This window comes from Gigantopelta aegis, chromosome 9 (assembly GCF_016097555.1).
Source record: "Gigantopelta aegis isolate Gae_Host chromosome 9, Gae_host_genome, whole genome shotgun sequence".
In the NCBI taxonomy this organism is placed as follows: Eukaryota; Metazoa; Mollusca; class Gastropoda; order Neomphalida; family Peltospiridae; genus Gigantopelta; species Gigantopelta aegis.
Window position 1 is genome coordinate 10,629,077 of NC_054707.1, and position 288,358 is coordinate 10,917,434.

At 36.4% G+C, this 288,358-nt stretch overlaps 10 protein-coding genes across 18 annotated transcripts in view; 5 read left to right on the forward strand and 5 right to left on the reverse strand.

Moving 5' to 3' along the window:
• Nucleotides 1-33,764: 33,764 nt before the first annotated feature.
• LOC121380557 (PAN2-PAN3 deadenylation complex catalytic subunit Pan2-like) lies at nucleotides 33,765-79,218 on the forward strand. Of its 3 annotated transcripts, none has more exons than XM_041509423.1 (28): nucleotides 33,765-34,038; nucleotides 35,324-35,603; nucleotides 40,100-40,269; nucleotides 41,006-41,129; nucleotides 41,547-41,624; nucleotides 42,730-42,848; nucleotides 43,518-43,662; nucleotides 44,935-45,150; nucleotides 46,323-46,450; nucleotides 47,392-47,567; nucleotides 49,218-49,378; nucleotides 50,153-50,281; nucleotides 52,626-52,775; nucleotides 54,054-54,238; nucleotides 55,903-55,941; nucleotides 61,162-61,319; nucleotides 64,681-64,793; nucleotides 65,555-65,653; nucleotides 67,061-67,194; nucleotides 67,673-67,799; nucleotides 70,195-70,392; nucleotides 71,352-71,442; nucleotides 72,122-72,276; nucleotides 73,484-73,569; nucleotides 74,195-74,252; nucleotides 74,719-74,898; nucleotides 75,503-75,596; nucleotides 76,731-79,218. In XM_041509423.1, the coding sequence occupies exons 2-28, from the start codon at nucleotides 35,340-35,342 to the stop codon at nucleotides 76,940-76,942; spliced, it is 3,789 nt and encodes a 1,262-aa protein (XP_041365357.1). In that variant the 5' UTR covers nucleotides 33,765-34,038; nucleotides 35,324-35,339; the 3' UTR covers nucleotides 76,943-79,218. The 3 variants fall into 3 exon arrangements, with proteins under 3 accessions (XP_041365357.1, XP_041365358.1, XP_041365359.1); XM_041509424.1 differs by having other exon boundaries at nucleotides 61,162-61,301; XM_041509425.1 differs by lacking the exon at nucleotides 55,903-55,941.
• A 792-nt stretch (nucleotides 79,219-80,010) lies between these two features.
• On the reverse strand, nucleotides 80,011-87,267 carry LOC121381854 (MOB-like protein phocein). 2 transcript variants are annotated; one of them, XM_041511225.1, is made up of 8 exons: nucleotides 87,228-87,267; nucleotides 84,703-84,765; nucleotides 83,934-84,034; nucleotides 83,760-83,802; nucleotides 83,120-83,209; nucleotides 81,878-81,957; nucleotides 81,110-81,221; nucleotides 80,011-80,822 (listed from the first exon to the last, which is right to left on the reverse strand). In XM_041511225.1, the coding sequence occupies exons 2-8, from the start codon at nucleotides 84,727-84,729 to the stop codon at nucleotides 80,700-80,702; spliced, it is 576 nt and encodes a 191-aa protein (XP_041367159.1). In that variant the 5' UTR covers nucleotides 84,730-84,765; nucleotides 87,228-87,267; the 3' UTR covers nucleotides 80,011-80,699. The 2 variants fall into 2 exon arrangements, with proteins under 2 accessions (XP_041367159.1, XP_041367158.1); XM_041511224.1 differs by lacking the exon at nucleotides 87,228-87,267 and adding an exon at nucleotides 86,382-86,492.
• A 7,320-nt stretch (nucleotides 87,268-94,587) lies between these two features.
• Nucleotides 94,588-119,549, forward strand: LOC121381300 (WD repeat-containing protein 75-like). The gene is made up of 19 exons (XM_041510552.1): nucleotides 94,588-94,732; nucleotides 98,690-98,822; nucleotides 99,520-99,585; nucleotides 100,150-100,270; nucleotides 104,411-104,520; nucleotides 105,343-105,410; nucleotides 106,249-106,368; nucleotides 109,270-109,358; nucleotides 110,831-110,986; nucleotides 111,667-111,863; nucleotides 113,095-113,282; nucleotides 113,585-113,742; nucleotides 114,104-114,290; nucleotides 114,600-114,691; nucleotides 115,536-115,622; nucleotides 116,544-116,764; nucleotides 117,568-117,702; nucleotides 118,225-118,316; nucleotides 119,257-119,549. Exons 1-19 carry the CDS (start codon nucleotides 94,620-94,622, stop codon nucleotides 119,510-119,512), a joined length of 2,589 nt encoding a protein of 862 aa, XP_041366486.1. The 5' UTR covers nucleotides 94,588-94,619; the 3' UTR covers nucleotides 119,513-119,549.
• Nucleotides 119,550-120,741: 1,192 nt separating this feature from the next.
• LOC121380996 (dnaJ homolog subfamily C member 28-like) lies at nucleotides 120,742-128,491 on the reverse strand. The gene is made up of 6 exons (XM_041510065.1): nucleotides 128,429-128,491; nucleotides 127,064-127,381; nucleotides 126,147-126,254; nucleotides 124,504-124,670; nucleotides 123,779-123,979; nucleotides 120,742-122,451 (listed from the first exon to the last, which is right to left on the reverse strand). The coding sequence occupies exons 2-6, from the start codon at nucleotides 127,370-127,372 to the stop codon at nucleotides 122,070-122,072; spliced, it is 1,167 nt and encodes a 388-aa protein (XP_041365999.1). The 5' UTR covers nucleotides 127,373-127,381; nucleotides 128,429-128,491; the 3' UTR covers nucleotides 120,742-122,069.
• Nucleotides 128,492-128,889: 398 nt separating this feature from the next.
• On the forward strand, nucleotides 128,890-161,013 carry LOC121381156 (uncharacterized protein C10orf67, mitochondrial-like). 4 transcript variants are annotated; one of them, XM_041510327.1, is made up of 20 exons: nucleotides 128,890-129,027; nucleotides 130,704-130,824; nucleotides 131,531-131,622; nucleotides 132,039-132,090; nucleotides 132,529-132,603; nucleotides 133,717-133,887; nucleotides 134,411-134,503; nucleotides 138,712-138,829; nucleotides 141,955-142,013; nucleotides 142,793-142,858; nucleotides 145,941-145,952; nucleotides 148,444-148,509; nucleotides 149,377-149,883; nucleotides 150,258-150,361; nucleotides 151,956-152,021; nucleotides 154,263-154,350; nucleotides 154,816-154,875; nucleotides 155,315-155,459; nucleotides 156,612-156,684; nucleotides 158,598-161,013. In XM_041510327.1, exons 1-20 carry the CDS (start codon nucleotides 128,969-128,971, stop codon nucleotides 158,674-158,676), a joined length of 2,106 nt encoding a protein of 701 aa, XP_041366261.1. In that variant the 5' UTR covers nucleotides 128,890-128,968; the 3' UTR covers nucleotides 158,677-161,013. The 4 variants fall into 4 exon arrangements, with proteins under 4 accessions (XP_041366261.1, XP_041366263.1, XP_041366262.1 ...); XM_041510329.1 differs by having other exon boundaries at nucleotides 134,411-134,452; XM_041510328.1 differs by lacking the exon at nucleotides 145,941-145,952.
• A 17,505-nt stretch (nucleotides 161,014-178,518) lies between these two features.
• Nucleotides 178,519-220,488, reverse strand: LOC121382241 (zinc finger MYND domain-containing protein 11-like). 2 transcript variants are annotated; one of them, XM_041511767.1, is made up of 15 exons: nucleotides 220,375-220,488; nucleotides 205,890-206,195; nucleotides 201,886-202,032; nucleotides 199,061-199,069; nucleotides 194,454-194,534; nucleotides 193,375-193,555; nucleotides 192,013-192,071; nucleotides 190,290-190,367; nucleotides 190,002-190,120; nucleotides 188,584-188,657; nucleotides 187,663-187,838; nucleotides 186,422-186,547; nucleotides 184,971-185,153; nucleotides 182,987-183,172; nucleotides 178,519-181,092 (listed from the first exon to the last, which is right to left on the reverse strand). In XM_041511767.1, the coding sequence occupies exons 2-15, from the start codon at nucleotides 206,169-206,171 to the stop codon at nucleotides 180,970-180,972; spliced, it is 1,824 nt and encodes a 607-aa protein (XP_041367701.1). In that variant the 5' UTR covers nucleotides 206,172-206,195; nucleotides 220,375-220,488; the 3' UTR covers nucleotides 178,519-180,969. The 2 variants fall into 2 exon arrangements, with proteins under 2 accessions (XP_041367701.1, XP_041367702.1); XM_041511768.1 differs by lacking the exon at nucleotides 199,061-199,069.
• Nucleotides 220,489-220,527: 39 nt separating this feature from the next.
• On the forward strand, nucleotides 220,528-262,425 carry LOC121380340 (formimidoyltransferase-cyclodeaminase-like). Its single transcript, XM_041509121.1, has 14 exons — nucleotides 220,528-220,656; nucleotides 233,852-234,035; nucleotides 237,463-237,591; nucleotides 238,124-238,212; nucleotides 238,601-238,780; nucleotides 239,151-239,288; nucleotides 241,675-241,806; nucleotides 243,067-243,128; nucleotides 251,893-252,019; nucleotides 252,455-252,616; nucleotides 253,819-253,862; nucleotides 254,388-254,526; nucleotides 255,368-255,463; nucleotides 258,311-262,425. Exons 1-14 carry the CDS (start codon nucleotides 220,603-220,605, stop codon nucleotides 258,395-258,397), a joined length of 1,623 nt encoding a protein of 540 aa, XP_041365055.1. The 5' UTR covers nucleotides 220,528-220,602; the 3' UTR covers nucleotides 258,398-262,425.
• Nucleotides 262,426-263,603: 1,178 nt separating this feature from the next.
• Nucleotides 263,604-270,173, reverse strand: LOC121381976 (uncharacterized serine-rich protein C215.13-like). The gene is made up of 2 exons (XM_041511419.1): nucleotides 269,889-270,173; nucleotides 263,604-266,215 (listed from the first exon to the last, which is right to left on the reverse strand). The coding sequence occupies exon 2, from the start codon at nucleotides 266,196-266,198 to the stop codon at nucleotides 264,300-264,302; it is 1,899 nt and encodes a 632-aa protein (XP_041367353.1). The 5' UTR covers nucleotides 266,199-266,215; nucleotides 269,889-270,173; the 3' UTR covers nucleotides 263,604-264,299.
• Nucleotides 270,174-274,353: 4,180 nt separating this feature from the next.
• On the reverse strand, nucleotides 274,354-284,523 carry LOC121381000 (probable transcriptional regulatory protein Cagg_2594). Its single transcript, XM_041510071.1, has 6 exons — nucleotides 284,407-284,523; nucleotides 282,123-282,494; nucleotides 280,894-281,003; nucleotides 279,547-279,683; nucleotides 276,630-276,804; nucleotides 274,354-276,191 (listed from the first exon to the last, which is right to left on the reverse strand). Exons 2-6 carry the CDS (start codon nucleotides 282,472-282,474, stop codon nucleotides 275,973-275,975), a joined length of 993 nt encoding a protein of 330 aa, XP_041366005.1. The 5' UTR covers nucleotides 282,475-282,494; nucleotides 284,407-284,523; the 3' UTR covers nucleotides 274,354-275,972.
• A 248-nt stretch (nucleotides 284,524-284,771) lies between these two features.
• LOC121380725 (WW domain-binding protein 1-like) overlaps nucleotides 284,772-288,358 on the forward strand; it is a 10,061-nt gene continuing 6,474 nt past the window's right edge. Inside the window, exons 1-2 of one of the 2 annotated variants that reach the window (XM_041509678.1) lie at nucleotides 284,772-284,952; nucleotides 288,217-288,245. In XM_041509678.1, the coding sequence (XP_041365612.1) occupies nucleotides 284,899-284,952; nucleotides 288,217-288,245 (83 nt within the window). In that variant the 5' untranslated portion in view covers nucleotides 284,772-284,898. The remainder of the gene's footprint in view (nucleotides 284,953-288,216; nucleotides 288,246-288,358) is intronic. The other variant, XM_041509677.1, reaches the window with a different exon arrangement.

Below are 288,358 nucleotides of genomic sequence, written 5' to 3' on the forward strand. Positions count from 1 at the left end.
TGTTTTATTTTTATTAATGAAAAAAAAGGAATGTTTTTTATGACACCCCAGCACGAAAAATACATCGGCTATTGGGTGTCAAACTATGGTAAATTCCCTAAAAAAAAATCATTTTTATTAATAAAATAAAATGCAGGGAGTCTTTGTTATTTCGTTCTTTAACAGATATGCTTTAATTTTGTATAAATCTAGTATCTAGACTTATTAATACGGTAATACCAAACAGTAAAACAATTTAAACACCGAGAAAATCCAATAATAATACTGGTCAAATCATTTTACAATGACACGGAAAACGAGGGTGAGGAGTCGATGAGTGTTACGTAATTTTTGATAGATTAAAGGCATACTATCACAGATTTAAGGACCTTATTTCTCTTTTAATGAATAATAAATAAAAATTACACTAATTTTTTACAGACCAAATCTAACTATTGCATCACTTTAACTACATCATGATGAAGTAAAATCCATGTCAACCCTCTCAGCAATGTTAGTTTTTGAATCATGGACCATTGCCATAATTCAATTATTTTTACAAAATATAATTAATAAGTGTAGTATGGTGGTCACGTAGATGGTTGAATAAAGTACGTTTATGGACGAATCAAATATATATATATATATATATATTCAAGTAATACTTTGTTAGGCCATGAAACAGATCAGTAGTCTGTGACAGTATGCCTTTAATAGTGGTCTTAGGTATCACTACATAATATACTGATGAAAGAAACAAGTGAACCCACAAACAGTAACAGTAAACAGGCCTAATTGATTGCAAGAAATACCCTCATTCATAGTGTCAGAAAGCTAACCATGTTATTAACATTCAACCTCAGTGGCGGATCCAGAAAATCCATTGGGGGGCAATGGCATGAGGCGGAATTCCAAGGGAGGTTTGGGGGGGGGGCGTAAAAAAATATGGTTGGTAGTATTAATAGGCCCTAGAACAGGTTCTCATTGTCATTAACGACATATAGGCCTGTACAATTGCGAAAAAATATATTATATTTTCACTCCAAAATTGAGAACATTTATATCTGTTTTATGTCCCAAAACGTCAATGTACAAAATATTACAAAATAACATGGGGGATGGTGTTTTTGCAGAGGACATTTCATTAAAACATACAAATCGTTTTAATTCTTCCCAGTTTGCTAGAAATGATTATATGAACCACAACATTATTGTACAATTAGGAACTACGAAATATTACATGGGGAGGGAGGTGCTAAAATGTGAAATTTGCTTTACGTAATTGTTGAACGAACTTTGCTATAATAAGCCTGGTTTACTTAAAAGCTGTAACATATCGTAAACATAGAAAGAACACAATTGTTTTAACGGAAACAGTCGCAGACGACATGATCCGACGCGGGCCGGGTGCTCTTGTGTTTCCATAAACTATATCTTTGGTCTGCGTCGATAGGCTACTTTACTACATATTTTATGGAAACCAAGCTTTAGTGGCATTGCAAAATGCATTTTGTGCGTCTGAATTGTGATTTATCTCCTCGACTTCGTTATTATCCGCTAGGAATTGCGGCACTGGATGCACCTTTGAACAATAATAGAGAAATACATTTCCTGTCATTTTATTTCGCAGGATAAACAATTTTGTTGTTTAATCCTGGCAACATATATTAATGGCATATATTAGTAAGTAGCCGTCTTGACTGATCGGAAACGACAGAGCGGTACCTAGAGGGGTAAGGTGGCAGTTGCATCTCCTAAAAAATACGGAAATGTGCCCTTTTTAAGTTTAAAAGTTCCCTTTTTGGTTCACCTGGAAAAAACCCTGTAACAATGTACTCAGATTATTTTGGTATTGCCACCCGGCTCAATCTGGCTAGGTACGGCCATGAACGGTCTGTTGCACCATGAAACCCAAAGGCCAACGTGCATAATTAATTATGTGATGACGTTGTAGAAAGGATATGTAACATATAAGTGAATGAATGAATGAATGAATGAAAGACATTTTAACTTTCTTTTCTTCTTCTTTTTCTTCTTCTTTTCTTCTTCTTCTTCTTAAAATAACACAAACAGGACATTTTTCAATTGTTTTAAGAATAATTTATATTTGTTGTCCCTGGTGGATTTTTGTTTTTAAAACCATTCATTTGTTTTAACACTTCTTGTGAAAATGCAACAATTTTCAAAAAAATTGGGTGTGGTGGGGTTAAAGAAAAAACAAAACAAAAAATATGTTGATAGATTACAGCTTTTAAACACTTCACCGGCCTCAGTGGCGCAGTGGTTAAGCCATTGGACTGCAGGCTGGTAGGTACAGGGTTCGCAGCCCGGTACCGGCTCCAACCCAGAGCGAATTTTTAAGGGTTCAATGGGTAGGTGTAAGGCCACTACACCCTCTTCTCTCTCACTAACAACTAACAACTAACCCACTGTCCTGGACAGACAACCCAGATAGCCGAGGTGTGTGCCCAGGATAGCGTGCTTGAACCTTAATTGGATATAAACACGAAAATAAGTTGAAATGAAATGAATGAATGTTGACTTTCACTACAAATAATACAAATCATTGATTGATATGACAACCCGAATCAGTGATTAGTTTTGTGTTTGAGACACTGTATCAATACGACAAAAGAAGTTAAATTACTTTTACTTTTCAAAATAAAATTAAAGGAATACAACATCAGTTTGAGTTTATGGAAGCAGTTATACTTGTGTTAAATCTTCGTTTTGTCTCTGCTTTGCGTAAGCAGTACCTCAAAAAGTTTGTTTAAAGTTTGTTTTGTTGAACGACACCACTAAAGCACATTGATTTATTAATAATCAGCTATTGGATGTCAACATATGGTCATTTTGACACAGTCATAGAGAGGAAACCCACTACATTTTTCCATTAGTAGCAAGGGATTTTTTACATGTACCATCCCACAGATATGATAACACATACCACTACCTTTTAAAGTTTAATATACCAGTCGTGGTGCACTGGCTAGAACGAGAAATAGCCTACTGGGCCCACCGACAGGGGTCGATCCTAGCACGCCCGTTATTAGGCATGCGCTTTACCACTGGGCTACGTCCAGCCCCAAGTGCCTCACGACTGGTATATCAAAGGTCATGGTATGTACTATCATGTCTTGAAAAGTGCATATAAAAGATCCCTAACTGGGTTTGTTTTGTGGTTTGTGTTGGGATGGGGGGGGGGGGGGGGGCGTGAAGGTTTCTTTTTTGTTTGTTTGTTTTGTTGAGGGTTTTGGTGGGCTTTTTGTTTGTTTGAGGGGGGTGTCTTTAGGGGATGTTGTTATTTGTTGTTGTTTATTTTGGTGGGTGTTTGTTGTGGTTGGGGGTTTCTTGGTTTTGTTTTGTTTGTTTGTTAATAAGTATCATATTATTTGAAATCAAAGCTGTTGCATTGTATGGAAAGTGTTTCTGGTCCACAACCTCTGCCATGGTCATTACCGGATGAGTGGTGGGGCACTCAGGAATGATTGTCACCCTAAACAAATATGAAAAAGTGCCATTTTAAGCAACAGTTATTTGTCTAGCGCAGACAGGCCCGTAGGAACGATACCGGGAGTGAGATGCAGCCACAATATCGTGTGTGTGTGTGTGTGTGTGTGTGTGTGTGTGTGTGTGTGTGTGGTCACAGCCTCTAGTTTGGGGCACGTCATATGTTTACCTTTATTTATATAGCATAGAACCAAACAAAAATGTCCACTCGGGCCTCTGGTTCCCTACGGGCTTGAATAGTTTGCTTTGCTTAAAAATAATAAATAAATAAATACACCTCCTCTCCTTTATTTTAGGCAAGGTATGATACTGGGCCTAATTCACTAAACTCTCGCAACTTTGCGATCTCGCAGTGCAATGCGAAAAGTCTTACAAAGAGGATGATTTGTTGTCTAGCAGAGCCTAAGAGACCTTTGTGAATTATAGTTGGTACTATACTGCAGTTAATTCTTGTTACAGACCTCTGCAGTTTCTAATGTATTCAATTTTGCAGCCTGCAGTATGCATGCATTTCGATACTATTGGCTCTTTTTTAAAGTGGATCCTGCTGATCCGATTCAGTGGGATTGCTATAAAGGCTACACACCTTTTGGTTTGTCGCCTGGCGTGCTTTGATGGAAGGATCGAACTCCCTAGGTGGACACATTCCTTGATTTGTTTTTCTCTCGTTCCAACCAGTGCCGCACGACTTGTATATCAAAGGCCGTAGTATGTTCTTTCCTGCATGTGGGAAAGTGCATATATTAAAGATCCCTAGCTGCTAATGAAATGTTTTTTTATTGCATTTCCTCTAAGACTATATGTTAGAATTATCAAATGTCTGACATCCAATAGTTGATGGTTAATAAATCAGTGTGCTCTAGTGGTGTCGTTAAACAAAACAAACGTTTAACCATTCTGTTTTGGATAGAGTTCTACGTTCTGTATGTGGTCTTTATTTGATATCCAATAGCCGATGTGTATTTTTTACCGGGGTGTTGTTAAATATTCATTAATTCATTCAATCAATCATCCATCCATCTATCCATCCACCCACCCACCCATCTATCCATCCATTCATCCATTCATTCATTCAATCAATCATCCATCCATTCATCGATCCATCTATTCATTCATTCATTCATTCATTCATCCAATCCAATCCATCCATCCATCCATCCATCCATCCATTCATCTATTCATTCAATCATCCATCCATCCATCCATCCATCCATCCATCCATCCATCCATCCATCCATCCAATCCAATCCAATCCAATCCAATCCAATCCAATCCACCCACCCACCCACCCATTCATCCATCCATCCATCCATCCATCCATCCATCCATCCATCCATCCATCTATTCATCTATCCATTCATTCATTCATTCATCCATCCATCCATCCATCCATTATGATCCATCCATCCATCCATCCATCCATCCATCCACTCATTAATTATGTATGTGTCCTAACAGTGTAGAATTCCAGTCGAGATCAAACCCAGACGGATGAATGGGCAGGTTTAAGAGTCACTATACTCGATTTCTTTTTAACTAATCATTAACAACTAATCCTTGTTCTAGGCAGACAGCCTCAGATAGCTGAGGTGTGTGTTTAGAGCAGTGTACAGTGTATGGAAAAGCAAAACGTCCTGACCTCTATCCATGGCGAAAATAATACCCTTTTAATAATTTCGTGACACTCTAGGGAGGAAGGTGATATAGTATGATGCATTATTAAAAGTTATTGGGGAGAGAAGGGGTTATTTTTCAGGAGTTATGAAACGGTTTTTCTATTTATAAAGTAAAATGCATTCAGACGTTGTTATTTTCATCTGATATTTATTACTAAATGAAACAAACATAAATATACCCCAAACAAAATCTAACAATATTGGACAGTTTACGTAATAATGACAAAGAAAGCGGGGTATTGAAAAGCATTACGTCATTTTAGAGGGGAAATGGTATTAGCACTACAAAAACGTTTCAACCATAAGTATGTTCTACACTACATGTATAACCGTAATTTTGTTTATAAATGTGTTGAGTGCATCATAAAATAAAATAGTTCTTCCTTCCTCGTTTTCCTTGAACTAACATTGTGTCTCTGTCAATGTATGTCTGTCAATCTGTCTCTTTCTGTCTCCGTCTCGTTTTAAAATTTGTTTTGCGTAAATACACAATTAAAGCACATTGATTTATCAATCACCGGTTACTGAATGTCAAACATTTGATAATTTTTGAGTCGACACGTTGTCTTAGAGAAAACCCTACATTTTTCCAACAACAGCAAGGGATATTTTACATGTACTTCCCCACATACATGACAGCATATACCACGGCCTTTGGTATACCAGTTGTGGGACAATGGTTGGGACAGGGAGAGGAACAATCGGAGAATGGGTCCACCGAGGTGGTTCGATTCTACGACGAAAGTACCTCAGGTAAGCGCTGTACCGACTGAAATAGATCCTGCCCCTGAATCGATTTGAAATCTTTACCCTAACCATCCTTGGTCAACTCAATAGAATAGAATACAATAGAATAGATGTTTAATGACACCCCAGCGCGATGGTCAACTCAATCGTTCGTAAAATCTGCAGAAGAGATCCTAGTATGGTCATAAGGCCTCAGATTTAAATACTTGTGACAGATTTGCCTCATCACCTTAAACACATCATTTACTTATACAAAATACCTTCAATGTGTCAAAATAGTTGCGTGTTCATTGTATTACCAGGATTTTATTTTGGGGAACATCTAAGAGTCGTGTTATGGGGCGACAGGCAAATATAAAATATATAGTGTGCAGCTTTTTTTTTCTAAAGAAACAAGAAAAAGAAAGCATTTTGTCAAGTATTTATAATATTTGCAGCTTTTTTTAATTGAGTAATGAATTTATTGTTTTGTTTTCAGATGTTGCAATTTCCATTCTTATTGCAGCTTTTAAATTTGAAGCGGTCCGATTCTCTAAATTTGAAGTGGTCCAATCCTCTTTTAATTGGAAGCGGTCCGATCTTCTTTAAATTCGAAGCGGTTCGGTCCTCTTTAAATTGGAAACAGTCCGATCCTCTTTAAATTGGAAGCGGTCCGATCCTCTTTAAATTTGAAGTAGTCCGATCCTCTTTAAATTGGAAGCCGTCCGACCCTCTTTAAATTGGAAGCGGTCCGATTTAAATTGGAAGCGGTCCGATCCTCTTTAACATCTGAAGACAGCTGGTGTGACAAGACAGCAATAATCTGACTTCTGCCTGAAGGTATAATTATCGGATGTAATATCGGCTCCAATGTGTCGTGCATCTCGAGAGGGTAGTCCGTGCTGACCGGGTCTCCGTGTCATTGTCTAACAAACACCTCACGCCTCTGCCACCTAGATAGGCTAACTCCCACCGGAACCGGAAATATAACCACCGATCTGAAGTTTCGTTTATCCAACATTCATCAAAATATAGTATTGTGTGAAGTTCATGACCCGACAATCGAGCATATTTCTACCAATCACGATGGCTATCAATTATTGTGGGGAAATAGTTAACTGAGCAGACAGCAAAAGTCAACTCGTGCTTTATCGGGGTCATCTGGTTTAATAATTGTCAACTCATTTTTTAATTTTATTAATATATAGTCCTAATATCCTCGAATGAGAAGGATGGCGCGCATGTACCGTCTGTTTGCCGTCGATGATTAAGTTAAAGCCGGGTTTATATTTCCGTAGCGGCAAGCATTACGTCAAAAATGTGTTGTCGTCAAGTGTTATGTTGGGTTCGTCACCACCGCCAACAAAGCCCAAACGTTAGAGTCGAGAAATGTAACTTTTAGCATTACCGTTCCAGGTTCATTAAATGTACGAGTATCCATCTAATTAAGTTCTGTTAAATTAACTGCATTCGTTACTAGACCTTCAGAAATGACCGTGGTCATCCTGAAGTAATGAGAATGGTATGGTAGAGAAAGCCTTAATGTCTGCACAAATGCCTAAAAAAATTTCCACAAGTCTCTCGAGATCGTCTTGGTAAATTGGTACACACACATTCTACGCTCGCTTTGTTGTTGTAGAATTTTGGTAATTAACCAATGTGTTGTATATACAGTTGGTCCCATTTTGAAGCAATAGGGGTTTGTCGCAGAAAGTAAACATTGATGTGGTGTTAACGTTACCCTATTTTTAACACTTATCAACGTAATGTGTGATGCCACCACTGCCGCTACCGAAGAATAAACCCAGCTTAAAGGGACATTCCTGAGTTTGCTGCACTTTTTAAGATGTTATCGACTAACAAAGACTTTTTAACGATTGTAATTGCATATTAAATATATTTTTCTGCATAAAATTTTAGTGGCTATATATTAAACGTGTTTCTGATCGTTCTAATATTTGTACGAGGTTAAATTTCATTTTATTTCCAAAATTAAAAAATATCGTACGTACGAAATTATTTGAAGACAAAATCCAGTTTCGGCTTCTTACAAATATAAAGACGACCAGAAACACATTGAATATACAGACACTGATATTCTAAACCAGGAAATATATTATAAATGTAAGTTTAATCGTAGAAATATTTTATTAGTCGGAAACATCTTACAATGCAGCAAACTCAGGAATGTCCCTTTAATGTACTTAAAACGTGCGATTTCTGCCCAACGTATGTTGCTGTTGGTAACGATTGTCGCTCTAATAGAATAACATGGTAAAGATGGAGACTTGACGTCATGTATTTTTGCCATGACCGTCACACGTAACACTAAGAGGCTATTTCACAATATGACGCATCACTGACAATAATACCCTATTTTGATCTTGTACATGCCTTTTCATAGTTTTGGTGAAAATCCTGTACATTCCAGCTATGGACTTTATGGCTGTTGGCTGTGTTCGTGACGGGTGTGACGAACACTTGATATCATCACTGTTTTTACAGTGATTCAGGAGTGCATGCAATCACAGCTGTATAGATTCCATTGATCTCTATCCTGTGCAAGTTTGGGTTTTCTAAACTAGTACCGGCCTCGGTGGCGTCGTGGCAGGCCATCGGTCTACAGGCTGGTAGGTACAGGGGTTCGGATCCCAGTCGAGGCATGGGATTTTTAATCCAGATACCGACTCCAAACCCTGAGTGAGTGCTCCGCAAAGGCTCAATGGGTAGGTGTAAACCACTTGCACCGACCAGTGATCCATAACTGGTTCAACAAAGGCCATGGTTTGTGCTATCCTGCCTGTGGGAAGCGCAAATAAAAGATCCCTTGCTGCCAATCGGAAGAGTAGCCCATGTAGTGGCGACAGCGGGTTTCCTCTCAAAATCTGTGTGGTCCTGAACCATATGTCTGACGCCATATAACCGTAAATAAAATGTGTTGAGTGCGTCGTTAAATAAAACACTTCTTTCTTTCTTTCTAAACTAGTATGGGATGACAGTCTTCCTACAGGCAGTTCAAGAGGGATTAAACATCCTATTACAGTCCTCTAGAGAAGTGGCAGTCCTCTTAAAGAAGAGCACTTGGTAGTGGATTATAGAAATAATCACGACTGCCTAAAACTTCTTTTCGACTCTGCCTTGTGCAAAGACACGATTTTGATCACGGAATCGGTTTTGTCATTCAGACTAATTCAACCTGTTACCTGGCAAATTAATTGAATACATGGTTATGGAACGATGGGAGCAAGTGTTTTATTTAACGACGCACTCAGCACATTTTTTTACGATTATAATGCGTCAGACATTATAGTTAAGGACCATAGATATATTGAGAGAGAAAAAATCCGCTGTCGCCACTTCATGGGCTACTCTTTTTGATTAGCAGCAAGGAATATTTTATATGCACCATCCCATAGACAGGCTAGTACATACGACGGCCTTTGATATACCAGTCATGGTGCACTGGCTGGAACGAGAAATAGCCCAATGGCCACATGGTTATCGATTCCATAGGTGTCGGAAGATGCCAGCAACTAGAGGGACCACTTATATAATACTAAATTACCTTTCGACTAGAGGGCCTATGTAAAATATTCATAGTTGCCGGGGGTGAGGGTGGGTAGGCCTCTGGACTCTTTTCCAAAATTATGGGATAATGATTTGAAATGATTTGTTTAATTAAATGTTTATAGTGGCTTTGGAATTCATGCTATGATGCCTTTAAAATATTTCAGACATGCACTTAGTAGCTTGCGGTCCCAAGATGTAAACATCAATCATTATTTATATGTATGCCCCCACCCTTGTGTCAAAATGGTATTCAACGCAGTGACAAATGACCAAAAAAAAAAGCCCCGATCCTGCTATCGACCCCAATGAATGAAAACAACAATGTTCAAACAACAATCTTAAATAGATTTCACAGCGTCTTGTACACCATCTTTCTCTCTCTCTCTCTCTCTCTCTCTCTCTCTCTCTCTCTCTCTCTCTCTCTCTCTCTCTCTCTCTCTCTCTCTCTCTCTCTCTCTCTCTCTCTCTCTCTTGTGTCTCTCTCTCTCTTATTATGATGTTTGTTATTCTGTCTTTTTTCGTTACCGTTTCCCTTTTCTTTTCGTTTTTTCTCTCTCTCTCTCTTAATATATACTCTTTAAAAAAGATGGGGAACTCTGATAATAATTTACAATTGCCAAATTGTAAGGTACATTAGCTGTGGGGAATGGTTATATAATAATAGTAAATTAATTGGGCAAACATTACAACCGGTAGTTCAGTATTACAGTAGGTTGTGTGACCACCAAAGATCTTAAAGGACGATTGGGGTCAGAAGTGAAATTTGAAAGTTAAAGGGTTTTTTATTAATAAATTGCCAATTCAAACAATAAAAATGACTAAAAACAAAACAATAACAACTGTATGATCAACAGAATGAAAAAGATTGACAGAAATAATTTTCCACAGTGATTAATGGACCTTCCTGGAAATTGTCAAAATCAAGACGGACCCCCCACGGACGTGTACGGGGCAACTGCGTGATGCATGTGCAAACTATGGAACGTATATATTTTTTTTATAGAACACACATTGTTTAGATCATATAAATATTAAATTGGATTAACCGAATTAAAAATCGAATAAACGAATTATTATTCTTGCATTATTTCTTCTTCTTTTCTGTCTTTTTCTTTATATTTGTCTTTATCTTCTTCTTCTTTAAACTCTTATCAAGAGTATACTAGTACAGACTTAATATACGTCACGAGGACAAATGTACGCTTAGCAAATGCGGAACTTTTTTTAGTATAGATCTATAGATTTTGTGGGGCGGGACGTAGCCCACTGGTAAAGCGTTCGCTCGATGCGCGGACGGTCTAGGATCGATCCCCGTCGGTGGACCCATTGCGCTATTTCTCGTTCCAGCCAGTGCTCCACAACTGGTGTAACAAAGGCCGTGGAAAAGACTATCCTGTCTGTGGAATGGTGCATATAAAAGATCCCTTGCTGCTAATCGAAAAGAGTAGCCCATGAAGTGGCGACAGCGGGTTTCTTCTCTCAATATATGTGTAGTCTTTAACCATAATTATGTCCGACACCATATAACCGTAAATAAAATGTGTTGAGTGTGCCGTTAAGTAAAACATTTCCTTCCTTCTATAGATTTCGTGAAAGGTTGATTCTTGACAAACTAAAATAGGCTGCGTCCTATTGGAACACAATACGAAACAAGTATAAGCCACGTTAACGTTTGGTACATTACACATGCATTAGTATTTGAACGAACCTAGAATAGGTCAGTGAAGTTATGACCAGTGGGTGTGCTCTCGGTACACTAATGTGAATCTACAATGGGTCGGTCAAAGTTAGGACACCCGGTGTACGCTCGATACACTATCGACAATCGATCGATTTAGTTATGACCAGTCGGTGTACGCAGGATACAAAACTAACACTAAGCTAAAGCAGGTCACTCAAGTTGAGAACAAGCCGGTGTACGCCTGGTACACTAACCAAGAATAGGTCGCTGAGTTACGCCCAGCTGGTGTGCGCCTAGTACACTAACCAAGAATACGTCGCTCGAGTTACGCTCAGTTCGGTGTACGCCTGGTACACTAACCAGGAATAGGTCACTCGAATTACGCCCAGCCGGTGTGCTCCTGGTACACTAACCAAGAATAGGTCGCTGAGTTACGCCCAGCTGGTGAACACCTGGCACACTAACCAAGAATAGGTCGCTCGAGATACGCCCAGCCGATGTGCGCCTGGTACACTAACCAAGAATAGGTCGCTCGAGTTACGCCCAGCCGGTGTACGCCTGGCACACTAACCAAGAATAGGTCGCTCGAGTTACGCCCAGCCGGTGTACGCCTGGCACACTCTAACGTGAACCTATAACGGGATACTTGAACGACATGTTCTTGGCACACTGATACTTAACTGGAATGGGCCGACTGGACGGCGCGGCGGGATGATCGCGTTGACCCCTCGGTTACCTTTATCTAATCACCTGATGATCTAGCTGATCGGCGTGAACCCAGTTCCACCGGAGTGATAACGCATCTGTCGGCGCGCACAGCAGCTAAGGCGAAACCAGTCGCAAGCAATACATCAAGTAACTTCAAAAGCTAACCGATGATGTACACGTGGAGAATAGCTGTCCGTTTTCTTTGTGTGTGTGTCTGTTGTCAGTTTCGGTGTACTGACATGCGTGGACATACGTGCATATGTTCATCCATCAGTCCCTCCCTCCCTCCCTCCATCCATCCATCCATCAATTTGAATCCATACATTAACCTAAGTTGCGTCGTTTAATAATCGTCAACTTCATTTAAAACATGATTATTCTAGCACTATTCTGGGTGAATTTACTGGAATTTAAAAAGTAAAAGTAAAGTTTGTTTTATTTAACGACGCCACTAGAGCACAGATTTTTTATCTTATCATCGGCTATTGGACTTCAAACATATGGTCATTCTGACACTGTTTTTAGAGGAAACCCGCTGTCGCCACATAGGCTACTCTTTTACGATAGGCAGCAAGGGATATTTTATTTGCGCTTCCCAAAGTGGTTTACACATACCCATTGAGCCTTGCGGAGCACTCACTCAGGGTTTGGAGTCGGTATTTGGATTAATACGTGGGTAGCGATACAATACGTATCCCGATACTTGGATCGCGATACGATATGTATCCCGATACTTGGGTCGCGATACGATACGTATCCCGATACTTGGGTCACAATACAATATGTATCCCGATACTTGGATCGCGATACGATACATATCCCTATACTTGGGTCGCAATACGATACGTATCCCGATACTTGGGTCGCGATATGATACGTATCTCGATACTTGTATCGCAATACGATACGTATCTCGATACTTAGATCGCAATACGATACGTATCCCGATACTTGGATTGCAATACGATACATATCCTGATACTTGGCTCGCGATACGATACGTATGCCGATACTTGGCTCGCGATATGATACGTATCCCAACACTTGGATCGCCATATGATACGTATCCCGATACTTGGGTCGCGATACGATACGTATCCCGATACTTGGGTCGCGATACGATACGTATTGCGAGACTTAACTTTTCATATCAATCATCGATAGTTAAAGGGACATTCCTGAGTTTGCTCCATTGTAAGATGTTTCCAACTAATAAAATATTTCTACGATTAAACTTACATATTAAATATATTTTCTTGTTTAGAATGTCAGTGTCTGCATATTCAATGTGATTCTGGTCGTCTTAATATTTGTAAGAAGCCCAAAATGGATTTTTCTTCAAATAATTTCGTACGTACGAAAAAATTATATTTGTGGAAATAAAATGAAATTTAACCTAGTACAAATACTAGAACGATCCGAAACACGTTTAATATACAGCCACTAATATGTTATGCAGAAAAATATATTTGATATCTAATTCGTTAAAAAGTTTCTGTTAGTCGATAACATCTTAAAAATTGCAGCAAACTCAGGAATGTCCCTTTAAACTGTTTATTTCATGATAGCCTACTGCTCAGGAATTACATCGGAATTACGTTTTCATTTCTCTACTGTGCATGATCTAAGTTCGTAAATGTCTGCTTCAACTTTACCAAATATATCGTATCGTGGCCCTCGTATCACGATACGATACTGCATCGCCGTATTGTTACAGCTCTGCATCCTACATTTGTCACTGGTGTAAAATACAAGCAGAAATACAGTTTAATGTAAATTAACTTTCTATAAAGTAAATCAGCTCTCTATATACAAGGGGACGAGACGTACCCCAGTGGTAAAGCGCTCGCTTAATGCACGGTCGGTTTGGGATCGATCCCCGTCAGTGGGCTCATTGGGCTATTTCTCACTTCAGCCAGTGCACCACGACTGGTACATTAAAGGCCGTGGTATGTACTATCCTGTCTATGGTATGGTGCATATAAAATATCCCTTGCTGCGAATCGAACAGAGTAGTCCATGAAGTGGCGACAGCGGGTTTTCTCCCTCAATATCTTGTATAACTTAAAGCAATAAAGAACTTGAACTTGTGTGGTCCTTAACCATATTTCCGACGTCGTATAACCGTAAACAAAATGTGTTGAGTGCGTGGTTAAATAAAACATTTCCTTCCTTCTCTATATACATCTTATTCACTCGTATTTACTTTTTTAGTTATTTGTATGTTTCGACGCTATTTTTAAAAATTAAATAGATTTAAATATCATATATCAGGTGATTGAAAAAACATTTTTTGAAACATTAACAATAAAAACGTCCCACTTTCTGAAGTTGCTACCCTGTGGACTATTCAATATGGGAATGTCTATCCGAGAAAGTCGACTGCGGACACGCTCTCGGTTGAAGAAAATCTCAAATGTTGAGGGCAAACTAACACTCGACGAAATAAAGAAGTATAATTATTTCATTCTGAAAAACAAATACTAATAGCTGTGATAAAATAAAATAGCGAGTCAGTTGATCTTCGTTTCCAGTACGTACAATCAGTGTTGGTATAGCATTTATTTATTTATACACTACATAATACACTAGTTTCATGCAAAATTTCAGGGGCAGGATGTAGCCAGCGGCAAAGCCCTCGCCTGGTATGCCGTCGGTTTAGGATCGAACCCCATCGGTGGACCCATTGGGCTATTTTCAGTTCCAGCTAGGGCACCACGACGGGTATACCAAAGGCCGTAGTATGTGTTATCTTGTCTGTGGGATGGTGCATATAAAAAAAAAAAAGTCCTTGATACTAATGGGAAAATGTAGCAGGTTTCCTCTCTAAGATTATATGTAAAAATTATCAAATAGGCCTATTTGACATCCAATAGCCGATGATTAATAAATAATGTGCTCTAGTGCTCTAGTTAAACAAAACAAACTTTTTTTAACTTTAACACTATTTGTCAAAATTACAAAATGTTTGACACCAATAGCCGATGATTAATAAATCAATGTGTTCTAGTGGTGTCGTTAAACAAAACAAACTTTGTTTTTACTTTAAAACTATTTGTCAAAATTACAAATATTAGACACAAATAGCCGATGATTAATAAATCAATGTTCTAGTAGTGTCGTTAAACAAAAACAAACTTTGTTTTTACTTTAACACTATTTGTCAAAATTACAAATATTTGACACAAATAGCCGATGATTAATAAATCAATGTGCTCTAGTGGTGTTCAAAACGGAGAAACTGTTGTTTTTTAATCACCCGATGTGTATTTGTATTTGTACACACGTGTTATAGGTTCGTGTTCAATTTGACGGCGGCGTCTTGTCATGCCGTCAACTTTTCACCCGTCACAGGTGACACCGGTGATAAAACACACACGACAGCGCATGACGGAAGGGCAGCTGGAAGGTTGGGCAGTGACCACCCCACGTCGTGCATGCGCCATGTCGCGACATACTGCGCAGCAATAAACCTAAGCTGTAGCATTCCGGTACTTAAAACACGAACAAATGGACTTATCGCAGCTTAAAAAATATTTATATCCATTATAAATATATGTCTTAATCTTGCTAATAAATCACTGATGATGACTTTATTTTTTCGTTATATATGTTTTTTAATGTTTTCTTTGATGATAATGTATTTAGTTTGTTTACAATAATGTGTTTGTAACGTTGATATTGCTCAGAAAAATAATAATAATAAAGAAAAATATTAGTAACACTGTATCTTTAATATTATAAACATTTTCCCAAAATAATGCATTTTTATATCGACAATAATTATATATTAATGTTTGCCAGTATGAACATACAAAAAAAAGAAGAAGAGAGTAATAAACAAATAATACCCGTACGACGACTTTGGGAGGCGGGGGGGGGGGGGGGGGGGGCACTGACGGATAGGGTACAACCTCTATATCAGACTGGTTACAATGGCAAACATTAATGTTATTTTTAAAAAAGCTCACGTGTAGGGCCTGGTATGATAGTTATGCAGTTTAATAAGTGTACTGAAATAAGTGCAGCACTATGATAAGAAGAAACATAAAACAATGTTATTTTTGCAAATGAAAGGATGCTTAACAACACTCCAGCAACTAAAAAAGGAGAAAAATATCAAAGAAAGAAAATATCTGAAAGAATGGCGCTGTTATTTACGAATACGACCTTATAGCATAACATTATAATGAATGAATGAATGTTCAATGATACCACAGCACAAAGGGCGGGACGTCGGCCAGTGGTAGAGCGCTCGCTTGATGCGCGGTCGGTTTTGGGATCGATCCCCGTCGGTGGGCTCACTGGGCTATTTCTCATTCCAGCAAGTGCACCACGACTAGTATATCAAAGACCGTGGTATGTGCTATCCTATGTATGGGATGGTGCATATAAAAGGTCCCTTGCTCCTAATGGAAATATGTAGCGGGTTTCCTCTCTAAGACTAAATGTCAAAATTACCATGTTTGACATCCAATAGCCGATTATTAATAATCAATGTACTCTAGTGGTGTCGTTAAACAAAATAAACCACAACACAAAAAATACACATCGGCTATTTGGGTGTTCACAACATTACAATGCATTATTCTCACCACATATCATTCTGATTAATTATTAGTTTGTGGCCATTGTTTGCAGACTAACAGAGACGTTTTAATGACTAAGATTATATATTAAATATATTCTCTGCATAAAATATCAGCGACTAAAAATTAAACGTTCCAATGTTTGCATTAGGTCAAATATAATTTTATTTCCTAATATATATTTTTTCGATCAGAAACCTCAGAAACCCATTGAATATACAAACACTGATATTCTAAACAAGAAATTAAATGTAATTTTAGTCATTAAAAAATTTATTAGTTGGAAACATCAAACTCAGGACATTCTCTTTAAAAATAAATAAAAAGAAACAAAATAAATAAAAATATAATGAAATTAAAGGGACAGACCCTAGTTTCAACCCGTGAAAATTAACAATAAGTTTATTTAATCTACAAACCTGTAACACATTTGGATAAAGTTATAATTGAATGAAACATTAGTCTGTGACTTTGAAATGGTGAAATACTCTCTAAAAATAGACTAAACTCGACTCCATAGCTGTTACTTCTCATACGCACGTGCGTTTTTAAAAATATGAGAAATGCATTTTGTGATATTAAAAACACCAGGATGACCAAAAACACTTCGAATGTACGGAAATGGATAATCTAAAGAATAAAATGTAAGTAAAGTATGATTTGTGTTATCATAAACGGCTCAAATTATCAAAAATATGCCTTAGTGTTTAAAACTAGGGTATGTCCCTTTAATCAAAAATACAACTGCCATACATTTATATTTCTACCCACGTACTTCGGCTTGTATTACAACAGAGAACAATATGTGTTTTCAATTGAAAACGGAAAGAAACTAAGGCGAATAAATGTATAATATCAATAACCACGTTTCTATTCTACACACTAGATACGGATTTAAGTGTTTGGAATCCCCCGGCGGGGCTGCTTGATAAGTCGAGTTGTCATGGCCACTGCAGAACGAATTCCTTGTCCATAAACTTAGACTGAACTTTAACCTGAGTAAGGACACGCACTTGGTCACCACAATGCAGTATGTATAAATAATATTACCCTGTACAGGTGTAGGTGGCAATTTTCTCCAAGTGAAATGGCAGGCGGGTTTATCGTCTGCTATTAAAAAGAAAGAAGATGAGGACATGTATTAAGTTGTACTTCCGCTGTATTTGAAAAGAGGCTAATCTGACTCTTTTGAGAAAGGATTATAATCAGTCATAACATTACAAGTTTGCCAGGAGGTTGGGGGGGGGGGGGGGGGGGGCTAGAAAAATCCAACATCCTCTCAAAGATAATATATATGGTTTTTATTTCTTTTCTTTAAAAAAATCCCCCCAAATAACAAAAACCTCCCGGCCTCGCTGGACATCTGCTGTAGATAGCATCCTTGTGGTGGACACCAAGGCCCAAAACTGGCACAGCCTCGGGTAAGCCCCAGTGTCCAAAACACAATGTTTACAGTCTGCCTCACAAAGGTTTTACAAAACTAGGAGGATCCGTCTTTGAGATGCTGACAATGAGTTAGGCAGGTGAGGTGCATTTGAGGTGAATCTTTGTAATAGCTAGCCGGAGCAAATTGGCCAGGATACAGTGTCGTAAAGTATCGTGTGAATCACCGGCATGAGTGCAATCTTGCAAAGACAAGACAGTGGTTTTATTTGGTCGTTTCGTGTTTTTCACGGGAAACAGGTGTATGTGGTGGAATGGATGAATGGATGAGTATGTGATGGGGTCAGGTCAGACGAGGTGGAGTGCGATGTTTAAAAGGCGACAGACTGTAGTCTGGCACTACAATGTAAGGCTCAAAACACACCGGATCTGGGTCTGGATCTGGGTCTGGCGAGTATGATACCAGTCGAAAAAGAGACGCACTGAACCGAATGGGACAAAACGCACCGCGTCTGTGCTGGCGCGAACCACAGATTTGGTACACAGACACACGACACAGACTGGTTTATAAAGCTAAATTTGATACATATGTTGATATATAACCACAGATCTGGTACACAGACACATGACACAGACTGGTTTATAAAGCTAAATTTGATATATATGTTGATATATAACCACATATCTGGTACACAGACACATGACACAGATTGGTTTATAAAGCTAAATTTGATACATATGTTGATATATAACCACAGATCTGGTACACAGACACATGACACAGATTGGTTTATAAAGCTAAATTTGATACATATGTTGATATATAACCACAGATCTGGTACACAGACACATGACACAGATTGGTTTATAAAGCTAAATTTGATATATATTATGTTGATATATAACTACATAAGCGCACGAGACAGATCTGAAGCAAAACCTCAAATTCGGGCAAACTTGAGACCTTTTAACATGTATTTCCATCATTCTACCTCTACCATTAAAATTAGTTGTAAACCATGTAAAAATGCGCAGTGATTCGTTTACAACCCTATAAAGCTGGTTGGTAGTAATGCTAATATAAATAAATGTTGTTATCCAGATTCGGGTCGGTCCTATATCAAGTTTTACTCTATACATAGTTGCCTAACTGCATGCAAAGTGGCATGTTAGTAATCATATTTTGCACTGTTTTACCACTATATGTCACAACTCTACTACACTATAAAGGCCAACTACGTGATTTAAATGTAGGCCCCACGTATAGCATCGATTAACTAAACATTATTTTTAAGAATCTAAATAATGATAAATTAGTTTTTAAATACACACTTGAAAACTAATATTTGTATTTAGTATTTCTCTTCAACATTTCACATTATATTATAAGATCGATATCCCTCAATTTTCGTTTAATGTTTGCATGTGTTTTGTGTGAATGTGTGTGTGTGAGAGAGAGTTCGTGATAAAAGTGAGAGTGGTTCTATGCACGAGTATGTGTGTGTATGTGTGTCTTTTTATTAGTTTTTAGGTATGAATTTTATGTATATGTGCAATATTGAGTTTGACAAATAATAATACTAATAAAATCAAAACGGTGGTGGTCTGGGAACTGCTGGCGGTTCGGTACCTAAGGTTCGAATCCTAACAACGGCATGAGACAATTTGTCAAGCCAACACGGATTTGTATCCCCTTTGCCTATGCGTTTATATATTTGTATGTACTAGTTAAACTCGACATAAATATAATATAAATTGAATATATAAATATTCATACATACAATAAACTATGTTTTCAATCAATCAATCCATCAATTTCAATTTCCGTTCACTATTTTATTTCTGTACGTGTTCGTCTGCGAGTCTTTTCGTTTCTCTGACCTTCGTAAAGTAGCCTAGAGCCAATATCCTTTTTCATATTCGTATATGCATAATGAATACCGTTTTCCAATTACCTAACATTTTATTGACTTGGCCTTACATTCGAAATTGTTTGAAGTGGCATGGGTGGAATCGGGATAAAAGATTTTATGACACGGGTGGGCGGGGTATTAAAAGGGCAATATATATATATTTAATATAGTCGTTAGTAGGTTGCAATTTGCCACTAAAATGGTGAAACGGGGTCGGATCGCCTCCCCACCAAATATGCCTCTCATAGCGTGTAAACAATCGACGCACTCTGTATCTCAGTGTTCCGGCGACCTCGTGACCAGCCAGTGACCCCATAACTCACCCGAAATGACCACAAAATAATACACCGCCTGCTAGTCATCGTTTAATCACGTCGCTTACGCAACGCGCCATGACCCGTACTACACGTCGGCGTAGCTGAGACGACTCGCCTAGCGCCGCATTGGCTCACTGCTTAACTAATGTGCGCGCAAGGTACAATATGATAACATGGCGGAAAACTTGACAGAAAATCCTGTGCCTGCAGTGGGTAGTGTTAGAGTTTCAACACTTTCATCAAGGCCTATCTACAAGAAGAAAAAAGAAAGAAAGAAAGAACATACACACACGTGCACACGCACTTACACGCACACATGCACAAGGGAAGGAAATGTTTTATTTAACGACGTACTCAACACATTTTTATTTACGGTTCTATGACGTTAGACATATGGTTAAGGACCACACAGATATTGTGAGAGGAAACCCGCTGTTGCCACTTCATGAGCTACTCTTTTCGATTTGCAGCAAGGGATCTGTTATATGCACCATCCCACAGATAGGATAATACATGCCACGGCCTTTTTTTACACCAGTTGTGGAGCACTGGCTGGAACAAGAAATAGTCCAATGGGTCCACCGACGGGGATCGATCCTAGACCGACCACGCATCAAGGAACGCTTTACCACTGGACTACGTCCTGCCCCTCGTAAAATAATTGTAATATCGCCCATAGGGACGATATGTGAAGGGGGCATAGCACACGCCATTATTAATAATTGAGTGCAGATGATCTGCCTCTTGTCAGGCAGAAAGGAAACAAGCCTTCTGTCTTGTGGAATTACTCTTACCGTGGTGGTCGCCAGCTGACCCCGTTTTCTCTTATATAGTGTATACATATTCATTAAGAGTATGACGTCACATTTGATTAACTGTTAGACCATGCTTTGTTACATATCGATTCGGATGGACGGGTCAAATGGTCGTGGCGCTGAACAACACCAACATGTTTTCCTGTGTAGATTGTTATGGTGCAGGGGCGAATGCAGGGAGGTTTTAAAGGGGGGCGGTGCAACTTTTAAAAGGGTACTTACGTACGGTATTGAGGCAATGCTCATTGCTAATTTTTATACAAAGTGGTTACAACATTAAGTCTTTGGCTAATACATTTAATTTTTTTTATAATTATCCCTTTTCAATCATGTTGAAGGAAATACTCAACATGTATTACAAATTGGCTAAAACCGACTTATTCCCAGTATGAGCCCTGTTTAGGGAGGGACCAGTCTTTAAAAAGGGTAGTTACAGTATTCAGAGAAGGAGTGGCAGCGTACGGTATATATATATATATATATATATATATATATATATATATATATATATATATATATGTATGTATGTATGTATGTATGTATGTATGTATGTATGTATGTATGTATTTACAGTATTAAATACACTAACGTACATGATGGCAACCTTCCCCCAAAACACCAACTTGGTCAATATTATTACCCCCAAATCCATCCCTCATTAAAAATTCCTAGTTCTTTGTTAGTGAGAGCATACGGTGTAGTGGCCTTACACATTCCCATTGAGCTGTTATAACAGTCTGGGAGGGAGTCGGTATTGTTAAGCACTAGGTTTTTCATGGAACTTAGAAATTCGGGGGGTGGGCGGGTGGGGGTGGAAAGGAAGTGCGCTCCCCCTGCACCCTCCCTGGTGCGGTCAAAAGTTTACAATTATTTAAAGCTTATTCTTCTAATATGTCGCTGAGGGTAGACAATGATAAAGTGCTTTGTCATCAAACTGAGAACAAAAACTAATATGTAGTGCTGTATCCAGGGGAGATTAAAGGGGCGCATCAGGCTCTTGTGCAGAGGAGAGGGGTAAGTTATCGAATTACCTCCTCCAAGCGAATTTGTATTTCCAGGGGAGCATGGCCCGATCTCCGCTAAAAACAGCGCTCGCCATAGTTTAGAAGAAGGAAGGAAGGAAATGTTTTATTTAACGACGCACTCAACACATTTTATTTACGGTTATATGGCGTCAGACATATGGTTAAGTACCACACAGATACTGAGAGAGGAAACCCGCTGTCGCCACTTCATAGACTACTCTTTTCGATTAGCAGCAAGGAATCTTTTATATGCACCATCCCACAGACAGGATAGTACATACCACGGCTTTTGTTACACCAGTTGTGGAGCACTGGCTGGAACGAGAAATAGTCCAATGGGTCCACCGACGGGGATCGATTCTAGACCGACCGCGTACCAAGCGAACGCTTTACCACTGGGCTACGTCTAGACACCCGCTACACATTTTCCTGCAAACGCGCTTGAGTACAAGCACCCCCTTTTTTGTTTAAATAGCCTAGCTCGAGTGCCATCTAGCCGTGGAGTCGTGAGCTGGCTATGTCAGCACGTGAATCCACGGCTGGCGTGCCTGAGCCGTAAGGATATGGGCACGTTAAAAGAGTTCCTTCCTTCCAGAGGGCACTAAGACTTGAGATAATACCAGCCTTGTTGACGTATTGGGTAAACCATCGGCCTTTAGGCTGGTAGGTATTGGTTTCGCATCCCGATATCGGCTCTAACCCAGAGTGACTTTAAACAGCTCAGTGGGAAGGTGTAAGGAAACTACATCGTCTTCTCTCTCACTAACCACTAACCCACGGTTCTGGACAGACAATCCAGATATAGTTGAAGTGTAACGATAAAACCGTAACACTCGACCAGGACCGTATCTCTGCACAATACAGAGTTGAATGGGCGTTTAGCAAATAGTGGATGATTCAGTAATGGAGGACAGCCACTCCAGAGGAGATCCTTTACTGGATATTTCATCCCTCTTGCATATTCACAAAGAGGACTGCCACTCTCAGACTAGTTTCACTAAATCAAAACCGGACACTGCTCATTAGAATAAGTACGGTTGTGATGACATGCACTCCTGAATCACTGTCATAACAGTGGTGATATCAGGTGTTCGAAAAGGTAGAGACCCCTCCCCACCCTCCCCCCCCCCCCCCCCCAAAAAAAACAACCCACAAAAAACCCCCAAACAAACCCACCAACAACAGCCCATTGTTACAGTGTTTTATAGACAGCTATTGCAGACTTTTGCGTTATTGATACTCGTTACCTAATACAGGGTCGTATGTAAAATAATGCGACAGCGTTGTAATAGTGTTTTACTTTCTACAATTCATTAGATAATGAGTATTAATTATGCAAACGTCTGCGGTCGCTGTCTGGGTGGTGTAACAAACCCCTTCACCCTAAGCAATGGAGGATTAACCCATACTAAACGTTTGCTTTCAGTACAATGATTTAGGAGAAATATTAGTTCATCATTGCCAAATCAATTCATTGGATAACGAATATTGATTATGCAAAAGTCTGCGGTCGCTGTCTGGGCAGTGTAACAAACCTCTTCACCCTAACAATGGAGGATTAACCCATACTAAACGTTTGCTTCAGTACAATGATTTTGAAGACATGTTAGTTCATCATTGCTAAATCAAATAAAATACTCATGGAGAGAAATAAAGAACGGAAATATCCAGAGAACAGGGCCGTAGCTAGCGGGGGGGGGGGGGGGGGGTCCGGAAAGCATTATAGAAACTTAAAGAAAATTCTCTTCTTAACTGATTAAGGAGTTTTAGACTATTAACTACTCAATCCCCCCCCCCCCCCCCCCCCCCCACAAAAAATCCTAGCTACGACCCTGGAGAAAAATGTCTCTATTGGTAGCATGTTTCATTGCGAAATTATCGCAGAAAATTGTGGAAATATGTTGATATGTCGTGTGTATCCATTACATTATGATCACCTCTTGGTTCCTTCTGGGTACACCCAATATAACAGCCTCATGTAATTGGAACACTGTTTGTTTTTGGAAAGCCAAACCAAGCTGGCCCGGTGATTATAAAACGTTTAGTCTTGACTCTAGACTAATGTAGTCCGAGACATTAATGCCATGGCAACGCCATATCAAATTAATTGCATGAGTGTGACGTCATTAGACAATTGAGTCTAGACTCTAAATGTTACATAAGTACGGGCTCTTGTCCATTATTTGTGTTGTTGCCAGAGATTTCCTGATACAATGTTCAAGAGCATCCCATTAAGTTCTAATAAGGTTAATGCCTGGGCTCCGTTTTATAAAACGATCTTATTAACGCTAAAGTAGATATACACTTATGGTGATTTTAGCGCTAAGATCGCTTTGTAAAATGGATTCCTAGACCCTTGGCAGGTCATGGGAGTACTATGGTATTCTCCTGTAGAAAAACACTTGACAATGATACGTAGTAGCAGCTATGAACATGTAATTTTTTTTATTCTGCCATGTGTAGAGATATGAGGCCGAATTTACAACGCGTGTTCTTCATTTACATTATGTAACTACATGTTTTTACAATACAACGCTTAAGAAAAACAGTGATTCATGAGTGCATGCCGTAACAGCTGTATATATTACATGGAGCTATATCTTGTGCAAATTTGGGTTTTCTAAGCTTGGTCTTGGTATTGGCAGTCCTCTTACGGGCGGTGCAGGAGGGATGAATCATCCCGTTACGGATTTCCTAGGCAGGTGGCAGTCCTCCTAATGACGAGCACCTGATAGTGGGTCGTGGAAGCAATCACGACTTTACCTAACGTTCTTTCGACTCTGCCTTGTGCAGACATACGATTTTGATATCGGAATACAGTTTTGTTGTTCAGATTCGTGAATTGGGCCATAATATTGATTGTGTCCTGGACACAAAAGCCACATGAATTTTAGTCAGTCAGTCAGTCAGTCAACCATCAGGCATATAAGATATGTTCGATGATTTTATTGTTATGTCGCCTCAGATGATCAAGGAGCCACCACATGGGCGTAGAAAGGTGTCAAAAAGTGGTGGGCGCACGCGCACCCACACACACCCACACCCATCCACCACCCCCACCCCCCACACACACACATATATATACACACACACACACACAGACACACACACACGCATCAACGTATAGCGGCCATGTTGCACAACAGTATGCTGGTGATGACGTGTATGAGGGTGTCTGTAAGCACGAATCCAATCATCTACTACGTCAGTACTGAACATAGACTCGTCGCCGAGTGTGGTGTGCCACCAGTGTCGTGGACGTCTGTCGTGCTTCGTAACGGCTGGCTGTTGCTAGTCTCCAATTTAAAGTGTGCTTTGTTTAACAACAGCACTAGAGCACATTGATTTGTCAATCATCAGCTATTGAATGTCAAACATTTGGTAATTTTGACATATGGTCTTAGAGAGAAAATCCGATACATATTTCCGTTAGTAGTAAGGGATATTTTATATGCATCATAGACACCACATACAGACAGACAGGATAGCACATACCACGGCCTTTGATATACCAGTCGTGGTTGCACTGGCTGAAATGAGATATAGCCGTTGCTAGTCTGAAATGCTGGTACTAAATTAACTGCAAACACCAGACGGCGTGATATTGAAACTGCAGAATTTGAGACATTTCCACACAGTTCGCCAATTAATCTACACTCCAGTAGGAGTAAAGTAAAACACTTCTGTCGTTCCCACATCCAACTCGTGGTTCAGGTATGTCCTCCCCTGGGCCTTGCTGTTGGCATAAACAGTAGCTTTGTCCAATGGTTCAGGCATGTATTCCCCTGGGCCTTGCTGTTGGCGTGGACAGTGGCTTCGTCCACTGGTTCAGGCATGTACTCCCCTGGGCCTTGCTGTTGGCATGGACAGTGGCTTTGTCCGGTGGTTCAGGCATGTACCCCCCTGGGACTTGCTGTTGGCATGGACAGTGGCTTTGTCAAGTGGTTCAGGCATGTACACTCCTGGGCCTTGCTGTTGGCATAGACAGTAGTTTTGTCCGGTGGTTCAGGCATGTACTCCCCTGGGCCTTGTTGTTGGCATGGACAGTAGCTTGGTCCAGTGGTTCAGGCATGTCCTCCCCTGGGCCTTGCTGTTGGCATGGACAGTGGCTTCGTCCGGTGGTTCAGGCATGTACTCCCCTGGGCCTTGCTGTTGGCATGGACAGTCGTTTTGTCCAGAGCTCCTGAACCTTGTTCGGAAGGAGGAGGTTATCATGATCGTTCGCTAGACTGAGTTTTTTGCGCCTAACGTCAGATGAATGTGATATGATAGAAGACGAGGTGCGCGGTTTAGCTCAGTTGGTTGAGCGCACGCCTGATCCATTCAACGTATTTTGGGGTTTTCGCATTCCAACCAGGGCATCACAACTGGTCAGAGGCCGTTGTATGTGCTTTCCTGTCTGAGGGAAAGTGCATATAAAAGATCCCTTGCCACTAATGGACGAATGTAGCAGGTTTCCTCTGATGACTACGAATCAGAATTACCAAACGTTTGACATCCGATTACCGATGATTAATTAATCAATCAACGTGTTCTAGTGGTGTCGTTAAACAAAACAAACTCTTTTTTATAGAAAACTTCGGTACCAGACAAATTGTCTGCGAGCGCTTGGCTTCCTGAACACGCCACTGAATCGGTACCATGCAATAAAGAGAATTCCAATGACACCTCATTTTATTTTACGGCTATTTGGTGTCAGAGGGCTACTCCTGTCGAATAAGCAGCAAGAGATCTGTTATAAGCAGTTTCCCCATAGACAGAAAAGTACGTAACACGGCCTTTGATATACTAGTCGTGGGGCACTGGTTGGAACGAGAAAAGGGTATGTTAAGGGCGATCGATCCTACCCCTCGTCATCGTACTGACGTGAAAGCGACGAGCGTACATCTCACTCCTACAATGAAAGTGGGATATGGCTATCGTGTGTGTGTGTGTGTGCCTGTTTGTGTGCGTGCGCGTGCATGTGTGTGTCTGTCTTTGCGTGTGTGTGCGTGTATGTGTGTATGTTTGCGTATACGCGTGAATATGTGTATGTGTCTATCTCTCCTTATCTCGCTCTCTCTCTCTCTCTCTCTCTCTCTCTCTCACTCTCTCTCTCTCACTCTCTCTCTCTCACACTCTCTCTCTCTCTCTCTCACACTCTCTCACTCTCTCTCACTCTCTCTCTCTCTCACACTCTCTCACACTCTCTCACTCTCACACACGCACACACACGCACACACACACACATTCACAAACACACTCACACAAACACAAACACACTCACACAAACACAAACACAAACACACTCACACACACACAGACACACACACTTGCAGCTACTGAAATACTTGAAGCATTTAAAAACAGTCAGATGTTAATATATAAATACATTTTATCACACGCATAAATCTAACCATGCACTACGTCGTTGGCGCACTAATAACTGTTTTGAATATGAAAATAAGTAAATATTTAGTAACAACATGATAATATTGACACAAGCCTTCTTTCCCACGTAGTCGACCATCTTCCGTGACGTAGGTTGTAGGGTATTGCTTTAAAGGTCAGTGTCGATTTGTATCTTTATGTGCAGATCAAAGTATGATTCGCATTTTGTATTTCCAGTAATGTCTTTTTAAATTTTATTTCCTACGCTGGTGGCCAAATCGATTGAAGTTGTCTGTTACAGGCGCTTGTGGATTTTTGGGGTCGAATCCCCCAAACCCTTATGAAAAAACAAAAATCTTTAAAAAAAAAAAAAAAAAAAAAAATCCGGTGGGAGCATGACTAACTCCTCAAAAAACTTCGCTCTTCACAGTATAACTCCCACCCCACCCCCACCCCCACCTTCAAGTATAATTTCTTGCACACGCACCTGTGTTACTATCATAAATAATATTGAATGGTGTAATAACCAATTTAGAAAAATATGAAATTTCAAGAACTTTTTAGCTAGATTTCTTTTGGTTTGATTTAGTTAGATTAGAAATTCCTATTCATGAATATGCATATATCTAGAAAGAAATCGGCGAATAATGCAGCACTGTTGGTACTAATTCCTGTTTTCCTGTATAGCTTACCTTTAACATGCTTTATGCTGTTTTTGTTGAAACTTTGGCACGTAATTTCTGAATGAATGAATGAATGAATTAATTAGTTTAATGACATCCCAGCACAAAGGTAAATGGGCTGCTGTGTGTCTAACGGGTGTACAAATCTAATATGATACAGCATTTTAATGTAATTATATACTTTTTATAAACCTGACCTCACATGCACCCACACTCACAAAAACAAAAACAAACAACAAAAATGTATAGGCTTCTTCGACACAGAATACCCCAAACAAGCTCCTTAAATTTGACCCACATAACGTCGTTTGGGTAGGCCCTATATAGATTTCAACATTTGCAGAGGCTACAGAACGTCCCTAAATATTTCGCACCCTTCGGCTTCGTTTCTCGGCTGCCTTTCACTATCTCAATCAACCTTCTTTTCTTTTCTTTATTTTTTCGTATGAACACATGTTGAAAAATCTTAGCTACAACACTGATAAGTCGAGCCAGACTGCGTGTCTCGTATATTGACCATAAACTTTATAAATGTGACATCATCAATTCTGGTGACATTTAACTGTTTTTTGGCGTGTCTGAAACGCATCCATTTTTGTGCAGACTGACACATGCGTGGAAACAAATCAACTACGGGTTCCTGGTGTACTCGGAGTGAAATTGGACTCTTCGGACACGATGACACGAGGAGGGAAGACAATAATTTGAGATATTGGCATTTTTAAAATAATAATAAAAACTGTTTAAATTCAGCAGTCCATCCTATTCTTCTTGGTCGGTGGGCCCATTGGGCTATTTCTCGTTCCAGCCAGTGCACCACGACTGGTATATCAAAGGCCGTGGTATGTCTGTCGGATGGTGCATATAAAAAATCCCTTGCTGCTAATCGAAAAGAGTAGCCCATGAAGTGGCGACAGCAGGTTTTCTCTCTCAATATATGTGTGGTCCTTAACCATAAGTCCGACGCCATATAAATAAAATAAAATGTGTTGAGTGCGTCGTTAAATAAAACAGTTCCTTCCTATCCTTCTAAGGTGATCACTTCTTGAACCGTGGTTCCAAACCGCAAGCAGATCTGGGGGTTATGGTATTGACTACCAGATCGACAATTGGTCTTTTTCGGATAACCGAAAAAAACCAAAACAGGTAAAGCGCCATGAAAGTTAAACTTAATCAGTAACAGTACATAATAAAACAAAGTAAAGTTTGTTTTCTTTAATGACACTACTAAAGCACATTGATTTATTAATCATCGGCTATTGGATGTCAAACATTTGGTAACTCTGTCTTAAGTTAGAGAGGAAACCTGCCACATGGTTTCCACTGGTAGCTAGGGATCGTTTATATGCACCACCCCACAGACAGAATAGCACATACCACGGCACTTGACCTGTCGTGGTGCACTGACTAAAACGAGAAATAGTACAATAGGCCTTCCGACTGGGATCGATCCCAAACCGATCGCACTTCTAAGAAAAGGGTCATGAGTTTGCTGCTGTTGTAAAATGCTTTTAACTGACTAATTATTTATTTTTTAATGACTACTATTTGACGCATTTAACACATGTTTCTTCTTTAGAATATCAGTTTCTACATGATGTTTCTGATTGTCCTAGTATTTGTAACAGTCCAAACTGGATTTTTCCTCACAATTTCGCATGTATATATTATATATTAGGAAGTAGAATAAAGCTTAAGCCAGTACTCAAACATTAGAACTACCAGGGTATATATACAGATACTGATAGTCTAAGCAAAATGTATTCTATATAAAACATTTAGTTCTTAAAAGGGTATCATTAGTACGAAGAAAGGAAATGTTTTTATTTAACGACGCACTCAACACATTTTATTTACGGTTATATGGCGTCGGACATATGGTTAAGGACCACACAGATATTGAAGGAGAAAACCCGCTGTCGCCACTTCATGGGCTACACTTTTCGATTAGCAGCAAGGGATCTTTTTATATGCACCATCCCATAGACAGGCTAGTACATACCTCGGCCTTTGATACCAGTCGTGGTGCACTGGCTGGAGAGAGAAATAGCCCAATGGTCCCATTGACAGGGATCGACAGGTATAAACAGTTAAACATAATGGTCAATACATATACTGCATTCTAAGATGTCAGTATTTCATAGTCCTACAAATGCAGTCAGTATTACAAGAGTTATAGCCCTCTTTGCCTACGTAGGGCGGGGTGTAGCCCGGTGGTAAAGCACACGCCTAATGCGCGGTCGGTCTCGGATCGATCTCAGTTGGTGAGCCCATTGGGTTACTATTTCTCGTTTCAGCCAGTGCACTAGGCTACAAGTGGTATTTCAAAGGCCCTGGTATGTGCTATCCTGACTGTGCACATAAAAGATCCCTTGCCACTAGTGGGAATGACTATAAGACTATATTTAAAAATTACCACATGTAGAACATGTAGGAAAGTGCATATTATAACAGAGTGTTTGCTTGTATGGAAAAATGTGACGGGTTTCCTCTGAGATTATATACTGAACAAAAAAAGACACTTCCGATTTATACATATAGTATTTGTTGTGTTAAAGAATTCATTGTGTAATAAAATTATATAGGTAGTATTAGCCTTGAGCTGTATTATCAGAATTCATGAATTTTATAGATTATTTTTGCACTGTTAAAAGCTTCAAAATTTGTAAAAAAATTAACGTTTTTTACATTGTAGCATTTTTAGTATGCCAAGAATACCCAATAATTTACGTGAACGGGCGATTGGCATGCTTGATGCTGGCATGTCGACAGAAGACGTTGCAAGGCATGTTGGGAGTTCTAGTCGAACGATACGAAATCTTCGCGTAAGATTTCGAACGACAGGAAGCACCAACGACTTGCCACGTCGTGGACGTCCGCGTGTTACAACGCGTGGTCAAGACCGCTATATCATGAACACGCATTTGCGCAATCGATTCCAAACTGCCACTGCTACTGCTGTTAACACACCTGGGCTTCATAATAACCGAATCAGTGGGCAAACTGTTCGTAATCGTCTGCGGGAGAACGGTTTACATGCACGACGTCCTTACGTCGGATGCGTTTTAACGCAACGTCATCGTCTAAATCGTCTTAATTGGGCACGTGTACACACTCGTTGGATACGGCGACGCTGGAATACCGTTCTTTTTTCGGATGAATCCAGATTTTCTTTACAATGTGGTGATGGCAGGGTGCGCGTCTACCGTAGGAGAAATGAACGCTATGCTGACTGTTGTGTTCTTGAACGAGATCGTTTCGGGGGTGGGGGTTGTGTCATGGTCTGGGCAGCCATTGCCTATGGTTATCGTTCACCACTAGTCGTCATTGATGGCAATTTAAATGCTCAACGTTACCGCGATGACATTCTCGCTCATCACGTCATTCCTCTGTTCCATAACAACGCCAACATCTCGATTTTTCAGCATGATAATGCCACCTCTCATACAGCTAGAAACACTGTAAATTTTCTTAGGACAAATAACATTGATTTCATTGATGACTGGCCCGCTAAAAGTCCTGATCTCAACCCCATCGAGCATGTCTGGGATAGTCTGAACAGACGACTGAAGCGTCGTCCCAACCCACCCGCTAACGTCAACGAACTTCGTCAAGCGCTCATTCAGGAATGGAACAATATTCCACAGGCAGAAATCAACACTTTAGTCAATTCTAAGCGCCTGCGATGCACTGCAGTGGTCAATTCAAGAGGTGGTCATACCCGTTATTAAGTGGGTGGGGTTTTTTTTAACCCCTACCACACTTGGTCAAAATTTCTCCCAGTTTCTGTTAACCTATGGCCATGATTTTTGCACCAAACGATGCATCATGGAACACTCTTTAAACGCATATATAACAATTATTCCCCCGGTTTGTTTTCATCAAGTTATGTTCAAGCAAAGTTAGCGGAAGTTTCTTATTTTGTTCAGTATATGTCAGACTTGTATGCATCCAATAGCCGATGATTAAATAATCAATGTGCACTAGTGAAGTCGTTATACAAAACAAACTTTAACGAAATATGTTAGACATCCAGTAGCTAATGATTAAGAAATCTAGTGTAGCTGTTACCGATGTGTTGTATGAAGGGAAAACACGAACAACTCGGGTGGGATATGAAGATCCCTTGTTTCAGATATCACTACATGTATAACAGACATATACACACAAACAAAGACCCTGAAATAACAAAAAGGGAATACTAAAAATCACATACATATATATAGAAATCTCAGTTATAATAAGTCTTAACATTAATTATATACTTCACATTCAGAATTAACCTATATACTAGCCTGTGTTATCACACGGACCTTTTAAGCATATAAAGAGAATATCTTATCCAACCACGTATCCATACATTAAATTCAATACATCATTGAATTTAAGGAATCATAAAATAACTTAGAAATCACTGATTACACATAAACACTATTTAATACATTGAATGTCCTATTCTCAAGAAACACTATAAAATCACTTATAACATATTTCATAAATACAAAGCTAAATAAACCATAGCCTGTCTACAAATAGTTTACCTACCGACTGTGGGTCGGGTCTTTACAGAAGCATAATGCTGGTTGTTACCTACATGATTGTGGCACCTAATAATAAAATAAAGTCCATTAAGTACACATAAATCCATACGTGTACACATACTAATTAAACAACTATCTCATAAGAACTTAGTTATTATGTTACTTTATTAAATACTGTAAATTAGATATTATAATCATTTATGATAGAAAATATAGACTTTAACCTATTCTACTAGCTATTCTATAAATATAACGTAACCATTTAATAAAAAGCTAATCAAGCTAAGTCACAATGTTATATTTAACATAACTACAATATTATTACTATATTGTTAATCACTAAATCTCCTAATCTCATTTCTTGATTAAAATAAGTAATTAAAACAGGTAGTTACGGTGTAAATCATGTACAATATGTATTTACCTTTAAAATTCTTTGTGAATGTTAGTTGCTGTGAATAAAAGCTTGTCTTCTCATAAAGTGGTCTGTTCTCCTTGAATATCATAAAAGTTTCTGCCCAGGAGAACACAGAAAAAATTACACTGGGCTTGCACGAACTGAGTTGTCAGTGAGCACAACCCAAGCCCAGAAAACCAGAGAAAGTAGGAAAACAAAGAAGCCTGCACATGTATAACCTGACAGAATAAAACTATGTGAACAGTGTTTTAAAATAGTATGTGTGTAGTGAATGTAGTTTAAAACACCCGGCTACATAGCGCCATAAATCTTGTTTCCACAAACAGGACATACGACGGCCTTTGTCCAACTGTGGTGCACTGGTTGGGATGAGAAAAAACCCAATCAGCTGAATGGATCCACCGAGGTGGTTCGATCCTCCGACGCAAACATCTTGAATGCGAACTCAACCGACTGAGCTAAATCCCGCCCGAGAGAGAGTGACAGAGAGAGAGAGAGAGAGAGAGAGAGAGAGAGAGAGAGAGAGAGAGAGAGAGAGAGAGAGAGAGAGAGAGAGAGAGAGAGAGAGAGAGAGAGAGAGAGAGAGAGAGAGAGAGAGAGAGAGAGAGAGAGAGAGACAGAGACAGAGACAGACAGACAGACAGACAGACAGACAGACAGAGTGAGAATATTCTTAGTATGATTTTTCGTTTTTAACAGGGGGTTCGGTCCCATCCCCAACACACCCAACGTGCCTTCATGGAACAGTACAATATGTATGGTTGATTTTGTTTAGCTTAGGTTGATTTGGGTTAGTGTCTGCTTTATAGGTATTTAATCCGACCGGATCGAGTAATCTCCCTTGCAAAATATTCTCTTGAGCAAAAGCAAATTTTGGTATTGTTGTTTTAGGACCACTTTGTGTTAGTTTTTCAGCGTGGCAAATGAAATTGTTGACATATTTGGAGACATGACCAGTGTCTTGCATACTTATACAACGCTGACAATTTTTTTTAATTGCATTCCGTGATCCGTGCATGACTTAAAAGACGATTTTTAATCAAGTGCGTGGGTCGCGCAGTTGGTCAGTGTTCACAGACGATCTCGGACGTTGGTGTTTTCATAGCCGCTTGACGAAGATTAAAATTTGTAAAGGCAAGGAATCTGTCGCAGTACTAGATGGTGGTGGTCATAATTTATTTTCCATTGTTAATTAAAAACATCACTACAACTCCGTAACTTAAACTTTGTTTAAAATGTTTGGCCTGCTTGTACCGCAGTGGACCCTTGTCCGAATACTTTGCCGTTTGAGAGCCAGACGGACATTTAAACAGTTATAATCACTTTCCGCCATCAGACATAAGTCTATAATACAAATGCAGGATAATCAATCTATGTTTTATTATTATTATATTTTTTGGGAAAAATAATAAATTAAACTATTTAAAGAAATAGTATTCACTAACCAATTTTCAATTGACTAGAAATATTGTTAATCAAGATTTTAAAAACCAAATGTTTCCTGTTTGGTGTTAGCAGACATCATAATAGTACATTGTTATCATCAATCCTCAATTTATTATGGGAACCCCTGATTTTAATCAGAGGCTGTGCCCCCAGTTAGCGTGTTTGAACCCTCGGGATATAAGCATGTTAATACCTACAAAACGATCAATACCAAACAAACAAAATCCTCAATCCTAATTTTAATCAGAGGCTGGGCCCACAAATTATTTATGCCTGCCTATCAACCAACAAACACACAAACTCATGTTCCCCCTTCCCCTCTGCCCCTTAATACCTTTCAAACAAAACATGCGTGCATGGCAAGAACAAAAAAAAAAAAAACTAAAGAAAATCACCTGATATCATCTTTCAGGGCTAGCTCTGGATGATCAGAAAATTTCGCCAAATTATTTCATTAAAACCGAAACATATCCCAGTTTCTAATGTTCGCAAATGAGAAATGTATTTTTAAAGATTTGCTGTTACTACTACAAATAAATAAACTTGGGAAAGCCTATATATGACCTGCATTTATAAAAAGTTTCCAAGCTAGGTTTACTAACACCTGGATCCTGTTTGTTTTAGTCATTTTGATTGTACATTATAAATTTATATAAACATGATCAGGTTTTTATCAGCTGTGTTTCTATACTCTGATAATCGACACACTTCGTTATCATTCCTCAAAGGCTATGACGTTTTTTAATAAAACCCTGATGATGTAAACCAATTTCTTCCTCTCTCTATTATTCTTAACAGATACAGCTGCTGCTGTAGTACTTATTTAATCATTGGAAATAAATGATAAATACTGAAAAAGACATGCAATGGATATTTTTGTAACCTTCTTCTTCTTTTTTTCGTTCTTCAGATGGATTAGATATTGAACAAAATTTGAAATTTGAATATGTTTAATAAATTTTGTTTTCTTCAGCTGAAGTCCAACAACAATGGATTATTCAAGGATGGGCGGTGGCCACGGTAACTACCCCCCAGGTGCGATGCATGGGGATATGTTACAGCACCAGCAGCATGGAATGATGGGAGACGGGTTCGCACAGCAGCAGCAGCACATGGGACATATGTACGGGGACGGTGGCGGGACAGACTTTTCCCAGCATGCCAGTGTCCTCATGGACGGAGGGGGGCACTTCGGGGTGTCCACCCTGACGTTCGACACTCGACAAGAACTTGTCTGGGTTGGAAATACAGGGGTATGACTAATTTGTCCCTTTTCTTATTGTCTTACCTTTACAAAGCAAAACAAAAAGGCGAGATATAGGTAATACTGTAATTATTTTCCAACGACAACGTCAACTTTTGTGTTAGCTTTACATTTAGATACATTTTTCACAAACTGTAAGTCCTAGATCAATGAAACTTGGTTTATATTTGCACCTATGGACGTGCACGAAAAAAGTTATAGGTAGGCAAGCCGTTTGATTCCCTGGGATTCTTGCTATATTGCTTAAAATTACTGGGCTGAATTTACAAAGCCTGTTTTTGTTTTACTTTCATGTAATCAAGTAGATAACCACTGACTATAGTAATAAAGCAATGTAGAAAGACAGGAAGGGGTGAACAGTAGAAGAATCTTAGGCCATCTCATATGACAGTTGGGATGTTCGAACCAGACTACTATCCTTAGGGGAATATGCACTAGTTTGAGAACGTGATGTATCTATAAAAGAGAAAACACTCCCAAGTTTTCTCCAATGTAAAATATTTTCAGCTATTAATTTTATTTTTAGTATTAAAATATTTCATACGGATCATTCTGTTCATTTGTTACCGGTACTTACATAACTAAGTTTATACAAACTGCCTATCAGTTACTTACTGGACCATTATCATGTAAACAAAATAATTGCAAACTTCAGGATCTTTGGAATTTTATTCACAAAGTATATGTAATAACATGAACATTTTCTTCAAAAGAATGAGGAACTAGGTATTCTTCCCAACGTAATGGTATTTTTTTGTTTTTCACTGCTAGAACTGATATTTAGTGCACTACATGGTATTATATTATACTGTTTTCAACCTACCATATTTTTCACTACTTTTTTTACTGTGAATTGCATGGTGCGGTTTATAAAACCGTGCGCTTTATTTATGAATTTTACGGTAACCGCTGTGCGTATAAACCGCACTTTTGTTTTCATTTTCACGGGGCACAATATTTCACGCGAACCGCCGTTCTGTTTGTGTGTCGGTTACGCAAAGTTAAATTTACGCGAACCGCAAACTGGTTACGTCATGACCTGTAAACATTCAGTAATTAAAACTTGCAAACTTCATGATTACAGGATGTTTATTCACGCAGACATACTACTAGTATTTCGACAAATGTTTTAAGCTGAATTTTAGATAGTTGGTGCGCAGCAAATCAGTAAACGTTAAATTTCAAGAGTTGTAATTTGCAACCAGTCTAAAGTAAATGTTCAGTATAGAGTTGAGCCAAAAGTTTTAAAGCAATGTGCTCAGACCGCTGGGGACGGCTAAATGATCTGCTGCTATTTTATCTCTAAAGGAATATATGTAGACATAACATTGGATTGCCTATAATTTTAAATATGTTAATTTTTCACAGGGGGAGGCCCCCTGAATATCCCCGCTTGGGCACGCCTTTGGCATGCGTAATGCTAAGAAAAATTTCGGCAACGCCCCTGTATTTTGTTTCAGTACTGGGACTGATATTCAGTTCTTTTATACTATTGTTAACTTTAGCAAGCATTAAAGACATTTTTTTTCGTAAAATGTTTTCTTTTGTATTTGTTTTAACTTTATGTTTCAGCTAAAAACTATGTATTTAAAATATAATTTCAACATAATTTTGAGGTAACCCATGGGTTACGCAAATATAATTCACGTAACCGAACAATTGGTTACCTAGGTAAAAAAAACCCATGTCAACCGACTTCCGGTTCTCGCAGATTTTGAAATATTGTCCCCTGTTTTCATAATAATAATATAGCATACCAAATGACTGGGACTGAAGTATTACGATGGAATGGCTCTTTATTAATAGTCTAGTCAGGCTAGAAATAATACAACGTGTGTATTGTTATACTTACGATGTCAAAAATAGACTCAACCGCGAAGTTTCTTAGTTTGATTTCTGTTACATTTATTGTTAGTAGTGCGTCAGATGTGTTTGGTGTTTTAAAATGAAGTCACTCGCCTCATAGTAATGTTGTTATAGTTTGTAGCAAAAACACCCGGTATGCATATTTAGTACTCCAGATAAAAAGCCAGTGGCAGCCTAAACAATGTCATGTGACACCATTACAATGTCATGGCCATTTACGGCCAATGGCAAAAGCCGGACCTTAACAATGACATCAAAACAGTTTCTTAATATTTTTAATGCCTCTGTTTGTTACTTGTTTGTAATTTTTAATTAATATATCAGAATTTAAGTTCGGTACGAAGCTTGCGAATTAAAATCACATAATCGGAGTACCTGTAATGTTTGTATTACCTGTCAACATTCCCAATCTAATTAGCCCTGTGCGGCTAATTTATACAGAGCATAACGTTTTTGTATTTCATTATATTACATGTAATTATATATATATATTATAAATATATAATTCTGAGCAAGTATTATTTTAAAAAGGCCATCGTTTAAAAGTTATAAAAACAATGTTGAAACTGTAAACGATCGACAGGACTGTGCTTAGTTTCGGTTCACTGCCACTGGTTTACATATTGAGCTTGACCCAACCTCGTTTGAATATGTGATTTTTGCACACGGCACATTAATTAGGTTACAGTGAAACACGTGTAATCGAGTGAGTACTAGTAATTTTTTAATTGTGCACTTTTTTGGTTCATGCTTTGTAATCATACTGAAACAAATCAAATGTTATCATGTATTTTTTTTCTTTGCAACTAATGCAAGATTACGAGAATGCATCACCAAGTTCTTTTTAATATTGTCATAAAAATAGCGATGTTTGTCAACAGTGTGTTTTGTTTACGAAACTTACGATTAGGAGAAATAAAACTGAAAGCCACAATCGGCAATTATTTATTGTTTGAATTTAAGGGAGAATGGATCTCTTTATTATTATTAAATACAAACAATAATTAACTGTAATTAAGTTTGTGGCTTTATTTTAACAGCGGCTTATTTAAAGGTGCAGTTTATGTACGGACGAAGGTCGGAACTTGGTCTAAAAACAAGGGGTGCGGTTTATACATCAGTGCGTGTAATAGACCGGAAAATACGGTAATCACTTTACCAAACTGTTCAGTAGTGATTAGCAATAGAATATTTTATTTTATATATTACTTTGATTCCTCTTAATGTATTACTTGGACATAATATATCATTAAAATGTAAAGTCTTCAATATAAGTTTGATGTTTCCAATAAGTTAATCCATCAATCATGGAAAGTCAGTCCATTTGTGACTGTTGATTTCCAAACCTGGAAAGTCGTTAAATTTTGATTTGGGTCATGCAAAGTTTTGAAAAATGATGATATCTTGAAAATAGTTTTTTGGGGGGATTTAAAATACCATGAGATCTGAGCAATTATCATAAGAATATTGTCGTAATGGGTTATATTATGTTGATGGTTGCAGAAAAGTTATTATAATAATAGATTATGTTCATGGATGCAGAAAAACGCTTTAAAATTGTTAAAGAATTCACCAGTTATACCTGTAATAAGTGATTAAAAGTCACTTGCTCTGTTCGCATATGGGTTATGTAACTTTAAAATCACGCAGACTGCCAATCAGACACATGGTGAACTATTACGTTCTAAAATTAAAAGCACAGTTAGTAGTCAAACTGAAAATCTGTCTATTTTTTAATACATTTGGACCATCGGTATAGCACAGATCCGTAGTCCTAATGTTTTAGGATTACATAACTCACCAGGGTTTGTGACAGAGGGTACTAAGGGTAAAATTGTGTACTCTAAAATCTTGATATATATTTTTATTATTTTTTGAAAGTTTATAGTAAGAGAATTGCTGTTTAAAATGTATCAAAGTACTGGAAATGCATTGTTAAATATCAAAAGATTTCAAACTCATAACCACCTAGATGGGACATTTATTGTGTGGTTTGTTTTTATTACATACCCTCAATTTATTTTCTGGCAGAAAGCTGCTCACCAGTTACGTCAATATAATTAACATAACTGAACAATCAGTTACCTACATAAAACCATGTGAACCAAATGCTGGTTACTTAAGGTATTGAATTATTGTGCCCTGTATTTGGTTATTGATAACAGTGGATGAAGCTTAATTCAATACATCTGGTAGAACTGGGCAGTATACCGTATATACCATTCAGTATTCGTACCATGTTAATGCCAATTTACCATACCGAGCAAATTTCAAAATACTGAAATTCCGGTACTGAAACATATTTTCTGCCATTTAGTAAAGCACTAACTATATATATATATGACATATGCAAAATGGGTTCAGTATAAATCCGACAAGAGCCCTATGTGTGGAATTTTATGTAGATGAAATTAGCAGGTGAGCCTTAACTCAGGCATGCATTTAAAGCTGAGTATATCGAAAATTCTGCTGAATATTGGCATTGGTATTGTGTTAATACCGAATTCCGTACCGATACTGAGATAAAGCGCCCCAAAAATACCAATACCGAACCTTAAGTTTCAATACTGCCCAGCTCTACAGCTTGCACTGAATTACATTAGTGTTATTGTTTTGTAGGGCCATGTTACGTCATACTATGGAATCGACATGCAGAAGTACACATCGTTTCAAGTACATGCTACAAATGACATTCGTCAGATTCTTCCGCTGGACAGTGGGATTCTATTCCTCACCAAGAACAGTCTGAGGTTGTCCATCAGGAGAGGGCTGTCCATTCTCAACTATCAGTAAGTAGCACTAACCAAAACACTCATTTATTCTCAACTATCAGTAAGTAGCACTAACCAAAGCACTTTCATTTATTCTCAACTATCGGTAAGTAGCACTAACCAAAACACTTAGTCATGCTCAGCCATCAGTAAGTAGCATTTACCAAAACACTTTTAGTCATTCTCAACTATTAATAAGTAGCACAAACCAAAACACATATAACCATGCTCAACTATCAGTAAGTAGCACTAACCACACCACTTTCAGCTATGCTCAACTATCAAGAAGTAGCACTAAGCAATATATTTTTAACCATCAATCACTCTAAACATAACTTTCAGCCATGTTCAACTATCAGTAATGAATGTAACACTAACTGAAACCTTTTAATTATGAATATAGTAATATATATATTTTTGGGGTGTGTGTCTCTGTAGAGGTTCATGTGTTAATATTTCGGCATGTATCTGTAGAGGTTCATGTGTTAATATTTTGGCATGTATCTGTAGAGGTTCATGTGTTAATATTTTTGGCATGTATCTGTAGAGGTTCATGTGTTAATATTTTTGGTATGTGTCTGTACAGGTTCATGTGTTAATATTTTGGCATGTTTCCTCTAAAAAAAAACACCCAAAAAACTGTCAGAATGACCACATGTTTAACGTCCAATAGTCGATGATAAGATAAATAATCAATGTGCTCTAGTGGCGTCGTTAAATAAAACAAACTTTACTTTACTTTTTGTATCTGTAGAGGTCAGGAGAGTATGCAGGACATGCAGTGTATGATGATGACCGGTCCAAGTGCCGTACTCATGGGAGGTCACCAGGCCAAGGCCGTTGAATTTGACCTCACTAAAGGTCAAGAAATGAACCAGGTAGGTCATCATTTAAACTTCAGAAAATGAATTACATAAATATTTTAGATATTAGATTTACTGTTCTTTATTCAAACAAATGTACAATTTACCCTAGAACTCGTTATTTTAATAATTTTAGAAATAAGCCTTAACCGTGACTGATAAAACCAATTATTATATAAATTTGAGTTTAATGGTACCGTAGCTAATTTAAAAATGTAGGTGCATTCCTGACATTAATTCATATTTAGGAAAGTAAATGTTACCTGTAATACTTACCTGTATTTGTATCTTGTAATGTCAATCTTTTCTAAAATCTGTTCATTTTAGCAAATATTTGGTTAATGTAATTTTTATTTTCATATTGTTAGGTAGTTTGGCATACCCTAGAAATTGTGGTCACAAAATTAAAATATTGTTTTGTTTGTATTTTAGTTTGATATTGGTGAGCCTGGCTGTGCTATTTTTCGACAATCTGCAAGGTTCATCTGCGCTGGGGATACAAGTGGAAAGGTGTGGTGTTATTTTTTATTTATTAGACGAACTTTTAATAAATGTCAAAACTAAATATTATATACAGGGTGGGTTGGTGTTTTCTTTGTTGCAAACATATTTTATTGTACAAAGAACAAAAGAATTGGGCATAAGTTTGATAACTTATGAGGCCCTCTTCTTTATTCATACAGTGTACTTGGCGACCTATATTACATAGCTGTAAATATACATGTAAATGACATGTATACATTCAAGGATAACCAGTGGAAGGAAATGTATTATATATGTGGGGGTTTTTGTTTTGCTTTATACAAGATTTCGCAATGAACTGAAATTTTGTTAATAGTTTTATCATGTACTTTTACAGATCAGGTTTGACTTTAATGGCAATTTACCAATTTTTTTACATACCAGTAGCTATGGCCCTTGAACATTTTGTTGTACCCAGTAGAGGACACTTATTGCTTTAGCAGTACTTTCAGAATGCTTGTTTATTATTTCGATACACTGTTGATAAATGTAAAATATAAATATTAGGTGGACTGAGGTGGTTGGGTTGTTTTGTTTGTTGGGTTGTTGGTTTTTTGGGGTTGTTTTTTTTGCTTCATACAGGTTTGAGTGAAATGAGTTACTTCTGCCTGAATAGTTTCAATTCCATTGTTAAATGTAGTAGGTGTGTGTTGGCAAGATTGTTCTTACTGCAGGGATGTGACAGTACACGGAAATACGCTTTTCCATTTCGTCTAAAAATGCAAAAACATGATGTTCAATACTGTTGACCACACAAGGTTCATTTGTATGTTTTTTTCGCGGTTTTAAGTTTATGATGTGTGCCTTATATTATAAGTTATAACCAGTTTAGATCTGTTAGCATTGAATGCAATTTTTGGCAGTTCCAGGGGTTGCAAACAAAATTTTTCCTTCAGGGGCCCTTGAGCGGTCCCTTGACCCCGACCGCAGTAAGCTTTTTAATTCCAGCCCCTCTCACATCCCTGTTACTGTGATGTTATGTGTGTGTTATATTTTACAGGTGAAGTTGTATGATCCAAACACAATGAAAGCGGAACATGTGTATTAGTAAGATAGTTCCTATTGTGATATTGTTTGTGTGTTATTTTTACAGGTCAAGTTGTATGATCCAAACACAATGAAAGCGGAACATGTTCTTGATGCCCACTCAGGCACTCTGTCAGACTTCGACGTCCACGAACATTTACTTGTCACGTGTGGTTTTTCAAACAGGTTCGAAACATAACAGTCTTCTGCATTTCTTTACTTTTTACAACTGTTAGTCGTTTTCCATATACTGTTATTTTTAAGTTAAATTAAATTTAACAGAATGCCTATTGTGTTTTCCCATTTGCCAACATAGTTTGGTAGTTTTCCTTTTAAAAAATGCATCACCATAAAATTAGAAATTTGAGACAGTAAAACCACCAATTTGCATCAGCAAATCGGAAGACATAGTATGGTTATCCCTGTTCTAATTTTGTATGATTTTCTTCTATTTTTTTAAAGTAAAGATGTAACTGATTTTGTAAAGTTATTTTTCTTTACTGTTGAGAGTTTTTGTCATACTTGTGTTCATGGATTGAATTATAGATTTTAAAATGCTTCTGAAAAGTAACATTTAGTTTTGATAACTGTGAATGTATATAGTAGTTTCATTTATTTCTTCAAAATGCGCATCTTTTTAGTTTTATATAAAAAATAATTATGAACTACATCAGGATAACCAAAATCATCAAGTTTTGTTTTGCAAAATTAATCATTTAAGCCACAAGTTGTTACTTACGTGTAATTTGAATGAGAAAAATCTTTTAGTTGAAAATATTTTACATTGCCTAATAACTAAGATGAGCAGCTTTGATAATTTATTAAGCTGTGTTTTGCTGTATGTTTTGTCATCAGGATGGGGAACCTGACGGCCGACCGGTTTCTCATGGTGTACGACATGCGAGTCATGCGTGCAGTGGCTCCCATGCAGGTTCACGTCGACCCCATGTTTATACGGTTTGTCCCTGACTACAGCAACAAGCTGGCCATTGTGTCACAGGTTCGTACATTCTTACACTTATTACCCACATGATTAAAGATATCTCTGTCCATATCAAAGTGATACGTCCCACTAGAACGCCAAGTGGGACCTAACATTTCAACGTCACACTATGACGTCGTTGATTGGCACACTACAACCATACAGGGACGTCAACTAAATGAGTTGAGTGACATAAATTAAGATCGATTATGGGTATTAAAAAGGATATTAAACTCGCTACCATTTCATGTCCCTTGTGAAATAATTTTCATTGTCACTCGCTAAAGCTCATGAGAATTGAAAATTATTTCACGCTGGACATAAACATGATACGAAATGAAAGCTTGTTTAATATGCTATAAATATTTACCCATTATGTAGTTTTCCACACTTTTTTTTTCACCATGCATCAAGATATTGAGCTGAAATTTTTTATATAGCTTTATCGTATAGATTTACAGATCAAGTTTGACTTTAGTGGGGTTTGGCCGGTCAACATAACCTCAGGCCAGGATTTTTATTTTGCATTTTGGGACTGCAATTATTTAACATTTATATTCACACATTAGTCTGGGTCAATCATGTTTAGTTAGCAGGTTTTGTCTTTTAGCTTTCCAGGTTGAGTATCCAGTATGAATTTTAGCTAATTTCAACCACTGCTATATCCTTTAATTTTGTGAAACATGGGCTCCCTCTCAGCTTTTACGTTTTACTGTGTTGGTAAAAAATAAAATAAAATTCAAACTTGACACATGATTACTTGTCCTCCCTAAAACAGTGGATTTAGGTTTCTCCCCGTCCTATTTCGTGCTCTATGAATGTGCCTCAAAGGCTCTGGTATTTGTTTTCATGATTTTTGAAGTGTGCATGTTAACAAGAAAAAAAACTTTGCTGCTTTTTGGCAGGATTAGCCTGTGTGGTAGCTACAGACTCTCCTCCTCTCCTCTCCTCTCCTCTCCTCTCCTCTCCTCTCCTCTCCTCTCCTCTCCTCTCCTCTCCTCTCCTCTCCTCTCCTCTCCTCTCCTCTCCTCTCCCCTCCCCTCCCCTCCCCTCCCCTCCTCTCCCCATCCCTCCCCTCTTTCCTCTATCCTCTTTCTCTCTCCCTCTCAAAAGTAAACCAAGTGTCAAAATAACCATACAGGATATAACATCATATAGCTGAAGTGTAAAACGTGCTGAATTGTCATGCCAATATTTCCTCTCATTTCCTATGATACATACCAAATAGCTGCAGTATAAAATGTGCAGAGATGTTGTTAGTGAAATTTTCCTTTTCTTTCCTGTGTATAGACTGGACACTTCCAGCTGGTGGAGGCGATTGCGATGCCGCCCCCGATGGTCTTCTATCAGGTGAACACAAACGGCACAGCCATCACCGGCTTCGATATGTCGCCGTCATGTCAGTCGATGATGTTTGGAGACAACCACGGAATGCTGCATGAGTTCACACTGGGAGACAACTGTTGTTTCAACATGTACCCAGAACCCACTGAGTTTCCTGATCCGGTAAGTACAAGAGTTCGCACTAGGAGACAACTGTTATTTCAACATGTACCCAGAACCCACAGAGTTTCCTGATCCTGTAAGTACAGGAGTTCACACTAGGAGACAACTGTTATTTCAACATGTACCCAGAACCCACAGAGTTAACTGATCTGGTAAGTGAGAGTTCACACTGGGAGACAACTGTTGTTTCAACATGTACCCAGAACCCACAGAGTTTCCTGATCCGGTAAGTGAGAGTTCACACTGGGAGACAACTGTTGTTTCAACATGTACCCAGAACCCACAGAGTTTCCAGATCCGGTAAGTGAGAGTTCACACTGGGAGACAACTGTTGTTTCAACATGTACCCAGAACCCACAGAGTTTCCAGATCCGGTAAGTGAGAGTTCACACTGGGAGACAACTGTTGTTTCAACATGTACCCAGAACCCACAGAGTTTCCTGATCCAGTAAGTACAGTGTTACCATACAGCTTGAAGTATTGGTGGTTCTAGATCAATATAATATCTGTTAAAATATAATAGTTTTGTTTGAAAATTATGCTATAGGACACATTCTCAATGTCAAAATATCCTGGGTTCTTGAGATGAAAAAGTCAAGATAATAACATGTGGCTGTACTTATTTAGAACATAAAATTTATCTACCTAATACTGCATTGATTAATGCATATATACAAACCTACAATCTGTGAATTTTGGAGAATGACAGAAAATGTAATTAAAAATTGTATGCAATTCAAAGTTAAAGTTCACCTCTAACTTCAAACCAAAATAGAATATTTATTTGATATATTTGATTTGCTCAATTAAAAAAATATATTTACATTTCTAAATTAACATGTACTTTTACTTTGTGCTTGTGATTTGGCTAGTATGTTATTTAAAATAAATTTAATAAAATTAAAAATAATTATTATTTGGTTAATAAACAAATTACCATTCATTTTAAATTTATGTCTGACACGATTTACCATATACTGGATGATAATTATTTCATGCAGGACATAAATGTGATAATAACTGGTGTGAGAAAATATATAAATGTTTTCCTCATTTTAAAAATGTATGATGTAAAAAAAACAATGGTCTTCATGTTTGCATTTTAGTTTGACACACATAATAGCCAATGTATTTTTCATGCTAGAGTGTTAAGCATTCTTTCATGTCTTCAGGTCCAGCCTCTGCCGCCCATTCACATTGATGATGAAATGACGCCGTACTCAGTAATTCCGATGATTTACCCAACAAACGGACACCTCATGTCGGACTGGCCTGTGGGGATGTGTAAGAGAGAGTATAGGTACGTCAGTCAGTCAAGTTACACTGTACGAGTTTATCCAAAAACTGAAACTAGCCTAAGCTTTTCGAAAACATTAAATAGATGCGCCCTTAACAATTGGTTGTTTTGTGTTTTTACTAAATAAACCTGGATTGTCTACAAAGTTTGGCAGGCACTTTTTTCCTTCTTTTTTTTTTCACTACTTAGTTGAGCCTTGCTAAGTTCTTTACAGCAAAGTCTCTATCAAGTAATATTTATTGTGCCTTGAAAAATATAGATGCAGTTGAATCCCGTTGGCTCGAACCCCGTTGGTACTCGAGAAAATGTTTGACCCATCAGGTAGTTCAAGCCAACCATTCGGTCAATGTGTAAGTGTAACTCGAACTTCGGTTTTGGTTTGAGCGTTGCAGTGTAATCGACTCTTCTCAGTTCAACCCATTGAGATTCTACTGTATTACTTTTCTGGTAATGGTGCAAGTGCATTTCGCTCCCACATTAAAATTTTAAATTGAACTCCATTACTCACAAAAAATATGTCCTAGACCTACATATGTTATTATAATTAGGACATTGATTACATTTTAATTTGTAATTTAATTTTTTTAAATTTAATACTTTTATAATACTTTATTATTATTTATACTTTAATAATATTTAATTTTTTTGCATTTGGCTCCATTTCTCAAAAACTATAAGTCTCAAATAACTATGAATTTTCATCTTATTTTTTTTTACAAATTAATAAAATTATTTTTCTAAACCTTACTGTTATGAAACCATACATATTTTAACAATTTTCACAATATTACTGTTGTATTTTGTAGCTAAAATCGTTAACAAGTGAGAGATAACATCACAATACATCATTATATAATGCACATCAGACTAAAGAGTTTTTTTTGTTTTTTTTCATTGCTTTTTGTTACAGTTTTGTTTTGTTACAGTTACTTGTAAATTTTCAGAAAGCCCAAGCCAATAGACCCACAGCTGCTACAATCGATGAAGGTTTATCAGAACGTCGGCTACGTTCCCAACCCAGGGAAGGGTTTGAGGAATCAGATCGCCTACAGGCTGCCGAAAGAAGGCCAGCCATCACAGACGAGGAAACCAAGTGTTCCTGAGTCTCCCCTCGGACGAGGTTTGTACTTTTCTTTTCAACTTATCCTGACATCTAACGAATGGTATTCCCTCTATTTTAGTAGACTGGTCCAAATATCCCAAAAACCAATGAAATGGCTTAATTTAAAATCTTCCAGTGAGTCACATGACGCCAACTTCCTTCTTTCTCCTTCTCTCTTCTGGTCCAAACTTCTTTTCTTTTCACTCTTTTTTTTAAATCTTCTAAAGTTTCCGATTTATGTATAGAATATGATTAGTACCGTATTTGACCGGAAATAAGCCCATGTCTTTGAATAGCCCCCCTCCATTTTGATAGCATTTAAGAAATTAGGCCCTCATTCGTAAATAAGCCCACCCCCAACTTCGTCACCTTATAAATAACACGGAAATTGCAAGATTGCTCAAAGTTCATTTAAAAGGTCATACCTCCTGCAGATAATTAAACACAAATGTAACACAATATTTTACCACCAGTGAGATTTAGCAGTCTAACAATAACAGTGTGTAACATTGTTTTCAATTTCATGCCTGCAGTATTTCTTTGAAGTATCCAAGCCCAAGTATGAACTAAAAACCAATGTCTATTTGTACCACCACACTGGGTCCGCAGTTAATGCTAATTAAGCAAATACCATATTCTGATTGGCTAAGAACAATGACCTTAGATTGACAATTTTTTGTAGTGTATGCTGGCTGACTGTCAGAAACGTGTGTATATGCTATTGAGTTTGTTGTTAATTGCTGTTATTTTAAGTCTTCTCAGCATTAAATTTTGGATGTAAATAAACAGCACTGGTAAAGTAATTGTAACATAGAAGGTGTGTTTCTGATAATTAGATACTAGTAAAAAACCCACAATTTAATTAATAAACAATTATTATTTATTAATAACAAATGGAACATTAATTAATAGATATGCTACTGAATGTTTTTTGTTTTCTTCCTAGTACATTTAATTATTATTTATTTTAATTATTATCATTTTTTTTTCTCAACAAAACTGGCCCCTTGTCTGGGAATAAGCCCACCCCATTCTAAGCTCACAATGAGTTGTCTTGGCCCCCTTAGGATTACTTCCGGTCAAATACGGTAATAGTATACAATCGATAAGTATTGCAAAGGTTAGTTATTTCAGTTTCAGTCAACTTTAATCAGGCTGCTTCTGGAATATTTAATTATTATCAAATTTAGTTTCCATCCAGGTTTTTTCTTTCTTTTTTTCGTTACTGATTTTTCCTTTTAAAATTATGTTTTATTCACCTTACAATTCTTGTATTTATGTTTCATCAAAAACTGAAATCCATTTAGCTGTTTAGGAAGGAAGGAATGAAATGTTTTATTTAACGACACACTCAACACATTTTATTTATGGTTATATGGCATCAGACATGGTTAAGGACTACACAGATATAGAGAGAGGAAACCCGCTGTCGCCATTTCATAAGCTACTCTTTTCGATTACTAGCAAGGGATCTTTTATATGCACCATCCCACAGACAGAATAGTACATACCACAGCCTTTGTTACACCATTTGTGGAGCACTCGATCCTAAACCGACCATACATCAAGCAAGTGCTTTACCACTGGGCTACATCCCACCCAAGTTAGCTGTTTAGTGTTATCTAATAATGATAATGATTTTTAGTTTCTTCTGTGTGTTATAACTAGGTGAGGATCCATTTCAATCCATCCCAAAGAAGTATCAGAAAGTGGAGATGAAGTACTCGAAGCTCGGATTGGAAGACTTTGATTTTCGTCACTACAACAAGACAAACTTTGCGGGTTTGGAGACAAACATTCCAAATGCTTACTGTAATGCTGCACTTCAGGTTTGTTTTGGAGAGCATATAGTGTGTCGGAAATAAGTTTCAACCCCTGCAATTAAGAAAATGTCCACGGCATATTGAAAAACAAAATGAATATATTCCAAGGCAAAAAAGTGTCGTAGAGAATTAAAAACTCCACGACATTGCTGATTGACGTGGGCATTTGCAAGGGTTGAGTTTTGGACTGTCGAATTATTCTTACAATAACAATCTTAGATATCATACCCCACCTCACTTTAATACTAGCTATCCTATTTCTTGGTGACTATTTACTAAACTGATGGATCTTTAGTTCATTTGTCAGGAACTACATTTAAATATTTACAGCAACACATCGTATACATTTTTTAGAAATTGTTTTTGGACTTTAAATATAACTGGGTGTCATCAGTATAAGAGTATAAAAGTTTGTTCTTATAAATAATTTTTCAACTGCATGTCAACTTATTTTAACCATATTAGTTAATAATATATCATACACACAGGCCTTTGTCCCCCCCCCCCCCCCCCCCCCCCACTTTTTTTCTTTTTTTTCTTTCAGGATCATAAATTGAACCAGAACAAATAACTATCTCATTTAAAATATATATACTGTTGATAATAAATAGCTTATATTTGGGTGTGTTTAGAGTTTATCATTTTATATCCTAACTGGCAGTTTTCACAGCCTAGCCATTTACAGCATTCTCACGAACCGTTACCTTGAGGCCATACACATTATTTTATGCAAGAATCCAGAAGCAGTTTTAATGTAAAGGATTTCTTTTGTTTCTCTAGTCGCTGTATTTCCTTGAGCCGCTCCGATGTCATCTGTTGAACCATCTGTGTCAGCGAGAATTCTGTTTGTCATGCGAACTGGGATTTCTTTTTCACATGCTTGACTCGCAAAAAGGACAGACATGTCAGGTGAGTTGATGTCTTGTCTGTTTGGATTAAAATTCTGTTCTGTAGGATGAATGACTTGTCACATGTAATGGCAGGTAATTAATAATGAATTAAAATGTTATTTCTTTTTAACATCACCTGTCCTCAAACTAGTGCATATTCGCCTAAGAATAGTAGTCTGGTCCGAACAACCAATGGGATGGCCAAAGATTCAGGCTACTAAAAAAAAAAAAAAGTTGGGTTTTGTTTTTAATTTTTAGTGTTATTATAAATATACAGTAGATAGCGCTAGTTGATTTTTAGCCATTACTGGTGGATTTTGAAAATCACTGATCCCATCGCTAGTGGATTTTTTGAAAATTCTAGAAGCCTTGTTCATTAGTGTGAAATAAAATGTTTTATTCTCTCTCGGTATAGAAAAATAAATGATATTTTAGTCATGTTCTTCCTTTCAGGGCTGTACATTAACCCTTAACATCCACTTGTAGTACATTTCGTACAAGTACATCTCCATTTGTACTAGTTCCATTAGAAATGTGCTTGTTGCACCAATACGTTTCTGTTGAAAGAGTTAAATTATCTGTCATTAAGCAGTAAAACATCTGTTTGATTAAACAAAATTGCATAACATCAAAGCATTAAATTAATTAACCTTTAGACTACTAGATTAATATTTGACAAAAACCATGTTGAGTGGGTACAAGTTTATAATTTTTGCTCACATATATTCACTTAAATGTTTTATAAATACATAAAATAAAATTCATATTTTTTAATTTTTTATGATATTTTAAATCCGTTAATGTTGATTAAAATTAGGCAAAAAATATAAAAATGTGCATTTACTTATGGGCATTTGTGGCCAGCTGTCCTGTATTTATGTGCATTATTCCCAATAACATTGGTTTTCTGACCAGAATAGTTTTTTTAAAAACTAACTACGATTCATATCCCGATATTTGGTGATTTTCGTTGTTGGTAAAACAATCAAATTTATTATCAAATTAGCTATCACAATCAGCTATCGATCCCTGTAAGTGACCATGACATGCCACCATTGTTGTCAAGCGAAAATACTTGAAGAAAATGGTATTTTCCATTGAAAAACGAAAAACAAATGCTACCATGCTTTCAAATAAAGTGTTATCTGTATTAAAAAAAATAATTCCGGTGAGTTCCGTGTACAAAACGGTGGGAAATAAAAATTGGGAATGCACTGTATACAATGTACAGTATGTCAACAAGATATTTCGCCTGCAGTAGTCAGAAAATTAATAAATGATCATTTTGTCAATACATTTCAGTTTTCAGTTGACTTTACTATTCAGACAAATTGTTAGAACAGTTTTCTTGTCTTCCACACAAAACCTCTTGGCCCAGGCAAGCCAACAATCATTAACATAGATCTTTGGCCAGTAATTCACATCTGGTCTCAGTGTGATAATGGTGTCAGTATGTATGTTGCTGGATGGTCAACGTACCAATATCGAGGGTTGGTCAAGAGATGGATGAAACACGTCTCGTTATTCACAGTGCAATTCTCAACGTTAATTAACATACATTCAGTAGTGACGTCAACAGTGTATTTAAACAATCATGAAGTTTCAGTGTGATAATGGTGTCAGTATGTATGTTGCTGGATGGTCAACGTACCAGTATCGAGGGTTGGTCGAGAGATGGATGAAACACGTCTCGTTATTCACAGTGCAATTCTCAACGTTAATTAACGTACATTCAGTAGTGACGTCAACAGTGTATTTAAACAATCATGAAGTTTCAGTGTGATAATGGTGTCAGTATGTATGTTGCTGGATGGTCAACGTACCAATATCAAGGGTTGGTCGAGAGATGGATGAAACACGCCTCGTTATTCACAGTGCAATTCTCAACGTTAATTAACGTACATTCAGTAGTGACGTCAACAGTGTATTTAAACAATCATGAAGTTTCAGTGTGATAATGGTGTCAGTATGTATGTTGCTGGATGGTCAACGTACCAGTATCGAGGGTTGGTCGAGAGATGGATGAAACACGTCTCGTTATTCACAGTGCAATTCTCAACGTTAATTAACGTACATTCAGTAGTGACGTCAACAGTGTATTTAAACAATCATGAAGTTTCAGTGTGATAATGGTGTCAGTATGTATGTTGCTGGATGGTCAACGTACCAGTATCGAGGGTTGGTCGAGAGATGGATGAAACATGTCTCGTTATTCACAGTGCAATTCTCAACGTTAATTAACGTACATTCAGTAGTGACGTCAACAGTGTATTTAAACAATCATGAAGTCTCAAGTGTAATAAAATTAATAATTACATACTCTATATAAATGAATTCACGACAATGTATTAATGTGTTTCCAGGCAACCAACTTCCTGAGGGCATTCCGCACCATACCTGAGGCATCTGCGCTTGGTTTATGCCTCGGAGAGGCAGAGGAGCTTGCTGGGAAGGTGAATCTGTCTCGCCTCATTCAGAGCTGGCAGCGATTTGTTCACCAGCAAGTTCATTCAGTAAGTCATTACGAAAGCTGATACGCAACTCATAATTGAATAAAATCTTGAGGACGTTTTGTTTGATAATAAATGGACACAAGAAAAGGATTGCATGCGTGTTATATCAGTCCAAACTTAAATCAGTGTCTCCCCACTATCATCCTGTTAAAAATACAGTCAGACCTTGTTAAAACGACCATGTTCATCCCTGGGTCACCTTGTCGTTATATCGAAATTGCCGTTGTATCGAATTGTCATGAGTTATCTCCATTGCAAAAAATAATGTAACAAAAAATACTAATTAATATTAACTGATGACTGAATAGCATTTAAATAATTAATGCATTGCAGTTATTATTAAAAACAAAAAATAACCGTACGTACATTAAATATGTTTTTAAAAAACATTAAATATATTAAACAGGCGCATTCACTGTCAGTCTAATCATTGCTTGGTTAAAGACATCTCCGATTGGTACCTGTTTCGTTTACAAAATATCATGAAAATAGAAGATTTTATTGTTCGAAATTAATCCTTTAATTGGTTAACTAAAGGCTTACTTGCAAAAGCAATACATGTCTATAGATTTCGCAGACATCGGTAGCTCGGACAGCATGTGACACAGTTGGCTCACTATGAAATAAAGGATTCTAAGTGGCTGTGTGTGTACTGCCAAAGCGCTACAGTATCTGTGATTATGATATGTTGTTGTAAAGAGGTGTTTTCAGACATCGGATGCCTGTTTGTTTCTAATGTGCTCTGTCGGTGTCAGAAGGTGTGAATTCCGGAATAATTTGTGGTCGGATGGTATAAATGTCATAGTAGTGACAGTCGTTGTAACGAGGTCTGACTGTATATTGAAACCCACCTAAAAACATTAAAAATAATTTTGCCAGTGGAAGGGACTAGCGTTGGTATTTTTTCAGATTCTTAATAGCAAGCAAAGTGTTAGACATTCGTCTCCTTTCTTTTCTTTTACTGAAATTAACACGTCAGTTGAGTGCCTGCCTGATGTGCTTGCGTCGCAGGATCGAACCACCTCAGTGGATCCATTCAACCGATTGGGATTTTTTCCTTGTTCCAACCAGTACACCACAACTGGTCAAAGGCTGTGATGTGGTGTCCTGTCTGTGGCAAAGTGCATATAAAAATGGAAATATGTTGCAGGTTTTCTCTGATGACTATCAGTCAAAAATTACCAAATGTTTGACATCCAATAGCTAGTGATTGATTAATCAATGTGTTCTAGTAGTGTCATTAAACAAAACAAACTTTAACGCATATCGTGTTTCCAGGAGACGTGTGTGAAGATTGAGCCGGAGGTGAAGGACAAACCGATGGAGGCTGTTACCGAGGCATCAGGTGAAAAGAAGAATGAGCCGGCCACAAACAAGACAAAGAAGAAGAAGAAGAAAGGAAAGAAGAAGGAATCCGACGCCAAAGATGAGCAGGAGCAGACAGAAAGCACAGAGGAAGACAAGTGAGTTAACCCTTTAGCTGCTACAGTTACCGTATCTGGTCTCATTGGTTATTGGTCAGTCTCTGGTAGTTGGTTATCATATTGATACGTCATTGGTTAACCCTTTACTTGGGGGTGGATGGGATGTAGCCCAGTGGTAAAGCGCTTATTGTTTATTGGTAATGTTAGCAGTTTGTACTAAACCATAGGACATTTCATCTTTATTTTTATACTGATATGGTAATTCATTATATCCTTTTATATATATATAAAAGCAAATACTTTTTAATTCCCAAGTTTCATTCATTTCATTCATTCATTCATTCATTCATGCATGCATTCATTCATTCATTCATTCATTCATTCATTCATTCATTCATTCATTCATTCATTCAGTCAGTCAGTCAGTCAGTCAGTCATTTTATTCATTCATTCATTCATTCAAATAGTTAAAGTTGAGAATTTTAAACTCGGTTCAGGTTTCATGGTTTCGCATATTTCATCACTTAATAATCTTTACACCGTTTCATGTTTTTTGGTTAATTTTCATGTTTCGTGCTTGCATAGTTGACATTGATAGTTTCTCATTTGATCAGTGACAATGAGTTCTTGTAGTTTCACATAGGTAATATGTAACAGATAATGTTGCCTGTTTCTCACATTCTCAAGTACATGCAATATAGTCTTTAACATGAAACCATGCACACTTCACTTTCAAGATCAGCAACCGTTAATTTGAAATAAATGCTCAATGTTTATAGCTCACCCGCAAACACATTTTACTTGTAGCATTCTTATCGTGTGTGTGTATGGATAAAAAATCAAGATTACAGTGATCTTTACCAATATTTACAACAAGCATCTATTTGAAGAATTAACTTAAACTTAAAGAAGCATGCTCATGTAACATCCACTGAACTTAACCACAGGCATATAATGGTGCATATAAAAGATTCCTTGCTACTAATAGTAAATGTAGCGGGTTTCCTCTCTAAGAATATATGTCAGAATTACCAAATGTTTGACATCCAATAGTCGATTAATTAATTGTGACCTAGTGATGTTAGTAAACAAAACAAACTTTAACTTTAATCACAGAAATGTGATATTTCATCTTTTTATCTGATTTCAGCTCCTTTTTTTGGGGTGTAAAATGATTGTAACAGAGTAGACTGCATTTGATCTGAAGTGCTGAAAAATGACCTTTATCTAGATACAGTATAGAAGTTACACCTTTTAAAAGATCATTTCAACATTTATTTTTAATACGGTATCACATTTGTGTAACCAGTATTATTAGGAAATGCTATACTTGTATCTGTGAGGCTACCAGCCAGTGCTCCACAACTGGTATATCAAAGGCCGTGGTATGTACTATCCTGTCTGTGGGACTGCATATAAAAGATCCCTTGCTACTAATGGAAAAATGTAGCGGGTTTCCTCTCTAAAACTATATGTCAGAATGACCAAATGTTTGATATCCAATACTCAATGATTAATAAATTGATGTGCTCTAGTGGTGTCGTTAAACAACAAACTTTTAACAGTTCAGGCTAAAACATTGTTACAGACCTGTAACGTTAACTGCATGTCAGTCAGGTGACGGGTACAGGCCTCTCACGTGTGCATTCCTTTCTTTTGTGTGTTTTTGGCTTTGTATTTGTCTTCACTTTGTTTTCCCCCAGTTCGAAAAGCGTAGAAGACGACCAGGCTCAGCCTGTCAGGTATATTTGCATGCTGGAGGTGGGAACTGTTGTATTTTCTGCAGATCTGTCTCCTCTTTTTGTCCAGCATCAACAATCACACACTGTCTGACACTCTTTATAATCTCATGTATAGCAGAGAGCTTGTAGTTTGTGATTAGATCAGTTAAAATTCTCTAAATTTATTGTTTTATAAAAAATTTCACATAATTCAACATAACCGGCTTAATAATAATCATACAAAGCGCACGTGTAGTAACAAGTGTAATGACGTAATTTTGGGAAGTGACGTCATATCATGACGTTGCTTCCCTAGTCCTAGCCCAAACTGTGCTTGTGAAATATGACGTCATTTCGTCGTCTCCTTCTAGTTGTGGTTGAAACATTTTGAGACAGCCCTTGGGCCTTGTCATTGATAAAACAAATTACAATAAAAAATATGGATAATAAAGAAATTATTACAATCGTGTGTGTGTCGTACTAATTTTACGAATCTTGTGTCATGTTTTATGTATTACCCTCACTCTTGCTCGGGCAATACAAAAATCCTGACACTCGTTTCGTAACACAAGCTCAGATAATAGAGTCTATATATGTAACCTTATTGTTAGGTGTGGGCGGGACTTGGCCCAGTGGTAAAGCACTCGCTTGGTGTGCCGTAGATTTGGGATCAATCCCCATCAGTGGGCCCATTGGGCTATTTCTCGTTCCAGCTAGTGCATCACGACTGGATGTGCTATCCTGTCTGTGGGATGGTGCATGTAAACAGGGCTTCTAGAATTTTTATAAAATCCACTAGCCATGGGATCAGTGATTTTAAAAATTCACTAGCCACAATTAAAAATTCACTAGCCCTACTTTACTTCTTTACTAAAGAATAGTTAAAGTTGGATATGTCACCTAAAGAGAGAGATATAGCTTAAAAACACTAACATTGGGGTGGGCTTGAGGGGCAGGATATTCATATTTACAAAATAGACTTAACTGCAACATTTGACCAAAAGAAATTCACTAGCCGTCGGGCATGGAAATAGTACTTATTTACTAGCCCAACATTGAATATCACTAGCCAAGGGAGTGGGGCTACCATAATCTAGAAGCTCTGATGTAAAAGATCTCTTGGTACTGATGGAAAAATTTATCAGGGTAACTTCTCCAAGGCTATGTCAAAATTACCAAATGTTTGACATCCATATCCGATGATTAATAAATTGATGTGCTCTAGTAGTGTCATTAAACAAAACAAACTTAACTTTTATTTTTAGATGATGGTGTTATAATTATTATCAGTGGTAGGATGTAGCTCAGTGGTAGAGCTCTGGTCTAAGGTACAAATGGGTCATATAATCAATCACCTAAGATAGACTCAGGGTTTTTCATTTTCTATCCCAGCCATTACTCCATGACTGGTACATCAAAGGTTGTGGTATGTACTGTCCTGTCTGGGAAAGTGCATAAAAAAATATACTTCCTATTTATTTATTTTTATTATTATTTTTTTTTTGGTTGGTGTGGCATCAGTAGATTTTCTCTATCTTGACTAGGTGTCAAATTAACCAGATGTCAGATACTAAGTAGCCTTAGTTTGAAGTATCATTATATATATTAAACTTTATACAATACACTGGTTTGCTTCTTATTTATACACACATTTATTCCCCAAGAATAAGTACTGCTTGGTATGTACCGGCCTCGGTGGTGTAGTGGTTAGGCCATCGGTCTACAGGCTGGTAGGTACTGGGTTCGGATCCCAGTCGAGGCATGGGATTTTTAATCCAGATACCGACTCCAAACCCTGAGTGAGTGCTCCGCAAGGCTCAATGGGTAGGTGTAAACCACTTGCACCGACCAGTGATCTACAACTGGTTCAACAAAGGCCATGGTTTGTGCTATCCTGCCTGTGGGAAGCGCAAATAAAAGATCCCTTGCTACTAATCGGAAAGAGTAGCCCATGTAGTGGCGACAGCGGCTTTCCTCTCAAACTCTGTGTGGTCCGTAACCATATGTCTGACGCCATATAACCGTAAATAAAATGTGTTGAGTGCGTCATTGAATAAAACATTTCTTTCTTTCTTTCTTTGCTTGGTATGTCATAATAAAAAAATGCAGTAAATAAGAAGTGAAAATAATGTGTATTAGTCTGTGTATTACATACCCCATCTTGTCCTGACTTCATTTTCATTTGATGTAATTTACTACTAAAACTCACTGCCACCTTCTTAATGAAAACTCATGGATTAGTAATTTAAGTATTTGGAACACCCTGTGTGTGAAAGCAGTGTAGCTTAAATTCTAGTTTTGACTGGAAATTGTTTTCACATAATGTTCTGTCCTAGGCCTGTTCGTGTATTGTTCGTTCCAGCCAGTGCACCACAACTGGTATATCAAAGGTCATGGTATGTACTACCCTGTCTATGGGATGGTGCATATAAAAGATCCCTTGCTGCTAATCAAAAAGAGTAGTCCGTGAAGTGACGACAGCGGGTTTCCTATCTCAATATCTGTGTGGTCCTTAACCATATGTCTGATGCCACATAACCGTAAATACAATGTGTTGAGTGCGTCATTAAATAAAACATTTCTTTCTTTTTTTGTTCGTGTATTGTTATCAGTATTGTACAGATAGATAGGGATTTATTAGGAATCTGTTGTGGTTTTTCGGCTTTCTGTGTATTATACATGTGTCTCTCTATATTGCTACAAATTAACATAAGTCAACAGTTAGCCTCGAGTGTTAATTAATTCATTATCCACTGCTTATTAACTCTCTGTGATTGTCGTGTGCGTGTTAGATTCTTTCTTTTTAACTGTTGGTGAAGGACTTCTGTGGTTTTGTCATTTGTTGTGTATTATGAGAGTCAAGTAACTAGGGAGGTTGTTTTTATCTTTAATAAACAGTGGCATTGTTTAAACAAGGTCACTACAGCTAATTTCATGCTAAAGCTCTCACTGTTTTTCATTCTGGAAATACTGTTAAATGTTCTGTTCGTATTTCTTGTGTACGATATTTGATACATGGTGTATTTCATGTATTATGAACTATATTTTGTTAATTTCATCTTCGGTTAAAATTTGGTGAAAGAGTTTAAACATTTGTAAATATGTGAACTATTGTAATAAAAGAGATACGATTTATATTTCATATGACAAGTGACCTTCACAGTTCATTATCAATTACAAGCATTATCAGTAATATTTCTTATGTAGCAAGTAACATAACATCATGTATTTGCTTGCATTATCATATATATTTCATATGGTAGATAACATTTTATCGTTCATACATTTGCTCGTATTATGATTTATATTTCCTGTGGCAGCGTACTTTTCATTATATATTTATCATTAACATTCATAAGGCAGGAAACATTTACATTTCATATGTTTGATAGCATTATCACATCATTGGCAAATAAACGTCATGTCATGTTAAATATACCATTTTCATTCTATACTGAATAACCTCTAAACTGGACACCCTTAGGACTAAGACAAATGTCTGGTTTTAAAAGGGAGGTTAAGTTCTGTCCTGGTTTTTAAAAAGGGACTGTAAAACGTCCGGTTTTGAGGGAATTCAGGTTTACATCGGGTCCGGTCTTGAGATGTTTCAATGTATATACTTATCGTTTCCCTCTCATTCAGGCAGTACTATTAACATTTTTTAAAATGAAGTGTTCTATGTATTTTACAGTGGTACAATGGTATTTTATTTAGCACCTACATGTTGGTGGGATTGTTGAAGGCTTAGTACTGTGATATTTTATTTAAAAGATCTATGCTGAATATATTTCTAGTATGTGATTTTACAATCAAATATTTAGGTAGGTTATGTTTAGTGTACAAAACGTTATTTCTTTTGAATGGTGTCACTGACATTTTCATAACATACCCTATGTGGTAAATTTTCATAATATACACAGTGTAATTCCTATGAGAAATAGTATTTATTATTACTCGTAAGAAAATGATTACATATTCTAAAAAACCTTCTCATTCAAACTTTAATTAATCTTTTTCTTCTTCTTCTTCTTTTTTTTTTGTACAGTTTATTGACCCCAGAAACAAATTTGGTAGTGTCAGGGTTGGGTCTCTTACAGTCAAGACTTTAATCTCTTTCTTCTTCTTTTTTTGTACAGCTTATTGACCCCAGAATTTTTTTTAATTTGGTAGTGTCAGGGTTGGCTCCCCTTGCAGTCAGACTTAATCTCTTTCTTTTTTTTCTTCTTTTTTTTATACAGCTTATTGACCTCAGAAACAAAATTAATTTGGTAGTGTCAGGATTGGAGCCCTTGCAGTCAGACTTTAATCTTCACTTCAAAAATGATTAGCAATTTGGCTTTTGGGCAAATGCATGTTTTGTTTGGCCACATAAATTACAATGTATAACAACCCTAAACATTAGCAGATACAGGGTGGTGTTCGGGGGGTTCAAACCTCCCCTTCAGACAATTTTTTTTTTTTTTTTTAGCATCCCTTCACACAACAATTATTCACCATGTTGGCTTTAGTGCGCTGTTCAATTGTCTTGGTGCCTTCAAACATTTCCTCAAACCTAAAGCCAAAATCGCCTTGCCCTGAAAAACTTAAAACTCTACCTGTTTATGTTTTATAACTGCAATCAGGTTAGGGTTGCAAAACTTTTTTTTGTTGTTGTTTATAACTGCAAATATCACCACACCGTCCCCAATCTCTTCCATGGCTATGCCACCAGCAGTATCACAATTAATTAAAGTGAGTTTTCTAAGTTATTGCATTCAACCTCCCATTAAATCATATTATATAATTGCTAAAATGCACAAATGATCACACAAAATTTTCCAAACAGAACATTAGCAAAACATTAGCAAAACAACACTATTTGTCCTTCAAAAAACTTAAAGGTGCCCTATTTATATTTTTTCAAATCCAACCCTTTTAAAAATCCTGTATCCGCTCCTGCTAAGATACTTGTATTTTTCTGATTTCAGACGTTTCGTTGGGGTAATTTTATAATCCTGTATTCGCCCCTGCTAAGATACTTGTATTTTTCTGATTTCAGACGTTTCGTTGGGGTAATTTTATAATTCTGCTTTAATCTGTATTTGCTGATTTCATGAACACCAGCTAAAACCAGCTAAACACCAGCTAAAACACTGCTCATCCAACCCACCGTGTCTCAGTCAAACATGTCGATGATTAATTAGCAAAACAAACTCAGTGAATCGTGACAAACCTAAACCTTGTGTGTGTTGTCTGTTACAGGAAGGAGGAAAAGTCCATGGTAACCAAGTTGTTTGCAATCCGTACCAACGTCGTGCTGCGGTGTCGCTGTGGGCTGGAGAGTAACCGTGACAACGACATGACGCTCGTCAACCTCACCTACCCGGACTGCTACCCACAAGGTGAAGAGAAAAATCACAGTAATAATAATAATATATCACAATGTTGTCCAAACTGTCTGTGGTTAACATACGTATCTAGCAGGGGTGGGGAAAAGCCCTTTTTTCCCGGTCTGGGACCGATTCTCGATCTCTAAGACCGAAATTATTTTTTAAAAACATGCGTTTGCCGGTCCCACTTTTATCATTCTTGTCGGTCCGAAGCACCTGTCCATTTCTATTATAGGAACAAATTCCTATCAGCCAATTGGATCGGCCTGCCCAGACATTGGTATCTTGTGCATGATTTAAAATAATAATAAATAAATAAATAGTAATCAAACTGACTGGTGTTTCAGATGTCTGTGATTTTAAAGTCTGCCATAATATGATAAGTCGGACCTACAATCAATCTACTGCCACTAGGCTAGATATTTGTCAAAGCCGCTGTGCTGGTCACGAGATAAAACAGGCGTTAACAATAACATCATTCTTGGTGAGAAAGCTACCACGGTATTACACTCCAATTAAAACAAAGGACCCAGAGTTTGCAACTGGTTACAATCAACACCTGTCAACGCCTGTGTACGGAGCTCTGTCGGGTCGAGTGTCCTAGTCCGAGGCAAGAGGCTTTTGTGAAATACAAAGTAACAAACTGCTTGAAATAGCATAAAATATACTGAAATAATCTATAAATGTGTTTCTTGTTGACTGTTCAATGTAGTGTATCAAATAATTATAAAGGACTTTAAAAAAAAAAAAAAAAGGTTTACATTCTTTTTTTTTTAAAGTGGGAGTGAGCTGGAATAGCTAAACCGGCTATTTTTAGAGCCAGGAGAGGTCAAATGTCATCCAATCAGCGACAACATTATTAATTGCTTTGTCTAAACGTGTGCCAGCTCAAGTTGTCAAACGCTCCAACGGTGTTATTGTTTATTAATTTTCAGGACTACTAATACTGGTACTTTTTATACATATATGGGAGTTAAAATGCATAACTTTTATTCCTTTTTTATATTATTTATTCCATTACCATCATTATGTAAAATATATATAATTAATTTTTTTCGCCGAGTCTGATGTGATCAAACATTTTGTTTTTCTTTCATGTTTTGATGTTTATCGTTTTGCGTTCATGATTCAAGATAAAAATATGCAAATGCTACTATGATTTTGTTTTTAAAACACTATTTGGCAAATATCACCTTTTAAATGATTTTATAATTTTTATTTTTATTCCTTTCTTCTCTCTCTCTCTCTCTCTCATAACACCCCCACCCCCCCCCGGTAGAGATGACATGGGACCGATCGACAATTTTATTTTTCCCCACCCCTGGTATCTAGACTGCTATCCACAAGGTGAAGAGAGAAATCACAGTCATAATAATATAACACAATGTTGTCCAAACTGTCTGTGACTAACATTCCTATCTAGACTGCTACCCACAAGGTGAAGAGAGAAATCACAGTAGTAATAATAATAATATAACAGTGTTGTCCAACTGTCGATGGGTAGCACACCTATCTATAGTCCGTCCCACAGGGAACGCCTTTTTTCATACTATGAAATGTACTACAAAATATTTATGTCTGAGCCCATTGATTTGTAAATTACACACAAAGTCTATGGGTAGCACACCTATCTATAGTCCGTCCCACAGGGAACACCTTTTTTCATACTATGGAATGTACTACAAATTATTTATGTCTGAGCCCATTGATTTGTAAATTGCACACAAAGTTTGTGAGTAGCACACCTATCCAGACACAAACTGTCTATAGCAGGACTAGCGCTGGTTGAGCAGACAATTTCATGAAATTATCTTTTAAGCTTTATGAAATGTTTAGTTGTCAACATGTAGCAGGGATATATCTGGGTGTGCACGATTGATATATCAAAGGCCATGGTATGTACTATCCTTTCTGTGGGGGGGTCGATACGTAGTCAAGTGGTAAAGGACTCGCCTGTGGGATAGTGCATATAAAAGATCCCTTACTACTAATGGAAAATGTTGCAGGTTTCCTCTCTATGACTGTGTTAAAATGACCATATATGTTTGACATCCACTAGCCAATAATTAATAGATCAATGTGGTCTAGTGGTGTCATTCAACAAAACAAGGTGGCGGAACGTTGCTCAATGGTACAGCGCCCATTGGGCTATTTCTCATTCCAGCCAGTGCTCCACAACTGGTGTAACAAATGCTGTGGTATGTACTATCCTGTCTGTAGGATGGTACATATAAAAGATCCCTTGCTGCTAATCGAAAAGAGTAGCCCATGAAGTGGTGACAGCGGGTTTCTTCTCTCAATATCTGTGTGGTCCTTAACCATATGTTTGATGCCATATAACCAAAATAAAATGTGTTGAGTGCGTCGTTAAACAAAATATTTCTTTCTTTTTCTTCTTTCCCTTGCTACTAAAGGAAACATGTAGCTGGTGTGCATAACAATTTCGCCAAATTGTCTCTTCAGCTTGAAAAATTGTAGAAACCTATTTATTTCCCAACAAAATATGAATCATTAAACAATTTTTTTTTGTCAAATTAAAATTCTTATTTGTAAAATATGCAAATGTTGAATTTGGCGAATTCCAAAGCTAGATCTGTGTAGTGAAAGCTAAAAATAAATGTAATTGATTACGAAATCACATTTATATAATAATAAAACAAAGTGAGGTAATACATTACACTTGTAAACATCACCTACCCACACTGCTACTTACATAGTGAAGAGAAAAATTACAGTGGATAATAAAATGTTTTTATTGTTTATAGTGAAAACTGAATGTAAATATAATCGATTGCAAAATCACATGTAGTAATAAAAGCAAAGCAAGATAACGACATGATGATCATAAACGTCACCTATCCACGCTGCTACATGCAAGGTGAAGAGAAAAATTACAATGAATAAAAGTTATTTTTACTGTTCATAGTGAATTAACTAACTTTAAAGATTTAATCAATTACAAAAACACATCTAATAATAGAAGAAAAGGGAGATAACAACATGATGGTTATGAAACCTCACCTACCCACAATGTTAAGACAAAAGTACAATGAATAATAAGCTTACATTTACTGTTTTCCTCTCATGGAACATTGCATTTCCTCGCATTTTAATCGTCCTTTCCTCCAAAATGTGTCAGATGGCACAGATTTTAACTAGAGTTTTCAAAAATTTCCTCTTTTTTACAGTCACAAATTCCTACTCCTGAAAACTAATATAAAGATTTAATGTAATTGGTTATAGAATTTCATCTTATCATAAAACATTATGTAATGACATATTGAAGAGAAAAATAGCATCGGATAATACATGTTGCTTGCTTACGTTAATATTTTAATTTTGCAGGTTTATGCAGTGTTAAAACATGCAGTCGTTGTTGTTGTTTTTGTAGGTTCCCTGCAGCCCCCGGCAGCGTTCAAGTTCTCGCAGGTTATTGAACACAGCTTGTGTTCAGAGAACACCATCAAGGCCTGGTGCAATCAGTGTGCTCGGTATGAACAACATGTATGTATACACTTCTATTACGATAGCATTCTTTTCATTTACAATTTATTTCATGTTAATAGAGCTTTGTAAAAAAAAAAAAAAAAAAATTAAATTACTGAAATTATTTTATTATATGTTGTATTTCATAGTCATTCTGATACTTATGGTAGTTCTGAATTTTAGAGATTTGTGAATAGCTGGCAATTTTTCACTACCATTTTAATAAATTGTCTCTAGGAATAGAATCACAAAGAATATATGCTTCCTGATCGAATGTTGATATTTTACTATATGGCTGGTAGGTACAGGGTTTGCAGTCCAGTACCAGCTCTCACCCAGAACAAGTTTTAACAACTAAATGAGTAGGTGTAAGGTCACTGCACCCTCTTCTTTCTCACTAGCCACTAACAATTAACAACTAACCCACTGTCCTGGACAGACATAGTAGATAGCTGAGGTGTATGCCTGGGACAGCGTGCTTGAACCTTAATTGGATATAAGCACAAAAATAGGTTGAAATGAATGAAGTATTTTAAGCTTGGGTTTTGTGGATCATATTGCATCAGTGTACTTAATTGATATTAATGTCTGTTCCATCAGAAAAAAAGTTATTTAAATAGTTTTGAAAAGTGGCTTAGGAACTAAAAGGTTTATTTATCAACAATGTAACATGATTGTGTTAGCTACTAGCTAGAATATATTTGTAACTTGTAGTTTATAATAGTTGACATGAGTGGTTTTAATTACTGACTGTTAATGTTTTCTCCCGTGATTTTCAGATTCAGAAGAAAGTTCTGAATAATCTTCCTGATGTCCTGGGATTTAATTGTCAGCTGGAAAATGAAACTAATTTGAAATTCTGGAAAACACAGCAAGAGGTATGTATAAAAACTTTAAATATAATCATTTAGGAAGAGGGTGTTCATCAATACATAATTTGAAAAAAAAGTAAGTTTAGAAAATGCTTGCTGACCACCCATGGTGTATCAAAAATTACATACATGTATGAGAATGTCAACCAGCTTTGATGAATTATGACATACCCATTCAGTCAAGCGTTGTTAATCCTCGGCCACGTTCATTTCAGTAATGCCGGAAAGTACTAATTTCTACTTCCATTTTAACAACGGCACATTATCAACTACTTTATAATATCACGTTTTTAATGAAACATGCAGTTGTTTTGTTTAAATCGTATTACTGGAGGTAGTATTTTATAAAGAAATATTACAATTGAACCGAGTGTATAATTTGGAATTTTTCTTATTGAAAGCGGAACATGGCGAAACGTTACGAAATATACCAATAAATGTTTATTTCGCCTATTTTTATCAAACTTATCCCCTTTCTTCTGGGAAGGGAGACATCACTTCTACTTTTTCATTTCTAGATTAGGGCCTGCAATACACTTGTTCAATAAATAGGAAGAGAAAACAAACTATGTGAAGTTCTGAATGTTGTGCACCAAACACCTTTAACCTTTAGACCACTGGATTAATTTTTAACAAAAACCACGTTGAGTGGGTACAAGTTTATAATTTTTACTGACATATATTCACTTAAATGTTTCATAAATACATGAAATAAAGTTCATATATGAATCGGTAAGTATTATTTTCGTGTCTTTTTTTTGTAATTTTTATTATTTTAGATCGGCTAATGGTGATTAAAATTAGGCAAAAAAATCGAAAAAGTTGCGTTTACTTACGGGCATTTGTGGCCAGCTGTCCAGTATTTATGTCCATTATTCCCAATAACAGTGGTTTTCTGACCAGAATTTTTTTTTAAACCCGAACTACGATTCATATTGCAATATTTGGTAATTTTCGTTGTTGGTAAAACGATCAAATTTATTATCAAATTAGCTGTTACAATCAGCTATCGATCCCTGAAAATTACCGCGACGTGCCGCCATTGTTGTCAAGCGAAAATACTTCCCGAAAACCACTTTTTGAACTCAAAATTTCAAGGTATTTTCAATTGAAAAAATCAAAACAAAAACCACCATTTTGAAAAAAAATCTTTTTTCTTTAATTATATTTCCGTTTCTGGTGAGTGTCGTGTGCAAAACGGCGGGAAATATGAATTGGGGAATGCACTGTATACAGTGTACAGCATATCGACTGACGTGACGTCGGGCGAGATATCTCGCCTGCAGTAGTCAGAAGGTTAAGTAGCTGGATCTGATCATCTTATGTCTCATTCCAGCCTGTACACCACGACTGGTATATCTAAGTTATTTTTAACACCTTATTAATTTTAATAACATCTTGTATCTGTTTCAGATACTAAAGCTGATGACGGAAGAGACTGTGCACATTTCTGCTGTTGCTCAGCGGCGTCTGGCAGCGAAGAGCTGTCGCTATGGCAGCTCATGTAAACGCAAGGACTGCAAGTTCAGACATGACCCAGAACACGAGTAAGTAAAGTGTTACATATTACTTTTCATATTGTCAGCATTAGAACATCATTTAATATTTTAAATAATAGCAATTCGATGGCATACAGTACTGAAATAATTTCATGCCTCTCCCAAAAGCAATATATTCACAGAACCAAATTATCTGTTTAAACTTTAAAAATTGGAGAAACTCTTGTTATTTTCTAACAAAATACCAATAATTACAGTACATGAAGTTAGTTTGCAAAATTAAAATAAAATTTGCCAATTGTTTTCAGAAGTTGTAATTGGCAAATTTTCAGTGCCAAGTTAGCTCGGCTTCTTTGAAGAGTTGCCTACAGATGTATGTGAACTTGAAGCTGGTTTATCAGTGGGAAATCAGTGATTGATGGCTTGTATAGCGCTGTCTCTTTTTTTTGTTTATAGTAGTGTGTAGAGAGTTCTCTGTTTGTTGTTTACAGTAGTGTGTAGAGATTTCTGGCTTTGTTGTTTACAGTAGTGTGTTGGACGAACTAGCAGAGCAACAAGAGGATGATGAAACCTCACCAAAATGGCTGCCGCTCGGTCTCAAGATAAAACTGCTTCCTAACGGAACTGTTGACATCACGGAGATATCAGATGAGGTACGCAGTTTTAATTTTATAACGAGTGTGAAATTTAAAACCTTAACTCTAGTTTTAATGTATATCTTTTTAGTTTTAGAGATAATAAATATTTCATGCAATAAACTTATTATGGTCTGTTTTCAGCAGGCCTTAGGTCTAACTGTAGTAAATACACTTAACCAATAAGTCTAAAATACTGTCTATAAAAGTTCTTTTGCTGCATGTCAGTTAGAGTAGCCTGTATGGTGGCAGGTTCTCTCTCTCTGTGTCTCTCTTGATCTCTAGAGATCTCGGTCAAGTTTCAAAATAACCATATGTTAGACACCAAATAGCCAAAGCTTAAAATATGCTAATTACTTTTGTTTTGTTTTGCTGGAGCCACTAGCTAAATGGAGAACACTGTGTATTACGAGCTGTATGACACGCTTACTGTTACAGTTTGTGTTTATTTTTGTTGTAAGAGCCACTACCTAAACAGGAGAACACTGTATTACGAGCTGTATGACACACTTACTTACTGTTACAGTTTGTGTTTATTTTTGTTGAATGAACAACTACCTAAACAGGAGAACACTGTATTATGAGCTGCATGGCACACTTACTTACTGTTACAGTTTGTGTTTATTTTTGTTGTAGGAGCTACGACCCAAACAGGAGGAGAACACTGTGTATTACAAGCTGCATGGTACACTTAATTACTGTTACAGTTTGTGTTTATTTTTGTTGTAGGAGCTACCACCCAAACAGGAGAAGAACACTGTGTATTACAATCTGTATGGCACACTTACTTACTGTTACAGTTTGTGTTTATTTTTGTTGTAGGAGCCCTACCTAAACAGGAGGAGGAGAACACTGTGTGTTATGAGCTGCATGGCACACTTACTTACTGTTACAGTTTATGTTTATGTTTATTTTTGTTGTAGGAGCTACGACCCAAACAGGAGGAGAACACTGTGTATTACAAGCTGTATGGCACACTTACTTACTGTTACAGTTTGTATTTATTTTTGTTGTAGGAGCTACGACCCAAACAGGAGGAGAACACTGTATTACGAGCTGTATGACACACTTACTTACTGTTACAGTTTGTGTTTATTTTTGTTGTAGGAGCCACTACCTAAACAAGAGGAGGAGAACACTGTATATTATGAGCTGCATGGCACACTTACTTACTGTTACAGTTTGTGTTTATTTTTGTTGTAGGAGCTACGACCCAAACAGGAGGAGAACACTGTGTATTACAAGCTGTATGGCACACTTAATTACTGTTACAGTTTGTGTTTATTTTTGTTGTAGGAGCTACGACCCAAACAGGAGAACATTGTGTATTACAAGCTGTATGGCACACTTACTTACTGTTACAGTTTGTGTTTATTTTTGTTGTAGGAGCCACTACCTAAACAGGAGGAGGAGAACACTGTATATTATGAGCTGCATGGCACACTTACTTACTGTTACAGTTTGTGTTTATTTTTGTTGTAGGAGCCACTACCTAAACAGGAGGAGGAGAATACTGTATTACGAGCTGTATGACACACTTACTTACTGTTACAGTTTGTGTTTATTTTTGTTGTAGGAGCCACTACCTAAACAGGAGGAGGAGAACACTATATATTATGAGCTGCATGGCACACTTACTTACTGTTACAGTTTGTGTTTATTTGTTGTAGGAGCCACTACCTAAACAGGAGGAGAACACTGTGTATTACATGCTGTATGGCACACTTACTTACTGTTACAGTTTGTGTTTATTTTTGTTGTAGGAGCTATGACCCAAACAGGAGAACACTGTGTATTACAAGCTGTATGGCACACTTACTTACTGTTACAGTTTGTGTTTATTTTTGTTGTAGGAGCCACTACCTAAACAGGAGGAGAACACTGTATTACGAGCTGTATGACACACTTACTTACTGTTACAGTTTGTGTTTATTTTTGTTGTAGGAGCCATTACCTAAACAGGAGGAGGAGAACACTGTGTATTATGAGCTGCATGGCACACTTACTTACTGTTACAGTTTATGTTTATTTTTGTTGTAGGAGCCACTACCTAAACAGGAGGAGGAGAACACTGTGTATTACATGTTGTATGGCATACTTACTTACTGTTACAGTTTGTGTTTATTTTTGTTGTAGGAGCTACGACCCAAACAGGAGGAGAACACTGTGTATTACAAGCTGTATGGCACACTTACTTACTGTTACAGTTTGTGTTTATTTTTGTTGTAGGAGCCACTACCTAAACAGGAGGAGAACACTGTATTATGAGCTGTATGGCACACTTACTTATTGTTACAGTTTTTGTTTATTTTTGTGGTAGGAGCCACTGCCTTAACAGGAGGAGAACACTGTGTATTACGAGCTGTATGACACACGTACTTACTGTTACAGTTTGTGTTTATTTTTGTTGTAGGAGCCGCTACCTAAACAGGATGAGGAGAACACTGTGTATTATGAGCTGTATGGCACACTGGCCCACATTAAGGACAAGGGTGCAGGGAACCTCGTCAGTCATCTCAATGTGGGTGAGGAATTCCACCAGCGTAAAGAGCGCGTCACGTGCACACAGTGGTATCTGTTCAACGACTTCTCCATCACGCCCATCGAGAAGGTTAGCTGTGGATTCTCTCTGCTTACATGATTATATCTAGTGCCATGATATCAATTGTTATAATTCAGTGGTATCTGTTCAATAATCTCTAACATGGAGAAGGTTAGTTTTTGATGGAATTTATTCTGTTAATATTTACATTATTTTATGCATTACCAATATGAAGTTAATCTTTTGTTAATTAGAAACATTTAGATGGATAGGCATTAGGTAAAAGCACATTAAAACATAACGTGATATTTTTAGCTTCATTATGACATTGATCCGCTGAGCTTTTCTGTTTCCAATTTGTCCGACATCTGTCCGACCCTCAGTCAGTTTTTCCCTTGAATCCATCTCCTCTTAGAATTTTGATGGGATCATTCTATAATTATATTAGTGTGTAAAAATTGGATAATTTTTCTTAAAATTTAACAATAAAATTGAACATTTGATAGTCTATCTCCTCATAGAGTTTTGATTGGAAGTAAATACAGACACATTCCTATTCATTCTTTCCACTGAACAATAAAAGTTTCAGAAAGAGAGGTAGGGTTCAAGAGTATATACGGTTAAGTCTATTTTCGAAGAAAGAAAACACTCCAGGTTTTGTTAATTTCTTTTCATGGTTTAAATATTGTTCCAGCCAGTGCACCACGACTGGTATATCAAAGGCCGTGATATGTGTTATCCTGTCTGTGGGATGGTGCATATAAAAGATCCTTGCTGCTAATCGAAAAGAGTAGCCCATGAAGTGGCGACAGCGGGTTTCCTCTCTCAATATCTGTGTGGTCCTTAATCATATGTGTGACGCCATGTAACTGTAAATAAAATGTGTTGAGTGCGTCATTAAATAAAACATTTTCTTCCTTCATGGTTTAAATGAACCTCAATGTTAAAGCAGAATCCGGCGATGTGATATAGTGAAGAGATGTAGTCCCCACTAAATATGTATTTACTGTTGTACAATTTTCTCACAGTACGAGGCAGTTCATTTCAACCTGGAATGGAAAGTTCCCTGTGCCGTTTACTACATGAGGAGATACCTCACGAAATCATACGACCTCACAGGTAATTCATAGTTATTGGACTTCATAAAAAAAAATATTTCAATTCCCAGCCTTACGAAAATGTTATTATTATATAGTTTCCTTTGGTTTTAAGTGAAAAATAATATTACATAGGTTGTATTTTTTCCTTTATTTAGATTTATGAAAAAGCACATCATGCTTTTAACTGTCTATGGAGTAGTCTATTTCTTGATAAATATGAGATGTAATAGTTACCATTCAGTGAAAGGGGCGTGATTTAGCTCAGTCGGTTGAGTGCTCGCTTGAGGTGCTTGCATCGCAGGATCAAACCACCTCAGTGGACCCATTCAACTGATAGGGTTTTTTCTTGTTCCAACTAGTGCACCACAACTTGACAAATGCTGGGGTATGTGCTTTCCTGTCTATGAGAAAGTGCATATAAAAGATCCTTTGCTACATTAGGAAAAATGTAGCAGGTTTCCTCTGATGACTACGAGTCAGAATAACCATATGTCATTTTAACTTTAATTTCATTCAGTAAAAGAAAATGTTAAAGTTGGTTGGTGGTGGTGGTGGGTTTGTTAACCTTGTTTGTGCATTGAAGGGGTTGTGCCAACTCATTGTTTGTCAAAAGTAAGACACTTGTGTTTAACATCAGCTGTTACTGATTAATGTACTGTGCTGGGGCGTCAGACTAACTTTCCTTTTCATTGGTTCAGTGAAGAATCCCATCAACCCAGACATCATCTACAACGACTGGGGCCTGCTGAACCCGAAGCGGAGGAAGATCACCTACCAGCCACTGTCGCTCGACGAGCTGCCACAGAAGGGGGACATCGTGGGGCTTGACGCAGAGTTCGTGTCACTCAAACAGGTCAGTTCTCCATGTCGTGTCTAGGGCCTCCATGAGTCCAAAATACAGGACCCGAGTACTTGACGGTCAAACTTGACCCGGACCCGAGTACCCAACACTTATAGGATTGGTGGCCCTCAGCAGATCTGTCAGATTTTTATCAACCCAATCAATGCCAGTGTATTTGCTGTCCTGTATTAGGGCCTCCACAAGTCCAAAATACTGTACTCAAAGGTCAAACTCGACCCGATGATAATAAGATTATGGTAAAATTGCATTATGCATCTTATTTTCAGCACTGAACATGGATGCCAAATCATGCCATTGTATTGTATTCCACACATTCGACTTTTGTTTTTTCCTATAATATAACTGATATAATATGGCAAAATGACGTAAAATTTTTTTAAATAAAAACTCTTCCTTGCACGGGTACTCAAGTTCTGTGGACAGACTCCAGTCTTACTAGACTCTGCCCGTACCCAAATACTTTGAGTACTCGTGGAGACACTAGTCATGTCAGGCTAGGTCAGGGGTGCGATCTAGCTGTTACTAGAGTGCTCACCAGAGATGATTTGGTCATAAGATCAAAGCCCCATGGTGGACCATTTTCTGATTGGAGTTTTCCCCCCATCTTAACCAGTGCCCCACAATTTTACTATCAAAGGTTGTCGTATGTGCTGTTCTGACTGTGGGAAAGTTCTTTTTTTCTACTCTATATTTGTTATTGAATTAGATCTCTCCCCCCCCCCCCCCCCCCCCCATATACACATCCACCAAACCTTGTTTCAGAAATAGGCAAAAAACTAGTAAATGTGGAAATGATCACATGCTGATAAATCCAAATGATTTAAGTTGATTTGTCAATTGTTTGTCCACATATAAAATATCCCGTGCTGCTGCTGAAAACATGTAGCAGCTTTCCTCTGAATTATAAAATGTTTCACATCCACAAACCAATGATTAATACATCAATGTTTTCTAGTGGTGCTGTTAAACCATGACCTATTTCATGTGAACACTTTGGATGTACTCATTTTAACACACATAATAATATGTAACTGGAGGCAAATTATTATAACCAGATAAAGTATTACATTTTAACACTTTGTAATATACCTACAGTTGTTTTCGGGGTAAATAATGAATATATTAAATAAAATGTTAAATAAAAATATTAAAACTGCTACATTTGTTTATAGTAAGTGAAAACTTATGTGATTTGTAGGAGGAATCTGAGCTTCGTAGTGACGGCACTAGGTCAACAATCAAACCATCACACATGGCTGCCGCCAGAATAACTTGTCTCAGAGGGTACGTACCACCTTTACTGTCAAACATTTATTCAAATAATGTTTTTAATTTTTATTACAGTACATATATGTTTAGATTGGAGCTTAATGTTAAAGACTCTAGTAGGGAGTTATTAAGCAGTGTAAAGCAGTTTCAGTTTGTACTGTTGTTTTACTGTTAACTGTTAGTGTTGGCTCAATATACACATTTTAAAAACTAAGGTTTTCATTGAACACGAATATATGTAATCATGAAATATATATATATTTTAGATAAAACTGTATTGAAAATGTTGGCCTTTAACGGGTATATAGAGAATAACTAGTTAATGATGTAGGATATCAGCTTTATTCTGTGACGGTAAGAATGGGACATTTCTTGTTTGGCCTGAACATGATAAAGCTGATATCCTACATCATTAACTAGTTATTATGTTTATCCTGCAGACCATAAAAATTAATGAGAAAGCTATTATTTCTGTTATTTCAGCTATATGTATATGACTTTGCTTTATCAATCATCATCATAATCTGTCAATAGAAACAGTGGTTGCAGGATAGAATTAATTTTATGCATTCAAGTGATGGGTTTAGCTGTAAATAGCTTGATGAGGTTTATATTAATATTGTGTCGTTGTTTTTTGCAGGCAAGGAGACAAGGCTGGTGATCCATTTATTGATGATCACATTTCCAATCAAGAACAGGTAACTTCCTTTGAGGTTTAGAATTTAATTACAGAGATAATCACTCAAAAATTGTTAGCGCTTTCCGATTTTAATATTGAAATATCTAAGTTTTTTGGGTATTTTTTAACTAATGTAATCCATTAAAAGAATTATAAAATGAACCTAAATTGATTATGTACCGATAGTGCTTAGTATTACTTTTAAAAGTATTTTGGTAATTTCATTACCATTGTGCAATTTGCTCTTAGTACGAATATATGTATTACCTAAACCCAGTCAATTAGAGAAGACTCAAGTCCTTACAAGATCATTCTCTAAATGACCTGTGATAACTGGGACTGTGGTTTTAATTTCTTGTAAGGTGTCGAAATGTTTGTATTGTTCAAAAAAAGAAAAAATTTAAACCAAATTCTGAGCATAAATTTAATAATCAAAGTTCGAAGTAAAAGGATGTATACAACCTAATCTTTGGTCTTTATTTCAGGTGGTAGATTATCTGACCCAGTACTCTGGCATCAAGCCAGGTGACCTTGACCCCAACGTCTCGACCAAGCACCTGACCACTCTGAAATGCACCTATCAGAAACTGAGATACATGGTGGACATCGGAATATGTTTTGTCGGTCATGGACTGAAGAAAGACTTCCGAGTTATCAACATACTGGTACAGATATTTCTCTTCATACAGTAAACTGACTTCTAACCAAAAAAAGTATATTTTGTTTAACGACACCACTAGAGCACATTAGTTTATTAACCATTGGCTATTGGATGTCAAACATTTAGTAATTTTTACATATAGTCTTAGAGAAGAAACCCACTACATTTTTTCATTAGTAGCATGGGATCTTTTATATGCACTATCCCACAGACAGGATGGCACATATCACGCCTTTTGATATGCCAGTCGTGGCTGGAATGAGAAATAGCCCAATGGGTCCACCGACGGGGATCGATCCCAAACCAATTGCGCATCGAGTGTTTTACCACTAGGCTACATCTCGCCCCTGACCTCTCATCAAATACATTTCCCTACTATACACATGAACTGATGCAAGAAGAAAAAAAATAATTGACCAGTTAAAAAAAAAAATGAGGATGAGTAAGGAGGAATGAAAAGCTGGTATTTTTTATATTTAGCCTAACTGCATGTTTAATAATTTAACTAATTGTGATGCTTTTTAAATATGCACGTTTAATATTTCAACTTCTTTTTTAGGTGCTATTATGTCTGTTTAATATTGTCACTTATTGTTGTAATATTACAGGTGCCCAAGGCACAAGTTATTGACACTGTGGAACTTTTCCATCTGCCGAGACAGCGAATGATTTCTCTCAGGTTCTTGGCATGGTACTTTCTCAGTAAGTTTTCTTTTTAAAATATGTAAGAAATAATATTCAGTCTCGATGAACATGTTCCTTTGATTGTATACTCGGTGAACAAATATTCCTTTGATTGTATAAAATGATGTTTGGTCTCTGTGAACATTTATTCTTTTGATTTTTTAAAGTGATGTTTAGTTTTAATGAACACATGTTCCTTTGATTGTATAAATAGGGAATAACTGGTTATTGTCTTATGATATCGGCTTTATCCTTTGGAGGTTAGAATGGCGATTGCAGCCAGGCTCTGCCGAGCTGCACTTGCCATTCGACTTGAGCAAGATAAAGCCGATATCTTAAGACAGTAACTGGTTATTTCTTTTATTCTGCAATCCTACAAGAATAGTCGGAAAATCATTATTTATTCCATTTTTGTGTTCGCAAATTGAGTATTGTCAACCTTACAAGGCTTTTGCCGTATGATGTCATACAAGATACATGACATCATTCTTTGCAAGACACTAGCTACTTTCTGTCACATTCAAAAAGCGTTTCTAAACTCCAATTCATAAACAAATATACAAGTTTTGTATTGTTATTGCAAAACAAAAATTTATTTGCATTTACTGTACTAAAACAAATTATTTAAAGAGTATGTTTATTGAATATCTAGTCTGAAATACTCGAGTCGAGTCAGGCTTTTGTCACGTACCCTATATTTTTGGTCACTGGTCAAAAATATAGAGATTTATCTAGTCATCATATCTCGACAATGCGGGATAAAATGATGTTCAGTCTCTGTGAATAAATATTCCTTTGATTGTATAAAGTGCTGTGTTACTTGCAGTGATCAATATTCAATCTCAGTAAACACAGTCCTTTGATTGTATAATGTGCTGTGTATTTTGCAGAGATCAATATTCAGTCTCAGTGAACACATTCGTTTGATTGTTTAAAGTGCTGTGTATTTTGCAGAGATCAATATTTAATCTCAGTGAACACATATTCCTTTGATTGTCTAAAGTGCTGTGTATTTTGCAGATATCAATATTCAGTCTCAGTGAACACGTATTCCTTGGATTGTATAAAGTGCTGTGTTACTTGCAGAGATCAATATTCAGTCTCACTGAACACATATTCCTTTGATTGTTTAAAGTGCTGTGTTACTTACAGAGATCAACATCCAGTCCGACACGCACGACTCGGTGGAGGATGCGCGGACCGCGCTGCAGCTATACAAGCTGTACAAGGACCTGAAGGATGAGGGCGGTGACAAGCTGCAGGCCACCATCAAGGAGATGTACGAGTTCGGGCGCAAGTGTCAGTGGAAGATCCCCAACGTGGAGGAGGAGGACATGATCGACGAACAAATCTCTTTTCTCTAGACAGGATAACATACTGTGTACGCACCGATCGGACGTCACGCATACTGTGTATACTCGCCCACTGGACGTCATGTACACACTGTACTTGCCTATTGGACATCACCGCGTACACACACTGTGTACTCGCAGGTTCGATGGCACACACACTGTGTACTCGGCAATTAATGTCGCGTACACAGTGTGTTACTCGCCCATTGGATGTCGTGTACACACTGTGTATTCACAGGTTGGATGTCGCGTACACACACTGTGTACTCAGATTGGATGGTACACACACGCGCGGAGTACTCGGCAATTGATGTCGTATACACTGTGTGTGTACTCACCGATTGGATGTTGCGTACACATGCTAGCTCTGTTGAAGTCACATTTATACTGTGTCAAGTACGCACACATACATACACTGCCGTCTAAATGGCAAAACCTAGTAACTAACCTTTTAATCAAAATTGAGATTTAATTATAACAAGAAAATTATTTTTCAAGTTACTAGGTTATGCCAAGGTTATTGAGTTCTGGCCTTGTTGAAATCACCGTCTTACTGTTTGTCCTTGTGTAGATCACATACACACACATCAGTCCAGTGGCAGAACCTACTAATGTTTTGGTCAAAATTGAGATGATATCATTTTTAAAGTTATTATACTCTTGGTTATTTTTCAATGAATTCTTGTAGATTTAAGGGCAGTTAGGTTTACCTTTATAGGCCTTTAAGAATTGTGAGAAGAGTCATTTTGTTTCTTCAAGTCCACTTTTGTGTAACCCATTTTTTTATTTTGTTTACACATCAAATCTAAGACATCCATCGACATGTTCACACTGATATGGGTCACCTGATTTTTTTTTTTCATCCTAGCCCATCAATGATTTTTGTAAATTTGACATTTTTAGAAGCTTGTTTTACCTGTTCAAATTCATCAATATAAAGCCAGAATCTAACATATCCATTAACCAAGTCAATTTCCCACCGAAAAAATAACATCCGTAAATAAAAAACAGACTTAAAATCATTTACAAGAGCCATCAGTGTTACAGCAGTTCTTACAAAAACACTACTTAACGATTTCTCATTTTCCCCCAAAGCAAAGGTTTTGTCACTGGACACTGGCCTTATAAAACAAAATTACATTTATTCTGTCTGTCCATCAGTATGTTCAGTTGTTATAGAATGTATTAACTCATAAACACTACGCCCCTCCCCACACCATTACAACAGACGGTAAATACTAATTCTGGTATTTATTAAATCATGAAGTTAGTGTTGTAAGGAAGGTAAGAGAGGTCACAGACCATTTCTCCTTTTAACCTGTTGCTCAGTGTATGAAAATAATTTGTATTTTTGGGTAACTTTGCATTGTTAATTAGGCTAAGCAACCTTTTTAATTATTATTTGTATTTTAATTAATATTTTTACACTGGAAATAAGTATGAGAGATTTATAGTAGTTACTAATATTTTTCAAATTAAATTATTACAGATTGTATGAAATAAATAAACGTATATTTCTTGTGTGTCAGATTTCGTGTCAAACTGTCAAATAAACCTATGTACAAGACTTGTAAACATTTTTAAAAAATTGTTATTAATTTTTCACCTTCCAGATTGCAATATGTGTTAATTTTCAAACAATTTGTATTTTAAAAGAAAACAGTTATATTTTAAATGTCGTGATTGAAATTATGAGATAAAGGTTAATTTTAGATCTCTTTGCAAAGTACAGTTGGTGTTTATCAGTTAAAAATGTCAAGTATGAAAACCGTATCAATGTTATATGAAATAGGTATTGTGAAAATGAGTTATTAAAAATGGACGAATAAGCTAATATATGCGATATATACAGTTCTACCAAAATGCATATCATTTGTAGAAATTCTAATTTTAATAACATTCAGTTGTGGAAATAGTAACTTTTAGCCAACACGAATGTCCATTAAATGGTTACTAGAAGAATACACTATATTTTTAGTACATTTTTAAAACAACAGTAGAAATATTAATTTAATTTGGTGGTACCAGTGCTAAATTTGGTGGTACCAGTGCTAAATTTGGACCCACCAAACCTCACGCAACTGTTGAGCAGAAAGTGCGATCCTTGGTATACGCAAACTCATTGTTATGTTAACAAGTTATTCAGAAGGCATTGTTGTTTAAACCATCACCTGTTAAATGTAATTTACAAGTGCTTTCTTCCTTTCTTTGGAAATGGCCTCTAGTGTATTGTGGGAAACATTTTTTTGTATACATACTATACAAGTTTCATAAAATAGTATCACGTGCACCGCATTTGTCTTGTTTGTTGTTAGATGACATTTTGAATATTTGTTAGCTCTGCTATGATGTTCATCAGTGGAGCTTTTTTTGGTATCGAGTTGTCTGTTTCTTTTTAAGTCTTATCTTCTGGTGTCTGTTGAAGACTTGGTACAATGATCCTTGGGCAGTATGTACCTCAGCATTTGATATACCAATTGTGGGGCACTGGTTTGTATTTGGGGGGGGGGGGGGGAAGGAGGAGTAATAGTGTTCATCCTGCTCATAAACACTTGTTAATAAATATACAAAGTGGCTACAACATTTAGGCAATAAAAAAAAATTAATTGGCCACTTTTTCAGTTTTCAAGAAATACCCTACCTACATATCTGAAAATTGGCAACAACAAAATTCTTTCCAATGAAAGCCCTGCAGAGATTCGATACAATGACCCAAGAACCTAAGCCGAGCGCTTTACCGACTAAGCTAGATACTGCCTGGAGTAGAGTTCAAAACCTTTATATGCTCAGGGTTTTATCACCTATGTTTATATGAAGATATATTTTTTAAATTATATGCAACACTTGACAAATATATTTCTCACTCGTAACATTGATAATTAATATAATTTATAGTATTACATTTTACTTTTTGAAATGAAACAAAACTCCCAATTTTTTGTAAATGAACGCTGAAGTGTCCAAAGTCAAAGCATTAGAAGTAATAAAACTGCATGCTAGCAAAAGTTGTAATTCCAATAGTACGATGCCTAAAAAATGTCACAATGGAGAAGTAATTAAAAAAACAACAACGACCATACATGAGTTGATTATTTACTCGGTACTACAATACAATAAATACAGTACAGAGAATAAATACAGTACAGAGAATACATAACAATGTCATGCTGGTTTGACTTTTATATCGGATAAATAAGGTCAACTAGAATAATATAGAATACAGACATGATGATGAGCTCGAATGAAAAGATATAGCAAAGTCCAAAGTTGTGCCCACGTCAGGAGTGCCTGAACAAAAGCATGCCAAAAATTGCCTACACAATAGTTATTGCATCACTGTTGATAACAATCTGGTTCCGATTGTGTCCATGTAAGATGACATTCCCCAGCAGGTTTGAAGAGCTAGTTGGTTCTTTTAAAGAGCTGGTGCCACAATTCAGACGTACACGATAATAACTAACAGCTTCGCACACACTTCTCTGTGGATCATGCTGACTTAACAAACAGAAACACCAGGGGCCTAATTCACCAAACTCTGGAGACTGCAATCTCGCAGTGCAATTCAAACAGACTTATGACAACGGGATGCGAATTCACCAAGATCTGCATTTAACAACAGTAACGTTCAAAAACAATTTGGTTGTTTCCCAATGTGACCATTTTGTGTAAGGTGAAGCATAAAAACTAGTGTAGTGATGTTTCCCTGCTTCTGTTTAGTCCACCTGTAGAAGGTTGTTCTGCCCAGTAACAGATCAAGATGATCAAAGCTTCACGCCTCACTTTCACCCTCGATGGAAGACAGCTCCAGAATGGGAACAATAAGATTGTCTTTAGACATCAGGCTGTACTTGGTGACAAACTGAGTGAATCTCCGACACAGGTAGGTTTCATTCTGTTGAAAAACACAAATTAAAAAGTTAATTATTTCAAAATGAAAAGTAATTCCATTCAATTTTTATACATGGCGAGTGTATAGTATTTCTTAAAAGATTTGCAATCGGCAACATGTTTTGACACTTGTAGCCAGTTATTTTAGATGGACATTGTTTTATTAAATACTTTTAATTTTCCATACCATAATTCTAAATACCAGAGCAGACATTTACAACTTCCAGGATTTAATAAAAATTAAACTGACAACTAAAACAACTCAATTAATCGTATTTATTGACTACAAACCTCATATTCATCGAACAGACCTCTGTGATGAAAGTACGCATGAGAAAATATTCTGTACACTCTACGACACACTGATCCCAGCTTGGCCACAGAGGATTCCTTGATGCTTACACTAATAAAATAACAATATTGCATAATAAAATAACAGTACATTGTAATAAAACGACGGTACACTGTAACAAAATAACTACAATAACAAAACAGTACATCATAATAAAATAATAGATTAAATTTTGAAAGGGATTACAGTGTTTCTGCCAGAAATTGTTTTGGGGTATGACAATAGAATTGAATGCAACACAGTATGAGAGGCCTCCCCCAGAAAGAAAATGGGTTAAGTTTAGGGTTAGGGTTAAAAAAATCATACATTAATGATAAAGAGTAATTAATTTTGTCAAAGGTTTAACTTTTTTTTTTTAAATGTGCCAAAAAATCTGGGTATGTCTCCATAACCATTTTACCCTCTGGCAGAAACCTTGGATTAATATAACAATATTACATAATCATTAGCAATTAGTTGCTAGTTTTTTCTTAAGATTATTTAACTTTACTTTGTGTAACTAATTAATGTAAACTTACAGAAAATATAACATCAGATTTTATGAGCAGACAACATTCTTCACTATTTGTAAGTACTGCTGTTTTCTTTATAAATTGCACATAAAAACAGAATTTTTTTTATTTCCAGTCCTTTTTTTTTTTGGTCAAGTCAAACTGGAATAATTGTGAAAAAAATGCTGAACAAGGAGGTAGGCACGATACACTCACCGACTAGGGAAGTATTTGTTACTGTTGAGAAGACAGGCAGCGCCATCTAGTGTGTGCCGAGTGTAGTCTATCGCTGGACACTGAAAATCAACAACAGATGCACATCAGCAGAGTTTGACCATGACCCTATACCAGTAGGGTTTCAGGCATGTCCATCCCGGATCCTGTCTCTGACCCGGAACAGAAGCAGTTTGAAATAAGGCTGTTTGTAGTCTCACATATTGTTATTTTGACCCTCTGTCTACATTTGATTTGATTTGATTTCAGAGAGAAGGAAATGTATTATTTAATGATGCACTCAATACATTTTATTTACGGCTATATGGCGTTGGAGATTGAGAGAGAGCCAACCTGCTTCCGACACATAAGACTATATTCCTACCAAGGGATTTTTTATGTGTACTTTCTCACACACGAGACAGCATATGCCATTGTACATCAAGCAAGAACTTTACCACCAAAGTTAAAGTTTATTTTGTTTAACGACACCACCAGAACACATTGATTTATTAATCATCGGCTATTGATGTCAAACATTTGGTCATTTTTTTTACATAGTCTTCGAGGAAACCAGCTACAGCAAGGGATCTTATGATTGCACTTTCCTGGACAGGATAGTACATACCACAGCCTTTGATATACCCATTGTGTTGCGTATGTGGGGTTTTTATCCTACAATTCAAGCACTTCAGGCCAGCTCTACCGACTGAGCCAGATCCTGCCTCAGTCAAATTACCACCAAGTGTCATTATGTGCAGCTGAGAAAAATTAATTGTGCACTAGCTCTGGATGAGCAAAACAATTCACCAAATTGTTTATTAAACTCAAAACATTTCTGAAATTGTCAGTTATTTCCTAAAAAAAATTCAATTATTACATGAAATTATTTCGCCAAACTAAAATAAAATTCGCCAACTTCTTTCAAAATTTGCAACCCTGCAACCCATTTAATTACTATATTATGCTGGCAGACCACAAAGGTAATGAGAGAGGGGAACCCACTGCCACCATGCCATGGGTTACTCTTGTTGATTAGCAGCAAGAGATCTTTTATAAGTATCATCAAACAAAGACAGGATAGAACATACCATAACCTTTGTTACACCAGTTGTGGAGTTGGAACAAGAAATACCCAATGAGCCCACCAATAAAAATGGATTATAGACGGACTAGACCTCAGGCAAGTACTTTACCACAGTGCTTCATCTTGCACACACACCCATCAAAACATTTTACACTCACCTCTTTAGGCGTCTTGTGAGCGGCACACAGGAAAATCCACTGTTCTGTTGCCGTCATCTGCGTACAGTTCTCAGGATTACAGTCACTTTGCTGGATTCAAACACAAAACATATTATTATACAACTTAGAATTGTAGCAATGCTAAAAAAAAAATAGTCCTAATATTTTAAACTAGTTCAGTGGACACAGTTCAGTTCACAGTTGGTTCGAATCTCCTGAGAGGAGGCAGATTTATCTGTTACATAATAATTAAATACAACTTTTAAACCATCTAGGTTTCTGTAATTAAATATCAAAAGTCTGCCTATCACTTTAGATGGTAAAAAAACCCACATTTCTAACTAAAGCTGTAACAAAATAAATACTAGACTCATTCAGGTTTTTAAAAAATTACTGAGGGGGGTAAAATTGTATTTTTTATTTTTTATTTTCTGGACATTGAAAATACTGCACATCAAGCACCACACATGTATAAAGACAAACAAACCATTTTCGCCAAGATAAAGACAGTGGGCAGGCATGAAAATCTTAAGTTTTATTTTACTACGGTCTAAACACAGGTGTATATTAAATCCTTTTGGTAGTTCATCAACAGTACTTAGCAAATAGGTACATCTGTGAAGTGCAATTGTCATCCTACCTGCAGTTTAACAGCCAATCCATTTAGCTCCATACAGAACTGTCTGAAAGTATAAAACAGTTATCACTTAATCATCAGAGAAAAACAAAACACAATAAAAATTAAATTCTATCAATTATCAGTTTAAACTTTTTTAGTGGTAACTTTTGTGTGCATCATGAATTAAGCAACTACCTGAGATGTTCGTACTTCCAGACTCCTTCATCCTGCCCTTCTGGTGGAGTAAGAATCTCATCAACATTGGTGAAATCTTTGCGTATTGCCTGCTGAATGAACTGAAATCAAAATAACACAATTTAAAAATAAATCTAAAAGTAAAAACAAAATCTTTACTCAACGATTTTATACTAGTAATCAGTAAAAAAGGTAATTTTTCTAATTAATGCTAACCGAAACTCAACAACACTTCTTCACTTCCCTATCGGCGTCGTGGTTAGGCCATCGGTCAACAGGCTGGTAGGTACTGGGTTTGGATCCCAGTCGAGGCATGGGATTTTCAATCCAGATACCGACTCCAAACCCCGAGTGAGTGCTCCGCAAGGCTCAATGGGTAGGTGTAAACCACTTGCACCGACTAGTGATCCATAATTGGTTCAACAAAGGCCATGGTTTGTGCTATCCTGCCTGTGGGAAGCGCAAATAAAAGATCCCTTGCTGCTAATTGGAAAGAGTAGCCCATGAAGTGGTGACAGCGGGTTTCCTCTCAAAATCTGTGTGGTCCTTAACCATATGTCTGACGCCATATTTATTATATATAACTCTTAATAAAATGTGCGTCGTTAAATAAAACTTTTTTTTCTTCACTTCCCTAAACAAAAACTAAAATGTTTTGTTGCACGTATAGGGGTGGAGGCATCAAATTTGGACCAAGGCGTAAACTATTTTATAATAATAAGCGAAAACTTACAAAAAAAAGATCCCCAATTGTTTTAGTTAACTGTACCTGCTGGACAGCTAGAGTGCTGTCCATTTCTTCAAATGATTCATCTTCCCATTTGCACCAGTTCTGAAAAAAAAAACCCCAGTAATAATGTAATGTTTTGCCGAACTATTACACACACACACATACTAAAACCTGCCCTAGCCACCACCTGTAAGAGGCCACATTTTTATTATCCCTTCATTATCTGGGGGCGGGACGTAGCCCAGTGGTAAAGCGCTCGCTAGATGCGCGGTTGGTTTGGGATCGATCCTCGTCAGTGCACCCATTGGGCTATTTCTCGTTCCAGCCAGTGCTCCACAACTGGTGTAAGAAAGGCTGTGGTATGTGCTATCCTGTCTATGGGATGGTACATATAAAAGATCCCTTGCTGCTAATCGAAAAGAGCAGCCCATGAGGTGGCAACAGCGGGTTTCCTTTCTCAATATCTGTGTCCGACACCATATAACCGTAAATAAAATGTGTTGAGTGCATCGTTAAATAAACCATTTCCTTCCTTCCCTTGATCATCTAATATAGTGACACTGAAAGCATAAACTGATCTGTATAAAGTGGCCACCTGTCTTAAACGGACACTTTTTGATACCGGTACAAACAAATGAACATGTCAAAATTAATGGTTCTTTAATTATATTTCAACAAACTACTTTTAATATCAGGATGCTGATATTATATAATTAACTACATCAACTTATCAACACTCACCCACCCAGACAAGCAAGTGTACTTCAGTTTTGGACATATGTACACTGTAACTTATGATTACTACCAGATTTGAGTGAACCCTTTTAATTGTATTATCATTTATGCCCTCACTTTCCGAAGACAATGCACAACACTGCACAGTGCACTATCCATTTTTACCAAAGTTCATTTTTTGTTTTCAAATAATGTTTTGGTCTTATGTTGAATAAGATTTTGTTAACAGTGTTCTCGCTGTGTGAAAATTAAAGGAGGACGGCCGTGCAGCACCACACTCTTCGAGAGAAAAAAAAAAAACGAAAAGCAAAAAAAAAAAAAATGGGGTGGGGGTTGGGGAGAGGTTGGTGGTTACCATGTTGTTGTGTGTTGATAGACTTTGTGGAAAGACATACTCCTTATTTTGATTACAAAACGTTTGTACGAAATACACGCAGGTTTGTCTTTGAATTGAACCGAAGATGTTATGATTATCGGTCCGATATTCACTGGCAGTTCCGGTTTTGCTGAACCATCAAAGTTTTAATATTATTTTAATAAAGATTTCAAGATATACGAAGAACAAAAAAGACGTGTGTGTGTGTGTGATCCCCTAATGTCAAAATATAAATTATTAAATGAATCACTAAAGGTAGATTTGGAAAGTCTTCATTATCTTAATTTACGATAAGATTCAAAGCTTACATCATTTAAATAATAATAATAATAATCTCACATCAACAGGTTTTTGTATGGGAAGTACAAGAACTACTTGATCAAACTAGTTTATTACATTTATTAAGATATTAGCCCAGATAGTTCAATGTGTACAGTATTTAATAGCTTCAAGTACCACGACTTTTGATCGATTTAGAACAAAGCCACGAACATTGATCCTAAATATTTTTCTGCAACAAATTTGGGATGATGAACAATTGGAACCATTTGTCTACATAGAGTTCTAATATTAAAATTTAGATAAATAAGATTAAGTGACAGTAAACCTGCGATTTAGTGCCAGGACTATTCCTTCTAATCACAGCTACTGCTGTCCCAGCAGCCATTTTCATTTTCCCGGTGTCGATTTAGATTTTGGATCCATGATAAAATGCAACCCAACCTGCTCATAATAGATATGCGCATGCGTATTAAATATTTATAAATCCTGTTCTTTGATGATAAGGCCTATATTACGGTGGATTAAAATATTATTGACTCGAATAATGATAAGCTAGTGTCATTATAGTTTGCCACAATCTGCATTTTAAATGTTTGGGGGGTTTTGTCCATAATTTGTGATGTGACTGACGATGGGTAAATTATGCCATCCACTGTCGCCCCTCTTCCTTCAGCTATAAAGATTATGTATCCCCTCCCAAGTTAGCCCCTCCAGCCTGTCAGCATCTTCCGACTCCCGTGTATATTATATAGCACACTAACTTAAATATACATAAATTACATGAACATCACAATGAATATAATTGACAATATTATGTACTAATTAACATCGAATAACTTTAGAATATCAAGTGAGTTCAATGGTCTAGTGGATAAGCTGCAGGACAATCAATCTGACGACAGTGATTCAAATCCCGTCAAAGCTGGCTCACACTTTCATTCATCTGTCTTATCTATCACCCTCTGCCTATCATCTTATTATCTCAATATGAAAAACATTCCAATTTCTCCCACGATTTCAATCTGTTTCGACCCTGTCTCTGCCCCTGCACACACCTGGCATTCTTGTCCTAATAAAGCTGGTCTGACAATCTAATTAAAATTAGCTCCACTATTACATGTGGATCTAAAGACAGCCAGTTGGAGCTCATGTCCACCAATCAAAACCTTACTTGCAGAATCCTGCCAGTGATTTAAAACTAACAACACTGCGTAGTCCCCAATGTCCAGGTAACATTTCGTCTGTAAATAATAATTTAAATATTGACCAATCACACTTCGCCTTTTATAACGTTATTTGGGAGTATACAAATTCTAAAAAATCGGGCGAGTCTATTTTAGTGGCCGCAGTACAGCGAACCATACCAATACGTACGGGGTGGGTTATCAGTCTTCAATTTTACATTAAAATTTATTTATTTATTTATAAAATAAAAAAAACCTAAATCAGTCTTCAGTTTTACATTACAAATTATTTATTTTATAAAATAAAACATGTTTTAAGGCATTCGTAATTCACACGAAACATGTCGTATACCCTCAGGATAATTCGGAATGTTTTCAAATTATTTTTAAATCACTGGCAGGATTCTGCAAGTAAGGTTTTGATTGGTGGACATGAGCTCCAACTGGCTGTCTTTAGATCCACATGTAATAGTGGAGCTAATTTTAATTAGATTGCTGGTCTGACACACGACACTAACGATCGCCGATAGTAGGTGGTTACAAGTGCCTTTTTTTTTTTTCTTACCCCAGAAACCATTTGGTAATGTCAGGGTTGGGGACCTTGAAGTCATTACTTACAGTATGAGTCTATAATATAATTACATATAGGCCTATATGTCAGGGATCTATCCAGACATTCTCTGGTACCCAAAAAGGTCCCCCTCCCAAAAGAAACGGGCATTGAAAATTCCCAATGGGACCCAGGTGAAAAATCCTGGACAAATCCGTGCATGTACATATATAAATATGTATGTATAGAGGTTATTCTCAACAAGGGAAGCAAAATGATGTGACGTGAATAACCTCTATTAAAAATAACCAATATACAATACCTTTACATTACAGGTTTCATATGGGCAAATAAAAAATAAGAGAGAAAATTACAGTCAAGAAAGATAAAAACAATTTTTAAATAAAGAGTAAAGAAGTCAGATTTCCAAACTATAACCATTAGTTTCGAAGAAAATTTGCCAAGGTCTCCAAACTTCTTGGTTACAAGCCAAAGGTGAAGACATCTCATTGGACAAAAATATAGTTTTGTTCGGACTTACAAATCAAAAATACAGATTTATTAATTGTTTAATTATTAATGTAAAATATTACATTTATAGAATGAAAATTCAGAAGTCCGGACTAAATGTTGAGGCACTTCAAAATATAATAAAAGATAAACTGCAAATTGAAAAATATATATTGTATAAAAAATGTCAGTGAAGTGAATTTGAAGAAGTTACAAGTGCCTCTTAATAGGGTGTATACTACCAAATCAAATCCCATAGACAACAATAGTAACATATGCGGCTAAAACTCCTACCTGCAACGTATCAACCGACATAAACGCCACGGATATAAATACTACCACCCCTTACACTTAAAGTGAATCAGAAAAAAATGGGGGTCAAGCTGCTCGTTTCTGAGATAACGGGTAGCGTCTATGACTACCCTAGTTTCGCACAAAATTTGAGTACTTTTTTTTACAGGTACCCCATACATGTTTCAAGCACAAGGCTACTTGACACATTGGTACTAGATGAAATAAAATTGCACATTTATTTTACCCAGATGAAACTATTATTTTTTACAACCAACACACTCACATTTATAACCAATCACAGGACTTGTGTTCACTTCTCTATCAAAAGTTCGGTGCACCTCGAACTTTGACCCAGCCGGAAGTTATTTGGTATAGTACTACCTTAACAATCCCAGAAATAACTACTGAACACTCAGAAGTGGTCAGACTAAGCTCACGGCTAAAGCTGATGTCAAATGGCAGGCATGTGGAACTGATAGCCACAAGAAAGAAGTTTGTTTTATTTAACGCCGCCGCTAGAGCACATTGATTTTTTATCTTATCATCGGCTATTGGACGTCAAACATGTGGTCATTCTGCCACTGTTTTTCAGAGGAAACCCACTGTTGCCACATAGGCTACTCTTTTACAACAGGCAGCAAGGGATCTTTTATTTGCGCTTCCCACAGGCAGGATAGCACAAACCATGGCCTTTGTTGAACCAGTTATGGATCACTGGTCGGTGCAAGTGGTTTACACCTACCCATTAAGCCTTGCGAAGTACTCACTCAGGGTTTGGAGTCGGTATCTGGATTAAAAATCCCATGCCTCGACTGGGATCCGAACCCAGTACCTACCAGCCTGTAGACCGATGGCCTGCCACAACGCCACCGAGGTCGGTGATAGCCACAAGAGACAAGTGGTTGGAGAAAAAAGGACTGGAATGTGGAAGTGGACAGCGAAGGATGTTGAAAGATAGGAGCTTCCAGCTCGGGAAGAAATGAGATGGAAGTTCAAGGAGAGAAAGGAAAGGAAAGGGGAGTGGATTAAAAATAATAAATTGGAATATTACTGTCAAGGGAACATCATTGACATTCTGTGTACCGGGGGTAAATTAAAAGTGAAAGCATAATGTCCTTAACAACATATTGGCAGGTCAGATAATTTTTGTCCTGAAGAATCTTTTTTGTCATGGTCACAGGGGGTGGTGAAGGGGAGGAGGTGATGGCATTGGTATGCACATCCTCTTCCTCCCCGTTTTATTTTGTGAATACTTTTATGAAATTAAAAATGCCCTCAAAATATTGGATCTCAATCACAAGCACTATTTCATCATGAATATGTTGGACATAGGGGAGAAGTCTTAATGAATATCACTACGACCTTTAATTTTTTTTTTTTTATCGTCATTCTAGTTATTTTATTCTAGGTGTAGCTAAAGCACAAGTTTTACACTGAAAATCATACTGGTTCTGCATAAACAGGGTGTATGTTTACACTTTAATCTGGTTCTACTCTCAGTCGTACATTGGGCCCCCTTTTCCAGCCAATGCTCCACATTATAACACATGCAGTGGTACTGGTATGTTGGGCATCCTGTCGGTGGTATAGTACATAAAAAAGATCTTCGCCAAAGAAAAAGGGGGGAAAAAAAGAAAGAAAGAGTAGCCAATGGCATCTTGTTAACAGGTTTCCTCTATGTGGTCCTTAACCATGTTTGATGCCATATATCTGTAAATAAAAATATGTTGAGTGCATCGTTGATTAAAACATTTCTTTATTTCATTACTCTTACCTTTCCACCCTGCCCCATATGATATAGGAATAGAAAGTGTATCAACGATAATGTAAAACATGAAGAACTGGTAGTAGTATATTGAATGAACCCCAGCATGAACAAATCCATGATAAATATGGCAGGTACTGCACATTCAAAGTATTCTGGCAAATATATACAAAAGGAACAACAGAGATATTTAAGTATCCGTATTTTAGTTTATGTTTTAATATGAAAAGACAAACAACCATGAGATAATAGAACATTTTATAACTGTTCCACAGTATTTCAGTTCTTTTTTGTGATGGCACAAGATCTGTAAACCACTGGGAACCAACAACATGTTCAGTGATGACTGGTGCGGAGATACAAACTGCTGAACACTGATGAGATGTTCCGATATTCTCCACGACTACTGCCACAGCAAGCTGAAATAAAAATAAACAATTTATTCCCATAATGTCTGTGTAGGCCAATACAGTAACACGTAGGGCTAGCTGTGCGACTTGCCAAATTGGTCAATTTTTTTTTAATTTGGTGAAAAAAAGTCAAGTAATAACTGGTATTTTGTTGGAAAATACCTGTGAGTTTTGCATCTTTAAAAATAATTTGGTGAAACATTTTGCTCACTCAGAGGTAGCCCTGCAAACGTTTATATTTTTGGCTGATCTATCGCTTGCTGGGTTATGAAAACTTATAGCCCAATTTCCGGTCTTATTTTATTTTTTTGTGTTGAGGACAAATGTAGATGTATCAAATTACATATGCACTTATTCATAGTAATTCCCATGATAGATTTACAACACGTTCAAAACCATGCAAAGTGCAGCGATGTAGTTAGCGTCAACAAATTCAGTATCTGCTTAGTGTGACAGTGTTTGAAAAACTCACCTAAAAATGGATAAACCTGGCATTCCTTCATCGGCACCTTTCTGAAATCCTAAAATGACAAATAATTTTTAACATTAACATACATCAATTTTGAATTATTCAGCTACTGATGTTAAAATGGATTTTTATTATCAATACTAAACAACTTTCTTCTTGTAGCATTTACATTGGTCATCAACATGTAACTTTCTTTTTTTTGTAAGTTAAATGTCACCACAGAAGTTGAAAATTATCCATGCTAATGCTCTGAGTTGTTAAACTGTAAAAGTCTTAATGTATTTTACACATACTGACTGTGCGTTAAGAACTGCATATTTTCAGTGTGACAGGAGAAAAGGATTTACTACAGTGGGGGTTTGTTTGTGTACTCTCCCCCCCCCCCCCCACCCCCGTCCAATAGTCTTGGCCATGTCAATGCATTTATTGGTCTATAATCCAGTGTTCTTGCCACCAGTCTGTTATGGGGGAGGGGGACTGTGCCACTTTTCACAATCTGTCGCCCCACTTTATTTTCCACATCCAGCCTTCTAAGTAGAGACCGCACCGGAAGACTGGTAGCGCCACTCACATCTGTTACACCATTGCCAAATGCAAGGTTTGAAAAGCACATGTTAGTTAACGTCTATAAAACATTTATTGTTTAATATTGGAAGAATACCAGTACTTGTAATAGGTATAAAATACATTGATAAAACTTTATAACAAATATAGAACTCATGTTACTTGCCACTTTATGTTTTATTCAGTGGCAAAGTGAAAAAGTAGCGATACCGCATTTAATCAATGAAAAATAGTGTTGTTGTCGTTATTGCAAGTATTTATTTTTGTGAGGTAATTATATTTAATTTATTACTCTTGCAGTACATGACAAAATTTAGATGTTTTAATTTATTGTATAACTGTGATCGCCCGTGAACAACATCTTCCTGTTTGTGTGTTTACTACAATCCAAGATGGCGGATATTTGTTTACATTTTCAATGATTTGTTTACATTTTCAATGATTTGTTATTATGAATACATTTATTGTGGCCCTGACACATCTGTTGTTAGGGAATCACATAAAATTAATCCCTATAACCATATCTTTATAATTAACGGATGTAGGACAAAATGTCACTGGAAAAAATGTCAAGTCAAAATATTAACTATTAAAGTGGAAGGAAAGAAGGAAGGAAATGTTTTATTTAACGACGCACTCAACACATTTTATTTACAGTTATATGGCGTCAGACATATGGTTAAGAACCACACAGATATTGTGAGAGGAAACCCGCTGTTGCCACTTCATGGGCTACTCTTTTTGATTAGCAGCAAGGGATCTTTTATATATGCACCATCCCAGAGACAGGATAGTACACACCACAGCCTTTGTTACATCAGTTGTGGAGCACTGGCTGTAATCTATTAAAGTGGTACCCAGGTAAAAATGTCAACTTTGACTATATACTTAATGTGTAAAAACACTTTTAAAAATCCTAACTACATGAATTCTACAACTTTTCGTTTCACCAATTAAACCACTGTTTGCACACCTTTGACAACGACAGCACTAAATGTGTATATAATTGTCTCAATAACACAGCATGGGTGATGTAATTTTGTTTTTTAATGCCACTAACTTATTTTTTTAAAAACAAAGACAGGCTAGCTAATAAGCCATACAACCAACAATGAAGCATTCTCTAATTATTTCAAATTTTGTAATTATAACGAAACTCAATTTCCCAAAACCTAACATACATCTGTTATCTCTCTTGCTCTGTCCTTTTCCTCTCCCTCCTCTCTCACTGTCTTTGTCTCATTTCTCTCTTCTCTCTATCTCTCATATAACACACACACAAGTTGACATTTTGACAGAGATACAACATTAATGGTACACATCGTGTCCTCTTACATATTGACCATTGACCTGTATATCACTTTTTCCATGGCCGATTGATGCTCTTTACTCTGTACAATTGAATGCTGTGATAATGCGGGTAAGAATGAGGAGTTACCGACTGCTACATGTAGCACATGACGATGATGGTAATGTTCATTTGTAATGCACAAATGAGTTTTATTACATTCCACATGTTGTATGATATATGCTTATGCAACAAAAATGGCCATTTTCTTATGTTAAACCCTTTTTGGGGGTGGATGGGTATTATAATGACCAATTAGTCGATTATACTGATTATATTAATGGTATTGAAGGTATTTTATTTGAAAATAATGAATACATTCCTAAAATTTTGAGTGCCAAACTTTTTGGGTTTTTATTTTTGTTTGCAAAACGGAGTTACCTACCCTGATTACAAAATTTTAATTGTGGGGGTCAGGGCTAATTGAATTATTATATATTTAAAAAAATTCTTTTAAAGGTATTTCTTCAGTATAACAAACAATCAATATCATTCTTGTCATATTTAAAAAGTGTCCGAGGTCCCTATTCTAAGTTAAACTTTCTGCCCTGGACCTTTATTGTACCAGATACTATTGGGATTAGTTCACCAAGATAAACCTCAAATGCAAGCACAAACAGCGAGGTTTATTTTGTCTAGGCATTCTGCCATTAGCAACTTCTGGACAACGGTTCTGAGGAATTTTGCTCGGAACGAAATTGCGGTCAAAATAACGATTACCATCACATTTCCACACCCTAATCGTATATTGTGATCTATTTCGAGCTCACTGAGACCAAGAAATACTTACTTTGAAACAATCTTCACTTTGAATTAAAGGAAAAAAGTCTGACTTTACTGATCGGACTCTAGCAGCCACTGTTTGAAAGGCGTATGAGTCCGGTGTTTAGAACGTCGCCATGCATGTCAGCTGAAATTGTCTGCCTGCGTAATTGTTTGCTAGAAAGTGGCTGCTAGAATCCACGTTAGTAACTTTTTTTTTTTTAGGTGAGCAGTGTTTTGATTGATCAAATGAAGGATTCTCTGGATGGCCCTATAGACAAACAATCACTTTGGTCTGATATACCGACTGAGTAGGAGTGGCTAGCCAAGATCTTATTATGATTAAGATTGGAAGGTTCATAAATTGAATGGAGCATTGGAGGAAATAAAAAAGAAAGAATTACGGCTTAAACAACGTACCCAGATAGAGAACAACAGGAATAAATCCCCAATGGAAAATAAATCGAGTAATATTAGTTAATGATGCAATTCTCTGCCGTGTTCCTGGACTAAACTTCACCATGATTTAAATTATGAAAAAACTTTAGAATCTAAAAATAATCTGTTGTCCACCTTCAGACCTATTGCCGTCACAAAACCGGAAGTGTAAATATCTTTTCTCAGATAACACCGCAGTTGATTGGTTACATGGAAACATGTTAGCCAATAACAATTGGTGTTGGTTAATTTTAGGCAAAGACAACAACATGGCCGCAGCCATGGAACACGTGCAATCTACAGAAGACGATAACCCAGTTGTTTGCCTTAGAGCTGGAACAAATATCGTTGATGTTAAACCACTATTTTCTCATGATTCAAAGTTAGTTGTAATCTTCATTTTAATGTAAAACAGGTGTCTAATTATAACTTATGATCACAGAACTCAAACAAAATGCAAGATTATGGTTACTGTTGTTTTCGTGCGAATGCTGGTCAACTCCCCCCAAAACCAATTCACCCCAAACTGTTTAGTCAGTTCTCCCCCAAAAGTTACCAGGTTGCCCCAATATTTGGTCAACTCGCCCCAATTCCGTTTTATTGTCCACAAACCATTGCTTGCCACTGTTTAGACCACTCGCACAATTTTCTCCATCATCCATGCATGCATGTATGATTATGTGTATGGAGGTGGTCCTAATATAGGATTAATTACAAATAATCTTTTAATCCTTCAATATATCAAGAATATTTAAAATTTAAATGCTATCATCCCTTTTTCTATTAATTAACTTTTTGACAAAGTTTTGGTTATTTTGCCAATTAATGTTATAGTAGGCTCGGCTATTTTTGAAATAAACATTTGGAAGCGCCATCTAGCGTTTGTTGACATATGCAAACAGACAGAAGGAAGTATGTTTTTAACATATGCGAACAAATTGGTCTGAAATGTTCCGCTCTCTTGTAAGCTGAAAATCAAATATAAATCATGCGCCATTTTCACATACCTTGAAATCCCCACTATTGCAAAAGTGTTTATTATTATTTCCTTCCAATTCACTCTCAGATTTTCCACATGTCTCAGACCGGTCGTCTGCTATTGGGTTTGTCAGCTGACCAGCCAATTTTTTTTTTAATGACGTGTTACAGCTTGTATGGAGGCACATAAAGGCCACATAATATTAACACAACTCTGTAACATCACACATTGTTGGTTGACTGAATCACTTACAGAATGAGCGAGAGCATCAACATATTTGTTACTTTAAACATATTATTTATAAAAATTATAAACTGAACACAAATATAAATAATAAGGGGTACTGATAATAATATCCCTAAGCGGGGATATTTGGGGGGCTCCACCTGTGAAAAGTTTGAAACTCAGGACGCCTGTAGATGCAATCTGAGCCTTTTCGGAGGCTTTTTTTTTTTTGTAATCTTTTTTTCAAGTCAATTTTAAGAGGATATTTTATAGAACAATTACAGACAGCCTCGATCTATTCCCGGATTTTGTTTTTGCATTACACACATGCGTACTGTGCGTAATGGGCACTACGCCTTTGAAATATATACATAATCATTTGGAGGGATTCCTTTTTGCGTTTTGCGGTGGCTATGCTACTTTCACTTTATTGATGGTACTTCTATACTACAGACCCTGCGCGTGCTGTAACCTCACCGTGGTGCAGGGGTGTAACATTCTCTTTGAGAATGGCCAATACAGCACAAAATTGAAGTTTTGAGTTAAGTCAGTATCTATCTGTAATATTTGTGTTTTTGTTTAAATCTTGAATTTTTATATTGATGTTGATCATCACTTTATTTGTTTGCATTACCATAGTTTGACACCCAATAGCCGATGTATTTTTCATGCTGGGGTGTCGTTAAACATTCATTCATTCATTCATTCTATACTACAGTGATGTTCCAAATGTGTTTTTTTTTAAAGCTCATGCGATGTTAGTATTTTTCAATTTTTGTGACACTTTTGGATTCCTGTTTATGTTAAAACTGTTTTTAACATACATGTAAAATCCAATATTATGTCTACATATATTCCTTTAGAGATAAAATAGCAGCAGATAATTTAGCCGTCCCCAGCAGTCTGAGCAAGTTACAACTGTTGAAATATAACGTTGTTTACTGATTTGCTGCACATCAAGTATCTAAAATTCAGCCTAAAACATTTGTCGAAATACTAGTAGTATGTCTGTGTGAATAAACGTCCTGTAATCGTGAAGTTTGCAAGTTTTAATTTCTGAACGTTTACAGGTCATGACGTAACCAGTTTGCGGTTCGCGTAAATTTAATTTTGCGTAACTGACACACGAACAGAATGGCGGTTCGCGTGAAATATTGTGCCCTGCTGCATGCAGAATATACTCAGCAAATTTCTAAAGTGTTACTGTTCTGTATATTGAAGTTTATGATTTGTTCCTGGGGTTTAAATATCTTGCAATCCAGGATTTGTGTTCAGATTATTTGTAACAAATATTTTTAAGTTACTGGTTTTAGGTACCTTTAACCATGATAACAGGACAGTAAAAAGACGAATTCTGGTGATATTCACACCAGGACTTGCTTGATGTTCACGCTCAATAATAAGGTAACATTTATTAACATTTTGTCCATAACGGGCCTCCATACTAAACAATCATAACACCCATGGTAACTGCGAGTTCCTTCCCTTTGTGTATGTACGTCACTGCATCAAAACTGGTACATGTTTCCTACTGGAAATTAATAACTTAAGTGGGAAATTTTTATTTCACTATATGCATGAAAGCATGAGCAACAAAACATCAAAAACAGTCGTTAGGTTAGACAAATGCTTTATTCGGAATCCCATTTTCCGATAGGGCGTGCTATGCTGTGCTAAACTAAATTTTGTATTGTTTAACAACATCACTAGAACATTGATTTTTTAATAATTATTTGTTGGATATCAAACAATTGATAGTTCTGACATGGACTAAAGTTTTCTGCCTATTTAGTCGTCTTCTTGCCCCACACTATTTACAACCAATATAGGGAAGTTTACAGCAACCAGAAGCAGAGCTATTTTTGGGTGAGAATTATTTTTTTGCCAAATTATCTTTAAAAATGAAAACCACAGTTATTTTTCAACAAAATACCAAGTATTAGGCCTATATAAAAAAATTTGACCAAATTAAAAAAAAAATTGCCAATTGTTTCTAAAATTTACAGTTGGTGAATTTGGTGAGTGGCAGAGCTAGCCCTTTCAAAATTCAGTTGTGAAGCATTTTTACAATTGTCTAAAATATAAAATTTCCTTAGTTTCATGCCACATACAATTAAATCTTGATTTTGATTTTTCTTCTTAGATAACCTGTAACTTGAAGGATTTGTGTGTGTCATGGAACTTTAAATTAAAAAAAAAAAAAAAATCAAGTTATGGAATTGAATATGGGTCTAAAGACCTTATTGTAATGTTAATTAATTTTACCATTTAAAATAACACAATATGACATCAGCAATTTGCATTCAGATATCATTACATTATGTTGATAGTGTATAAAAAATATTTCAAAATTTTAAAATAAGTGATGGAAAATGCCTTTCAAAAAGTGTGGAATTCTGAAACTTTAATCATGTTGGTGACTGTTATGAATAATAAAAAAACACAACTTCATACACTCAACAGCAGAATGGGAATAAAAACAAACGGTTGGGTTGTGTCAAATCCTTGTTTTTCGCTTGCATGTATACATGTATGAATCCTTAGACATGGTATGATTCAAACCTAACCGGCCTCAGTGGCGGCGTGGTTAGGCCATCGGTCTACAGGCTGGTAGGTACTGGGTTCGGATCCCAGTCGAGGCATGGGATTTTTAATCCAGATACCGACGCCAAACCCTGAGTGAGTGCTCCGCAAGGCTCAATGGGTAGGTGTAAACCACTTGCACAGACCAGTGATCCATAACTGGTTCAACAAAGGCCATGGTTTGTGCTATCCTGCCTGTGGGAAGTGCAAATAAAAGATCCCTTGCTGCTAATCGGAAAGAGTAGCCATGTAGTGGCGACAGCGGGTTTCCTCTCAAAATGTGTGTGGTCCTTAACCATATGTCTGATGCCATATAACCGTAAATAAAATGTGTTGAGTGCGTCGTTAAATAAAACATTTCTTTCTTCTTTTTTTTGATTCAAACCTATCCTAAACAATCTATTTCTTGTCTTGTATCTCAGCATGTCAAGTTTGTTCTTTTGTCATTGATACACTTAAGTATGAAGAGTTAATTTGTCTGTGGGATGGTAAAGCCGTTTTATACATGTACCATCATGAATGTCTGAAGTTAAAAGTTGAATTGTTTTGTAGGTTATTGTTCTGCTGTGCTGGTTACAATGTCAAGGTGGTGAGCACCGACAGTGGGGAATGTATTCGAGAACTGAAGAATGGACATACGGACAGAGTGACTGGGCTTGCCATCAATCCAGTATGCAAACTGCAGGTATTACTATTAACAACGACAAGCAAGTGGAATTGCTTCTGCTACATATATTTGTCTAGCTCAGCTAGCTGTCTTAGTTATTGTGTATTTTTACTGTACTTGTAATACATGTTCTTTACCCTTTAATAAAACTTTTTTTAATTAAAATACTTTAATTTGCATTTAACTCAATGAAAAATGGTTTATAGTTGCTTCTATGGATGTTCATCACAATGAATACATCATGAACTTTACATTACAATTTTCTAAATAAAATTCATGAAATATTTCATTTAAATAATAATTTAGAAAATTCTAACATGGTCAGATGTACCTCCACAGGTTCAACTTGATTTATGACAGATGTGACATTTAAATCTGTTTAATTCTAATTAATCTGATAATTCTATTTCACTAATTATAATCCCTCCTACGGGGAATGCCTTTTTTCATACTGTGAAATTTACTACAAGTTATTTATTTCTGAACTTATTGTTTTTTAAATTGCACACAAAAATAGTATAATTTAATTATTTCCAAAACGCTTTCACTTTTCTTCTTACAACAAACCAAACTGAAATTATTTACCAAAAACATTTTTATAAAATGATGGGACGGACTATAGCTGTAAGCGGTCTTTGATTACCAGTATTATTGCTGTACATGTATACATGTGCTTGTTATATTATATATGTTTTGTGTTTTAACTATTTTTCAGTTGTTCACTTGTGGTCTGGATGGGCAGATTATATTTTGGGATTATTCCGATGGAGTCATTGTGCGGGTAAGTTTTTCATCAGAGTTGAACCTTTAATCCATAGCTCGGTAGAAGAGTATGAGGGCACCACAACTGATTTCTATCAACGGTTGTGGTAGGTGTTGTTCTGTCTATATAGCCAAGTGCATGGGGAAGATCCCTGGCTGTAAGAATGAAGTCCCGAGTAGACTCGGTGGAAAAAACGTCAACACTTTAAACCAAGAATTACAAATTAACATTTTCTCAAACATTATTTAATTACACATGGGTGGCCTGCAGCCCAGTGATAAAGCGCAAACTTGATGCATGGTCGGTCTGGGATCGATCCCCGTCGGTGGGCCCATTGGGCTATCTCTCATTCCAGCCAGTGCACCACAACTGGTATATCAAAGGCCGTGGGATGGTGCATATAAACGATCCCTTGTTATTAATGTAAAAATGTAGCAGGTTTCCTCTAAGATTTTATGTCAAAATTACCAAATGTTTGACATCCAATAACCAATGATTAATAAGCTCTAGTGGTTTCGTTAAACAAAACAAACTTTAAACTTTTTATTACATAGACTATGTTTACTGGTTGTTTTTTCTCAGAAATACTGTGTCAACCAGCCGCTGTATGGGTTGGTGCATGTGAAAGCCACGCTTGGTAAGAAACTCAAAGTGACGGTTTCCGTGATTCAGCAAGTTTCCCACAACACACACAGGGGATCAGGTTCGTCACATTTACTTGGATACTTTCACCAAGCTTTTATTGCTATGTAGAGAATATTTCATGCTTGTTCGACGAGTGTGATATGATTGCAAACTACACGAGATGAGATATAAATCATATCTGACAAAAAACATATAATTTTCTATTTATTATATAACTTTTGGCAATTTACCTTTGTTTTTAAAATGCCAGCAGCAATATAGTTCCAGCTTTCTTACAGTGAAGATATCACTTTCTACAGTGACGATAACACATTTTAGAGTGAAATAGTGAAATTTTCACTCTAAAATGTGTTATCATCACTGAGTGACTGATAACACTTTTATTTCACTGATATTTTAAGATATTTCACTAAATGTGATATAATAAAATTACACACTGCTCTGACGTTGTTGTTTTTCACTGGGTTATTTCACACTGCCGTGGCAGCTGTGGTTTTTTAACACACTGCTTTAGTGGAAACCTAGTCAATGTACCTCCATTATAAAGCAAAGAAAGTTTTTATGTGCTAAGCAAATGCAGCATAAAATACTTAAAGTGCTGTGCCAGACCATACACTAAAATTTCAAATTCCACAATTAAATGCTTTCTTAATTCATTGCAATAATATTTTACACCGATATGTAAGTCAATAATTACGAAAATGCCTCATAAAAGTATTAAAACATCACTTCCGTAGAACACTGCCGGAAACGACAGAGTAAAATTCTCGGTAAAAACATTTGCCTGTAAATAGCCGTGACATCACAAAGAGAACGCGCTTCACAGAAACCTACCACGAGATGACTTTCAGCGCAAGCGAAAGTGGGACCGACAGCGACTGCCAAGCTTGATCATGCGATTCTTCTTTCGATGATGAATAGTGTAGTAATGACGACTGGACTAATATTTGTGCAACACATCAAATAATGCCTTATCAGTTTGAACCTGGAACATCTTCCGACGAACCACCGGCATGACAGATGACGATGAAAATGGTTGTGGAGACAGCTTATCATTAATTTACAAATTTTATTCTTGTTTTGTTCTTTAGCTTTTCGTGCAAATTATTTTGCTGCACTGTATGTTCTAATACTTGTGATGTAGTTGAAAATAACTCTTGAATTCTACAAGTCAAGTGGAACCGATATCGGTAATTTTAAGAAATAAACAAAAACAACTTTTAGTCCGTCCCATCCATGAAGATGTTTTTTTTGTGTGAATAATTTCATTTCAGTTTGACATAAAAAAAAAAAGTAAAAGTGTTTTGGAAATAACAAAACAATACTATTTTTTGTGTGCAGTTGTGAAAACAGTCTGCTCAGAAATAAATAACTTATAGTGGAAATAACAAAATAATACTATTTTTTTGTGTGCAGTTGTGAAAACAGTCTGCTCAGAAATAAATAACTTATAGCACATTCCTTAGTATGAAAAAAGGTTTTCTCTGTGGGAGGTATAGTAAAATTAATTTAATGTATTTATAGTCTGTTTTACAGGGAACACCTTTTTTCATACTATGGAATTTACAAGTCATTTATTTCTGAACCGATTGTTTTCTAAGATGCATTCAAAATTAGCTTCTTTTTTTTTCTCTTTTTTTTATACTACTCAAAAGAATTTAAGGGTCAGACGATATTTTCGACATTATTTTCTGAATGTCAGTTATATTAGCTAGACCATAATGTCACGCATGGTATTGTTCCATTTTGACAAAAGTGGGTCTAAGCAACCCATAAATGAATTAAAATCCACTGTCATTGACACTGTCGACTAGTTCTAATGGCGAAAACATGCTTACATTTGCACGTAAATTAGGGCGAAAGCAAAAGGTCTGCTAAGTGCCCATAACTTGCTTTTTCACAAAGCGCTTCATTTGCACGCTTTGCATGTATTCCATATTCCCAATGCTGAATTTCCGTATAATTGGAGCTTGCGTTCGTGTACGGTGCACACTCCAAATTCAACAATGGTACGACGTCAACTGACTATCGAAGATCGAGGAAGGGCTATTGCTTGGCTTCAGGATGGCAATACGCAAAGAAATGTTGCTCTGAGACTTGGTGTCAGTCAGAGTGTCGTTGGCCGACTGTGGCAACGGTACCAAGCAATGAATTCTGTTTGAAATCGTCCACGTTCGGGAAGACCCCGAAGCACTACAAATAGAGAGGACCGCTACATCACCAATATGGCTCTACGTCAACGCACAACCACTGCACGCCGATTACGTGACAATCTGCAGACTGCGACTGGAACTCGAGTGTCTGATCAAACCATACGCAATCGTCTGAGAGCCAATAATCTACGCTGCCGTCGCCAGGCTGTTCGACCTCCACTCCTACCACGTCACAGAACGGCCAGACATCACTGGTGCACACTTCATCTGCGGTGGCAACGTGTTCAGTGGGGTCGAGTGATGTTCACTGATGAGTCCAGGTTTAGTTTCCAGTTCAACGACGGTCGGGTTCATGTCTACAGACGTCCTGGGGAGCGCTTCGCTGACGTTAACGTTAGACAACGTCACCGGTTCGGTGGTGGCAGCGTCATGGTGTGGGGCGGCATCTCTATCCACCACAGGACCCCCCCTCTATGTGGTGGATGGCAATCTGAATGGAATCCGCTATCTGAATGAGATTATCCGGCCGTTGGTTCTCCCAGGCCTTCAGCAGATTGGCGGCGGGGCAGTTCTGCAGGATGACAATGCCAGACCCCACCGCGCCAGGGTGGTAACGGACTTTCTCAGACAACAAGGTATCGCCAGGATGGATTGGCCAGCATATTCGCCTGACTTGGCCCCAATAGAGCACGCCTGGGACGAATTAGGCAGGAGAGTTCGGGATAACCATGCCCCTCCGGCCAACCTTCATGATCTGGGTCAACTTCTTATGGCAGAGTGGCAGGCCATTCCCCAAGAGTTCTTCAGATGTCTGATCAACAGCATGAGGCAACGATGTGTCGAGTGTATTCGCACCAGGGGTGGATTCACTCACTATTAAACGAATGTTCTAATGTGTAAAATCCATGTTTGACAACCTTCAACTTTAACAGCATGTCGTGTGACTTTCTTGTATACAGTGACGTTTATTTGTGTTTTTTTGTAAATATGGAACAATAAATAAAAAATTTGGTGTAGTTTACATCATCAATCTAATACACTCTGAAACTTATTTGGTTATACATTTTTTACCCTTAAATTCTTTTGAGTAGTATATAAAAAAAACCCTACATTTGTGTAGGATGGGACGGACTAGGCTATAGATAAATATTTGTCTGTACTTTATTGTTTTAATGTTCTCGAACTATAAAGAAAAATCTCACAAATGAACGAGATGCAAACGACAACAAATCAGATCTCGATGATTGCACGAACCGTGCATGAGAAAACAAACTGACCGGAGTTGAAAGCATAATGCAGTTTGGGACATTGACGATATGCACCCCAAGGTCGTTTCGGTGTGGATGGCGTCGGCTTGTTGTCATTTGTTTTGTGTCACAGAAAAATTGTTGGTACAGCATCTTTTTTAAAAGCCATAACACATGGTATTCCCGTATCTCGCTAAAGCTGACAAGCCAGTTTGGACGAATCGAAATTAAAGTGTCTGCTGTCACAACGGTCTCCGGCATTTTTTTCCTGTCCAGTATTTCCACGTTGTTTTAATCAAATTCACACACAGCTTTCTCACAGCAACATTATTAGGAAATGTGTGAAGACTAAATTTATCGGCTTTTGTATTGCTACAGCCGCCAACAACACGCCGTTTAACCATAATAAACACAAAAGAAGCAATGAACAATGGCGCTGACTATTGAAAGGAGTTCCCTTCGTGACGTCACTGATCGGAAATTCCCGAAACGAATTCAGCTGGTTCTGTTTTTCAGGGGAATATTTTTAAATGGAAAATATACCGGTATATAATTTTTTAACATTTGTTTTTTTTAATTTTCTAATCATATTAAATAATATTTTGATTGATATAGCTCAATACATCATACATCTGGCACAGCACTTTAAGTGGAAACAGACCTTAAGTGTAACTAAAAATGTTTCAGTGTGAATTCAAGCACAATAGAATTTGTTTTAAAATACGTACTAAATGTATGACCTTGTTTCTTAAATGTTTTATTGTTATAGTGTGAACTTGTTTTGGGTTTTTTCTTTAGGTTATGCACTTGTTCAGCATACGTTGAAGAACTTGTCTACAAAGATTGAAACTCGTACGATACTCAATTGCTGTCAAAATGATGCGCGCATGGTTTCGTTTGGTAGTCAGGTCAGATTTCTAAATAGTTGTAGCACCCAGAGTATTAAAATCTTGTTACCCAAATATCAGTATGTGATTGAAGTTTTTACCACTCACCTCATGTATCATGTGATGGGAGGTTTTTACCATACACCCCATGTATCATGTGATGGGAGGTTTTTACCATACTCCCCAAGTATGATGTGATGGGAGGTTTTTACCATACTCCCCAAGTATCATGTGATGGGAGTTTTTACCATACTCCCCGAGTATCATGTGATGGGAGTTTCTTAATTTACTTATCTTTAAAAATTAATTTATGTAAAGGATATAAAGGATAATTCACTGTTATTGGTTTTTAATTAGTTGGCAAGGTTTTACTAATTGTATTTTCTGTGTTTTGACATCTATTTCACGTCAAGCTTACCTGGTTTTAGCTTGTAACATGAGAACCGTGTGACTGTGTAAAATGTTGAATGACTTGAAAGTCTTTCTGAACTGATGTTAATACAGTTAGCATCATATTTTTACTCTGTATTATTTAAAGGGGTGGGATGTAGCACAGTGGTAAAGCACTCGCTTGATGAACTGTCAGTTTAGGATCAATCCCCATCAGTGGGCCCATTGGGCTATTCCTCGTTCTAGCTAGTTCACCACGACTGGTATATTAAAGACCGTGGTATGTGTTATCCTGTCTGTGGAATCGGGTCTATAAAAGATTCCTTGTTACTAATGAAAAAATAGAAGGTTTTTTCCTAAGTATAAGTGACTCATGTGTAAAAATGTGATGATGACTTGAAACAAACTTTAACTTTTAAGTGTATTATTTAAGATACATTTTTCTTGTTCCAGGCAGAGTATTATACTGCAGTGCAGGACAGACATCTGTATGTGGTCCCCAAACAAGGCAATATAAACAGGTATTTTACCAGAGTTGTTCGGTCCTCGCAACACCAATCCCAGTCGACCAGTATTTGTAAAACACTCGCCTGAAGCGCAGTCGGTGTGAGATCGATCCCTGTCAGTTGGCCCATTGGGCAGTTTCTCTTTCCAGCCAGTGCACCATGACTGGTGTACTAAAGGCTGTAGTGTGTGCTATCCTCTTTATGGGATGATGCATATAAAAGATCTCTTGATAGTAATGAAAAATTGTAGCATGTTTCCTCTCTAAGATTATATGTCAAAATTAAAAAATGTTTGACATCCAATAGCTGATGGTTAATACATCATTGTGCATGTGCTGTCTTGTTTGTCAAAGTACACATAACATGTTTTTCTGCTGGTTGGAATGAGCAATATGTCTAACACCAGCAAGTACATTTAGCCATTTCTTCAGAGTATTTTGTTTGCATGCAGATAATCTTTAGGCCTACAAAAAATAGTGTGTTTCAAGGAACATGATAAAAAAAATTAGGTGGATGAGGTCGGCTTTTACCTTTTTTTCAATTATCATTATTGACATTTTTACTATATTAACACCTATGGATTCATATAAAATGTTATGTATGTACATCTTTGATCCTCATATTAATAAAAACAAAAACGTAGGGTGGTTTCTTTTTTTAAGTTCGAGTCAAGTTCCCATAAGCAGAATATTGTTTGTTTAAGATTTACTTTAAGTCAAACCATAAATATGTCTGTTTACAAAATAAATAGTAGTTTAATTCAAAGACACTCTAAACTTTAATTTATTATTTAAAAAATTGCGCGTAATGTTGTATTCAGTGCATATTGCATATAATGTGTATTTATTTTCAGTTTTTCCTTGATGAAGGACATCGACTATCATGGTACGCCTCCACACTTTATGTGTGTTGCCTGCCACCCCACAGATTTGTGTATTGCTACTGGTTGCAGTGACGGCAAAATTGTTCTTTGGTGAGTGCTACCGGGGTGTGCTTTTTTGGCTTTTTATCTGATTTCAATTTTTTTGCAGAAAATAATATTCGCAAAATATACCAAATTTGATGTGAAATACTTAACAGTAAACCTTTATATAGCTATGGTATAGAGACGGGGAACCTTTTGTTTTCAACATCTAGATTAGTAATATTTCTTGTCAATTGAAAATTGATTAGCAACTACTGTTTAAAGTTTTAAAATTGTATAGTGATCTCTGAACCTTGCGTAGTGAATTGTAGTGTAGAGATTGTTTCCACTATTATTTTAAATGTGTATCTAATATTTGTACTACCATACATAATTAGTTTAAACATTTTTAATGGTCTTTTTTTTTTTTTTTTTTTTTTTTTTTTCACAGCTGGTTTATTTAGTCAGCTGCTGTTGCCAATTTAACTGCCTGGGTTTTTTTCCTGTATGTTCATGAAATTTTAGGCAAACAGTTTTACACCCACTTAATTAAAGTGCTGTTCCAGATGTATGATGTATTGAGCTATATCAATCAAGATATTATTTAATATGATTAGAAAAAAAAAAAAAAAATGTAAAAAAATTATATACCGGTATATTTTCCATTTAAAAATATTCCCCTGAAAAACAGAACCAGCTGAATTTGTTTCGGGAATTTCCGTAAGATTTGATCCGTGACGTCACGAAGGGAACTCCTTTCGATAGTCAGCGCCATTGTTCATTGCTTCTTTTGTGTTTATTATGGTTAAACGGCGTGTGCTTGGCAGCTGTAGCAATACAAAAGCCGATAAATTTAGTTTTCACGCATTTCTTAGTAATGTTGCTGTGAGAAAGCTGTGTGTGAATTTGATTAAAACAGCGTGGAAATACTGGACAGGAAGAAAATGCCGGAAACCGTTGCGACAGCAGACACTTTAGTTTCGATTCGTCCGAACTGGCTTGTCGTCTTAAGCGAGATATGGGAATACCATGTGTTATGGCTTTTAAAAAAGATGCCGTACCAACAGTTTCTGCGACACAAAACAAATGACAAGAAGCCGACGCCATCCACACCGAAACGACCTTGGGGTGCATATCGTCAATGTCCCAAATTGTGTTATGCTTTCAACTCCGGTCAGTTTGTTTTCTCATGCACTGTTCGTGCAATTATCGAGATCCGATTTGTTGTCATTTGCATCTCGTTCATTTGTGAGATTTTTCTTTACAGTTTAAGAACATTAAAACAATAAAGTACAGACAAGTTAAGTATCTATAGCGTAGTCCGTCCCATCCTACAAAAATGTAGGGTTTTTTTTGTAAAAAAGCACAAAAAAAAGAGCTAGTTTTGTATGCATCTTAGAAAACAATCGGTTCAGAAATAAATGACTTGTAAATTCCATAGTATGAAAAAAGGCGTTCCCTGTAAAACAGACTATAAATACATTAAATTAATTTTGCTTTAGTACCTTCCCACAGAGAAAACCTTTTTCATACTATGGAATGTGCTATACGTTATTTATTTCTGAGCAGACTGTTTTCACAACTGCACACAAAAAAATAGTATTGTTTTGTTATTTCCAAAACACTTTTACTTTTTTTTTTTACGTCAAACTAAACTGAAATTATTCACACAAAAAAACATCTTCCTAGATGGATGGGACGGACTAAAAGTCGTTTTTGTTTATTTTTTAAAATTAAAATAAGTTATTTATTTCTGAGCAGACTGTTTTCACAACTGCACACAAAAAATAGTATTGTTTTGTTATTTCCAAAACACTTTTACTTCTCTTTTTTTTTACGTCAAACTAAAATGAAATTATTCACACAAAAAAAACATCTTCATGGATGGGACGGACTAAAAGTCGTTTTTGTATATTTCTTAAAATTACCGATATCGGTTCCACTTGACTCGTAGAATTCAAGAGTTATTTTCTACTACATCACAAGTATTAGAACATACAGTGCAGCAAAATAATTTGCACGAAAAGCTAAAGAACAAAACAAGAATAAAATTTGTAAATTAGTGGTAAGCTGTCTCCACGACCATTTTCATCGTCATCTGTCATGCCGGTGGTTCGTCGGAAGATGTTCCAGGTTCAAACTGATAAGGCATTATTTGTTGTGTTGCACAAATATTAGTCCAGTCGTCATTACTACACTATTCATCATCGAAAGAAGAATCGCATGATCAAGCTTGGCAGTCACTGTCGGTCCCACTTTCGCTTGCGCTGAAAGTCATTCTCGTGGTAGGTTTCTGTGAAGCGCGTTCCCTTTGTGACGTCACGGCTATTTACAGGCAAATGTTTTTACCGAGAATTTTACTCGGTCATTTCCGGCAGTGTTCTATGGAAGTGATGTTTTAATACTTTTATGAGGCATTTTCGTAATTATTGACTTACATATCGGTGTAAAATATTATTCCAATGAATTAAGAAAGCATTTAATTGTGGAATTTGAAATTTTAGTATATGGTCTGGCACAGCACTTTAAGAAAATTATTTTGCTTAGGGAGATTGGTTGTACTCATTTTAATGTGAAAAGTCTTATTTTTCTAGTGGTGTCCTTAAACAAAACCTACTTAACATTCATTCCTTTTGCTATAATTTTTGTACATAAGCATTGAGATAATAACTATAATACATCCTTAATTATCTTAACATGACAATGTATTAGAAGAAAAAAGTTATTTTAGAATATTTTTTATTATGAGAAGATTGTGATTCTAATTCTGCTACATTGTGGAATATAATCAAACTTAAATGGATATCTTGATTAGCTGCAACATGTTTAAAATATCTCCTGTCATTATTTGTAATTTGTTGACATCTAATAGCCGATAATTAATAAATCAATGTACTCTAGTGGTTTCGTTAAACAATACAAGCTTCTTTGTAATTTTAAAAAAATTAATAATGTTTATTATTTCGCTAGGTATAATTTCCTCGAAGCGAAGCGTTTGGTGAAAACTGTACACCACTGGCATTCCCTTGCTGTCATGGACATCTGTTTCACAGCTCAAGGTTGGTACGGATGGCATCAGCCATTTATATTTGTAGACTGGCACATATAAGGCCACAAAATATATACTGCTGTTCTCTGGTCAGCGTGTTCCTTCACATGAACATATATATCTATATATACGGTATATTTTAAATCACATTTACTGCGGTATCAGAATACTGCACAGCTGTCTCACCTAAAGTCTGAACCACATTGTTAACAACTACAAAACATTATTGTCCTACCTTTAATTACTGTTAGATTCCCCCCATATTTTGTCCAGACAATTTATGAAAAGACCATTGCATTGGCATAGATCCCACATTCTAGAATATAACCATGTCACATAAACTGACTTTGCTGAGCATGTAATTTTGTGATGTCTGCAATTTCATTTGTCTGGAATATTCTTCAAGAGGGGTGGATTTCTCTGAAGTATGTGATGTGATTTATATGATGTCATTATAGCCTATACATAACATGTCATGACATTGTTAGATTACGACACATCCTTCCATCCCTCTTGGATAGTATTCCATAAAAAAGCAAAGTGGCAATCTACATGTTTTTTGTCTTAGGAGATTTCAGCGAAGTCGATATGGGTGACATGGTTACCATTTAGAATGTGGAATCTGTCATTGAAATGTTGTTGGGGTTTTTTTCTCAATATTTCTGTCTGGACATTTTGAAATGTTGGAAAAATAGAAAGGTAATTAAAGAGAGGAGAGTAATTTAACGTAGTTCTTAACAATTTGGTTTGGACTTTAATATAATCTGAAGCACCCGGACATGATGGGTCCAAATGAAGTCATTAGGGAGTCCAAATCATTAAAGTTGTCTTGCCTATATAGAACAATGTGGAGGGACTATGGCAGATAATTGTAGGACATAAAAAAAACAAAAATTACCAATCTTTCCTGTCCAATCCATGCGTTTCAAAACAAAAAGAAAGAGAGAAAATGCATCGCTGAATCAGTTGTGGAACTTTAGTCTAATCAGAGACTGGCTATTTGTTTTTGCCTATTTTTAAAATATACAAGGCCTGGTACAATTAAAATGTTAGCATTTACAAACCATGATGTAATAAATCTGTAAATATTTGAAGAATACATGCCTTGATATATCATGCATATCAGTAGCATAGCCAGAATTTTATATGGTGGGAGACACCCATATGGTCTATGAGTCATGTTGTGGGGCAACAGGCAAATATAAAAGGTGATGGGGAGGAAGAGAGGTGAATTGGGGGGGGGGGGGGGGGGCTCACGACCACAGTAGTGATACAAACTGAGTTAGTTGTATACAAGCCCTGATTTCATAAATTTGTTAAAAGCTTGTTCCATTGCAGTAAAATATGAATATCCCCAGAGTGAATGCTAAATTTTTGTTTTTAATTTGGTGGGAAGGGATATGTAAAAGGATAAAAAAAAAAGGTGGGTGGGTAAACTAACATGTATTATATTATAGTGAGCTGTGATCAAACTGTTTTCAGGTTCATATTTTCTGAGTGGAGGCTATGAATGCGTTCTCGTCAAGTGGCAGTACAATTCGCAATTCAAAGACTTTCTCCCACGTCAGGGATCACCGATCAACCATGTGACCTGTTCCCATGACAACACGCTGTACGCAACCTCTCATGATGACAATGGTAAATCTGAAGTGTTTCTGTTCATCTCGGTGTTTGTAATAAGGATACCATGAAATGCATTTTTATAATTCTAAAAAAACACATACCTCTGAAAAGTAACAATTATTATGGAGCTAAGCTCTAGTCTAGTTTGGAAGGTATTTCTCTGTTTCAACATCACAGACTCTCGTTTCACTACCTTGTAACTTTGTCCTGGGGTGTCGTTAAACATCTAGTCTATTCTATTGTAACTTTATCCAGATGTGTTACAGGTTTGTAGATTCATTTTCACAAGTAAAAATTTCGGGTTAGCAACTTTAATAATAATGTCTCTTTTGTAATTTTTAACATTTAGTACGTTCTTTTTTTCATATAACATAGTATTTTAGAAATACTGCAAGCATATACAGGCATGGCGGGGCAGGGGGGTCAGTAATTCTGAATAAAAAATATTGGTAATAAATCTTAAGGCAGAGATTAAATTTAATTTGTAGAATGCAGAAAATTGCATTTTAGGAAATCTAGTTTTCAGAATTAAATGGGAGAGAATACCCCCCGAGCCCCCTAAAAACTTTGCTTTGCACCATCAACTCAGTCAGCCTCTCCCCACCCCAAAATTTCTTCTTGCTTTCGCCATGCCTGATATAGGGGCTGGGGGAATTTGCATAGTCATCTTTGTAATGTCTTTGTTTTTTCTCCAGGGATCCACATAATAAGTAGTAACTTCAGCCTGCGCCACGTGATTCAAGGATTAACACACGGACACCTGGACAGACGGCTGGACGAACCGATACCTGTAGGTCTACTGCGAGATCCCCAGTCCAATGCCCTCGTCACCAACGGCTTGCCAGGACATCTACAGTTCTTTGCACTACACACAGACTCACAGCTCTACAATGTAAGACTAGATTTGAAAGTGTGTAAACCAGCAGCAGGTGTTCTAGAATATAGATAGGGCAGGATTTAGCTCAGTCGGTTGAGTGCTCACTTGAGTTGCGTGCGTTGCAGGGTCAAGCCACCTCGGTGGAGCCATTCAACTGATTGCACCATAATTGGTCAACGGCCGTGGTATGTGACGTCCTGTCTGTGGGAATGTTCATATAAAATATACTTTTATTTGTAGGGGGCGAGACATAGCCCTGTGATAAAGTGCTCGCTTGATGCGAGGTCGGTTTGGGATCGATCTCCATCAGTGCGCCCTTTGGGCTTTTTTCTCGCTCCCGCCAGTGCACCACGACTGGTACATCAAAGGCCGTGGTATGTGCAATCCTGTCTGTGGGATGGTGCATATAAAAGATCCCTTGCTGCTAATCGAAAAGAGTAGCCCATGAAGTGGCGACTGGGTTTTCTCTCTCATATCTGTATGGTCCTTAACCTTTAGACTACTGATTAATTTTTGACAAAAACCAGGTTGAGTGAGTACAAGTTTATAATTTTTACTGACATCATTTAAATGTTTTATAAATACATAAAATATACTTCATATATGAATCGTAAGTATTATTTTTGTGGGTTTTTATAATTTTTCTGATATTTTAGATCAGTTAATATTGATTAAAATTAGGCAAAAAAAAAAAAAAATTAAGTTAACTTACGGGCATTTGTGGCCAGCTGTCTAGTATTTATGTCCATTATTCCCAATAACAGTGGTTTTCTGACCAGAATTTTAAAAACCCAACAAACTATGATTCATATTGCAATATTTGGTGATTTTCGTTATTTATTATCAAATTAGCTGTCACAATCAGCTATCAATCCCTGAAAATTATTGCGACGTGCCCCCATTGTTGTCAAGCGAAAATACTTGCTGAAAACCACTCTTTGAACTCAAAATTCCAAGCTATTTTCCATTGACAAACAACAAACAAAAGCTAGCATACTGTAAACTAAACTGTTTCTTGTTAAGAAAAAATGTTTCCGGTGAGTGTCGTGTGCAAAACGGCGGGAAATATGAATTGGGGAATGCACTGTATGTCGACTGGCGTGACGTCGGGCGTGATATCTTGCCTGCAGTAGTCAGAAGGTTAACGATATGTCTGACACCATATAACAGTAAATAAAATGTGTTGAGTGCATCGTTGAATAAACCATTTCCTTCCTTTACCTTTATTTGTAATGACTATTTTCAGTTGGACATAGTTTGTCAGAACTACATATCCCCGGATACGCTGAACAAACCGACGGTTGTCACAGAGATACAGTGTGCGGCATTTGACCGGGAGGGGCGCTGGCTGGCCACATTTGAGTTCTGGGACGATAACGTCATGACGCCCGAGATGCAGCTCAAGTTCTGGGAGTTCTCCGATAAGTTACAGAAGTAAGTCAATATTTAGAATTTATATTGTCTGTTGTTTTCTTGTTTTCTGAATTAGCGGTTCCAGAAATATTTTGTACCAAGTAGATGTAGGAGAAGCTGTATTTTTCCTCCCAACGGCCATGAACTCAGTATTAAGTTATTGCTCAGATTATTTTTTTAAATCTGTTAATTTTACTGATTTACAAAAAGAAATTGTACTAAAAAACGAAATTGCTTGTTAACAAGAATTTTTTTAATCTGTCAATGGAAAAAAATATAATTTTGCTCAAGGTACCAGATTAAATAAAGAGTTATTGTTTTAGGTTTAGTCTGAACACCATGGTTGATATTCCACATACTAAGAAGATCCACACCCTGAAGTTCCGTCGAAGTGACCATGATCTACCACCAATGGTGGTTACGAGTGCAGACGACAACCGGTTTAAACTGTGGGTTCTGGTTGACGACACTGACATCTACAGTGAGTTCCATTAAAAGTGTAAAACACAAACAATGTTATAAAAAGTAAACTGCAGCAAATTAGCATGTCTTTATCTTTATCTTTAATTACACCTATAGTCTGTCCCATCTTTTTATAAAAATGTTTTTTGTAAATAATTTCAGTTTGGTTTGACGTAAAAATAAAAGTAAAAGCATTTTGGAAATAAAAAAAATATACTATTTGTGTGTGCAATTTAGAAAACAAAAGGATCAGAAATATATAACCAGAGTCGCGGACCAAGTGGATGTGTGAGTTGATATGGTTCAACCGTGACTTGTTTTTAAAATTGTCAAATTAGGTGAATGTTAGTTTAAATTGTTTTTATTTCTGTTTTGCTTAGAGTCGCGGACCAAGTGGATGTGTGAGTCGATAGGGTTCTACCGAGACTTGTCGTCAGGGTCGGTGGATTTCTCTGAAGATGGCTCATTGCTTGCTGCCGCGTTCACGACGACCATCACCTTGTGGGACCCTGACACTAACGTCTTGAAGACTTCTCTTTCCAGCGCGGCTTGCAAAGATTCTATCAGGTACAAAATACTTTGACATTTCCAGCCTCCAGCTGAATTAATTTATAAATGCTGGATGATGCCAGCAACTCAGAGTGGGGTAGAGAATAATTAATTCACCTTTCAGTTGGGGTGGGATGGGCTCCCCTCCAGAAAATTATTATCTCAAGACTCATTTCAACATGAAATCGCTAATGGTATGGTTTTTAACATAAAATCGCTAATGGTATGAATTTTAACATGAAATCACTCATTGTATGAATTTTAACTTGAAATCATTAATAGGTTTTTAACATTAAATCACTAATGATATAATCCATCTGGTTGCAGAGATCTGCTGTTTGGGCGTGTATCGTGCTGCCATCTGTTGGTGTCCACTAGTGCCACACACCTCACGGTCTGGAACCTACTGTCTTGTACAGGTCAGTGAAATTTTGTTATAGAAAGATCTTATCGAAAATATTTAAACTAAGAAGAATTACAGAATATGTTGACGACGACTTTGTATCATTCTTCTTTTGTTGTTGATTTAAAACTGCAATTTTGAGGGTGTTTTTAATATTTAAGCATAAAGTTTGAGTTCATTCCATAAATGCACTAATCTTTTATTTTATGTTGGCTCTTGCTTACAACTTTTGTTACATAATGTCAATGTTAGCTGTTGCAAAGTCCAGGGGTAGAACATTCTTCAATGAAGTTAGTTGAATTATGTATTTCAAATGTCCACAAGACTTGAGGGTTGCATCAAGGCTGTTAATATTCTACGATATTGAAAACTTGCTAGCTTATGTGTTCAAACAATGATATAGGGAGGGTGAAGAATTGCAGCTTAATAAATATACTGAAAATGCACCACCCAATTTTCAGTTGTTATTGCTATTACATGTTGCAGGGTCTTATAAAACACATAACTGTAACCCTTCAATACAATGTTGGGGTTATTTATTGCCAATTATACTAAAATCAGTTAAAAGTATTTCTTTATTATTTCTTCTCATATCCTTTTTACAACTACAAATCTGACTAGTGCATTTTCAATGGAGTTCATATAAATAGCAAAATGTGCATTATTAAAATTTGTGTAACTAAACCATATATGGTTCCATTATTGATAACAACATATTTAAAGCATAAATAATATAAGTAGCTGCCATATTTAAAACAAGTTTTATTTTGTACCTTCTCTCCAACATAATAAAACTGGTATTTTAAGAAAGGATAACCAAGTCTAATCTAAGCATGTTATACACATTTTATGATTTTCAGTCCAATGGAGCGTTGCTATGGACATCCCTGTGCTGACCTCTGACCCCTTGTCGAGCTATGTGGCTGCAGTGTCAGCAGATAGAGACTGTAAGTGTACAATCGAGGCTGTAATATTTACTCTTATCCCATGTGATAACTTCTATTGACAGGTTTTAGTTTGATCAGTTGCTGTTGGTGTGCAAAATGTCTCAAATGATCACAGATCTAATGGGCTGTTTGCTGTAAAGAAATAAATGTTTAAATAAATAATTAAACTTAAAATTATGCTCTGAGATATATTTTTAGTATTTAATAATTTAAAACAGATCATTAACTTTTGTTCAGTTATCGTTATTCAATTTCCTTGAGATGATCTGCAATCTAGGCCATATGCAAATGCAGTTCTAGTGAAATTGACAGCTAGTGGCATTTTGTATTATGGTATGGGCTTGTATCACTGAAAACGGTGAACAGTCTTTATAACTCATCTCATGCAAGCTTCTTTCCCTGGGTTACATTTCATTTATGGTTATATTCGTGATTATATCGAATTACAGTTCAAGCACACTTTCCTGGGCACACACTTCAGCTATCTCTGTATCCAAGACAGTGGGTTAGTGGTTAGTGCGAAAGAATTTGGTACTGTGACCGTACATCTGCCAATCGAGTCATTACGTCTGATGGCTTAGCCACTATACTGTCAAGGACGGGGAGCTACATTAGGCCCCAGTTGATAGAAAAGACCCACATGTTTAAAAAAAAAGCCAGTTGTGTTCTGTTTTGCATTTTAGAAATATAGGTCTGTGGCATGGTGCATATAAAACATCCCTTGCTACTAATGGAAAAATGTAGCGGGTTTCCTCTCTTAAGACTATTTGTCAGAATTACGGTACCAAATGTTTGACATCCAATAGCGATGATTAATCAATCAATTTGCTCTAGTGGTGTCGTTAAAAAAATGAACTTTAAAAATATAGGATGGTAGGTGATATTGCACCTTTAATAATATTCTTTGTTTTTCACTTTTAGTGTTTGTGTTTGAACCATCAAACCCATCCCCAGTGTACTCCCATCCAGAAGTGTGCAGTAGTGAGGTTCTGGCAGCAATATTTATACCTCACCTACAAAAAACGTCCTACAAAGGGAAGCTATCCTGGCAGAGACACTCACAGTTTCATTTCTTCAACAGAGACCAACAACTTTTGACTCTAGATTCAAAGGATAGTCAAGATGAATCCTCTGAAATTAAAGTAAATACCGAGGTTTCTAAACAAAGATTTTGTTTATCAGGCCTATTATGGCTCTTATAATAATGGTCTTATAAATTTGTTTTTGGTTTTCTTTTGAGGGCCATCTCTTTTGTTTCCATTATGAGTGTGTCTTTCTACTTTTGATATTAAACTTCAAAGTCCAATACTTTATGAACCACATCGGGTTTTTTCTGCGGGCAGAGACATCTTTGAAAAATGTCAATAACGTCCTGCCTTAAATCATTAACATGGAATGGCCCTTTTAAACATGTAGACTGATTAGTTTTAACTTAAATAAAACTAACAAGATCATAATGATCAATTAGTGTCAACGAGAAACTTTATTCCGAACATTATGGATGTTGACAACAAATATGTTAGTTAATAAAATTAACTTATTGATTATGACTATGTACCTACCAGTTATTCCTCGACTTGCTGTTGTTTATAAACTGAACTTAACTAATGTGACTTCATACTTAAATATTTGTTTACCACACTTGCTACAGTGTTAATGTATTTAACTTACAGTGAGGTGGGGCCCACCCCAATCAGACATTTTTTCTTTTTTTTAACTATTAAAGTTTATAAAATCATATATACAACTTATGGGTTCCCCCCCCCCCCCCCCAAATAGTGGGTCTCTTCCCCCCCCCCCCAAATCTAAGATCCTGTTTATGCCAGTGCTTACAAATATGTCTTGATACTATCAATAGCTCAAATTGCTGTGTTTTTAATTATTTGGACTTAATAATTGTGATCATTGGAAGTGCTGTATTGTTAATGTCACTTGTTACTTGTAGCTGAAGATGCAACAGTCCCTCCCCTCCACACCACTGAGTCTGCTGCTGTCAGAGCAACACCACAGGCACGGAATCAAGAAACTAGAATACGGGACACTGCAAAGTGTCCCACAGAACACAAAATTTGTCAAAGAGGTAAAGTATTAGTTCATAAATAAAACTTACAATGATATTTTAATTTATATAAAAAAAAAATTGTTACAATGAATTTTGTTTTGAAGTTTTTTTCTTCTACAAATTGCCACTTTTAACAATTCGCTAAATGGTAAATTTTTAAAATGACCGTCATGTTTTTATTTTTAACAAGCTTTATTTATGTTAGTTCTGGGGCAGGATGTAGATACTAGCCTAATAAGTGGTTGGGCCATTTCTCATTCCAGCCAGTGCTAGTGTAACTAAAGCCATGGTATGTACTATCCTGTCTGTGAAATAGTACATATAAAAGATCCCTTGCTGCTGATAAAAAAAAAAGAGAGAAAAGTAGCCCATTGTGTGGTGGCAGCAGGTTTCTTCTCTATTCATCTCTGTGGTCCGTAACTATATAATTGTGGTTCAAATGTGTTGAATGTGTCATTAAATAAAACACTTCTTTCTTTCATGTTACTTCCATCAGCACAGTTTGATTTGTCATTTATTTATCGTTTTTATTTATTTCAGATGTTGTCGACGCCAGCCCATGTTCAGCCATCTTTATCATCGCTATGTCAAACATTCGTGTCGTCCCTTCTCATACACAACAAGAGTTTAGGGTCAGTCTTACTGTTCTGTTTGAGAAGTTTACTTTTTGTTACGATATTTTAAAACATAATCAGTTATTTGTATACTTTAATTCAACCATTTGGCACCAAAATATGTCTCCAAAATCATTTTACTTCCTCTATAACACGAAGTTTGGGTTTCTTCTGTGTCACAAATGATTGTAGGGGATTTAGGGTGAATTTTAACTTGGAATTGAAGGCCCCTCTATTTGGCATTGATTTCAGTCCATGTTACAATGCGAGTTGTGGGTACTTCCTATGGTACTTTATCATCCATGTAGACAGCAGTCTGCTGGTAAAGAAAAAAAAAGACTTATTCAATAAAAAGGTTCATTGACAGTATCTTGTTCAAGTTACAGATTTATTGATAGTATCTTATTCAACAAACAGGTTTATTGATCTCAACCCTAATCAGGATACAGATTTACTGATCATACCTTATTGATGCATGGTCAGTCTGGGATTGATCCCCATTGGTGGACTTTATTGGGCTATTTCTCGTTCCAGCCAGTGCTCCACAACTGGTGTAATAAAGGCCGTGGTATGTACTATCCTGTCTGTGGGATGCTGCATAGAAAAGATCCCATGCTGCTAATCGATAAGAGTAGCCCATGAAGTGGCGACAGCCGGTTTCCCCTCTCAATACATGTATGGTCCTTAACCATATGTCCGACGCCATATAACCGTAAATAAAATGTGCTGAGTGCGTCATTAAATAAAACATTTCCTTCCTTCCTTATTCAGATAACACGTTTATTGACCTTGAACAGATTCATTGACCTTAACTTTTTAGTAAACAGATTTACCAACATTACCTTATTCAGTAAACAGATGTATTGACCGTAACCTTAAAGTGGTCAAATCATGTTCTAATTAACTATTATGTTGCTGGTGTTAGTTATGTCACGTTTTGTTTTTGTTATTTCCGTAGGTCGAAGTTTGAAGTGGAAGATGTGGACGATGACATCTCATCACACGAAGATGAGGATTCTGATTCTGACATGGAGGTGGACCAGTCTCCTGGAAGACGGAAAACTGTGGACACAGAGGTTAAAACTAAACAAACGAAAAACACTGACATGGCAGACAGTTCCTTGAGCGGACACCAGCAAGATCTTGAAAACGAGGAGAAAGCTCTCAAACTGTTTAAACAAAACTCTGACTGGTTGTCCACCGTATTGCCTTAATACATGTGCAGGAAACAATAAAACAATTTGTTATAAATGATGTGGTTATGAAATGTTCTGTTTTAGATGAATAGAGATGAAAACTTTAGGGTTTTTCCAGAATTCAAGATTCAAGTGCCACCCAATAATTGTCCTTGTTGTTCTTTGATAAAAAAGATTGCAGGACTCACTTACTTTTTAAGACCAAGAAATGTTTTTCTGATTTTGTTTTGTCCCATGCTTATTTTAATCTCTGAAGGAGCATGATGTTGATCAGTAGTCGAGCATCTGATGTGTGGTAGACAGTAGGATCAATCCTTAGTGTACCCACGGTTTTCATGGTTCCCAATTTGACTGAAATATATATATACTGGTCAATCTGTGGTTTCCCTCAGTGGTCTTGAAATAACAGGGCATTATTAAACATTCGTGGGGCAGGATGTAGCCCATTGGTACAGCATTCGCTCAATGCACGGTTGGTGGGGATTGATCCCCATCAGTGTGCCCATTGGGCAGTTTCTCGTTCCAGCCAGTGCACCCTGTCTGGGATGGTGCATATAAAAGATCCCTTGCTGCTAATCGGAAAGAGTAGCCTATGAAGTGGTGACAGCGGGTTTCCTCTCTCAATATCTGTGTGGTCCTTAACCATATGTCTGATGCCATATAACCATAAATAAAATGTGTTGAGTGCGTCATTAAATAAAATGTATTTCATTAAACTTTTCCTTTCCTGTTTTTATTTTTTTTTTAAATAATTTAGCAGTGAGCAGTCATTTTCAGCATTTAAAATTCTGACGATCTTGCAACAGCAATTTTTATTAAATAATAACAAAGTTTGTTTTGTTTAATGACACCACTAGAGCACATTGATTTATTCATCAATGGATGTATTGGATGTCAAACCCGCTAAATGTTTTCATTAGTAGTAAGGGATCTTTTATATGCACCATCCCAGACAGAGGGTGCACTGGCTGGAACGAGAAACGGCCCAATGGGCACATTGATGGGGATCAATCCCACACCAACCGTGCATTGAGCGAATGCTGTACCAATGGGCTACATCCTGCCTACATAGCACATACCACGGCCTTTCATATACCAGTTGTGGTGCACTGGCTGGGACGAGAAATAACCTAATGGGCCCACTGACAGGATCGATCCTAGACCGACCGCGCATCAAGCAAGCACTTTACCACTGGGCTACGTCCCACCCTTAAATCATAACAAAGTCAAACTGCTATTACAGCAAATTAATTTGTCAACAGCTTTTTGTCATGATTTTTAGAACTTTGTTTATTAAATGATAATTAGGACTAAAATCCATTTTATTACCACAAAATGCAAACAACAACACGCCAAAATACCTACATCATCAGTAAATTAAATTCAGACTTGCAAACATTCTCATTACATGCCCAAATGTTACACGTCACAAAAATTTTAAGTCAACAGATTTGTAGCCTTTATAAAGATCTCCATAACAATGCTCAATGTGACTGTCAGAATCTGCTATTTATTCAGTTAAAAATGAGCACTTCATGTCAACACTAAATCCTTGCCAGCCTGGTTTGGCACCTGATACTTTATGTTAGATGGTGATACAACAAGAACCAGCCAAACAGTGAGTAAGTGCTTGCAACAAAAAACTTATACATACCGTCTATAGTGTGTCAAATGCTATGTGTATTTCTCATATGTCTGATTCCTTGCTGCTAATCGGAAAGAGTAGCCCATGTAGTGGCAACAGCGGGTTTCCTCTCAAAACTTTGTGTGGTCCTAAACCATATGTCTGATACCATATAACTGTAAATAAAATGTGTTAGAGTGTGTCGTTAAATAAAACATTTCCTTCCTTCATTCATTTCTCCTGTCTCTGGATCGGCATCTGTATTTGAACATGATTCAATTCATGAATCATTTTCATGACTAAAACATTCTATATTATTCCAATCATGATCCCAGTATGCCGTTTTTATGACTTAAGGCAACGGTTATGCAGTTGGTTATTCTCGGGGCTGTTTTCATACGAGGCATTCGTATCATGTGGCATCACCATCAGAGATATTCTACACATCTATCTGGTCCATGAATTCACTTACGCTTCACAAATAATGTTTACAAATAAACTAATTTCTTATATTCTGAAAGAGCTTTGGCATCACTTGATCCTAAGAAGAATCTTTTAGTATTAATATGTTAGACAACCAGCCCTTCCTAAAACATCTGAAAGACAAGTTACAAATATTTGTTATTCATCAGTCTGTGTACTGCAACAAAATGTTAGGAAATGGGATTTCTTCTCTTTTCAATTAATGATGTGTTAAGTTCCCACATCTATACCATGAAACTGGAGAAATTTGAGAAAGCAAGTCCATTTGATGTTATCGGTCTTGAAGTCGGTTGCACAACATTTTGATTTTCATGATTAGCTTATTAATCAACACACAATCAAACTGTGTATAGAAATAATTACAAGATTTCCGACATGCTATTATACAAGTCAACTACTTTCAATGTAGCTATCCATGGCAATTTCAGTTCCAGTGGAAATCTTGTCTGTGTACAGTGTAATGTCGGGTTATGATCGAAACACCTCTTTTATGTTATTCCACACTTCACCCCAGTGTATTTTATTCTTGGATCCTGGATAGTTCATCTGAACTACAGGATGACCATAGTGTGTTGCATAGATCACATCAAGATCACCACGTGGTAAATATTTTTCATAATTTTCACAAACATGTTTCATGAGTTTGTCAGATTTGTAGAAAACCATCTGTTTATTAAGAAAAGGGACGATAAGGTTGTACTTGTCAATCTTTTCATTGACGTCCATTATGGCCGCATGGAATGACTTGACCCCTGCTTTCCACTTAGCACTGTCAGCAGTGTTAAACGGGGGATTACCCAACTTCATCTTCAAAACGGCCAGTTTTTCTTTAGCCTTGGTGGTCTCCTTCCTGAAACATGAAAGTAGATATTTTGTCAGTGAGAGTATACAGTTTTATTTAACTTATATGTCTGAGCTTACATTCAATCAAGGTTCAAAGCCTGCAGTCCTGAGCACGCACCTTGGCTAAATGGACTGATTGTACAGTCAGGAGGTCAGTGGGTGAGGAGAATTAATTCAGTGTAGTGAATTTAGACCTCCCAACTGAGCTATATGCAGTACAACCTAAATGTTTAGCCACAGCAATATGATTTTTTTTTTTTTTTTAAATTTAATGACGCACTCAACACATTTTATTTACGGTTATATGGCGTCGGACATATGGTTAAGGACCACACATATACTGAGAGAGGAAACCTGCTGTCGCCACTTCATGGACTACTCTTCGATTAGCAGCAAGGTTTTTTTTATATGCACATACCACAGCCTTTGTTATACCAGTCGTGGTGTACTGGCTGGAACAAGAAATAGCCCAATGGGCCCACCGATGGGGATCCATCCCAGACCGACCGCACATCAAGCGAGTGCTGTACCAATGAGCTACGTCCCGCCCCACAGCAATATGAATGATTGCAAAACAATTCCAAATTGCAAACCCCTCATACTGAACCCATCCATCATTCTGTGTTAACACAATGAACATGTGTAAGGGTATTTAACACTATTTTTCTGTGGATTCCTAATTTTCTCAATTTCTTTGTAACTTACATTGTATGAAGAACCCAACTTGAATCTCATGCTACTTATATTGACATCTATGTTATCATCACCATCATCACACTCAATTACAGGCCACTTCATAAATAATATTTCACACTCCTGAATCAAGGAAGGAAGGAAATGGTTTATTTAATGACGCACTCGACACATTTTATTTACGGTTATATGGTCAAGGACCACACATATTGAGGGAGGAAACCTGCTGTCGCCACTTCATGGGCTACTCTTTTTTCGATTAGCAGCAAGGGATCTTTTATATGCACCATACCATAGACAGGACAGCACATACCACGGCCTTTGATGTACCAGTCATGGTGCACTGGCTGGAGCAAGAAATAGCCCAATGGGCTCACTGATGGGGATCGATCCCAAACTGACTGCGCATCAAGTGAACACTTTACCACTGGGCTACGTCTCGCCCCCCCCCCCCACCTTCCTGAATCAAATGCAGACTTTTTCTAAAACAGGAGAAAAACATAAACATTGACTGCAATATCAGTCTTTATTGACGACTACTTTTTCAGCTTCAAGGTTAACAACTATATCCGATATATATATAGAATCAAAACTTTACTCTTTGAAGTTAACCCTCGAAAATGTCTGAAGAAAACCTTTACCTTATTTCTCCCTGGAGTCTGATCCACTCCGGCGTAAACCCGTTGTTGATAAGGATCTTGTTGAGGTTGTGTGTTGTGGTATCGACAAACGGGTTGCGGTCGAGATTGTTGATGGGCTTCCCAGCGCCGGGTAGGTTTTCGAAATGACCTTTATTCATAGCATCCTGTATGAGGTCCTCCACGATCCGCTCAATGGCATTACTGTAACATAAACATAACATCTAAACACAGTCTGTAAGATTCAGAACTTGGTGTATATTTGTTTGACTTTAATTTTTTTGTCATAATACTTCTTAATAAAATTTTGATCTTAATCACATCTCATCACATCTAATTCACTGAATTCAATAGAAATTAATATATGAAAAATTTAAGGAAGGAAGGAAGGAAGGAAATGTTTTATTTAACGACGCACTCAACACAGTTTATTTACGGTTATATGGCGTCAAATTTTTTACGGATGTGATATTTAGCTGTTTTTCTGATTTTTTAAGATTTTTTTTGCATGAAATAGTTTTTACAAGGAACAATGGATCTGATCTGAAATACTGAAATATACATTTCAACTTTTCTTTTTAAATGAATTTGATCTGAAAGCTGAAAACTGATATTTATTCAACAATGATACACAAATTTTCAGCTTTTCAACGATCATTTTAGCTTTTATTTTTAAACAGATATCGCACCTTTGAATATATCAGCTAATGATCGTCTTGTCCACTAACCTTATTTTTGTGTGTTTGGTTGCCTTTTTGTCTTTGACCACCATGGCATCCTCCGTCTGCTCGGCTAACCGCTGCATGCGATGTTCCAGTATGCTGTCCGCTGCCCTGGACACCTTGTGCTGTTGATACTGCTTCTGTCTCTGACTCTGGGTGCCAAAACCTATTCCCTGAAATAAATGATCATAAATAACACTGTTTACCACAGCTAAAATAATATAACATACTGTTTATTATTATAAGATACCGACTTCTATCTCAATTCACAACTGAGATACTGACTACTATCTCACTTCACAACTAAGATACCGACTGTTGTCTCATCTCACAACTGAGATACCGACTGCTTTCTAACCTCAAAACTGAGATACCGATTGCTGTCTTACCTCACAACTGAGATACCGACTGTTGTCTGACCTCACAACGGAGATACCGACTGCTGTCTGACCTCACAATGGAGATACCGCTTTTATCTCATTTCACAACTGAGATACTGACTGCTGTTTCACTTTACAACTGAGATACCAACTGCTGTCTCACCTCAAAACTGAGATACCGACTGCTGTCTCACCTCAAAACTGAGATACCGACTGCTGTTTCACCTCAAAACTGAGATACCGACTGCTGTCTCACCTCAAAACTGATACCAATTGCTGTCTCACCTCAAAACTGAGATACCGACTGCTGTCTCACCTCAGAACTGAGATACCGACTGCTGTCTAACCTCAAAACTGAAATACCGACTGCTGTCTAACCTCAAAACTGAGATACCGACTGCTGTCTCACCTCAGAACTGAAATACCGACTGCTGTCTCACCTCAAAACTGAGATACCGACTGCTGTCTCACCTCAAAACTGAGATACCGACTGCTATCTCACCTCAAAACTGAGATACCTACTGCTGTCTGACATCACAACTGAGATACCGACTGCTGTCTGACCTCACAACTGAGATACCAACTGCTATCTCACTTCACAACTGAGATACCGACTGTTGTCTCATCTCACAACTGAGATACCGACTGCTGTCTGACATCACAACTGAGATACCGACTGCTGTCTGACCTCACAACTGAGATACCTACTGCTGTCTGACATCACAACTGAGATACCAACTGCTGTCTGACCTCACAACTGAGATACCGACTGCTGTCTCACTTCACAACTGAGATACCGACTGTTGTCTCATCTCGCAACTGAGATACCGACTTCTGTCTCACCTCAAAACTGAGATACCAACTGCTGTCTCACCTCAAAACTGAGATACCAACTGCTGTCTCACCTCAAAACTGAGATACAGACTGCTGTCTGACCTCACAACTGAGATACTGACTGCTGTCTCACCTCAAATTTGAGATACTCACTGCTGTCTCACCTCAAAATTGAGATACAGACTGCTGTCTTACCTCAAAATCCGAGATACCGACTGCTCTCACCTCAAAACTGAGATACCGAGTGCTATCTCACCTCAAAACTGAGATACTAACTGCTGTCTCACCTCAAAATTGAGATACCAACTGCTATCTCACCTCAAAATTGAGATACCAACTGCTATTTTACCTCAAAACTGAGATACCAACTGCTATCTCACCTCAAAACAGATGCCGACTGATATCTCACCTCAAAACTGAGATACCGACACTCACCTCAAAACTGAGATACTGCCGGTGCTGTGGGGCCGTGTGTTTGATGTCATAAATCACTTTCTCCACCTCCTCTTCAGTGTCAGCAAGCTCTTTACATTTATGATGATTCTGAAAAACAGATTATTAAAATAAAAAATCTATTATGAATAGTTGACATAATAACATATATATATATATATATATTTTTTTTTTTTTTTTTTTTTTTTTTTTAACCCCCCCCCCCCAACCCCCAAAAAAGAAACAAAACAAAACAACATGTAATGCAAGTTGAATTTTATAACCTAAACCTAGAAACATTGGATTTCCTAGTGAAGTTTTATTAATTTAGATATGTCAGTCCATTTGAAAGGCTTATCCTTCTGAAAAATTGACAGAGAACGTGAGTGAACAAGTCGAAGCCAAAACACTGGTATTCTAACTGACAAATGACTTTAACAGAAATTACCGAGTGTGTCGGTACAGGTAGGGCAACACCTTTCAAATCATAATATATCTATATACCAATTATAACATATTTGACCGGCCTCAGTGGCGTCATGGTTAGGCCATCGGTCTACAGGCTGGTAGGTACTGGGTTTGGATCCCAGTCGAGGCATGGGATTTTTAATCGAGATACCGACTCCAAACCCTGAGTGAGTGCTCCGAAAGGCTCAATGGGTAGGTGTAAACCACTTGCACCGACCAGTGATCCATAACTATCCTGCCTGTGGGAAGTGCAAATACAAGATCCCTTGCTGCCTGTCGTAAAAAAGAGTAGCCTATGTGGCAACAGCGGATTTCCTCTAAAAAAAAACAGTGTCAGAATGACCATATGTTTGACATCCAATAGCCGATGATAAGATAAAAAATCAATGTGCTCTAGTGGCGTCATTAAATAAAACAAACTTTACTTTATAACATATTTCTCTTTCTCTTACCAAAATAACTCTGTAGGCTTCCTTGACCTGTCCAAACTTTGTAGCATCTGCAGCGTCTAACCCACTGTCTGGATGATACTGTTTGGCCAGTGAGATGTACACTTCTTTTAACTCATTGATGCTGGCGTCTTCCTCAACACCCAGTATCAAGAAACTTTCCTGTAGCTTTCGTTTCTCTTCAATACTCGGCAAGGTAGAAGATGTAGAAAAATGTAATTTGCCAAATATTGGACACTGCCATTGGAAGTTTTCTACCAAAATGTGATACACAAAAGAACTTCTCTGCAACACACGTGACCGAAAGTACATAGTGACTCACTGGAATGAAAACATGATAATAATGTATTTAATTGTGTATTGACATGGCCAACAAGCAGTATTGTGTTTAAAAAACACAATTATGATTATTGACATTTGATAGTCAGTTAAAAATTTATTACAACTATTCACGGTTTTTGAATTTTGTTGCTATCTTTGAAACGTGTGTAGAAATCATGATGCAGGTGCATGTGCAGGAGAGTTTTATGGGGTTGAAACCCCTCCCTGTTTAAGCAAATTTTCTTTTTTTTTAAATATTTTTTGGAGGAGCAAAACTAGAGTCACCCACACCCCCTCCCCATAAACCTTTCTCACCAGTCTAGATGTCCCTCTGCTAAAATTTCTGCACATGCACCAGTGTGATACTGAACAAAATATTCCACAGTTAATAAGAGTTTCATTCAATGAAATATCAATGCATTGCTACGATACATTCATTGGACACATGTACAATCAAAACATTAAAACCATTTTAAATAAATACTTTTGTATTGTAATCATAATGATATAGTTTATTAAATGTATGCCGATGTAATTAGTTACTGTCATGAAGAACCTACAATTAATTATCCTCTTTTAAATGTTGATGTTGGATTAAAATGGGTTGAAGTCACCACAATTAATGTTCAACTCGATGCAAAATGTAGCACAAAGAGTGATCAGCTGAATTTTGCAACAGATCATAGAATCGATGCCTCTTACTGGACATATTGTTCCCGCTTGGTACTACAGTGCCATCAAAAGTTGTGGTGCATACTGTTCTGTCTGTGGCAAAGTGCAAAGTTATTTAGTAAGCATAATGTATGCAGCAGTAGAAACTGTCATGCTAGACCTCAGTTTAATAGCCTTAGTGTTGTTGACAAATGTTTTTTTTCTTTCCCTGTGCAATCGGAGCAGATGTCACCTCGTGAGTTACCTACATAACAATATTTTACTTCTTTAACTTTAAAGTTTAACAGTCTTACAAGTTACACATGTATTTGCAAACACCATGCCATACATCTTTATATTTCCAGTTTGATATTTATTAAAGAACATGCTACTTACGCTGCATAAGAAGGACATATTTAAAATAAATTTTTCTACGCTTTACAGCTATTTGACATCTACGGATGTACTTTCCTTTTGGCTTTGAGACAACAAACTCGCCGATGGGAGTTGCGCCCCTTATTACAGGAAGTCAGCAACTCGCCTCTGTTCCTTAGTAATTATCAAAACAAAAATGTCGGTCGAGGTAGTAACTCAGCCAGTTTCTCTTCAAAATGACTATACCACCACTGAACAAGAATTGCAAGATCGTGTTCTTCAGATATATGGAACAAACGAGACTGATGTGGATTTATTTAGGTAATATAAAATGTTTCGTGCTTGATTTGTAATACTATGTTTTTGTTTGACGAGAAAATCATGACTCTTCCGTCAAGGTGCCCGTGTTTTTACACATGTTTGTATGACGTCATTGGAGTTCTTTGCCGATGACGTAGTTCCGCAGATGACGTTTCTCACATTAGCCACCAAAATCAATAGTAATGAATGTGTATGAAAACAGAAAGAATATTTGGTTTTTATTTTAAAGTGATATAACTTATGGCTCTGAAATATGGGCCTTCATTTTTTCATGCTGTCAAGACTTCCACTACCACACTGTAAGTAGACTGTATAAACAAAACAGCTTTCAGGTCACTGTGTCAATCACAGGGACTTGTAAATCTTTACACAATTAGTAGTCTATGACAATCACTTTTTCACACCCTTCTTTTGGCTTTGTATACATCAAATATAACATATCTTACCGTAATTTCACTTCATATTCATATTTCATAAATAGTACATTTTTTTCATTACAAGATTTTCTTCAAACAGGTGCTTTAAGGTTGATGACAGTCACTCTTCGCACCTATGGGCCAATGGCAATGTTTTTAAAATTTTGCTGTAGGCACTAACGCCATGATGTAACACATTGCGATGACAAATTATTATTTTTTAATAATTTATTAATACTTCTTTTAAAAATCAAACACTGCACTTCAGTGCGTATCTGTCAATCATGGTATTTGCTCTCTGTAAAAAAATGTTAGTATTATCTTTAAAATGCTAATTATAAATGGATAAAAAATGGAAATAGGTTATGATGAGCAGCATTTTGAAGATGACATTAAATTTGCAAATCAGCATCTAGATATGTGCTGACAGGGTGGACAACCAACTGTGGTAGATAATAGATAAATAAGCATCAAGTATTTTCTGATATCAAAGCATAATACACAGTTCATAGTAAGTTATTATGAAAGGAAAATTATTAACTGTACATAATTTGTTAAAATTTACACTGTTTTTCATTTGAGGTTATATAAATGATAATGAGGTGTAATATTTTTAGGTCAGGTCATAGGTCAAGTATTTTCTGATATCAGAGCATAATACATAATCCATAATAAGACATTTTGAAAGGAACATTATTAACTTTACATAATTTATTAAAATTTACAATATTTTTCACTTGAGGTTATAGAAATGACAGTGGGGTGTCATTTTGTTTGGTTAGGTCAGGTCATAGGGCTTAATGGCTGTTGTAGTGCATGCCTGTCATGGGCACAGGTGTCCTCTGTCCAGGACAGGAAATGGTTTGGGGTGGGTGGGACATGTGTTGCTATTGAATTTTCAATGTCCCATAAGATTAAGCTAATACTGGAACCTTGCCTATTGGGGACCGTCATGGTTGGTCTCCCGAGGTTGCCTCTTAACTTGGCCCTTCAGAAGGCTTGATCAATTGAGTGATCATGATCCAGTTCTGCCCTTAAAAGGGCATGGTCGGTTGTTGGGGACAACTCGTGGGAGTCTTGTTGAGAGCCCTCATAAGGGCTTAGACGTAATGGTCCTATAGGGCCGTCATTTTGTTAGACCTCGTTTCTTTTTATAGATAGACTTGTTGAAGTGCTGTACAGCTTGCTACAAGTCCCAGTGATTTCATTCCAGTGCTGCAGTGTAGTTTATCTATACCTGAAGAGTGAAGATTATCAAATTTGGTGACAGTATTTTTAGGGCCTTATTTGGGTGTGCGCTAAAGATTTTCTTTTTTCATGAGCATTTTTTATTGCTTCATCTTCTTCTAGGAAAGTATCAATATGACAGTTAAATAATTATATGGATACTTTTATTGTGCAAGTTAAAAATATGTTGTAATTTTCAGTACAATTTGGAAGTATTTAGACCCTGAATACCAGTATAAGCCCAGTATATCACTCTTGGAGTTGTAGCCATTAACCACTAAAGCTTTGACCAACATTATTATTGGTATGAGTATTTTTGTTTTTTCTTACAGGCCTGCTTTGGCAGACAGCCAGAAGATTGGATTCTTCAGCCTTGACCGGAGTTCACAGACCGAGATCACAGAAATTGTTGATATTAAAGAGCTAACTGAAGTAATCCAAGTGCTTCTTCAGGTAAAACTACAAATTAGGCATGCCTTGTTTTCATGCCAGAGTCATTCAGATTAGTTATGCTTATCATTTTAAAGCCACTCGTCCTACTTTCTGAGGTACACTTATTTATTTTGTTTTGCATAAAATTATTTTTGAGCTACCACAAACACTAGGATGATCAGAAACATATGGGATTTGTCTGAATTAATCATTTAAGTTAAACAATTGCAATATACAGTGAAACAGCTCAAAACCGGATCCTCTGGTAACCGGAATTCCATCAACACTGGATGTTTTTCATGGTCCCTTTTTTAAATATCAGTATAGAACATAACCTCTATAAACTGGATAGCACTTAAAAGCAGACTGTTTACTAGGTCCAGTGGGTGTCTGGTATAGAGGGGTTTACTGGACAAGTTAACAGTTAAAAAAGCTGTAATAGAACATAACCTCTATAAACTGGATAGCACTTAAAAGCAGACTGTTTACTAGGTCCAGTGGGTGTCTGGTATAGAGGGGTTTACTGGACAAGTTAACAGTCAAAAAAGCTGTAATAGCCAAACATATTTTATGCTGCCTAATGACCGGTGTTTGCAGCTTTAATACAATTACTTTCTTTGTCTGTCTGTTTTTGTTGTATAGTGCCTTTCTGTGTATGAAAAATAAGTCATCTCTGATGCAGACCATATTAAGGTTTTTATGTTGTTTTTTTTTTTTTCATATATAGGATGTTTCAACCATTAGAAGGGACATTAACTTAAACAAGCATGTTATGCAGGCAGACTATGAAGTAAAGCTGCAGAACAAATCTCTTGAACTGTGAGTATTCTAGAATTAATCTTGAACTGTGAGTATTCTAGAATCTTGAATGGGAAATTCTAGAATTAATCTCTTGAACTATGTGAATATTATAGAATAAATCTCAAGAACTAAGTATTACAGAATAAGTTTACAAATAAGAATCTGTGACTATGTTTCAAAATTATTCTTGTTTCAAACTGTCACTAAATAAAAGTATCATCACTGTTAGATTTTGTGAGATTTAAAAATGATTTTACTTGATTAGCCGACTTTATAAATATAGGCTGATTCAAGTCCACCTGGTTTATAACCATGAAATAAGATGTGTATGATTTTCTACAGAGATACGTACTACCTGGTATTCCATCTCTGTGCTTTATATAAATGATATAAATATTCATATAAATATGTATATATGAAATTGACTTTTGCAGTTACCGCCGGATAAATGAAAGAGTTTCTGAATTGGAGAAGTTACACCAAGAGGTAAAACATTTATCTTATATAACCACTTTTTGTGTGTGGGTGGGGGGGTGAGGTAGCTATACAAATACATGTGTTCTCTAAATTATTTTGATTAGTACCATATGATTAAATTTCATGAACTGGTGTTGTGGAATGTAACTGGGAGTATATCACATGGATCTGTAATGTAATTGTTTCTTTTTATACACCCCTTCCTTCCATCCGTAAATTTTCAATTTCCGAAGCATATCTTTCTTATCAATTTGTGTGGGATCATCAAACCTTGCATGCAAGTACAATTTGGAATAACGATGTATTGCGTACCATAACTAGGTCAGCACAACCTACTTTAGATGGGCATATTATGTACCTCACTTATATATTTGTTAGCTGACTATAGTTAATATGTGTTGTGTTATTGTGATTATTATAATAACTGGTTATTATCATTTGTTTCAGAGAGTGAGCACTTTGCGGCACGCCTTTCGACAACAGCTGTCTGATGCCATATCTAGATTATCATTTATGTTTGAAGTAAGTAGCCTGAAACACTCAAGGGTAACTGAATTAATATTATCATTTCTGTTTAAGATGTTTTCTGAATCTGTTACCATGTGAGTAGATTAATCAGTAAGAGTAGTTAAAATAGTCTTTCTTGTCAACTTGGGGCTGGACGTAGCCCAGTGGTAAAGCGCTCGCTTGATGTGTGGTTGGTCTGGGATTGATCCCCGTCGGTGGGCCCATTGGGCTATTTCTCATCACAGCCAGTGCACCACAACTGGTATATCAAAGGCCATGGTATGTGCTATCCTGTCTGTAGGATGGTGCATATAAAAGATCCCTTGCTACTAATGGAAAAAATGTAGCAGGTTTCCTCTCTATGACTGTGTCAAAATGACCATAAGTTTGACATCCAATAGCCGATGATTAATAAATCAGTGTGCTCTATTGGTGTCGTTAAACAAACAAACTTCTTTTCAACTTACCGTAACATGACTTATGAACATAACATGAATTCTGAACAATGGCATATTTCCCTACTAGACAAAACAAATAAATATTGCTGGTCTCCGGTCAGCATATATGCGTCGATTCTGATCTTGTGCATCAGCATTTTAATTTTAGTTTTGTTAATTTTCCACAGTAGTTACAACAGTGCCATCTATACCAGAAATAATGTTGCTGTGCCTCAAATAATAATATTGTGATGCATCATGACATTGTAGGTCTAAATGAGTCATAAAAGTTGCCTTCGTTATATGGAAAATGTAAAGAAAAGCATTTAGGGTACAAAGGCAAATGAGAGGACTCCATTGTCAATAAGAAGGATTCAGGACAGATGAGAAGGAAAAACAAGAAAAAATTCTATACAATCCATGCTTTAAAAAACCCTCCAAAAAACAAAAACCTAAACATTATGGAACTTTGCTCTGATCAGAGACCAACTATATTCCTTTTGAGGAACCATATATTCATATATCTCAACAGCCAATGAAATGGCTTAGAATCTTCCATTCTACCTGATCCAGTCACACAACAGGATCTGTTGACACATATAACGATAACTAAAATGTGTTTAGTGAATCGATAAATATTTTTTTTTTTCTGTTTCTTTGTTTCTTTCTACACTTGGTTTATCTGTTTTAGCAAACCATTGAGATTCGACTGGCCGCTGAAAGGAAGAAATATGAGGGTGTCTCGAATTTGAAGGGTGAGAAATACCGCGAACTGCAGACAACAATAAAACGCCAGGAGGACTTCATCCAGATGTTACAGATCCAGATCGACCAGTACCGACAGCGAATCTCGGAGGGAATGGTGAGTGTTCCATACACACTTCTGGCTCTTCCCGGCTTATATCGGACAGATCTCTCTCGGCTGGCTCTGCATGTGTAGAAATGGTTTTGCCAAATTATCTATTTAAACTTCCAAAAATAGCACTAATCCACCATTAGTTTCAAAGAAATATCAATCATTGCATGAATTATTTGAAGGAATTAAAATAAAATTTGAAAAATCGCATGCCACAGATTGAATTTAGGGATACACAAAGGGTTAGTCACGCTTGTGCTCCTCAAAAATGAAAGTGAATATGTTATTAAAAATCACATACAGGGTGAAGGGTCATGGTACTGGTAATATGGTGCTAGGGAGACGGTATGTTTATAATAATGCTGAAGGTAATGCTAAATGTTACAGTGCTAGGGAGATGGTATGATAATGATCAATACTATGATTTCTATGGAAACAGTGTGTTTATGGTAATGCTGAAGGTAATGATAAGTGCTATGGTTGTGTTGATACAGTGTGTTTATGATAATGCTGGGGGTAATGTTTGTAGCCTGCTGACCGGAGTGGGATGGACAAGCGGCACGAGGAGGCAGTAAGTGTGATATCAGAAGACACTCATTCTCATTCGACTGCCAAATCCATGGTAAAATGTGTGCCGTGCTGTGTGTGTGTGTTTCCTGCTCCCGCATAAGCTATGTGTCCATATATACATGTATGGTCAACATGTTCGCTATCCCCCTGCACTCCTTACTTAATAGTGTTGATGTCATTTGTTTGAGCATTTGTGTTATAAAAATAACCTGTGGTCTGTTCAGGACAAGCAGTCAGTCACTTGCAAGACTGTTTTTTGTGCCTTTGTTTTGATGATTCGTGAATACAGTTGAAGGTAATGGTCCCTGTCAAATTGTTTGTGAACACTCGCAATCCCAGGCCTCTGAGAATTAAAGGGGCGGGATGTAGCCCAGTGGTAACGCGCTCGCTTGATGCGCAGTCGGTTTGGGATCGATCCCCATCGGTGGGCCCATTGGGCTATGTCTCGTTCCAGCAAGTGCACCACGACTGGTATATCAAAGACCATGGTATGTGCTATCCTGTCTGCGGGATGTTGCATATAAAAGATCCCTTGCTACTAATGGGAAAATGTAGGGGGTTCCTCTCTATGACTGTCAAAATGACCATATGTTTGACATCCAATAGCCAATGATTAATTTAAAAAAAATCAATGTGCACTAGTGGTGTCGTTAAACAAAAAAGCAAACTGAGAATTGAAAATTTGTGCAAACCATTTATAGGTTACGCAAAAACAAATTCAGGTAACCAATTTTGTCTTTACGTAATGCATGTAAATGATGTCATAAATTCAATGCGTGAACGGAAAATGGGTTACGCAAAGTATACATATGCGTGCGACACGTGAACGAAACTATCGCTCTCGCAATTTTCCGAGGCTTGCTATCCTGAACACGCCACTAACTGTTGGATAATTATATCAACCAGCACTCATCACTTGTTTCTCTTAATCTGTTGTGTTCAGTTAACATCACATTCAGCTAAATCATTGTGCACTGGGGGTTTCCCTCATCTTAACATTGTGACTGTGTGGTAGTGATGTTTTGATTAATCAAGTTCACCTAGCATTGCTGCTCACCTAATATTAATAATTATATTAATCAAGCAGGGACAAATCCTAACATAGGCATATGGGTTGCCAATTTTGTAGAGGGGGAGGCTGATTTTTGCCCAAATTAAATGAAAATGCTCGAATCTGGATAACAACATTTATATTAATTAGCATTACTCCCAAACATTATATAGGGTTGCAAATGAATCGTTATGCATTTTTATATGGATTACAACTAATTTCTTGGGTAGAATGATAGAAATACTTGGTTAAAAGGTTTCAGGTTAGCACATAATTTTGGCCGAATATTTCTATAGTTTTTTTCCCGAATTTGACGATTTTTTCCAGCAATAGACAAGCTTTTGCCTCCCATGCCCTCTCACCCATCTTGTACGCTTATGAATATATGATTAAATCTGTTGACCAATCCTACCACAGTTATAAATTACACAATAAATATTGTTTAACAATTAATCCAGTACCTTTTCAATAATCTGAGTACATCACAGAGGTACTTTCCTTTTAGTTTCAAAATGTCCTTAATATATTAACTTTATATTTAGGCTACTCTTTGTTTAAAAAGTGACACCCGTAATTATATTATTAATCTCCTACCAGTCATACCGAAAGGAACTATAGGGTTTTTTTGTCGTCTGTCCATCCGTCCATCCATCCGTCTGTCTGTCCAACTGTCCCACATATTGTTTTCCGGACTGTGTTTGGAAATGCCTCCAGAAACTCTGTATAAAGCTTTATCATGAAGAATTCCAGATCTAGTTGACTTTCATGGGCCATGATTGTCAAAAATGGAATTTATCCCTTTTTGACAGAGTTATTACCCTTGAAGTCAGGGTCATCAGTATGGAACATGTGGGGGTATTGCTTTAGCAGTACTCTCAGAATGTTTGTTTAATAAATAAATTATACCTACTGTTTAATTAGAATTTACATTAAGGAATGAAACACTATGGGAACTATATAAATATTTTTATCCAGCAATCACTGTATACATTGGCAAGATATGATGACTAGATAAATCTCTATATTTTCGGTCGCTGACCAAAAATATAGGTCACGTGACATAAGCCCGACTCGACTCGAGTATTCCAGAGTAGATTTTCAATCAACATACTCTTTAAATCATTTGTTGAAGTACAGTAAATACAAATAACTTTTAGTTTTGCGTGAACACGTGTATGTGTGGGTACATCACTGAATCCAGTTGTAATTGGCACTTTGTGCTTAACTTCCTGCTTACCTTCATATGCTTCATATTATTTCTCGCTTGCCAGATACATCACCAGTGTGTTGTTTATCCGTCCATTTTATTATATCTCGTCAAACCCACAAATTTTTCCATGTCATTTAGTTTGTTTGTTCATTCATTCGATTCTTAACAACCAATGTTAAAAGTTTTAACACTGGTTGTTGAGATTCAAATGAAATGTCACTATAGGTTTTGTTTTGTTCATCAGCCAGGCTTTGTGTTAAAATAAATCTGTGATAGTGTTATATGTCTTCATAAACAATACATTTGAACAACTCACAAATCATGCTGCAGGTTTGTGTGCTTCATTTGGTCTCCATGACAATCGCGGCTAGTCTTTCTGATAACGGTTAACTGTCACAGAATTTAAGTAACACTGAGCATATCTGCTTCATATTTTACTGAAATGTTTTAGAACTGAACAATGTTTTAAACTGTTGCATATGATTGCATGGTTTGTAATAAACTGTGTCAACACTAGAAAGCCCTAAAGGAACATCTGAATGTGCATATAGATATATATCATCAACGTCCCTGACTGCATTATGCTTGCAACGTTCAGTTTGTTTTCTCATGTACTGTTTGCACAATCAACATCCAATTTGTTGTCGTCTGCTTGTTGTTCATTTGTGAGGTTTTTCTTCACAGTTCGAGAACATTTTCATTAGCAATAAAAATTCATAGAAGTAAAAGTTAAATTTTGTTTTGTTTAATGATACCACTAGAGCACATTGATTTATTAATCATTGGCTATTGGATATCAAACATTTGGTAATTGTTGACATATAGTTTTAGAGTATGACAAGTAAGTATCTAAATACAAAACTTTACAAACCCCTAAAACCCTTAATTTTACTGAGTTTTTTGTTTGTTTATTCCTTAAAATTACCAATATCGGGTCCACATGACTCATAGAAATTGACTTAAAATGGAGGAAGATGAATTAACATTTGGTGCATATCACATGACAATAAGGGCCACATTTTTAAAGTTTTGTAATTTCTTTTCAATATTATATACTGTAGTGAATAGTAGACATAATCAATTCATAACATTTGTAAATAATTTTGAGTATATAGATTATGTTACTTAAGAATCAATTCATTAGAAAATTGATATTTTACAAACTATTCACTGGTATGAACGTAATGTCTATCTTTATTGACATCAAGTGTTAGTGATGGGTGTTGGTAAAATGCAGACACTTGACAAACTGATTTTTTTATTTTTTTATTAAACACAGTGTTTGTCAACTATGCATACATGTAGTTAAGAAATATATATTTTATCATGTAATGTCTTTAAAAACTAAAAATGATGAACCGTGCATGGGCAGACATTTTATTAAGTTAGAAACTAACACCCTTTCCTGTTTACTATATGGTGTTATACTTTTGTTTACAACAATGGATTCATTATAGGTCCATTTTTTTTTTTTTCATTAACTGATTGGAAAATATTTTATTTAATGTACCAGGTACCCTAACTGAAAAATATAGAATATTCTTTCCTTAAATATTGTATTTGTGTTTTTGTTGTTAGCCGAACACAGTTTGGGATGTCGATGGCATATATAGAACAATATTTAAAGCAAGGCCCTTTAAGTATTTAACAGAAATATTGCTCAGATTATTTTAAGGGTGATGTATCTTTAAATTATAATTTCCAATAAGTCACTAAAGACATTTTTTAAACAGTAAATGGGCGTTCTCATTTTGCGATTAGTCGCACCAACTTATCGCATGTGATTGAATCATTCTGTGACAATATCTAAATCGGAATGACTTTAGTCTTATATGTTCAGATTTTTGTAGGGCTGACAAATGACATGGGACAAGATACTGTGACTAATCGCATGATGAGAACACAGCTTATGCCCTATTTTATGGGTTTTTTATTTTCCTTCTCTAAATGTTGAGCATCAAGCTGTATGTATGTTTGTTTTTCTGCCTTCTGCGTACAGGATGACGATGACCGTGAGTGTGCAGATAAACTGAATGAAGAGCTCAGTCAACTGCAGCAGAAAATAGCCTTGATGGAAGAAGGTCTCAGCACGAAGGAGGAAGAAGCTGACCAGCTCAGTAAGCAGATTTACTTTAAAGAAAGAAAGAAATGTTTTATTTAACGACACTTTCAACACATTTTATTTACGGATATATGGTGTCGGACATATGGTTAAGGACCACACAGATATTGAGGGAGGAAACCCGCTGTCACCACTTCATAGGCTACTCTTTTCAATTAGCAGCAAGGGATCTTTTATATGCACCATCCCATAGACAGGATAGCACATACCACAGCCTTTGATGTACCATTCGTGGTGCACTGGCTGGAGCGAGAAATAGCCCAATGGGCCCACCGACGGGGATCAATCCTAGACCGACCGCGCATCAAGCGAACGTTTAACCACTGGGCTACGTCCCGCCCACTTACTTTAAAGAGACTATCAGGAGTTTTTCCTAATTTTTCCTACTGTGGGATGGTATATATAAAAGACCCCTTTGCTACTAATGGAAAAATGTATCGGGTTTCCTCTCTATGTCTGTGTCAAAATGATAAATATCTTTGACTACCAATAGCCAATGATTAACAAATCAATGTGCTCTAGTGGTTTCGTTAAACAAAACAAACTAAATTTTCTTGCCATTTTAAAGGATTTTAGCGAATAAAATATTTTGACATTATTCAAATTACAATTTACTCACATTTTCTTGTTTGGAATAGGAATACTGTAGATCCTGAAACTAATGCATCCCTAAATTAATGTGTGTGGCGGTAGTAAGAATATAATGCAATATGAAAATAATGCGACTGCCCTCCCTTAAAATACTACGTAAATTGTAACAACATACATTTTTGTGTTCCTTTTAGTTAAATCTGAGGTAATCATCGGTTATTGGATGTCAAACATTTGGTAATTTTTACATATAGTTTTAGAGAGGAAACACGCTACATTTTTCCATTAGTAGCAAGGGATCTTTTATATGTAGCATCCCACAGACAGGATAGCACATACCACAGCCTTTGATATATACTCTTCAAAAAAAGAAACGCAAAAGGGTACAAATGGGTTATAACTCCGATTTTATGTTTCCTACCGGTTCATGCTTTGTGAATATAAGGTCATTGCATGTCCCAAACACATTCCCACGGTTACATTCGATAAAACGCAGCTACTGTACAATAAAGTTCCAAAATGTGAATATTCGCAAAAACGCAGCCACGTGCAAACCATGTCACCACTGCACGTGCGTTGTCTGCACATGCAACATGAACACCAACAGTATAAAAGTACAGGGTGTTCGCTTGCCTGGCCTCTGTATCTGGCCGACAGTTGACAATCCAGGACATGCCACGTCTCAGTGAACCGCAGAGAAACAATGCCATCGGCCGACTAGACGCAGGCGAATCCAGAACGGCCGTTGCCAGGGCATTCCATGTGTCCCCAAGCACCATCTCCAGACTATGGGACCGTTACCAGCAACATGGATCAACACGTGACCTCCCTAGATCCGGGCGACCACGGGTCACTACCCCCGGGCAGGACCACTACATCCGGGTACGCCACCTTCGGGAACGATTGACTACTGCCACCTCCACAGCCGCAGCAATACCAGGTTTGCGCAGGATATCCGACCAGACCGTACGGAACCGCCTACGTGAGGTAGGAATTCGTGCCAGACGTCCATTTCGAGGTGTCATCTTAACACCACAAAACCGTCGACTCCGACTGCAGTGGTGCCAGATTCATCGACAATGGCCTCAACTGCGATGGAGACAGGTGTGGTTCAGTGACGAGTCCCGATTTCTGCTCCGACGTCATGATGGAAGATGTCGCGTGTATAGGCGGCGTGGTGAACGTTATGCGGCAAACTGCGTGCAGGAAGTGGACAGATTCGGCGGGGGTAGTGTCATGGTGTGGGCAGCCATCTCACACACTGGCAGAACTGACCTGGTCCACGTGCAGGGCAACCTGAATGCACAGGGCTACATTGACCAGATCCTCCGGCCACACATCGTTCCAGTTATGGCCAACGCCAACGCAGTGTTCCAACATGACAACACCAGGCCTCACACAGCACGTCTCACAACGGCTTTCCTACAGAACAACAACATTAATGTCCTTCCTTGACCATCGATATCACCGGATTTGAACCCAATTGAGCATCTATGGGACGAGTTGGACCGACGCCTCCGACAGCGACAACCACAGCCCCAGACCCTGCCCGAGCTGGCAGCAGCCTTGCAGGCCGAGTGGGCCACCATCCCCCGGGACGTCATGCGTACTCTGGTTGCTTCAATGGGCAGGCGGTGCCAGGCAGTTGTCAACACACGCGGAGGCCACACCCGGTATTGACTCCAGATGACCTTGACCTTGGTGGTGTGTCCTATCACTTACTCACAATGGACTAGAGTGAATTGTGAACAATCCTGCAACATTTGGTAATTATCGGACTCACCATTCAATAATTAAATCAATTCTCCAAATTTTACGACAATGTGGTTTTGCGTTTCTTCTTTTGAAGAGTATATTTGAGGTTATCACAACCTGGTTATTGATTCAATAATTATATTTTTTATTACATACCATCTCGGGTGTACTTTTTCTATCCCACTTGACCACACATGATGGAGTCTTATGTTAGTGTACTACACCAAATATGGTTACGCCAATGCTCATCAGTGTGCTTTGAATTGGAAGTGAATACAACTGGAAGTTGATCATGACACTGTTGCTACACTGGCCACAAAAGTGCATCAAAGCACTTTGGAATGTGTTGCACCAACTACAGTTCTCATGTAATGGGAGTGTTCTGCTGCTTTCATATGACATCATGTTAGATGACGTCAGGTAATTTACATGTCTTTTTGCTTCCATATGATGTCATCCAGTATTCCTTCACCTGTAAAGTACAATAGTAACCTGTAAAATAGAGGAAGTGAATATAACCGAAGTGAACTGGAATCGAGTTCAAAGCACTTTAAAGTGCATGGAAGCGCTTCGTAACCAAATTTGGTGTAGCAACAACTGGAAGTAACCATATTCAAGTGCATCAATGTGCTTTGGATGTTTGGTGTAGCACCAACATTATATACATACCCTGCATGTTTACAAGAGTTATGTAAACGGATGTCGAGAGAAAATGTAACTTTGATTGTCATTCATTTATGTAATATTTAATATATTTCTTGGTTGATTTTGTAGAGGAACAAATTGACACTTTGCAGATCCAACTCAAAAGATGTCGTGGATTAGTTGATCAGGTTTGTATTCTCATACCGTTCTTACATTTCTCACCAAAAACAAATCTTGATTCCAATGTTACTTTGTCAAAAAGTCGAAAACCAAATTATAAGCTACTCAGCATTTTATTATTGAAAGCAACCTGTTTGATGAATAATATAAGCTCTAACTCTCTCTCTCTCTCTCTCTCTCTCTCTCTCTCTCTCTCTCTCTCTCTCTCTCTCTCTCTCTGTGTGTCTCTGTCTCTGTCTGTCTCTCTCTGTCTCACTGTCTCTCTCTCTCCCTCTCTCTCTCTCTCTCTCTCTCTCTCACTGTCTCTCTCTCTCTCTCTCCTCCCTCTCTCTCTCTCTCTCTCTCTCTCTCTCTCTCTCTCTCTCTCTCTCTCTCTCTCTCTCTCTCTCTCTCTCTCTCTCTCTCCCATGGGAAATTTGGTAATAAATATAAGTTAAATTAAACAGAGATCAGCAATTTTTTATGTTAATCTATCCTTGATCTATTTTATTATTCCCTCTCGACATGTCGTCACAGACTTCATTTCTCATCTGATTTTCAAGAAACTTTACATGTAGCAATAGAATATCTTGATTGATTTTGTATTTTGCCTTTGCATCATAGGTTGTAGGTTACAATATATATAGGGGAAGAAATGTTTTTTTCCCTAGAGAAAGATCACTTTTCTTCCCACACTTGTCTCTGCCCATATGGGTAATAATTGAGAAATAAATCATTAGAGTTTTATGTATAGGAAATAGAAGAAAATTAGGTACAAAATGAAATTCTGTTTTGTTTTCTAATGTAGTTGCACCACGACAAGTTTGAAATAAAGTCGGAGGAAGTAAATGAAAGTCTGTCTGCTAGAAAAGCAGTAAGTATTCTGTCTTACTCTTTGACATATCGCCTCACACATGAACAAAATGAGCAGATCACAATACACTGGTGTTACTTTTTAGAACGCGACATATCATCTCATACATGAACAAAACCGGCAGATCGCAATAGACTGGTGTTACTTTTCAGAACGCGACATATCGTCTCATACATGAACAAAACCGGCAGATCGCAATAGACTGGTGTTACTTTTCAGAACGCGACATATCATCTCATACATGAACAAAACCAGCAGATCGCAATAGACTGGTGTTACTTTTCAGAATGCGACATATCGTCTCATACATGAACAAAACCGGCAGATCGCAATAGACTGGTGTTACTTTTCAGAACGCGACATGTCGTCTCATACATGAACAAAACCGGCAGATCGCAATAGACTGGTGTTACTTTTCAGAACGCGACATATCGTCTCATACATGAACAAAACCGGCAGATCGCAATAGACTGGTGTTACTTTTCAGAACATGACATATCATCTCATACATGAACAAAACCGGCAGATCACAATAGACTGGTGTTACTTTTCAGAATGCGACATATCATCTCATACATGAACAAAACCGGCAGATCGCAATAGACTGGTGTTACTTTTCAGAACGGGACATATCTTTTCATACATGAACAAAACCAGCAGAACACGATAGACTGGTGTTACTTTTCAGAATGGGACAACATTTTTGATTGAGATCTATATTAGGGACTATTCACAATTATAATTTTTATGAGCATACAAAGCATATACTTGTATTTACTACACCCCTCTTGCCATTAAATTGTCCCTCAAAAAAGGATTTTGCCAGGGGTATTTTTATCAACACTTGTATGATTTAAAAAGCCTTCACTGGTATTAATCCCCTTCACTCTAGCATATAGTTGGCCTGATGTGCTTGGATCATAGAATCTAACCTGCTCATTGATGCATTACTTACCAGTTGTCATGGGCGGGGGGAGAGCAGGATCTAACTTGGTCAATAGAGCACTCGGCTGAGGTGCTTGGATCATAGAACCTAACCTTCTCATTGACCTATTAGTTACCAGTTGTCATGGGTAGGGGGGGAGGGGAGCAGGATCTAACTTGGTCGGTAGAGTGTTCGGCTGATGTGCTTGGATCATAGAACCTAACCTTCTCATTGACCTATTAGTTACCAGTTGTCATGGGTGGGGGGGGGGGAGCAGGATCTAACTTGGTCTGTAGAGTGTTCAGCTGATGTGCTTGGATCATAGAACTTAACCTTCTCATTGACCTATTAGTTACCAGTTGTCATGGGTGGAGTGGGGGGGGGGAGGAGAACAGGATCTAACTTGGTCTGTAGAGTGTTCGGCTGATGTGCTTGGATCATAGAACCTAACCTTCTCATTGACCCATTAGTTACCAGTTGTCATGGGTGGAGTGGGGGGGAGGAGAACAGGATCTAACTTGGTCTGTAGAGTGTTCGGCTGATGTGCTTGGATCATAGAACCTAACCTTCTCATTGACCCATTAGTTACCAGTTGTCATGGGTGGAGTGGGGGGGGGGGGGAGCAGGATCTAACTTGGTCGGTAGAGTGTTCGGCTGATGTGCTTGGATCATAGAACTTAACCTTCTCATTGACCTATTAGTTACCAGTTGTCATGGGTGGGGGGGGGGGAGCAGGATCTAACTTGGTCGGTAGAGTGTTCGGCTGATGTGCTTGGATCATAGAACCTAACCTGCTCATTGACGCATTACTTACCAGTTGTCATGGGTGGGGGGTGGGAGGAGAACAGGATCTAACTTGGTCGGTAGAGTGCTCAGCTGATGTGCTTGGATCATAGAACCTAACCTCATTGACCCATTAGTTACCAGTTGTCATGGGGGGGGGGGGAGGGGAACAGGATCTAACTTGGTCAGTAATGCGCTGTTTCGAATAAGCAATCTTCGAAAAGTAATGGGTTGCGTTCAGCCAGACCAAGTGGAAAAATGTCCGACAGATTGGTTTGTGTGGTTCACAGTAAACCAAATGGCCACATTGGAAACCAGTCAAATAGTTTGCGAACATTAGTGAAACGTTTGCTGGCTGAACTTGGGGCTGGTAAGATGCCTAAAAAAAACCACTGACTGTAAACAAAAAATGGAACCAACAACTAAACAAAACTTTTTTCTTTTCCTTTTTTTGCTTTAAAATTGGATAAACTGTTACTGACAAATTGGTTATTCTTTCTAGTAAAAAGTAAGTTTTTTTTTTTTTAAATCCATCTACAGTTAGTAGCATATGACACAGAACTCTATATACTAACACTGTTGATAAAGTTCTTGAAATGTTTTTAGCCCTGGATCGTGATTTTTCTCATTCCATCCAGTGCCCCATGATTGGTATATCAAGGGCTGTGATATGTGCTGTCCTGTCTATGGGAAAGTGTATATAAAAGATCCCTTGCTGCTGATAGAAACATGTATCAGATTTCCTCTGAAGACTACCCCGGTACCTGTCAGATTTACCAAATGTTTGACATCCAATACATGTAGCTGATGATTGATTGATTGATTGATTGATTGATGTGCTCTAGTAGTGTTGTTAAACAAAACAAAGTTAACTTTTGTATGCTTATGATAACACTGGGTTTTTTTTAGAATTTGTAATGCCATCTTAACAAAATTTTGTACATAAGTCACAATGAATAGAGAAAAATAACTAGTTTTGTTGACATTTCTTCATAAACAGTGACAGTTGGTGTTATGTGACAAATATGCATATTACCCCATGGGATAATTGTTCTTTAATGCTGGCAATATTAAAACAGGAAGAAATAATCTCCAGATTTTCCTGCAATTCCAGATTTTAAATTTGAAATGCTATCCATAAACATTCTGACAAAACATTTTAGACACTAGGGCAGATTAATGCTGCATTCATGTGTACTTGGAAATGGATACTTCCAGTTTGTATATGTGTTACATTCACCAACACCAAGGACTAAAAACCCCACTAAACAAAACATGGTTACCTATGTATAAATAATATATGGTTACTTCATCATGTTTTTATTGTAATTTTGTGGTAAATGTTGTTTATAATTTATTGTTCACTTTTAACAGGATGAAGAAAAGGTAAAATTTTAGTTAGGGTTTGTTTTCCAGAAATAACTGTGACTTAACAATTGCTAGCTATTCTTAACTGTCTAGCATGTAACATAGTTTGAACTGTAGTGGCCTTATTAACTGTATTATAACAACCTCTTTGTTTTTTAATATCTACTCATGTATGATGTGTATATGGTGACAGGAGTGTCTTTTATATAACAGCTAGCTGTGTGCAGTGGTTCATTATTTATAGTGTTAAAGGCTTGGAATTCATTTTGTGAAATGGGGAGCAATCTCAGCTTCTGACATTATAATCTGGAAACTGAAAAGCAGGTCTACACCACCTTATCGAAAGAAACTTTACTATCATTTTATGTAACTTTAAAGTAATCTGATGTTTTTCTTTTTATTACAATATTTAATTTATCATTGGTCATTCTAATGTCAGTTTTGTTGGGAGTATAATTAACTTTCTTAATCTTCATAGTTGTACAATGTTTTATGATGGAAAGCAAAAGTTGTTTGTGTAATTAATTATCAGAAACCATATTGGGTATTTTGATTGACAATTACCTCTTAATTGCTCCCTGTCAGTTATTGAGTCTTATTATTTCATTTTAGCCTTTTAAATTAATCAAGTGTTGTATGTAAGATCATGGGATTTTAGAGTTATGCACCTTGATATAATAATGTTAGGTATTCAACTTTATTTTATTTTGTTGGGTATGTTAGTATTTTTTTTTTTTTTTTTTTTTTTTTTATTATTTATTTATTTATGAAGAATAATTTTAAATCTATGTAGGGTTATTAATTTTAATTTCAGTTTTTAATTATATAGGATAATCCATCCCTAAGACACTCGTACATCCTTCCCCTACTAAAACCATGTACATTTTGTAGTTTGAGGGTGTGTGTGTGTACCTCCTTCAACCCAGCCTGGGTCTGAGCTTGCGCCTTGTATTGATATATTCCAGAATAATAATTAAATTTGTTCCCTATAAATGAATAACAATAACCTTAACACAAGTGCATGCAGAACTAATCTTAGTTTGTAGTGTTAAATAACATACCGTAGTGTACACTATCTAATGACTTTTCCTTGATAACACATTTTTTAATATATTCTTTTCCTGATGTACATAGATTTACTCTGTCATATATACATGTGTTTAATCTCTCTGTCTCTCTCTCTCTGTCTCTCTCTCTCTCTCTCTCTCTCTCTCTCTCTCTCTCTCTCTCTCCTCTCTCTCTCTCTCTCTCTCTATATTTTTTTATTTTTTTATTTAATTATATATATATATTTTTTTATTATTTATTTTTTTGATACCATATATTTATATAGATTTGTTTTACATTGTCAGATATGTAACTACTTTAGTGTATTTATGTTGTTTTGTTTCTTATTTCTTATCTTGGGTGTCTAAGGCTTCCAATGGAAAGTATGAGTATGTATTTAATGCATGTCATTTCACAATGTATTTTTCTGCATGAACATTAATGAATTTTGTATTGAAAACAATTTTATTGTATCCATTTTAGAACCATAAAAGACAGATTAATTGTTAGTGGTAACCCAACAACTTATACTAAACTTTATTTTCATTAATTCATTATGCAGTATATTTTGAATCAAAAAAAAAAAAGCTACATAATAGCTAAACTGACGAGATGAACTACAACAAAGCATTTTATTTTGAATGATGATATCTGATAGGTGTTAAAACTCTCACAACCGGCCAGCCACAATCACGTCCACCACCACCATTCATGCAGCCCGTACTACTAAATAATATATGTTTTCTAGGTAACAGTGTTTTTCTTATAACTGGGCAAAGTGTCTGAAATGTATATATTGGTTCACATTGCACGATGAGTCATGTATGTGTATTTGTTAATTATTACAAGCCTGTGTAGTTTGTTGTATTGGAAATCACCAGCACCATGTCACTCGAAGTAAGTACCAGCATGATTAGATATAATACACCCCATCAGTAGCTTATGTATTATACCATACTATACTAGTTACATCCAGTCCCCATAGATACCACCTGCATTGGTGGCATAGTGTTTAAGCCATTGGCCTTAAGACTGGTAGGTACTGGGTTCAAATCATGGTACTGGCTCCCATCCAGATCAAGTTTTTACCAGCTCATTGGGGAGTTGTAAGACAGCTACACTGACATCTCTGTCATTAACCATGAATAGATAGGGCTATTCCAACCTGAGGGATAAAATGTTTTTTGTGAGGGCCGAGTTTTACTGAGGCCCTTACAAAAACATTTTGTCCAGAGGGTTGGAATTATCTTGTCTCAAAATTTCATAAGATTAATGGATGTACAAGTACTGCAGTACTTTAAGATTTCTACATAAATAAGCTTATCTACCCTTGTTTATTTTTGTTACGTTTGTTGGTTTGAAAAGACCTGATTAGAGAATGAGGATTTATGATATTTTTATTGTCTGTGTGATCCTGGTTGGGTTGATAACACTAGAACATGTTGTTATTTGATGATTTCAGCTGGAGAAAATGAGAACAGAATGGCTACAAACAACGGCCGAGCAAGTAAAGCTAGCCAAAGAAGAGGTGAGCCCATCTACAATGACTTATACAGGGAAGTTGAAGAGCAATTTACCATTTTAAATGTGTAAACCTACTGCATGGAACTGATAAGATCAATCCGGCCAGTTTGATGGGGACTAGTCATTGCAGAACATTACCAACTAGTACATGTATTATAATTATTATCTATATTTATTTTGTTATTATTGGTGGAGGTGGGAACATAGCCCAGTGGTAAAGCTTGGTGCTTGGTCGATGGGGGATCAATCCTCAGTGGGACCATTGGGCTATTTCTCATTCCAGCCAGTGCACCACGACTGATATATCAAAGACTGTGGTTTGTGCTATCCTGTGCAATAGTACATATAAAAGATCCCTTACTACTAATTGAAAAAAGGTAACAGGTTTCTTCTCTAAGAATATATGTCAAAAGTACCAAATGTTTGACATCCATTAGCTGATGATTAATAAATCAATGTGCTCTAGTGGTGTTGTTAAACAACACAAATTTTAACTTTATTGGCAATTAGTTTAATAATTGTGATCTATTAACTTTGTTATTATTGGCCAAGTACTATAATGGTGCACACCCATTTACTTTAATTGCAATATTAATTAATTTATGGTATTAGTTGAGATGTTTGTACAGTGAAACCCCTATAAACCAGGCACCCACTGGACCATGTAAAAAGTCTGGTGTTCAGGGGTATCCAGTTTAGAGGTAGTGGTATTTAGAAAGGAACCGAGAAAAATGTCCAGTTTTGAGGGAATTCAGGTTTTTATCATATTTATTATAGTTCATCGGCTTATTTAGCTTTATTATTCTCACTCAAAAAAACAACAACAGTTTACATGCTAGAAACTGAAATGTTATTGCATGTGTTTACACAGGCCTATAACAAAGGGATGAGGGATGCCAGAGCTAAAATGAGAAAGGAAAGCTTGTTTGAAAGGAGTGATTCCCGAAAAGGTGGCAGTCCAGATATTCTGGACAGTACGAACAAAAGACTCTCGAAGAGTGTCACGGATGCCACAGGCCACATGAGAAGTCCAGACAACAAGGAGGTCTCTGTGAGGTTCACAGAGTCGCAGCAGCGCACTGGAAGTCCGATGGGTAGGGTCGATAAGACGCTACTTAATGGTGTCGATAAGATGCAACGTGACGGTGTCGATAGGACGCTACGTGACGGTGTCGATAAGACGCTACGTGACGGTGTCGACAAGACGCTACGAGGAGATGGTGTCGATAAGATGTTACGTGATGGTGTTGATAAGACACTACGTGATGGTGTCGATAAGACGCTACGTGACGGTGTCGATAGTCGGTCACCAGTAGACACAGAAAGAATCAAACAGTTGATAGAACAGAATATGCAACTAGCAGAGCTGTTAGAAAAAGTAAGTTTTATTCTCTCTTTTTTCACCTTACAGTTAATAAGTAGAGAATACTAACCAAGTTCTTGTGTGAAACCGTTTTTATCCTGTGTCCACTGTTTTTGTTGGCCGATTATGATGACGGATTAAAGTAAAGTCATAAACATATACGAGCAGATTTTGACTTTTGACATCACTCCTAGCTACATCACAAAATTGCTCATTTTACCATACAATATAGCTAGAATAATGGAAATAATAGCTTTTTCCCTTAAGATAAAGATAACAACTAGTGAATGATGTAGGATATCAGCATTATCCTATTCAGGCCGAATGAGAAATGTTATCATTTGTCTTATGTGTAACATTCACATTTTTAGTGATTTTTGTCTTTGCAGGAAAAAGCCAAAAATTATGCCAAAGTTGATAAGAAAAATAAAGAAGAAGCTTCTACATTAAAACATGACCTGAGAGAACAGGCATTACAGACTGAAATAGCCAAGTGAGTGGTCACTGCACATGATTGTCTAGCATAGTGAACTAATAATCTTTTACCGTCCGTTGTGATATATTAATTAGTAGAAGGAAGGAAGAAAATGTTTTATTTAACAACGCACTCAGCACATTTTATTTATGGTCAATTGGCGTCAGACATATGGTTAAGGACCACACAGACATTGAGAGATGAAACTCGCTGTTGCCACTTCATGGGCTACTCTTTTCGATTAGCAGCAAGGGATCTTTTATATGCATCATTCCACAGACAGGGTAGTACATACCATGGCCTTTGATATACCAGTCGTGGTGCACTGACTGGAACGAGAAATAACCCAATGGGCCCACTGAGTCAAGTAGTAATCAAGGTTAATTTTATTTATAATCCTTGGTAGATCTGCGTTTGCAAACATATTTGTAAACTTGCCCGTGGGAATATGCCTTAAAGATTTGGAATCATTGAATTTACCATTGGTCTGTCATCTTGTGTAAACCTGAAGTACATTTTCAAGTACATTATTCTGTCATCTTGTGTAAAGCTGAAGTACATTTTCAAGTACATTATTCTGTTATCTTGTGTAAACCTGAAGTACATTTTCATTTTGATATAGGCATTTTGCCTGTTGGCCAATCCCCAACCAGCATTATAATTGGGAATAAATATTGTTTAAACCACAAACACAAATACTCCGAATAAACCCACAGCTTAAAGCTGATGACAAATGGCAGGTGAGTGGTATGGATAGCCACTAAAGACAAGCACATGTTGCGGGTGTAGAGACAAGGAGTGGGGTGTGGGGGTGGACAGCAAAAAAAGTTGAAAGATAGGAGGAGCTACTAGATTGGAATTTTTTTAAATTTAATTCAAAGGAGAAAAAGAAAAACGGGTAGAGGGATATATATATATATATCAATCAAATTAAATAAAAAATGTTGACCCTAAAATGATGTCATATGATTGCTGGATACAATTGTGCATGTATAAACTAATTTCTGTAAAGCAAGGAATGTTTGTTTAATGTTACCTCAGCACATTGTTTAAGCTTGGTGTTTAGGAAAGGAAATGTTTTATTTAACGACATTTTATTTACGGTTACCGGGTATATGGCATCAGACACTTCAAGGGCCACTCTTTTCGATTAGCAGCAAGTGATCTTTTATATGCACCATCCCATAGACAGGATAGCACATATCACGGCCTTTGATATACCAGTAGTGGTGCACAGGCTGGAGTGAGAAATAGCGCCATGGGTCCACCAACGGGGATCAATCCCAAACCAACTGCACATCCAGCGAGCACTTTACCACTGGGCTACATCTCGCCCTTGGTGTTTAGGTGTCTCAGACATGTTGTAATCCTGGGGAATTATGGTACTCAATCACAGCCATCAACCTCCTCTCCCTAATTCACAGGTACAGTTCAAACAACATCCTAGCTTTTCTACAACATTTTTTATTATTTAAAGTATTTAATGTATAATTTTTGGAAGACAATAAGTTAATTATCTAAATGTTGTGTAATGGTATATTACGTGTATTTTATGTTTAAACTATGAAGGTACCATTTCAATAAATCTTTGTTTTAATTTATTTATTGTCAGGTTAAAGAGAGAAACTGAAAAAATTAATCGGATATGGGAGAAAAAATTTGCCATACTTCAACGAAGGTAAACATTGAATTGACTTGGCTTCAGAGACTTATGCATAGAGCAACAAAGATAGTAAATTTAACAATAGTAAAAATGACATTGGTAATGAATGTAGCAGTGGTAAAATGTTATGTGAATTTAACAATGGCAAAATGGTAATTAATTTAACAGTGGTAAAGTGGTAATGAATCTAACAATGATAATGTGGTAATGAATGTAGCAATGATAATGTGGTAATTAATTTAACAATGGTAAAGTGGTAATGAATCTAACAATGATAACGTGGTAATGAATGTAGCAGTGGTAAAATGTTATGTGAATTTAACAATGGCAAAATGGTAATTAATTTAACAGTGGTAATGAATCTAACAATGATAATGTGGCAATTAATTTAGTAATGGTAAAGTGGTAATGAATCTAACAATGATAATGTGGTAATTAATTTAGCAGTGGTAAAGTGGTAATGAATCTAACAATGATAATGTGGTAATGAATTTAACAATGGTAAAGTGGTAATGAATTTAACAAAGGTAAAGTGATAATGAATTTAACAAAGGTAAAGTGGTCATGAATTTAACAAAGGTAAAGTGGTAATGAATTTAACAATGATAATGTGGTAATGAATTTAACAAAGGTAAAATAGTAATGAATTTAACAAAAGTAAAGTGGTCATGCATTTAACAATGATAATGTGGTAATGAATTTAACAAAGGTAAAATAGTAATGAATTTAACAAAGGTAAAATAGTAATGAATTTAACAAAGGTAAAGTGATAATGAATTTAACAAAGGTAAAGTGGTCATGAATTTAACAATGACAATGTGGTAATGAATTTAACAAAGGTAAAATAGTAATGAATTTAACAAAGGTAAAGTGATATTGAATTTAACAAAGGTAAAGTGGTCATGAATTTAACAAAGGTAAAGTGGTCATGAATTTAACAAAGGTAAAGTGGTCATGAATTTAACAATGCTAAACATGGTAATGAATGTAACAAAGGTAAAGTGATAATGAATTTAACAAAGGTAAAGTGATAATGAATTTAACAAAGGTAAAGTGGTCATGAATGTAACAAAGGTAAAGTGATAATGAATTTAACAAAGGTAAAGTGGTAATGAATTTAACAATGCTAAACATGGTAATGAATGTAACAAAGGTAAAGTGATAATGAATTTAACAAAGGTAAAGTGGTCATGAATTTAACAATGCTAAACATGGTAATGAATGTAACAAAGGTAAAGTGATAATGAATTTAACAAAGGTAAAGTGATAATGAATTTAACAAAGGTAAAGTGGTCATGAATGTAACAAAGGTAAAGTGATAATGAATTTAACAAAGGTAAAGTGGTAATGAATTTAACAATGCTAAACATGGTAATGAATGTAACAAAGGTAAAGTGATAATGAATTTAACAAAGGTAAAGTGATAATGAATTTAACAAAGGTAAAGTGGTCATGAATTTAACAATGCTAAACATGGTAATGAATGTAACAAAGGTAAAGTGATAATGAATTTAACAAAGGTAAAGTGATAATGAATTTAACAAAGGTAAAGTGGTCATGAATGTAACAAAGGTAAAGTGATAATGAATTTAACAAAGGTAAAGTGGTAATGAATTTAACAATGATAACGTGGTAATGAATTTAACAATGGTAAAGTGGTCATGAATTTAACAATGGTAAAGTGGTCATGAGTTTAACAAAGGTAGAGTGGTCATGAATTTAACAAAGGTAAAGTGGTCATAAATTTAACAAAAGTTACATGATGGTGATGTGTGTTAGACTGATACTAATGTTGTCTGTGACTGTTTTCCAGTCTGTTTGCTCTGAGGGAGAGTTACATGATGGTGATGTGTGTTAGACTAATACTTATTTTGTGTGTGACTGTTTTCCACTCTTGTTTGCTCTGAGGAAGAGAGTTACATGATGGTGATGTGTGTTAGACTAATACTAATGTTGTGTGTGACTGTTTTCCAGTCTATTTGCTCTGAGGGAGAGTTACATGATGGTGATGTGTGTTAGACTAATACTAATGTTGTGTGTGACTGTTTTCCAGTCTGTTTGCTCTGAGGGAGAGAATTACATGATGGTGATGTGTGTTAGACTAATACTCATTTTGTGTGTGACTGTTTTCCAGTCTGTTTGCTCTGAGGGAGAGAGTTTCCATGATGGTGTTTGCTGTTTTCTACTGAGGGAGAGAGTTACATGATGGTGATGTGTGTTAGACTAATACTAATGTTGTGTGTGACTGTTTTCCAGTTTGTTTGCTCTGAAGGACGAGAGTTATCTGAGACATACGCTACAGAAACAAGCCGCCACTCTCCACCATGCTGCTGTCAGTTATGCAGTACGTGCTTTTATCTCTTAGCATTGTCATAGTCACATTTTTAATGATTGTTTTTTTTTATTAATAATACTAAAGTGATGTCATATTGAGTATTGGTATATCAATCCTTTTATAACTTTCTTTTTTTATTCGCTATGGGGAACTAAAAATGACTCTCCTTGAACTAGGCTCAGAGAAGTAATGGGGAGCTAGAGTGATAGCTCCTCATAACGGGTCAGGTCTGCCCTGTCATGATCACAATTTGAAATTATAATGTAAATGATGATGATTATTGACAGTAAAAAAAACTATTGTGTTGCCTTTGGCTCAGTATCTCCAGCTTCCAGCAGATGATAACTAGTACACATCTAAAAACTGTCACCACTGTAATAAGGTTATGTGTTTATTATTATATACATATATATATATATATATATATATATATATATATATATATATTTGTTAGTTTATTTTTTTACATTTCAGGCAGACAAACCTATTGAGATTAAGCCGGTAAAACAAAGCAGTATTGCCAAAAAACCTTTAGTGAGTATCAGTAGCTGTACTATCATCATTAAAAAAAAAATTAAATCCATTTTTAGAGCTTACAAGTTACATAGAGACGTCGGATATCTGCTTTATCCTGTAAAGGTAAGAATGGGAATTTCTCATTCGGCCTGAACAGGATAAAGCAGATGTCCGACGTCAGTAACTAGATTTTATTTTTATCCTGCAGACCATAAAATTTCTGCCACATTGTACGATGACCTAGAGGTCGAATGAACAATTGTTGCTATGCATGTGACAACATATGAGTGACGTCATAATCTGCTAGTATACGTTTATGACTTTGCTTTAAACAGTTATCATAATCTGTCAATAGAAACAGTGGTTGCAGAATAAAACTATTTCACATAATACACACATTTCGTATATATTACTGATTACTTGTTTGTTATTGTATAAGTATGCATGTGTGTTTCAGCCCGAGATACCTAAATCTGTGACGGTTGTAAAGTCTGCAAAGGGAAGTCGTGGAGCAGGCCCAGGGGGAGCTGCTGACAAGGACTTCATCTCCTACACGGTGTCCGTCCCCAGTGGCCGTGGATCTGCCGTGTTTTCAGTCGATGGTTAGATTGTTATTAATACAGAACCAACTCAATACATCGAGGATATTTCATGTTTTTTTGTCAAATATGATTTATATCTCATCTCATGAAGTTTGCAATCATATATCACAAGTCGTGCTTGCGCGACAAGTGTGATATGATTGCAAAATTCACAAGATGAGATATAAATCATATTTGACAAAAAACATGAAATTTTCTATTTATTATATAACTTTTGGCAATTTACCTTTATTTTTAAAATGCCAGCAGCAAAAGAGTTCTGGCTTTCTTACAGTGAAGATAACACTTTCTACAGTGTTGATAACACGTTTTAGAGTGAAATAGTGAAATTTTCACTCTAAAATGTGTTATTATCACTAAGTGACTGATAACACTTTTATTTCACTGATATTTTAATATATTTCACTAAATGTTATACAATATATTGTGTACTCCTGTCCATATATGACTGATGAAGATTTGCTATATCGTTAAAACCACCGTTTATGAAAATAAAACATTTCATGTTTATGTAAACAAATAAGAAATCAATATTGTTTTTGTAAATTTTTGTAGATATGTTATTAATAAATTGACCGTAAACAGATTAAAACATTGTTTCCGACCATGGCCAACAACCAACACAATGTTATCATTTTTAAACTAGTAAGTGGCTATGGAAGCAATCTGCACACAGTACAATTATCCAAAAAATATTATGGATTATTATTACTGGCAATCTGATTAAAATTAGCTGTACCAGTAGATTTAACAGCATTACATGGACTCCCATATCCAGGTGACATTTCGTCAATAAATAATAATTTAAATATCGACCAATCACACTTCGCCTTTTATAACATTATTCAGAATGTTTTTAAATTCTTTTCAAATCACTGGCATGATTTTGCAAGTACGGTTTTGATTGGTCGAATGAAAGGTCAACTGAACATGAGCTCCAACGGGGTGCTGTTAGATCAACACGTAATAGTAATCAACCAGTGGAGCTAATTTTAATTAGATTGTATTACTGGGTACTTAAAGTCTTATGTGGTACCATGCTCAAACTGTTTGTATGCTAATTTACCTACAAAGTTAATTCTTAGTAAATATAACGTTTATTCTTACCTACAGGGGTTAATTCTGAGTAAGTATAATGTTTCTGCATTTCAGAGAACCAAGTATTGTCTGACACGGAGCAGGAACTTCCTGTTGATGTGGCGCCACTTCCACCTCCACCGGCAAGGTAAGATTTACTCATACCCATTTTACTCATGCTGTTTTACTCACACCAGTTTTACTCATGCCACTTCCACCTCCACCGGCAAGGTAAGATTTACTCAAACCTGTTTTACTCACACCAGTTTTACTCATGCCACTTCCACCTCCATCGGCAAGGTAATATTTACTCACACCCGTTTTACTCATGCTGTTTTACTCACACCAGTTTTACTCATGCCACTTCCATCTCCACCGGCATGGTAAGATTTACTCACACCAGTTTTACTCATGTTGTTTTACCCAACTTGAATCTGTCATCTTTTGTAATATGTCCCCTCCTGTTAGGTAAGATTTACTCACACCAGTTTTACTTACAGTTTTACTCACACCAGTTACCCAACTTGAATCTGTTATTATTCGTAATACATCTCCATCTGTAAGGTAAGATTTACTCACACTAGTTTTTTTCTCATGCTGTTTTACCCAACTTGAATCTGTCATCTTCTGTAAGATGTCTCCACCTTTAAATTTAAGATTTATTCAAGAATGCATTCACTCATGATCTTTTTATATAACAATTCAGTGTTTAACACATGATTAATCATAATGTTGTTGCACATGTTTTGGAAAATTCAATCACTATCTGTAATTACTGTTCATTTATTACTGGTCATCATGGTATATGATATGAATGTGTGGGTAATGATATCTCAGTATAGTGTGTGATAATTGAACAGATTCCTATATCTTACTGTATGGTAATGGTATGTGATATTCCTATATCTTACTCTATGCTAATGGTCTGTGATATTCCTATATCTTACTCTATGCTAATGGTCTGTGATATTCCTATATCTTACTGTATGCTAATGGTCTGTGATATTCCTATATCTTACTCTATGCTAATGGTCTGCGATATTCCTATATCTTACTCTATGGTAATGGTGTGTGATATTCCTATATCTTACTCTATGGTAATGGCCTGTGATATTCCTATATCTTACTCTATGGTAATGGCCTGTGATATTCCTATATCTTACTGTATGGTAATGGCCTGTGATATTCCTATATCTTACTGTATGGTAATGGCCTGTGATATTCCTATATCTTACTCTATGGTAATGGTGTGTGATATTCCTATATCTTACTCTATGGTAATGGTGTGTGATATTCCTATATCTTACTCTATGCTAATGGCCTGTGATATTCCTATATCTTACTCTATGCTAATGGTGTGTGATATTCCTATATCTTACTGTATGGTAATGGTGTGTGATATTCCTATATCTTACTGTATGGTAATGGTGTGTGATATTCCTATGTCTTACTATATGGTAATGGATGTAATATGCATAGCTCTCCCAAGTTTCTGAAACCAGTGTGGTGTAAAGGTTAAACTGAAGAGCATTGCCCACAACAAATATCCCTGATTGGCGACAAATATTGTAGAGCATTGGGAAATGACCCCTGGCAGTCAATTGACTGCAGACTATGCAGTTTCAATTTAACCATTTTAATATGGCCTACATTTGAAGGAAATATCATATTTTATGAGCATGGTTGATGTAATGATTGAATGGATCACTATATCATATATTATAATGGCATATGGAATGAATGAGTGAGTGAGTGAGTAATGTATGAAATGACAGCCTTATAGGCAATACGATAATTAATTGGATTACAATAGCATACTATAATATAATAATGGTTTATAATATTAAATGAATTAATGAATTTTTATGAGATTCCAATACAGGGTTATGTGATAACTGTACAGAGTACAAACATAGATCACTACATCTGAAAACATTTGAAAAACGTGATATATACACCAATTTCCAAATTCAGGTTTTGAAAATGAACCCTTTATTTATAGAAAGGGTACATATGCTTTTATCAAATTAATGTTGTTGTTGTGTGTTTTTTTCATCATAGGAATGAGCCAAGTGAAGAAGTTAGCCAACCATCAGCAAACGCTCGAGTGATCGTCGTTCCCTCGGCAGACGTGTCTTGATTGTCACAGTGGATGGATTTCATTACTGTCTGTGTGTTTCTTTATCTCACTCTGATACATGTTAAAAAGATAGGATTTTTTTTTTTTGTATTTAAAAAAATATATTTTATTAAAAAAATAAAATAAAGCTTGACAGGGGCATAGCATGCTGGACCAGGGGTGGGGTGGGGTGGGTGGGTTCTAATATGAACCTAGTGGACCCTTTTGTCTACATTTGTTGTGGTCACCTATACAAGTAGCTTAATATTGCACTGTAAACTATTTTTAGACTCAACGAACTCATGAACTACTAAATTAATCATGAATGTTTTTGTTTTTTTATCACAAATGATTTTTTTAAAATAAAATTAATTTTAGAAAATGCTATTTTATTTTTTAACATGCATCGAGATGAACAACTATGGATACATTTATCAGTGACACCTGAGAAGTTTTATGGTAGGCAGAACTTTTAATTCCATGGAATTGTTATTATATCTTACAGAGCGAAACCAGTTTCATGGTTACTATAATCAGGAAAAGTAAAATTGTGATAATTTTGTCCCTCATGCCTTATTGTAAGCATGCGATTTTAATCTTAAAAACTGGCAAAAACGTTTAATTTAAATGTACATTTTATTTTCTTGAAAATTAAGAAAAATATTATTAATTAAATATAAAATTTAGTTCCATAAGAAAATAAAGTCTTAAGTTGCCAAATACTCTGTGCATTTAAATATTTTCTATCAATCATATATTACTTGCATTATAGATACCGGTATACGTTTCTCAGACTGGTCATTATTAATTAATGAGATGTTTTATGTTCCCACTGGAACAGTCCCTTCTGTATGATAAATATTGCAGTCGGATTGATCATCTTTGCTTGCTTGCCACAGTTTGAGATTAATATTGAAATTTTATTCTTTGTGAAGTGGCAGCTTGTGGTCCTTTATTAGTTATAAAACATAAAGATCAACTCTCTTACAGTTTTCTTATGAATACCACAATATTCATCACATATTTAATATTTCAGGTGTATGTTTATTCAGATAATAAACTCAAATCAACAAGTTCACACACAGATCAAATAAATCCACATCCCATTTGGGGAACATGGACCAGTCCCCATAGTCCACCTCTCTTGTATCCATCCTTGACATAAGGCACCAAAGGTTGTGTAAATTAATTCATTCCATTGCTGTAATATATTAATGATATCATTTTAGCTCTAGCTTTCTGAATCTGTGATACTCATCTTTGTAAACAGTCTTGTCAATTACTGTTATGTATATACATGTGTATATTTTATAATTATACTGGCTGAGCCAGTCTTATCTTTATGATATCTTACTTCTGTGATAATCATTGTTATTGTTACAAAGTAACAGTATGAGAGAAAAATGTAAATAAAAGATGTATAGATTCCTAATACACTGAAGTACTAAACGAGCAATATTGGTATGAATGATGTAACATATTTCTATACACTTGTGTGTGATAACATTTTGGTGTGAATTATATATTATAATAATAATTTAATACATTGTGTAGATATAGAATGAAATGTCATTTCTTGTCCCAGCTCACTGCTGAAGAGTTCACTGCTGTTAGGAAGTCATTAAATATTATGCTTCAAAATTAGTTGATTTTTATACTTGACAAAGCAAATCTGTGATAACTAAATAAAAAGCATTATTTTCTTTTTAGCAGGAAATTAATATGTGTACCATGCATAGAGCATAGTGTTTTATTTTTTAATACTTTGTGAATAAATGTACAAATGTAGTGCGCACAATGTATGATATTGGTGTAACTTTTCTTGTTTTTACAAAACCTATACAAACTTCAGGGAAAAAAATATATTCTGAACATTGTCTCTCTTTTGTTTTTTTAATGGTTAAAAAGGCTTTGAAAATTAGAAATTGCTGTTTCAATTTTTGAAAATAAGAATACACCTAAATGTTTGAAAGTTTATATTTTGACAAAACAAAATGTCATTAAATTTAATGTGGAAATCTCATTACATAGATATAGGAAGCATACTGGGGTTTTTTGGAAGGGGCCATTGAGGTTTTTGTATTTTTTTTACGACTATTTTAACACAGTATTGTTTAAAAATAGGCAACATTTTGTCTGTGTATAAATATATATATATAGCGTCTTTCAACTCGAAAACGACTACTATATATATATATAAATTACAGCATCATCTGAACATTGCATTGTCTAGCATTTTTGTATCACTACCTTACAATGTATTTACTAAAACCTGAAATGAAGTTTCGGTTAACAAAAATATTTCAAATGTGTAACTTGTGTACACGAAGAATTGTTGAAAATAAATTGTAAAATTAATCATCTTCATTTTATTTTTGCAGTCTCCTAATATGGTTCCCTGTTATACCCTGCCAAATAAACAATATGAGAAGGTAATAACTCTGCCTACTATGACAATATGCACCATCCCCACATCGCTTTGAAAGGCAAATTAAGAAATAACTGACCCATCCAGTTACTAGCATTTATGGTAGCCCGTTTCCTTTTAAGCACAGCCTGCATCACCATGTAAATGGGGTTCTTAATTTAATGCACAAACAAGAAATTGGTTGTGCAAAACCAGGGTCATATTTAGCTAGGTGGGGCAATGGGTGGGGGCTAGTATAAACTCCAGAAAAATGTTTTAAATTGCTGTTTTAAGTTCATATGTGCCCTTTTTGTCTACCTGGTGAAGACCCTTGATTACAGTTACTGGTACTTTGTTTTGTTTAACAACACCACTAGAGTACATTGATTTATTAATCATTGGTTATTGGATTTCAAACATACATGTCATTTTGACACAGGAAAGAAAGAAATGTTTTATTTAACGACGCACTCAACACATTTTATTTATGGTTATATGGCGTCTGTTAAGGACCACACAGATTTTGAGAGGAAACCCGCTGTCGCCACTACATGGGCTACTCTTCCGATTAGCAGCAAGGGATCTTTTATTTGCGCTTCCCACAGGCAGGATAGCACAAACCATGGCCTTTGTTGAACCAGTTGTGGATCACTGGTCGGTGCAAGTGGTTTACACCTACCCATTGAGCCTTGCGGAGCACTCACTCAGGGTTTGGAGTCGGTATCTGGATTAAAAATCCCATGCCTCGACTGGGATCCGAACCCAGTACCTACCAGCCTGTAGACCGATGGTCTAACCACGACGCCGGTTTTTGACACAGGAAACCCACTATATTTTTCCATTAGTAGCAAGGGATCTTTTATATGCACCATCCCACAGACAGCAGTGCACATACCATGGTGCGCTGGCTGGAGCGAGAAATAGCCCAATGGGCCCACTGACGGGGATCGATCCTAGACCAACCGCGCATCAAGCTAGCGCTGTACCACTGGGCTACGTCCCACCCCCCCTTGATTACAGAGTCCCAATTCTTTTTGTATTGCGAGTGAGTGAAGACTTTCCCATGCTCCTATACCACTAAGGCTTCGAGCATGTCCACCCCGGGTTCGGTCTCTGGAGGCCAGGGGCCCAATCCGGACAGAAATTACTTAGGACAATTTTGAAATTAAACCAATGGGGAATACGGATATTATATAATTAGTTTTTATTTGCGCAATTCCAAAAATAATAATTAATATAAAATATATAATCCATTTAATTTAAAACTTTGTCGCAAATTTAGAACGAGCATTTCAAAAATACAAATAGTACAGAAACTCTTTATTTTAGCCCTATTATTATTTAGTAGGAGGTTGATTAAAGGAGGTTAAGCAGCCGCCACAGGGTCCCATTTCCCTCTATCTCAATAAAGTTAAAAACATGTATAAAATAAATTAAAACAAATTAAAAGAGCACGCTTGTAAACCTATCAATTTTAAAACATAAACACCCAATAAAAATTAAAAGCAGTTCATACAATATATTTGGTCGGCGAGGAGGGGGCTGTTACTGCCAGATAGCAACCCCATCATCAACCCGAAGTAAAAAAAAACTACAAAAAAATTCATTCAAACACCCACACCACAATATAAATTAATTTAAAAATTAAAATACAATATACTATTTATATACAATATAATTAAAATAATTTTAAAACCGGTACATTACATTAAAATTAAAAATCCAGCAAGCCAGGCGCGACATTGCAGACAGAAGGGGCGAAAGACCGGACAGTAGGGGCGCAGGTAACATCCTTCCAACCCCAGAAGGTGTGAGGAGCAAACAATAATGAGTGCTATTACCCAGCCCACCAACAGTGATTATTTATTGTGGGTCCCATAAAAGGAACGGGCCTGCCACATTTGCACCAATCTAACAATGCCTAGGCTATGGCAGGAACCGCCTCCAGGAGAACCCTATAATATTATATATTTATTTTAGATTGATATACAAAAGCGACCAACAACCTGTCTATTGTATTTTTATATTCTTTAGGTGGATTTAATAAATTATAAGCATTAAACTCTAATTTAATTTTAATAAAATAATTAACCAGTTTCAGTCTAATTTTGTCATGTTTAGTACATTTTATCAAAAAATGATTAACATCTTCGATTGTATGACATACTAAACAGTTGGGTGACTTAACTTTTTTAATTTTAAATCTAACATCATTTAAAGCCGAAGAGACACCCATTCTAAGTCTTGCAATAATTCTAGTTACCTTAACATTAAAAGAAACTGGCCCAGGAGTGGTCGCTTTTGGTTTAATGTAGGCATGCCACACCCTGGCTCTGTGGTTCCATTCGGTTTGCCACAGAGCCACCAGGTGTGGCTCAGCTATGGAATTTATTTCGTTAACATTATGTTCTACTGGAACGCCGACTGCCGGTTCCAGCAAACTCTTTTTAGCGTTGGCATCGGCTGCTTCATTACCAGATATTCCAATACGAGCCGGAACCCACTCCATAACGACTTGGATACCCAGAGCAGCAATATTAAAATATATTTTATAAATTTTATTTATAATTTCCGATCTGATACTATGGGCTCCATTGATTGTTTGCAGGGCACTAAGACTGTCAGAGAAGATGACATATCTATTGGGGCTATTATTAACATGATATCTTTCAATCCATTTCAGGGAATACAGTATGGCCATTAATTCTGATGTATAAACTGAAATGTTATCTGATAGTCTAGCCCTAATGGCTATCGGTTTCCTTAAATATTTAAAATTATTAATAACAAAGGCCATTCCTGTTTTACCAGTGGTTGGGTCTTTCGACCCGTCTGTATAGACCGGAGTCACATCCGGGTAGATTTCTCCAACCACTGCTTGAAATATAATATTTTTAAAATTAGGATTATTAGTTTTAATAATTTCTTCCCTGATATGGTAATGCACTTTTGGGACATTGGTCACCCACGGCAGATCCACCGATGTCTCTATTCTGCTTAGCGGAAGGCCAACAATCCCAAAGTCATTTGCAAACTTATTTAAATATGAAACAATAGATATGTCCCTATCTCTGTTTATATTTACTTTAACAGGTTTAAGGTTGTTAACTGGGGAATCAGGCACAAGGCTACGGATTTTATTAATATATTTCAACCCCTGCCCGATCCTCCTAAGGGCCAATGGCATTACCCCCAGCTCTACCAAGACACTATCATACGGTGTGCAGATAGTTCCCCCAACTATTACCTTGAGAGCCCTACCATACACACTATCCAGTTTTCTCAGCTGAGTGTGGGAAGCACATCCAAAGGCCTGGGCTCCATACTGCAATCTGGACACTATAAATGCCTCAAAGATCATGAGCAGTGTTTTTCTATCAGCACCCCAGGGTGTGCCTCATAATGCCCTAAGTAAATTTATATATATAGTGCAGTTACCAGTCACCTCCGTTGTGTTCTCCAAAACTAAGATTATGGTCAAAGATTACTCCGAGAAATTTGACCGATTGCACCTGGTTAATAGTAACCTCATTTATTTTAAGTTTTAGATCACAAACGGATTTAAATTGTCTTTTTTTATAAAAAATTATACTTTTAGTTTTAGATTTAGAAATGGTAACACCCCAAGCTCTAGACCATAGTGCTAGATTGTTAACATCCAACTGGAGATCCTCTAAAAGGTGGTCATAGTTTTTTCCTACTCTCCAGAAGGCCATATCGTCTGCAAACAGACCGATACTAAGTTTAGTATTATTACTTTTATTTCTAGTGATTCTGCCAAATCATTGATAAATATTGCAAATAAGGTGGGCGCTATCACTGAGCCTTGTGGGATACCATTTTCCAAAGTTAGAATGGGGGAAAAACAACTATTAACATTAACAGCGAATGTTCTATCTTCCAAGAATTTTTAAATAAAAGTGAACATCGCTCCTTTAATCCCCATTCGATAAGCTTTTATTAACAAACCACGTCGCCAGACCATGTCGTACACCTTTTCTATATCCACAAACACTCCTCCCACCTTGTGTCCATTCCGTAAAGCATCTTTTGCCTCGGTTTGAAGACGAACAAGGTGATCTATGGTGGAGTGATGCTTTCTAAAACCACTTTGGAAAACAGACGATTTATTTACCTCCAAAAAGTGGATAAGGCGATTATTTACCATGCACTCCATGGTCTTGCAGACGCTTAATGTTAATGATATGGGCCTGTAATTAGTAGGGAGGGAGAGGTCCTTACCCATTTTTGAAAGTGCAAACACTTCTGCATGTTTCCACTCCAAAGGAAGGCATCCCTGCCTCCATATTAAATTAAATAATTCCAGGAAGAGTTTAAGTGTTCTGGTGGGCATATTTTTGAAAAATATATAACTGAAATTATCTGGGCCAGGAGCTGTGGCCTTTCGACCACCATAAGCACTAATCAATTCCTGTAATGTGAAAGGTGCATTATACGGTAGGTAATCCTTCTCTGAGCAGGGTTCTTGGGGGTTAGGGCAGTTTTTTTCAATTTTAATTTTTCTAGTTTGAAATTCACTAGTATAATTAGCAGTTGCTGAATTATTTTTAAAAGTAGTTCCCAATAAATTTGCCTTGTCCCGACTAGATCTGCAGGACTTATTATTTTTAAGTAAAACTTTATTATTAGTAGCTTTCCCCTTCACCCTTTTGATCTTTGACCATACCTCGCTAACCTTTGAGTTCTTGTTTAGAGAACCACAGAACTGAGTCCATGAGGCCTGTTTAGTTTTAATAATACTGAGTTTTAATTTATACTTAGCATCCTTAAAATGTTTAATATTGTCCTCAGTATTAGATTTTTGTAAAAGCTTTCGAGCTTTATTTCTTACTTTTTTTAATTTAGTTAATTCCTCAGTCCACCATGGGACTGGGTTAAAATTATTTTTCATAGAATAAATGGGTATAGATTCTTTAGCAATATTGATAATTGAAGACACTAACTTTTCATTAAACGTATAATATTTTTATCTTTTATGCACTCATGATCCAATTTGGCACAAAGGTGTTCAAATTTAGACCAGTTTGCTCTATTAAAATTCCATTTATTTTTATACTTAACTTTATCAATCCATATATTTGAAATATTATAAGTAATTTTAATGGGTAGATGATCGCTGCCCAGGTCATCAAGAACCTCCCACTCACAACCCACCGCCATGTTACTAGAGACCAATATAATGTCCAAACAGGACCAAGTATGGTAGGTGTCTGAAAGAAAAGTAGGGCTTCCATCATTTAAGCAGGCCAACTCAAGTTTTTCAATGATAGTGTCTATAGTACGGCCTTGCAAATTGGTAACTTTTGAACCCCATAATTTATTTTTACAATTAAAATCCCCTAAAATAATTAAATTTTGTGTACAGTTACCAATGGGTGCCAAAAGATTATTTATAGTTAACTTTTTCCCGGAAGCCAATGGATGAATATAATAATTAAATATATTTATATCCCCTGTTTTAGTATGAATAGAGACTCCTACTGCCTCGATACTTGGATGGGCATTAATGATCTCAAATTGTATTGCTATGAATTAATAAAAACAATTGTTCTCGAAATATTCAGGATTGAAACTTCTTAAAAGTACTTTTTTTAAACATTTCTGCTAATCATCTGTTCTTTCAACTGCTCGATTTTCTCTACGTCTGTTGGAGTCTTGCTATCAACAACGTCATGTTGGGTCATATCTATCCTACCCATCGGACTACCAATGTCCCCTCCCAGTCAGTGCTCCACATCTGGTGTAACAAAGTCCATGGTATGTACTATCTTGTCCATGGGATGCTGCATATAAAATATCCCTTGCTGCTTATCAGAAACAGTAGTCAGCTGGTTACCTCTCTCGTTGTCCAAATGGTCCATATGTACGTAATTAAAATGTGGAGTGTGTCATTAAATTTAACATTCCTTCCTTCCAACATGCTGGGTTTTTCATAGTGAGGTCTGCAATTTAGCCATATTCTACAACTTCTGATGAAGGAAATGATGTCTTGGAAGACTACTACTGCCTCTTAATAACAACTGAACCCTGAAAACATCTTCAAGTTGTGATTTAGCTTTTGACAACTTCAGAAAGACCTATAGTCCTTTCCACTAGGGAATGTTTTTTGGTTTTTTACTGTAGTATGTATCATAAGCTATTTATTTCTGAGCCGATTGTTTTCCCCCCCGACACTTTTACTTTTCTTCTTATGTGAAATCAAACTGAAATTATTCACAAAAATCAAATGTTCAAGGATTCTGGGAAGGACTATAGACACTTCTACAAAGAAAGAAAGAAATGTTTTATTTAACGACGCACTCGAACACATTTTATTTATGGTTATATGGCATCAGACATATGGTTAAGGACCACACAGATTTTGAGAGGAAACCCGCTGTCGCCACTACATGGGCTAGTCTTTCCGATTAGCAGCAAGGGATCTTTTATTTGTGCTTCCCACAAGCAGAATAGCACAAACCATGGCTTTTGTTGAACCAGTTATGGATCACTGGTCGGTGCAAGTGGTTTACACCTACCCATTGAGCCTTGCGGAGCACTCACTCAGGGTTTGGAGTCGGTATCTGGATTAAAAATCCCATGCCTCGACTGGGATCCGAACCCAGTACCTACCAGCCTGTAGACCGATGGCCTAACCACGACGCCACCGAGACCGGTCACTTCTACTAAGTCATAAAATAAAAAACACTGACACGTTCACACATTCATTTTTTGTTTTATTGTGAACTTGCTGAACACTTTTCAAGCAAGATGTTTGATGTATGAAGATTAACTACAATGAGCTTATATTGCGCTCACGATTTGTTTGACAAATTATATGACGACCGATATAGAGACTGTGAAGATATAATGTCAGTGTGTTTGGGTTTTTTTTCTATAAGGAACCAACAGCTGGCTCCAATATACAGAAAACTTAAAAATATAAACACTATTTACAAGATGTTTTATCGGTACTTGATGCACACAGAGTTAACAACTGACACATGAAATAAACACATCTGAATATGATCAAGTTAAAATATTATGATCCCATAAAAAATTATAAATTAAATTTGAACACCTGTAAAATAAGGGTCATCATTTCTGATTTCGGAACTAAATCCGGTAATAACTGTACATGAAGCCAAATACATGTATTTATTAATAATGCAAAAAATATAAATAAATTAAATGAGTGTGTGAGGGGCATAACCCAGTATTAACTTAAATAACTATTAAAATAACAGAAAACATAATTTCCAAATTTCTCAGAATCTGATTCAAAAGATTGAAAAGACAGCATGCTCCAGACTCCCAATATGTAGTTTTCAAACTTGATTAATCATATATTTATGGTCAGCCCATTTCCACTGACCCTAAGAGATGTACATGTATGTGTGTTAATCTAACATGGTTCTAGAATAGGGCTAATGAGCCCACAGTTAATTGACAGTGTAACATGTTTACTGCAAACCGGTACATTACACAAGAAATTACTAGAACATCCTGCCAATGATAATGAACGAGATATTATCGAGAACTCAAACTTGTACATAGCTAAATTTGACACCGGATTCAAGCAAGATTATTACGATGGGTAGAGGAAGCTGCCAATCCCGATATATTATTGGTGCTAGAATGCTTTTGAAATGTAGTGCACATTCTTTTTAACAAGTGCATGCATGTTCTCTGTATGTTAAATAACTTTGGTGTGGCACACCTGTAATAATCTGTATGTCTTACAATTATTTAAAAAAGAGAAAGAAAAAAAAAGATTTCTGATATCACTGGTGATATCAAATATGTTGGAGATCAATTTAAAGACATATGACTGACTGGCTGTTCCAAAGTGATGACCAGGGTCCTGTTTTACAAAGCGATCTCAGCACTAAGATCACCTTAAGTGCATAACTACCTAATGCACATACATGTACTGTGATTTTAGCACTAAGATAGCTTCGTAAAACATCCCTGGGCAACAAATGCAAACCATACATTGAAGTCTTCTGCTACCAATGGCGCTTCAGTTAAAGGTGCAAACACAGGTGTTGTAAATAACATCCAGTTAAAAAGAAACTCTTTGAGGTTACATACTACTTTCCTGTCCGTAAAAATATCATTTATCTTACAACTCGACTTATAAAAATATATTCATCTATGCTTTCACTCGTACACATTTTGAAACAATTTTATGATAGAAGTTATCAATGATCAAGGGTAATGCAGATAATATATTCAATACATCTTTCACAATCAATGGCAAGAGATTCTATTATTTCTACAAAGGGAAATATTAGTGAAATAGTGACCAGTTTGTGAAAATTTTAAAATGAACACGCATACAAAACATTTCACTGGAATAACGATAGTATTAAAGTGAACAGGAATAAAAAATTGACTGTAATAACTCTAAAAAATACATTAAATGAATGAAAATAATAACAGAAGTTTATTTTTATGGATGTAACAACAAAAGCACTGCAAGTTTTACCAGACAGTTAATATGGCTTACATAGACTGGGTCAAATATTCTGTGGCTGGTTTTATGAATGGTTTGCCCATTTGTTGGTATGGATCCAAGAGGAGGTTTCTCTCTCTCTCTCTCTCACACACACACACACACACACACACACACACACACACACACACACACACACACACACACACACACACACACACACACACACACACACACACACACACACACACACACACACACACACACAGAATTTGAGGTGCCCTGAAAACTCCAGTGTTTTGCAGATGAATACAGTGCATTTTATTGGGTTTTGGAACATTCAATATCTTAGTCGGCCTCTTTGTTTTAACAAAACTCCCTAATGAAAAACCAGCATCCACCATGGTATACTGTATATACATGTAGTGTTTATTATTCAGCCTGTTACACAGTATTTCTTTAATTCTCTTACAGTTTTTGCCATAATAAAATGACACAGTTATGCAATGCACAAAAATGTATGGTAAATGTCAGAAAAATACACTGCAATCTGCAGTTATTGGTATAATTCAAATAATGATATAGAAATGAAAAAAAAAAAACCTTAGTGGAAATCTTTTATCACATAACAGGACAGAAACATTATTATATACTACTGTAAAACACTGTTATTTAAATAAATGTAACTGCATACACATTGCATCTTCTTTCAATGCATGAATATATTATGCAAAAGAATATATACTACAAAACCACATCTTTGTTGAATAATATATTCTTGCGCACAATAAGAAAGGTACAATATAAAAATCATTTACAAGGTTTTTCGATTTATTACAAACCATGTTTAAATGTTACAATTACAAAGTTTACACATCAAACATAAGATGGGTGCATTCCAAAATTTCAACATTCTAAAGTCATAATGTCATGGCTGTAAAAACAGTTTTATCGATTGTTTGCTGGTCGTATTATTTGTTTATGAAGTCTCATTGGATAAACAGAGAATACTTCATGTGGCCATTAGAATGAATGTTTAACGACACCCCAGCACAAATATATATCGTCTGTTGGGTGTGGCCATTAGATACCAATTACCATATGTGTTGTTTCAAAATGTATTTAACGATCTGAAGCAGGTTAGATATGTTTTAAAACGAGATGTAAGATATCTCACAGACACAAATGTTGTATTTTATTTCCTAGAAATACTTAAAAACCAAAATGGCATCTCACAGACACAAATGTTGTATTTTATTTCTTAGAAATACTTATAAACCAGACTTGAAACAAATTCAAACATCTTTTTCAACTAAAACTTATTTGTTGTGCTTATGCTTGTATTTAACTTATGTGTCAAAGAGCAATCAGTTTCAGGGTGAGTTATACATCACATCGAACATGCTTATTTCATTGGATGGTATGGCTTTAAATTGATTGTATTATTGCCACTGGATTACATCACAGTTCCCACATCTTATATAAACTAAATGCTCATAGAATGCAATACCATTGGATATAATGTACAATTGTTTTTTTTTTAATTGGGAGGTCATGATTCCATTATTAAAGTTATTTCATGCCACCAAAAGTACTTGCAGTTAATTTTACCTGGTCTTTTCATTACACTTTGTATAGTAACAGTTACAAGGTAAGTAATACATCCAAAAAGGCATTACAGAAAATATATTATCACGTAACAAAACCATAACAAATAATTACATATACTCTTCAAAAAAAGAAACGCAAAAGGGTACAAATGGGTTATAACTCCGATTTTATGTTTCCTACCGGTTCATGCTTTGTGAATATAAGGTCATTGCATGTCCCAAACACATTCCCACGGTTACATTCGATAAAACGCAGCTACTGTACAATAAAGTTCCAAAATGTGAATATTCGCAAAAACGCAGCCACGTGCCAACCATGTCACCACTGCACGTGCGTTGTCTGCACGTGCAACATGAACACTGACAGTATAAAAGTGCAGGGTGTTCGCTTGCCTGGCCTCTGTATCTGGCCGACAGTTGACAATCCAGGACATGCTACGTCTCAGTGAACCGCAGAGAAACAATGCCATCGGCCGACTAGACGCAGGCGAATCCAGAACGGCCGTTGCCAGGGCATTCCATGTGTCCCCAAGCACCATCTCCAGCAACATGGATCAACACGTGACCTCCCTAGATCCGGTCGACCACGGGTCATACCCCCGGGCAGGACCGCTACATCCGGGTACGCCACCTTCGGGAACGATTGACTACTGCCACCTCCACAGGCGCAGCAATACCAGGTTTGCGCAGGATATCCGACCAGACCGTACGGAACCGCCTACGTGAGGTAGGAATTCGTGCCAGACGTCCAGTTCGAGGTGTCATCTTAACACCACAAAACCGTCGACTCCGACTGCAGTGGTGCCAGATTCATCGACAATGGCCTCAAACTGCGATGGAGACAGGTGTGGTTCAGTGACGAGTCCCGATTTCTGCTCCGACGTCATGATGGAAGATGTCGCGTGTATAGGCGTCGTGGTGAACGTTATGCGGCAAACTGCGTGCAGGAAGTGGACAGATTCGGCGGGGGTAGTGTCATGGTGTGGGCAGCCATCTCACACACTGGCAGAACTGACCTGGTCCACGTGCAGGGCAACCTGAATGCACAGGGCTACATTGACCAGATCTCCGGCCACACATCGTTCCATTTATGGCCAACGCCAACGCAATGTTCCAACATGACAACGCCAGGCCTCACACAGCACGTCTCACAACGGCTTTCCTACAGAACAACAACATTAATGTCCTTCCTTGGCCATCGAATCACCGGATTTGAACCCAATTGAGCATCTATGGGACGAGTTGGACCGACGCCTCCGACTGCGACAACCACAGCCCCAGACCCTGCCCGAGCTGGCAGCAGCCTTGCAGGCCGAGTGGGCCACCATCCCCCGGGACGTCATCCGTACTCTGGTTGCTTCAATGGGCAGGCGGTGCCAGGCAGTTGTCAACACACGCGGAGGCCACACCCGGTATTGACTCCAGATGACCTTGACCTTGGTGGTGTGTCCTATCACTTACTCACAATGGACTAGAGTGAATTGTGAACAATCCTGCAACATTTGGTAATTATCGGACTCACCATTCAATAATTAAATCAATTCTCCAAATGTTACGACAATGTGGTTTTGCGTTTCTTCTTTTGAAGAGTATATATACAAAACACACATATCATATATTTATATGCAACAAAGAAGAAGCAATGAGATCCGAAGTTCGGCTAATATTTCCGTGATACAGAATGCAAATGTGGAGGATATTTCAGGTAACAGATCTAAAAGAAAACCTGGCACACGCCGGCTAGACGTACTGGTTGAAGTCACCAATATCGTATGGCATGTAACAACATCGCCCGTCATAAACGGCCCAAAACAGTGGTTTTGAAATTAACAGTACAGGTCAAAAATAAATACAAACTAATCTAAAAATTAGACATTTGATATATTAAGAATAAATAAAATAATTAATATTAAGATATATAGTTTACTTTTTCTTGTATTTTTCACGGCATTAATAATGAATTAGTTACCTGCATAAACATATGTTATGATTGTCACATCCCGTCTTGAATCACAAGCGACCATACACAAAGTGCACACACACAAATTGGGGGAGGGATTTTGGTGAAAGCCTTAAAGGTGATGGATTGTGGTGAGGGCAGATATATGGATGTGTGGGTTTTCTAATAAGTAGGTTGCAATTTTTTTTGACATCTCATAATTATTAATGTAATGACGAAACAATTTGTCATGACCACGTAGGGTTTAAGCTGTATGTCAACAATTAATAGAAATTTGGCCAATTTAATTTTTAAAAGTCTGTAACAAATAACATTTAGCTAAAAAAAAATATTTTTTAAAATAGCTATACATCTATGGTACAAATGACAGTTTTTCGAATTTGCTTTTTAGAGAATTGGTAAAGACATTTATCCTATAACTTGACTATAATATCCATGTCATAAAACCATTTGATATTTACTATAAGGAATCATTTGCTTACAGCCAACGTGCACGAGCGATAGGTGAACAAAACATTGTTCTCCAAATTTTTAGAGCCTTGAAAATTATATCAGTGTTTTATCTCAACGAAGCTGATGCTACATTTGCAGAGATATCAACAATCTTATACTGAGGAAGATTAGCAAATGTTTTTCCATATTAAAAAATCATATGATGCAACAGGACTACTGTAAATAAACTGGTCTGTCATGGTAGGTAAAATAAAATGTTTCATTAATATTTCATCAGGCTTTTTAATGTGTGCCTGTGTGTGTGCATGTGTGTATGCATGCGTGAGTGTGTGTATGCAGGTGTTTTAAGAGGTATTAATCAACAATGCGAAAGTATGTCTAATAATGGATAAAAAAAAAATTGCATGTGCTTGCTGGGAGGCAAGGGTGTTTGAAAAAGTCATAATTTTTTGGGCATGTACTTTGTGCATGTTCTCTGATGAAGAGCCAGGACTGAAAACCCATTTCATTTCAGTCATCGGAGCTAAAAAAAACCCTACAAAACAAGGTTTTAAATTCACAATATAAAACAATAACATGACCAACTGCCTGTGGCCATCTTTCAATCCCAACCCATTCTGTACAGCAAGATACAAGACTATTCCAAGCCTATTTACACCACATCTTGAATACAGTCTCGGAATAATAGTTCACCTTTGTGTCACTGTACAATAAAAAATAAACAACAAATGTGCAGCTTACAGCTAACATTGCAACATGTATGGTTTTGTCTTAATATACATTATTCAGTTGAAAATAAACGTCTCTGTAGAGAAGATCTCTCTAAACATAGTGATGAAGACAAGAAATGGGTACATGTGTTGTATGAAGCTAGAAAATAAATGACAGGATGGAATAGAAACAGATAAAGACATGATGAAATTCTTTTTACAGGTCACAGGGTCTGTCTTCAGTCTGCTGTCATTGTAAGATCTTTCCAATTAAAAGCTAGTTTGTTCTTAACAACATCACAAGAGCACACCGATTAAATAATGCCAAATTTATGTTGATTCTGACTCATAATATTCAAAACAAAACTGCAACTTTTTTTTTATTAACAGCAAGGGATCTTTTATATACTTTTCCAAAGACAAGGCAGCACATATCACAGCCTTTGATATGCCAGTAGTGATGCACTGCTTGGGGAAGGATCTTACATTAAAGCACCAAAGACAAATGCTCTACTGCCTGAGCTAACCTTGTCCTCCCTCCCAACCATCAGTCGTTTTAATGACTAAATGCATGTTCTTGTTTACAATATCAGTGTCTGTACATCCAATGGGTTTCTGGTCATTCAACTGTTTGCATAAGCCCAACTACATTTTACTTCTTCTTGTACATGTGGAATTACTAGGCAGTTAAAAATCAAGTTTGGGCCATTACGAACTCCAGAAACTCATGGATATTCAGACTGATATTCTAAACAGGAAAATATTTAATGTAAAAACTATTTTATTCTTAACAAACTATTAGTTGGAAGCATGTTACAATGGAAGCAGCCTGAGGACAGTCTCTTGAATATTAATATCAATATGAGCTACTAAAATCATTTATAAAAATCTGTGAACACAAACATGCACGACAAGAAACCACATGGTAATGAATTGCATCATGTGGTGATTATCGTGATATTGATGAACAGTGCAAAGAGCTGTTTTAGAACTAATCACATGGAAAGAGAGGGAGTCAGTTTGTACCCACCATTTAAAAAATTATATATTGGTACCCACCATTTTAAAACAAATCCAAAAAATAACATACACGCCTTTCCAAAAAAGGATATACCTGTACCTAACATTACAAAAAACTATACCCAACATTAATAAAAATAATATACACATCATTCAAAATATTTTTATACCCACTATTCAAAAAATAATATGCCCACCATTTATAAAAATAATATACCCATCATTCCAAAAAATTATAATACCCACTATTTAAAAAAATAATATACCCACCATTAAATTTTGTTTTATTACATAGCTACTATTAAAAAAAACCCAAAATGTACCTACCATTCAAAACATAATATACCTACATTTAAATCCCTCCCCCAGCATTTTAGTTTTTTATATAGAGACAATGTTGCAGCATCCCCATTAGTATAGACAATAAAATAATACAGTGCCTCCACGTCCCCCTCCTGTGACTAATTCTGGAACAATTCTAAATGTTTGAGGCCGGACAAAATATAATGTGATATGAGGAAATGAATCGATGTAAAATGTGACATGTTTGACAATGTAGGTGATAAGTAACTATTGCTCGTTAATACCTGCAAATACACAATGAATCGACTCCACATCTTTGTAAAATATGTCACCGAAATTATAATCAAACCTGGGCCTATTTCACTAAACTCTCCCAATCGTGTGATCTCACCATGCGATGTAAAAAGACTTACAAAAACGATGCAATGTTGTTTTAAGTGAGTTTAAGAGAGCTTTGTAAATTAGGCCGAAGTAATGTAATGACACAAATATAAAAATGAGAATATCAGTACACAAAGAGAGAATCGGAGCATAAACAGTGCCAGCCCTCTAAATTAACTTTGTCACCTAGGAGCCAGATGGCACCTACTTGTATTTTTATATAGATAATATGAAATGTTTTAGTCGCCAAATGAAAATAAAAAGGTCGCATATGCGACCAAATCAGTCACAATGTTGAAGGCTGAGTGTGTGAGACAGACTGCAGGAAAATGGAGATGATCTGTTGATAAACATGAGACAGTATAAGGTGATGATCATCAAAACGGACAATATGAAATCATGATCATTAAAATAGTGGAGATGAACAAAAGGAGTCGGAATGAAACATTATAACAGGTTTTGTAAGACGATGAATTTACAAAAAATGGAAATCTGCTCGAAACATAAATGGGGTTGGGAAGATACAAAAGAATCCAGATATAGGTATATCTTGGTGGCACTATACAGGGTTTTTTCCGGTACATAAAACTGAGTTGGGTATAAGTGATGGATGAACAAGGAGGCTAGTGGTCTTGCGAGTTGGTACAGTATCAACAATGTAAGATGTGTAGTGCTGGTAAGAATTCGTGGGTGTGTTGATGGGGGTGGGGGATCTGGGTAGGAACAGCGAGTGAAACCACATTAACTGTTGTATCGTTTATGTCAAGTTGATTAGAATAATGTAGGTGGAAGGGGGATTAGGGTAAAAATATATATGTAGATCATAGGAGGGACGACATGAGATGTGTTAAATGATGCAAAACTATAACATTTTAACGAATGAATTGAATATGTGTATTATTTTTAGTATGGATTAAATATGTTAGAAATGGCTACCGAGTTTCTTTTGGGTACCCGACTTGAGACAACTGTTTTATCAGATATGACAAGTTGACCAGAGCAAGGAAAATGCGACAGTGGGGGATCAGGACCGAAATAATAAGTTAAAATATATTAACTGTTGTATCAGATATACCATTTGACGAGAAAAGGGAGTTGGAAGGGGGTGGAGTGGGGTAGGAATGAGGATCAAAAGTGGTTCAGTGAGTTGCTTAGAGTTAAGAGGGTGTAGAAAGAGGGGACAGGTCAGGAAACAGGCTGGATGCTTGTATGGAATGTTTACAGAAAAACTTGAAAATTGAAGAGCATAACAAAACCGTGAAAACAATGAGTAGATTTCAGGTGAACAACTCATTCATCATCCACCTTGCCTTGCAATATAATGACCATGAAGAATTTACTTTTAAAAAAACACAAAAAGATTAAAAATAAAAAAATAATAAAAAAGAGAAAAAAACATTTATAAATGCTTGGATGTACATTACAAAAACCGACAAATGCAGTGTTAATGCATATCGCTTTTAATGAATAATCACATAATGTAATGATTGAAAATCAAGCCTATACCAATAGTAAAAATCTTTTGAATAATTACCACACAAGGATTTATCCTGCTATCTAGCATGGTCATAAGTTTAAAAAATATATATATTATTAAAATTTGTGCTTAATTTTTATTAACTTAAAATAAGGAGTGAAAACGTAATTCACCATGTGCGTGTATATTCGTATATTCAGTTTTTGTCACTGGACTGATCAACAAAGAAGCTAATTTGTTAATGAGCGACTGGTTCAACATCAGTAACACAAATTCTGGAGTATAAATCTGACAAGTGTAATAACAAACATATACAACATCGGCAATCCAAGACACTGGTTTTAAGATTAACAACACATCTTAACATAAAAAAATACACTGTACCTGATATATGAGATATCAAAATCATTCTAATTTATAAATTTGTTACATTAATTGGTTGACATAACAACTAAAAAAGGTAGATAAAAAATGCACAACTTTATTAAAAGCACACTAAAAAATGTTTTTACTATTCAAAATATGTACTCGCATAAATGCCTACAAATCTGACTTGGTGTTATATATTTAAACTCTATTAATAGTTTTTCTTCTACTATATGAATGCGTTATAGTTATCTACGGTACACCAATCCAGTTTGTAATCATAATCAGAAGTATAATCATTTATTAATATTTTGTGATTAATAAACAACTGTTTTGTCAATTTATATAAACTTTAGCATTGTCTCTTGTAAAAATAACATTAATTTTATCCTCACTCAAAATATATTGGTGGAACCCCCTCAACCCCATTGTATTAACTTAGTTGTTTTTTTTCCTCGCTGCCACCCTCCCTTCCACATTGGTTTCTATTATAAACATAAGGTCAAGGTATAAATATTTTTAAAGATAATACAACTTATAGACAACTTTTGTGCTGGGGAGGGGGTTACATAGAGATTATTATACGAGCTTGTGTGTTGTACTGATTTTATAAAACGAGTGTCAGGATTCTTGTATATACATGAATCCTGACATGAGTTTCGTAAAATTAGTACAATTCACACGCGAGTGTAATAATTTCTTTATTATCCACATTTTGCAAGATATTATTTTCATGAATAACAAGCTAGAACCATGTCAAAACTTTTCAAACGTAACTAAAAAGAGACAACGAAACGACGTCATTTTCCGAAATGACGTCATTTTGATAAGCGGTTACACTGTGGATGCTGAATTAAGTTATGACGTCGCTTCACAAAATTACGTCATTCACTGTGCACGTAAAATCATTATGTCACACGTAGGTCATACTTGTTATATTTCCCTGAATATCTTGAACTATGTGGATAACAAAGTGAAGTAAAATGCCCTGATTAAAAATGTTCATGTGCAAACACCATGCATCAATATTAACCCGTTTAAAATGCAATCCAACTCACCCCAACCATTTGTACTTACCACTGTACTTGAATTGTTCTGATAGACAGTGCTGTGAGCTATTCCGTCTCAGGGTAAAGTTCCCCTGTAATTAGCAGTGTGTAATAGAAGGCAGGTGCCTATTTTCACTGGCTACTTTACCACTGCCGCTGCCAAATGTTCTTGCTTACAATTATATGTTCTCATTGCATTCTGTAGCTGCCTACTTTTCTCAATCAACCTATTTTTAAATACAATGAACACAGGGTATTAGTAAAGCGAGTTTCTTCTCTGGTTCTCTAGAATATGGCACAATTACCAATATCTTATTTGAAATTTGTAAGCCCATTTAAAACAAATCCAAATCAAAGAACTGTGCAATGATTCAAGGGGCTCAATACTTTATTCTGCTCTAATACCCTCTAAAGTTCTCCACACAAAAAACCCACTACTATAGATTATAACTTTTGAATCAACCTTCAGATATAACATTAGTGAAAGCAAGCACTCGAAGGTAAGAATATTCTATTGAACTTTTTTATTCTTCATCACCGATTAATTATATGTTAAAATCAATTAATTATTTTTTATCTTTCATAATTTAATGTCCTTAAAAACTTGGGGAATTGTGGTAAATTCAGATACATTACAATTTTATTACAAACCATTAGTCTGGTAAACACACATCACTAAAAATTATTTAAAACAGTTATAAGATATAAAATCTGTTTTACCTGAGGATTTATGCCATTTCTAAATAAGTAGCAGCTCAAGCTACATGACATATGAAGTCTCATTTGTGATAGTTTTGTTGCAATATTTATATATATACACACCAAGTTACGATGCTGTGTTTCTTTAATATTCTAGCAAATTAAATGTTAAGATCTCATAATTAAGGAGATATTATGTTTTTATATCTTTAGAAAATGGGGACTGTTTTTAACTCACAAAACAGATTTTGTAAGCACTGTGTTTCTGAACGGGTGAAGAATACACAATTTAGTTTTCAATTAACCTGTAGTTAAAAGAATCAATTACTATAATGTTTAGTATATACACGTATAAGCCAGTTTCAACCCATGGGAGACCATTTTGAAATAGCCTCGGTGAAGCTTAACCCTAAAAATAAAGCAACTTCTCCTTTGGGTTGGAACTGCCTTACAGACACTGGAGAAAACTTGGAGTGTTTTCTCTTTTATGGATACATTACCTGTCTCAAAACAAGTGCACTCCCCCTTACGGCTAGTATTCTTCTACTGCATACTCCTCTCTAGTTTCGGTCGGTCGGTCGGTCATTTGGGGGGGGGGGGGGGGGAGGAGGAGAGGAGGAGGAGAGAGAGAGAGAGACGACGACGACGACGACGGGAGGAGGAGGAGAGTGCACTTGTTTTGAGGACAGGTAACGTGAGAAAAAAAATTCATAATAGTGACAGATAATATTGTCCAAGAGTTATTGTTGGAAATTTGTCCTAAACCAAAGACTGGTTGTACATTCAGAAATATTGCAGTCATTTTACGATCACAAAGATTTCAGTTTGGTATTAATACGTCATTACAGAAAGATTTACTGACCTCCATGACACTGAATCTCCTGCACCAACCAGGTCAGGGCTAGCTCTGCCACTCACCAAATTTGCCAATTGCGAATTCTAAACACAACCGGCAAATTTTATTTTAATTTGGTGATCGAATTTCATGTAATGATCGATAGTTTGATGGAAATAATGGGTGTGTTTCTGCATTTTTTGGAGTTCATTAGATAATTTGAAAATATTTCTATACACCCAAAGCTAGTCCTGCTTAATTCCCTATTACTGATAGTGGTTTGTTTCAAATACTTAATTTCGTCACCAAGTATCCCAGAGAAAAATCATACATCGTAAATACACCACCATCTGCATTTGTTAGGTGTTTGTATTGCATTACTACATCATCGACCACAATGAATGTTTCTGCACCAACTGAATAATGGTTTGTTTTTAAATACTCAATGTCATCCCACAGATGATCATAAATCCGAAACAGACGGACAACTTCGTTTGTGAGATGCGTGTGCGGTCTGTCCCAGTGTCGTAGTTGGCCAGACATGGCTCCAGTCTCGACTCTCCATAACGCAGCGACGCGGTGAGCGCTACCGTTTGCGTCGACATACGCGCTTGTGCTCCTTGTGCCAGTGTTCCTGCTGACACTTAACGCTGCAGTACGACGTGTTCCAACAGCAGTGGTACATCGCCTCCTCCTCGCAGTTGTAACACTGGCAAAATAAACACACACAGCATTACAAATCTAGAATATCGCCTTCTCTTTGCAGCTGAAACACTGGCAAAATAAAAACATATAGCATTACAAAACTACAATATCGCCTCCTCGCAGTTGTAACACTGGCAAAATAAACACACACAGCATTACAAAACAATATCGCCTCCTCCTTGCAGTTGTTACACTGGCAAAATAAACACACACAGCATTACAAAACTACAATATCACCTCCTCCTTGCAGTTGTTACACTGGCAAAATAAACACACACAGCATTACAAATCTAAAATATCACCTCCTCCTTGCAGCTGTAACACTGGCAAAATAAACACACACCGCATTACAAATCTAGAATATAGCCTCCTCCTCGAACTGTAACACTGGCAAAATAAAACACACATATAGCATTATAAAACTACAATATCGCCTCCTCCTCAGTTGTAACACTGGCAAAATAAACACACACAGCATTAAAAAACTACAATATCGCCTCCTCACAGTTGTAACACTGGCAAAATAAACACACATCGCATTACAAAACTACAATATCGCCTCCTCCTTGCAGTTGTAACACTGGCAAAATAAACACACCGCATTACAAATCTAGAATATAGCCGCCTCCTCGAACTGTAACACTGGCAAAATAAACACACATCGCATTACAAAACTACAATATCGCCTCCTCCTCACAGTTGTAACACTGGCAAAATAAACACACACAGCATTACAAAACTACAATATCGCCTCCTCCTCACAGTTGTAACACTGGCAAAATAAACACACACAGCATTACAAAACTACAATATCGCCTCCTCCTTGCAGTTGTAACACTGGCAAAATAAACACACCGCATTACAAATCTAGAATATAGCTGCCTCCTCGAACTGTAACACTGGCAAAACAAAACACACATATAGCATTATAAAACTACAATATCGCCTCCTCCTCACAGTTGTAACACTTGCAAAATAAACACACACACAGCATTACAAAACTACAATATCGCCTCCTCCTCACAGTTGTAACACTGGCAAAATAAACACACACAGCATTACAAAACTACAATATCGCCTCCTCCTTGCAGTTGTAACACTGGCAAAATAAACACACCGCATTACAAATCTAGAATATAGCCTCCTCCTCGAACTAACACTTACTAAATAAAACACACATACAGCATTATAAAACTACATCGCCTCCTCCTCACAGTTGTAACACTGGCAAAATAAACACACACAGCATTACAAAACTACAATATCGCCTCCTCCTCACAGTTGTAACACTGGCAAAATAAACACATACAGCATTACAAAACTACAATATCGCCTCCTCCTCACAGTTGTAACACTGGCAAAATAAACACACAGCATTACAAAACTACAATATCGCCTCCTCCTTGCAGTTGTAACACTGGCAAAATAAACACACCGCATTACAATTCTAGAATATTCAATGCAATTGACCGTGTACTCGAAACTGTTCTGGTGCAGGAAATGTGATCCTAAATGTTCCAGAGGCAAGAACATGTTCATGAATGTTAAAAGTTCAACAGTTTTGAAAAGACAGTAAATGTTTTGCTTACCCTTAACTTGTTTGGCATAAAAACACATTTTTAAAAATGACTTTAAAAAAATTGTTCTTATTAAATATTAATCCAAACTAGTTATAAAAAAAAAAAGGAGGAAAAAGTAAATTTTTATTACTTTTACTTTTGTTTTAACATGCACTCTCATCAATATCCAGTGGAAATATAAACCTAGGACTTACAGCTTGCGAGAAATGTCTCTACAATTAAAACCACTGTTTTTTCTTGGTCGGAGAAATGGTTTTGCTGTGTAGTTAAAACCAGTGTACTATGATGACCCATTGTTTTTTTTGTGTTAATACTGACCCACTGTTTTTTCTTCGTCAGTGAGATGGCCTCCTTGTGTTTCTGAGCGAGTTTCTTCATCTCCTCCATGTACTGTTCTTTGTACTTCTCATCGGCCTGGCGCCGTGCCTTCTCAATCTCGCGCTGTTTGTTGTCCATCGCCCGGGCAACTGCCTGCTGCTTGTCCTCCTCGAAGTCTTTCTTCAGCTGTAACGACAAACACATCACATTTCTTAACACCACAACTTTCGGGATATTACAGGAGCCAATTTCACAAAACGTCGTAAATTTACGTTTCTGACTAGGAGCTTCATTAGTCATTCGTTAACATCAGGGCTCGAAACTCTCCAAAAAATAATAATGGATGTTGGCAAATTAAGGTAAGCGAACCATGAGCCATGAGCCAGATTTTAATGTGGAATAAATATATGCAAAACAAATATTAATATTGGCTCATATGTTATAGCTCTAAAGAAGATTGCCCAAATACATTGTAATATTATTTTGGCGACTAACATCATTATTTTTGAATATTTAAGTTGCCCAAACAGGACATTAGTTGCATTTGGTGACCTGGCCACAGGCTGTTTCGAGCCCTGAACATATGTTTGGCATCTATTTCATGCAAAAAATTACATCATTACAGAAGGACAAAAGAAAATGAAATTTATGTATTTCAAACTATATTTGGTTTACTGTTTACAGTAACACAAATTGTGGTTTAATTGTAGGTTTACATTTACGTGCAAAACTAGGCTTACAATGCTTTGTGAAACGGGGTCCATGACTAAAAACTGTTGAAATGGAAATAGTTTACACAAACTTTCAATTCTCAGAGCCTGTGTATTATTTACGGCTTTCAATTTTTTTTTTTTAAATTAATCGAGCTAAATCTTAATTAGGCACCTTTTTAAATCACAGTGTGCTAATAAGCTACAAACATTAAACCAAGGAAACGTTGCTGTAGTTTACAGTGCATAACCTAATGGCCTTTTACAGAAGTTCTGAATCAGGGATATATGATCTTTGGGCATATTATATGATAATTGAGATACATGTCTAGTTAAAGATTGAAGGAAGCTTTGATCGTTTTCCCTTTACAGGAATACCTAATCTTACCTCTGACCCAAGGTATCCCTCTCCCACCCCTACCCCCCAATTTTGTCTGGACTTGTCTGGACATCCCAACTATCCCTGTAAAAGGATGTGGGATGAAAAGAAAATACTGAGTATATACAAAAGATGATAAAATACCAGCTCTTAAGTGTATTAAGCACAAACCTTTAACCAAGTACTATCAGAAACACCAGTGTTACCGAGTCTACAAACCTTCTAAGAGAGATTGGCCAGGGTTCAAGTGTTATCAGTGTTACCGAGTCTACAAAACTTCTGAGAGAGATTGGCCAGTGTTTGAAGTGTTACCAGTGTTACCAAGTCTACAAACCTTCTGAGAGAGATTGGCCAGGGTTTAAGTGTTACCGAGTCTACAAAACTTCTGAGAGAGATTGGCCAGGGTTGAAGTGTTACCAGTGTTATCAAGTCTACAAACCTTCTGAGAGAGATTGGCCAGGGTTGAAGTGTTATCAGTGTTACAGAGTCTTCAAACCTTCTGAGAGAGATTGGCCAGGGTTGAAGTGTTACCAGTGTTATCAAGTCTACAAACCTTCTGAGAGAGATTGGCCAGGGTTGAAGTGTTATCAGTGTTACAGAGTCTTCAAACCTTCTGAGAGAGATTGGCCAGGGTTGAAGTGTTATCAGTGTTACAGAGTCTTCAAACCTTCTGAGAGAGATTGGCCAGGGTTGAAGTGTTACCAGTGTTACCAAGTCTACAAAGCTTCTGAGAGAGATTGGCCAGGGTTGAAGTGTTACCAGTGTTACCAAGTCTACAAACCTTCTGAGAGAGATTGACCAGGGTTGAAGTGTTACCAGTGTTACCAAGTCTACAAACCTTCTGAGAAAGATTGGCCAGGGTTTAAGTGTTACCAGTGTTACCGAGTCTACAAACCTTCTGAGAGAGATTGGCTAAAGCCTTCTCCCGGTCTTCTTTGTGTGCTTTCTCCAGACTGGACCGTAGATCAGACAATTGCTTCTCAGGTTTCTTGCAGTTGCATGACGTAGCTGTCGCCGGCACCGCGAGACTCTCGGAATCTTCCCGTTTAATAGTCTGAGTGGAGGAAGTGTGGCATTTCTAAAACCACAAAACACACGCAGTTGAAAGAACTTGTCAATGGAGAAGAAATACCTGTTTAACAACAACTCAGTACTTTTTAAACTATAGTCCGTCCCATCATTCTATAAAAATGTTTTTTGTAAATAATTTTAGTTTGGTTTGACGTATGAAGAAAAGTAAAAATGTTTTGGAAATAACAAAATACAAAATATTATGATTGTGTGCAATTTACAAATCAATCGGCTCAAAAATAAATAATTTGTAGTAAATTTCATAGTATGAAAAAAAGTGTTCCCTGTGGGATGAACTATAGGTCTAGAGAATAAGAGAAGAAAACAGGCATGGTACTGACCAAAAATGGTTTTCAAGGACAAAATTATACCAGAGGTCAACAGGGCCACATAGGCCCCCTGGCAGGGTTACGGGCAACGGTCCCTTGCAGGGATCAGGGGACAGTGTCCCCTGAAGCTATTGAACTTACAGTATTTTAGAAACATTCTGAAGCTTCTCCTGGCAGCTTTTTAAGTTAATCTTGAGAGAGAGAAAAAATCCATGCTTTTAACCATAATATTAATTATGAATAACAAATGATCATTACTTCTGTCTTCCCACCTCATATTCATTGAAACAGTGAAAACCACTTCCTACAAAAGTGTAGCGTAAATCAGTGTTGTGAAGACATGCCTGTCATACAAACCAATAACAGAATGAGAAGCATACTCTTTACGTCAAAACTTGACCCACCGACAAAATAAAGGTAACCAAGTTTATTCTTGACTTTGGTGTCAATTTCTGCTGAGTTTTCCGCGGAACGATATCGCGTCTTATGATGATAAGAACGTTTGAATTGTTAGTCGAAAGATATATCTTTTTACACTGTAGGCTCCCGTTAATATTGCGCACCATGCATAGACGACAATGACTGCGCATAAGTGAAAGCTTCCACACACTTCCTCTTCCTCTCTCACAGCCTGGTGCACCGACAGCACATGCATTCATGCAGAGAGAACAGAACAAGCAATTGATTTTTGATTTTTTTTCCCAAGCAATCAAATTTTCCCGTTTTTGTTTTTTGTTTTGCTTTTCGTGAAATTCCGTGGAGGAGTACATTGCCTGAGAAAACCACTGCACCACATGACTATCACTGAACATGGGCTCATTCTGAGACACTTTAGATATGTACTTCCCCACTAAGGTACTAGGTTAGGAAAACATTTCTCATGTTAACAATATAATATAAACATCAAATGTTTCACCGCTACTAGATGGTTACAAAGCAAACTGACCAACTTGTTTGTCTGTGATGCCACTGACAAGGTTTGAATCATGCGTGCCACCTTCGTGACGATCGGGTCGTTGGTCAAATGGTCTTCGCTCGATGTTACCACCAAAGAATCTTCGGGAGAAGAAGCCTGAAGAAAAAGAAGATTCTCAGAGTTACAAACAAAAACAAGAAAGGAATATTTAACGATCCTTCAATACATTTTAACATTTAGACTACTGAATTAATTTTTGAAAAAACCCACATTGAGTGGGTACAAGTTTATAATTTTAATTCACATATATTCACTGAAATGTTTTATAAATACATAAAATAAACTTCATATTTGAATCGGTAAGTATTATTTTCGGTGGTTTTAATAATTTTTATGATAATTTATATCAGTTAATATTGATTAAAATTAGGCAAAAAATCGAAAAAGTCGCGTTTACTTACGGGCATTTGTGGCCAGCTATCTAGTATTTATGTCCATTATTCCCAATAACAATGGTTTTCTGACCAGATTTAAAAAAATAAAATAAACGAACTATGATTCATATCCAAATATTTGATCATTTTCATTGTTGGTAAAACGATCAGATTTATTATCACATTAGCTGTCACAATCAGCTATCAACCCATGAAAATTATCGCGACGTGCCGCCATTGTTGTCAAGTAAAAATACTTGCCAAAAACCATGTTCTGAACTCAAAATTCCACGGTATTTTCAATTGAAAAAACATAAACAAAAGACACCATCTTGTTATGAAATCAAGTTTCCTGTATTATACATCTGTTTCAGGTGAGTGCCATGTGCAAAACGGCATGAAATATGAATTGGGGAATGCACTGTATACAGCCTACAGTATGTCGACTGGCATGACGTCGGGCAAGATATCTCGCCTGCAGTAGTCAGAAGGTTAAACTATGGCTATTTGGTGAGAAAGAAAGATTCTGCCTGCTGCTACGACGTAAAGTACTCCGACCAAAAAGCAACAAAGGAACAGTATCAGAGCTTTCAGCTGTCACTGTAACTGTCATAGTTGGAAAGGATGATTAAATTAATTTTAAATCTTATGTTATAAGATCATGTTAAGCTGTTACGTTTAAAAACTTCTTGAACTTTTTCTTTACTCATTAGACACATTTTTAAACCGTGAGCCCTAGTGTACATTTTGTAGGTTCAGGAAAATGGTGATAATTATGTATAACCCCTCCTCTATTTTGTTACATCATTCTGCGGATATATAGCAGCATAAACTGACCTTTGTTGCCGGGGACTTCTTGCCCGGCAGTACACTGGTAGAGGTGACTTGTGGTGAGTCGTCCTCCAACTCCACTACAAGCTCATGGTCACTCTCTTCAGTGTCATATAGGTCGCTTTTCTTATCAGACACAAGACCCTGATGCACGGCCAGTTCTTTGCAAGCTTTTACAAATCCTGTAATAAAACAGACATAAAAGCATAACAGTTTAAATTACATATTCAACACAAAAAATCTACTACGGTTCATAAAAAACAATTCTAGATCAAGTTGTCTCTTTAAGTAGTAAGCTGTTACTGAGAATAATATATAACCTACTTTTAAATTTATCTCAAAGTTGCATAATAGTGGCTTCCTAACAAAATTGTTTAATTAACTTTTGCTTTGAAATGTAAACACTATACCTCATCTATATGCCCATAAAACATTTCAGTACCATAATTTAATTTATTAACAGAAACAAATCTATTTTTATTGAAGAATAGGACACACTTTGTAAGGTTATGCCAGGCATGTTGCTGACAAGTTTACTGTCTTTGTGCAACACTTCTGTCTCTGACAGTCCCATCTAGCTGCCGATGATCAACTTGCAAGATTTTATGGATATGCCAAAAAGAGGAATCTAGTCGTACTAAACGCAACCCTTGTTTACACTGTGTGCATGCACATTATATTTTCTATATTCCTGAGTTATTTATGCAAAGATTATGAGTGGGATTGATTAATCTGTAATGATTTATTAAAAATGAAGGTAAAATAGTAGAATATAGCACTTGTAACTAAACTATTGTACCTTTATTTTTATATTTATTCAAAACAATTACACTGATCAAGTTTTCTCGCAACCGAAGGAATGGAACCCAAAGTTTCGTACCCTTCAGATAAAACTGATATGGGTGCAGAGGCAAAGATAAAACGAACCTGACGTTCTCTTTGTGACTAGAGTCTTTATGTTCATAGTGATCGGTTTTACGTGCTCTTTTGGTATCACTGCTCTGTAAAATACACAAATTAAACATGGCTACATGACAAATACATACAAAAAAATAAAACCACACAAATTCTACCCACCATAAATGTCTCGTCTAACGTAAACTTGTGTCACCAATAGTTGTATCCAGAGATGTTCATCTCAGTGAATGTTTTAAAAAACAATTTAAAAAAAAGAAAGAAAGAAAGAAATGTTTTATTTAAAGACGCACTCAACACATTTTATTTACGGTTATGGTGTCAGACATATGGTTAAGGACCACAGATTTTGAGAGGAAACCCGCTGTCGCCACTACATGGGCTACTCTTCCGATTGGCAGCAAGGGATCTTTTATTTGCGCTTCCCACAGGCAGGATAGCACAAACCATGGCCTTTGTTGAACCAGTTATGGATCACTGGTCGGTGCAAGTGGTTTACACCTAACCATTGAGCCTTGCGGAGCACTCACTCAGGGTTTGGAGTCGGTATCTGGATTAAAAATCCCATGCCTCGACTGGGATCCGAACCCAGTACCTACCAGCCTGTAGACCAATGGCCTGCCATGACGCCACCGAGGCCGGTTTAAAAAAAAGAAGTAAATTACATATTAAAAATTATATTAATTTTTATTGAGCTTTAACATACATTATGAGGAACATTCATTGGTGCATCTATGAATCTAGTTTCATTGATCTAGGACTTATAGGTTTGTCAGAGCCAAACATGAAACTTTTACTCTGAACTAAACCCAAAAGTTGATATGCTTATTGCCTGAAAAGTACTACCTGAATGCTGTTTTACTTTATATTGGCAAGATAAAAATCAAAACTTAAAGTTTAATGACACCACTAGAGCACATTGATTAATCATAGGCTATTGGATGTGAAACATTTGGTAATTTTGACTAGTAGTCAACAGAGGAAACCCGCTACAGTTTTCTTAATGCAGCAAGGGTTCTTTTATATGCACCTTTCCAGACAGGATAGCACATACCAAGGCCTCTGACTAGTTATGGTGCACTGGTAAATTTAAAGTATGCACAATAAAAATAACTTTAAAATATCAATAGCAGAATGATCATTTAACTCTTTCCCTCCCATTCTTGACTGCAGTCGAGACATGACCGGTCTTCGTAAACACAGCTGTCAACATTCACAGGAGTTATCTATCTTGATTCTGTGAATGCTAGAACATAGTAGAATGACAATCGAACACGTTGAGTGTATTTTGCTGACTGGTATTTGTATTTAAGTTACTAAAATAGTTCAAGTTCACCTAAAACAATATTAGAACATGAGGTCTGCAATTTAACACTGTCACTAAGGAAAGGTGAATGTCTGGTCAACAAGTAAGTTTTTATTTTACCTACCTCTGATGCCAACCTCCGAAGAATCTGACATCATAGTCGTCACCAATTTTATTAATAACTTTAGCAGGCCAGTAACTAAAGCCTTTCTGCTTTGCATAAACAAGTTCATGAGGTGGTGTCTGAAATGAAGTAAATCAATCAAAATTACTATTTCGAAATATGACTATGTTGCTTGTTAAATAAGTTTCATTAACAAAGGAAAATTATCCTTACCAGAGATATTCTATAAATACTTTTGGAAAGGGATTGTGGTTAGGCCAAAAAAGTATACTATCAAAAACAACTTACGCATGGTTGACAAAACCAGTTGGCAGGCTTCGCATTTGACATGTGGTAACAGTTTGGACAGTATCGTATTTCTTCCAGCTAAATCAAATGAAATAACAAGACGAGAATGAATGAATGCAATATTTAATGACATCACATAAAGAAACACATCAGGTATCGGGTGTCAAACGTAAATGACGACCTATATATATTATATCACAAAATAATTTCTAAAATACGGTTTGTACCGTTAAACAGTATTCATTAAATCCAGTGAACAGAAATAGTGTTGTTACAAAAAGTTACCTTGATACTGTTAGAGCTTTTTTTTTTTTTTTTTTCTTTATTAATGGGAAATTATTTTTAAATATTGGTGTGGGGGGAAGAAGGATCTCTCAGACTAAAAAAAAATATATTTTTATAAAATCCATTTAAAAAAAAAAAGTCTGAGACTTTTATTTCTATTTCGTATGCCCAACTAAAATGCTCCCGATTCCCTTAAACCCTACTGACAGAGCAATTGTTTTCCTTTAAACTTTTGGGTTTTAATGTACTATTTCAGTCATGGTCACTTTATACTTCCCACCACCGGACCTGGACCCATATTCACAAAATATCGTAAGCCTAGTTTTACACGTAAACGTAAATCTACTACTGAAGAGCTATTCACGAAACAACGAAAATGTAAGTTACGTGTAAAGTTGGACGTAAATATAAGAGTGCCTCAGGTTGCAACTAACGCTGCACGTAAGTTGTGTACATATAATAAATCAAGCACGATCGCCGTTATTTACTATTATTTACGGAAACTAGCAGCATTTCCAATAAATGAAGCAGTTTGCTATGGCGAACGCCCACGGATTGAACATATTTTTGTTCGTGATCGAACGGATGTTTTCGACTTGGCCAATTTCTCCTGAGTTATCTTTTCCTTTTTAAGAAATGTCCTCAAGTGCGTACCAAAACGCGGATCCCCACCAATACCAAAATGCCATGGTTCACTGTTCGCAATGTTATTGTTAGCAGACGACAAACAAAATTGCGTTTTGCGCATTTGTTATTTACCCGGTAGCCATCGTTTCTAATGTGTTTTTATTAATTACTCCAGTGAGAATGTTAAATCGTAGATTTACGTCCAACTAAGTTACGTTTATATTTACGACCATCTTTGAGAATAAGGTGCTTCTTGCACGTAAACGTAAATCTATGCCACACGTAAGTGCTAGTCGTAGACGTAAATTTACACTTTTTTGTGAATATGGGTCCTGGTTACTGGCATTGCCAGAGAGAGAGAGAGAGAGAGAGAGGGAGAGAGGGACAGGGACAGGGACAGGGACAGGGACAGGGAGAGAGGGAGGGAGAGGGAGAGGGAGAGGGAGAGGGAGAGGGAGATGGAGAGGGAGAGAGGAGAGAGAGAGAGAGAGAGAGAGAGAGAGAGAGAGAGAGAGAGAGAGAGAGAGGAGAGAGAGAAGAGAGAGGGGGGGGGGGGAGGGAGGGAGGGAGGAGGGAGAGAGAGGGAGACGGAGAGAGAGAGAGAGAGAGAGAGAGAGAGAGAGTGAGAGAGAGAGAGAGAGAGAGAGAGAGAGAGAGAGAGAGAGAGAGAGAGAGAATACTGAAAATAAACTAAAATGTAACACCATCACAAAATTAATTGTAAGTGTACAACACATGATATAAGCAACCTTCTAATATTCATCTTGGTTTTGTTTGTTTGTAAAGATACAGCATTTTGAGAAATACCTACATCATATTTACAGTCTCTAATCATTATCCTCGCTAGTTCAGACATTCCACTCTTATCATCTGAAATAAACAAAAACATTTCACCATTCAAATTATCTAAAACATTCGCAGGCATTAAACTTTTTTTTCTAAAAGCAATGGGCCAGAACTGTAAACAAGATGCAATATAGGTATTATGGGATTCCATCTCATGGATGGATGGATAGATGGATGGATAAAATGAAAATATGGATATATGGATAGATGGATGGAGATATCTCCATATGAAGTTAACGCATCATGGATGGGTAAAGAAATATAAATGGATGGGTATAGAAATATAAATATGGATGGATGGATGGATGGATGGAAAAAGAAAGAAAGAAATGTTTTATTTAACGACGCACTCAACACATTTTATTTACGGTTATATGGCGTCAGACATATGGTTAAGGACCACACAGATTTTGAGAGGAAAACCGCTGTCGCCACTACATGGGCTACTCTTTCCGATTAGCAGCAAGGGATCTTTTATTTGCGCTTCCCACAGGCAGGATAGCACAAACCATGGCCTTTGCTGAACCAGTTATGGATCACTGGTCGGTGCAAGTGGTTTACACCTACCCACTGAGCCGTACGGAGCACTCACTCAGGGTTTGGAGTCGGTATCTGGATTAAAAATCCCATGCCTCGACTGGGATCCGAACCCAGTACCTACCAGCCTGTAGACTGATGGTCTACCATGACGCCACTGAGGCCGGTTGGATGGATGGATGGATGAATGAATACATGGATGGATGGATGAAAGGATGGATAGACATATGGATGAATGGATGAAAGGATGGTAGATGAAAGGATGATGGATATATGGATGAAAGGATGATTGGATGGACGGAAGGATGGAAGGATGGATGAATGGATGAAAGGATGGACAGATTGATGGATGAATGAATGAATGGATGAAGGGTAGATGGATGAAAGGATGGACAGATGGATTAAAGGATGGATGGATGTTATGGATGGATGAAAGGATGGATGGATAGATGTTATGGATGGATGGATGGAAGTACAAATAGATGGATGGAAAATGGATGGATTAGATGGATGTATGGATAACTGGATGGATGGAATGGAACAGAAAGCTAGATGAATGTCCGCACCTCCATATGCAAGACAGTTTGTGTTACCCAGGAACTCCTCTAAGCTGTGTGTCACAAAGAATGGATGAATGGATGGAGAGAAGGATGAATGAATTTACCTCCATATGTGAGGAATACATGTAAGACAGTCTGCAGGTCCCCAGGAACTCCTCCAGGCTGTGACACAAAGAATGGATGGATGGATGGATGGATAGATGAATGGAGAGAAGGAATAACGAACGTACCTCCGTATGTGAGAAACACGTTGTGTAAGACGGTCTGTGTGTCCCCCAGGAACTCCTCCAGGCACTTGTACTTCATGTTGGCCACTTTCTCCTCCATCGTGTTGAGGTCCATCTTCCTGAAGATAAACCTTGTGAACATTTCCTCCTCTTCCTTACTGCCGATCTTGTGTAGCTCACGGGTCTGCAACAACAACAGACTTTAAAACAGCAATCTGTCAAACATTTAACCTAACTAGAGTTTCTCCCCCCTCCCTCTAAAAAAAGGTGAGGACTAATAAAAAATGAAATGAAATTAAATAAATGAATGAATGTTTAACTACACGAAAACGACATCGGCTATTAGGTGTCAAACTATGGTGATGCAAATAAAAATAAGAAATAAGAAATGAAATAATTAATTACGGTAAAGGACTGCAGTGTACACATGGACATTCTGTGTGTGCAACATAAAATAAGAAGCAAGTTACTCACTGATAAAAGTGAACAAAATCACCAGAAAGTGTTAAACATGACACTAAATCCAAGGACCATGAATCATTTAGTAGATGTCAAAAATATCTGTCAAAAGGTTTTACACTTGGAACAAATGCTCAGTCTAAATCAAAGAAACTGGTATAGAAATAGCCCATTGTTTTATTTAATGACGCACTCAACACATTTTATTTATGGGAATATGGCGTCAGACATATGGTTAAGGACCACACAGATATTGAGATAGGAAACCCGCTGTAGTCACTTCATGGGCTACTCTTTTTGATTAGCAGCAATGGATCTTTTATATGCACTATCCCACAGACAGGATAACACATACCACAGCCTTTGATATACCAGTCATGGTGCACTGGCTGGAGCAAGAAATAGAACTGGTACAGAAGCCAGTGATATCATGTGGTGTTAAATGAAGCTGAAGACAATATTAGCAAGACTTTTTACACTCAACACTGTATTCCAAGTGCTTAACTTCAAGTGCATGTCCATCTACAAAACATTTTAATTTTTTTTTTTTTTTTTTAAATAAAAAAAAAAAAAAAAAATTAAAATTTTTTTTTTTTTTTTAAATAAATTGATATATTCATTACCTTTTCTTTCAGACGTAAAATAGTGTAGCTCAGAAGCCTGTTCAAAAGTTTCTTTGATAACTTGTTTTTCTTGCGACCTGCCTAAAAAGATACAAACATTCTTTACATATAGCATGTATTAATACACATAAATATGGCAAAGTAATATATAAAAAAAAAAAAAATTAACAAAAACAAAGAGTTCCATGGAATTAAATGCCACACCTACCATAAACTTTTTCAGTGCACTGTGATGAACATCCACATGTGCAACTGTAAACCAAGTTTCATTTATAGTTTGTGAGAAACGGATCCGAACATGAAAGTTGACGCCATCGCCACCACTGCGATCTAAAAAGTAATATCTGTATACAATATCTATATCTTGCCTTTTTACTTCGTAAACATCTATATAAGCAACTCATTTCAAACATAAGCCATGTACTTATCTTCAAACTTACTTTTATTTTAATATACTAGGCCCAATTTCTCAAAACATTGTAAACCTAGTTTTGCACGTAAATGTAAATCTACGCTAAAGCACATTTCTTATTACTATTATAGTTCAACACATATTTCAATTTTTTTTGTCTTTAAAATACTCTAGCTTCTGTAATGATGTAATTTTTCTGCATGAAACTGATGACAAACACGTGCATACGCACGACCGATATAACTGCTAGTATCAGACGTAAACTTACAATGTTTAGTGAAATGGGCCCCTGCTCTGTAAGCTTTAAAAACATGCTGTGAGATAACACTGTACAAGAGACCTATCAGCTGAGTAAAAGAATACTTGAGACATTTTGCTTAACTGTTAACTCAAGGCTAACGTCACTGAACACGATGAAGTAAGTGTTGAGTGACGTAATTATTTAAATTATGTTTTTTTAATTCATGTTTCCATTGGTCAGTTGGTTAATGCAACTCAGCTGCCAGCTAACGTATCCTCCAAAATACCGAACACAATATATAATTTCCTCCCAACCTGGCCTAGTGCTTATAAAACGTTTTAGAGTCTTGACTCGAGACTGTAATAAAGTCTGAGACAGTAACATTATGGCAACGCCTACAAACTGTATGTGTGTGACGTCATTAGAGATTGAGTTTTATAAGCATGGGCCCAGGCAAGTTAAAAACTCATCAAAATCAACCAGACTTGAGAGCCATCACCTGAGCAAAATGTGTCAAGTAATATTGTAATATTGTTTGTTTACATATTGATGTATAACAGGCACAAACTGAATACTTAACAAATAATAGTAAAACACCCTGAATAAAGTGCTTGAGAAAAGTTTAGCAGCAGAAACTTGAATTAAAGTCTACAGATTATGATCTTAAAACTAATTATCTTCCTCTGATCTATTAAATAAAAATTAAAGAACTCTCACTGTCATGTACATGGGAAACTTACAGTCAATTCACTTGTTTGTAAGTGTGCCAAAATCCATTATACTGAAGGAAGGAAATGTTTTATTTAACGATGCACTCAACACATTTTATTTACAGTTATATGGCATCAGACATATGGTTAAGGACCACACAGATATTGAGAGAGGAAACCCACTGTCACCACTTCATGGGCTACTCTTTTCAATTAGCAGCAAGGGATCTTTTATATGCACTGTCCCACAGACAGGGTAGTAAATATCATGGCCGTTGATAAGCCAGTCATGGTGCACTGGCTGGAACGAGAAATCCATTATACTGAGTCTAGTAATTATCAACAAATGTTTAACACATTTTACTCCCTTTAGATACACTGTATATTTAGCAGAATTAGAAAAAAAAAGAAAAAAAAAAGTTTATTAGCAGATTCAAAGAAAGACAAATTGCAAGAAGATTTCGGAAAATAGACTGAAAGATAGTTGTATGAAAATGTAAGCTGTGCTTCATATTATTATATATTATAAGATGGCAGTACATATATAAAGTAAAAGAAATGGTTTTGTAAAGCCAGCATTCAACAGCTAGTGAAATAAACTAAGTCTAGCTAATAATACTCGGCGCATGCTAACATTAAATGTAAGCATATATTTCTGCACTCCAGATATGATATGTTAATAGAATTAAAAAGTAAAAATAAAAGTAACAGAAACCCACAGAAACATAAGAAGTACATACACCCTCAGAGAAACAGAAAATCTTGTTAAGCAATAAAACATATTTTAAATTATCAATATTAACTAATTGTAAACAATTGTCTACAGTCATCACAAAACAATCTAAACTCATCATAAGTTACACGTACAATTATTTTAAAATCTGCTAATTCCTTTTGAATCTAAAACATATTTACGATCCATGTCAAGTTTAATTATGTCATATAGCAGTGATGTTGCAGGTTACTATTTTTCTTTTTATTATTGTATTCAGTGTTCAGCTAATTCTGATGCTACTAACTACTAAGACAATTACTACACAGTGAGTTCTAAATAAGCATACTGATGTCAGTTGCAATTATGTATTGAATGTTTCAACACACAACAGTTAAGAGTGTTAAACATTCTGGACTACAGATTCTGTTATTTGGTGATGACAAGAAAACATGGTCAAGAATATTTTTCATATGTTCGGTATCATGAGTATATTTAGTTTGAAAATCATCATGTAAATGCAGTTGTAACAACATATACCTATCCATAGGTGCAACTGTAAACCAAGTTTCACTGACCTAGGACTTATAGTTTGTGAGAAATTGATCTAAACGTGAAACTTTAATGTTAAACTTCAACGCAAAGTTGCCAACACTGTTGGCAAAAGTAATACCTATGATTGGCCTTGGTGGTGTCATGGTTAAGCCATCGGACATAAGGCTGGTATGTGCAGGGTTTGCATTCTGGTACTGGCTCTCACCCAAAGCGAGTTTTAATGACCACTACACCCTCTTCTTTCTCAATAACCACTAACAACTAACCAACTGTCCTGGACAGACAGACAGCCCAGATAGCTGAGGTGTGTTCCCAGGACAGCGCGTTTGAACCTTAATTGGATATAAGCACGAAAATAAGTTGAAATAATAACAAATAAACAATACCTATATCTCACTTTTTGTTTAATGCTGTCCCAAAATCATCAATAAATGTTAAAGGTGTGTTAAGTATGTATACAAAACTACACCCATGCTCATGCAACTAATCCTAAATGTTTAGACAAATAACGAAGACACCACTAAGAAACATGCACTAAACTATAAACTTTAAAATACTGTTGAAATTTTCACAAATTTTAACCAGTGAAAACTTTTTAATACTAAATGTGTACCTACCTACTTGTTTTTTCATTAGCCACATGTGGTCTGTTATATGCAAATTCTCAAGACAGACGGCATACATTATGGGTTGGAATTGAAAAAAAAAAATCTGATGATCCCCATTTCCTCCCCTCTAAAGTGTTAAGTAATTGCTAACGATCCATGGGACATAAAATCAGGAAACACTGTGAGCTTTTCAACAAAGACAACAGGAAAGGAACTTTTTACTGGTACGACTGTAATTGTGAATTCCAGATTTTTATCTTGTATGACAAAATTACTTGATCACTTAAATTTCCTGAGATACAAGTATGTATGCTATTTCTACACTTTATGAAATATGTGCACATTTATCAGTATGTTATTAACAATAGAATTAGCAGGTGGATTTCAAATTAAAGCTAGCTGATACCGTCTGTGGTGCTACAAATGTCATGTGATGATTTCAAAGAAAAACAACCAGCTACATGTACTTTTAACTAATCAGGAACGATCTTTTCAATGCATGCTACAGGTTATCATCATGCACATATCAGATTGTAAAAAAAATCAACTGGTCAAAAAACATTTAATGTTTGTACCATATTTCCTCTAAAATGCCACTGAGTGCCTTGATAGTACCCTTTTGAAAGAAATAAACAGTGGGCCTTTAACAAGTACTGGCACCTGACCTCCAGTAACATCAGGTCTTCAATAAACATTAGGTAGATAGCCAATAACTGATTACTGATAACTGATGAATTAACTTTACATGAAAAGAGGGGTCCTATGAGTAAGTTTGTTCATATATTCATTGTTTTGTGTTACTGTTTGAATGTTGTTACTTTGCATTTAAAGTTCGAATATAAATAAAATTGTTAATTTTTATTTTTTATTTCTAAAGATTTGCTTGAAAACATAAACACTACGCCTTAATTAAGTGCTGGTGTCCAACAAACACCAGGCCCGTGCTTATAAAACTTTAAGAGTCCAGACTCAATCTCTAATGACGTCACACACATAAAATTTGTATGGTGTTATCATGACGTTAGTCTAGACTCTAAAAGTTTTATAAGCACCAGGCCAGGTCTGGGACCCATTGAAACAGAATGGGCGTGTATTAGAGGAAACACTGTAATTCTACACCAGTGAACATCTAATAGGCCTACCAAAACATCACCTGCCAACTGTTAATGACATTCTTCTGTACTGTGTGTTAACATGACAAAATACTTACCAAGAACCACAACCAGAATGATGATGAGACAAGCAGATATTAAAATAAAGTGTCTAGTTATTAAATTCCAAAGCTATGATGATGATGTGTGTTCGATGAATGACTGGACAATGTAGCAGTGGAAACAGAAGTGCTGCACACACACAATATAGTACATACCTCAGTTTCCTGTTGCAAGTTACAGAAAAAAGTACCATTAGCAACGTAACACAACAGTTTACTTCTATAGCCATATTATTACTTCCAGTAGCTACATCTACTTTGAAAACAATATACAGTGAATCCTATCTAAACCGGACCCTGAACAAACCGAAATCGTGTAATCCTGTCTAAATCAGATAAATATTAGGTCCCTGGCATGATCTGGTTTAGACAGGTTTTACTGTACAACTAATGTTTCGAGCCCTGCTAAGTGTAGTGAGAAGAAACTTCCAGCCACCACACAGGCTACTCCAACCAAAAGCAACAAGGGATCTTTGTATGCATTCCCACCAAGAGGACAACACATGTTATGGTCTTTGATCTACCAGCAGTGGAGCGCTAGTACAGTAAGCACAAAAAACCCATCATCCTTCCTAGTACAGTAAGTACCTTTAGCATGCAGTTTCCAAATTGAAAAGCAGAACAGAATAGATGTTTAACGACACCCCAGCACGAAAAATACATTGGCTATTGGGTGTCAAACACATTGAGAAGCATTAGGAATCGTATGAATTTATTTTTTCAATCATTAGTCTGCATCACCTGACTGATGATCTATCAGTAACAGATAAAATGACTATTGTCATTTTGGAAACTTTAACCTTACATTTTGAATCATAATAAGCACTTTATAAATATCAACATGAAGATATTCACTCTTCACTTTCGACAGTGTCCTTCAATTACAAATATAAAAGTGATTCCATGCATATTTCAGCCTGAAAATATGTAAAAGGCTTTTAATGCTTTTACATATATTATATATACAAAAGCCATCCCTAAAACCAACCATTATGGTTAAGGGTGATTACTTCCTCCTGTTAACGGCACACGTTATATAGGATAAAAACATGATTACCAGTCTGAATAAATACTAAAAGTAACCTGAACAATAAGGGAAGTACTCTGTATTGGACTTGATAATCAAACATGTACTCGGATTAACTGGTTAGTTGCTAGTAATTCAAGTGAGCTATGTTCAACGAATCGGTACATCATGACCTTTGATTAAGATTCATGGAGTGCTGGTAGAAAACCATACTAAACAAACGATGGGTCTGCTAGTAGTAGTTGAGCAAGGAAATAAACAACAGATCTGCTGAAGAGGTCTACACAAATAGAAAAAAAATTAACGACACCACTAGAGCACATTCAAAACAAATGAAGACAAAAATCAGGTTTTACAATTAAATTTCAGTCAATGTGAATAAATACACACTGAAATGATGATGAATTCTTCTCCAGAAATCCATATTTTATCTATCCTTTCAGTTTTAAAATAAGAAAGAAAAATTTGTTTTTTTTAATGACACCACTGGAGCACATTGATTAATTAATCATCGGCTATCAAACACTTGGTAATTCTGACTCACAGTCATTCAGGGGACAATATTTCGAAATCTGAGGTAACCGGAAGTTGGTTCACGTGGTTTTTACCTAGGTAACCAATTGTTCGGTTACGTGAATTATATTTGCGTAACCCATGGGTTATCTGATCGGTTACCTCAAAATTACATTGAAATTATATTTTAAATACATAGTTTTTAGCTGAAACATAAAGTTAAAACAAATACAAAAGAAAACATTTTACAAAAAAAAAAAAAAAAATCTTTAATGCTTGCTAAAGTTAACAATATTATAAAAGAACTGATTATTAGCCCCAGTACTGAAACAAAATACAGGGGAGTAACCAGAAATATTCTTAGAATTACGCACGCCAAAGGTGTGCCCGGCCGGGGGGATTCGGGGGCCTCCCCCTATGAGAAAATTTTGAAACTCAGGACGCCTGTAGATGCATTTTTGAAAATCTTTTTTAGAGTCAAGTTTAAGAGGTCTATTTTATAGAACAATTACAGACAGCCTCGACCTATTCCCGGATTTTGTTTTTGAATTACGCACATGCGTACTGTGCGTAATGGGCGGTACGCCTTTGAAATAGATAAATACTCATTTGTAGGGATTCCTTTTTGCGATTTGCGGTAGCTATGCTACTTTCACTTCATCGATGGTACTTATATACTTTGGATTCCTGTTTACGTTAAAACTGTTTTTAACATATGTAAAATTATAGCCAATCCAACAGTATGTCTACATATATTCCTTTAGAGATAAAATAGCAGCAGAAAATTTAGCCGTCCTAAGCGGTCCGAGCACATTTCTTTAAAACTGTTTTAAAACTGTAGACTGGTCGCAAGTTACAACTGCAATATAACGTTTTTTACTGGTTTGCTGCGCATCAAGTATTTAAAAATCAGTCTAAAACATTTGTCGGAATACCAGTAGTATGTCTGCATGAATAAACTTCCTGTAATCGTGAAGTTTGCAAGTTTTAATTTCTGAACGTTTACAGGTCATGACATAACCGATTTGCGGTTCGCGTAAATTTAATTTTGCGTAACCGACACGCGAACAGAACGGCGGTTCTCGTGAAATATTGTGCCCTGTCACTGAAGGAAACTCGCTATATTTTTCCTAATGCAGAAAGGGATCTTTTATATGCACTTTCCCACAGACAAGAAAGTACATATCATGGCCTTTCACCAGTTGTGGTACACTGGTTGAACGAGAAAAAACCCCAGTTGAATGGATCCACCGAGGTGGTTCGATCCTGTGACGCAAAACACCTCAGGCGAGCACTCAACAGACTGAGCTAAATCCTGCCCCTAAATACACACTGAAATGCTGAAGAATTCTTCTTTAGGAATCCATATTTTATTTATCGTTTCAGTTTTAAAATGACAAGTAAAACTGTTGGTTTGAGACTGGTGAGGAAGTGATCTTACCTTGCATATTGAGCAAACAAATTGTACGCCCGTCGTGTCTTCATCCTGACAGTCTGCATGGAACGCGCGCCAACAGTCGCTACACTCGTACATCTCCCCCGGCTTGTGACAGTGAAAACAATACCAGTCGTGTGTGGCCTCGGCCTCCTGAAAAACAATTAAATCAATTAAGGATTCTGTTATTTCTTTTATGTTCATTGGGGTGTGAAAAACCCCCACCATCCACAAACTGTGTGAATTGACGAAGACTTTATCACATTGCTGATGAAAAAAAACTTCATACCCAGATGAACATAAAAGAAATAACACACAATTCTTATAATTAAATTTGAATCATACTTGCTAATAATAACACTAAAAGCTCATATTTTATTTTAAATTATTTTTTGTCTCTAAACAATAACGCTGAACTTTCACCACGACAGGCCGGCATACCGGCTAGCGATATCCAGTGCCTCTCAGCACGACAGGCCGGTTTAACGGCTTGTAACACCTGTTCATATTTGGCGCCGAGTGACGCGTCAATATTATAATTAGACGAAATCTTGTGCGACCATAGCTGACATGTGACACACTGTAATGGCTGCGCCCATGTTCTAGCGAATTTTGAATGAGTTTTTCCAAGTTTATACTGATATTCTGACTATAATTAAACATGAACCGAGGTGACGAAATTCCGTCTGTTGAAAACAAAGGTTGCGATTCAGATGACGGGTTTTCCGATGATGAAATGTGGGATAATATGGACTTTGGTGCATTTGATTTAATCGAGATTGGCGATTGTGAACGAAACGTCATTCAACATGGCAATTTAGAAGAAAATGATATCGATGACGAGTTACAAGATGACTTGCCACTGTTTTACCACGCGCCTGAGTTTACCTGGACACATGAGCCATATTCGGTTACCTGCAGATCACCGTTTACTAAAAATCCAGGGCCTGTAAAAGTATTTGACGTCAACACAAACGCCATAGAGTACTTTTTGCTATTTTATTCCAATACAATGTATGGAAAAATTGTAGAATTTACCAAAATGAATGCCAAAAAAAGCGTGATACAGATCCTGCTAACAACAAAGGTGTGTGGTATGATGTTTCTGTTGATGAAATGAAAGCTTATTATGGCTTGTTAATTTTGATGGACATAATAACATGTGACAGGGATGAACTGTACTGGAATAAAAGCACTGAATACCCCTATCTTAGGACTGAAATTCCACAGATATTTTCTCAGGATAGGTTTGCCCAAATACTTTTCTGACGATTCTGCTGTGATTCAAAATGACAAATTGTTTAAATTTCGATATATCATTGACAGCCTACGTACTTCGTTCAAAGAAAACTACATTCCACATGAACATATCTCTGTAGATGAGGCCATGATTCCGTTCAATGGCAGACTTGGTTTCAAACAATACATGAAGGACAAACCAGTGAACTTTGGAATCAAGGTGTGGGTCCTTGCTGATGCTGTAACGGCTTACTGCCACAATTTTGATGTATATGTTGGCAGGTATACTCAAGGAGCAAACCGATTTTTTGGCTTGAGTGGGCCGGTAGTAATCGCACTCACAAAACATCTACAGAATGAAGGCAGAACAGTTTATATTGACAATTTTTATACCAGCCCAATTCTGGCGCACTACCTTGAATCCAAAGGTATTTACACCTGTGGGACAGTCAGGTGTAACAGGAAAGGATATCCTGCAGATCTTGTGAAACCCAAGAATGAAGAAGGCCGACTACCCCGGGGACACACAGAGTGGAGACAGTGCGGTTCACTTATAGCTCATAGCTGGAAAAATAACCGCATGGTTTATTATTTGAGTACTGGTCTCATACCTGTACAGGACGGGTTGACGACCACTAGAAAAAAGAAAGACAGCACCAGAGAGGAATTCACCTGCCCCCCAGCTTCAACACAATATCAAAAGTACATGGGAGGTGTCGACAGAATGGATCAAATGACCAGGTTGAATAAAGAAAAGAAAACAATGAGATGGTATAGGAGAGGTGAGCGGAAGTTGTTTGAAATCTCAATGTACAATGCGTATATAATAGAAGGACACACCATCAACCATGATGCAACCATGATGCACCTGGGAAGAGGCGATGGGATCTTCTGTCTTTCAAGCTCGACTTGGCTCACCAACTGATAGGCACCTTTCAGTCATGAAAGAGAGCTGTACCAGGTCGACCACGAAGTGATGCCTCTAACTCCCTGTTACGACTTGATGGGAACCACCTACGCTAATTATTACTATTATTTAGTAAAATTTTATTAACTTAAAATAAAGTAGGGCTACTGAATTTTTAATCGTGGCTAGTAAATTTTTAAAATCACTGATCCCATGGCGTGTGGATTTTATAAAAATTCTAGAAGCCCTGAGCACATTTAAAACTATGACTGTTTGGGTCTAACATATGGTTATTTCAACACTAGATATAGAGACAGGAAGCCTGCTTCCACCAAATAAGCTACTCCTACCAAAATAAGCACTATTCTATAGGCATACCATAGCTTCTGATCAGTCATCGAGAACTGGTGAGATGGGGAGATAACTTAAAAAAGATGTTATAACAGTCCCAATTACCATGAAAACCAGGATCACCTTACACAGAGGTCAGGAGTTCAATATACCAGCTCCTACTCATTGCTAAATGAAACATTCAAGTGGTTCCATAGTTAAAAAAACTACATAAATTTACTTTTCAAGCCCACATTTCCGCTGTTTGTGTAAAAACTTTAATTTTATTTTTTGTTTACTGTCATCCCACTGTTAGTTGCAGATACATGTTTGGATATCTCCTGTTTCAAAATTGACTACAAAGGGGAGACAAATAGACACATAATTTTTATTTAATGCCTGGTGGGCATGCAGCGATGCTTTTTGTTTATTTATTAAAAAAAAATGAACTTTTATTATCATTGGCAGTGTCATGGTTGGGTGCCTTATTCTATGTATACCGTATTTGACCGGAAATAAGCCCAGGGGCCCAAGACAACTCATTGTAAGCTTAGCATGGGGTGGGCTTATTCCCAGACAAGGGGCCAGTTTTGTTGAAAAAACCCCCAAATAATTAAAATAAATAATAATTAAATGAACTAGGAAGAAAACAAAAAACGTCCAGTAGCACATCTATTAATTAGTGTTCCATTTGTTATTAATAAATAATAATTGTTTATTAATTAAATTGTTTTTTTTACTAGTATCTAATTATCAGAAACACACCTTCTATGTTACAATTACTTACCAGTGCTGTTTATTTACATCCAAAATTTAATGCTGAGAAGACTTAAAACAACAAACTCAATAGCGTATACACACGTTTCTGACAGGCAGCCAGCTTACACTACAAAGAATTGTCAATCTAGGCCATTGTTCTTAGCCAATCAGAATAAGGTATTTGCCTAATTAGCATTAACTGCGGACCCAGTGTGGTGGTAAAAATAGACATTGGTTTTTAGTTCAGACTTGGGTTTGGGTACTTCAAAGAAATGCTGCAGGCATGAAATTGAAAACAATGTTACACACTGTTACTGTTAGACTACTAAATCTCACTGGTGGTAAAATATTGTTACATTTGTGTTTAATTATCTGCAGGAGGTATGACCTTTTAAATGAACTTTGAGCAAACTTGCAGTTTTGTGTTATTTATAAGGTGACGAAGTTGGGGGTGGGCTTATTTACGAATGAGGGCCTAATTTCTTAAATGCTATCAAAACGGAGGGGGGCTTATTCAAAGACATGGGCTAATTTCCGGTCAAATACGGTACTTTGTATAATAAATTTAATTTTTTAGACAGTGGGTCAACAAAACGAAATGCCTCCTGCATGTCATGTGGTCAATTCTGAAACAACTGAGCTCTTAATACAGTTCGCAACAATACCATATCACACACAAATACCATACAGCATGCACGCACACACAAACACACATATATATATATATTATTTTATTTTAAAAAATTTAAAGCTGAAAAAACAGATTTAATGGTACCTCATTCTCGCCATCATCGGGAATACGAAAGCCTTCTTGCTCCGAGCCAATCTTTGAACCCTTGGTCCCGACGGCTGTGTAGGACCGTAGAAAGCCATCAGCTACTGCATTATTAATGTGTTTCTCCGTATCTGTCTCCGAGATGTCGTGCCACCGCTGCATGTATCGGATCAGACGCTCCATGTTCGGTATCTGTTTCTGCTGGCGGATGTATATGACGGCATCAAGCAACTGAATGGCTGTGATGACCGGGGTCAAGCGACGTTTCACTGGACGTACCATCTTGTCAATCAAAGTGACATTTATCTGTGAAAACAAAAAACAGTAATTATATCACAAAACAACTGGATGTAGCATCTTGTCGATCAAAGTGACATTTATCTGTGGAAACAAAAAACTCCAACAACAATTAAATAGAAAAAACCCCAAACACCTAGGTACAGACTAAATATGTCTTGGCAAACGGGATAAACAAAAAGTGCGTAAAGTGAAAAGCAAAATTAAAATGTGCTAAATTATTGCAGAAATCAAGGCTAGATCTACACACAACACTGTGACATGTACATCATCCTATCACTTTGTAATCTAATATACCAGCATTACAATGGTATTGTACTACATTGGTAGAAATAAATGGCATAATCAAAACATCATTTGCATTGCTCACAAATAGGAAGTGACCCAGTTTTTCGGTTCAATAGTTGTAATTGATAAAACAAAAGGTGCTAACAGCATGTAAGAGTACATGTTTCCAACATTCATTTATTTACAATACCCATCTCATGTTCCACTATTCAAATCCCTCTTTAAAGGGACATTCCTGAGTTTGCTGCAATTTTTAAGATGTTATCGACTAACAGAGAGTGTAATTACATATCAACTATATTTTTCTGCATAAAATATTAGTGGCTGTATATTAAACGTGTTTCTGATCATTCTAATATTTGTACTAGGTTAAATTTCATTTTATTTCCTAAAAAATATTTTTTTCGTACGTACGAAATTATTTGAAGACAAAATCCAGTTTGGGCTTTTTACAAATATGACGATGACCAAAAACACATTGAATATATAGACACTGATATTCTAAACAAGAAAATATATTTAATATGTAAGTTTAATCGTAGAAATATTTTATTACTCGGAAACATCTTACAATGCAGCAAGGATGCAATTAAAAATATATATACTACTCAAAAGAATTTAAGGGTCAAAAATTTATAACCAAACAAGTTTCAGAGTGTATTAGATTGATAATGTAAACTACACCAAATTTTTTATTTATTGTTCCATATTTACAAAAAACCACAAATAAACGTCACTGTATACAAGAAAGTCACATGACATGCTGTCAAAGTTGAAGGTTGTCAAACATGGATTTTACACATTAGAACATTCGTTTAATAGTGTGTGAATCCACCCCTGGCGCGAATACACTCGACACATCGTTGCCTCATGCTGTTGATCAGACGTCTGAAGAACTCTTGGGGAATGGCCTGCCACTCTACCTAAGAAGTTGACCCAGATTATGAAGGTTGGCCGGAGGGGCATGGTTATCCCGAACTCTCCTGCCTAATTCGTCCCAGGCATGCTCTATTGGGGCCAAGTCAGGCGAATATGCTGGCCAATCCATCCTGGCGATACCTTGTTGTCTGAGAAAGTCCGTTACCACCCTGGCGCGGTGGGGTCTGGCATTGTCATCCTGCAGAACTGCCCCGCCGCCAATCTGCTGAAGGCCTGGGAGAACCAACGGCCGGATAATCTCATTCAGATAGCGGATTCCATTCAGATTGCCATCCACCACATAGAGGGGGGGTCCTGTGGTGGATAGAGATGCCGCCCCACACCATGACGCTGCCACCACCGAACCGGTGACGTTGTCTAACGTTAACGTCAGCGAAGCGCTCCCCAGGACGTCTGTAGACGCGAACCCGACCGTCGTTCAACTGGAGACTAAACCTGGACTCATCAGTGAACATCACTCGACCCCACTGAACACGTTGCCACCGCAGATGAAGTGTGCACCAGTGACGTCTGGCCGTTCTGTGACGTGGTAGGAGTGGTGGTCGAACAGCCTGGCGACGGCAGCGTAGATTATTGTCTCTCAGACGATTGCGTATGGTTTGATCAGACACTCGAGTTCCAGTCGCAGTCCGCAGATTGTCACGTAATCGGCGTGCAGTGGTATTGCGTTGACGTAGAGCCATATTGGTGATGTAGCGGTCCTCTCTATTTGTAGTGCTTCGGGGTCTTCCCGAACGTGGACGATTTCGAACAGAATTCGTTGCTTGGTACCGTCGCCACAGTCGGCCAACGACACTCTGACTGACACCAAGTCTCAGAGCAACATTTCTTTGCGTATTGCCATCCTGAAGCCAAGCAATAGCCCTTCCTCAGTTGAAGTCGTACCATTGTCGAATTTGGAGTGTGCACCGTACATGAACGCAAGCTCCAATTATACGGAAATTCAGCAATGGGAACATGGAATACACGTGCAAAACGTGCGAATGAAGCGCTTTGTGAAAAAGCAAGTTATGGGCACTTAGCAGACCTTTCACTTTCGCCCTAATTTACGTGCAAATGTAAGCATGTTTTCGCCATTAGAACTAGTCGACAGTGTCAATGACAGTGGATTTTAATTCATTTATGGGTTGCTTAGACCCACTTTCGTCAAAATGGAACAATACCATGCGTGACATTATGGTCTAGCTAAAATAATTGACATTCACAAAATAATGTCGAAAATATCGTCTGACCCTTAAATTCTTTTGAGTAGTATACATTAGAATTATCAATAATTATATCATAATTTCAAAATAAATCATTCACCTGTTTTTGTGAATATAAATGCAAAGTAGGTCAGCCATATTGATATTAAGAATGTTAAAACCAGTCTAAAAACACCTCTCCCGCATTTTTCAAATTATAGTAAACGGTATAAATGTAATAATTTTTTCGGTTATTTTTATTTAAACTGAAAAGAAAAACAGACAAATGCAAACAAAACAAAACTTTTACACCTTAATTGGCAGTCATTCCAGTTCACAACTGTCACATTGTTATAAAAAAATAACAATGAAATAAGATCCACGTATGTGCACAATCTACCCAAGAAAAATAAAATCCATGTAGGCATCTTAGCCATGCATGACAATGAACATGTATGCATATGCAGTACTGTACCACTTCATTTTCATAGTAATATTTTTAACAAGACAAAACAAAAAAGTACTAAAATAATCCTGGGACAATAGTGTAGTGTTTATGGGCTACAAAATGAGGTCATGGGCGGTCTATAAATAGCGGGGTCAATGATCTGCATCTACTGCGCTGAATCACCGGACATGCAAATCATTTTGGATACAAGGGGGTGCCTATATTTATGGGCCATTCTGTGGTAATGGTTTAAGCCAGGACGTGACATTCTGACTCTTATGATCTGCTTAACTAAAAGTCCTTTTTAAATGGAAATGCAGTTTTATCATTTATAGGCTCATTACATATAGTAGTATTAGCATGTCAGGCCTAATTTTGTTTTTTTTGTAAAAAAAAATTGACTTATAAAGTGAAAAGTAAAATGTGCCAGGACGTGACGAAAATGGACATGACTTTTTTTAACATTGCAGTAAATTCCAAAACTCTGCTCTCCTGGTAGAATGTTTGCTTATTGAAATACACTGTTTAACACAATATCTAGTCTATTTCTAAATGGCATATAGCAATTTACTAAAAAAATATTCTTTATAATGTAACATTTACTTTTTAAAATTTCAGTACAAACCAGGACGTGACGAGCCAGGACGTGACTTTTTGTCCAGTTCACTTATGGGTTGTTCTCAGAAATTGTAGCCATTTCTGTGACATGAAGTCCCAAAAATAAACATTCCTCAAAAAACAAATCTTAGTGTTTCAGTTATAGATAAAGCCCATAGACAGCATGTAAAACAACAAAAAAGATAGTCTACTCACTGGTTTATGAATGGTGTGTGATTTAAGTAATGTCATCCAACGAAATTACAGTTGCAACATGGAAACCAAACATAATATTAAAATGTTTAAAAACAATCTTTAACATTCCAAATTCTACATAATGTTCACTCAGTTATGAATAGAAATAGATTTAACTTTAGAAATTTAACACAATACTTCAAATATTTTGTGTATTGTATGTTGCAACAAAAAAAATAAAAAAATCTAAACAGGAAATACAATTTTAGCTGTCAAATTTCCATTAAATCAAAAGTATTTTGCAATTAATCTATTTTATTTAATTTGTTTAACAAGCTTCTAAACCATTTGTGTCGTTAAGAGTATTATTTTGGTTTTTGAGGTTCCTTTATAATAATTTTATTACGGTCGCAACATGGAAACCATCAATATTTGATGTTCAAGATTTTGGTTTTAAAGAAGGGAAAACAGGATACATGTGTTTATATGATGAAATAAAACAACAAATATACTTTTGTAGAGCAAACTGTTACATTTATTTATTTTGTTTTCAAATTTAACGATGTTTGATACATGTATAATAACAGCTGCAACATGGAAACAATCAATATTCTACATTTTATTTTGCTAAAGGATACATGTTACATGGTGAAATAAAAACAAAAAACAACAAACATATTTCTGTTAACCAAACATTTATATTGTTATTTACAAATCAAGTCTATTCAAATATGTACTGGTCTCGAATCGAGATTATGGGATGGCCAAGGACTTTCTTCACTTGACTGAGATTGACCCAAGCTACATCGTCAACATTTGGCCAGGTGAAGTAGTTTCCTCGACATCGCAGGAATCGTACATGGATATCGTCTCCATCACTGTCAACATCCAAGACCTGCAAAAAAGAACATAATGTACAGAAATGTCAATAATAATATTTTCAATAAAATATTGCAAAAATTAATACTTTATGTTAATATGATTTCTAAAAAAACTATTTCAACACACTTATTAAAAGATCTGAGGCTAATACAAGTATATCATACCTTTCCAACATATTCCTTTTGACGTTTTCCATTCCCATAAGTGACTGTGATCCAGGCGCAATTTGTCAATTTCCTGGAGGGAAAAGAAGCACTATTAAATATGAGATTATCGTTTACATATAATTTAAATAAAATGTATCTTGAAAACAAAGAACATGTTTGTCCTTTAATGAAAATTTATCTACAAAAACATCTGTATATGTTTGTAGATGGAGTAATGAACTAAAACTTAATTCACACTAGACATAAAAAAATAAAAAATAGAAACATCACTTTACCTTGTTGATACATCCAGGTCATCCTCTAGATCCAGGGCTGAGGCGTCGTCTAAATCCAGTGCTGGGGCGTTGTCTAAATCCAGTGCTGGGGCGTCGTCTAAATCCAATGCTGGGGCGTCATCTAAATCCAGTGCTGGGGCGTTGTTTACTTCCAGTGCTGGGGCGTCGTCTTCTTCCAGGGCTGGGACGTCGTCTAAATCCAGTGCTGGGGCGTTGGATTTAGACAACGCCCCAGCACTGGATGGCTTGGGGCATCGTCTAAATCCAGTGCTGGGGGGCAGACACTTTCACTGGCTTCGGTCCTGTACTCCGAAGAAATAAAAACAAGTGAGTCTGTCACTGTCTCTTCATGTGCGGAACACTTTTAATATGTGACAGTCAGGTGCACAGTCACCTGCTCGTGATGCCAGTGTGCAGCCTGAACTTCTTGTTGGTAGGTGCATGCAAAGTTCTCTGCGAAATCCATCACCATACACACAGTGTTATCAGGAAAGGGACTAGTGTTCTTTAGTGCAACGAACTGCTTGTGCTGCCAATCTGCACAAAATAAATGTTCGGACAGAAAAGCCACTTCCGTCATCAGTTCATCCACCAACTCGCGAATAGGCCCTTTCTTTGTAACAAGCACCTTTCGTGTTACCTGCAAAATATAAAGAGGAATACTTTCATTAATAAAAGCAAACATTGTTGATACAAAAATTACGTCAATTGTAAATAATTTCTCCATTACCACAAATTATTTTAAAAGGCAACACACACTTTCCTATAATCAGCAGCCCTCTATGCTAGATAGTATGAAATAGTTTAGTTGCCAGATGTAAAACATTATCGCATATGCGACCAAATCGGCTACAATGTAGAGGGCTGAATCATATTTATACACACAAAAAAGGTGAGGTAAATATTAAAATCAGGTCCTACCTGTTTACCATTTGAAGCCACCATCCTGGACTCCCAACGATGCCAGGAAAGCTCGCCATTATACTGCAGGAGAGGGCGAAGATGATCATTCATCAAGTGAACACCACATTTGTTACAGGATCTATAACAACAATCTTTTTTGTTGCCATCACAAGTTGTTAAAGTAACTGCATGTCTTTCATGTCTAATGCGACTGTTGTAGTCACACGTGGCAGCAACGGCATTAATAACGGTCAGCTTCAGATCCTCATTTGTGCAGTACTCGCATAAACACTGGCATAATCTGGCTTGTGCCATGAGTTTTACGTTGGATGGTCTGCATTTGGCAAATGTTGAAAAACTTATTTTATGGCCAGAAGTGCTGCAGAAATCTTTGTGCCGTTCATGCAATGGCTTCCGCAGAATAGCTGCAGCTTTCCCAATCTTCTTGCTGACCAGTTTCTTGTCAGGAAGGGATGTGGCAGTTTGCTCATAAAATATACTGGCGTGCTTTTCCACTTGTTTTGGGTTTTTCACTTTGGGGTGGACATTTTCATGGCGCTTCACAGTGTTTTTCGGCTTATTCCAAGCATCAAACTTCTTTTAACATATGTTCCACTTCCCTGGCAAACATTCAGCAGAACACGCCGAGCAACTCTGTCTGCTGCAAAGTTCTTGTCTCGTAAACGATGTACAGACTGTATGAACAGACGACCAACTTTATGCTCTGTTGTCTGCACTGGCTCAGTATGTTTGAATAAACACTGCTTTCTTGGAGATGCTTTATGAATTAAGGCCTTAACTGTCCAAACATATTTCCGAGGGCTTTTAGGGAGAGCAGCTTTAGCTCGATGGAGTGCTTTCCGTTGGGCATCAGGTGTTCTTTGTTCAAGATGGTTGCCATCTGGCTCATACTGCACTGACTTCGAATTTTTTGTTTGTTCAGCATCTTTTTTCTCCTTATATTTTAAACGCCTCTGTTCATTCACTCTCCTCCTCTTTTGAGATGTCATCTGCTCTGCCTGCTTCTGCTTCTGATTGTGCCAAACAGCTCGTTGTCTCTCTTTAGCAGCTATATCATTCCGTGTTGTTACCCGTAACAGTGAAGATTCTGCCAGTTCCTGTTTCTTCTTCTGCCTCAACTTTTGTACTCTGAGCCTGGACTTTTTCTCTTTCTTCTGCTTTTCGCTCATCAGACAGCTTAGCACGGTAGGCTTTGCATTTTGAAGCATTTTCTTCAAGATACCTCTTGTACCTTTCAGGTTGTTCATTTTTCACTCTGTCTCTGTGGGCCTTAACTCTATCAGCATTCGAGAGCTTCTTCTTCTTTTCTTTGTGTAGTGGAGGGTCTGGTGATGGACTCCTCTGTCTTTTTAGAGCAAGTCTGCTGCATCTTCTAGGTGACATCTAGATCTGTAAAAAAAATATTAAAATACCATCACCTAGCTTTACAAACAAATGCTGCAAAACAAAGACATCATAAATAAACAAATCAATGATCTGAAAATTAAGTAAATCTAAAAACAATCAAACTAAAAGAATATGAAGAGCAAAAATTATTAAATTTTTTGTCAAACAAAAATCACAAATGGGAATTATAAATAATATATATTGTTAAATCTTTAAAATGATATTGAATAAATAAATTATTCTTGCTGATAAAAAAATTAAGTGAATAAACAAACATCTTCCCCAATCAATCCAAATTCTGTGTTTGCTTCCATGTTACAACAGTAAAAAAAATTCTAATAGGGAGTTTTAAAATAATTTATTTTATTTTTAAAAATGTTAAAAACTACATTAAATAAATATATGAATCTTTCCATTCAATAAAATTAAGTGACATAATAAAACCAACTCCAGAATCAAATAAATGTATATTTTTAGTTTCCATGTTACAACTGTAGTACTTTTATCAAAAAGGTGTCTTAATTGTTTTAAGCACTTTATTTAATATATTAAAAAGAAATTAAAGTAACAATATACTAATAAGCAATCTTGTCAATCAATATGATGTTTTAATAAAAATGAATTAAAAATAGTTTTATCTAGTTTCTGTGTTACAACTGTAACTCACTGCAACCAAATTTGAAAAAATATAATCAAACATTATATTGAATGTAACAGCAGCATTATTTTAATAAACTTTAGGACACAAAAACACTTTAAAAAAGAGAGAAGACCACATATAGTTTCAATGTGCAAAACAATCGAAGTGCATCATATTGCAACAAAGAAACAATTACATTTGGTCTAATGAAAATTAGCTTTTTTTCAATACAAGTTAAAAAAAATAGCTTTAAAAAAAAAACAAAAAAACATTTATATAATGTATTTGTAACTACAATTTAAATGTCCACTCACATTAATCACAGCAAATAGGTTTGGGTTGGGGAAAATAGCTTGTACGGTGCACTGTTGCAACATGGATACCATGATTAATGGTTTCCGTTTGCGACTGTGCAATGCAATATCACAAAGACAGGCCATTATACTTTATGTAATATTAAGTATTATGTATAACATACTTTATTATGTTATTTATTTAAGTTAGAAAAAGATTTGGCAACAAAAAATTAAATCAGAAGTTTATAAAACAACGAACTACTACATGTGTTAAAGTCGTACAGAAAAATCTCCGATACCGGTTTCTTAGTCGCGACTGTAACACATGATCTAATTTTGCATATCGCACAACAAACCAAGTGCTAGAAAATATATATATATCTAAAACAACAACGACCTTATTAATAACTGCTAAATACTGAAACAATATTGTAAACATTCTGTGTGAACACTTTATAGATACGAGATTTCGTGCAATAACGTGTGCAGTCATAACATTGAAGCGACACACAGACGTTTCCGGAATTGACTGTAACGCTGGTTGTTTTCCGTGTAAATAAAACCACCGTGCAGACGTTTTAGTCATCTTAACTAAATTCACAACTTTGTAGTTGTTTACTTAATTAACTCAAAAGGCTGGAATTTCTCAACTATATGTTATTGTATCAAAACATTGCATTCTTTGGGCAAGAGTCAAAACTAGCGTGGAAAAACACCTTCACCACCAACTGAAAATCGGGTATCGCTATGAAGTTAAAATGATAAAATATAATTCTAAAATATTACAAAACCATAAAATAAGTTAGTTAGATAGTTTATACAAGAAAAACAGACAGTATAGCAATTTGCATAACATATTCTTACCTTTAAGTGGTGTTGGCTATGAATCTTGTATTCACGAAGAACGGTCGCAACATCGAAACTACACGTGGAAAACAGTTACTTGTGATAACGGTGTGCATAAACAATGACAAAAACCCGCCAAATTTACGTAAATTTAACGTTCCGCCAATGCTGCTGACTGAGTAAACTGGCAAAGTAGTGCTGAATAGCTTGCTTTTAAAATTAATAACTTTCTTTTGGTGTACAGTTGCTACATAAAAAGTTGGAAACTATAGTTTCTCAATCAACTTTAAACATCCACAAACTCTTGAATATGTCTTGAAATTAGGGTACTGCAAAACAAACATTTAGATTTGATCGTTCCAAGCATGCATGAACAAATCACATAACTGATCACGTGACGTTGATGCATTTTTCAACGTCTTTTATTTATAGAAGTTTTGTGGAAACCAAATGTTGCGACTGTAACATTATTTTGTAAGGTTTCTAATTTAATAAATACCTGTCACAAATCAACCATACAACGATGTAGCTGTAGTATAACACCATACTAACTAATTTAAGTTTAAATGTCTTTGATAGATGCTGTAGCGAAGTAAAAACAGGACCTATCTTCTTGTCACAAATTGTTCGTGCTGTAATTGGCTCATTTCTAGATTGCGGGTCATCATCCAAGACAATAACGCAACACACAGCAATAATATTATATATTTTATTTCTTTCATATAAACAAATAATAAAAATGGTATAAGTTTGTCCATTTCTTTGAATACAAACATTTTATTCAGTCTCAAAGTTGGTAATCGTTACCTGACCCCAAGTTCTGAGAACAACCCTTATACAACTAATAAATGATATGTATATATCAAATACTGCTAATGAAACACTGTTAGTTTATGAAAGCAATGATATTTACTGGTTTTAAGCATTTTTATCATCGAAATAAGTGCATAAAATCCCAATTTCTGATCTGTTTCAAATCCCAAGATCTGTCGTTGTGCCCAAAAAAATTTCTCATACAATATTCATATAATATACTTTTATAACCAGTAACCATATCATTTGTCAACAAGATTGCTTATCCTGATGTTGCTAAGTCTGGTGATTTTTGTCCTACCTGTACAATACATGTACAAACTAAAAAGATGAAGTATCTAGGTGTTACTTTTTCGTTCGCTGTAGCATCACTTTTGCATTTAGCTCAACATTGATTGTACAAATGTAGCTTCATTTCTCATAAATTACATGTCCTACATCAGTAAAGATTCATTTATGGTTCCATCTATAAATGTTCTCCTTAATGCACGTCAAAATATGTTTTTCAATTTTATTATTTAAAAATTTTAATTAAATTTTTTGAAGTTTGATTTTTTTTAAATGTTTTAAAAACATTTTTAACATGCATTGAGATGGATATCCACAGATGCACTATCAATGACACTGAATAAGTTTATGGTAGGCAAGACATTTCATTCTGAAGAATTCTTGTTTGCAATTTACCACGTTTTAGAATTAAAATATATTATATTTTGCCTTTTGATGTATTTTTATGATCATCTGATTTAATTGGAATTCAAAATATGAACCCCAGTCAGTAAAGAAATTAGTTTTTGGACAGTTTCTTCTTTCTGTTTATCATTATCTGATAGGCCAAACTGTCAACAATGTATATTAATATAAACTGTTGATGGTTGACAATAGCAAAAATCTCAACACAATTGATTTGAATTCCTCCAACCCAAGTTTGATGATCAACATGTATCTTTACCAATTACATCCTTCACTGGAAAAATGTTGGTTTATATATTCTAATTCATGTTTGGATACCTGTATCTGCCAAGGAATAAACTTAAGATTTTAGCAGAACATTCTATTTGAACAATTGTTTGACACAATATTTATTGTATGTGTACACCAGTTTGGATTTACAAAATGGAAAATTTAGTATAAATACAATATTCCTTAAATTGGTAGATTATCAATAATTCACTGTTTGGTCAAAACATAGAAGCATAGAATTGATAATAGTATTTTTTTTATCATAGTATTTTTTTTATCTACATAAATCCACGTTAAATATTCGAACATGCTCCCCAGAACGTCCACTTTCTCTGTTTCTGATTCTTAATGGTGATGGCAAAAATATTGAAAATAAAAGTAATTTCTTTTAGGTACATGTGCATTATCTAGTCAGTTTTGCCAATTTCTTTATATAGAGAGATTTAATACATTTTTAATCTTTACTAAATTTAACCTGCCATCTTGAATGTCACATCCTGGCTCAATGTCACGTCCTGGCTCAAAGTTAGAGGTGGTTATTTTAATCATTTAATACAGTCATTCATCATTATACCTTTTATTTATACTTGGAATATTGAGGAGGAGGAGGATTAAAAAGGATTTTTATTTCTGAAAAATAGTTTTTAAATAAAACTAACTTTTGTATGTCAAATCAGCCACTTTCCAGACGGTTCGTCCACTGACAATTCGTCCAATCACCTCGGACAATTCGTCCTTTTTCCAGACATATTAATAGTTATTTCTTTGACATTGTAATCGTTTCTTAACATTATTTTGTGGTATACTATTTAACCAAAAAAGTAAAATAGAGTTAGAATTCAACATTACTATCCAGTTTTTATTAACTGTTTGTATTCATTATAATGTGGATGATTCGTCCACTCGCTCGTACACGATGTGGTAAATAGGTAATGCAAGCCTCCGCGTCGGAAGACTTTATTACCCCCCCCGGTCATGTTCTCCTTCAATGGCGTAAATTCTATCCACTGTACCCTCCCTCGTCACGTTATCCCCATATGCCTAATAACCTCGAAATAAAATAAAAACTTGTTGTCTTCAATTCCAATTTAATTAAATGTACATTAAAAAACAATTCAACAAAACAACAAATGTCATTCAAAAGTTAACATATTTGACAGTAGAAGAAATGCGAATGTTTTTGGTCAATTAAATCAGTGTAGAATCGATGAATGGTATTTCGTCGTTGTTAACTGCACAAATCACTGTAGGATTAAAAATCCATTTAAATATCACTGGAAGAGAAACATCCAACAGTCAGCCGACTAATGAATGGATAATCTCGCAACAGCACGAATCAATTCTTTGGCAGTAATGTCGTCATTGGTGTAGCGTCTCCAAATGGCAAAGAATCCCCCCTGCCGGGTCCTATGCTTCAGCCATTGCAGCCGTTGCATCCGTCCATACACCCCTGAGCGTGCTGTAACCTCACCGTGGTGCAGGGGTGTAACATTCTCTTTGAGAATGGCCAATACAGCACAAATTGAAATTTAGAGTAAAAGTCAGTATCTATCTGTGATATTTGTATTTATGCACAATTCTTTGCACTGTTTTTATTTAAATCTTGAATTTTTATATTGATGTTGATCATCACCTTATTTGTTTGCATTACCATAGCTTGACACCCAATAGCCGATGTATTTTTCGTGCTGGGATGTCGTTAAACATTCATTCATTCATTCATTCCGTCCATACAGCTAGTTAGCGGTGCAGCTTTGAAATAAGGTGTGTTGTTTTAGACGCTACTGGATCCAACTTGGTGAAACAAGCTTAAGCAGTAATGAGCCTGCATTGCTAATTACTTCACGATATCACAATAGAGTACACCTGTACACTGAATTGGTCAAGCAAACAGAAACCAAACAAGTTGAAAGGGAAGGGCTAAAGATTATCTTTACTGGGCATATTGTACTAAAAACATCCTACGACATGTAGTGTGAAAGGCGTACATTATAGAAACAAATAATAACCGAATAAATAGAAACACCAAAGAATTATGTCTGCAGAGCATTGTTACAAAAACATCTACCAAGCGTAATCTAATGCAATATAATTTATTTTCACCTTTGTAAATTTATGACACAACAAAAAAAACACGGGGTAAAATATATCTAATAATTTATTTAGCCTCCACGTACATGTAGTACACATTATTTAGGCCGTGGACAAAATGTACTGGGGAAATAAAAACCCAGTGGACGAATCGTCCGGAACTGATTTTGTGTAGTGGACGAATCGTCTCGAGTTCCTCAGTGGATGAATTTTTAGTGGACAAATCGACTGCATCCCAATCAGCCAGGACGTTAATATACTAATTATGATATGAAAGAAGGCAAAGTAGTATTTTCATATGTAGTATATTTTAGATGTGATGTCCTGATACCTAATTTTTTTATTTGACATAACAGTAATGAAATATTACCAAAAAACAAATGTCACGTCCTGGCTTACAAAAATTATTTTTTCCAATAAAACCGTTATTAAAACCCATAAAACATAAGTAAATTGGCAATAAAAGTATATTTGCATGTGCTTAAGGGTGTTAACTTTAATTTATGATAAAAACTTAGTTTAACAGATCATTTTGAAATTTCCACACCCATGGACCAAATATCATGGAATGGCCCTTATGCACCATTTTAAAATGTTTATTTACTACAGACATAAAACAATTTGTAGTGTATTTCAGATTATGCACTGCTTCATTGGTGAGAGACACATTTTAAGTATTTCACAGTGTTCACATAGAAAATGGTCTTTGAATCTTATGTGCACCGATACACCGGACAGCACTGTAGTATAGTTATGCACCATTTTAAAATGGTTATTTACTACAGATATAAAACAATTTGTAGTGTATTTCAGATTATGCACTGTTTCATTGGTGAGAGACACATTTTTATTAAGTATTTCACAGTGTTCACATAGAAAATGGTCCTTGAATGCTTAGGTGCGCCAATACACCGGACACCACTGTAGTTGTCAGATTCCTTAAACCAAGTGATAAGTCATTATGTAAATAAACCGGTTTATGGCATTGCCCAGTTCAGTTTTTCACTATATATAATTTTGTTGAATTTATATATGTAAAAATAACACTCAAATGCGTTACATTTATATAAAATATCGAAATAAATAAACTTTACACTGTCCGGCGCTGGCAGTCAAGTCGCATTTCGTCTACACTAAGACTACAGTCCCCCTTTTTAGAAATATTTTTTAACAGCGGTGTCTTATTTTAAGCGTGAACTGGTATCATGATCCGTCTAATAAATGAGTGCATACACATTTCTGACCAATCCTTACCTAACACCAACGATGTAAAATAGCAAAATTAGCTGAATCTTGAAAGTATACCGATTTGTTTTTTGCAATCCAGCATGAAAACAAGTAACATGGCTGAATGTGTTCACGTCATACGCAAAATATGCAACGTCATCGAAATCGCCAGGCTACGAATCCAAAGCTTTATCACGAACCGTCCACAACAGAGATTTTTGGTCTTTCGGGCACCTGTTTCAGAGGTTTTGCAAAATGCCACGAATTATAGAATGCGTACCCAACTTCTCGGAAGGTCGGAGTAAAGAGGTAATATAAAATAGAAATATTAATTCAGTCAATTTTTAATCTGTCTGAAGTTTGCACAAATTTGTATGAAAAGTTCTGTTAGTCTTACCGTTACTGCGGTAGCACTGCAGTCTGCAGGTTGGCGTTCGATGTCGTTCTATGCAGAAAAAAAAATATGGGACACTGTTTTAGGCCTACAATGAATGAATTGTTTGATATCAGCTCATTGGAATGTTGGAAAATAAAATTATTTTAATTATTTTTAAATTTTAATTTTTATTGAATATTACATTTTAAATTTTAATTTTTATTGAATATTTTTTTTTTTTAAATAGTTGCAGTGGTATAAAAAAAAATGCTACCCTAAAGGTGCTCAATCACGGATTCAGTGGGCCTTATTTCTCTAAATATGGATTATAAATGGAAATTACATTCATTTGGGATACCAAACCTAGTTATTGTATGATCTAAAACATTTTAATTGAAGTACAATCGAGGGAATTCCATGACACGCTTCTTTTTTTAAATTTGGAAGTCTTCTTGTCAAAAGTCATGAAAAAATACAGCAAAACAAATGCATAGTGATGAGGCTATATATACGACAACCGTATAATGTATTTTTGAATTTTATATAAATGACCGCCGTGTATAGAGACTTGGCAAATGAGGGCCGACTATATACATGGCAAATAATAAAAAATATATTATTTCATGACGAAAATAACTGAATACGCTGAAATAAAATAATAAACATGAACTCACCATTTATTATTATTATTATTATTATTATTATTATCAGGCGTGTGTACATGGAATTTAGCAGGGATAGAGTCTAGACGGTTACAACGCTATAGTGCTTGGTTCAAAAACGGTTAACATGTTTTTCGTTATACGTTTGCAAATTATTTTGACTAATTCGCAAAGTGGTCATTCGGTTTAATGTATACTCTTCAAAAGAAGAAACGCAAAACCACATTGTAGTAACATTTGGAGAATTGATTTAATTATTGAATGGTGAGTCCGATAATTACCAAATGTTGCAGGATTGTTCACAATTCACTCTAGTCCATTGTGAGTAAGTGATAGGACACACCACCAAGGTCAAGGTCATCTGGAGTCAATACCGGGTGTGGCCTCTGCGTGTGTTGACAACTGCCTGGCACCGCCTGCCCATTGAAGCAACCAGAGTACGGATGACGTCCCGGGGGATGGTGGCCCACTCGGCCTGCAAGGCTGCTGCCAGCTCGGGCAGGGTCTGGGGCTGTGGTTGTCGCTGTCAGAGGCGTCGGTCCAACTCGTCCCATAGATGCTCATTTGGGTTCAAATCCGGTGATATCGATGGCCAAGGAAGGACATTAATGTTGTTGTTCTGTAGGAAAGCCGTTGTGAGACGTGCTGTGTGAGGCCTGGCGTTGTCATGTTGGAACACTGCGTTGGCGTTGGCCATAACTGGAACGATGTGTGGCCGGAGGATCTGGTCAATGTAGCCCTGTGCATTCAGGTTGCCCTGCACGTGGACCAGGTCAGTTCTGCCAGTGTGTGAGATGGCTGCCCACACCATGACACTACCCCCGCCGAATCTGTCCACTTCCTGCACGCAGTTTGCCGCATAACGTTCACCACGACGCCTATACACGCGACATCTTCCATCATGACGTCGGAGCAGAAATCGGGACTCGTCACTGAACCACACCTGTCTCCATCGCAGTTGAGGCCATTGTCGATGAATCTGGCACCACTGCAGTCGGAGTCGACGGTGTTGTGGTGTTAAGATGACACCTCGAACTGGACGTCTGGCACGAATTCCTACCTCACGTAGGCGGTTCCGTACGGTCTGGTCGGATATCCTGCGCAAACCTGGTATTGCTGCGGCTGTGGAGGTGGCAGTAGTCAATCGTTCCCGAAGGTGGCGTACCCGGATGTAGCGGTCCTGCCCGGGGGTAGTGACCCGTGGTCGACCGGATCTAGGGAGGTCACGTGTTGATCCATGTTGCTGGTAACGGTCCCACAGTCTGGAGATGGTGCTTGGGGACACATGGAATGCCCTGGCAACGGCCGTTCTGGATTCGCCTGTGTCTAGTCGGCCGATGGCATTGTTTCTCTGCGGTTCACTGAGACGTGGCATGTCCTGGATTATCAACTGTTGGCCAGATACAGAGGCCAGGCAAGCGAACACCCTGCACTTTTATACTGTTGTGTTCATGTTGCACGTGCAGACAACGCACGTGCAGTGGTGACATGGTTTGCACGTGGCTGCGTTTTTGCGAATATTCACATTTTGGAACTTTATTGTACAGTAGCTGCGTTTTATCGAATGTAACCGTGGGAATGTGTTTGGGACATGCAATGACCTTATATTCACAAAGCATGAACCGGTAGGAAACATAAAATCGGAGTTATAACCCATTTGTACCCTTTTGCGTTTCTTTTTTTTGAAGAGTATATATAGCGTAAAAAAAAACAGTATAGGGGCCTACTGTCACATGTTTTGCCATCCAAATGTTGGCTTAATTATTTTACTTAACCCAGTTGAATCCAGTGCTACATGCAGGGACAAGTTCAGCCTGCTGTTTGTGTGTGTGTGCAAGCATGTTAATCTTGCATTTTTATAGCCACCTCCCCCCCCCCCCCCCCACCCCTCCTAGATAAAACACTGCCCCTCCACCCCAAAACCACCCCAAAAAGGTAGTAGTAGGCTAATAATAATAATAACTGTGTATTATTATTATTATTATTATTATTGCATACATGTATTATCATATTGGTAAAGTCGCGGTGGGGTGGGTGGGGGTGGTTGTTACAGAAACATTACATAAATTTAGAAGGGAACCTGGGAGTCGTCTCAGCATTACTGGTATAAAAAATATGTATTTTGAGTTTATTGCCCCTTGCCATTTTGCGCATTTGAAATATGACTAAATACAGCAAAATAACCTTTTAGTCATACAGTGTATTTATTTGCGATAAAATTAACTTAAAAAAAAATGTATGTAAGGAGCCTCAAAATTTAAATTGGTTTAAAATTATTAAGTTCAAGCTCTGTTGATAGTATGCGTACTGTCCGCAGTTAGTTTCTCTTTCAGATAATCTACTTCAGCAGCTGATCATTTTTAATTTTTATTTATTTATTTGTTGTTGTTATTATTATTTTATTTTTATTTATTTTTTATTTTGTTAAATTTATTATTAATTTTTTGTTAGTACTCTAAGGACAATATTACGCTATTCATGTGTCTATAGAAACTGTTCACAAAAGGGTCCGCTAGATTCATATACTTCCCCCCCTTCCCCTCCCCTGTACAGAAAATGTAATTTTCGTACAGTACTTAATATGTATTCCTCCTGTTTCAGATGGTTCGGTAATATGGATCAGTCGAGTATTTATTTACCGCCTATATACATTTCTGCTGTGAATATAGCCAGACCTCGGTCACGGTGGCTATATACACGACTGTCGTATATATAGTCACATCATATATAAACACCGTCTAGTTCAGAGTATTCTTTAAAAATGTAACAATTCCTATTCCAAGTCAGCTGTTACTGCATATTTTGCAGATTAATAAATTTCATAAGGTGGAAAATGAAGGTGTTTGTGATCTAGATGTTTAGAGTTTTTTGCGTACGACTAACAATAAATTTACCTATAGATGCAAAGGCCTAACTAGTCGGGATTGTTGACATTTAACATGCTTCTGTTAATAAAATAAATTAATATATAAGCTTATTATCATTCAGTACATGTTTTTATTAATTTTTTTCATTGGTGTTTTTTTATTTATTTACCCTATGTCACAGAGGACGGTCAAGCGTTCTCGTTACACAAGCTTGACACTGTGGTTATTCGGGGGTTGCCCATCACGTGACTACAAAAATAATACATCACACCTCTTCGCTCCAAATAGCCGTTATTTTTTTCTGAATTATGGACCGTTGAAATAACTCAATTATTTTTACAAAATATCAGTAATAAGTGGGTTATGTTATTTATGTAGATGGTTAAATAAAGTACTTTTATCGACAAATCAAATGTATATAGTTTCAGATACTTTGTTAGGTCATTAATTAGGTCAGCCATCCGTGACAGAGCGCCTTTAAAATGTACATACTGAAAATTAAAAAATGATTGGTTTACCTCTTTTTTTTCTCAGCATACACTTAGCCTAATTATAGTATATCCCACGGCGAATGCCTGTTTTCATGCCATTGAATTAACTACAAGTTATTTATTTATGAGCTGATTGTTTTCTAAATTGCACACAAACTTTAATATTTGTTTTGTTATTTCCAAAACACTTTTATTTTTCTTCTTACTTCAAACAAAACTGAATTATTTACAAAAAAAACATTTTTGTAGGAGGATGGGACGGACTATCTACATGAACACCTTTTATCATACTATGGAATTTACCATAAGTTATTTATTTCTGAGCCAATTATTTTACTTTCCTTCTTACATCGAAGACTCAAACCAAACTGAAATTATTTATAGCTATAGTTCTTACCACCAGGGAACTTGTTTTCATACTGTATGTACGATAAGTTATTTATTTATGAACTGATTGTTTTCTAAATTGGACACAAAAATAGTGCACCAGGGGTTTTGTTATTTCCAAAACACTTACTTTTCTTCTTACATCAAATCAAACAGTAACTGAAATTATTTACAAAAAATTACGTTTATAGACCGGCTGTGGAAGAACTATAGATAGAATATGTATTATTATTGAAATGTTCCCGTTTTATTTTCAGCTGTTTTTACTTTAATTGCAGCATAGATGAATTTTGATGAGTGTTTAAATTAATTTATATTAAATTAATTTTACTAATTTCTATATTATAATAATAAATTTTGCCTCATAAACCCCCCCTCCCCCCACCTCCAAAAAAAAAGAAGAAGAAAGAAAGAAAATATGAAATTATTGTTTTATAAAATTTAATAAAAATCCGATTTTATATATTACTTGCAAAATCATGCCAGTGATTTGAAAAGAATTTGAAAACATTCGGGATTATGCCACGGTTTTACAAAATGATTCGGGTGAATTACGAAGTATGCCAGAAACTAATTTCAATATAAAATTTTATGTAAAATTTGTTTCAAAGCCGGGAAAAAAAAAACCTGGGATCGTATAGCCATAAAATCTGTTTATACTAGTATACAATCCAGAGTTTATTACTGCACTTTTCCCCCTGTTTTTAATGTTGAAATAGACCAGCAAGTTCGCCTATTGCATAAATAGTCTTTGTCCGATATTTTTAGAATTTGTATGCTCCCGAATAACGCTATAAAAGATGAAGTGTAATTGGTCGATATTTAAAGGTAGACTAAACTCCAACAAGAGCCTTATGTGTTGGAAAGATGCATACCCGGACCACCAACACATACTGACACTAACAAATAATAAAAAACGCGTAATTTTATAATTAATAAAAAAAACGTGATTATTCCTGCTAACTGGGAGCAGCCATTTTGTTTCGTTTTTGTGACGTCCAGTGATATAGCTTGGGGCGAAGTTATGTCAGCTCAGGTCCAACTTCTCTATTATGTACAGGGTAAACAAATGCTCTAATTTACGACAAGGCGCTTCGCTTTCATCAACCTGACTTGTAAAACAACATAAATGACTTGAAAGTATAATAAACTATTTAACTAAATATATTTCAGTTTGCATCAATATAACGAAATGGAGTTATAGTATTTTTTTCTTTTAAAAAATCCTAAGAAAAAATGCATATTATTAGGCCTATTGGTAGGATACGTTCAAGAAAAAACAACCACTCACAATACCCAAGTGATAATTTTCTTTTTGTGATTTTAGATGGGAAAGTCTACTTAATCAAGGGTTTTACAGAATTACTTCCGAGTACACAAGTATACAATTGCAATGCACCCGGGGGAAGCTGAACAAAAGAATATCGCCCCCACCCAAACCCCCAATACTTGCTGCTGGTAATAATTTGGTACTTGGTGATGCCTCGACCAGAAGCGGTCAGGCCCTTTATAAGGGCCCGATGGACAACCTAGGGAGACACCACAGTATCGTAACGGTCTAAAATTAACGAGCTACTCTCGATTCACTAATATCAAAACCTATATTAGCTCGGCCATTTACCTTTCGACCGACCGTTCAAAATTGCGCCAAAATTTCCTCAACAAAATTGCGCACCACTTTCTCTTTGGCATTAACGGCTCCATTCAAATTCCATAGCACCACCACCACCACCACCCCCACCCACCTGCTACCGATTCAATCGGGCTGCTGGTGCTCCCTTGCACCTGCCAGTGCAGGCGGTCCCTCCTTCCCCTCCCCCCACCTTTCCTGTCATAGACGGAAGAGCCAGGCGTGCGCTACAACAGCTTGCTCTGAATGTGCACATAAAACCCTATGACATGACATGACAGAATTACTTACAGTAAGAAAGCTGGTAAAGTCCATTACGATTTGAGGTTATCACACAATACCCTGTTCTCTTAATAAAAGAGGCACGTCTTTTTAGTGTGTCTAGGGACCGTCTAAATATACACCTGCCAGTCAAGAACCACAGGTACAGGCCACGGAAAGAAAAGACCAATTAAGCAAGAAAACACTATTATTTCAGTACGTGGGTTAATTTATATACAAAATATAATAGTTATTTCAACACTTTGACAATGGTGGTTTATTTTGTATTGAAAAATAAACCACATATACACGTTGCTGTGTTACTGGGATAGATATTATTACAGAACATTGTGATGCATCCGCAAAAATCAGGTATGTTTTGTTTCTTCAGTTCGAAGACTAATTCCTGATGTGACACGTTAGGTATTACGTAACCACCAGCTCGCCAGAGGGCGTATTCACTGGGAAGGTACAAAATGGCTGCGCCCGTTATATATAATAGCTGTCACATTTAACCCGTTTATTAATTAACTATACGATTATACTTGTTGATATTAAGCAATAATGTGCATTACGTATCGTTGAATATGCACACCATTCCAAAAGCCTTGCTTTAGCATTCCTTTAAATTGTTATTTATATATGAAATGTCACCTGGACATGGGAGTGCACGCAATGCTGTTAGATCTACTGGTAGACCAGCTAGTAGAGCTAATTTTAATCAGATTGGTTTATTATATTTATTAAATATTGGAGGAAAATTGAAGTTTGAAACAGATATTTGTTTTGTTTAATGACACCACTAGAGCACATTGATTTATTAATCATTGGCTATTGGATGTCAAACATTTGGTAATAATTTGACATATAGTCTTAGAGAGGAAACCTGCTACATTTTGCCATTAGTAGCAAGGGATCTTTTTTATTTGCACCATCCCACAGACAGGGTAGCACATACCACAGCCTTTGATATACCAGTCGTGGTGCACTGGATGGAGCGAGAAATGACCCACTGACGGGGATCGATCCCAGACCAACCATGCATCAAACGATCGCTTTACCACTGGGCTACGTCTCGCCCAACAGAACTTTCAGAAGGCAAATGCATATAGGTACATGTACATAAAGAGTAGGCCTACACTGCATGGTGTAGCCAGAGGGGCATCACTTACCCTGTCCATTGCCAAATTAACCAGTTGCTAATTTTTAAACAAAGTGGCTACATTTAGTCTTTGGCTAATACAATATTCCATAAATTAAGCACATTTTAATCATTTTGAAGGAAATGCTCTACATATCTATAAATTGGCTAAACCAAAATCGGTTCCAATGTAAGCCTTCCTCTCCCTCCCCCCCCCCCTGCACCACATTATATATTTTACTGTCACTTACAACATGATTGATAGACAGTATGATTACCACACACACACACAGTGGCATACCAACACCCCCACCCCCAATATAAAATCCTGGCTATACCAGTGGATGTCAAACATTTGTTAATTCTGACACATAGTAATCAGAGGAAACCCACTACATTTTTCCTAATGCAGCAAGGGATCAAACAGGAAAGCACATACCACAGCCTTTGACTAGGTGTGGTGCACTGGTTGGAATGAGAAAAAACCCAATCAGTTGAATGGATCCACAGAGGTGGTTCGACCCTGCGACGCAAGCACCTAAGTGAGCACTCAATCTAAATTCCATCCCTTACTGCTAATCAGACACCCAGGTGAAACACACACACACACACACACACACACACAGATATTTATATCTACAGGTACATCTTGCTTTACCCAAATGAACTGAGGTTAGTACCTTCTGCAAGTGGTACAATAAATGACAGATCAAACCATGCATGTTTATTGAAATCTTTGGTTAGATTTTACATTTTGTAAAATATTTTAATCTGATATGTCATATGTACTTTTTTGTTTTGAATGCTTTTTGTTTTGAATGCACTTTGCAAATAAAAAAAATAAAATTGCTCAAATGTTTTTTAATTGTAGTTTTATTTTAAACTACATGAACAACATGTAGTCCAGGAAATGCATGTCATCTAAAAATAGGTCTTTCGGCTTGTATCAGAGGTGCCTTTCAGTAGTGTGTAATTGCATATATCTATGACTCAGTGTTATCGCTCATTTAATATGTATACAGTAGTGGGTTTGAGATAGGTGAACCTCTTACATGCCTGTGCTGTAGAATCTGACACCTTGTCAGTGCAGGTTATCATGATTCACCAGCTGCTTGTCACTGGCCATTCCAGTCAGTGCATGTGTATGCACTAGTCCCTTGTAGATGGTGGAAAGGAAAGGAATATAAACCTGCTCAAGTGGCTACCTGAATTAAGCAGCAACATGTGTTTAGAGGCCAAACTAATTTTTTTCCAAATCAACTATCAATATAGTATAAAGTGACCTGTATTAAGCAGTCACCTGTCTTAAAACAAGGCTTTAGATCTCTGTTCCGAACTCTCTGAATTCTAGTTAGTGTAGTAATGTTATTAGTCCCCTAATGGCTTAACTGGAGGGGACTATAGGTTTCATCTCCGTCCTTCTGTCAGTGTCTGTCTGTCTGTCTGCCTGTCTCACATATAGTTTTTCAGATGTGTTTTTCACAGTGCCTTATTAAGATAAGATACTGAGGTTGATATTTTGTGTATAGCTTTATCATGTACTGTTACAGACCAAGTTTGACTTTCATGATGATTTACCCATTTTTGACAGAGGTATATAGCTTTATTCTGGTAACAGACCAAGTTTGACTTTCAGGTCAATTTACCCATTTTATTTACAGAGTTATGGCTCTTGAACTTAGAAAATGTGAACATTTTATGTTTAGACATTTTCCTTTTCGTTTTTTTGCAGTACCTAAAGATATTGAGATGAAATTTTGTATGTAATGTTTAGTATCATGCACTGTTACAGATCAAGGTTAACTTTCATGGCAATTTACCCATTTTTTACAGAGTTGTGGCCCTAAAATTTAGGAGATATGAAAATGTGTTGTGGCCAGTAGGACATGTACACTTAGAATGTTTAACAGCTGGTAAAGAGTTGTAGATATTCTGAAATGTATTTCAAGCAATGTTAATCTTAATTACATCTTAACATTTTATTGGTTTTGTTGTGAAATGTTTTAAAATTAGGTCAGCTTGTTTATACTTAATTTGGGCTTGCTTATTTTAGGCATACTTATTTTGGGCACAACGTTTATCACATTGATGTTGGTGCAATGTAAAGCCCAGCTTAAAAAGCTTCTTGTTGATACTCCCTTTCATTGCATTCTGCAGAATGGCCGTCATACAGGTTTCCAAACAAGTTCACTAAAATCATGATTGTGTTTAGAGACAGCTTGTATATGCCTGGTACATGAGTATTCAAAAAGATATTCTTGTTTTAAATGTACTTCCCTTAGGCCCATGAATTTGATTGCAGTCTAAAGTCAAGGTCATTTGTTCAAATATTAAAAAAATTAACAAGAAACTTATAATTATTTAATTCATTCATGGACGGATTTCATAATTGGCATGGATATTAACTAAATGATAATCTTTGAACTTTCCATACCTGTGCCCATAAATGAGCAGATAATGGTGAAATTGTGATGAAACAAACAGGAACCTTATTATTTGAAATGGTTCCTGGGGAAAACATTGTCATTTGAGTAATTATTTATTATGTTCTATATGAAGTGGGCTTTGGGTTTGTTTTACTGAAGTATGGTGCTAGTTGAGATTATGGCGATGCTCCCTGTTCTTTTTCCTTTTTTAATTGTCTAGCACTTGTGTTTATTGGTTATAAATTCACTGTCTGATGCATAAAATGCAAGCAATTAAACTTTGCATTCCAGTTTATTTTTTCTGTATAAAAGTGTGTTAAAAGCCAACAAAATAATAAAACAACTGAATTACTGACTGGTGAAATGGAAAATCCGATATTTTTCAAGGATTGTTTGATGTTTACGTCTGTACCATTTGACCTGGGTCTATAAAACTTTCTAACAGATGGACACCTTTGTTGATATTCAGCATACCTGGTAATTAACATTTGTGCATGACTTGTGTTGAACTGTTCCACTGTCAACAGATGATTAAGGTTAAAGAGAAAATAAGACAAACATTGTTTTTATGTTCCACCATCTGGTGCATATGTATAGAGGTCACATCACAAATGAACTCAAATTTGCTTAGAAATGACATGGAATATGTATTCTGTAAATAATCTTCAGTAACCAAAATACATTTCTTAGAACAGTTGTTTGTTTTGGCTTTAAAAAAAATATATACTTGTAGCTTGTATGGAGGCTCACATGAATGTGCTTAGTCCATATTGGTGGGTGGGAGTGATGTGTGCAGGATGGTGCTACCCAAAACATACTAGGTAATTATCACTTAACACTCCGACAATCGATTGTTTTATTTTAAGAATTTTCCCTGTGACTAATAATTGCTAAATAACAATTCATTTACTTTACAGAAATGTAAACTTAGTTCTTGGCTAAAACACATATTGTGTAGGTTCGATGCATTGAGTTTTTTGTTTCTTTGTTTTTTTTGGGTTTTTTTCGCTCTCTGGTATTAAATTTTGTCTAGACAAGAACCTATACATACAAATATAGTATAGTGATAGCATATACATGTATGTATGTTAAAAATTAATTTAAAAAGTACCAGTTTTAAACATATTAAAAAAAAATATTGCTCTACTGCAAAATTATGTTGTAACATTTAATGGTTGTATATATTGTACATACATGTACATGGGTTTTTTGGGTTTATTTTTTAATAATATGATTATTATTATTAAATTTTTATAATTAGTAAGAAGGCCTCAGGAAGAATAAATAAATATTTTATTATTATTATTATTATTATACATCCATGTGTACATATATAAACAGTTCAAAACTAATCCAAAAGTCATTCTAAATATGGTCATTTTCAGCAGGTAGCCTGCATTTAAACTGTATTATCAAGTTGCCTGCGGATCTGGTGGGGGGGGGGGGCAGTTAATTGTAACACGGTATCTGTAAATAATAATAAAAAAGGGCGAATAAAGAAGTGTGCCCTTTTACTAGTTTTAGACAGGTGGCTGTTTTACAAAGTGTAACTCCATACCTTGCCTTAAACAAAGATTGAGAGGAGTGTTTAATTGCTCCCCTAACTTAGATTATGGGAAGCCGTTCAAAACTGTACCATATATTGATACCATATAAATTCACATGCTACGTGTTAGGGGAGCTAAAAATTACTCTCCTTGAAGTTTGAACTAGTCTCAGGGGAGTGATGAGGAGCAAAAGTGATAGCTCCCATTAACACCGAAGTCATAACTCCTAGAATCATTGTTAGAGCTTTGTTAATACGAAAAACATCTGTGTAATCCATCAGTGCGTGGAAACAGTAATAGTTATTGTGACATTTGTTGTATACGCATGTTTACTGGATGTACCAGTAGATTTTGTCAGACTCCCAGTGTGTAGTGCCCACAGTGATAATTGAACGTTATGCAAATAATACATGAATATTTAATGGGTTTACCAGGAAGTTGTTAAATCTTGCAGTATCGTTGAAACAGTACCCTGTTATCAGATTAGTTCACTTTAAGTTGTGTATTATTGATTCAGCCACTTCAATAATGTGTGTAATGGTTACTGATTAAGTGTGAGTAGTGTGTACTTATCCATAATGACACAATTTGCAAGTGGAAGTATTGCAACTTGAATTAGCAGATAGTGTAATTTTACACATAATAGATATAATAATAGATATAATATTAACAATAATTAATGAATGGATACATTAATGAATGAATGGATGAATGTTTAACATCATCCCAGCACAAAAAATATATTAACTATTGGCTGTCAGCAATGCTGAGTGTATGAAAGAATGGATGATTTACTATAATATAAAACTTAAGTCATTAAAAACATGTTAAACACCTATGAAAATCAAACTATCAATATTACAGCTTACAATTTTATCTATTTTATTTAGTGAATGCCAGGCTGAATATAACACTAATAAGCCAGATGTAATTTTTGGTGTGTCTTTGCGTCATAAGATTTCTGCAATTCAAAACAAAATTAAGATATGAATCAATGTGTTAAGTTCCTGTACAAGTAGAACTTTAAGTGAAACAGTCTAGCAAAGTTTGGTACATAATTTGTATTCTTGCTCACTGGACTGAATTAGCCAGCTTTTTCACAGTGCTAGATAATCTGTCTGACCCTAGGGCTAGAATATTTTTAAATATGCTTATATTTAAACAAATTAATATTTTCAACTTTAGTTATGTTAAGTTCAGTAGTTGTTACAGTTTTATGTCGTTGCATAATGTGGACTAATTTTTACATGTTCGATTAAATGAGTTTGTAAGTGTAAGTTTTTAGAATAAACAAAGCTTAGCTTACAAAATTAATGTTTTGTTACTGTAATTAAGTGGGCAAGGAAAAGAATCATGTACTGTTGTGAGATGTAGATCGCCAATTCCAACCCATGGGGCAAAATGTTTTTGTAAAGGCCTTGGTAAACCTCAGCAATTGGTACATTTTATCTCTTGAGTAGGTATTGCCTCATCTATACTTCATAATGGTGATAGATTTTATTATTACTAATCTTTCATGAATCCATTTAATAGTTAATAGTTCCACTGTTCATGCTACTATGCCTTTGGGGTTGAAACAGTTTTGATACCATAGGCAAATTGGAATTTATTTATTTTAATTATCATAGTTAAAACTGTCACTTTGCTATTTTGAATCTGCCTACAGTACTCAGTGAATTGTTTCATACATTGTGGGTTTTTTTTGTTTTTTTACAGGTTATTGAGACAATTGCAAATGCAATCGCATCAGTAGATGGCTGCACTGTGCTGGATGTAGACCCCGGGATATCGACTAATCGCACTGTTTACACGTTTGTTGGAACACCAGAATGTGTGGTCGAAGGAGCCCTTAGTGCTGCAAGGGTGGCCTATCATTTGATAGATATGAGAAAACACAAGGGTAATTACTAGTAATTAAAGTAATCATTATATATACTACTCAAAAGAATTTAAGGGTCAGACGATATTTTCGACATTATTTTCTGAATGTCAATTATATTAGCTAGACCATAATGTCACGCATGGTATTGTTCCATTTTGACGAAAGTGGGTCTAAGCAACCCATAAATGAATTAAAATCCACTGTCATTGACACTGTCGACTAGTTCTAATGGCGAAAACATGCTTACATTTGCACGTAAATTAGGGCGAAAGCGAAAGGTCTGCTAAGTGCCCATAACTTGCTTTTTCACAAAGCGCTTCATTTGCACGCTTTGCATGTGTATTCCATGTTCCCAATGCTGAATTTCCGTATAATTGGAGCTTGCGTTCGTGTACGGTGCACACTCCAAATTCGACAATGGTACGACGTCAACTGACTATCGAAGATAGAGGAAGGGCTATTGCTTGGCTTCAGGATGGCAATACGCAAAGAAATGTTGCTTTGAGACTTGGTGTCAGTCAGAGTGTCGTTGGACGACTGTGGCAACGGTACCAAGCAACGAATTCTGTTCGAAATCGTCCACGTTCGGAAAGACCCTGAAGCACTACAGATAGAGAGGACCGCTACATCACCAATATGGCTCTACGTCAACGCACAACCACTGCACGCCGTTTACGTGACAATCTGCGGACTGCGACTGGAACTCGAGTGTCTGATCAAACCATACGCAATCGTCTGAGAGCCAGTAATCTACGCTGCCGTCGCCAGGCTGTTCGACCACCACTCCTACCACGTCACAGAACGGCCAGACGTCACTGGTGCACACTTCATCTGCGGTGGCAACGTGTTCAGTGGGGTCGAGTGATGTTCACTGATGAGTCCAGGTTTAGTCTCCAGTTCAACGACGGCGGGTTCGTGTCTACAGACATCCTGGGGAGCGCTTCGCTGACGTTAACGTTAGACAACGTCACCGGTTCGGTGGTGGCAGCGTCATGGTGTGGGGCGGCATCTCTATTCACCACAGGACCCCCCTCTATGTGGTGGATGGCAATCTGAATGGAATCCGCTATCTGAATGAGATTATCCGGCCGTTGGTTCTCCCAGGCCTTCAGCAGATTGGCGGCGGGGCAGTTCTGCAGGATGACAATGCCAGACCCCACCGCGCCAGGAGAGTTCGGGATAACCATGCCCCTCCGGCCAACCTTCATGATCTGGGTCAACTTCTTATGGCAGAGTGGCAGGCCATTCCCCAAGAGTTCTTCAGACGTCTGATCAACAGCATGAGGCAACGATGTGTCGAGTGTATTCGCGCCAGGGGTGGATTCACACACTATTAAACGAATGTTCTAATGTGTAAAATCCATGTTTGACAACCTTCAACTTTGACAGCATGTCATGTGACTTTCTTGTATACAGTGACGTTTATTTGTGGTTTTTTGTAAATATGGAACAATAAATTAAATTTTTGGTGTAGTTTACATCATCAATCTAATACACTCTGAAACTTATTTGGTTATAAATTTTTGAGCCTTAAATTCTTTTGAGTAGTATATATATATATATATATATATATATATATATATATATATAGTACGTTCTACTGGTGTGTAACGTTATTTTATAAATATGAGGAAAGACATGGATATTTTTCCTAATCATTATATAGCGTATTCTTCAGGCTACAGATTTTCGAAGCTATCTTAGCGCTATGATATCACAAAACCATTAAGTTACGGCATCACTATGATAGTTTTAAGATATCATAGCGCTAAGATAGCTTCGAAGATGTGGGCTCTGGTCTGTTTTGTTGTTGTTTTGAGAATCGCTAGCCTCATGCCTGATAACTCACTGTACTATAAAGCTGATAAAATTGTAGCTGAAATTAGGTCATGGTAAAAATCGGCTGCCACCTATAACATAAGATATAACACTGCTTATGATTTTCCTGATAACTTCAGTTATGCAATGTTCATTCATGTCAGTATCTCAGTAAAATTGAAAAAGTGGGTTTCAGATTCAGGCATGGGCCGATTGAAATACTATTTCCTCATTTTTGCAGAACATTGTCATTACTTTTTTCTATTGCTTTTAAAAAAAAAATTGTTTATAGTAGCCTCAAATGTTTCAAGCTTGGAGTACCTTGCATAAACATCTATTCATTTAAGTATTTGAATGTGTTTGGTTTAAAAAATTATCATTTGTATAAATAAACTGAAGCACCTTGGTGGATCCATTCAACTGATTGTGGTGTTTTCTCATTCCAACCAGTGCACTATAACTGGTCAAAGGCAGTGGTATGTGCTTTCTTGTCTGTGGGAAAGTGCATATTAAAAAAACCTGCTAAAGGAAAAATGTAGTGGGTTTAACTGATTACTACTATGAGTCAGAATGACCAAATGTTTAACATCCAATAGCTAATGATTAATCAATGTGCTCTAGTGGTGTCTAGAAACAAAACAAACTTTTTGTATAAATAACTACCTTGAACTGTGATCTTGATTTGGTGTTATGCAACCTCTTAACCTTTGAGAACCTGCATGTGTGATGTAATTAGCAAACATTAGTTTCTCATTGTCTGTGTACACTGATAAACTTGTCATGGTCACATTGTTTACGTGCTTATATTCGGCAAAGATTCAGCCTTGTTTTTACACCCAGTCCAGCTGCCTCAGCTGTTTGCCCAAGGCAAAGGTTGATAGGTGAATCTGATCACCAAAACCATTATCATTATCAAAATTGTATCTGTGTACACAGCAGAGTCAAAGGGATATAGTTCTAACTGCTACCATGAAACACTGTCATGTGCTTTGTCAAAAGGCTGCTGTTTATTTTTCATTGCTACCATTTTTTTTATCTACATTTTCAAGTCTACCCATAGACAGGATAACACATACCATGACCTTTAATAATATACCTGTTGTGAATACTCATCTGGATTGCTTAGATTTGCAGTATTGTAATGTATGGATAAGTAATAAATGCAAAATACTGGTATGTTGTTTATTTGTGTTTAGTACCAATTCTTAACATTTTGCAGTGCAATTTATTAAAAATAAAAACATTGTAAATGCCCAATAGTTATAAAAATTCTGTTACAAGTAGAGCTTGCAACAGCTTTTGTAATGGCACCATTGAATGCTACCACAAATTCTGAGGTCTGTTACTGTTTTCAATCTATAAAATTAACAAAGACATTGATTTTCTTAGATAGGTACTTCCAGGGACATGTGCAGAAAATTGCAGGGCATGGGTGATAGACTCTGGCAAAACATGTTTCTAGGGGGTTCGGGTCATGCTTACTTAAAAAAATTTTTTTTTTAAAGAAAATGTATTTAAAAAAAGAAAATTTGCACCCCTCTCTGCACATGTGCCTGGTTCACTTATAGTTACCATGATTCTGTTTAAATTGTGAATTAAAAAGAAAATTATGTTTCATTGTTTACAGGTGAACATCCTCGGATGGGAGCTCTAGACGTTTGTCCCTTCATCCCCGTGCAGGAAACCACAATGGAAGACTGTGTACTCTGTGCCCGTGAATTTGCCGATAAACTTGCCAATGAAATTGGAATTCCAGGTATGCATAATACATCATGTACTTTTAACATTTTGTGAGCTATTGAGACATTGTTGGGGTTTTTATGTTTTGAATATTTTAATATCTATTATTTGTGTAATAATCTTAGTAAATTTCCTAATAATATTTCAGTTATATTTTGTATGTCTAAACAGGTAATGTTTTGATTAGTATTTTGTGAAATAACATTTGATACTTAGTACAAGAAACATCACCACTACTAAACTGATTTTCAGTCAGTCATAAAGTATTTTGGTACCTTTGAATGTTTAAAAATATTATGGAAAGTTTTTATGGTTGTTAAAGTTTATTGCATTTTCACATTTTTTACAAACTTGATTATAGTTAATGATTAACATCTTGTGAAAAAGAAATGTTATATTTTGTTTATATCGGATCAATATTAGCATTTTTATAAAAGCTTTTCAGACACTTAATTTTTATGCTCTGATATGCTTAAAAAGTGGAAACTTTGGTGGTGAAAAAAAAGACTTTGTTGTTCCACTACAACTATCTGTTTGTATTTTTTAAGTGTATCTGTATGGTGAGGCTGCTAATGAAGAGAAGAGAAAAAAACTCCCTGACTGTCGGTCAGGAGAATACGAAGGTCTTGTTTCCAAGGTAACTAGTTTTCATATAATGACGACATAATGAAATATGATTTCACTATCAAGCAAACTGTATTTGAAATATGTGAGGCTTCCATTAAAACAGGGCACACTATTTCAATATTTCAAGTGAACCATCGTTCTGTTCACGTGACAGTTTAAATTCGCACATTGAACTGTCAATTGGTTTCTTGGTGAACCTTTGCTTTCTAAAATTAAAAGTGACAAACTTCAGGATCATGAGATTTCGCCATTTACAAATATAATTCATGTGACCAAATAATCCGTTACCTATGTGAAAATCACATGAATCAAGTTTTGATTATCTAAGATTTTGAAATACTGTCCCCTTTTAAAAACATGTTGCTTTGGTAATTCCATTTGTTCTGTGTTTGTTCTAGCTGCAAGACCCTGAATGGAAGCCGGATTATGGTCCAGCTGAATTTGTCCCTTCGTGGGGTGCCACCGCAGTGGGTGCCAGAAAATTTCTCATCGCCTACAACATCAACTTGCTGGCAACGAAGGAACAGGCTCATCGCATTGCTCTGAATATCCGAGAGCAGGGCCGTAGCAAAGACGAGGTGAGAACACTAATATTCATGGCCACAAAGTAATTATTATTATTTTTTTCATTATATTGTATAATTATATTGTATATTGTATCTGAAATTCTCAAAATTGTACAAAGTAACTTTAGAATTGTGATTTACCAACAATCAAATTAAAATATTATTTTAGAAGTGTTGTAGGATAAACAGAAGAGTTACTCTTGTTTTTTACAAATACCGAGTAACAGACTAGGTTAATATTTTCCATACGCTAGTGTATGTTTTAATTTTTATGATTTAAAGCAGTTTTGTTTGTTAAATATTTTTATTGTCTTGAAATCTGTACAAGAAATTGATTAAATATATTTTAACTGTAATTAATTATTTTAATTGTACTTTATAGCCTGGCCGTCTGACATCTGTGCAGGGAATCGGCTGGTACATGGAGGAAGCCAACATGGCACAGGTGTCGACAAACATCCTAGACTACGAAGTAACGCCTATGCATGTCGTATATGAAGAGTGTGTCAAGGACGCAGATGTTAGTAGATTAACACAGATCTCATTGAGTGACTTGTAATAACAGTCTCTCATTGTGTGACTTGTAATAACAGTCTGTAGTATGTCACAGATCTCATCGTGTGACTTGTAATAACAGTCTGTAGTATGTCACCGATCTCATCGTGTGACTTGTAATAACAGTCTGTAGAATGTCACAGATCTCATCGTGTGACTTGTAATAACAGTCTGTAGTATGTCACCGATCTCATCGTGTGACTTGTAATAACAGTCTGTAGAATATCACAGATCTTATTGTGTGACTTGTAATAACAGTCTGTAGTATGTCACAGATTTCATCATGTGACTTGTAATAACAGTCTGTAGTATGTCACAGATCTCATCGTGTGACTTGTAATAGTGGAATCTGGTTCTTCAGGAGCTGATGTAAAATCAAAAGAAATACTAGTAGTCACATTCTAATTTTATGAAATATGAGAAACTAAAAATCATTTAAGGCAGACTGGTCACTAATAGGCACTACATGTTTTATACTGCTGTCACAACCACCACCTATGTGCTTACAATGATGATAACTAGTTTAACGTGCCCATATACCACTAGGGATTCGAACACGCCCATCCCGAGTCCGACCTCTGATAAGATCGGTGGCCTGACTCAGGATGGAAGGGGGGGGGGGGGGGTTGTGTTTGAAACTGGGCAGAAATTTGAAAATAGCAATTAGTAAAGAAATTAATAGATAAAATAAAAAAAATAAAAAGGTTACAAGCCAAAAATAAAAAATAATTGACTGCTCGGTCGAATATTTATATAATTTGGAGCATTTTAGAAGGACAGTCCAAAATTAAATACGAGAAAGAAGAGAGGATCGGACTATTTAATAATAATAAAAAAAATAAAAAAGTAATTTCGACATAAAATTTTGAACGCAGATCTAAAAGTTTAAAGTCCTATCGATATGTCCACACGAGTGGCCTCGTTAAGGCCGTTTGGGTGCACAGCATCTACGGGGAGGTGATGATGTTCCTCTCCTCAAAGTGAGGCACCAGTCTCCTGTAGCTGTGGGTGCTAAGGCAGTGGACCATCTGTGGGTACTGGGCGCCGGTGACGATCTTCATGATTCTGTGGATGGTGTTGTTATCCATGTCATGGCTGAGGAATCCCTGTCGGTAAAGATCATCCCGGCGCGACGTCACTACAATAGCTTCCACTCCCCGTAGTTTGACCGTGTGGATGGCTACCTGGTGGCCATCGGGAAACGTCTTGAAGTTTTCCTCGTAGACCCCGCCTGGCAGTCTGTCGGGGTCCGTGACGTCTCCCACCAAGTACTTAGAGTACTGGCCTTTGATCTTTCACGCTGCCACTCTCCAGTCACCCGAAGAGGAAGTAGAAGGCCGCGTCTTGGCTGGTTGGTCCCCCGGCGGGGTCACGGCCTTCCTCTTGACAGCCCCAACATCCAGAGTCGCCGTCGCGGAGTCCCCCGTGGGTGGGGTCTCGACACAGACGAACGACGAGCGGGAACAGGTGACGCTGGTCGCGGTGCACTGGTTGGCTGCTCCACGGGATGCAGACGGGACCCTTTGTCCCCGTCTGAGCCGCCCCTGGCGCACGTTTCCTCTTCCTTGTTCTCTTCCTCTTGGCTGTAGCCGCGTCCCCATATACCAAAGTCATGGTTGCCCGTGACCCGGTGTACGCGACGCGGTACTCTAGCAGCAAGCCATAGCTAGCCATCAATCCCCCCAGGTGGGGGGGTAAGTCGAGAGCGCACGAAATTACGTCCAACTTCATTGCTAGTTCGACTGAACGTCATGTGCTTACAAGTACAGTAAAACCAGTCTTAAACTGGATCATGAACAAATCGGAATCCTGTCAAAACCAGCCACATTCATGATCCTGGATTTTTAAAATCTAAAATGCAACACTTTAAACACCGGATCCTGTCTAAATTGGCTAAATATTAGGTCCCAAGCATGATCCGGTTTAGACAAGTTTCACTGTATATACCTCACTGCACTCTAGATATAACTGCCTACTTTTCATGCTCACAAGTGTAAACCTCACTGCAGTTGGTAGATAATAGCTGACTTCTTTTCATGCTTATAATTATACGCCTGACTGCATTCAGTAGATAGACACCTGTTTTTTCTCAAACAACCTTGTATTTTCAGATATTTTAAATAATAAACACCCTGTATGTGCTTTAAGAATACAAATTCACTGTTTGCTAATAGAGCTATATGAGTGGCGAATGCAGCACAGTCACCAATAGTATTTCTTGAATTTTTTAAAACAAGTTCTATTGTATGTTAGGTGTTAAATGTAATGTTTGATCTCAAGTGTTAATAGTTTGTCTTTCATGGTATATTTTGATCATGGTGTTGATGGCATTTTAACCGTTTATTTTCCAGGAACTGAATCTGGCTGTAGTGGGATCTCAGATAGTTGGGATTGTCCCCCTTGAATCATTGTTACTGGCGGCCGAGTACTTCATGAAGAAAGAAAACCTTTTTATTTTAGAAGAAGATCAGAAACTGCGACTGGTGAGAAGTTATAACATTTATGACCTTTTCAAATAATATATATATATTTATCATATAATACATACATTTTCAGTGCAATCAAAGTATGTGATATTTTTCAGATCACATACTATAAGAATTTGACAACTTTGCAAATTAGATGTAAATTAATCGAGGTCACGGCACTAGGTTTATTGACATTTAAGCAAACGTACTTGGGTGATACTCCGTAATTGATGTATGCATTCATCGAATAAAAAGATTTCAATGGCAATTTGACACTGAAAGCTGTCCAGCGTTCAGAAAACAAAAAAACGTTAAGCTCTAGTTTGTTTTGATGTAAGGATATTTAAAATGACGTCATTTGAGTTTGACGTCATTTCCATTCAAAAATACACTGCGCCATATATTCTTACGTCATTTGAATATCTAGTAATGGCAGACTGGAATTAAAGTTGTGTGGACAGTTTACAAAAACATGTTGTATTAAGCTTGAGATTGTATGATAAAGAGATTATTACCCTCATGTATTTCGGTATCGTCAATATATATTAGGAATAAAAATAATGTATTATGCTCGCCAGAGGCTCGCATAATACAATTTTTATTCCTAATATATGATATTGATGATACCGAAAAACACTCTGGTAATAACCTCTATGTATTTAAATTATAGATAATTATTATAGACATATAAAAATATTTATTTAATACGCTGTTCATAATTATTAATGACTATAAGCAAAATTATATGTTGACAGTAATACAAAATTAATTGAATTTGGATGTGAATACTAACTACGGTAGTTTTCTAAAAGGTCATAAAATAAAGAAAACTGAATATTGAGATTAAGAATTGGCATTTTTCATTGTAAATCTTTAAAAAGTTTTCTTCAGTTTTATTCTGCTTTATTATAACTCACTTTGTTGAATGGTGATCTGTACTGGGACCATTTTTCAGGTTGATCATGTTGTACTTTTATGGTAATAAATGTTAATATATTTTATCTCGTTTTTACAATATAAAAGGCGAGATACAGGTATTATTTGTCTCACAGTGGTGGTGACAGTGTCAACTTTTGCATTAAAGTATTGCATTTAGATCAGTTTCTCACTAACTATAAGTCCTAGGTCAGCACCTTTGATGTTCATCACAGTGTACAGAAATGTTTTATGTTAGGCAAGACATTTAATTCCGCAGAATTTGTGTTTACTACACAATATTGATGATTTGTGTTTAACGTTTTTGCATTATTAATACATGTAATTAATATGTTACAGGTGATAAACAGACTCGGTCTGAACTCATTGGGACCTTTCAGTCCGAAGGAACGGATCATAGAGTAAGTAAAACTGAATTTGTCTGAAAATTAGTCTCTTTACAGTGAGACTCACATAGCATAGCCTGTTTACACCATGGTCTAGTCACCCCCAGCAATGAGTGACATGCCTGTCTGATCCTAGTTTATTGAGACTCTCATAGCATAGTTTGTTTACACCATGGTCTAGTCACCCCCAGTGATGAGTGACATGTCTGTCTGATCCCAGTTTATTGAGACTCGCATAGCCTGTTTACACCATGGTCTAGTCCACCCCAGCGATGAGTGACATGCCTGTCTGATCCCAGTTTATTGAGACTCGCATAGCATAGTCTGTTTACACCATGGTCTAGTCACTGCCAGGGATGAGTGACATGTCTGTCTGATCAGTTTGACTCAAATAGCATATCCTGTTTACACCATGGTCTAGTGTCCGCCAGGAATAAGTGACACACCTGTTTATTACCAGCTTGTCTCGAATGGAATTTTTGTCAACCGAGTCGGTCATTTTATGAAATCCGTTGGAACATGTTTGACGTTTCATGTTCCCTTTCGTTTGGCAAATCCCATTCAACGAAATTATGACTTGGCCCAGGGTACAGTCAGCTCAACCGTACCCTCATATTTTTTCAAATCAGAGCTGTGGATGCCGCCAGTTCCACTTGAACATTGATTACCTGCCAATCTTGTCTTCATGATCCATGTTTTTACGTCTTCTCTGTCTGCCAACTACATTGTAGGTTTGTTATCCCCACTGTCCCTTCACAGACTGATGGGGTACATCTCCAGTTTTCAAAGTGTCTTTTGTCAGAAATGCATTTTTCATACAGTTGATTCTGACAGCTTGTAGTATGACATCAATGGAAAACTTTCATGTGGCCTTCATGACACAATTCTGCATGGCATAGACAGTTATTTTTGCTCAAATATTTTCGTCATAGTTTTGATACTCTCAGAGACTCCATTTTCTTGTCTTGGGGTTCCCTTTTGATGCCACCTTGTTGACTGAAGCATTGGCTGCCACTATTGTTTCAACCTTGTTTTCGGTTGTACATTTACATGGGTTTTGGCAAACAGGGAGCTTTCGAGTGTTTCAACCACACAAATAAAAACATTGTGGAATAGTAATGTTTCAAAAGTCATGTGCACTTAATTTTTTTTTTTTAAAGATTTATTGCCCCCAGAACATAGACAGTGAACAGGTTGGGGAGCCGTGGTCACTGCCTTACAAAGTACATATTTAAACAACAGTATCTAAACAAAATATGCTATTTAAATATGTTAATGCTTTCTGTGGTATTTATAAGACGGAAATGGAGAGGGAGAGAGAGAGAGAGAGAGAGAGAGAGAGAGAGAGAGAGAGAGAGAGAGAGAGAGAGAGAGAGGGGGGGGGGGGGGGGGGGGGGGGGGGGGGAGAGTGTGCAACAGCAGTAGATAAGTATAAAGAAGTTTTGGGGATATTGAGAGAGTATTAGAGAATGACATTTTAATTAGTACTCTATTTCCAAGTGAACTTTCAAAGCATTATTTTTAATTAAAACATTCTTTCAAAGAGTCTTTAAATAGGGTGTCCATTGCTTATGAAATGCTTCATAGTTGCAATTTTTGTAATAAATATATTTTTTCTATTTCAAAATTATTTTGTAGATTATTTTTCGCGGCATTGACATGTAAATTTCTTTTGTGTATTTTCATACTGTAAATATGATATTTTATGTTGATAGTCAGCCAATTTACAAAATCACCTTTTTTGTTGTTGATCATGCCTAATATAACTATGTCTCTGCTGAGTGATATTAATTCCAGTTTCATTTCTTATCCATTCTTCTATTGCTTCCCACAGAGAATGTACTAAACTACATTCAAATAGGTGTTGTATGGTTTCAGGTGATTTGTTGCAAAAACTACAGGCATTGGAATCAATATAATTAATCATATTTAGAAATTTGTTAGTTGTAAGAATTCGGTGTTAGATTTTATACTGAAACCAACATAATGTTGTGCTTTTGACAGATCTAAAGGGTAGAATGTAATATTTTTCCCAATCATATATATCATTAGATATATCCTTCTTTAGAATATTTTATTTGTGATTTTGGAATGGTGGTTTGAGTGTTCAGTAAATCATATATATGTTTGCAACCTTTCTGATCTTTGAGCAAAACCTTTAAGTTATATGGAAGAACAGGATTTTGTAATGCTATAAAAACGTCATCATTTAAATTATCTAGGTTGTAAATGAATGATTTTATAGCACTGACCAATGAAGCATATTCCAGAAAATTGGTAATTATGTCGTATTTCTCTATGAACAGTTCATATGTTAGAAAGTCTCCTTGTTCTTTCAACAAATCGTTAATAAAGATAATACCTTTTGAGATATATCGTTTTAGTATAAATTGCTTTTTATCTATACATATTTTACTGTTGAACCAAATATTGATCTGGAGAATATCATCTACGTTTACTGGAATTTGTTTTTCTTGTATCCTTAACCAACTAACCAATGTGTCTCTCCAAAATGTAATTTTTATTGAACTTTTTTTACAGTATAGAAAATGGTCGCCATATATAATTAAATCACGTGTTGATATATTTGTAGAAGCTTCGAACAAAATGGTCCATTTTGGGTTATTTAAAAATATCCGTCGGATCCACAAACTTTTTAAAGCGGTCATAAAATTATTTATGTTTATCATTTTGATGCCACCATTTTTATAGTCTTGCGTTATTAACTTTCTTTTAAGTTGTTCACGGCCGCTATTCCAAATAAATTGGAAAAATAATGTATTTATATGTTTTAGCAAACGTTCGCTTGGATTTGGTAATGTTTTCAGTAGGTATGTTAGTTTAGGAACTATTAATGTTTTCAGGACTGTAATTCTTCCTAAAACAGTAAGTTTTCTGATAGACTATAGCTTCATTAATTTTTGTATTTCGATAATCTTGGGATTATAATTTAAATCAATAATTTCTTCTAGGTTAATGGAAAAGTTAATACCGAGAAGGTTAAACTGTGTACTGCCCCATTCTAGTTTCCATCGAGTATGATGGTAAACTTCATTTGAAAATTTCTTGCTACCTATCCAGATAGCTTTTGATTTGGTGTAGTTCATTTTTAGGCCAGATATTTGTGCATAATAATCTAGGATAGATAGAACACCCTGCAGGTGTCGTCTGCATACTGCGATATTAAATATTTTTCACCATCTATAGTGATACATTTTATATTATTGGAGTTTTTTACTATGATAGCGAGGATTTCAGCACATAAAATAAATATATAAGGAGACAAAGGATCGCCTTGTCTACAGCCTCTTTCTAGTTTAAATGGCTCTGAAAGAAATCCATTCTGAATTACTCTAGATACTGAGTTACTGTATAGTGTTTTAATCCAGGCTTTCATTGATGTTTTGAAGTTAAAAATGTCTAAGGCTTTATTGATAAATGACCAAGATATTGAATCAAAAGCTTTTTCGAAATCGATTAATAATAGTAAACCAGGGATATCTTGTGCTTCGGTATAATGCATAATATCATAAATTAATTTAATGTTTTCACCAATGTACCTTCCTTTAATAAAGCCTGTTTGGTCTGAATCTATTATTTTATCAAGAACCCTTTTTATTCGATTTGCAATACAACCTGAAGCCAATTTATATGTACAGTTTAGGAGAGTTATTGGTCGCCAGTTTTTTAGAAATTCTTTAGGTTTGTTTGGTTTCGGGATACATGTTATGATTCCTAATTTTTTAACATTAGACATTTTGTTCTTAGCATAACTGTAAAATGCATAAAATGACCAAGATCTATCCAGAAAAATTTGAAAACCCATCCGAACCAGGACTCTTATAATTTTTCATATTTTTAAGACACATTAATACTTCCGAGTGTATTATTTCCCCCTCTAATGTTTCTGCATCTTCGTTTGTCAGGATATTAAAATTATAATTTGCAAGTGTTTCCATAATATCATTATCATTTTGTCCAGGTGGAGTTGAGTAGAGGTTTTGGTAAAAAGCTTTAGTTTCTTTTAGGATTTCTTCCTGATCTTTAACTATTGTTCCATTTTCTAGTTTTATTTTCGAAATTAGTTTACTAAAGTAGTTTCTGGATTCTAAATTACAAAAATATTTTGTTGGTTTTTCGTCCTTTTCGATCCATTTTGTTCTTGACCTTATATAATGTCCTTTAAGTTTTTGTTTTCTTAGCTCTTGTAATTCAAACTTCTTAGATTCAATCTGTTCTAAATCAATCATCTTTTCATCTTCTAATAATTTAATTTCATCACATAATTTTGTTTCCAGTTCATCACAATTTTTTTTCTTAAAAACTGAAAATGATATAGTTTTGCCTCTTATTTCCATCAGTAACATTTCCAAGAAAAGTTGACTATCTATGGAAAACTGAATTTCATCTTTTGGTATAGAATCTAAGATTTCATAATTATATATAGGGACGGCATACTGCCGTATTATTTTTGATATGGTTTCCTTCACCATCTTACAATTTTTGTGTATCTCTAAGTAATGAATTATTAAACTTCCAAAGTCCTGGACCCTTTTTTATTTGAATTAACTTTATATTTAAAACTACTGCTGAATGGTCAGAACGATAACTATTTTCCACTATAACCTTTTCTACCATTGAAATCAAATTATTGGACATTAGAAAGAAATTGAGTCTAGCTTGTTTTAAAGGAGGGTTTTTTTTCCAAGTATACCTTCTAAGATTAGGATAAAGTTCTCTGAAAGGATCTATTAAATCTAACGTTTCCATTTTATCAATAATTACTTTTTTACATTTAGGATGGCTACATTCACAGAAAAATAAAATAAAGACTAATATAAACCAGAAGAATACGAACTTGAAACAAACACCTAGATTTATAATAAATTTCAAAAATAGAATATCATGGCTTGTTTGCAGATCCTAACACTTAACTGCCAGGGACTCGGAGATAAGGAAAAAAGAAATGCAAGAAATATAGCATATATTGTTTACAAGACACACACTTTACGTCACAGTTAGAACCCTATATACAGACACAGTGGGGATATAAATGTCTATTTAATTCTTACACTGGTAATTCTCGTGGTGTGGCAATTATGCTCAATAATAATTTTGAATATGTTTTACATAAAGTTAAAATGGAAAACTCAGGAAACTATATTGTTACAGATATAACAATAGAAGGAGAAAGACTAACTTTCATTACTATATATGCCCCTAATATAGATTATCCACAATTTTATAAACATAATTTTGAATGTATTGAAGACTTCCAAAATGAAAAATATATAATTTGTGGAGATTTCAATTTAGTGTTAAACCAGTATCTGGATACCAAAAAATTATTTACATGTCAGCCATCCTAAATGTGCACTTAATTTGATTTATATATAACAAGAAAACACACAAAGACTGAGTTAATTCACTTTATTAAAACATGCTTTCTGCAATGTATCTGATATAGAAAAATAATGACAGCAATCACTTAAAATATTTTTAATCAAGTGCTAATTGATCTTGCAAAACACATACTCAGGAATAATTAATGTTGTTTCAGTACATTCCGGGTAATGTTGGTAAGTCTGATGGTGTTTGTTGGAAAGTGAATGTTTTTACTTTTTTAATTAAATCGAAATATGTGAAAATACAAATCTTCTAACAGCAATATGTTTTGTGCAAGCTATGGAATTAAGTATTTTATAGTATCAGCCCAAGAAAGGGAGGCAACATAGTTGTCAATAATGGACTTCACACATCCCTCAAAATGTAACCATCTAGTATGAAAGAATGGTTTCACTCTGCTGTGCTCTTAATTTCCTATACCACTGCTTGGACCATTTATAATCTAGCTATATTCTTTGGTGAATTAGAAAAGGTATTTGTAAAGTGTAGCTTATTATCTACACAAGAACATAATAATCCTTCTTTATTTCACCAACGACCAGTGGCAAAATGCAGATCTTTCAAAATCAATATCATCTTCCTTCAGTGCTATCTTCATAAGCTTCTGCAAGCCATTGATGTTGAGATTGTTTCCTATGGCCATTTTTATCAGATTCTATCTACTGAACCCTCACTCAGTCCATCGTTGACACTGGGGCGAGAAGCAATTGTTCAGCAGCAGGGCATATGATGACTTACACTTGATGCACAGTTGTTAAATGTCACAGTGGTTAAACATCCTTCACTAACTGAAACATTTCCCTTTCTTTCCCCAATTGAACCTTTAGATAATCTAAAAAAAACATACCTGTAAAAAATGTAGTTTCCTGCTTACGTCACCTCACCCACTGCACCACTACCCAAGTAATTAACAACTGTTTTTACAGTATCCTCTGCCACATAGCACTACCTACAGTAGGATCAAACAGGTTTGTCAGAGCAGAGAGAACTGCAGCATCACCTTCATTGGTAATTCTTTCATTCAAATTACTGCCAACATTGTTGACAAAACTATCTTACACTGTAACAGCCTCTTTGGTTTGACGCTCCGCTGTCTCTTGTAGTGGGACCTTCAAATTCAAACATCTGCAAACCAAACGGGTCAGTCTGGGGCTCAAAACTAACTGCACTGAGAAACCTAGCGAAATACAGACCTGATTGTCATCACACAATTTCCCAAAGACCTCAACTGTTGACTCTAATAGAGGGTTTATATATGTGAAGTCGATGTCAGCCCTCTGGTAGACTTTGCACAGAATTGATCAGCTGATCTAAAACAGTCACCAAGAAGTGAGCGGTGTACAGGAACTTGTAACAAGTAATAGGTTTGTGCATTGCTAAAGCCTTACTTGAATTGTCCTCAACAAATACACTTAGCAGATCAGCTTAGTTGTCAATAATGGACTTCACACATCTCGACAAACTGTCGAGGGGTGTGTGAATAGAAAGAAAATACTCATACACTGAGCAATATTTGGCATCATTACAGTAAGCATGACATATATACACAGAAATATCGTACACTAAATGACTGAACATTTATCTGTCGTGGGTAAGCTTAAGTCATTGTTTACAACAAAGACATAAAGCAATATATAATATAATAAAGTAAAAACTATGAAGTATGAAAGACCTGTTTCAGTCTTTAGCCCTTCATTTCCTGGACCTTTTCTAACATAGCCATATTGTTTGGTGAATTAAAAAAGTAATTGAGCATGCTATAGTTCTCTGGTATTTGTAAAAACGTCGTGGTTATTTGTTCTGAAGTGCCAGAGGATATCTGACGAATTGCTTCAGTTTCTTAAAATCTTAACTAAATACCTGGTTTATACACTCATATTTTGATGCACAGATATGGCTGTGCCATCAGTGAGCATGATGCTAAACCCGCCCGACTCAATAACACTCTCAATTAATTTTTCATCTGCTGACACTGACTAGAGTGATGTTCATAGGAGGTATTGCCATCTATTTTAGTCTTGCAGTGAAATAGCACCCAACAATATTCACAGTTTATTGAGATGTTGGACCAGCACATTTTTACAATGTGTGTTCACCTGCAAAAACAACATTTCTCATTGCAGGTGGGATGATTCATGGGTCTTGTCAATAGCAGCAAAGTGGCCATTATTACCTATTAAAAAAACAAAAAAACATCATTATTATTCCAAAACCTAGTTACAGTTTTAGATTTTAAAAAGTTAATTACCAAATAAAATAATTATGTATACATTTTCTTTCCATTCAATTTGCCACAATTTTGTAATAATGTTCATATTTTGTTGCACTTAGGTAAATGATTAAATAGATATGTAAATATTGTTACCTGATCCTTTTTCACGCTCTGTGACACATTCTTCAGACTTCAGTCTGCGACAACCATCAGTAAACGTATTGAGAACCTGGGCTCGTTTGCAGATATTACAAAACATCAATCTCTGGGACACATAATACTTTAGCCATGGCTTGTCAACTTTCCAGCTTTGCCGACATTTTCTGCTGTCACTGTTAGTGTTAATTTTCACTGTGGGAAGAGTCATTTACTGGAATATCTTTGTTTTCTTTTGATGTTGACACAGTATTCCCAAGTACAGTGTACTAACTAGCTCAACACAATGCTTAACTTCAGTATTCATGACAGCTGATCTTTTTGTGGGTATGGCTGCAGTTTACGTGAAAATACTTGTTGTGTGGTTGCTTCACATTTCACTTCTGTATCACCAACAATCCAGACTGACAAAACAGGGAGAAATCATTTCTTCCTTCAATTAGCTTAGGGAGAAGTGATAAGATTTAGGGAGAAGTCGTTTCTCTCCAAGTAATTTAGGAGAAGTGGGGAGATTTAGGGAGATTGTGTGCGAGAACCTCCATTTTCTTATAAATCAACTTTTAAATTATTACATTATAATATATGAACACTAATTAATTTGTATGTAATTAATATATTATTAGTGTATTTTAAATAATTTAGTTTGATAAAAATAGTACTAAGTACTTGTGATTAACAAATAAATACTGTATAACATCGTTTCTGACACAAGTCTATGTAAATCACATGGTCATATTTTCATTTTTTGTTGAATGTTTCATACAGTGCACCATAGAAAAATGTGTATGGATTTAGATTTCTTTTACATTGATAAGATTTACTTGTTACATTTTCACTTTTGTGTGACCCTGCCTTTAATACGGGATCTTTTCTTGAACCTGTGGTTACAGTCTGTTTTCACGATGACAATATTTCTGATGATGTAATGGGTGAAGTGGATTTCACTCTTGCAGTTCGTCCTCTAGTGTGATCCCTGTTGTAAGGTTTGTGTCTCTTGTATTACAGATACATGGTTCAGTCAGACATGGATGGACCGCTTGTCAGTATGGACGTGAAGGATTTCATTATGACAGTGGGGTCACGGTCACCCTCACCCGGAGGTGGCTCCGTCGCAGCATTATGTGCTTCTGTGGTAAATAAATATTAGTTTTTTTAATTACATGTAAAATCAACCTTCCTTACATCAGCCATTTTGAATGACTATTATTATTTGGTTGTATCACTCGGACACATTTGTTTTACTAAGTTATCTCCCTTGTTTTCTTTGCAAATGGTAGCAGCCTTCCAAATTGGATATTTTCATGTTACGGTTTAAGGTGCACCATCTAATATTTATGGAGTAAAAGAAGCTGTAGCAGGTCAATTAAATGTAAGGTGTCTCACTTTTCATGTGTACAAAATGTTAACATTATCAATAAATGAAATCGATTTGATCCAACTCATTGTCAAATCACTCTCCTAAAACAGAAAGTCAGGAATTATTACACTAATGCTGTCAGTGAATTATAGTGACTGGATATTGTTATTTCTCCTGGACATTTTGTTATTTTATTTGTCTTTTTTGTAGGGGGCAGCTCTAAGTGCGATGGTTGGTTTCCTCACCTACGGCAACAAGAAGTTTGCCCACCTGGATGACAAGATGCGGGTGTTAATTCCGCCTGTGTACAAGGCGATGAAAGATTTGATTCCATTCATTGATGCAGATGCTGGTGCCTTCAGTGAATACATGGTATTTAGTAACATTTGTTTGAATTATACTCAGTGTTAGTATGTGGTATTTAGTAACGTTTGTGTGAACTATATTCAGTTCTAGTCAATACATAATATTTAGTAACATTTGTTTTAAATATATTTAGTCTTAGTCAGTGCGGGATATTTATTAACATTTGTTTCAAACATAGGCTTTTTTCTTCTTTTTTTAAATTATAAACACCACAAACATTTAACACAGAGACCAAAGACTTTTCTTTTTTATTTTGGACATTACAAACATGGATGATGATGAGATGAATGGTGAAGCTGCAGTATTTCCATTTTGGTATGGGACTACTTGACAGGGCCGTGCTCCACGCTTGCTGTCAGTTGAGCCATCTCAGTATCACCTGAGCCCGGGGTAGACGGATCCTACAGTGCATGCTGGGTAATCATCCCTCATGTGATGTCAAACACTCTGGAGACACACCCATAATAGCACCCATGAAGTGGGTGAAACTCAGTGTATGTGGCCGTACACACCTACCCATTGAGCCTAGTGGTGCACTCACTCCGAGTTGGAGCCAATACTGGCATGAAAAATTCCCCATTGCCTCAAGTGGGATATGAACCCAGTACCTACCAGTTTCAAGTCACCGAGGCTGGTTGTTTGAAATATATTCAGTTCTAGTCAATACATATTATTTAGTCACATTTGTTTGAAATATATTCAGTGTTAGTCAGTATGTGCTATTTAGTACCATTTGTTGAAAAACTGACTATTAATAAAACAATAATTTTTGCCCCTGTGGGTGCTGTAACCTCACTGTGGTGCAGGGGTGTAACATTCTCTTTGAGAATGGCCAATACAGCACAAAATTGAAGTTTTGAGTGAAAGTCAGTATCTATCTGTGATATTTGTTTTTTTGCACAGTTCTTTACACTGTGTTTTTGTTTAAATCTTGAATTTTTATATTGGTGTTGATCATCACTTTATTTGTTTGCATTACCATAGTTTGACACCCAATAGCCGATGTATTTTTGTGCTGGGGTGTCGTTAAACATTCATTCATTCATTCATTCAATAATTTTTGATGAAGTCGTCAAACACATTTTTATTTTCATGATACTGAATTTTTGTCTCTAATGGCTGCAGGTTTAATTTTGAGAAAACAAACTTGAATCAGTAGTTGAGTGTGTTCTGGAATTGTATTCACTTTTGACTGTTCAATATTGCAGCTTGCTATGAAACTGCCACACAAAACAGAAGAAGAAGCATCAATGTAAGTTATATTTATTTACCAGTTCATTTTACAATTAGTGGGTAAAACTTTCATGATGTGCTTATTATTAAAAAAAACTTAATATATTACTTATACTTAAAAAAACGTGTTTTTTAATGTTGCAGTTTCTTGTTGTTTTTTTGTGTGTTTTTTTTCACTTGCAGTATTTTTTTATATTGTATATTATTCACATATAGTATTAGTTTTGTAATATTACTTTGCTTAATTGGAAATGATCTAATGACTTTAGTTTTTTGGGGGGGAGTAAAGAATATTTATTCAAATTTGAAGTGGATCGCCAAACAGGCGATAAGCCTATATAAATGTTACATACTGTATAAATTTCAATGAATGACATAAAACATAACATTAAAAAATTATCATTTCCCCCATGATATATAGTAACTACTGGTTTAATACTGGCCTACGGCGTAACAAAGAAACTGCCAGTATCTCGAGAGTCTAGTTGAAATATTGTATAATATTCCTGTACCTTTGTCATAGCTGTGTCTTTGTGTTTTTCAGCCGCGAGCTGGCGATGCAGCGAGGTTTGTTGACTGCGATTCAGGTCCCTGTGTGTGTGGCTAAGATCGTCAACTCACTGTGGCCGTCACTGTCCGAGCTGGCACAGCTGGGTAACATCAACTGCAAGTCTGACCTGCAGGTTAGTGGATCTGTTTGTCCTACTGTCACTGTATACATAGTCTATCCTACAGGGATGCCTTTTTTCATGCTATGGAATTTACTACAAGTTATTTATTTCTGAGCCGATTGCTTTGTAAATTTCACACAAACATAGTATTTGTTTGTTGTTTCCAAAACACTTTTACTTTTCTTCTTACTTGAAACCAAACTGAAATTATTTACAAAAAAAAAACATCTTTATAGAATGATGGGATGGACTATAGATATATTTCTCTTTCACCGGATCTGTTACAGAGTTATTGTAGATTGACTCATGTGTTGTGGTTTGTCCCAAGTATTATCATTTGTGAGTGCAGTCAGGACCAAGTAGAAAAAGTCCAGTTTTAAGGGGTATCTTGTTTAGAGAGGTTCTGTTGTATACTGATATTTAAGAAGGGACTGTGAAAAATGTCCAGTTTTCAGGGAATTCTGGTTTATGGTTTTACGGGGTTTCTCTGTAATCATTTGCCAGTGACCAAATTTAATTTAAATGATTGAATTTGCAAATAATAATAATAATGATAAAAAGAAGAAGGAAAAAACCCCAAACCCACTTAAAATATTGCACTAGATATTTAGGTAATTTCTGTTAATGTGCAGCCCTGCCTTTAATATGGGAATTAATGATTATACATGTACACATGACTTTTGAGACTTGGTCAATAAAGACTAGTTTTGCATGTAATTACGATAGATGAGATTCTGTTTTGTTTTTGCATTCGTTATTTGCCAAAAAAAATTACATCCAATAACTGATGATTAATTAATCAATGTGGTCTAGAGGTATCATTAAACAAAACAAACTTTATCTTTATTTGCAGATGGGAGTTCGAACCCTTGAGACGGGAGTGTGGGGAGCCTACTACAATGTCGAGATTAACTTGCCTAATCTCAAAGATGAAGAGTTCAAGCAAACGGTACGACAACGTTTGGTTTATATTCAAATGGAACTTTAACTGAATTTCTTTTTGTTATAACAACACCTCTTTACAAACTATCTGTGCGACTGTTGTTCATGCTACTGCCAATTTGTGTGATTACACTAATGCTGATGATTTAAACAGTTATGTTACAGGGGATATAGATAGCACACTTTTTAAGTCCTTACAATATTATATTGCTATTTTTCTAATTGTTGGTTAGATTTTCTCTTTCAATAATAGCACTCGGCTCTGGAGTGAATATATTATTTATTACCCCAGCGGTCACTCATAACAGCGAAAGTAGTATTCATAATTTCTCGGTGAAAAATATTCTGCATTGGTGTAATGTACATTACAATTGGATGATTTGACTCTTACAAACCAATGACCTTATCGGTACTAAATATGACGTCATCACCATTGGCAAACACACGAAATGGTGTCCTGTAGTTTAGAGTTTGCATTTATGGCTCTCTGTTTTTGGTGTTAAATTTATAGTAAAATGTTATTTTAATGCAATTCATTACATGTATATTTTTTTAGCAGAATAAAGAGACATTTTTATTTTGAAAATTATCTGTGAATGTGATTAAAACACAAAGTTATAGCAATACTCAGAACAGTGTTTAAAGTGGTTTTACATGCATGTGTGTCGAAAATAAAGGCTTTTAGAAAAAAAATTGCTGGGGTAATACAGGCCTCCCAGACCTACATTTCCTATATTTTTTTATAGGATCCTATAAAACTCCTATATTGAGATTCATTTCCTATATTTCCTATATTTGACTGGAGTTACATTCGCAGTGAAAGGCAGCCAGCCTGTCAGAAATTCAGAAGATGCTTTGAATGTGCACCAACTTTCAAATTATCCTGGATATCGGCATGAACTACTGGCAAGCCTTGGTATATATTTGTTCAAGATTGAAAATTAACATGAAAACCATGGTCGCCAGCAGGGCCAGTTGAAGAAATATTTTACTGTCCCTTCTCAAATTCAACTAGCCCTCCAATGTAACTGCACAGCCAAAATCAAAGCTAGAATGTTCTTTGTTGAATAATAACCATGTATATAGTCTGTTTGCTTCAAAAGGAAACCGATGAATAGGCATGTAACTTCATAACGAATAAAGTTAAAATTAAATAAAAGTTACTTTAAAAGTTACCATTAAATGATACAGATTAAATATAATTTTTAATACAGGTATATGAAAAAAAGCAGCTAGAACAGCTAAGGTATATAGCTTCACTTGCATTGTCTAAAGATAGAACTGCACGTGTTTTAGTATATTAGTCTTGGAATGGCAGTCTTCTTTGTGCACCTGTGGAAAGGTGGTTCAATATGGAGAACTCTCCAGTAAAGGATTTCCCTGGGAGTGGCTGTCCTCCTAAAGACGAGGCACTATATAAAGATTCATGGAATCAACCACTATTTTGCCAAATACCCAATCAACTGCATTTTGCAGAGATATGGCCCTGATCTCGTATTACAGTTTTGTCATTCAGATTACCTTGGATTTATCCTTTGCAGTTTTATAAATATATATTGTTTTTATTTACACTGAATGTTTTACCGCCAAAAACGTTATTTCAGATGATATGGGTTTACAATTTAATAAATTAATATGTTTTTATATGAATTTTATCTTTAGGCTTACATGGCTGGTCCTTAACCATATAACTGTAAATAAAATGTGTTGAGTGCATTCTTAAATAAAACATTTCCTTTAGGCCTGCATGTCAGTTAACTGACTTTTGAAATAATCCATTTAGTAATGGAACATAATTTCATTGCTAGTACAAGCTAAAATTTGATTTTGTCCCAGAATAATATAAGCTAATTACATATGATTAATTTGTACCATAACATTGAATATTGTCAAAAAGTAGGTCTACTAAATAATTATGGCGTATCCAGTCCATTAAACCGACAACTTAAAAAACCCCAACCCCAAACATGATGTGTTTGCAATAGGTTTTGAGCTATATTGTTTTAAAGCCCCGGACCAAAATCACAGAAGCTGAGGCTGAGTCTAGTCAAGATATAGAACATGTTATATAATAATGTCTGTTGCCAGATCTGTAGTTCGAGCCAGCACAAAAGCGATTCCGTTTCAGTGCGTTCATTTTTCACCTGGAACCATACTCGCCAGACCCTAAAATCGATGGTCGCCCAACTGACTACCATTGTAAAATTCATAGTCGCCCTTAGCCAATAAAGATCGCCATGGGCGACCGGGCGACTGCTAATTTTTAACCCTGTTTGTTGAGGTAGTAGATGGTATCCAAGGTAAGAAGATACTATTAGTAATGTAAATGTCTTTAAAAACGGTGTAAAATGCCTATAATCATGATAATCGGTCCACATTTCCCTATAACACTCCTATATTTGACCTCAAAATTCCTATAACACTCCTATATTTTGGTATGCAAATTCCTATATTTCCTATATTTTAATGTGTAAGTGGCTAGGAGGCCTGGTAATAAATAGAATAACAAACTCAGTACCAGTTATTATCAAATTTATGTCCCTCATAAAATAATTTTCATTTGTCACTCGCTAAAGCTCATGACAACTGAAAATTATTTTACTAGGAACATAAATTTGATAATAACTGATAACTTGTTTATTATGCTCTATGTGCGTGTGATTTATTGATTCATTATTTTTTTTTATCACAAGTTAAATTAAAACAGTTTCATGTTAAATAATATTTTTCAAACGAATATGTATGTTCTATTTCTGTCACCCACATATATTGTTTTATCGTCTTTTGGTGTGACATTTCATCAGGTTTCCCTCCTATTACTGAATATTTTTCTTTGTATATTTGTCTTGTTTAGATCAAGGATGACATTGAGATAGCCCTGAAGACGGCGCAGGAAGGTTGTGCCAGTGTTTTACAGATTCTCGACAACAGGAAAGAATAAGTTGTGAAAATAACCTTGGCATTCTGTGATTAGACGTACATGTTTCTGTATGTCATGCTGCATTTCAACTACTACAATCCATGTTGAAACGTTGCCACTTGTGAAATGGTAAAACAGGGATCGAAATGTTTCTTTGTTTGTCTGTCGTGGACAGGTTTAGTAGACAATTGACGACTGCCAAAAATAATGAATGCAATCACTGGGGACCAATTAAGAAAGTACCTTTGTTGTTGTTGGTATTACATTATGTCATGTGAAGTTTACTTAACTGTTTCATAATCAACTTTAATTTTAAATTTTTCACCAGCATTATAGTTTATGTCATATCAAAAGGTGTGAATGACATGTTGTATGTTATGTGATATAGCATTTACGAAAGTGAATTCTGGTGTAAAAGGTGGTTTTTGTTTTGGTTCATTTGCATATTAAAGTAACAGGTACATATTATATACATCATAATTATATTCACATATTTATCTTCAACTGTGTTAAAAATATCCTGGTATGCTTTAATCAAAATATTTAAAAAGCAAAATCAACATGGAGTTTTGCTATAAATTATATAATATATTAACTTATAATCCCTAGTAAATATCATTTAGCGTGTAAACAAAATAAATAATCTATTGCTAAAATTGAGTGGTTTGAAGATCCTGTATCTTTTGAGATTTCAGATGTGACATTTAAACACGCCAGAAGTACAGAGAGACACAATCAGCTCTGTGGGGAAAAAAACATATTATTGATCTGTTTAGATAGCATATTTTTGTAAATGAATGATTGAAACTATGTAAGAGAATTCTGAGTAAATGTATTTCATGTTAGAAGTCGGTAAGCAGAAAAATGCATTTATTATTTGCTGGACACTGATTTTAAAATATCCTTTAATTTCAATTTATTTATATCTGTCATCATTTTTCATTTATATTTTTCTGAAGGTTAATAAGTGCATTTAATATTGTACCCTACAAAAGTACTTAAAGATAACTGGCTTTGACAAGAAGAGAACCAGTTCCACTTTGTACTTTAAATATCATAGTTACAACAAATCCACAAACATTTAATGTATTTTTGATTGAGATAAGATGCAATTTTATGTAATTTAAAGCAACCTGTTATATATATATTATTAATGTATAAAGGTGACAAAAACAAATTCAGTTACGATTTATAAACTATTATATTTTTACCAGTAATGGTGTTTATATTTGATCATCAAAACAATTTATTTTAGTAAAGATTTTAAGGTGCTTTGATATGTTCAACATGTAGCATTTTTAGTTATGTATTAATATTATATGATGTAGGATTCTTTCACTTGTCTTATTGTAATAAGATAGTCAAGCATCTGTTGTTGGCTTCAGGTGACAGTATGGCAACATTCAGCATCAATTTGTAGCTTTTTCTAAAAAAAATATACTCCCATCGTTACTAGTTACTCATAAGGACATTTACACCAAGAGCGAATTCAGCCTTTGGAAATCCAAGAGTATTAATTTCCACTAAACCACAGAATGAAAGGTGACAATATTTAATTAGGTACAATTAATTTTAATACTACTTATTTTTAGTCAGTCCTAAATACCAGATCAACTCCCTTTGCTGTCACAAGAATGGCAGAAATAGGAGACATGAAGTCCATTTCAGTAACAGAACATGTAGGTTATTTGGGATCAATTTTAAATCTTAACATGATAACTTTTTTTGTATTTGGAGAAGTCATTTTCAACTTCTCGAGAATGAATGAACTGAAATTCAAAACATGATACAATGTTCTTTGCAAGCACTCAACCAAGTTTTATTACGTATATAGGCTGATTTAAAATCCAAAGAGACCTTGACAACTTCCTATTGTTTAAGACTAGGAATTTTTTTTTTTTTTTTTTTTTTTTTTTTAGTGTGTGTGGACCAAAGAACTTCACGTTTATTGTTGTATTTGACATTTGTTTTTGGTATTTTGCCTGCAATCAAAGGCCATTGTTTTTTATTAATTAAAAAAATCATATTATATGCTTGCTTATTAGCATTATATGTTGTTGTATATTTTATGATTTTAATTTATATAAAATACTGTTTGTTCCTTACATTTAGCATATTTGTTGTTAAACCGTTTTCACCATATCAGACCTGTACTGTTGATTTACTAGGAGAAACGTGAATATTAAATGCAATTTAGTTTCATTAGGAAGTTGTATTTATATTTGTTAACTGCAATGTTTGTGACAGACAATGATAATGCTGTAATCTGTTACATGTAATGCAATAAAATTATTTTATGAGAAATAATAAGGGTATGTCACTGCCATGGATTTCAGGCCTCCTGCTTATAAAACTTTTTTTTAAGTCTAGAGTCAAGTCTGTAATAACATTTTAAGACTTTTTAACGTCATGACAAGGTATACGAATTGTATGTATGTCATTACAGATTTGAGTCTAGACTCGAAAGTTTTAGAAACACTGGCTCTGGTGTGAGTTTTGTAACAATATAGCTAATAGTAACATATCCAAGGACTACGGTTTCTTAATGGCATAGGTTTCAAGCATAACCAGTCTCTTGTTTTTCTTTCCTCTTTTTTTCATACTTTAATATTCATCTTATTTGAGATTTTAATTCCTAAATAACTAAAATAATCTTTTCTTTGTAACGAAGCCTCTAATTGGAGGAAATTTCAAAGAAAAAGGTTGCTTTTACAGGCCTGCGCAAAATTGAAAATTTGCATAACCTGAAAAAGGGTTATGCCAAAAGATTTTGCATAACCTATTTTGGTTTGCATAACTTGGTTTTTTTCTTTATAATTTAAAAAAACAACAACTAAATTTTGAGAAACAAGAGAGTGGCAATGGTAAGTAAAAAGTATATGTATACAAATGTTTAAGAGATTTAAAAATAATAATAATGATTAGAAGTACCAAAACAGTGAATGTCAGGCTTGACCAATTATATAAAACACATCAACATGTGTGCATAACTACATGTGAATAAATAGGAATTCACTACACCGTACACGGCAATCTCTTACCATTAATTTTATAATATTAGTCTTTTATGTGTATATAATGTCATGCCATTCAGTCGTGAGTGGGAGACTCGGTGCCATCTTCCTCATCGGAGGAACAGTGAATACTGATACTGTCACTGTCATTATCACTGACACTGTCGTCATCATAACTGTCGCTATTCGATTCGGAATTACAGTTAATAATAGGGTCACTGTGACTCTGGTTCGAGATTGTAATGACCATCACAATATCACCATTTTTGATTGGTTAAATGTGGCTATAACACCTAACAACCAATGGGAATGCACCTACTTCACAAGATATTTATACAAACTTGACTGGTTACATTACACGCAACGAAAAAGCACTGTATCGGGACAAGTCTAATGTTCATACTCACGATAACATTTTTATTTAAAATATGTTGGTACGTTGCCGGGATTAATCATCCAGTAAATTTTACAAGCACTGTAAATCGGTTATGCCAAATAAAATGGCATAACCGATGCACGAACGAAACGGTCATTCGTGCAATTTGTGCAGGCCTGCTTTTAACGATCTCTCTATATAGTGTATTTCGGATATTAATAAGATGAAATTAATGTGTTTGAAAACCAATACCTGGATATATATATATATATACATGTATATATATATATATATATATATATATATATATATATATATATATATATATATGATGCACTGTAGATATGTTCTAAAACAATATCAGTCATTAAGATGGTCTTACTTGACAGGTGGTGTCTTGGTAGGTTTTTAAGCACTAGGAGAATGTCTGTATGTTGAAGTAGGTACATTAAGTCAAGTTAAGCATAAACGTTGTGATGTATAGATATATATATTGGTGAAACCAGCAATTTGTTCACGAGTACACCTATATGCTCAAAAGAAATGTGATTACATTATTTTTTAATATATTTGTGTAAAATTATGTTAGATTTGATTTTTAATGATTTTACACTGCTTTATATTACTTTAAATAAATTATAAGCACTTGCTTAACACTTTCCTTGGCTAGTCTTTATTTCTAAATTTTACTTATTAAAAAATGCATATAAGCATATTTGGATGAGGTTTAACCGTGATTGTGTGTGTATGGAGTAAAAGAAGTGAATTGGTTGTAATAATAGATTGTCATAATGAATACATGTTCTACCAGAGACTGTACGGTACAATGTTGGGAATGTTATATTTTTAATGCATTTTTTAGCTTCTGCATACCACTGATACCAGTTTGGTTAAAGGAAATTGGGGTTTCAAACCCTATTTCAGTGAGTGAAGATCATACCAGTAAACCTACATTTCAGATTGCTGTTTTAGCAGTTCGGTTATAACATTAATTGATATACATTCCCATATTCTAGTGGCGTTTTTTTATCTGTTCCGTTGTCAGAAGTACATCCCTTTCTTGTCTACAAAACGGATTCCTCTTCTGCTACATCCCTACTTCATTTTACTTAAAAACAGTTGTGATGGTGTTCACCCAACAAACTGGAAATCTATCTAGACGTGATTTGCAGAAAGGCATCTTTAACTACAACCAAATATACATTCCACATTCGACAGGGTTATTTGAAGAAGAAAAAAACCTCAAGTAAAACTATTCATTGTGTTTGATGGACAACATTAATCATTTTTTAATTATCATATCTAATGTAGTGATCATAAGTTTAACAAATTTGTTATCGTGACATATATTTGGTATATCCCTAGTAAAGTTGAGTAGTATATATGTGTTTGTGTTGCTGGGTAAGTCAGAATCGTGCTATGATTAATGTGTGACATTCACGTTTTCATGCTGGTAATTACAGTGGCTTAGGCTGCATCTCCAGTTAAAATAGATAAGTGAATTTAAAGTGCTGATCAAAATTATACCCAACTGTTTTCTGTCTATAATTATGTATGATTCATAAAAATATTTTAAATAGAAACACGAAAACCTGTTGGCATTTTAATGATCTTTAACAAATACAATGTCATGCATGGTAAATGTCAAAACGTTGTCCATTGGAGATGGAAAATTATCATTTTGACAAAAAAATTTCCACACATTGACATTTTACACAGGTAACAAGCACATTGAAACAAACTATACTACGTTCGTCGTTATCACTTTGGCATTAAAAACATCGGCTATAAAACTGAATTTAAAATGTCATTCTCTCTCCCCCCCCCCCCCCCCCCCCCCCCCCCCACACACACACACACACATTTTCTTCTTAATGTTACTGTTTTCAAAAGACTGTCAAAGCCATATTTTAACACCTGAAATTCAACATTTTCCCGGGTGAGCATGTCATGAAACACCCTGGATTCAGATCCTTATCATCAGAGACTATCAAATCGAATGCCCACACACTCCAATACACTTGGCGAACCCCAAGACTGACGTCATTTTGCCAACAACTTAGACGTAATGGGGTTTCGGTTTGTATACGCTGTTTTTCTTTGGTGATAAGCACAAGAGCTGGAAATATAATACAAACACATTGGCCATCATTTGGATACATGAAGAAAATTTAACATTGTTTTGAAACTAAACGGCCTCAATAACGTCATTTGTGAAATGTGTTGGCATCGTGGATTTCATTTTCTTCCAACAGAATTCACTAGTGAGGGGTTGTAACTTCTATACTAGATATTCATTTATGAAATCCATTGATGACATTTGATTTCTAGCGCATAATAAAATTGTCTAGAGATCAGTAGGTTTATGCAGAACTGCTTTTCAACAATTGTATCATCCTTAACTAAACTAAAATGCAGTGTTAATGCATTCTGTTCTGGATTTCATATTTCTTCAAAATTCACACCATTATTTCGTAATGTAACTTCTATAGGCAATTGTACGCAAACGGTTTCCGTAAACTCACACTAAAGGTCACCAAATTACATCAGAGAATGTCATGATCAGATAAAGCGCAACTGGCAGACTTCCGCTGTCTGCAATGAAAACATGACCTGCGCTCCCAGGCGGAGATTGTTCATAGCGATCTTTGACAGTTGATTTAGTCTTCCTGTCATATTTTCGAAAATTGCCGTTCGGGGTCTGAACCATAGAAGTAACAATAGGAGAGATTCGTGGCTCGTCAGTTACTAAAGCAGTCGAGGTTGCAGTAGACGTAGATCGTTTTAAACTGGTCATTTTTTTCTTTGACAGTTTTTTCCGTTTGGTTGATCTGAAAGAATGAGTAAATTTGGGGGCATGTTTTCTTTTACTAGATGTATCAGTCGATGACGTCGAAAGTGCGACCATTTTTGTAACAGGTTTGGTGATGGATGATGGCATTTTTGAAGTCTGTGACGTTAAGGATATGATCATGTTAATGGCAGACGTCGTAGTAGTTGATGCTTCAGTTGTAAACTTTGTCACTGATGATGATGATCTTGAAACCGGCGACGTCAAAGACTTTTTCATTTGTGTTGTAGGCTTTGTGGTAAATAACGTGATACGCTTTTGTGCTGTAGGCTTTGTGGTAAATGTTACTGCTGCCTGTGACATCGAAGATATCGTCTTTACAGTTACTGTATATTCAGTGGTAGGTAATGTACTTGAAGTCTGTGGCGTGATAAGCTTTTGTGTAGTGGGCGGTGTTGTAAATGCTATTGACGTCGGCGACGTGGAAGATATCGTGTTTACAGTTACTGTAGAGCTAGTGGTAGGTAATTTACTCGAAGTCTGTGACGTGATCAGCGATTCTATATCCTGGTTACTGATATTCTCACTTGCTTCGATTGGCGAGGACATCGATGATGTGTCAATTCCATAACTCTCTGTACTTGTTTTTCTTGCCGTCCACGTCATTCTAGTACCGTGGAATTCCATTTGCATAGTATGTCTATATGATGGTAGTTTCGTTGCTTTTTTTCTGGTCGTAGCTGACGTAGACTGTATCACATGATCTGTTTTACCATTGGGGCATCCTCGTTGCTTTGATGTAGGCTTTGCTGATGGACAATGCAGGTCTGCAGTTTTAGCTTTAGATAGAAATAGCTGTTGTGGGTCTCCATTGTTCGTACACAAATTGGAGGAGAGGTAACTCTTCATTGAAACTTGAGAATGCATCCACGATAGTTTGCAGTGACATTTAAAGACGTTCGAGTAAATACTGACTTTCTTACCAGATAGAACCAGTCTGTCAAGCGTTCGACACTCCATAATTTTGATATTGTTGAGATAAAAGTTGACGGTGTCGAAGTGGTGCATTCCCGCGAAGCCGCCCGCCTTGACTGTGCCCGTAACCGTGTTCAGATAGAAGTGAAGGAACTTTACCCACTTGATGTGGTGAAACGCATGGTGGGCTATGTTGGTGAAAGTGTTTGACTGGAAGGTTATCTCCGTGACGTTGGTGATGTTGTAGAAGGCGTCTTGTCCCACAGATCTAATCACGTTGCCGCTGAACGTCAGGCGAGTGATGTCGTGCATATCCGAGAACGCTTTACGGTTGATGCTGCTGATGTTGCTTCTCGCGATAATGATCTCTTCCATGTTTCCTAAACCTCTGAATGCTCCTTTCTCTATTCTTTCAATGGTACAGTTTTGTAGCTCTAAAATTCTCAGCGGGCCAAGACTTTTGAAGGCGTCTGCTGGTACCGTCTGCAACTTCAACGAGTCCAGCACGAGTGTCGTCGTGTGGACAGGGACTGATAGACTGTCAAGAGATGTCATTTCAGAGCAGACGGCAACGTTCTTCAAACAGCTACATCCATTATGACATGATGAAAATGCAGCGCTCAGGTGCTGGGTGAACACGGCCACTGCGAGTGCGGCTAGGATCATGACCAAGTGGTAGAGGTCTATAAAAATAAAATATCAGCATTATTGTTTAAAATCCATTTGTCAAAAACTATACGCGTAGGCACGTGGACGTATATATCATATATCCTTATTTAGAATAGGGCTATTTCTCGCTCCAGTCAGTGCACCGCGACTGGTATATCAAAGGCCGTGGTATGTGCTAGCCTGTCTATGGGATGGTGCATATAAAAGATCCCTTGCTGCTAATCGAAAAGAGTAGCCCATGAAGTGGCGACAGCGGTTTTCCTCTCTCAATATCTTTGTGGTCCTTAACCATATGTCCGACGCCATATCACCGTAAATAAAATGTGTTGAGTGCGTCGTTAAATAAACCATTTCTTTCTTTCTTTATTTAGAATAGGAAATCTATTTTTGTGTCGAAAATGCAGGGTGTGGATATCATAACGCCAAATTTAGGGCAATAGGCCTATGTTTTGTTGTTGTTTTTTAATTAACGTCTTTATCTCATGATTCATCAGGGCTGCCACATATAGCCTGTAATAAACGTGAAACGAAAGGGGGTGCAGGGAACATTTTGTTTTAAAAATTTTGATTAGCGACATTTCTGGTCAATTCACGATAGGCCTACTGGGGTGAGGGTACAAAAGAAAGAATAATAATAATTAAAATGCTGGGATTTAACTTATATGCCGAGCGAAAGTCGACGTTCAGCGCCGCAACTAGACCTGAAAAACGTGCACCCTTTTCAGTGCATAGGATATGCATAATTGTACGGGCTCCCATTTTTGTAGCAAGCAAGCTAATTTTTTGCCCGAATTAAACGAAAATGCTCGATATGGATAATAACATTGATTAGTATTACTGCTATAGGGCATGTAAGGAAGGAAGGAAATGTTTTATTTAACGACGCAGTCAACACATTTTATTTACGGTTATATGGCATCGGACATGGTTAAGGACCACACAGATATTGAAGGATGAAACCCGCTGTCGCCACTTCATGGGCTATCCTTTTCGATTAACAGCAAGGGATCTTTTATATGCACCATCCCATAGACAGGATAGCATATACCACGGCCCTTTATATATCAGTCGTGGTGCACTGGCTGGAGCGAGAAATAGCCCAATGGGCCCACTGACAGGGATCGATCCCAAACCGACCCCCACTCGTCTCGTACGCTTATGGATCTAGCCTATTTTCTGCTTCCAAAGGCATTTCTAAACAAATATTAGTTTTAATAGGACATTTGTTTTTGGAGAGAGGTCGTGGTTTATCCGTGGTTAAATGTTCGTGAATTTCAACGATCGCTAGAGTAAGTTTAGTTACAGGCTTCATGCACATGGAATGAGTGTACTGGGTAGAGAAAGTGGGCGATTGGTGGATAAACCAATTAGAAGAACAAAGCTTCACTAGTCTGTTTTGAGCCCTCCATTAAGAACAGTGGTATATAAATGAGTTCTATATAATATCGTAATTCATATGATTAACTTTCAATGTATAGCCTACGTCATTTCTAAGCTACTAGTACGAGTAGGTCTACTACAACAGAACGAATGACTGTTTACAGCACCCCAGCACTAAATAATACTTCTGCTATTGGGTAAGCATATGAAAATTATTATAAAAATCTATACGTTTTAAAAAATGCTTTAATTGAAGTTTTGGTATTATTTAAAACTTGTTTTCAACGCTATTTTGTGCTATATATTTAATTCAAATTCAAATAAAATCAGGATAGCACATTATTAAATTAATAGCAGTGTATTTGATCCTGATTACATTAATCAGGGGTGGGAATTCTCCTCGCATTTTCCTCTCATGGAACATTGCGTTTCTTCGCATTTTAATCGTCCTTTCCTCCAAAATGTGTCAGATGGCACAGATTTTAACCTAGGATTTCAAGAATTTTCGGGACCCGTCGAGATTTCTTCTTTTTTACAGTTCACCAATTCCAACCCCTGATTAATATTACCGTCCGATTGCATTAATAACCTGGGGATGGACGTAGCACAATCGGTCTGGGATCGATCCCCGTCGGTGGGCCCAATGCACCATGACTGGTATATCAAAGGCTTTGGTATGTGCTATTCTGTCTGTGGGTTAGTGCCTATAAAAGATCCCCTATTGCTACTAATGGGAAAAAAAATGTAGCGGGTTTCTTCTTTAAGACTATATGTAAAAATTACCAAATGAATAAATCAATGTGCTCTAAACAAAACAAAACTAACTAACATAATCTAGGCCTACCTGACTGGTCTGCACGTACGTTTAGATCCTAGCAGACGACAGAATATGACACGCGGCTCCCTGCACTAGGCCGGTAAGCACGTCGATTGAAAGTTATAATCACCGGATGTTCGCAATAGTTAGCTTTTCAAAGAACAATATGTGCTGTAAATCTGATGACATAGTCACGGAATGATAAAATTATCAACGCATAATGACATTATGTTGTTAGAAAAAAATTACTTTGCGTATAATGTGTTGTAACGAATTAGAACAAATCATCCATTGGAATTTACCGTTTAATTTCTACATATTTTCTGAAGTTGAAAAGTTAGCAGTTTGTTTAGTTTAACGACACCACTAGAGCACATTAATTTATTATAATCATCGGGCCATTAAATGTTAAATATTTGACGCTATTATAAAGTCTGAAAAAAACCCGTTACATATTTCTATCAACAAATATAGGGATCTTTTATTTTAAAGCCTACATGTATACGCTTTTTCACACAGGGCAGCACATACCATGGTCTATAATATATCAGTCGTGGGGCACTGGTTGAGACGGGGGGGGGGGGGGGGCACAATCGGAAGATGGTTCATTGAGGGTGTTCGATCCTATACGATCAAAAACAACTAAGACCAGCACTCTACCGACCACGTATACCTTTTTGGGGGGACCGCCTCGGTGGCAGCGTGCTAGGCCATCGGTCTACAGGCTGGTAGGTACTGGGTTCGGATCCCAGTCGAGGCAAAGCCCATGGTTTGTGCTATCCTGCCTGTGGGAAGCGCAAATAAAAGATCCTTTGCTGCTAATCGGAAGAGTAGCCCATGTAGTGGCGGCAGCGGGTTTCCTCTCAAAATCTGTGTGGTCTTTAACCATATAATCGTAAAATAAAATGTTTTGAGTGCGTCGTTAAATAAAACATTTTATTTTTATTTATTTTTGGTGGGCCCATTGGGCTATTTCTCGTTCCAGTCAGTGCACCACGACTGGTATATCAAAGGCCGTGGTATCTACTACCCTGTCTGTGGGATGGTGCATATAAAAGATCCCTTGCTGCTAATCAAAAAGAGTAGCCCATGAAGTGGCGACAGCGGGTTTCCTCTCTGGTATATCAAGTTTGTTTTGTTTAACGACACCACTAGAGCACATTGATTTATTAATCATCGGCTACTGGATGTCAAACATATGGCCATTTTGACAGTCATAAAGAGAAAACGCGTTACACTTTTTTTATTAATAGCAAACGATCTTTTATAGGCCTATGCACCATCCCAGACAGAATAGCAAATACCACGATCTTTGATATACCAGTCATGGTGTACTGGCTGGGACGAGAAATAGCCCAATGGGCTCACCGGCGGGGATCGATCCTACACAGCCTTGAGTTGGATAAATGACACTGCCAACATTACATGTAGCTTGAATGTTCTCTCATCCTGAATATACATATATGTGATGACAAATTTAGTGCATATACCTGCTACTGAAAGCTGTCCATTTCGTAATGTCCGATTAGTCAGAAGGCCCGTCGGAACCGGTGTTTAAATACATTCGTCAAACACTTTGTGATGAGTTTTGCCAACATATCTGTTTCACAGCAGATGAAAGCAGTTGTAGTGATGACAACTGACACCTTTAAATGGAGAATAAACTAAAACAAGAGCCTTATGTGTGGGAAAGATACATGCCCGGACCACCAACACATACTGACACTTTAACAAATGAAAAACACGTAATTTTAGTGTTAATAAAAAAACGTGATTATTCCTGCAAACTTGGGGCAGCCATTTTCTGTTCTTTTCGATGCGTCCGGTACTCTAGCTAGGGGCGAAGTGACGTCAGTCCGACCAACTCCTGTATGCACAGTGTAAACAAAAGCAGTAATTTGCGACAAGGCGCTTCGCTTTGAGCAACCTGACTTGTAAAACAACATAAATTACGTGATAATATAATAAAGTATTTAACTAAATATATTTCAAGTAGCCTAGCATTAACGGAACGAAATGGGGTTATAGTATTTTTCTCTGTTAAATAATCCAAAGGAAAAATGTAGGCCCCCTACACTATTAGGCCTATTGATTAGCCCGAGCTCTCTGACTGTAAGAGAGCTAGACGGACATTTGGACATAAACACGCTCTCATTACAGCGTGTTTATGTCCAAATGTCCGTCTAGCTCTCTTACAGTCAGAGTACTCGGGCTAGCCTATTGATATGCTATGTTGGAAAAAAAATGACAACCCACGATACCCAGGTGATCATTTTCTTTGGGACTACATAATTGGTCAGTTCTGTGATTTTAGATGGGAAAGTCTACTTAATCAATAGTTTCACAGAACTATTTATAGTAATAAACCATGTCCATTACCATTTCAAGGGCGACAGGTAATATTACACAATACCGATATGTCTTTTTGTGTCTAGACAGCGGTAAATAATTGGCTCGTCCGATTACCATTCAAAGACACACCTGCCAATCAGGAATCACAGGTAGAGACAACTAACAGAATAGACCAATTAACTAAGAAAACACTCCGTGTATCATTTCAGTACGTAGGTTAATGCATGGACAAAACATGGTACATGTATATTGAGTCAAATTAAAAACTTCACAACCGTTGCAACTTGGCTAATTAGCAAATATGACAGAAGAACGTGTTACATAAGGCATTTTTTCATTGTATGACGTCCAAAGAAAGAATAGGAATAAATGTCGAGTCAAAAATCTATTCGATGTGCCCATAGCATTCGTCAAAACCACAGTCAAAATGGTAATTCGCAAGCAGGGTCGTCTGATGAAATCACAGGTTCAGTAGCACGTATGCCCTCAATGTGTACCCACAACTGCATGGCAACGATTGACTGCCTGATGCGTGTACAGACTGCATTAGGAATACGGCGCCATTGTTCCACTAATGAGGCACCAAGTTCCTGCAAAGTCTGTGGAGGGTTCCTGAGAGTGCGCAGGCGTCTTTCCAGACGTGCTCGATGGATTCAGGTCGGGCGACCTTGAAGGCCAATCCATGACATTGATGCCCGCGTTCCTCAGGTAACCCCATGTCAAGATGGCCGTGTGGGGTCTGGCGTTATCATTCTGAAAGCTCAGGCCTGGACCAAGAGCTGCCATGAAGGGCACGAGTTCCTGGGCCAGCACCTGTTCGCGGTATGCAACAGCGCCGAGGTTGCCACGGATGACAAGAAGTCGAGAACGGCCATTTCCACAGAAAAAAAACCCCTAACCATCACACTTCCAAATCTGTCAACTTCACCGACACAACACTAAGCATGACGTTCACCACGTCATATCCAAACCCTCTGCCTGCCATCGGCAAATCGCAGTGTGAATCTTGATTTATCGCTGAATACGACTCTATTCCATTATCTCCGAATCCATCGCTAGTGGCGTTGTGCCCACAGTTGACGTTGATGTCGATGAAATTGGGTCAAAATGGGTCCAACATATGGGCGCCGTGCGTGAAGGTGAGCGATTCGCAGCCGATTTCGGATCGTTTACGCAGACACCCGACGTCTGAAAAGTTCATTACTGGTTGCTGTAGTTGTCATGAAACGGTTGCAGAGGTGACATAACACAATATTACAGACATCTGCCTGTGACGTCACACCAGGTCGGGGCGATCAGCTGTGGTGCCTATTTGTTGTACTCGTGTCCAAAGATCATAAATTGCCCGTCTACTTCATCCCAACGACTTGCAACGTCAGCTACTGACGTTCCTGCGTGCAACTTGCCAATGGCACGTTCACACTACACATTTATGAGGCGTGGCATCGAAGCAACTATCGTTTTAATGTGTTTTTCGTTGTGTCAAACTACTGTGAGCAAGTAACGATGAAAACACATGTGCTATTGTAGTCACGTGACCAGCGGCACGTGCAAAACCACTTTTGCCTCAATGGAGCTGTGCACATGGACTGATCGGCTTCAAATGGAGTGTCGACATTGTCATTACAATATTTATTCCTGAAAAATACCCGCTTTCAATACTCATGGACTTTATTCAAAATTAAGATTGTGAAGTTTTTAATAATATATATAGTATATAATTATTTTGACTTGTGTAGCCAGTTTGACAATGGTGATTTATTTTGTATTGAAAAATAATATATACTTATTGCTGGCTTCCTGGGATGTATATTATTACAAAATATTGACGTTGTTTTCTCCAGTCCTAGTTCGGACTGTGCATGTGAAATATGACATCATTTCGTCGTCTTCTAGTTGTGGTTGAAACATTTTGAAACGGTCCTTGTTATTCATAAACAATAACAATAATAATATGGATAATAAAGAAATTATTACACTCGAGTATGTCATACTGATTTTATGAAACTCATGTCAGGATTTATGTATTAACCTCGCTCTCGCTCAGGCAATACAAAAATCCTGACATGAGTTTCGTAAAATCAGTACGACACACAAGCTCATATAATAATTTCTATTTATATATCGTTGAATATGCATACCAGTCCAAAGACTTGCGTTCAAAACTTACGTGATAAGGTATATTATAGTTCCATCTCCAGGACATTTTTTTTAACACTTTAAAATTAATTTTAATATTTTATTGCAATTGCAATTTGTAAACTTTACATAATTAACTTCACATAGAGAAATGTTAAAGCCAATTTCTTCTCCTTCGAGATAATGTTTAAGGAGATTGACAATTGATTGAATGTTTGTTTAACGACACCCCAGCACAAAAATACATATCGGCTATTGGGTGTCACAAATGGTAAGTATATGAACATATTTGTATAGACTCGTGTAAAACCACAGTGTAAGGAGCTGTGTGGGGGGGGGGGGGGGGGGGGGGGGGGAGAAGTATAATACAATATATAAAATCAAGTTAAGTATATCTTAAAATTTTGTATAGAAGTCAGTGTTTTACAAACTTTACAATTAACATTGGATGGAATTTAAACGATTCCAAAACATTTCTGTTGCCAAATATATCATTTCTTGTCGGCTTGAGATGATCACACTCCAACAAAATGTGCCGCACAGTCAGTGTACCCTGACAGTGTTCACACTGAGGAGGAGGGTCCTTCTTTAAAATAAATGAATGCGTCAAATATGTATGGCCGATGCGGGCACGGATTGACAAAGTCCATATATAATGGTACATCCTTATTTCGATGGGGGCGGAACATACCCCAGTGTTAAAGCACTTGATTGATTTGTGGTCACATTGGAATCGATTCCCATCTGTAGGCCCATTAGGCTATTTCTAGTTCCAGCCAGTGCCATGCGATTTGTGGTCACATTGGAATCGATTCCCATCTGTAGGCCCATTAGGCTATTTCTAGTTCCAGCCAGTGCCATGCGATTTGTGGTCACATTGGAATCGATTCCCATCTGTAGGCCCATTAGGCTATTTCTAGTTCCAGCCAGTGCCATGCGATTTGTGGTCACATTGGAATCGATTCCCATCTGTAGGCCCATTAGGCTATTTCTAGTTCCAGCCAGTGCCATGCGATTTGTGGTCACATTGGAATCGATTCCCATCTGTAGGCCCATTAGGCTATTTCTAGTTCCAGCCAGTGCCATGCGATTTGTGGTCACATTGGAATCGATTCCCATCTGTAGGCCCATTAGGCTATTTCTAGTTCCAGCCAGTGCCATGCGATTTGTGGTCACATTGGAATCGATTCCCATCTGTAGGCCCATTAGGCTATTTCTAGTTCCAGCCAGTGCCATGCGATTGGTATATCAAAGGCTGTGGTATTAATGTGTACGTCTTAAACAACTTCAACTTTTAATTATTTTTTTTGGCAAAAGGGATTCCCTTTCTAAATCTCCTGGATCTGCCCTATCACAAACAAACAGCTGGACAATACACCAGACAAAATCCTGAATCCAGACAAAACAAATTACAACCAACGTCTGAATGTTTTGGGGAGGAATGAACAAATCACAAAAACTATATGATTTTATAATATTTTGTTATTCCACAATGTACAATAAACAGATCAGTTGTTAATTAAATAAAATTATTTTAAAACTGGTTATGAACAATCAGCACCAATATATAATAACAAATATTTCTGCTGCAATATTTATGACATCAAAATAAAGCTGATTGGCCATGACCTATTCACATAAAAACTTTTAATTCTTAAACAGGCAACCAATCAATGTGATGGAACTTCAAACTATCCAAACCTCATCACAACATGAATGTTGCCATGATAAGAATATTCATTCTGTAAAGTAATAAATTAGAACTGTGTAACAACCTATAAATGACCCCAATCTCACCTTCTCATCCTAGGTTTACCGGTACCATTTTAAGAATAATAAATTTCCAAATTTCATAATTTAAGTCGCAAACCCAAGTTTGGCGTGGTGAAAATAGACACTAAATTTGGTCAATCTACAAACTTGTGACACACCTGAATAAAGTTACAATAGAGTGAAACAGGAGTCTGTGAAACAGGAGTCTGCGACACTGAAATAGGTAAAAATATTATCTAAAAATAAACTAAAGCTCGTCTCCATAACAGTTACTTCTCAGGGGTATGTTTTGGGGAATTTAGAAAAATGCATTTCATGGCATTACAAACACCAGAATGACCACAAACACTTCAAATGTATGGAAATGGATATTCAAAACAATACAAATAAAATAATGTCCGATTTCAATTACCAAAAATGGTTTTAATAGTGAAAAATATGCCGTAGTGTTTAAAAACTAGGATCTGTCACTTTAAAGAATAGTCACCTGTCCTCTCTCACAGCTTTAATCTAATGACTATCATAGGCATACGGGCTACCATTTTTGTAGGCTGGCTTTTGCCTGAATTAAACAAAAATGCCTGAATCTGGATAACAACTTTTAATCATATTAGCATTACTACCAAACAGCTATATAGTGTTACAAACAAATTTCTAAGCATTTTTACATGGATTACAACTAATTTTGAAGATAGAATGATGCAAATACATGGTAAAAAGGTCTCAGGTTAGTATATTTTGCTCAAATATCTGTAATTTTTGCCCGAATTTGAGATTTTGCAACTGCCCTCCTGTCTCGTACCCTTATGATAGCTATCTTCATGTAACCTGAACTGAAGATTGAAGCTGTAGACTGAAAAGTGCTTCAACATCAGAAGAAATTGAAAATGCTGGAATGAAGAATATACTTCAGTGGACAATATTTCAAAATCTTAGGTAACCAAATTTTGTTTACATGATTTGTTTACCTAAGCAAACAATTATATAGTTATGTGAATTATATTTGTTTAACCTAATCATTGACTACACTGGTTTACCATCCAACATTGTGTTCTTGTCCACAATGAAACATATGTCGCGTTTTTTATAGCTTTGGTGCATCATAGTGTAAAGCACTTTTTTCATACAAGCCAAAACTTTGTCAGAACTCTGGCATGCACATCCATAAATTATGTTCACCATTCTTTTGAGTCCTGAATCAAAAATATAATATAACATAGACAAAAAAATCGCACTTGCTATATACATTACAAAGTGTTCTCTCTGGAAAACCTGAATCTATGAATCGACACAGACAAAATATTACAGGACTATGACAAGACTGATGAATCTATGTTGACGTGAATGCGGACCACTTCAGGGAACTCGTTCTCAAGTCGACCAATAAAGCGTGCAATGATGTCGCGGTCTTCCTCGGCAGGCGTGACGGGCAGGGCTGGGAAGTACTCCTCCGACGCAGACTGCACGTCAAGACCCTTCTCTTCAAGTTTCTTCTTCACCTGGTTCAGCTCAGAGGGTTCGCAGAAGAACTAACAAACAAAAGAGAGAGAAATTTAGAAACTGTGCTGCTCTGTATTGGGTCAGTCTGGGTTCGTGCCCGGTAGGTGGGCCCATTGCGCTATTTCTTGTTTCGGCCAGTGCATCACACCTAGTTCAACAAATTCACTAGACCTTGGTCCCGGGCAGTAAATGTTTGGTATGGGCTAATGGAAATTATCTACTGTTTTACATAGGGCACTAGCCAAAGTTTCTGTTAGGGCTAGTGACTTAAACATTTGTCAAACACTGCAAAGGTCATGGTACGTGCTATCCTGTCTGTGGGATGCTGCTTATATAAAAGATAAAAAAAAAGTAGCAGGTTTTTTCTCTAAGACTATATGTTAAAATTACCAAATGTTTGACATTAATAGCCGATGATTACTAAATAAATGTGCTCTAGTGGTGTCGTTAAACAAAACAAACTTTACCTCCAAGTATTTGTTGTTGTCTTCGTCGATCTGAAGCATCACATCCTCGGCACCCGTTTCTATGGCAACTTCGACGTATTTGTCCATATCGACCTTCTCCTCTGTAATGTTCACCTCGATGATGCCCTTGTGTTCAAATGCATGTCTTGCGGAATTCGCTTCACCCAGCAAACCGCTAAAATTAGATAAATCAACATATTTTACATTTAATAATTATATAATTAAATTTCCGTTATATTATTACAATTTAACGTTGGTCCAGGTATAGCGAATTTGTTAATTTTTTGATGAATGTATAAATAACTTATCTGATGACATATATTTATATTGGTACTTTGGCTTTGATATAAATAACTTATCTGATGACATATCTTTATATTGGTACTTTGCCTTTGTGTTATTGTTTAAGAATAAAATTTAAAAAAAAACAATAAAACAATATGAACTTTTTAGTGTTATTATTACTAAGTATGTTTCAAATTTAATTATAAGCATTGTCTGTCATTTCTTTTACGTTCATTTAAGAATTGACCGCAATTATTTTTTGGTTCATGTAAGTATGAACCGAAAAAAACGGTGTGCACACTGTATGACTCCGCGTAGGGGGTCATACAAAAGTGTGCACGTTGTTTTTTCGGTTCATACTTGCATGAACCAAAAAATAATTGTGGTCAAATCTTATAATTAAATTTATATGATTACTTTAACAATACATCACTGAATTTATTTTGTTTAGCTTTAAATACGCCTGTAGTATTGTTGGTGTAAACTTCATTGATACTTATGTTGTGTAAGAATGCAAACATTCATTCACTATTATTTGAATCAGGTGATTTTTTGTAAATGAAGTCATTTGGTAAATGACGTAATTTTGTTAAGTGACGCCATTTCATCTAGCTGCTGTGCATTTTGACGGATCATTTCATTATATTGGAAGGAATTGTTCTATTCGTGTTTAGTTTATATTTTATGAAAGTGAATGAAGGTAACGTGTCTAACATTTATGCTGTCGGTAGAACTGTTTAATTTTCGCCAACAGCTGTAGAACAAGTTACAGGCGTGAAGTTTCCTACATGATTTCTTTGGCCACCGACCGAGTCTCATGTCATCATTAGCAAAGAGGGTGGTTTTGGGTTTTTTTTTAAACCAATGCATATAGATCTACATGTCTACTGTGCTATTATAGCATTTTCCATCAATTTATCGTACAATTTTTTTCTACTGCTTTCGTAGATTTCACGTATATTCTCTAAATTTTGTTGCCTGAATAATCTGGCTTGTTGCACAAAAGTAGTGCGAGTCAGTTGGGGGGGGGGTGTGTGGCTTAAATGTTTTCAGTTCATCGAGATATGAATGAAAAAAAGTAAGGACCTCTGGACCAATCAGATTGCCGTAAGTGTATAGACGCAAAGAAAATTTAATTATTTGAGCATGAACCAAATAAAATTACCCGCAAAGTTATGAGAATGGCTTCACCGATTCACAGAGTTTGCGAATGATTGTTTTTGTTCATACCTCGATGAATGTCAATGAAATAACATATATTCCTTAAATATATTAAAATTAGAACTGCTTATGTCTATGTGTCTATTATGTGGTAATTGTATTCTAAAACTGTGTTTTATTCATGTTTTTCTTTTATCGTGTTTATTTCTTATTTTGAAATCATTTCACCTAAGTTTCAGCTTCTTGCTTTATGGGGAAAACACTGTAAATCAGGAAAGCTTGTTTTATTTAACGACACCACTAGAGTACACTGATTTATTAATCATCATCTACTGGATGTAAAACGTATGATAATTGCGACATATGGTCTATAGAGAAAACCCGCTACATTTTTCAATTAGTAACATGAGATCTTTTATATGCACCATCTCACAGACAGGATAGCACATACCACAGCCATTGATATATCAGTCATGGTGTACTGGCTGGAATGACAAATAGCAAAATTGATGGGGATTGACCACGCATCAAATGAGCGCTTTACCACTGGGATATGTCCCACCCGTATGAATGAGGAATAATGATATCATTTTGTGGGCCATGTATCGTAATATATATCGTATCGCTAGGTATGTGTATCATGACAACCCTAGATACCAAAAATTCATAAACATTATTATAGTCATGACAATTGACAATGACATGTATTAAATAGTGATTTCCATAGGAATTAGGCAAGGCATGGTAGACCAAACACTTTTGGGGCATTTTCACCATTTTCGGGGCACTTGTTTTTCTTTAAAAATACCCAAAAAAATAAATTAAAATAAACATTAATGTAATTTATGTGCTTGCTTTAATAAATGAATGACAAAAGATATAAAAGGTATATTTAATTAATTAATAATACTGTTTGGGGTATTTTATAAAGGCAGTTTTAGAATTAATTACTAAAAAAGGCTCGTTTAATCTCAAGGCAGCATAGCGCTGATTGAGGCAAGATGGTACTAGACTATTGAGGCATGGCGCTGCACCATGCTAAAACAAGCTAGGGAAAACGCTATTAAATCAGCTACATGCTTATATCTCTAAACATAAGGAGTAACTGCAAAATATATGCCACTGTTTGATTAGTCTGGGCTTTAAATCTCACTAATTTGGGCACAACAGGCATTTTGTCTGTTCTGAGCACACCAAGGTCTTTTTAGTGCAGTAATAATTAATAATGGCTGTTAAAGAGTTGTACATATTCAGAAATGCATTTTAAGTTATTTTAATCTAATTACAGCGTAACATTCCATTGATTTTGAGGTGCAAATGTTTTGAAGTTAGCATGTTTTATTTAATTTGGGCTTGCTCGTTACGCCTCGGTTATGGTACAATCTAAATACCTAACAGTAAACCATATTTTTAGTTCTTCGAATGAGATAAGAAAACGTGCATATTAATAATATGACAGAGATTTACAGACCCAAACTTCTTGAAGATTCCTTGAAGTTCGTTCTTTGTTTTGATGGGTTTGTCGGTGACTGTCTCAATGATGAACCAGGACCCGGCCGGTCCTCGCCCTTCATACACAACACTCGTACTGGTATTCTTAGACATCACCTGTAATGCAATATTTATTGGTATTCGGTGAAATTTTGTCTAAGTTTTAACAGTAAAACATTTTTTTTTTAATGAACCATAAAGAATGTGAGAAGAATAAATTACATTTGGATAATCTGACTGATAATAAAATTACATTTGGATAATCTAACTGATAATAAACAAACTGATATTGATAACAGTTCATGGAAGGTAAGGAATAATCTGAGATGAAGACTGTACAAAGAAAGTGAAAAGTCCTGCAAGAATTTTTTTTTAAACCTCACTGAACAAGAGCTTGAAGAGCAACAACTTGTCATATGTTTACAATTATAAGTATTATGTGTCAAACATGATAATCGTGTAATTTGGTCTAGTTAAAAGTTAAAATTTGTTTTGTTTATAATGACACCACTAGAGCACATTGAACAACTTGACATATAGGGGTATGCTTAAAATTTGAATGTTTAGGTGTCTAATGTGATAACTGGTCTAGTTAAAAGTTAAAGTTTGTTTTGTTGAACTACACAACTAGATGATAAAATGTTATTATTATCCACATGGTTCAACATAAACCAAGTTAATAAAAACATGATTTAACAAGTGTAATGACATAATTATGGAAAGAGATGTTATAAAACATGATGTTGCTTCCCCAGTCCTAGCTCAGATTGTGCATATAAAAATATGACGTCATTTCGTCATCTCCTTCTAGCTGTGGTTGAAACATATGGAGATGGTCCTTGTTATTCATAAAAAATAATTAAAAAATAATATGGATAATAAAGAAATTATTATACTTGCATGTGTTGTACTGATTGTACAAACTCATGTCAGGATTCAAATATTACCCTCGCTCTCGCTCAACACAAATCCTGACACTCATTTCGTAAAATCAGTACAACACACAAGCTCATTTAATCATCTCTATTTAATTAATGAAAATAACATACACGGTTATTAACAAAATACCATGGCTTTTTAAATTTATTTTCAAAGACACATAAATGGAGTTTTCCGCAATCATTAACATAACATTAGAAAGTTTTTTTCTTGCACAAATTGCCTTTCTTCTTGTGTTATTTTAAAAAGGGAAAACATTTAGTTTTCATGATCCCAAACAAATTCTACAACTTTCCAGATTTCCACAACATTTATGAAGCCTAAGACCTCCACCACCATCCCTCATGTTGGCCAAATGATGATATGAACGGCAACAAAGAAAACATACTGCCTGATTGATGGCTGCTTCTAGAGTGCTGTTGGGAATATTCTTAGACTTGGCTTCAGATATCACGCTGGCAAGCCGACTGTTGAATTTGGGATCAGCATTACCCGATTCTGTAAACAAATTAAAAACAAAGTTGTAATTGTCCTATGTACGCTGCACATATAATTGATGTGAAATTTATTTTAGAATGTTTTATTTCAAGACAAACTCATCATATTTTATCTTGTTATATGACAGACATGTGGTTATGAAACTACACAGATAGTGTGAGAAAACCTGCTGCTGCCACTGCACGGCTACTCTTTTTTTTTATTAACATCAAGGGATCTTTTATATGCATCATTCCACCATAGTACATACATCTGCCTTTGTTACACCAGTTATGGAGCATAGGCTGGAATGTAAAAATAGCCCAATGAGCCCACCAATGGAGATTGATCCTCGACTGGCTTTGCATCAAGTGAGTGCTTCAAGACTGGGTTACATCCATCCTGCCTCCATGTTTTCAGAAGGTGTCTCAGATGTAAGGCTTTCAGATTACATACAAGATGATGTTCTGTGTTCTAAATGCTTAAAATGTAAAACAGGGCTAGCTCTGGTACTAGCCAAATTCGCCAATTGCTAATTTCAAAATCAATTGGCGATTTTTAGTTTAATTTGGCGAAATAATTCCATGACATAAATGATGTTTTGTTGGAAAATAACTGGGTTTCTGCAGTTTTTGAAGTAGGATTGATAATTTGGCGAAATAATTCCATGAAATAAATGTTTTGTTGGAAAATAACTGGGTTTCTGCAGTTTAGTATGATTGATAATTTGGCGAAATTTTCTGTTGACCCAGAGCTAGCCCTGTAAAAATATACTTCAGATTGCACATGGCCTAAGGCTTTGCAAACTCTTACTCTGAATCTCTTACTCTTACCAGTGTGTTCATTAGCAGGCAATATTTCAGGGCCGTACCCTCCGCGGGGTCAGTTGCCCCCTGAGAATCTCACTTCTTTTCTTTTTTTTTCACTCCAGAAAATAGCATACACATCTCAGGGATTAATTTGTATAATGTCTCATTTGTTTATAAAAAGTAGTGCACCCCCTACAATTTTGATCAGGGTACGGCCCTGGATAAGCGGATATTTTCAGTGGCTATTGCTGCCATACCATCACCAATTTTTCATGCTTACCACTCTGCATCCAATAAATATACCTGCCTTTCTGATTGTAATTATACAAACCTCGAATTATACTCTTGATCTTTCTTGAATAATGTAAACTAAGCTTCGACTTCTCACTGTCTTTGGCAGATTTGATATTTTTAATGTTCTGCCATTTACTATGGCCAGCCATCCCACGACAACCAACCAGAGGCACAGAGTTGGTGAATGATGTCTGTTTTGAAGCAACCGCGGCCGGCGCTAACATGTTATACGTGTGTAGATGATGGAGACCGGTCTGTAAACAAGCAGGACTTCCGAGAACAGCTCTGGATGGTTGAAACACGTGCAGACATACAGGAACACTTAGTCTTTGTCTGATAACACCGACATACTTCACACAACGAACAATGCAGGTCATCTGTCCACTCATGATTGTAGTCTAGTTTCTTTCTGAAAACAAACAATATTACTGCAATCTTGGTAATTAAAGTTAAAAGTTTGTTTTGTTTAATAACACCACTACAGAGTTCGACAAATCCGCTAGCCCAACGCCCGTGGCTAGTGGTTTTTAAGTTCGGGCTAGTGAGAAACGCAAAACCACTAGCCCCTGCGGGCTAGTGGTTTCCCCCCTCCTCTCGTCATCGCTCGATCGTGGGTTTTTTGTTTTCTTTCTTTCTTTTTCTCTCGGCTAAAATTTCGTTTAATAAATTTGATTGTGACATTTGTCATCGAATAATATCAACAACGCAATGAGTATATAATAATAATAATCCACTTGAGCTAGGTCTGCAAACTGCAGTAACAATCTACATCGTCACAGTTACAGCATGCATTGTTTACCTTTCCCTTTCAAGTTTCTGGCACAGGAAATAAAGTCTAATGACATGCGTGTTTTGATTGGTTAGACACGTCACGTGGTCGTTAATCTCGCACATGTTTTAGGCTAAGAACTTGGAAATCATCAATCGCGACGACAGGTTAATCTCAATCAAGTAAACCCCAGCCATGCTTTGAATTTCAGTGTTCGTTTTATTTACCTATTGTTTTTTAATTTAACACTTCGCTAACATGTGGTTATCGGCAATCAGGAAAACAATTTACTTTAATGGTAACCGCATATGCAATGACTCGGCTTGGCCTATTACGTGTAGCGGTTTGGATAAAACGGCATAGCTGCCGATACAAGATAATACCTTTTTTGTTCATCAATTAACAACGGATTAGATGTCGCCGTTATATTCTTTTGATATCGGTCTGACACGGGATAATGCCCTGTATTTGGCATCACCGTTCCTGGCGACACTGTCGTACCCTCATTTAAATTTAATTATTTCGATAGTGTTTTTAGATACCAACCAAGAGTTTGCTCAATTAATTTTCCCCGGGGGGGGGGGGGGGGGGGGGGGACAAAAACAAAAACGGGACAATGACGATGGATCACACTTGACAAAAGACAAAACGTACGACACGACAAAAAACTGAAAGTTACAACATGATTTAAGTGTTTGTTTTATTTTACTGTTATACTCGTAAATGTGTAATGTTACAAAAATTATATAAAAATCCAGTTATAATTGATCAGGGATTTAGGCTAGTGCTTTATCTTGGTGGGCTAGTGGTTTTCACAAACCCACTAGCCCTGTGGCTAGTGACTTTTCAAAATATTTGTCATACTCTGCACTAGAGCACATTGGTTTTTTGATCATAAGCTACTGGATGTAAAAACAAAAGCGTAATTATTACATAGTCTCAAAGAGGAAACCCACTACATTTTTCCCATTAGTAGCAACGAATCTTTTAATAAGTTTTATATGTACCATCTCACAGCTTTTAACATACCAGTTGTGGTACACTGACTGGAACGAAAGATAGCCCATTGAGCCCACCGATGGTGATTGATCCTATACCAACCACGTATCAGGCGAGCACTTTCACTGGGCTATGTCCCCCCACCTGGCACTAGCAGTAAAAGTGCAAAATGTTGTAACAAAGGTACACTCAAACAAATAATAAAAATGATTAGAGTTGCTGCATTTTGCTTGCTCTTCATTACCAAATATGTCAATTGTCAGTCTAGCTCTCAAACAACAGTTAATCATAATGAGAGAACTCGGGCTGAAAATAAACTACAACTATGGTATGAAATGACTTCCTATTTAAGACAAATAAATTACAAACATAATGATGGACCTCTAACTTTAAAACTTGAGGTGACATGACACTGAACTCTGTATGTCAAACCATAGATCACACTCCATGCATACCAAATATACAGATGAAAATGAATTCTAAGTAAGTGTTATTGAATAAATGTCAGTTACGCTTGTTTCAACTGTAAAAACAACTTGAATAATTTGCATACAATGCCACAAACACATGGTGTTCTATCTTCTTCTTGGCGACCTCTTCCAGTCACGATCTTGTCAAAGGTATATAACTCTAGGTAACTGGCACCAGAGGTCAGTACCGTTGTTTTCAGGGAACGATTATTTTTTCAGACAACGAAAAACTACGAAGGTGTTCGGTCTTTTTCGTCAATTGATAGCATTCTGGGTAATTTTTAGCAAATATCTAAAAATACTAACCAATCAGGCATCAGAAAAAAACTCGAGTTGGCTGTTCTAATAATGATTCTTTTCGACGTTAACTTTGTTTTATTTTTGCGCTTAAATGTTGTAGTGGATACAATGATTATATTTTATTTTATATTTGTTAAAATAAATATTTTTCACAAGCTGTTGACTACTTGTTTATTTCGATTTTAATAGATTTTTTGTTTCTGGGTATATATTGACCAATATTACATAAAAGTTGTGAATATCAGATGTTTTAAGGTCACAGGTCACAAAAGAAAATGGCAGCCAAAACAGTAACTTTTGTGTCCTGTTTTTTTCTTTCTTTGTCTCAGGTAAGCTTTGCCACGGTCATGACAGTCCATTAGCTTATGCTGAATGTTTGATACATTTTGTATATTAGCGTGTTATTTTATCGTATAAAATAATATGTAGAACATTTACATAAAATAGTTGAGGTGGTAAAACGACAAAACCGAAAACAAACGGCTTTGAGTCTGACCAAGCAGCAGTAGGGTTCGTTACAAGACACTGTGGCACGTTCATTTTCGCTTCGTATCCAGTAACTATCATATATCTAGTCGAAATTGAGAACTCATGTCGTTATTCTGCGTCCGAACCTTGTTGCATACCCTATATGTAGCTGGTAATCAAAACTTTGTAGCGTTCCTGGTTTTCAGTCTGTCTATCTTTTCATATTTTCTTTGGTTATTATATTCAGTTAAGATTCTGATTATATCTCTTACTAATTCATTAACAGCATGATGTAACTCTAGTCACTTATGAATATCAGGAACGTTATTTTCTCATTGCTATGAGGGATAATACAATAAGTGTCTTGCAACCGTTTTAAATGTTGTCGGCAGAAGTCCGTGCAAGAGTGTGGCCTGACTGAATCAACCAATCAGGTTGGTCAGGTTAGATCATTTTTTGACGCATGTTATTCATCCCCACTTGCGCACAGGTTGTTTTTCTGTGAGGTTAGTTTTTGTGTGCTGTGTTGTTTTTCGTTTTATATATATATGTAAACATGTTTGCTTCCATTCCTAACTGTCTACCCATTTATACATACGTTTAACCAATGTATATCTTATAAGTTTCGGTTTTTAAAATTATAAATTAACTACGTAAAGCGAGTCAGGCAATGACCCGTGTTACGTGTACGGTGTAATCGTCCCATATATAATTCCGTGTTTTTACCATGCACGAACTGTCCGCTTAATCGTTTTGGCTGAGTTAGAGAACGGACGACCCGTCTGAATAAATTAAACCTGATTAAATTAGGATCTCGTTGATTTTAATAAGCGGTCTTCGTCATTGTCGATGGTTTGTAACCCCATTCCGAATAAGTGAGTCCTAATTATATGGATTTAATAGGGTGTTTTGGTTAAAAATAGCTTTGAAGGGGGCGGTCCAATATATATGATTTAACAGAGTTCGTGTACACCGGCATGGATGGGTAATCGTGTAAGGTGTAGAGCCTAATTATTTGGTGTGTGCTGTCCTGCAGATGTAAATTTAATTCCGTGAATATTCTCTTCGTCGGGATTATCCACGACACATTCATACACGTCCCTAAATATAAATATTTATTTGTATGGATATGTGGGTGTAAATTTATTTATTTAGTGGTAGTCAATTCATATATGGATCTTGGAGGACTACCATACATATTTGTTATTTGTTTGTACTCCCTCGAATAAATGTGTAATCTGTTTGTTTGTTAGTTTGGATTTTCTGTGCTAGCCAAGTCGGTCTGGTTTATAGTAATTTCAGCCTTCTAGAGAATTATTAATAGACTCTTAGTACCAGCAAAAGTCTACAACGGAAAGGGGTAGCCGAACCCGTGGTCCCTAGATTGGGACCCGAAAAGTAAATTTCATTACAAGTGGAGCCGACGTAGGGACCCGAAAAGTAAATGTCATTACAACTTGTCAGTCTTGTGGCACCATGTTTCAAATGTTTCTCAAACAAAATAGTGCAACAAATGGAAACACAAACCAAAAATGTATAACCTACCACATGCACTCACTAAATCCTGATTGAAGTACTTGTGTCATTATCAAGAAATAAATCTTCCAATGACAACCGTCAAAAGTCCCTCGCCATTTTAAAATATGCTACATAGAGGGAAGCAACTTGTCGTGCATGTTAAGAAAAGTATTGACGTAACGTGCCCCGTGCACTAACCACGTGCAATTTAAAAAATAATCTGTTTGGAAATAAATAAATCTGTAATACATACCATAGTTAAAAAAAATGCTTACAGTGTTATGGCTGCCATTTTGGTTTATGGAATGGTATAGTCTTGCTTTATTGCGATAACACTATTTTCTCTGTAGTGAATTTAATCAAATAGTCTTTTTTTTTTTATATTTCTAAAACACTTTTACTTTTTTTCTTACGTCAGACCAAACCGAAATTATTTACAAAAAAACATTTTTATAAAAGGATGGGATGGACTATAGTAATAATTTTACTCTCATTGAATCACCAATGATCACCAAACAACCCATTTGAAAATGTCAAAAGTCATTTTTGTTTTTAATTGAAATCTTTCAAAGCAATGAACTCTGGGTGACATTGCCAGAAATTAGGGACCAATCAGGAGCAATGTCTGATTGAATAAAAAATTTATCAGAAAACGTAATGTACCAGATATTTTGCCCCCATTTGTGGCAGCCTACCATAGCAATTTGTAAACAAAATACTGCTATAGATTGTAACTCCAGTCGGTTTATATATGAGGATATAGCCCAAGTACTCTGAATGTAAGAGAGCTAGATGGACATTTGGATGGTTATTAGCCTATAACAGTTCGAGACCAAGCTATGTAATTTTGAGACCCTGGAAGACTGAATCACCGAGTGGTGATCATGTGATGCTACGTCATGATATAGGTCAGCAAGCTTAGAATCCTGCTGTCAGAGTTTTCTGAAGCTTAGCTGAATGTGGTTGCTGTCGGGTTTCTTTCTATAGTGTGTGTATTAGTGATTAATATGTGGATTTTTTTTTATCAAGGAACTCTAAAATTATCGATGTAATTTGTAAAGGTATTTGATGTCAAACATAGGATTGTTGTTGTATTAGAGTGGGAATCTTTGACTACTCTTTGGTGGGCAGCATTTGCAAGAAAAATTACATAGCTTGGTCTCGGACTGTAATATGCTAATAACCGTCCAAATGCCCATATAGCTATCTTACTGTCAGAGTACTCGAGCTAATGAGGATAGAGATGGTGCATGCTTAGTTTTTTTAAAACAGTCTCTTTTTTTTAAATTCTGACAAAAGGGTTGTTAAATACTGTGTACATACAATACATGCAATTTGATAAATCTAATGCTACAAACCTGTTGTTTGATTATTTTGGAGTTCACTCAACAATTAACATTAAACTTTATTGTTTCTGTCTGAACCCCCCCCCCCCCCCCCCAAAAAGAAGAAGATGGTTTCGGATAGGAATATTGCATTTCTTTTAAAGTTTTTGTAATGTTTGTATTAGCCAGTAGTCAAAAGTTACTGATCAATACATGTTTCATTAATGAGACCATTATTAGTTAAATTGCATGTTTAAAAACTGCATTTATTGTCTTTTGTAGGTCCTAGCATATTACTGTGATAGTAAAAGGTGAGTTTTTAAGGATTTATTTTATTATATATATGTTTCTTGGTACCGTACAGAATTTTAAATGTTTAAATAAATGTATATTATATAAATGACATCTTCCGTGTGACCACATT

What these genes read in the sequence shown, in the direction of transcription:
- LOC121380557 (XM_041509423.1), top strand. Translation starts at nt 35,340, where the DNA reads ATGGATTATTCAAGGATGGGCGGTGGCCACGGTAACTACCCCCCAGGT. An exon ending in AGCTGGCCATTGTGTCACAG is followed by an intron (nt 43,663 to 44,934) that starts GTTCGTACATTC and finishes TCCTGTGTATAG; the next exon opens with ACTGGACACTTCCAGCTGGT. An exon ending in AGAATAACTTGTCTCAGAGG is followed by an intron (nt 73,570 to 74,194) that starts GTACGTACCACC and finishes TGTTTTTTGCAG; the next exon opens with GCAAGGAGACAAGGCTGGTG.
- LOC121381854 (XM_041511224.1), bottom strand. Translation starts at nt 86,447, where the DNA reads ATGAAAATGGCTGCTGGGACAGCAGTAGCTGTGATTAGAAGGAATAGT. An exon ending in TGGAAGTACGAACATCTCAG is followed by an intron (nt 83,803 to 83,933) that starts GTAGTTGCTTAA and finishes TTATACTTTCAG; the next exon opens with ACAGTTCTGTATGGAGCTAA. An exon ending in GATTGGCTGTTAAACTGCAG is followed by an intron (nt 83,210 to 83,759) that starts GTAGGATGACAA and finishes GTTTGAATCCAG; the next exon opens with CAAAGTGACTGTAATCCTGA.
- LOC121381300 (XM_041510552.1), top strand. Translation starts at nt 94,620, where the DNA reads ATGGCCGCAGCCATGGAACACGTGCAATCTACAGAAGACGATAACCCA. An exon ending in AACCTCTCATGATGACAATG is followed by an intron (nt 110,987 to 111,666) that starts GTAAATCTGAAG and finishes TTTTTTCTCCAG; the next exon opens with GGATCCACATAATAAGTAGT. An exon ending in CAGACTCACAGCTCTACAAT is followed by an intron (nt 111,864 to 113,094) that starts GTAAGACTAGAT and finishes GACTATTTTCAG; the next exon opens with TTGGACATAGTTTGTCAGAA.
- LOC121380996 (XM_041510065.1), bottom strand. Translation starts at nt 127,372, where the DNA reads ATGTACTTTCGGTCACGTGTGTTGCAGAGAAGTTCTTTTGTGTATCAC. An exon ending in ACCAAACACACAAAAATAAG is followed by an intron (nt 123,980 to 124,503) that starts GTTAGTGGACAA and finishes TTTATGTTACAG; the next exon opens with TAATGCCATTGAGCGGATCG. An exon ending in AGACTCCAGGGAGAAATAAG is followed by an intron (nt 122,452 to 123,778) that starts GTAAAGGTTTTC and finishes TTCATGTTTCAG; the next exon opens with GAAGGAGACCACCAAGGCTA.
- LOC121381156 (XM_041510327.1), top strand. Translation starts at nt 128,969, where the DNA reads ATGGCTCTGAAATATGGGCCTTCATTTTTTCATGCTGTCAAGACTTCC. An exon ending in ATTCGACTGCCAAATCCATG is followed by an intron (nt 134,504 to 138,711) that starts GTAAAATGTGTG and finishes TTCTGCGTACAG; the next exon opens with GATGACGATGACCGTGAGTG. An exon ending in GTATTGCCAAAAAACCTTTA is followed by an intron (nt 154,876 to 155,314) that starts GTGAGTATCAGT and finishes TGTGTGTTTCAG; the next exon opens with CCCGAGATACCTAAATCTGT.
- LOC121382241 (XM_041511767.1), bottom strand. Translation starts at nt 206,171, where the DNA reads ATGGTACGTCCAGTGAAACGTCGCTTGACCCCGGTCATCACAGCCATT. An exon ending in TTCGGAGGTTGGCATCAGAG is followed by an intron (nt 188,658 to 190,001) that starts GTAGGTAAAATA and finishes TGTATTTTACAG; the next exon opens with AGCAGTGATACCAAAAGAGC. An exon ending in AGTCACAAAGAGAACGTCAG is followed by an intron (nt 187,839 to 188,583) that starts GTTCGTTTTATC and finishes GTTTTATTACAG; the next exon opens with GATTTGTAAAAGCTTGCAAA.
- LOC121380340 (XM_041509121.1), top strand. Translation starts at nt 220,603, where the DNA reads ATGCCACGAATTATAGAATGCGTACCCAACTTCTCGGAAGGTCGGAGT. An exon ending in ACGAAGGTCTTGTTTCCAAG is followed by an intron (nt 238,213 to 238,600) that starts GTAACTAGTTTT and finishes TGTTTGTTCTAG; the next exon opens with CTGCAAGACCCTGAATGGAA. An exon ending in AGTGTGTCAAGGACGCAGAT is followed by an intron (nt 239,289 to 241,674) that starts GTTAGTAGATTA and finishes TTTATTTTCCAG; the next exon opens with GAACTGAATCTGGCTGTAGT.
- LOC121381976 (XM_041511419.1), bottom strand. Translation starts at nt 266,198, where the DNA reads ATGATCCTAGCCGCACTCGCAGTGGCCGTGTTCACCCAGCACCTGAGC.
- LOC121381000 (XM_041510071.1), bottom strand. Translation starts at nt 282,474, where the DNA reads ATGAGTGGACAGATGACCTGCATTGTTCGTTGTGTGAAGTATGTCGGT. An exon ending in GATCAAGAGTATAATTCGAG is followed by an intron (nt 281,004 to 282,122) that starts GTTTGTATAATT and finishes ATTTGTTTACAG; the next exon opens with AATCGGGTAATGCTGATCCC. An exon ending in AAGCAGCCATCAATCAGGCA is followed by an intron (nt 279,684 to 280,893) that starts GTATGTTTTCTT and finishes ATTGCATTACAG; the next exon opens with GTGATGTCTAAGAATACCAG.